Source organism: Rhipicephalus sanguineus, chromosome 1, assembly GCF_013339695.2.
Source record: "Rhipicephalus sanguineus isolate Rsan-2018 chromosome 1, BIME_Rsan_1.4, whole genome shotgun sequence".
Taxonomy (NCBI): domain Eukaryota; kingdom Metazoa; phylum Arthropoda; class Arachnida; order Ixodida; family Ixodidae; genus Rhipicephalus; species Rhipicephalus sanguineus.
The window spans coordinates 111,222,612-111,431,757 of NC_051176.1; the positions used below are offsets into that span (position 1 = coordinate 111,222,612).

General features: G+C 45.4%; 1 protein-coding gene across 2 annotated transcripts; it reads left to right on the forward strand.

Annotated features, from left to right (window-relative positions):
* Positions 1–8,116: 8,116 nt before the first annotated feature.
* LOC119396069 (uncharacterized) lies at positions 8,117–198,022 on the forward strand. 2 transcript variants are annotated; one of them, XM_037663142.2, is made up of 21 exons: positions 8,117–9,226; positions 12,513–13,635; positions 17,213–17,369; positions 21,267–21,323; positions 22,010–22,203; positions 24,836–24,996; positions 49,511–49,995; positions 54,429–54,584; positions 64,527–64,588; positions 68,354–68,423; positions 96,666–96,746; positions 109,387–109,500; positions 118,094–118,956; positions 126,125–126,196; positions 133,885–134,002; positions 154,948–155,030; positions 155,879–155,947; positions 167,217–167,319; positions 170,311–170,378; positions 178,986–179,098; positions 197,464–198,022. In XM_037663142.2, the coding sequence occupies exons 1-21, from the start codon at positions 8,590–8,592 to the stop codon at positions 197,505–197,507; spliced, it is 4,830 nt and encodes a 1,609-aa protein (XP_037519070.1). In that variant the 5' UTR covers positions 8,117–8,589; the 3' UTR covers positions 197,508–198,022. The 2 variants fall into 2 exon arrangements, with proteins under 2 accessions (XP_037519070.1, XP_037519080.1); XM_037663152.2 differs by having other exon boundaries at positions 126,128–126,196; positions 197,464–198,021.
* The last annotated feature ends 11,124 nt before the right edge of the window (positions 198,023–209,146 follow it).

The following is a 209,146-nucleotide window of genomic DNA, read 5'->3' on the forward strand; positions in this document are numbered from 1 at the left end:
AAAACATAAGTAGACGTTATCATGGACAGATTATTTATATATTTCACTGCGCCTAGAGTAACTCCTGTCACATGCACGTGCGAATTATTGTCTAAAGCAGTAGTTATTGTAATACTTTTTACTGTAGTTAAACTTGTTAAGTTGAAGTCATCTAATTCTAACATTGACCACTAGCTTCGTTTTCTTAAGACGTAACACTCGTTCATTTTGTGAGTGAAGTTTTTGTACATTTGAGGTTAATGAAACAGTTTGTTGTTTTCTGTACAATTGCCTTATCCTTTGTTTTTTATCGACACTAAGGTGCCTTTGCTTGGTGAACAACACATTGTACTGCAAGCACCTAAGAGTCAGTATCTGGGCAATTACCCAGAATTCTTTCTCTTGTCAAAGAGCTTCAGATGTGTCACATAATTTCATGTCCTGATTGACAAGTACTGGTCCTTATTATATTGCTCACCAACAAGATATATAGAGGCTCAGAACATTTTCTGGAAATTTCAGTCTAGAATTGGATCAAAATAACACAGAGATTGAAGTTTGTGACAGAAAAAAAAACATATTCTGTTAGGATTCCTGTACATGCCAGCAATCACGCTTGATCGAATACTTGGCAAGGGGATCAGAGTAAGATTAGGGTACATGAGGGTCATTATTATAGATGTACACTCTCCAGCTTGCAAGGCCCACTGGGTAATGTGCAAAGTAGTGTCAGTGCTCAATTCACTCGACCTCTCGCTTATTTTTTATAACGTACCATGGGTGTCGGCAGGATTTTGCCTTGGGGGGTGCAAACCCGTGTTACATTGCGGCTGGGGGAGGGGGGGGGGAGAGAGAGCTGGCATAGCTTGGGTGGGGGGCAAGTGCCGGTGTGGCTTGAGGGGGGCAAGTGCCCCTTTTGCACACCCCTGCCTACGCCCATGACATAAGCTGTTACGAGCTCACAACAGCTGATATTGGTGCTGATGTCCGCTGCCACCGCCGGTGTTGGTCGCAGCTATTGCACATAATGAGAAAAGAAAAAAAAGCCACTTTAAGCCAGAATTGAAACCAGGCATTCTCTGTGGAAGTAAACTACTCTACCAGAGAGCTGCAGTGCCAGTGCTTGAAAATCAAACATGCCAGTGCTTGAAACTGCTTTGGAAAAAGACCCTAGTATTGGCAGGTGCCAGGTGCAGCAGGTGCCTAGAGGTGCCACGTGACGTTGGGCCAGGAGTTGTGTGCAGATATGCAGATGTGTAGAGCAGCATTAGGCGTCACATCATGCGATAATAAAAAAGGAGGTGGTTTAAAGCTGCCTATCCACTACAAAGGGCTCAGCCATAATTCATTATAATCAGCAACAGCATCAACAAAGTGTATAGCTATGTAGGTGGTCACACCATGTGCACTGTGCAGTGGGGGTGAACTTTAAAGCTGCCAAGCCATTTCACAAGCCTTGAAGCTGCCCAACCAAAAAGGGTTGTGCCACAATTCATCGCCATCAGTAGCAGCAGCTGTATCAACAGTGGCCTTCTATCTTGTTAGGAGTAACCTGTGCAGCTACATAGATGCACACATAGCAGTTGCGCAGCTTTGCACCAGGTGTGGCGCCACGTTAAGTGCTTACTATGTGGGTGCACTTGAGCTGGCGACCATTGCAAACAGCGATGCCACAATTCGTTATCATCATCAGCAGTAGCAGCATGATCAGCGGCCTTTATTGCTCAAGGAGTCACATTTGAAGCTTCATAGTTGCAAATGTTGCATGACAGATGCACAGTACGTATTGCATCAGGTGTCATGTCATGTGAATTGCATAATGAGTGGTTGCCTTAAAGTTGTCCACCCATTACAGAAGGCTCGGCCACAGTTCCTCATAATTGTCATCATCAGCAGCATCAACGATGTTGCCTTGTATTTGCATAGTCTAACTCTATGTGTCATGCCATATGAATTGCCCTAAGGATGGGAGCTTTAAAGTTACCCACCCGATACAAAGGGCAACGATTCACCATCACTGGCCCAGCAATAGCTTCGCTATGACCTGTTAATGTGGGCACTCTAAAGCTCCCTGGGTATTCCAGGGTATGCCACAATGTAATGTCATCAGCAGCAGCCTTGCCATTTGCCGGATTCATAAGATCAAAATTTTAGCTCTCAATATTTCTGTCAATGGCTCCAACACTGAGACTATTAAGTTAATCCGCACAGCAGTTCATAATGCAGCTTCCCTAATTAAGTGCAAGCATTTCCAATCATCATCACGGCATGAGGGAAGCAGACACGTGTCGCCTCCTTTAGGCCTTTTGCCTATTCAGTATCACCTATTCCATTCCTTACCTAGCTCACACCCACGGAGACCGAGCAACTCAACTGACTTATCTGCACGGCCTATAAAACTGCTCTTCATCTCCCTGAATCAACAGCCATGGATAAATTACTTCAACTAGGGGTGCACAACACTCTGGGAGAGCTCGTATAATCGCTCATTTCAAGTCAATATCAAAGGCTATCGCTTACAGAAACTATAGTCAAGTACTCCTGCGTCGACTCGGAATCAATGTTCCCGGTCATACCACAGCCATGCACTCACTTCCCATTGCTGTTAGCAGTAACCTCTGCATCCTGCCACTCCCCAAAAACACCCACTCAGAGCATAATCGAGCGAGACTGGAAGCTAGAGCCAAGGCTTTTCACAAGCGCTTCCCTCCAAATACTCCGGCAGTTTACGTAGACATGGCTGAATATGCAGATCGTCCGGCTTTCGCATTAGTTGTTGTATATGAATTGCAAAACCTGATCGTTAGCGTGCCGATTCCAAATTTGACAGAATCCCTGGAAGGAGAGGGGGCAGCAATTGCTTTACGAATTGTTCACTCCTCCGCTGGGTATATTTTCTCTGATTCTAAAACTGCAATTTGTAATTATGCCAATCTCAAAATCTACTCTACAGCCGCTAGAATCCTTGAGTCATCTCCTCTGCCTAATTGCCTCATCAGCCTCCTTTGGGTCCCTGCGCACAGTGGACACCCAGGCAACACGATCGCTCACACTCAAGCCTGAGCACTCGTCAACTGGGCTCAAAGCGACCTGCCTTTGACAGTGCCAGGGATCGCCTCCTCAGATACCACAATGAGATACCACAATTACCAAAATTCCCACCTAACATATCCCCTGCCACATAAATCTCTTTCCAGAAGTGACCAGGTTTTGTGGCGCAGACTTCAAACGGCCACAGTCACGACTCCTTTCCTTCTCTCCCTTATAACATATATGGCGAAACCTCTCCTCACTGCAACTTGTGTCCTAGCACCAGAGCCGACTTCAATCACGTCTTTCTGAATTGCCCGAACAAAACACCCAAGCCCCCGTGGCAAAGTTCAGAACACCAGGAGTGATGAGAGGCTGCTTTGTGCAGCTCGCAAGCGAAGCTACAGTTCCAGACAGTGGGCGGGGCCAGAGGGGTCGCCATAGCACAGAAGTGTCTGGTCATCTAGAGCGGCCTGAAGGCCCATGATCGTCCCGCTTCCACCTCCACCTCAACCCCCTTCCCCCCACATGATTCTTTCATGAATGAATAAAGTTGTTTACCTAACTATCTACCCTTGTCTGCCACAACTTTGCCATGGTCTTGCCATGGTCTTACGTGGACTCTGTGTTTATAAACGTGTGTGTAGTGTAAAGCTGGGTATCCTTTGCATCATATATTTCAGATCACAATGGCACACCTAGCTGGCTATGTTTCGATAAATGCATGCACATTAAAATATTTATTAGGCCTTATTTATTAGGCCACTCCTCTAGCGTGCGTTGCGACGGCACTGACTGTTCCACACAGGCTTAGAGTTTTTTTTTTTTCTTCATTGGAAATCACCATCTTGAGATTCGCTGCTGAATGTCCTCCATATTTTGCAGCCATATACAGGGGAGCAACTGATTCTAAATTTAAATTTTATGTGCCGAAACTGTGATATGATTATGAGGCACACTGCAGTGGATTAATTCTGGAATAATTTTGACCACATTGAGTTCTTTAGTACAGACCTAAATTTAAGTGCACATGGAGAAGAGTAAGGGTGTAAAAGAGAGAGATTGAGAGAAAGAAAGAGAAAATCATCAGTGCACACATTTCACAACACACACAGTGCAGCATGTTACAGGTGGTCGCTCAATTCTGTAGCAAGCTGGACGTAGTCTAGTTGACCTCCCTGCATGCCTTTCTTGTGTTCCTTCTCTCTCTCTCTCTTAAGTTAATGGGTGCTTTTGCATTTTGCCTGCATCAAATTGTGGCCATCATGGCCAGAAATTGACACCACGCCCTCATGTTTAGCAGCGCAACACCACAGCTGCTAAGCCACCACAGCAGCTAGCTGGCTGTTTGTTCACCCTCGTGTACGATGTGTGCAATAAGTAGTTCTGGTCTCGCATATCAAGTAAGTGCACATCACCTGAAAAATTCTTACAAAGGAGTCTAACTTTTTTTGCTGCTGGACAAGTTAGACACTGGAAACACTTAGTTACACAACTGTATAAGTTGCTTAGTTTGCAAGTAGGTAATGGTTCTGTTAGTGCACAGTTAAAATAGTTGGAAGAAACAGCTGCCACAAGAAACATTAAAGTGCTGTGATAAAAGCTGGTGGCAGTGTTCACTGCCTTCAGAGAATATTGCCGAGTGCGACTGAGCGAGACTATTTCTGTAGTCGCGGAGGAAATCGGCTTCTGCGCTTCGGTATTCTGGGCTCGGCCTCTGCGGACTTATTAAATTGTATCCGACTATAGTATAAGCATGAGTTTGAACTATGGTGCAAAGTTCAACCTGTATCAAAGTCTCTTAGTTGCGTCTACTGGGTTGTACCCCCTTTGGGAAACTGTAAACTAAACAGTGCCTTGATCATGGATACTCGAGACCATACAGGCTTTTGAAGGGGTCCTATCCTTGGTTTCATAAAGTCCTTCATGCAAACAGCGTTGTTCCAGCCAACAATGAAAAATGTGGTGATGCCCAAAGCTGCAAGCTTTTATTGCTCCAGAAAAGGCGCTAGTGTATTCTGAAAGAGTGTATTCAACATATGCCATTGCATGACCTGGATACAGTGGGAAAGATGGGGAATTGTTTGAGGGGCTTGTTTCTTTGTTAGAGACAACCAATGAAACCAACAGACAATTAAGCCAAGAAAAGCACAGGAGACAGTTTTTAACTGTAGCGTAATGATTATGACCTAAATTGAAAGGAATTAAAGTGGACAATATATAATAAGCACCCTTTCCGTCGATGGGATCCGAACCCACAACCTTCGAATTACGCGGCCGATGCTCTACCAATTGAGCTGCGACGGGGGCGCTCCCTCATCCACTTTTGGTTTGGTATTTATGTGCGTTAAATTCGTGGGAGTGTTAGCCAGTGCCACTCGTAGCCGTGGCGGCGAGTGTGGAATACTCTTTTTGCCACAGGGCGTCACATGGTACGTGACCTTTGCACAAGATTGCAGCTGACCAATAAACCCTCACATGCTACCTAAAGGCATCAAGTGTGTCAGAATGAAGCTCTCGCTATGAAAGTATGAAAGAAGCTTGGAGTGGAGCTTTTCCTTTTAAGCTGGAGATTCAATATTAATATTGTCATATTGCACTAAACATGGGATAAATAATTTATGCACTGGAGCAGGCCATACACACAGTTGAGCCTTCTACACTAATTCCATTGGAGCTCTTTTGAAACTTTGCTATGCCAGAACTTTTGATATTGCTGGTTACGAAAAACAAATATAAATAAAGCTGCAGAAAAATAACAGCATTATGATTTTACCTGCAAGGAAAATATGCCAGCTCGTAGCTGCCATTGTTTTAAACAGAAGCTCATATCTTAAAGCAAATAGGCGCACTATGGGAACAAGGACAAAAGGGAGGAACCGACGACACAAAGCGCACACTCGCAACTGAAGGTTTATTGAAAGAGTGCGCTTTGTGTCGTCGGTTCCTCCCTTTTGTCCTTGTTCCCATAGTGCGCCTATTTGCTTTAAGATATGAACCGTTACCAACTAGCCCAAATGGCTGTTTTGCTACAATTTAAACAGAAGCATTATGTTTAGAAAATGACTGTTTCTGCAGGATGAGACAATTGCACACTTGAAATAAAGGGGATATTACACAAAAAAATTTTGTTGAAAGTTCGTGGAATCTTAATAAAAAGAAGTTTACGGGTGTCACAAATTGTGCTTTCAATTGCGATTGAATGTGCATCACACCTATATATGCACAGGAGTGAAGTAGCCAATTGTTGAACACTATATGTACATACAGAAAAGCAGGCCATCAGGTTGCTGAAAATTAGCCTCAGTCGTATCAAACAAAAGAAGAAAAGAATATGTCACCCCGGCTTCTAAAAAAATCATTACACATACAAAGTTTACTGCTAATGCAGTACTTATTAGAACAAAAGACCCTCTCCCTGATACCTAGTCAAAGACTTTAAGCTGTCTATTTCGTTTTGTCATAAAGGTAATCAATTGAAGCAACCTCTAAGGGTGCCACATCTGTCAATATGTGTTTTATTTGGAGTTGGCTAATGTACGTACACGTTCTAATAAAAAAAAAGATTCTGAAACTACCCACGAAACACGAAACCTCTATAAAACGTTTTATAGAGGTTTATAGAGATTATTTTATATGTTTTAAAGACGTTTTATAGAGGTTTTGTGTTTCATGGGTAGCTGCTATGTTGTGAGTCCGGTTGGATTCCCTGTTACACATTTTCACCTGGAATTGATGCTATATGCCACTACACTTTGAACATATTTTTTTGTCACATTGAGCACAGGCTAATCAAAATATGATGCAGACAAAAAAGAAAAAAAATCTCAGTTGAGCATTTTTGAAACCTTTATTTCGCAGAGTTGGATGCAAGCTTTTTGAGATATAGTGGCGCTTTCGAAACGGTGAAAGAGAAAAGTGCACCACCGTTATGACCGTAACAGCCATGACTTTCTCTCACATATGGTACATCAGTGTGCAGCGAAGGGGCCCGGGTGGGGGAATAAAAAAATAGAGGTGAAAACAATGATCAATTGAAAGGAAGGATGCAACCTAAGGTGAAGAAAAAACAAAAGGTCAGGAAAGAGAGTTTTTTTTTTCTTCACTTTGGGTTGCGTTCTTACCTTTTGATCAGCATGAGCCAACGAGCCCAACATCTTGTTTTAATGAGCAAGCGCACCCCCCCCCCCCCCCCACTTCTTTTTTTAATGTTACTGATATTGTAATTGCTTTGTCAGCACACTGGGCCGAAATGAGAAGGGACGTCTATCCATGATAGGGCGGACCATGGCCGAAGGCGGTCGGTTTGAAACGCGCGTCTCAATTTGTTTTTAATTGTTTGTTTTCTTTTCCCTTTATTTAGATACGCGCTTCGCACGGAGGACTCGCGCACGCGATCGGCGCCAGTGTCCGCACCAGGACGACACTGCGAGCAAGTTTTTTTTCCCTGTAGTAAGATAGATTTAATCCAAGTAGAGGCATTAGGCCACACGCGCAAAATGTAAGCCTGAATGGAGAAACTTTCTGTACATGTTGAATAAAACTCTCACAAGAATGGCAAGACATTGGCCCTGCAGCTCGCTCTTTATTGTGTAAAATTGAAGATCCACTGAATCCCGGCGTGCTGTCGCATTTGCTGCAATGTGAAGCCTCAAGCAAATTGGCAATGCTTTGCTGTTTGTTTTCTGCAATCAAAACATCGGGGACATTAAGGCATTAAGGTATCTCTGCTTAGAAGCACGTACGCGCAGACCCAGCGCTACTATAGATACAGGACGTACCTCGTATCTGCATGCATAAGTCGCTCGGGCGATTGATTCGCGTTATTTATTTATTAAGCATTACTAATTTCAAATATGTTATGTGAGTATTTAAGAGAGGGAGAGAGAGAGACAGAAAACTTTATTTATTACAAAACTAAGGACTGGGTCGGGCCCTCTAGTCCGGGATAAATGCAGAACCCTACACATTTAAATTTTGCGCTTTAAGCACACTGGTCGTTCGCAGCGCCGCATAGTGGTGTCATCGCTGAAGTGACCACAGTACTCTCAGTTTTGCTGTGCGGACGACTATTCCAGCACACCACACATCTGGCGGCTGTGTTTGTAGCGTTTGAAATCGTGTAGTGCCCCGTAGTTAGTCTACGTTGCTGTCAACCTGTCACGGGCTTCGGAGGTTGCGTTATTCATTGACACCTTATAGCCTTTCAGTTTCCTGATAGGGCTAATTAATTTAGTTTTCTTGTAGGACTGTTTTATTTTCTCTGGCCGTGGAATAGTTCATGCACGGTACATCGCCAAATAGCAGACAACAGAAACGCAGCACGTGTGTCGTAGAGTAATTAGAAAATTGGGATTAATGAGGCGTAATTTTCTAGGATGGCACCGGTGGTGCCACGTGCGGCACGTCCTGTTCGGTGACATGCGGCCGTAGGACTTGCTGGACAAAGAGCGTTCCTTTGGCCGTTCCATCTCTGGACCTCTTTTGCTGGCGAGTACCATGCAAATAGTGTTTTTTATTGTCAGGTGGTACTGATCTGCGAGTTTTGTTTGTCGGCTTAGGGCCTGCAGAGCGTCCAGCATGTCTGGAGAAGATGAACTTAAGACGGTTAAGGCTGTCATCCGTGCACTGCTTATTGCCGATAAGCGACCGATGCCTATGAGAAGTTTCCTGTTCGAATTTAAGGACAGCGAGGGCCACGAGGTGCCATACAGAAAGTTTGGCTTTAGTGACCCTCTAAGTTTTCTTCGTAGCATCTCAGACACCGTACAGTTATCGCAGGTGGGCAGTGAGTTCTATGTAAGAGCCACGGTGACTGAAGAGGTCGCACATGTTCGGAAGCTAGTCAGAGGCCAGAGAGAATCAAATTGCAAGCCCGTGCGCTTACCGCCGGCGTCCGAACGGCCGAGTCTATTTAGACCTGCACATAGTGCGCATTTCTCACCACCAAGGCAGCGTCCCTTGCCGATCCCGAGATACTATGATGCACTGGAACAGGTGAAAACGAACTTGCGTGTACTCTTGGCTGAACATCTGACAAATGGCATCAATGTACGCCAACTCCAAGATAGTTACACCAGAAGGTTTGGCAGCCCCATAAACTATGCATCCTTCGGCTACAGTGCGTTTGAAGACTTCCTCATCGGCATGTCTGACGTCGTGTGTGCTGTACGCAACTCGACCGGAGCCACGAAAGTGTTCCTCAGCAAGAGAAGCGGTAAGGTCTATTGTTTTTCTCGTCCCCATTCTCTTCATTGTGCGTACAAAGAGTGCTGCTAGCGCCCCTCAAAACGTTCTGAAGCTATCGACGCGTGCAAGAACAAATAGCTTCAAGTTCTGGTACCTAGTTCTTAATCCATACTTTTTTTAAGCGTGCATGATACTTTGTGTGATTAAAAACAAAATTGGGAGAACTATGGTCAGTGTATTGATGTATTAACAGGCAATGGTGGGGAGAGCACAAGAATGAGTATGATGGCTAAATGAGAATGATTCAGTTTGTTATGTAGTACGTTTTGCACAAAAGATTCAATCAATGTAATGGATGGTTACGGAGATTCATTAGTCTTCAGACTAGCATTAGTAGCTGCAGACATGCACATGCTCAAGAATTAGGTTGTACAGTGGAACCCCGATAAGCTGAACCCACATATACCGAATTATTGTGTATATTGAACGGTTGTAATATCCTCAAGAATATATTTTCAATATATTAAATATTTTATATATCAAATTACCTATATATAAAACACTTTTGTGATCCCCTTCGGATTTGATATATCCGGGTTCGACTGTACCATTTAGCCCCGGTTTTATAAGTGAAATAGAAAGCCTTATTTAAAGTTAATAACTACCTAAAACAGCGTACAAAGCAATAGATGATGATGGAACTAAGCTGACTATCAGCTGATCATTTGTCGCGGGGAACGAATAAGTAACTTCCGGCAGCGCCTCCTTTATTTATTTAGTGCCAGTCAGATGAGCCGGATCCAACCGTTCACCACCCTCTCCTATTGTCCTTTCCTACTCTCCCCCACTGGCTAGCATTCATGCGTGCTTTGCGTTCATGGGGGAGAGTACCCTTTAGGCGGTGCATGACGATGTAAGATACAGGAGCTCATATTTTGTTCAGTTGTATATTGATTCGTTGGGCGGCATCTTGCATCCCTCATGGTCTTTATGTTGATTGTCACTCTGGCTCTCTAAGAGACATGTGTTTTGAGATGGCATGTCTCCATTCGTGGCACTATGGGCACCATCAAGGGGATGCGTCACTGCGATGCTGTGCGGCGACGGCAGCGATTTTGCTTCAAGCCATGAAGGGTGGAGTACAAAGGGAACAAATCTGAGAGATGGAAAGAAGATGGCTTTTAAGGGCTCATTTTTCTTTGTTAGACACAATATTAATGAGAACTAGCAGACAATAATGCCAAGGAAAGTATAGGAGACGTTATTTGAATAATTGGAATATAAATGTGAAGAAAGTAAAGTGGACGAAAAGATAGCTTGCCGCCGGCAGGGACCAAACCTGCAACCTTCGAACAACGCGTCCGATGCTCTACCACTGAGCTACGACGGTGGTCATCTCCCCGTCCACTTGATAGGGTATATACCCTATAATCGTCAGCTAGCTGTGGTCAATCCTTTGCTCCTGAAGGATTCATCAGCATTACGAATGGCTGGCTGAAGCGCCTCGACAGCGTAAAAATTGCAGCTTGAGGAACACTTACCGTAAAATTCCGAGCAAGCGCCCCCCTCCCTTTTCTGGAGATTTGAAAAGCGCAAATGACAGACCAAGCACCCCCCACTCCCCTCCTGCCATTTTTATTGTATCATGCCCTGTTTTTATTCGCCCAACGAGGGCGAATAATGGCAGTGAATGCATGCGTATTTGATGAAGCAGTTTATTGAAATCACGTGCGGCTCTTCTGCCGTCATCTTGAATTTTGCTCCGTGACCGAGCAAGGGCCCTCCCTCCATGTCTTGTTGGATTATCTTTCACCACAGGAAGGGGCGCGTTTGCTTGGAATTTTACGGTAATATCAAGCAGAGTGCGCTTCGTGTGACACAAAATTAATGGCGGAATGTTCTGAGAAGAATGATACATGCGTAACGTCATGTACAACGTGTCAGCGACGTCCACACATGGACTTCTACGAAGCATCTGCGTTCCATTCATGAACCTTGCATATTGAATTGTGCTCGGCGTGATTTTGACTGGTCTTTGCCTCTGCCCTACAGAATGAGCAAACATGCCATTTGGTACACAGAGCGCAACCGGCATTGTGCCGTGCAGAAAATTTGAGCTTGATGGGTCAAATTTTGCAATTTGTAAGCTTACCGCCCCTGTCGTTGCTGTCTATTAGCTGCTTGTATAAAAGTGATGTAGCTAAAAGAAAAGTTAGAATATCACTGTGCTGTAAATGAAAAGGACGGAGAGTTCATGTTTGTGTGTTTGCATGTACATATATCGATTGACATGGTTGTGTACCATACCATGCCGCGCTTGTCTGCCACCATACACAACCTTGGATTGCAGATTTCATACAGTATGCATTTTAGTATCTTCAGCAACACACAGCATTGGCATCGCACTAATTTACGGATGGCAGTGATGTCCGAAACTCGTTTCATGTGTGCAGCGGCGAGAGTGCTGAACCATGGAGCCGGTGCAGTGCTACTGGCAACTGACGCAGCTGTACGCGTGCGCCTGCTATATCATTTTCGTCCTCAGCCGCTAAGGGCTGCGCATGTACAGCTCGTCACTAAAGGCAAATTTTGCACCAGTTGTGAGGCACAGCTATTAGTGCAACGTGATCGTTTCTTGGCCAGACCTTGCCAGTGCTCTCACTTTGAAGTCTGATCAATCTGGAGCATTCGGGGTCGAAGCCTGGCACTTTGAAGGAGCCATATTGAGCGTTCTTTGAGTTCTCTATTTTGAGCACCCAACCATGCTGCTACTTTTGCGAGCACCCCTGAACACTCTAAAGCAGCCAATGTTTTACACTGTAAAGGAAAAGGCTGTATTGGGTGTACTATCGTTTTTTTTTGTTCATCCATTGAGAAATGCTGCGCAGACTGCAAGCTGAGCCAACTACAGTGACTGGCATGAATTAGCTGCCAAAAATCTTTACATTTGCTGAGGATGTAATGCATAGTTATGGAGAGCATTGTACCAAATGTTCTGTCTTTGTATTGTCAGGAGAGTTGAAGCTCCACTAAGGCTCGCACTGCTTAGACTGTAAAATAGAAGTATGAGCTTGATCTCCTATCAGGGCCTCTTAATGTGGATATACTGGTTCTAAAAGAGTAAATCGTGCATCTTATGAATTTTACCACCATGGTGTGATTTATTTGACAATTGGCTGTGCTTGATTGTTGCTAGCCCTTTCTTTTGTTTTCATGTTATGCTGTGCCCATGTGTGGCCCATTGATTTTCAGTGTCCTAATTGATGTGGATTATTTTGCAAAGAAGCTGTTGTTAATGAATTTTTTTTCTTCAGGTCTACCAGTTCCTGCAGATATGGACCAAAGTAGGTCTACAGGACAGTCATTGCATTCAGACATACAGCCTACAGGCATGGAGCTGCAACAGAAATCTTTCCAAAGCAGTCCTACAGTGCAGTCATTCCATCAACGCATTCAGCATACAGGAGTGGTGCCAAAAATGGGGGAGTCAAGCCAAAGCAGACCTATAAGTCTCTCATTCCAACCATACATTCAGCCTGCAGGCATGGAGCCACCAGTACCAAAATCAAGCCAAAGCAGGCATACGAGTCTTCCCTTCCAACCAAACATTCAGCCTGCAGACAAGAAGCCACCAATACCAGAAGCAAGCCAAAGCAGGCATATGAGTCTCCCCTTCCAACCAAACATGCAGCCTGCAGGCATGAAGCCACCAATACCAGAAGCAAGCCAAAGCAGGCATAGGAGTCTTCCCTTCCAACCAAACATTCAGCCTGCAGACAAGAAGCCACCAATACCAGAAGCAAGCCAAAGCAGGCATATGAGTCTCCCCTTCCAACCAAACATGCAGCCTGCAGGCATGAAGCCACCAATACCAGAAGCAAGCCATAGCAGACATACGAGTCTCCCCTTCCAACCAAACATTCAGCCTGCAGGCACGAGGCCACCAATACCAGAATCAAGTCAAAGCAGGCACATGAATCTCCCCTTCCAACCAAACATTCAGCCTGCAGCCGTGGGTCCACTAATGCCAGAAGCAAGCCAAAGCAAGCATTTGAGTCTCCCCTTCCAGCCAAGCATTCAGCCTGCAGGCATGAAGCCTCCAATACCAGAAGCAAGCCAAAGCAAACATACGAGTCTCCCCTTCCCAGCAAATATTCAGCCTGCAGGCATGAAAGCACCAATACCAGAAGCAAGCCAAATAAGGCCTATCAGTCGCTCGTTCCAACCAAACATTCAGCCAGCAGGTGTGGAGCCACCAATACCAGAATCAAGTCAAAGCAGGCCTATAAGTCGCTCGTTCCATCCAGACATTCAGCCTGCAGGCATGGAGCAGCGATTACCAGAATTGCGCCAGATTGGGCCTACAGGGCCATCTCTTAACCCAGACATTAAGCCAGGAGTTGAAAGGGCAGCAACACAGGAATTGTGCCAAAGCAGGTGAGGAGGCTTCTGCGAATGACCCTTCTTGTTTTTTTATGGTGACACCACAAAATAGTTACAATAGCACCACAAAATGTTAGCAGAAATAATTAAAACTAAAGCCTGGATTCACATTCTAATAGAATTCTTAAGAGATATTGCATCTGCTTGATGAGGGTGGAGTAAGAATATTATCTCAGACATTCTGATATTAATATCATCGTGAGAAAAATTTCTGAACATAAATTTCAAACAGTTCATTGGCTGATCGTGAGAAAAATTGCTGAACATAAATTTCAAACAGTTCATTGGCTGTGCCAGATAGTGTGGCATGGCACTCTTAGGGTCCCTCCCCCAACCCCCTTCCGAAAACATTCAAACAAGCTTTTCTTTCATGGCCTGGGCGTTATCAGGATTGAACCCCATCAGTTTTTTCTGGTGGGCTTGTCAGACCACTCCTGCTTGCTACAGTGGCTGTCTGACAAGTCAAGCATTGAATTAAACACCCAGCCAATATTGAAATTGCTGGTGTCATAAGCTGCTAGCATTGTGAAATGGTATGATAAATCATGCAAATGTAATATTTCCTTGCAAAGCTCAAATTTATAATCTTGGGGATACGAATCTTGCGGTGTCACAAAATATATTTGTATCGGGCAAAATTCATGTTATCACCGAGAAAACTAAAATGCTTAGTACGTGACAAGGAAAATTGGCATTCATTTATTGTTTTGCAGGGCTGCAGCAACGTCATAGACCAATCTGGATGATTGCTAGTTAGGTTCTTAGACATCGTTGATCATACTGGTACTCATAATTATACGGTGCATGCACACGTGACAAAATGGGCTGTGCCCTGTGATCACTAGCAGCCCCTTCCCGATCTTGCTACTCTTTTCTGTGTGTCACCAGTGTACGGTGGAAAAAGTGACAAGCGTTCTGCACGTGAGAGACCAAGGGGAGAAAATATTGAAACTGCTGTCCTTCGTTATTATTCTTTTCTATTCGTGTTGGGGTTGGGGTTGTCTTTCAGGAGATTTATGGCCATGCCCATACAGTCGGAACGATTGCTCCCGGTCAAATTGGGAGAGTTGACAGGTGTGCGTTCCCGAACAATTAATTGTGCATGTTGATGTCGCAAGGACAAGTTCTTTTGCCAAGTCCGTCCACTTCCGCTTTAGGTCTTTGTCCACCTTTTGTAGGATGGCTTGCATCTACATGGCAAGCAGGCATAAACAGAAGTGTAGCAGAGCCTTGCAAGAAAAAAAACTCGAAGCCAATGTCATCTGTAATCTAAAAGCAAAGATACATGGAGGTGCATTGGGGCCTCCAAGATTCACGCGCACCATTTCAGAGGTTACGATGGGCAACTGATTAGTGGTGCTGGCAACCAGCCAAACCGGCAGTGCGACGTACATGCCCGCACTAGAGTTCCTTGTGCTCGTGCTGGACTGCAGTGACTTCCTCCGTGGCTGCATGAGCAGCACCTGTTCATATCTGCGGCGTAGCGTACACTTGTATCAAACGTTGCAGGGTGAAAACCATGCTCTAGCACATTGTAGGCCTTGGCCAGAACCAAAGAAAAATTTGTATCACCCTGAAATTCATAGAAACCCTGACTGTATCACTGAGATTCTTCTGTACATAACTAGCTGTCATACAGCCACTATTATTTCATTTTTATTCATTTGGGCACTTAGTGCGACTTGTGCTAAAAATTGCTTGTTGCATAGTGCTCCATATTTAGTGCAACCATGAGCAAAGCCATAATCACTCTTAGCATTGTTTGAGCTGTATCATTGTTTCATCTAGCTCTGTGGCGCTTCGGTAGAGAAGGCTAATGTGAACATGTGAACGAAATATTGCTCTGCCCGCAGCTGGTAATTCACAATCTGGAAATTAACAAGGCCATGTGAGCCGGGGTGGCTGGTAGCTACATGTGCTGTCTTCCTACGTACCTAGTCTAGGTACTTATGTTATCTCAAGGTTGCAGAAATACATTGATGCAAGAGGCACCATGATGTGATAACCCCCAAAAGGCACTGCAAGTTTCATTTGAAATAACTGAAGGGCGGTTTTTATAGGTCTAATTCACAGGAGTCCTTTTTTTTTTCTCTTGAAATACATACAACTTTTATGGAACAGCGGTGCAATTCAAATTACCTTTCACTTGGAATCAAAAGATTTTAAATCGTCAGACTAGTGAGAATAAAACGCAGGAATGTACACACACAAAAAAAATATCACTACTTGAAGCAGCATTGCACCTTAAATTATGCATGTTTTTACTGTAAATTTGCTTACTATCGGACTTAGTGATGACTGTAGCACCAGTGAAAGTGGCAAAGGCAAGGCATTTGATATTTTAGTTTGCTCCTAAAGTCCATTCCTGTGCCGACTGCAGCGTTGCACATTGTTTTCTGACAGTAGATGTGGCACAAAGGCACATACTTGAAGGCCAACTCCGGCTATTTTTTTTTTTTAACATGTGAAGGTACTGGTGCTCCTATGTTCCTGAGATGCTCCTGTCACATGCCTGATGGTAGAAATGCTCAACGAATTAGAGAATACGCATTTTCTCGCTTATAACCCGCGCAAAAATATTTTTCAAATTTGGACCTGAAATCGAGACAAAAAACGCAAATTCTGGCCTCTAAAGGTGGTTTTGTGGCTGTGCCTCACAGCTATGCAAGGAAGCTAGCTTTGCGGTAATATGTGGGGATCATTTAAAAAAAATTTTCAGCGAATCGCAAAAAGCCGCAAAGCTGAAACCGAAGCCCCACCAAGCAGTACTTTTTTGCGTGATGTATTAAGGTACACAAACTGGAAGGTGCGCAAGGTATGTAGGCCCAGCCAATGCGGAGGATGAAAGCTGAGAAGAGCAGACGCTAAGTGGAAACGTGACCATGCCACACCATTTGTGCCATGTCTCTGGTAGAGGGTTTTTTTTAGCAGTGTTGGCTTACCGTATTGGCTGAGGAGTTCGCATGTGGGAGCTTTACCGTATGGAAACTTTTTGTAACATACACCGGGTCTATCCAAAACATCACAAGCTGCGCACCATGCCAAAGGGGGCTTGTACTTGGCTTGTAAAAAGTCATCGATCCTATGATCCAGAATGTGAAGTTAGCTGCTCCAAGGTGCTCCCAAATGCAGAATTACCTGCTCCGAAGTGCTCCTCAATAAAAATTTTTGCTGCTCCAAAATGTAAATTCTGCTGCTCCAAAAATTGCTCGAAATCAGAAGTCCTCAGTAGCATCACTGTAAAGTTCTTGTTCACAAAAGTGTCCAGGTGCCAAGTATTTAAGATTGCTTTACACTAATTTGGGCAAAGCTAGTTACTTTTCAAATGTAACTTATGATACAGTGCTGCGGTAGTTGTGTAAAGGTCTGCACAGTAGAATGAGTTGCTGTTTACGCGTGTTAACTGCTGACTTCATTAATGTCTAAACCTTTTGAGAGAAGAACAGCAGAAGTTAAGCATTGTTTTTTTCTTTCCGTTTACATGAGCACGTAGGTATCTGCAGTAAACAAATACCTCACACACAGCTGTAGCGAGGTGGTTTCAAATTGGAACTTTGCCTACTGCCTGCAGGTTTGCCCCTCCACCAGGGCCATCTTTGAAAGATGGCAAGAAAGCATTAACTACCATGGGAATGCTGACAAAGCAAGAAATCCTCGCAAGGAGCGATCCTGATCGTTCCGACAGATTGTGCCATATGAATCCTCGTATTGAGAGATATATTAAGAGGGTGAGTAGTACACTATTTTCTGAATGTAAACATTTTGACAAAGATCTGTCTAGCTGGGTTAAAGAATTCTAGTAGCTAAAATGGCTCCAGCCACAGTTTTTGAAATGGACCTGACACTTTGGGACCTATTTGGTCCCTTCCTGAGTGGGTGACGTATTGGCTGCGAAAATGACATAGCTTCGTGTCCTCTCACCTTGGCACCTCCTTTCCATCGCGTCGCGAAGGTCGCGCACATATACAGAGGGCATTGTTCCAAGCAAGTGGTTAATGTTCTCAGGAGTGTTCAGGATGTGCCATGACTCGAGTAAGGGCGTCCCTCCTGTCTTTGTTTCGGTTTTGATCGCAAAAGTGTCATCAAAATTGATTTGATGGTCACGCTTCTCATAATGCTCTGCAAGAGGCCTGCGTTGCGTTTCCATTCCCTTTTTATCATTCTTGTGTTGGCGGATTCTGTCATGAATGTATGTACTGTAATGCTTAATTAAAGGAACTTTGTTACCAGGATGTACTTTCTTACATTTAGTTCTGCTTTGCAAAAAAATTTAAATGATTTTGTTGCGTCTATAACAACCACTTTTGCATCAGCATAATTATGTGCTCATTATGTACCTGCACTTTGCCCCAGCACTTTTGTCACAAAAGAAAGAGAGTGGTCGGGGCAGTAAAGGAGTTGCTGACCTGGCAAAAGCAGTTGTATCACTATATCCCTTCACTGCACAATTTTTTGTTTTGTCGTATTATTATTCATGGAGTTACACAGTAGCATAACAGTAGCTGTACTACCATCGAAAATAACTTTCATGGACTTTTACAGTTTGTATTAGCAGAAAAAAAAAGATGTTGTATATTTGTAACAACAAGAACATGTTAAAGGGGAAAGATTGTCACTGTGATTTGAACTCAAGTATTTAATAAGCACATGACAATGAGTGAATGCACTATTTGTCATGTTGGTGTAATGTGGTACGAAAGAAAGCAATTGCTCTTGCTTGTTGAAAAAAAGCTGGTTTCCACACTTTGAGCAGTATGTCATACTTGCAGGTTCCCGTGCAGCCAGGAAACTTACTGCGCTTTTCCTCATCAGGTTAACCATTTGGAGGAGGAAACAGATCGTAACAAAGCGAATAAAATTTGTGGCAAAACAGCTATGTGCAGGCAGAACCACTTTTATTACACATTTCGGGCTCAGTCAAGGAACGAAGAGGAAGAGTGCGAGGGCACGAAAGGCTAGGACACTCGTAATCGAGGGCAGCGCGGAATGTGTAATAAAACACCACCACCATGCACATTGTTTTAGCGGTATGGCACAAAATTTAGAATGTGGAAGCACAGATGTAAGGGTGTACCTGGGATGAAGTGACACCGGAGTGCGCGAATACATCAAGCTCTTATTAAAAAATCTGGGCATACGACCTGAAAACATGCTGCACAGATGTTGAATCGAGATGGACGTTCACACGGGGTCATTGCCACTACTGGAAAGGTCGCTTTCTTCACTATCAGAAGGAATTACTTGGCCATAGGCACGCTTAAGGCCCAATTCCATTTCTGAGAATAAACCCCACGTACACGTTGCATTTGCGCAACATAGCAACATTCCGTCGCCAGGAAGAAACTATTCTGAGATGACAATGTTTTTTGGAATCTACACAAGCAGGAGGATGGGTAGCAGAGCATAAGAAAATTTTCCGCGCTTTATCGTGTTCAGAAATGCACTTATAATTGGCAGTTACTGGTATCACTGCACGCTGGCGCGCACAATGTTTACCATGGATGTTTTGGGAATAGTTGCGCAAGATGAGCACAGATGCCATCACGAGACAGCGCATTTTTCAAAGCAATGTTGCAGAAATGCAACAACGTGCACAGGCAGCTCCAAATGGACTTTCCTTTGTTTTGATTGCCACTTATTGGAATGTCGCATAAATGCAATGAGGTGCAGTAAAGCGATATGGTGTTTTCTGTAGGATGTGTTTGCTCTTTTATACTGTATAGACAGTAAATTAAACCTTTTGGATTTATCACAACGGTAATTCCATATTAGCTGTCCTAACCTTGGTCCTGAAACATCTCTGGTGTGTTTTAAAATTTATCAAACTACAAATTACTACAGTTACTAATTACTACAAGTAACGTCCCCTATACTTTCCTTGGCTTCATTGTCTGTTGGTTTTCATTAAGGATGTCTCTAACAAAAAAAAATGAGCTTTTCAATTCCCCTTCTTTCGTTCATCCATTGCGAGGGTCTTGTTCTGGCAGACTTGATGCCTTCAGGTAGTATGCGAAGGATTATTGGTCAGCTGCCAGCTCGTAAAAAGGTAACGTACTACCTGACACCATCAGGCAAAAAAAGAGTGTTTCACGCTCATTGTCATGGCTACATGTGGCACTGACTAACACTCCCAGGTTTAGATGTGCAGATATATCCGATAAAGTGGACGGGAGGATGATCGCCGCTGTAGCTCAATTTGTAGAGCATCGGATGCGTTATCCGAAGGTTGCAGGTTCGATCCCTGCCGGGAGAAAGTTGTCTTTTAGTCCATGTTAATTTCTACACATTTATATCATAATTACTACAAGTTACGTCCCCTATACTTTCCTTGGTTTCATTGTCTGTTGGTTTTCATTAAGGTTGTTTCTAACAAAGAAAAACGAGCCCTTAAATACCCCTTATTTCGTACAAAGCTACATACAATATAGTGATTACTTTAAAATGCATGTTATGACAAATAAAAAAAATGCTTTGCTGCAATTAATTGTCATTGCACTATCATCCAAATCAGTTCCAAAGATTCCTGGTCCTGTATATATAGTTTTTTGTAATAAAAATTGGAAGTTTATCTGGAAAACACAACTGCCTTCTATTGAACAAGTGTTTTCTAGATTGAGTGCACAACGCATGCTCAGAAAATTTCTTTTAACTGTAAGGAACGTTGAACCCCCCCTCCAAACAAAAAAAAAAAGGAAAAAGAAAGAAAGAAAAAAAACACATGGTCCACAAAGATGCGAAATTGGTGACATGTAATAGCATAGATGCCATCATAGTTTTTGGATGTAATAGCTGGGAAGGGAAACATTAAAGACTGGAAGGTAATATGCATCACTTTATGGGAATTAAACGGTACTTGTCTTTCAGAGTGTAAGGGCTGGGAAAATGGAACAACCAGGAATGCATGAATGAGGTTTTAATGTAGCACTTTCTAGCCAGAAAATAGCAATGAAACTGCAAAAAAAAAAAAAGGCATGACTTTGAAAGGGCAGTGCTTGATGAGAAAATTTTTTTCAGCAACACTTTTTCAGGAGAAAGACCGCGGTAAAAAGCCGCGGTCTTTCTCCAAAAAATTTGATGTGGTCACCAGAACACATGAGAATGAAGCAATGTACGTGCCTTGCATTCAGCAGTACAGCAGTGATCAAGGTTGTCCGCAGAACTTTTTGCAGGGGGGCACATCTACGGATGGGGAGTGGGTAGGCATCAAACACAGGTAGCCTTTCTGTCACATGGCTGTATAACGTGCAAAGTTGGCTGGCAATCCTGAAGGCCATTTGACATGAACATGCGGGACCTGAGAGTGCTAATCAAGCTCTGTAGCTTATTGCTTGTGCATAGAAAAATATCCGAAATTCCAGGGGAGGGGGGTGCAGCCACCACCCCCATGCCCTTTCCCCTTTCGGATGCCCATGGCAGTGATGAGGTGTTTGATTTCAAAAATGCGATCATACATTTCTACAAATGTTTGAAGATGTGCATCTTTTTTTATTTGAAGCAGGTTGCATGAGGAGTTTTGTTGATCCTATCTAGTAGTAGCCTCTGGTTTTAGTGATATATTTCACACATCACAAACTGCTGTCAAGTGTCAAGCTAACTGCCACCTCTATATGTTGTTTGCTTGGCAGATACTGCGAAAACACCCTGAGGGCATATGGTTAACAAGTTTTGCAAAGGTATACAAGGTGAGAAATTGGTTACTTTATTCATACTGCATGCTGGAACTTGAGCTTTCATTCCATTGTCTCTATTGGTTGTTAATGTGCCTTGAAGTTGCCTGCCCTATGCACTGAACAAAAGAAAGAGAAGGGGCAACAAAAAAATGCTACTCATTTTTACAGCAAAGTAGTATATGCCTACTAAAGTAATTCTCTTTTAAAGGAAGCATCTCCTTGCAAATGATGCAAAGAGCTCTATTGATGGTTTGTCACAGACTTTTGTCTATCTAATGGTGTTCCAGGAAAGTACAGGTACTGAGCAAAGTAGTATATGCCTACTAAAGTAATTCTCATTTAAAGGAAGCATCTCCTTGCAAATGATGCAAAGAGCTCTATTGATGGTTTGTCACAGACTGTTGTCTATCTAATGGTGTTCCAGGAAAGTACAGGTACTGAGCAAAGTAGTATATGCCTACTAAAGTAATTCTCATTTAAAGGAAGCATCTCGTTGCAAATGATGCAAAGAGCTCTATTGATGGTTTGTCATAGACTGTTGTCTATCTAATGGTGTTCCAGGAAAGTACAGGTACTGAGCGAAGTAGTATATGCCTACTAAAGTAATTCTCATTTAAAGGAAGCATCTCCTTGCAAATGATGCAAAGAGCTCCATTGATGGTTTGTCACAGACTGTTGTCTATCTAATGGTGTTCCAGGAAAGTACAGGTACTGAGCTGTGCCCTGCGGACTATGGCTACAACAACATGCTGAGCCTGATATTTGACTTTAGACACGTGGTGTCACTGACACGCCCATTTCCTGATGGAGATTTCATGGTTTGTCTGCTTGAAGAGCTCAGAGCACCCGAGCTGGATCGTCAGACACTGAACACCATGAAGGAATTGTTAAGGTAGTGTGTACTAGATGCTAATTACTGAAAAGATTTTAGGGAGTCCGATGAATGATGGATACTTATAATTCACCTGAAAGCAGCAGGCCGTTTACTCGTTCAATAATTTCTGGGAGGTAAACTTTGTAGCTGAAGACAATTTCTTCAGGTAAGTCTTTAACAGTGAAGCATCTTGCATGCTTATAAAAAACTCCTATTATTAATCTTAATGAGATTAAGTTGAAGGGAAACTAAAGGCAAATATATTTAGCCAGTGTGCATTGTTAGCCCTTTGTGGTTCACTGTCGGGAAGCACCCGCTATCACCGAGCGGCTCATCTGCCCCGCCGTCGGCAAGCGTCTTCCAAGTCATTTTAAGGGGACACTAAAGTGAAACATTTTCAGTTCATACAGATAAATTATTCTTTCAGAACACTATTGTCATTAATTTTCTCATCATAAGACAATTATTAGAAGAGGAAATGAAGGTCAAAGTTCTTTTTAAATTTCGCACCAAAACTAGCATGTGAACATCAGTGTGACGTCACGTATGGCTTACTTTCAGTGTCATTGCGAGCGAGCGTGCGGGCACGTTGTGGCATCTCGCAATGGCCGCGGTAACTGTGCAGTTCACGATGCTCAAATCAGTCTCTGGCTGTGGACTTTGTGTCTATATCACTGTCATTTGGGCTTATGGCATCATTTGTCGAGAGAAGAGGGAGTGATTTCTAGCTGACTTTGAGAATTAATTGCAAGTTCTAGGCTGCATGCTGCGCAATAATGTTTGGCTCACGTGTTCTCAGGAGCCCTGACTACTGGTCGGCAGTGTTTTCTGACTGTGATGAAAGAGTATTGTAGGGCCCTTAAAAAGTCAATCGGTCAGACAACCGGTCAGAACACGAATTGAGATACCCCACTAATGAGAAGATAGTCTATTTTATTGGCTAAAACGAACCTTGTTTTTCTCGTCAAATGTGGATTTATGTTTTTTATTTCTTCACTCAAAATTACTATTGGCGCCTCACGCGGCAAAAAAGTGAAGATGCATATGATGCCGATCACGTGACCTTTTACTGGTGTACGCTGTTAATTGTTTCTATATTATTGTTGAAATGCAGTACACTTTTTTTATTATAATCTTTCCTAACTTAAAACATGCAGATATGCCTTTGTTTGTACTGAGCAGAACAGTGGCGCTGCTTTTGCTTGACCTATGATGCAATGCACATGAGCGGAAGCATGGACATTGTTAGCTGAGGGCCTAGCGGCACCTGCCGACGAGTTGGAGAAGTACTAAGAGCGCCTTGTGGCCTTCGCGATTAGCTCCGGCAACGCGTTGCGGGAGCTAATTGCGGAGGCTGAGCACCTGGCTTGCGAGGCAGTGAAGGGACCTCATGTGACAACGAGCGTTAGAAAAACTTATTGTACCTGCTTTTTATATTCAAAAACGGTTGAAAATGTCGATATGAAGGCGGTTAACCACATTTTCACTCATTGCTATGAAAGCAGAACCTTGAGCGTAATGAACAGTTTGTGAGGAGTGCTATTGGCATCACTATCTCTTCACAGCGTTGCTGGAGGACGCCTTCGTACATTTGTAGAGGCTTTTCAGATAGAAAAATACTGCTTATAAAATAACCACATGCTTTTGGGATGAACCGCTGCAGGTACAAACACTACAAAGGGTGAGCTTTCTTTTGCGCCGTAAAAAACTGGGTCGAGAAAAATATGTTGTCAGTCCCTTTAAAGGGATACTGAACAAAAATTTGAAAAAGCTACGAAAACACTTGCATTCGACTTGGACGACACGACTGTTCCTATAAACAGCGTTTATTTCGCGTAATTTCGAGCAGTTGGCCGTATTTTTAGTGGATTGTGAGAGCATGGCGGCTGCGCGCCAGTGCGCTTGTCGACGGCCGTGACGTCGAATGCTCCAGCAAGAGGGGGGCAACCGGCACGCTCTCTCCTGCCCTGCCACTTCCCTTTCTCCACCTCTCCTCTCAAGAACACCTTCCCGACCATGAGAACACGTTTTGAGAGAGACTCGCGGCAGCGGGTGGCGGCTTGCGATGTCGATTGGTAAGCGATTTTGGAGCGAGCATGGTTGGCAAGTCAGTATCCGCCGAGTTTCGCGTCACTTCCTCTCTAGTTCGCGACGCGGCCGCTAGATGCGCCAATTTGCGAAAAATGCATTAAATTCATTATTTTCTGCTAGTCTGGCTGAAATGAAGGTTGTTTCATCAAATTTCAGCACCGAATCTTTCAATTGGGCCATTTATCTCAGCGGCGAAAATTTTGTTCAGTATCCCTTTAAGCATCAATAATTTTTTAGTGCTTTCACTGCTATGTTTACGAATTGACTTGTAAGTTATGTCTCATGCTTTTGTCTTCATTGGATGTCCTTTTTTTTATTTAGATCTGTCAAACAAAATGAAGTTGCCTTCGATTACGCTTATCCTCATGTTCCTGATGCAAATACAAGCACATCCCTTGAAGACAAAGGCGTGAGACATAACTTTCTGACACCTATAAAACAGTTTCTGTGAACTAAAGATGAATAAATAAGCAAATAAAAAGTGTAGTTTGTTATTACTAGAAATGAATGATCTTAAAGTGTGATATGCATGCTTCAACATTGCAATATTCCTTTACAGGATGAGTGGGCCACAAGGCATGACTGTTGATGAGCTTCTGCAGTCCTTCCAGAGAGTGACAGGGAAGACCATTGACCTCGAAGATTACAGCCTCTCAAATGAGGCATTTGTTCATGTACTTGTAATGGAGATTAATGCGGCGTTCAAGTTCGGGCCTGAAGGTGAGCACCAACTTTTTTTCGTTTGCTAGTTGAGCATGTCATTCTCATTTCAGGTAAAAATGTAATAGTGAACTGTCATTGCATTTTTAGGTGTCATTTCCATTTTTAGAGATCCCCTTCAAAAGTAGGAAATTCAAATTTGATATTGTTGATAGCGGGCTATCAGTGAAAATAGGTGCATACAGGAAAATGTTAAAAAATGCTTGAGGCCCGTGTACTTAGATTTAGGTGCACATTATTGGCCGCGAGATCGAGTGGAGTCGCCGCCTGGCGGCTACTGGCTGAAGCGCGCCTAGTGTGGATTGCTTCCTGCGTCGTCTGCTAGCCACGCCGTGTTTGCACGTGCGTGTACGTCGTGCACGTTCTCAAAGGGCGGTTTGTTCTGTTATGTTAGCACGAGTTTAATTGCTCGTACGTATACCTAACATGGTGTACAGAAGCAAATGGGCTTGCTCGGCTGCATGCGCATTGTAATTGGATCAGTGAGTGCGACTTTCGAGGGGGCTGTGTATTGGTGTCGTACCCTTCGTTCGCCAGAATCATTTCAGTGTTGGTGCCGCTTTCTGGTTCAAGCACATCCTAAAGTGCGCTTGGCATAGTCTCAAACATGAGGAGCATTAAATAGTGTGTGAATGCAGCGTTCTAGCGACTCTGTGGTAAACAAAAACGAGGCTAATGCACTTTCGCGTTGTTAGGTGTATAACTGCGGCACTGTAGTTCATGATGAGCTGTAGTTGTGCTTAAGATGTCCTTTTATTCTACGGTCGTGGTCCTGCTACAGCGAAATATTTCTATCAAGTGAAGTCTGACACTTCGGTACTCAAACTGTCCCCTAAAAAAAAAAGCAGACAGTGGAATGACACGGCAGTGATAAAATGGAGTTGCCGCGCGCAATTTTAACTTGGGGCGAAATTTATGTAGAACCACCCGTGTGCTTAGATTTAGGTACGCTTTGAAGAACCCAGACGTTAAAATTACCGTATTTATTCGAAAATAGGTCGGGCACGAATATAGGTCGACCCCTACTTATAGCGCTCTACGAGAAATAAAAAAAAAAATATTCGAAAATAGGTCGACCCATGTTTTTTTTTTTAGAAACAGGAAAATTGAAACATAGCACACCTTTATTTACAATTAACTTAGCGCCCTAGTCGCTGCCGGGAGTGTCATGTTCGTCAGATGTGCAAGGAAAGTTGTCGGATTCTTCGCAGGCATCCTCGGCATCCGAAATGACGTCGACTTCGCTGCCATCGATTGCGTTGGAAATGCAGCACTTTTTAAAGCCAGTCACGATAATTTCCGCTGGCAAGTCTTTCCGCGCGTCCTTCACCCACGTCGCAACTTCATTGAGGGAAGCCCTTCTCGCGGCGTCCCGTCGGTGTCATTGCAGCATCCTCCTTCAAGCCACTCTTTGTAACTCTTCGCCACCCGGTCCTTAATGTAGCCGGGACGTCATACCTAGCGGTATGACGACCAGGTCTGTTGGCCTTCTGCAGGGCCTCCTTGACGCCCGGAGCCTCAGTTCTTTTTCAAGAGCGTCATGCCTGCCAGTTGCTGGGCCGCGAAAAGCACGACGCTATCCATCGCACGCGAACAGTCGGTCCCGCTGCTTCCGCCAACCCCTAATCAACTTTTACGTCGAACTCACGCTGAGCGGCACAATTGCTGGAATTCTCGGCAAAAAGTATCACTTGACGCTTGAAGTCAGCTGTGTAGCTCTACCGACGTGACACCGTCCAACCGCGCATTTGCAAATGCGAACCGTCACGTCAGATCAAACAACAAACATAGAGTGAGGCCTTAGGCCAGTGCCAGTGCGGCTGCGCGTCGGCAGGCAGCACGGCTAGGGGGCTAGGGACTTCACGGCCTACCTAGGGAAATCACGGGTTCCAGCGCAAACATGGCGGAGCGGCTGCATTTCGCGGGGGCTTTGAAAAGGCGGTGTGCAGCTATTGCACAAATAACTTTTTTTTCTTAGTTACTTAGTCGGAAAAGGCGAACGGGTACGGTTTTTATACCAGATTTTATGGTATATAATGTGCGTATGTAGCAGGAACTGCTTGAAGAACAGCAGGCGCGGCAGTTGAACGCCATAGGTGCGGTGCTTTTGGTCGCTTTGATCGCGAATATAGGTCGAGATTCTTTGGTCACGAATATAGGTCGATAGCTGATTATGGGCAACATTTTTTGGGAAAAAAAGGTCGACCTATATTCGAATAAATACGGTATTCCCGACGGCGTGTCTTACATTTATCTTGTATAATTTCACGCAAAACCTCATCCTTTTTTTTTACATTATCTTGAGCGTTTGGGTGGAGTTGTTATACTAGATTGACGGAAGGCAGTGGACATTATTACTTTGAAAAAAAAAAAAAAAAGACATTCCATAAAATAACCGAATCTTTGTTGCATCACTGTCGTGCACGTAATCAATCGATGAAAGATCTGTGCTAAACTCTTACCTGCGTATGCTTATTCGCGTGAACAGTCCTATTGAACTCATTGCGCAGGAATGTGGGCTGGTATACAAATGAACAAGAAGTAAATACTTTATTTCGGTCGTGCTACAGCAATGCTTAGTAAATAGAACACAAGCTAAACACGTATAGAGAAAACAACAAGCGTCATATAGTGCATGCGTAAGCGCAGACTGTCATCCAGGGCGAGGATCCCTTTCATCGGCAGATTGCGCTTCTCTCACTAGTATAGTAACATTGGATGATCTTCGTGCATTGATTCAATAATGAAGAGCGTATATATTACCAGTCAGCTGCAATCAACGCACTTTATTCGCCGACAATAGGCTCAAACCGCTCGCAACGAAGCGCCGCTGTGTGCATTTTTATACGCGCCGCCGACCGCCTCTCCACACTAACGCGGCGACGGTGCTGCCACCTATAGGTCGATCTCGTGGCCAATAGAACCTCAGGTGGTTGAAATTTCTGGAGCCCTCTACTACGGCGTCTCTCATAATCATATCATGGTTTTGGGACGTTAAACCCCATTATTTATTATTAGGAAAATATTAAGGGCGGATGTCAGACTTGTTTGTGTGCCACATTGAGAGAAATGGATAACTCTAGAGTGTTAGGGAAGCAATGAAGAACTATGTTCAATAATATGAACAGATAAGGAATACGTGCATGTACAGACGTAAATGTGGGATAATGTAGACTGCATCGGACTTGAAGTGTGGCAAACATAAAGCAACTGGCATTAATTCCAATGTTTGTTTGGCTACCATAAATTTCTGCCATACTGATAGGGCTCAGTTCTGAGGTTATTGTACCTGGGGATGGAAACTTAAGATAAGTATGTTACATATTTACACAAATACTGATACAGTAGAACCCCGCTGTTACATTCCTCACTGCTGCGTTTTCCCGGCTGTTACGTCGTTTTCCGCCGGTCCCGGCATAGCTCCCATAGGATACAATGTATTGGGAACCTCGCTGTTACGTCGTAACTGTCGGACCGTTCCCGTATGATACGTCGCGAATTGCGCTCGGAGCCGACCGAGTGACTACCAAAGAGAGCCGCCATGGTGCATTTTCACGCAGCTTGGCCTCGTTTGACCGTAATATTAGCCGCATGAGAGGCGCAAGCAACAGAATCTTTCAATTGATGCAAACAAAAGCATGGCCTTCGAGATTCAAATTGCAAAGATGGCGTCTATGACGTCACTGCTCGCGAAAGCAAGGCCTTCGAGATTGGCATTTACTATTGACAAAAGCATAGCCTTTGAGATTTGTATTGAACAAATATGGCGTGTATGACGTAATTGCATGCGAAAGCAAGGCCTTCGAGATTGGCATTCACTTCTGCCATCGCGTTGGCGTAGACTCATCATCATCGTTATTTGTCGGAGAGCGGGAGGAGTTCGAGCTGGTTGGAGCTCGCACGGTCGTGCGTGCGGTTCGCGGTCGGACTCGCCGCGCCGGTCGTGATTGCGTGTGCTTAGTTCTCTCATGCCTACAGCTGTTGGTGTTAAAAAAAAATCACATACGTTGATTACATTTCTGTGGATGAGGCCGTCCTAAGCTCCGCGTTTCTATCCATCGACTAGATCGCGGCTGAGCGCGCCAATTTTCGTGCTGCTCGTAAGAATTGAAATAAAATTCTGTACCACTAAATGTTTTGCCGTTTTTCCTGTTTTTCGGCTCTTACGTTTATTTCCTACGGTCCCTTCAAAAACGTATCAGCGGGGTTCTACTGTATAGATAAAACACGCTGTCAGTTCTAGCATACACCACAATTGTCATACTTCAAGAAATGATAAATGCAGTGCCCTTGATATTCCATCAGCAGGTTTTCATAGTAAGAACAAGAACAGTGGTGATTTTTTCCGACTCACAGAGAGAAGAATTTATTGCATCAGAACTACAATGGACTGGGTATCACCTTGCCATGTTGGGCACTTTGTTTTTGCTACTAATAGCCCCAGGGAATATAAGCTTTGGCGTCATCTAGGGCATCTAGGGATGTTAAATATCTTGCAGGCTATGACAGTCTATGACAGACTGTGATGGCGTTTGTGGAGTGGATGTATTTCGTGACAAATTTAATTAAACTAATAAAAACAAAAACAAAAAAAAACATGGTACAAGTATTTTTGACATTAGGTTCTATCCTGGCTGCAGTGACTTCATTTTTATTTCGGGGGGGGGTACACAAGAACGATGGTGTGTTTAAATTTTTATGCCATCAGAAATAACCTCAGGTGATCAAAGCTATCCTGGAGCTTCCCAGTACAGCTTCTCTCTTACCCAATTCATGTTTCCGGCAGGTAAAGTGAAAGAAATTGATTCTTAATTTAAAGGGGTACTGACACAAAATTTCGCGGCCGAGATAGCCTGCTGGATCGATCCCCGTGTACGTGCGTGTACCATCTGCAAAATATCGACAGTGAATAAAGCTTGGAAGGTATTTTATATGGATTTTGAAGTTCGCGAGCGCGATCCAGCATTATAGGCCGCACCTAGTGCATTGACACCCTCGGAGGTGACCCGAGGTGACCCCCCTACTTCCCCTACGTAACCGTTGCAGCCGGTACAAGTTATGATGACGTCGTAGCCGCCATTTCTGTTTTGACGCGCTTCCCGAAGAATCGCTCCGACGAAGCGGGTCAAACCTGAAGTGATTCGCCACGTCGAAAATTCCTTCCATCCCCGCCGCAAGAAAATCGTCGCCATCAGACGACGATGAGCCCGACGACGACAGACCGCGCGGAAATGCGTCACTATTCTGCGTGCTCACGTGACCGAGCGTTTCACTCGCTAGGTGGTGATAGTTGCACCCGGCGGCTCGTCGTTTTTGGAGCTCTTTCAAACCGAAACTGAGGCTGTGTCGGTAATGAGGAGCTTGTAATTAATTATCTGTCACGCGCTGCAGCAAACGATGTGCCGTGTTATGGCTAACAAGCCCCCAGCAACACATTGCAGCAAAAAAACGCGGGGCGAAAATTTTTGTGTCAGGACTCCTTTAAGGGGAGATGCGGGTCGAAAAACGAGAGTTTTCTAAAAAATTATCGATTTTTTGTTTTCACCTGTTTTGTTAAGATTAGTACCTCTACTGTTCTGAAAAAAAAAAAATCAATGCCGAGACTCAACTGGAAACGCTTTAAAATTGCGTCTAAAGAGCACAAGGTGGCTGTCAAAAGGCCGAAAGTGTGTCATCTTCGAGCACCTTGCCGCCGATAATGCACCGCCGCTCGCCATTGTCGACCGCATGAGGCGAAGAGCCGAGCCTCACTGTTCAAATAATGACGGTTTCCCGCGCTGCTGCAGCGCAAGAAATAATAAAGAGACGCACGCTTTTGCCGCCTTTTTCGAGCGCCGCGACTGGCTTTAAATCACGTGGTACGGATCGGGAGCCGCCATTGGCCGCTGCGCGCCTGTGTGTGCTGTGAAGCCTACTTGCAGGATCCATGTCTCGTTGAGCAGCGCAGCTGAACAACGCTTTTCTCGAGTGCTTATCCGTTATGGATGAAGAAAGCCATAGGAAGCGCGGTCACCGGCCTGTGAAGTTTCACGCAACGCACAAATTTCGAGGACGCCGGCGCAAATCAAAGCCGAACACTCAGACCACGAAAAGGGCGTCTGCTGCCGCAAGGCGTAGTGGCAGTGACGCCGATGCGTCCGACGAGTTTGCCGCGGCATTCGAATATGTGAGTGCCTCCCAGAAAAAGATCGGACTCTTCGAAGACGAAGAAAAATCACAGGACGACGAGTCTTCATTGATTGCTGATATGACAGTACTGAACATGTTGGTTTAATCGAGGGCACTCCAGTTTTGAACGTGTTCTGGAAGAACTTGGCGTGCTCCCGCCTCATGATCTGGTTGCTCTTGGCAAATCACGGGACAGCACACGCCAGAAAAAAATGTCTCAAAAACTAACAGGAGAAGCAAGGGCTCGTCGGCGTGCGCTGAAGAAAAAATCTCTTGTCGAGGAGTCAGATCGAAAGAGCTGTGAGGGCCGAACCTATGGTGCTGGCGCATTTTAATGGCAGTGGCCACTACAAAGAGGATTGCTCTTTCTTGTGTACAAATTTTGTCGCATTCAATGACATCTTTGATAAATAAACATGCAATTTTGACTTTAAAACTCGTTTTTCTCAAAACGCAAATTTTGCAATTTTTGTCAATGTGCCCCTCCTTTTTCGGGTACTTCTGGTGCTCAGATCTGCATGAAATTTTTCCCAAATTTTTTCCAAAGTACGTTAAATGCAATTATCTTGTTTAAGTTTCAATATTCTTATTATATAATAAAAAAAAGTTATGTAAAATTTTACCATGGTAGGAGAAATATGAACTTCCCACGTTAAAATTTTTCACGTCTAGTACATATTTTGTATGGGCTTCCTAATTAGCTATTTGCATTCCACACTTTATTTGAAACATTATGAACTATCAAATGTAAAAAATGATTGAAGTTTAGGTCTGAAAAGAGGGGGGGGGGCAAAAGGCTTAAGTTTTTCACTTTGTCATGTTGCAGAACTAAAAGTATGCAACTTGCAAGAAAACTAATTATATACTTGAAATCAGCATAAAAAGTTCTATAAGCAGCTGAAGTTTCATTGCTCTAGGGTGAATATTAAAGAAAAAGTGTCTTCGAGTAGCATCTTCCCTTAATGAATGTTTCTAAGTAGCATGCTATGTGGACCAGCTAACGTCGTCTTGAAGTGGCGCTCTTTTTTCAGTGTAGTTCAGAAAAATGATGCTGCTCTGTTAGCTCAGTAAGTAAAACGGTCCACTTAGCATAGCTCATCAGTCTTACGATGCATTTTAGTACTCCATTGCGTCTGCTATTGTAAAATAATATCAGTTACCTTTTATATAATGGCATCGTTAAGTCCAAATGACTAAAATGCACAAAAAATTGTTTGTTGACTGTTAACTCTATAGGTGTCATGGACGCAGGGTGGAAATGTAGTGAACATTTTGTTGTCTTCATAAATGTTGGTGCATGTGATAAGACACTGGCAAACATGCAGTGACCAGGAAAGTAACTTCATATGCCCCACTGGGATAATACTACAGTCCAACCGAAGTGAATGTTGCCATGAGTTTTAAACATAACAGTCAGCATGTTTAAAATTTGTTGAAAATTTTAGTGTATGTTCCATTGGTGTTTGTATTGCTTGAATATTTCATCTATGAAATTTTAGTTGGGTAACATTTATTGATCTAGTTTATATGATGTCAGTCGCTGTAGAAGATGTCAAGAAAGGATTGATAACAGCACTGAAAGTACTCTGTTCTATGCGGGCATTCTTTTAACGAAACACAGTAATTTATGAAACTAAATTAGAGATGGCAGTGTCTGGCACATGATAGTGTTGGTGTCAACCGAAACGTCAGAAAATATGGAGCTTACCACACTAGGGATGAACAGGTGTGATCTTTTCTTGATGTATCTTCCATTATTATACTGAAATTTAATCTTAGTGTTTGGAAAGTCAGAATTGCGCTTTCATCGGTTTGGAACTTAAATGTTTTTTTGTCCTTGTGTGGTTGCTCAGAATCTCAGTTTCTCTGGTGAAAGCACGATTCTGACCAATTACACAAGGGAATTGTGAATGGCTTGCTTTCCAAACTTTTACAAGCCATAATACTGATTTGCAAATGCGTGTGGTACACAGCATACTACATAATGAGGTTTCATATACAGTTAAACCTGGATATAACGAAATTGACAAATTTTCGAAAACCTTCATTACAAAGCGGATTTTGTTATATGGAGGTTCGGCACGAAAATTCGAAAAAAGAAAAGCTTAAGTAAGCAAAAAAGTAACTGATGGCAGAACTCACCCAAAACATTTATTTCGCGGTAAAAAACTGCGTGATTTTGCTCTGTTGTTTGTTCATAATGGACGGCAGCACTGACCGTTCGTACGACATCAATGAACACAATGCTGCTCCGTCATCATCCAGCGAGCCTGCGGCATGGCGCAGAAGGTCGATGGCGTCCAGCACCTCCTTCGGGGAGGGCAAAGCGCGTGCCGAGTCGTCCTCCAAAGGTCCGTTGTTGTAACTGCGGTCTCGGACAGTTTCTGCCAGAGCCTCATCCGTCATCTCCTCAATTGTGACAGCGCAGTTGTCCGCATATGAAAAATCACAAATCTGCACATCGTCTGGGGCTCCTCCATTCGTGTGCAGCAAAATCCAAGCTTCGGCGAGATCGGGCGGTCATGAAGACTCCTCCTCTCCGGCGTCGATTTCCTCAGCCTGAACCTCTTCTGAGATTCGGGCCTTGCGGAAGCAGTTTGCAACAATTTCAGCGCTTGTTTCTCGCCAGGGCGCTTCAAGCATCTCAATTGCTTGCACAATGTTCACCTTCGTATCTCGCTGCAGACGAATGTTCAGGATCAGTTTTTGGATTAGTCGCCGACGGTATGAGCACTTGACACTGTTAATAATACCTTTATCAAGGGGCTGAATGAGCGATGTACACTTCGCGGGTAAAAACTCCAGATCAATGTTGGAGAGCTTGAGCCCTTCTACGTGGTGAGCAGTGCAATTGTCTATGAACAGACAAATCTTGCGTCCTTGCCTCTTGACGTCGTTGTTGAAATCCGTCAGCCACTCACTAAATATATCGCGCGTCATCCAGGCTTTCGTGTTCGCCACATATTTTACAGGCATCCTGTGGGTTCCTTTGAAACACCTAGGTCGGGCGCTTTTGCCAATGACCAGCGGAACTCGCTTGTCGCTTCCGTCTGCATTTGTGCACAGTAGCACAGTCAAACGACGTTTGCTCTGCTTACCGCCGTGGCAGACGTCGCCTTTAAGCGTAAGGGTACGGTTCGGAAGCAACTCGTAGAAAAGCGCCGTTTCGTCAGCGTTGTACACATACGACGCTTCATAGCGCTCCAAAATACCCGGTAGTTTGTGTTGGATCCACGAGTCGGCGCCATCTCTATCCGCAGAGGAGGACTTGCCACTGATCACTTTGCCGACGATCCCGTTCCTGTGTTTAAAACCTTCGAGCCACCCGGTACTGCCTTTTAAATCATCGCAGCCCAGGATGCAAGCATAATCCCTTGCCTTTTGCTGCAAAACAGCGCCGCTGATGGGTACGTTTCGTGCCCGCATGTCCATAAACCATGTGAAAACAGCTTTGTCGACGTCGGTGTATGTTGACGACTTCAACTTCTTCTTTTTGCTGTCCGTGCCACGCTCCACAGCGCTGCGAATCGCATCTTTCGCGTTTAAAATCGTCGACAAAGAACTAGCTGCGATGCCAAATTTGGCAGCTACATCCTTCTTTTTTTGGCCTCCAGAAACGGCGTCCAAGATGGCCATTTTGTCCTCAAGAGTCAGTATCTTGCGTTTCTTCATCGAAGCACTCATCCTTGGATTGTCACAACGGGTACTGGATGCGTGGCCGCGTGTCGGTTCGCACAAGCGCGAGGCGTCGGAAACGAAGAGCGAGCAACACGATGGCGTCGTACCGAAGAAAACAAAGAAAGACACGGAGAATGCAGAAAGCCACAGCGCCAACGGCGCTGCTTGCAGCTCCCCCTTTTTCTTTTTCTTTTTAAGTAGTGTCACCTAGTGTCAGGTTAGCGAAGTGAAGCGCAGAGACTTGCACAGTAACCAAAGAGTGGCGCGGCCAGCGCGCTGAAAAAAAAGAAAAAAACTTTTTTTTTTTCTCTCTTCGGCAAAAAGGAGCGTGCCGGCTTGGCGGGCTAGGCCAGCTGCAGCAAGTGGCGGGCTCACGTTTGAGGGGAGGGGGAAAGGTCACGCCCGCGGGCTGGCGGCGGCAAGTTTGCCGGGTCGAGAGATGCAGGCCCGCCTCGTGCACGCTCGCACGCATGCACACGTGCTCTCGCCTCGCATTTGCCGTGCCTTCGAGCCCGCCAAGCACAATGCTGCCGCTTTGCATTACGTCGCGGCGGAGAAGGTGCTTCGGGTTGCTGCTCGCGCAAAAATGACAAAATTTGGGCCAAAATCTTTAGGTCGTCATCGGGGAAAATTTGTTATTTCGAGAGGGTCTCCCGCTGCCACTTCATTACGTAGAGGTCTCAAATACATGTGCTTCTATGGAGTAACGGTGGGGAATAGAAAAACTTCATTATATCCAGGAATTTGTTATATGGAGGTTCGTTATAAGCAGGTTTAACTGTATATGAGACCACACCAGTGATGCAGTTTGCGTATCATTGGCGTGGGCACGATTATCTTGAATATTTCATGTGCAATTACTTTTTTTTGGTCATGAGTAAAGACAACAGAAGATCAACATTGCTTTAATTACTGTTAGCTTGCTGTCTTCCACAACCTTAGCATTGGTATTGTATTCATTTGCTGTGTTATGAAAAATTTGCCGATTAATTATGAATATTAGTTACTTATGCACTACAACATAGGAAAAAGCCAAGAAACTCGTGAGCCTATCAGTGTGAATGTGGTGCTGTTTCTGTTATGCTTTCAGTCTGCTGTACCTTTTCAAACTTTTTGGGCTATACAGTCAACTGCCGATTTTTTGAACATGCTTGAAAATTCGGACGCTTTCGCGGCACCGTCACAAGCCCCATGGACACCAATGTATAAGAAAGTCCGAAAAATCGGATGCCGAATAGTTTCAACATCCGGTTTTTCAGACTTTCTGCCCGAATTGCAGTTCCAAAATGGCATTAATTGAAGCCCCCACCTCTGCCGCTTCTATCATCTCGTAGGTTCGAACCAGCGTTTTCGTTTGTTGATCTATTGCGGCCATACCAGTGTCCAAAAGTCAGCTTTACCCCAATGCCTAAGTGCTGTGGGGTGAAGCAGACCGAAAATTTGAAGGAGCCATTATCACAGCGCAGTGCGGCGATGTCTTTATGGATAAGCAGCAGAAATGCATGGAGGTATGACGGCGGGAGGCGGCGCATGCACCAGCGTGACTTAATCACTGATAACCCTTTATGATAAGAATCTTCAGCTGACTGCTCCGTTTTGCATGTAGCCTAGCACAGTTGTGAACATACAGCACGCTTTTAATAGGTGACAACCCAATGCACCGTGCCGCTGCTCATGTGGCCTCTTTGTGCGAGACCACTGAGTGTGCTGCACTGACGCGTTGCCCTCGCGAACGAAAGCAGCTCTCCATCGTCGTGCCCGTGTGCTGTCAGGAATGGAATTGGCATAACGAACACTTTCACTGCAAATGCATGCGTACAGTAATGCAAGCGCCTCGACAGTGACGGCGTCAGCTTGGTAGGCGATGTGCTGCGCACAACTACGAATGATTGGTTTCACGCCGTGGCAAACGTTGCATGTCGGTGGACATTTTTTGTACAGTAGCGCTTCATTTACGTGTGCACACGCATCGTTCAAAGCCGGAGGACTCGTCCACTCTTCCGCCACAGCCTTAGTGTTCCATGTCATCATTTCGAAACGCTCTATGTGAGAGCGCTGTAGCTTTTTCCGCGCTTTGCTGGTAGCAGTTGGTGGTTAGCACGTATTCAAACGGGGTTTGTGGCAGGTACTCAATGTGCTCACTAGAGCCTGGGCACGCGCCAAAATGCCTGATATTTGTGTACTGCGAGGCATTGAAGCTATTTCGGACGTGGCTGTGGCAATTTGATCACTTGAGCAGAATATAAAAGCATGAATTCGTTTTTTTGGACTGCCAGATTTTTCAGATGATTTCGCGGTCCTTAGGGAGTCCGAAAACCGTTGGGAGTCCGTTGTACACATACGACGCTTCGTAGCGCTCCAAAATACCCGGTAGTTTGTGTTGGATCCACGAGTCGGCACCATCTCTATCCGCAGAGGAGGACTTGCCACTGATCACTTTGCCAACGATCCCGTTCCTGTGTTTAAAACCTTCGAGCCACCCGGTACTGCCTTTTAAATCATCGCAGCCCAGGATGCAAGCATAATCCCTTGCCTTTTGCTGCAAAACAGCACCGCTGATGGGTACGTTTCGTGCCCGCATGTCCATAAACCATGTGAAAACAGCTTTGTCGACGTCGGCGTATGTTGACGACTTCAACTTCTTCTTTTTGCTGTCCGTGCCACGCTCCACAGCGCTGCGAATCGCATCTTTCGCGTTTGCCAGATCTTTCTGCCAGATTTTTCAGATGATTTCGCGGTCCTTAGGGAGTCCGAAAAATCGGACATGACTGTACAGGGTGTTTTTTTTTTTACACTACAAATTTTTATAAAAACCCTATGACAGTAAAGCTCCTCTTGTTTTTGCACACAAACTCTGCATAAAATCGTAAATGCTTTACCGCAGCTGAAATGCCCTGTTGCGACTAACAAAAACTAGTTAATTAACTTCTTAATTATTGACTTGAGCACTGCACTCAAGTCAATATTTATGTTAGAAAGTTGTAGTGCGTGCCAATTTATGGCATGCCTATTTTTTAGAAACTGCAAAAGTTGCATGTACTTTGAGATTTTCAATCGAATCTTAAAGGGACACTAAAGGCAAATAACAATTTATGTCAGAGTGAGAGCTCAATGTATGACATCTAAAACGGCAATATTATCAACAGCAGTGCCCTACTAACCGAGAAATTAAGCTAAACGTATCGCACGATGTGCGCCACGAGTGGGACATTTTGGAAATGATCCCGATGACATGAGAGCGTCTGACTACAATTATTCACTAGTAATCAAACTAGCTGCAATAAAAAAAGAACCTTTCGGGCATCATGAGACGTAATAAAATGCTGCTTGTTCGTTTTTGTTTGATTCATGGAAAAATGAACCTCTTTGGCGTTGTCATGGAGAACGGCGTGCATGGTTCAAAGGTTCCGTTTTTGCCGAGCTGCGCTTCGCCCAGTGCCCGGCTTCGCTCACACGGTCGCATCTCAGTGGTAGCTTCGGTATCGCGTACTGCCGCGTGTGTTTTGCACGCTCGTGAAAGTCACTCTGACAGAAAGTTCAACAAAATGCTGCATGCATTCAACAAAATGCTGCATGTTGCTGTTTTGTGAGTTTTGATCAGCCAACCACAGCCCACGCCTTTCGTATTTGCTCAGCCAACCACAGCTCGCGCCTTTCGTATATCGCTGCTGCCCTCGCAAGTAGCCCGGGTAGCCATCGCCGCCGTCGCGACTGATTGCGAGCGCTTTGTTGGCGGAGTCCACTTCCGTGAGTTGTCACACACCACCGCATTCCTCTTTTGCATGCGTGCTGTGCAAAGGCACTGCGGACTGCTTGAATTTTCGACTTCTCGTGTAGCAATAGCCAGCGTCAAGAAGTGCAAGAACCTTGACTTTGCGACAAAGTTGAAAGCCATACAGCGTGTCTAGGCGGGCGAAAAAAGTTCGACGGTGGCAGACGATCGGCTTGATTTGCCATTGTTGCGGCGACATGGAGGAAACCGGGCTGTTGCACCTGGACAGCCTCGATAAGATTGAGGCCAGCATCTTCAACTTCATTTCGAGGACGAAGAAGCAGGCCAAGATAAGCGACTTTTTTTCATGCAAATAAAACATTGTTGCATCGTGTGTGCAGAATTAGTTGTCATTCTTGAACGCGCCGACTGTAGGTGATCGTCCGCGACTAGTAAGGTCTCGGGACATGTATTTTTTTATATCGAATTTTTCATATATCGAACTAATTCGCGATCCCCTTCGAGTTTGATACATCTGTGGTCGACTGCAATAATAATAATAATAATAATAATAATAATAATAATAATAATAATAATAATAATAATAATAATAATTGCTTTTGTTTTATGTCCCAAAACCACGATACGATTATGACAGACACCGTTTCAACCACCTGGGGTTCTTTAACGTTGACCTTAATTTAAGTACACGGGTATTCTTTGCATTTCGCCCCCATTGAAATACGGCCGCCGTGGCTGGGAATCAAACCCGCGCCCTCGAGCTTAGCAGCATGACATCCTACGTGCTAAACTACCATGACGGGTGCACACAAAAGCCTTTGGGATTAGTAACCACTACTTGGGCAGAACTTCTGCTTGGGGTGCGAGTTGGGCACCAGATACAGTATAGACGCTTATAACGTAAGTCGCCGGAGTCGCGAATATCCGCACTATAAGCGGTACCGCACTATAACCAAAACAACCTTTTTCAAAGTCTGCACTTGCGCAAAACGTGTTGAGCATGTAGCCTCGCGTGTCCGACATTCGACATATGCGATTTGGGGCGCTTACAACCACTTAAATCTCCGAATGTTCAAAAATTAACCGCCAAAGACCCGCATTGCCAACGAAATGAACACGGGGAAAAAAAGCAAACAAAACAAAGTGCCATCGCGGAAATTCGCCGACTACCTCGACGTATGCGCATTACACCGAAACCATGTCGAATCGCGACCGAAATTTCACGTGCTGAGCGGTACCGATCGTTCGATTTCGCGGGCGCGCACGCGATGTCCAAGACATTGCAATCGAATCCGTAACCACCATTCGAGAGCTGCATGTGCCAACCATGCCCTCGTTTTCATTAACGATATGATTCCCTTCCCTTCAAGTGCAGCCATCGCAAAAAGTTTCGTTGATTCCGCACCAAACCGCAACTTTTATCGCCCGCGACCGCTACCGAAAAGCAACCAACGCTGATTAGGCCTAGCCTGCGGTTCAGCATGTAGTCGCGGGAAGTTTGTCCAAGACAAGAAGATCGGAGGTCGAAAAGATCGCACTCAAGCACTAACCCAAAAACAGCGCGCGTGATACACAGTTTGTGTTCGCGGCCGGGAGATCAACGGCGACAAAAGCCCGCCAAGGTTTAAGTCCGCGCACTGGCAGAAAAGGCGAAAGCCCGCGTCATGAAGCCGCAAAACTTTTCAATTTGCGGACGAGGTAGCAAACGCGATATCTGTAGCAAGTGTGATAACGACGACGCTTTTCCCGACAGGAAACTTGCTTTAAAGCGCGCTTGATGAGGACGCGATCGTACGTTGCACGCGGAACGCACTGCCGGCAAGCGGCCGCGGAGCCTTGCCGCCGCCGGTGCAAAGGCTACTCCGTCGCCTAGGCAACCACCATCCTTCCCCACTCGGCGAGCCCGCACAGCGCTGCCGCGGTCTTTTTTCCTCCCTCCGCCCCTCGTTCGTTCACTGTGCGTGCCCTCGCCCTTTGTAACGACCTCGTCGCTCCCTCCCCAGCGGCGTACCTCCTTTGAGAACCGCACTCGCTACCGCGTTTGTCGGAAATATTTTCCCGCAACCGCATTATAAACGGTATTTCATCTTGGGGGACTGCACAATAAGCGGTATGCGTATACATGCGGTTCTATGGGAGGGTAAACGGGAGTCGAAAAAGACCGCATTATAACCGGTCCTGCACTATATGCGGTTACGTTATAAGTGGTCTGCACTGTATTAAGATAACGGCAATGAATTTAGAAAAAATTTGTTGAGGAATCTTTGGCTTTAAACATATAAAAATAATTTTCATATAGATTTCGTCCGAACTCACCCTGCAGGCAGTTTTCCCCATGTCCCAGTCATAAATCTCAAAGGGGCACTGCCATAAAATTTCAAGCTCGAGATCTGTCCTTCATTCAATTGCTCGGTATACCTTGGCCAAACTTTAATGCCGCGTCACCTGTAAGTTATTTTATTTCGATGGGCAAACATTGTACTGAAGCTCAATGGGGCGTTCAGCACCCTGCGACATCTGCATTACTGTGACGTGTTCGACGTGATACCATCTTGAGTGACGATACGCTAGTAACGATGACGTTGATCCTAGTGTTTGTATTGTGGCGCCGACTGGTGCCGACGCCTGGAAACACTCTTACTCCCAATAGTTCTTCTCACTCCTCATGCCTGATTTTCGTCACGCGGCTTCGAATGATTTATCATGTGCTCGCCAGACACCATGTCTGGGGACCATTGTGCGCTACAGTTGTGTTCTTTAAAGTGCGGAAAAAGTGTGTCATTTCATTACACATATGGTACATGCCAACAGGACTACAAGCTATCAAACGCCAACAAGTAACACACAGATAGTGTTAATGGAGAATTTTAATTCATCCATAGACTTTGCGTTAGCACAATACCAGATTACCATAGCCATAAACGGGAGAGGCTGGATAAGTGGGGTCATCTGGAGGTGCCAAGAAAAACCTGGCAAGCATGGAATCGTTATTGTAGAAACTTAGCGTATGCTACTTCTCTGCTGGTGTACATTCGCAGCAGTGGTATGATTCCGAATGTGTTGCCTTGTTCAACTTTTTTTCGTCCCAGACACACTGCCGAAAGAAAGAAACATACGTATCTATCGTTGTGGTTGTCCAAAGCATCGCAAGATATCGATATCGTCTGGTAGACCGATATTCTGTCAACCCCTTTGCGTATAACGGAATGCCATACAGGCTAAAATTCTCTAATATAGACGATTTTCCGCAGCTGGTTTATTAAATGAAACTAGATGGCGCCACCGCACCGTGGCCGTCCCCCTACCATGGCCGTCTCCATGGCCATCCCCCTGCCGTGGCCTTTGGCAGCGCTGCTCAATATGTCTTCGTCTGCTCGGCGTTCCCATAGCGTCTGCGCGCACACGAGTAAAAGCGAGCAGACGGCGCAGACGGCAGCGCCGGAAAAGTAAACATGGCGGCACCTGTGGATGTAGTTTCCTTCCGCCTCGAATTTATCACGTCGTCGTCCTGCTCTGTGTGGCCCGTACGTTCAAAACCTACGCATTTATTTGGTTTATATTCGCGTCCTGAAGCTTCGAGAGCGATGTACTCGTCGGTATTTTGCAGTATTTCCAAGATTCATTCTCATATTGTCCGAGACAAGGCTTAGCAAGCATGGCTAAATAAACACAGCTGATCGCAATAATAAAGACAAAGCACACCTGAAGTTTCTTCTCCAGCGTGAGCTGACACAAAGCGATGGCCGATTTTGCCATTTATTTATTGCTGTGAGGACAGTGGGCAAGTAGCAAGCGCGAGTTCGAATCGAAGCGGGGTGTCGCGCCTGCATGGGTGCCGCCATGTTGGCTTGTAACCCCAGCTACTGGCGGTTGCTAACACAACAATTAAAGACATACACCATAAATACGATGCAGATTAAACATATCCCTTATCGTTGTGGCGTGGTACGTACCAAACAAACGCAGATGTCTCAACGTTTTCAACTCTGAGGCGATTACATGTAGAACTATGTTTTGCTGCGCAAGCATGTGACTTGCTTACACCCTGCAGGTGTACGGCCACGGCCGCTTCGCTGGCCCAATGTGTTGGCTGGGGCAAATGGCTGGGGGAAGGCCAGTTACGATCACGTGATCAAACATGGCAGCGCCTGTGCGCCGCTGCGGAAAATCGTCTATAGCTAATTGAGACATACTGGCCAGCATCGCCTATGCTTGCATCCCCAGGCACGTCCTTGTCTCTGCTGGGAACAGCATCCCTTTCTGATTCGCTGCTTTGTAAAGGGTCGGAGCAAAAATGATTCGCGACATTGCAAACCGGGTTGATTCCCAGTTCCAGAATGTTGTGTTCATCGCTTGTCGACACTTAGAAGAAGTAGACTGTTGGGCGAGTTGGTAATTCATTATCAGGGAAACTGCACAAAAAAACGTCGACAAAGGGAGAACAGAACAGCACAAGTGCATACTAAGAACTGAAATTTTTATGGAAAACACGAAAAATATATAGGGCAAACCCACGCCTCAACAAGCTCACGTGTCGTGTGTTCTTTGTGCCGCGCAAGAACTTTGGTTCCTCGGAAAGCAGAGATTGGGTACCTTGATACACACATGTAGGTCTCTTTTGTTTAATCACACACACGTAGGTTTGCCCTATATATTTTTCGTATTTTCAATAAAAATTTCAGTTGTTAGTATGCGCTTGTGCTGTTATGTTCTCCCTTTGTCGATGTTTTTTTTTTTTTTTTTGCAGTTTCCCTCATATTGGTCGACACTGTTGACAGTTTCCCTCATATTGGTCGACACTGTTGACGGTGGCAATGGTGATGCTGGTGACGACATGACTGCACATGTGCGCCTAGCAGATGAAATGTCAGCTGAACCTCACATCACTTCTTTCTGTGGCCACATGATCAGCTGGGGCGCAGTCTGAAGATGATCGCAAGGTAGCTCTGCTAGCGCTACAAGTTGGCGCTACAAGTTGGCAGGCTTGCCACCAGTTTTGAATCGTGCTCGCTGCTGATCATATTAACAGTGATTCCACTCCTGCGCCAACTGCGCCAAATTGTATATACTGCGCCATCCTGATAATATCGGCGAAAATTGCGCCAAACTGCACCAGAGTCTCGGGTTTGGGGCCGTCTATCACCGGCAATTGCACCGCCGGCGCGTCAGAACATGTGCAGCTTGACATTGGGGCCGCCAAAGTCGCAACCACGGACCAAGAATTATTCCGCTGAATAAATAGCGCTCGCGCGTGCGTCCCGAGTAAGCCACAATACCATGCATGCACGGTGCCGACGCGGCTTTGGTTCTGCCAGTCGTCTCGACAGCAAAACGCGTTCTCCGCAGAGGCTCGTGACGTCTATCGGTAGCGACAAAGCGTGGCGGCGATTCATCGGCAGACGTCGTCTGTGCCAGAAACGCTGCTGATAGCGTGTTTCAAGAGTCGCACGGCACGTAAGGAAAACAATGTTCAATAACTACACGCGTGCCGCTAAAGTGCCTGTCACTTCTATTTCTGGACATCGCGGAATGAAATCTGGGATTGCTAGCAATAGATATATGGAACAATATCGAATTTTCCGTGCTTTGCGTCTATGGAGGAGGACGTGAACAGTGGGAACGTGTTGACACTTTTCCTAATATATTCTTTATCCATGGATCTTCATCCAGAAGAGCATTTTCCGTAATTCCTTCCACCAGCACATCCGAGTTTGTAATCACTCTTTGGTAAATACCCCTTAAAAGGCCCTGTCCTTTCGAGCTCGTGAGTGCTAGGGTTCCGATTCGAATTTTTTGGTTGCTTATTTAAAAATGTCATCTCATTAATAAAAGCATGCCTCCTGGTCGGAGCAGCCGCAATTGCGTTTTAATATGCGCAGCTGTCACTAACGGGCCCGTCGCTGACGTCCCACAATGAATCGGCTACACCATGTTACACGTCCGCCTCTCGCTTAGCTGACGGTTAAAAACCTCATACAGTGAAACCTCATTAATACGTACCTGCCGGGAACGCGGCATAACAACGCACTAAACGGTAGTACGCATTAAACACCAAGTACAAATTTGCATCTCCTAGCGTACGCCATCGCAGCCAGCAAAGAAATAGAGTGCCACAGCAAATATTGCCTAAAGTACTCACCACAGAGCCTTTTCTTTATGCCAAAGTGGAGAAAAGATCCTGGCACTCTCGCACGACCGCACGATAGCCCACAGTGGCGACTCCGAAGAGCATTTCGAAACTATTGCAGGGTCCGGGATAGGCGGTCATCGCAGTGACCGACATAGCGTCAGAAAGGACAGTGTGTACTTTCCGCGATATATGTGTGTGCGTCTAACCGTGATCTGCCACTAAACGAAAACTGACAGTCCCAGTGAAATGTGGCACGGCCGCGTGGAGCCGATCGTCTCCCGGCTAGTTGCGTGCAGCGCGTCGCCTACTCAGCTCACGCCATCACTACCGGGCCGCTTGCTGTGCCGCACGCGCGCATTTTTCGTGGAAATGTTGTTGGCACCCACTTCACTCCAGATCGTGTACAGATGCGGCGAGTAGCTTGTTCAGTTAACGCAGCGATGATGAGCTTCATGCAAGCGATGCGCACTCCGCGACGCTCTGGCGGTCCTGGCAGCCGACGGAGGCGCGTTGGGTGGTCGCCTAATAAAAGTGTGCACTATGGTCACAACCGCGCTACTCTTGCTGTACCGTACACGTGCGTTTAGTATGATAGCGTCAATGCAGCGAGGTTTCTCGGCGCCCGCGACCCGCAACGCTAACTACGCAACAGCGATCTGCTTTCGTTTCTGCAAAGCGGTGCGCGCCTGATGACGGCTTAGTAGCGTTTGCTGTCGGGCTAGTTGATACATGGCTGAAGTTCTTCGTCCCTGTCCGAACATTTGCGCCATCAATTCAACTTTAGCCTTGAAGACAGCCCCGCACAACGAGGCTGCAGCGATCGGCGGCCCAGCGCATTCAGGTTGTCGCCTAATAAAAGCGTGCAGTAGGCTTAAAAAGCAGCGCTGCGCCTCACGCGTGCCCGAGCAGATAGCTGAAGATAGTTGCGATAAGGTTGTCGGCGATAGATAAGTCATGTCGGCGCGTTCGTCGGTGGCCGCCACCCCGCCTTCGTTTTTTCCCGATGCTTACCCGCAAAGGCGTCGCCGCAATCGCTCGGAAGTCGGTATCGGTAATCGACCGATCTGCGCACTTCTCAAAAAGATGGAAGACCTTTCGCGGCACATTGTAGCGTCGGGAAGTTGAGCGGCGCAGTAAACTTTTATGGCACAAAAAGTTATCGCGGTACGCACGGTACGCACTAACCGGTAGGCATAGGGCGAACCACTACGGCCTAAGCGGTCAACGAATGCATTGGGCTCTACGGGACTCGGTCGGGGATTCGTCGCAACTACGTTTTAACCGTTAGTACGTTTAAAGCGGGTTCGTATTAACGAGGTTTGACTGTAGTTTCGCTTAAAGGTGAAGCAATGAATGCGATACTAACAAATTTTATTGTTGTACGATGTAAGGCTAGCAGCTAACTCTTTTGGATCCGATCTCGCGTAACTCAACAAAACGCTGGTTTAAGGGAATATAGCCGCTCCAGGAACCGAAGCGTTTTCGTGCTCTGAGTTCTCTAAACGCGAAGTAAGCGTTGAGAGCACAGCAGGTATACGAGCCGTCTCCTGCCTCGAGATAGCGCGCGCAAGCGACTGCGCCCTTAGAACGATGCGGTCCCCTCCCCTCTCCCGGCGTCCCTTCATGCTCCTTACGAAAGACGGCCTGGGCGTTTCCTCTCTGTTCGATAAACAATCGACGGCAGGCCCGCACGCGGGAAGATGTTATCGCATGCGCTCTCCATGCGACGGAGACAGACTGCCGGCTCGCTTCTCCGCTTCAGCCGCGTTCGTCGCCAGTGCTCGCGAGCTTTTACCCGCGACTAGGATGCGCGGGGTGATGTTATCAATTTGGACTTTATAAGCAAAATTATGGCAACTGGGACGGCAAAAACCCCTTGAGAGTGTCCATATAATTGTTATCACAAAAAAATTGAGGAGCCATTCCACTCTGTGAAGTCGATGATAAGCGAAGCTGTTTCGCGCACGGCACAGAGGTGACATGGTGGAGGACAGTTTGGTATGTAAGGCCAGGTTGTTAACGGCCATGCTGTTAAAGTTCAATACGCAATATTAATGCGAATGCCTTAGATGCTTCATCAAACACGAAAATTGACCGTCGCCGGCATCAATCGATTGATGCGAAAAGTAATCATGTGATGGCTTCGTCATCGCGTCGTAGATCGTCAAATCTTGTGATGTCATCATGGCGTCATATATCGTGATGTTACGTGATGACGTCATCACATGACATCGTCGCTTTGCACTGCTTCCGTGATCGGTGCGCCGATCATGGAGGTAGTGCAAAACCAGGCGAGGTGCAGAAAGCTTGCATAGAGGAAGGGGGGGATCAACACCTCGATCGATAAGAAAAAGAACCTGGCTTTTGCCTTGGGGTTGTCTTAGGGGAATGCATTAGGGACAGTGTAGTGTGACTCTTTGGCATTGAGGCACTGCTGCACGTCACGGCGTTTGTCTACCACGTCTGCTGATAACCACATAGATGTATTTAGAGTGTTATTTCATAAAATGCCATTTTACTGATCCGGTATTCTGTTTATTTACTAGTGTCGAAAATAATCACCGAAGAGGTCAATCCGGAACACACAACTGCATGAGCCTTTCTTTTTTCATTAGGGAGTGAAGTATGGAGTTCTCCTGAGATTATTCTTTCCATGAGATTTGCAATGAATCAAAATATTTCTAGCTCTTCATAAGAGCCCCATAATAATTATTCAGGTACTTGAATGTTAATGCAATTTGCTTCTCTACTGCAATCCAAGATGTAAAATTAGCTGCTCCAGACTGCTCCCAGATGCAAAATTATCTGCTCCAAAGTGCTCCAAGATGAAAATTTTGTTGCTCCAAAGTGCTCCAAAATGGAAATTTCGCTGCTCCAAAAATTGCTCCAAATCGGAAGTCCTTGGTAGCATCACTGTATTAATCAGTATAAGAGATAGTTATTCACCCCTCCATTGCATTTTGAGTCTCTAGCTGGTGCTAGGGGAGCGACAACTATACTCATGAATGCAAAAATATTGACATGTATAAATTTGATGTCAGTGCTCCTTCAAATGCTAAGCTATTTTGTTGTGTACTGAAAGCACCCCAATTCAGTTTAGAGAGGGAGAAACAGGTTAGAGTTGCCATGTTTTGGACAATTTAGACGTTGGCTGGCTTGCTCAGAAAGCCACGATAAGCTAAGCTCAACACAGTGGTGATTTGTCAATCTTCACTCTTCCGCATATGATCGCATTCTTAAATAGCAGTGTTAACGCTTAGGGTCGGGTGCATTGAGTTTGTGTCTTTTACATACGCAGTACACTAAGATATGGAAGGTTTTGTTTATCTATTGGCACAGTGTATATAGTTGATAGCTGTGGACAAATGATGCATAAAAACTGAATAGCCTTTGCTATATAAAATGCATTCCATTAAAGGACCCCTGACACCAAAATTGAAACCCCGAGATCTTTGTGTTGTTTGACTTTCCTGTATACGGGGGCACATCTGACCGATTATTAGTGACGAACGTTGCCTTTAAGATATCTTAATTTGGTTTTAAAGTAAGCGTGAGTGCTCACTTGAGTTGGCTGCACCTTGCGACATCCTGGTATGACGTAGATAGAGGCCCCGTGTGACGGAACAATAGGCGAGGCCTATTGTTCCTCACCCCTCTGGCTCTGTTGTCGGGCTGCTCTCGAGGTAGTTTTCGTGAGGGGACACGCGCTTAACAGGTTTAACCTAAAGCCCCGTGCGGGGCCCCGATTTGAAAACCGCGCTGTCAACGTCACCACAGCTTGAGTGCACGTGGTCTTTGACGCTCCCCCGCATGGGGCGCCAGTTTCTTGTGGTTTTTAGGCGGGCGTTTTGAAGTGATGCTAAAATGGTCACAATTAACTACGCTAGAATTAGTTGTACGATACGCTAGAGCATTTACGATTTAATTTAGAGATTACCAGACACAAAGCTACAAATTACAGCAAAAAAGTCACCAACAAAAATTTCGCTGTCAGGGGTCCTTTAAAGCAATCAAAATTTATAATCTTAGTAGTTCTGTCACATCGATAGGGACCAAAATTTATTTGCATCTAAACTTCTAAATATATTCGTGAAAACGTTTGTAACGTTTTCAACAATAAAATGTTTATTCAGCATTTCACAATTATACAAAGACCCTTTACCGTAAAATGCCAAGCAAGCGCCCCTACGGTGAAGGATAATCCGACCAGATTTGGAGGGGCGCTTGCTTGGTCCCGGACCGAAATTCGAGATGGCGACGGGAGAGCTGCTAAATATTGAAAAATGCCCATCCATGTTTCCAATGAAATGCTTTACTTATTTACTGTTTTTATTCCCCCTCGTCACTGTCAAACCTTTGAAGCAGCGATCGGTTTGACCAATATACGACCGGCCACATGACAAGAGAATTTCATAAACAACATTAGTACGCATTCAGTGTACTATTCTTGTGGTTCATTTTGCACAAGCGATGCTCGCCTTGAAGAAAAAGTGGCCGCAGGGGAGGAGGGGGAGGGGGGGCGCTTGCTCGGTCACTGGCGCTTATTTCAGATCTCCCGAAAAAGCGAGGGGGGCGCTTGCTGGGAATTTACGTTAGTTGTTTCAAGAAGATCTTGTGTTTCATGGGTTGTTGTACTGTTCCAGTTTATGTCGCGGCTTATTCTTACTAGAATTTATTCTCGTGTTATCTAGTATGATGGCACTCCTTGCATGATAATCACCTTGCTATTACTTTTGTAGGCATGCTGCCAAAGCTATTGCAGAGTAATTTGTTCATAGTGTGATACTTTTACTACTTGCTCACAGGGCGGGTGCTGATAATGTGTCAAGGGTCAGACAGCGCTGATGCAACTGCCTTTGTCAGACCTGGAGCAACCAGAGCACCTGAAGCTACCAAAGCTGCTTCAACAAATGAAGCTGCTCAAGTGACGGAATGTGCCCCACTAACCACTACTCTCAGGCAGATGAGTGGTATTGAAGCATTAAGAAATTCAGATGTAGCAGAATATGTAGAAATAGCTGAAAACACTTCTTCAAACTCTTCTGAAGTTGGTGAACTTGAACAAATAATTATTGCAGCATTGACATCGTCATTGCCTACAGTAGGACACATCAGGAGCCCTCCACTTTTCATACCCAACAACCCATTCAAACGGCCGGACCACCTGGAAGTGGGCAAACATTATGCTGTGTATGTGTCGCAGATATACAGTGTCCACCACTTCTACATCCAAAAGAAAGGACTAGACGCTTCTGTTCGTCTGGAAGCTCTCATGAACCAGCTGGAATCAGTGAGTGATTTTTTTTTTCTAAAAGTGTGCATTCGCAAAGCCCAAGTTCGGGCATTGCAATTAAATGAGCATGTTGTGTATGTCACATGATGGTGATCATGTTTGTGAATTATGAAACAGAGAGGTGGTATGAAAATAGCTGAAATTTCAAACGGAAGACTGTGCATCCTTCCACCTTACAAGCTTCGTTTGGAGTTGCCACGTTCACAACTCGTGTTATGTGGAACATGCACTGTCACCACTAAAAGTGTGCCGTGCTGCAGAAAAAAAAATGGAAGAGGAAAATTAAAGGGAAGCTGCTTGCAGATGCTAGTCGAAGCAAAGGGAGAGAGTCTCTGTTGGTGGTGACGCTCACTTACTGTCACTGCAGCCAACAATTGTGCCTGCAGTTCTTGAACTTGTGCTATAATAATAGCACAAACTTCACATGGCGACCACGATCACCTTCTTGCTCCTGCAATTGCTTCTGCCACTTGGAGTAAATGGGCTTTAAGATTGTCTTTCGTTACTGTGAGGGAGCTTTTGGTAGGGGCGGGCTTTCATATTGTAACTTATTACCGTAAAATTCCGAGCAAGTGCCGGCAAAGTGGGGGGGAAGGGGCTATCTCGGAACAGCACCAAAATTCAAGATGGCGGCAAAATTTTTGCGCCAGAAAAAAAAAAAACTCAGTGCGCATGGATTAAAATTTGATTACAGTGAACTTTATTTAGGCCCAGGATTTGTTGTAGCTTTTAATCGCTTTCAAAACCATCGAAAGACTCCTCCGAGTCGGTTGCAAAAAACAGGTCGCAGCATTCCGCTTGAAGTCCGCCGCGGTCTTCTGGCACCACAGCTCCAACATCGGCCAGTTCGCTGTGCAGGTCGCGGTCCTTCAAGCCATCGAGTGCGTTACTAATGCCGCATCCCTTGAAGGACCGTGCCACTGTCTCCTCAGGTACAGTGGCCCACGCCTCGGCAACAAAATTGAGCACATGTTGCCGCGACGGCTTCTTCAAGTTTCCTTTCGGTGTTCGCGCTTCCTCACGCATATACTGCTCCCACAAACGCCGCAAGGTGGACTTGAACGGCTTACTCCAATACACGTCAACAGGCTGCAGGATGCTCGTGCACCTCGCAGGCATGTAAAGCATGTCGGTGTCGTACTCCTCGAAGGCATTTGTGGCGGCTTGTGTCTTATGGATGGGCACCTGGTCCAACACTAGTAAGCGTCGCACGTAGACGACTGGGCCCCAGACTCTCGACAGCCATTCTTGAATTTTCTCCGATGTCATCCAGCCGTTTTTTGTGGCGGTGAGACGAACATTTGCTACGAATGGGAAAAACAGCGTTGTGATAAAACGAACTAGGCGACAATGTGACCCCTCGCCCCCATCAAAAAAATAAAATTATTCTCACCTGGTATGCGAAGGCTCGCAAAGGCCCTGGCTGGAATTTTTCTGCTTTGATCCTTGAAGATAATGAAGGCCGGTAGCTTGTGGCCGGTGGCGCAAGCAGCTAGGCAAACCGTGAAGCCTCGCCAGGCACATCCTGTGTTCGCAATCCGTATGGTGCTTTCGCCGACCACGTTGTTTGTCTTGTTGGCGGGGTTGTCTGTTTGCACCATCGTCTGATCCATGTTGGCCATGTTATATAAGGTGTAGCCGTTGCGCCGTCGCAGCAAGTTTGCGGAAGACCGAAAGGCACTTGCTGCCTCCGAAAGTTCCTCGGGCGTCTTCTGGCTCTCGTTCGTAGCGCGGCACATTGCAACGCCGAACCGCTCTTTCCAGCGATTTATGTAATGGCTGGAGGCTACGAAGTTTCCCAGCTGCATGCTGTTGGCAATTTTGACGGGCTCTTCGGAAAGAATCCGGTTGCTGATGGCACGTCCTGCACTTCTTTCGCGCAAATTATCGAAATTCTTCTCCCATTCCCGTATCCGCTTCCAGTCGAGCTTGAAATGTCGAGACGTCTGGTGCACATCCTTTCCGTTTTCTCAATGCCATCGAATAACATCGATTTTCTTCGCCACTGTGTAGGACTGCATAGGCGTAGCTGACCTCTTACCACAAACACAAAGCAACAAATGGTGTGGAGCGGAGCAATCTGGCTGCAGTGCAAAGCAGGATTGGATTGGATTGGATTCATGGCAGCCAGCAGGATTACAAAAAAAAAAGCAATATTTGTAGAAAAATCCACGGAGACCTTTTTTTGTCAACTGGATGTGGCAGGCCACTGTTGCCTGGGCGCGTTATCGCAGAGCGGTGGAAGGGGGGAGGGGCTTTCCCAGAACGGCGCGGATATTTGAAATTGCCGGTGAAGTGGAGGGGGGGGGGGGGGCACTTGTACGGGGGGGGGCGCTTGCTCAGAATTTTACAGTAGTCTTACCAGACAGCTGTACAGTTAGTAATGTAAAAATTTTAAATGCAAATCTTACATACTGTACATGCTCGAATCATCTCAGCTTGCTGTAGGACACCTACAATTTCATGTGCAATTGATAATTACAGGGATACTGAACAAAAATATGAAAAAATGACGAAAGCATCTAAATTCCACTCTGAAGACGCGACTGTTCCGATAAACAGTTTATTTCACATATTTCTGAACAGTTGGCTGTATTTTTGGAGGATTGTGAGCGTGTGGAGCCATATGGCAACGGCTGTGACTTCAAGCATGCCAGCAGTGGAAGCAGGTGTGCACTCTCCTGTCCCGCTACTTCGCTTTCTCCATCTCTCCTTTACATCTCACTCTCCCCCTTCCACAAAGGGGCGGAGACATGCCCTACCCGCGAGCATTTTTCACGGCTGGTGCTGTTCGTACTGGTTCTGGGGACCATAGTGGGTGCGGAGTGGCCTGGGAGATGCAGGCAATGGCTGGCATGGTTGGCATGGTTGGCATGCTCGTTTCCAGCATGTTAAACGTCACCTCTTATAGTTCACAGCACAGCCGCTGGACGTGGCAGTTTGTGAAAAATGCAATAAATTCAATTTTTTCTGCTAGTTTCTGCCTGAAAACAAGGTTGTGTCAAACAGTTTCAGCACCAAGGCTCTCAGTTGGGCTTGAAATCTTGGCAGCAAAAGTTTTGTTCAGTATCCCTAATGGTACATTCAGACAACAGACGGAATCTGGATTTGGAGAGGTAGACAGCACATCACGTGACCTCACATCAGTAATTCTCCTCATTCGATTCTCGTCTGCGCGGCTCATGGACGGATGACCCAAACCTGTTTTTCATATCGGGATTCTGACAACGCTGCAGCTTTAGTGGGCAAACCAGCAGTGTCTGGCAACCAGCACACTTTCCGTCTGCTCGAGCTATACGGCTGTCGTTGTTGCCGACAACAGTTCGCTTTCTGGTGCATGGTTCAGTTTATTTCTGGGGCAGCATTCTAAGACGATCACCTTTTACACATCTATCAGTTTCAATGCGCACTGATTGGTGGGTTGGACAACAGCGGGTACGTTGCCACTTTAATCATTGCACGTGCAGGATTCTACGGCAGGGAAAGTGGTGGGGTTGCCGAGAGCAGTTGTCTCAGAATACGGCCCGCATTTCAACGCTGCTGCGAACCAAGAGATGGAAACACGATGTGCAGTAGTGGAATGTGCACGGTCAGTACCTGTTGTCCGCAAAAGGAAAAGACTACTGGTATAGATCGGCGTATCACTGTATCCTCCCTTCGTATGCGGGACCCCACGCGCTATAGCAGTGAGGTCAGTCTTAAGCAGCTCTCTGTACAGCAGGTTTTTCTTCTCGTACAGTCTTTCTGCCAACAATGCCGTTCTCACCGAAACAAATTACAGCCTTGTCAGTACTCAACAAAGCGAGTGTCGTTGCAGTTTACTAGAATGCGGCGTCATTTTTTGTCAGCCTCCATGTTGTCAACTACTCTCGAATTGGTCTGCTGGCAGCCAGCACAGAAGCTGCAGTCTAGAGTAATCTGGCTCTCTGGTGCTGTCGTCTGCTAGCACCCCATCCGTCTTGTGAATGCGCCTGCTGGCGGATTATTCGCGGATTCGCCGTCTGTCTCTACGACAAATCGAGATTTGGTCTGTCGTCTGAATGCACCATAAGAGCATATGGTTTTTTGCTGCCTGCCAGGCTCTGCCGCTCAAGCTACCAATGGCTTTGGCACTCCTAACAACATGTATTGTTTTATTGAAAGAAATAAAAATTATTATTATTCTGATATAAATAATGTAAGCTTGGAAGTTTAGTGTCATGGCTCCTTTTAGCGCTCTGCCAGAGAAATGCATTTCAGTGGCTGTTGTTTAGTAAGTATTGGCTTGTTTTTTTTCTTGCAAGGTAATTGCATGGTATAGGACACTTGCCTTACTAGCATTTGTATTGCACTTTATTGCACCCTAATAAACGTCATGTGTTCTTGCCAGCCTACTTGATGTTGCGACATTCTGTGAATAATACAGATTGCCTCGTTTGTCCCCTGGCCAGGTGTACAATGCTCCTGAATCGAGTGCTTACCTCATTGATGGCAAGCTGGTATATGTGGGCATGCCCTGTGCAGCATCTTATACCTACAGTGAAGGCAACTCCGACTGGCACCGGGGTTTAGTGGTGGGGCTTGATACTGATCCCAGCAACTGCCAGGTATGGACTTTTCATTCAGTAGGCTTGCAGTATTAACCCTTTGTATGTTCGCCTATATTTTTGACACGATGTTATAAAAACCGGCGGTGGTATATGCATTTAAATCACAAAGGAATAGTATAAAACAAATTTCATCAAAATCAAGCCAGTACTTTGCTGGAAAAAAGTGGGACACATATGTCGCATTGACTCATGAAGGTACCATCATGCAATCATATCACCGGGTATTCAGGATGTAGCAGCCGAGACAACTGGCGCAGAAAAGCACTTCTCATGTTGTGCACAGGAACGTTGTGTGCACCTCCTTCCCAGCAGCAGAACAGCACCTGCACATTCGCTTTACAAGCCTCCATAGGGCTGCGGTCTGTTCCTGTAAAGCTTGCTTCACCGCATACCAAACTATGTTTTGTGGATATGTTGTACCTTCCGCTGTTGAAATGGTCGAGTACTGATCTTGTCCTCCCTGAATTTTCGCGAAGGACTCTGTTTTGATGCATTTACCAGTCAAGTTACTGCACAAGTCTACAAAAACACATGATGACTAGCTGAAATTGTCTCTCTAGAAAACCAGGAAAAGAGAAGATTACCTGGAATTTTGAATGACAGTTTTTCTTTATCTGAACGAGAGGAAAATTTAGAAGCTTCCGTAAAAAATGGAACAAGTTTCAACGGCATTGTGGCACTATTGTCACCTTCTGAAGCGGCGGTAAAACAATTTTTAACGAGCTTACATAGACCTAGGTAAGATAGCAGCCAATTAGCATTGTGCTAATTGCAACAGGTGATGTGGGAGAAAACTTTTTCTGCAGAAGGAAAAGTGGGACGTATGTGTCCCGCTGACAAGCAAAGGGTTAATTAAGGCATTGCATCAGATATACACCTTTCATATTGGATGTTTTAATGTCATTAGAATTGAATGACAGCATCAAATGGCATTATTCCACTGTTATGTAGGGTTTAAAGGAGTACTGTCACGATTTTGTGGCATCACAAAAGGGGTATTTTTCATTTGCTTGGTATGCATTGTTGACGCTCTCCACACACCAGAGTAAGACAATATGTATAAATTATTTTACTTAGATTTTAAACTGTTCGTCGCCAAACATCTGCAAGCCAGGCCCACTGCAATGGACATTAACACGACGAGTTAACACAGTTCCACTGAGTTTGTGAACTCTGCCCTCTGCATGCAGCCTAAATTGGAGAAATCGCTGTTGGAATCACTGGACGACAATTCACTCATCGCTGTTTACTTGCACCACGTGTGACTGACAGCAGATGACATAGCTGCTGCTATAGTACATCGCAAGTGCCATATTGCGAGCTGCCATCTCCCTGTGACGTCATACTGTGTTTACATAGGAATTGTGAATTTTAACACTACTTTTAAAAATTTGAACTTAAGCTGTCCCAAGGCAAGGAACACTGATATTTATTGCACTTTACTGGAAGCCGTCGAAAGCCACATCCTCCAGCGCACTGTTAAAAGCTCTGCTGCTTCGTTTGGCAGCATTGTTGGGTTGCTGTGTCCAGTGCTGGGCAGTATCGAAGATACATGTATCTTCGATAATATCTTAGATGCTCTTTGGGTATCTTGTATCTGTATCGCGATACGTCTCGAAAGACGTGTATCAGTATCTGTATTTCCGATACAGTTAACGTATCGTGTATTTTAAGATACAAGATACTGCGATCGCAACACCGCGGTGCAAAACAATAAACGTTGGTTGAACTCTGCTTCTCAAGTTGATACTTCACCTACTAAGCCACCAGATTAAAACTAAAGACAATGACATTATTTTATCTTTCCGCCAGAGTTTTTCAGCGAGGGCAGGTGATCAGCTGTGAGCGTCCTGAGGAAGCAGAATCACGTGGTGGCGCTCGTGTCGTCTCGACAAATGCACGAATGTCTACGCCTAGACGACATTTTGTTTTCACGGTTTCCTTTTTTTCTGTTTAGTTGTGTCATTGCTATGGCACTTGGCTCTTAGCTACTATCTTGTGCCACGTACTTTAATGCGTGCGGTGTCTTTTGCACAAATTCTGATGCCGCTGTAGTGCCATAATCGAAGTTTCTCTTGCGTTGTGCGTCGTTACAAAGTCTGAAGAATGCAAGAAAAGGGGTTGCTTTGCGTCTCGTGGCTTTCACACATCGGCGACTTGAAGGACTTCGTCGATGCAAGTTTGACTTAGATGCAATGAGATTGACTTATATGCAAATAAGATGCTAACAGCCATAGCACCACTGGTACCGATGCTGGATCTGACAGAACAAGCATTCACTTAACAAGCTATCTTGGCGTGCGTCTCTTTTTCTTTTATTAGATGAGTTCTCAAAATCATAATTTGATTGTTAGCCCAAGTTCTTTCTAAACTGTCATTTTCCATCCCATACACAGGGATGCAACAGCTGCGCCAATTGCACCAATTTGATACAATTCCTTATTTTTGCGCCAAGCTGAGCCAAAACAGTGAGATTGGTTAAAATTGTGCCACGCTGCGCCAAAATACCCGACCAGCTTAAAATTTTCTCAGTTGCGCAAATTTGAGCAAGAAATGGAGGCCGCGTTGGTCATCTGCAGTGTGGGCATCGTCATCCAATACAAACGCGCAGACCCTAACCCTAACTCCTCGTGAAAGAAAAAAAATGTCGCCCGCATCTTCCCACGGGGGGAACTCGAGTAAATGTGTCGCAGAGTGGTGGGGGTATCGCGTGAATGTTGCGTAATTGGGTTTCGCAGAAGCGTCGCGCTGCCCGAGTGATGGATCCGCTGCTCGACGTTCACGAACGGTTGCTGCTTCTCGAGCACGATGTTCAGGATCCACAGCCCGACGTTGCCGTTTCGCAGCTGCTTCTCGTTCCCCGAGTGAAGGATCCGCAGCCCGTCGTTGCCGTCTCGCAGCAGCTTCTCGTGCACGCAGTTCCGGGTCCGCAGCTCGCTTCAAACGCTTGCGTTCAGCGTCGTATGCTCGTCTCTTCGCAGCCTTGTCTTCTGCGTTGCTTGCTGTTCTTGACGTTGACGACGATGACGGTGGGGTAACGTTGCCTTCAACGAGTGGTGGGACGCTGATTGAAGGTACTGTTGCTTCCATCGCATCTACTCGAGTCAAGAAAAGCGTCAAGTCAAGCGAAAGCCAAGTAAAGATGCCCTTAACTGAATTCCGAACGCGCGCTCCGTCGCTTATATACACACCACCCGCGTTCAATCGAGAGGAGGGAGGGAGGGAGAGGAGAGGCCTGCTGCCGGCACAAGACAAGCCGAGCATGCGAGGGAGGGTGAGGAGAGGCGTGCTGCCGGCACGAGACGAGCCGAGCATGCGCAGTGGGGGTGTGGACGGTGGCTGATGCTGCAGGTGCGACTAAGAAATGCTCCGCATTTAAAAAAGTCAGTTTCACCGCAGGGACGAAGCAATGAATGCGATAGCAACAAATTGTAATGTTATACGAAGTGAGGCTGGCAGCAAACTCTTTTGTATCCGATCTCGCGTAACTCTACAAAACGTTGGTGTAAGAGAATACGACCGCTCCAGGGAAAGGTGCTGTTTCTGCACCATGTCTTCGCATTGAGAGTGCAGCACGTAGCAGGATATACGAGCCGCCCGCTGATGGCTGCCGAGATAGCGTGCGCGCCAACGATCGCGACCGCGGCCTTAGAATCAAAGTTCAAAGTTGCTACTTGAGCGACAGCCCCCCCGCCCCCCTCTCGCGTCTTTTCATGCTCGTTCAAGACGGGTGGGGCGTTTCCTCTATGCTTTGATGGCAGGCTTCCCGAGTGGAGTGGTGTTATCTTATCGCATGCGCCCTTTGAGCGACGGAGATGGGCTGGCTCGTTTGATATCTGCTTCAGCCGCGTTCGTCGCCCGCATTTGCGCGCTTTTACCCGCGGTAGAGCATACTATGCACAGGGAATATGTTATCAATTTGGACTTTATACGGGAGATGACTGCAAAAACTGGTCGAGAGTGTCCATATAGTTGCTATTGCAATCGAAAAGGACTATAGTTCTCAAATTTCCTTATGCTTGTTTTATTACGTGCAGAACGCTTTTTAAGCCACTTTTGCCGCAGTACACTGGTGTCCTGCGAAAAACCATACTGAGATTTAGAAGGGGCTGTTAGTACTAGCTGTCAAGGACACAGCACATTTTGTTCCTTAATTACTCATTCATGCATGCGCCATGTAATTACGAGTACTAGTATGATTGCTGATGTCTAAAAAATTATTGGCAATCATTTGGAGCTGCTGTGTATGGCGTTTCTGCGGCCTTGAGAAACAATAGACAAAAGTGTATGCCAGTTTTCTTTTTTCGCTACCCCCACTTGCTCCTGCTTTACGAATCTCCCGAATTTCCAGGTTGCCAGGTTCACAGGTCCACATTAGCATTTCCAGTGCCTGTCGATTTATTTGACAGGTCGTGCAAATGCAAATGTGGACTTGGTCATTGTTCGCACTGTCGGGTGGCTCAACACACTGCTTTCATTGAAATAGCAGTGTTCACGTGCACTGTGCACGATTAGCTGATGTTGAATGGTTTTTACGTATTTTTGTTTTCTGTTCTAAAAATAAGCCTTCTTTGTTATACTGCTCCAAATTTGGGATTTCGGGCTAAAAACTTCAGTTTTTTTTTTCGTAACCTGCTCCAAATTAGGATTTTTGTGCTCCAAAAGCAACATTTTGCTGCTCCAAAAATTGCTCCAAATCCTATTTCGGCTGTTGCATCCCTGCATACATTACCTATGTCTCTGTATTGCGTTTTTTTGGGTCTGCTTACGGCAATATTTCTTTAACGTGCTGGCAAGGTAAGCTCTCTGCTTTATTCTTACTTTTAGCCGTCTGCATTATTTCTGCTACTGTTTACAGACTTATATTCTACTCAAGTTTACTGTTATGACAAGGCGACGTTGAGAAGAAATCTATAATTATTTGCGTGTGCTTGGAGTATACAGTAACAAGAGTTCTGCTTTCTGCTTAGTAAAATAGTGAAATTGAGTTTTCATATTAACTTAAATTATTAGGAGCCATCTCAAAGATGCTAGCAAAGGGATTGGAGAAACATTGTTATACAAAACGCTGTGTTTTTCTAATGAGCATCTCAACAAGTCGGTTTACGCTATTTTACATAGGCACTGAATTTTCTGTGGTCTTACCTTGAATGCCTTGTCATGGCTATTAGGGGTTACCCGCCGCGGGGGTCTAGCGGTTAGTGTGCTTGACTGCTAACCCGCAGGTCGCAGCGGCCGCAGTTTGATTCCTGTGTGCTTATATTTAAGTTTTATAACACCACGTTGTCGAAATTTCCGGAGCCCTCCACTATGGTGTCTATCATTATCGTATCATGGTTCTGTAGGATGTTAAACTCAGCAATTATTATTAGCTCTTGGGAGAGCCGCCTGTATCGTGTTCCTTTACTTAGTCGCTGTGTTTGATGCAGAACCGCTTTTCTATTTACTTAGTTATATTTGTTTTTCTTTTTGCTTTTACTTTTGCTGTTACTAATCGCCAGGTAATCGGAGCTTAAAGGACCCCTGACAGCAAAATTTTTGTTGGTGACTTTTTTACTGTAATTTGTAGCTTTGGGTCTGGTAATCCCTAAGTTAAATCGTAAATGCTCTAGCGTATCGTATAACTAATTCTAGCGTAGTTAATTGTGACCATTTTAGCGTCACTTCAAAACGCCCGCCTAAAAACCACAAGAAACTAGCGACCCATGCGGGGAGCGTGCACTCAAGCTGTGGTGACGTAGAAAGCGCGGTTTTCAAATCTCAAATCGGGGCCCCGCGCGCGGTAGCGATTGAAAGTATGTGGGTGCCTCGGTATGGGTTAAACCTGTTAAGCGCGTGACCCCTCACGAAAACTACCTCGACAACAAAGCGAGAGGGGTGCGGAACAATAGGCCTCGCGGTGCCAGTCGTCGTATTGTGCACGTGCGCCCCGCAAACCTTCTGTGACGTCCACAATACTCGCTTTACTCGTGGAACGTCACGCGGGGCCTCTATCTACGTCATACCAGGATGTCGCAAGGTGCAGCCAACTCACGCGAGCACTCATGCTTACTTTAAAACCAAATTAAGATATCTTAAAGGCAACGTTCGTCGCTAATAATCGGTCAGATGTGCCCCCGTATACAGAAAAGTCAAACAACACAAACATCTCGAGGTTTCAATTTTGGTGTCAGGGGTCCTTTAATTGGCAATATAGTGTGAATAGCGGCGGTGTCCTGCGGCACTTCGTGCAACTATAGAACACGTCTGACACGTTTTCTGGGCTGCAGATGTTCTCTCATAAAAGAAAAATTGTTAGAAGATTGCGCATTACTGAGTACGTTGCTGACGAACTCTTTACGGGAGCCAATAAGCAGAATATAAAAGTAATTGCAGTTTTATATGTCCTCTACGTAAATAAGATGCGTCGCAAAGAATGTCACTACCAGCGTTCTCGCTGATGTACACCTGTCCGGTGATTGGGTGTTGCAAAAACCGTGATACGTTTACGGGCAAGGTAGAACTTAGCAACGGTATTTGCACGATAGTGTGGAGGCTTCTTTTTGAAGATGGTAGCCCTGTCATGCCTGGGTATTTGAATCCATCTCACCGCTGCAACCAGTTGTTGCGACCGGTTATTTGGATCCGTCCCTCATCGGCAACCAGGTTGTTGCTATGATAGGGCAGCGTCGTACCCGGACTCCGTTTGGTAGCGTAGTCGAGTCTCCGGGTTGAGGAACTGATGCTAGCAAGATGGGAAAACAATAACAAGTTTACTGGCACTTTTCGTACACTCAATTACATCGTGACAAAGTCAGAGTTCAGCGACAAGCGAATTGGATGAGCCTGTTACCGAGGGCTCAGAGCCCCATTTCTCACTCAGCACCGTCGTTTTAACCCCTCCGGCTGGCTCCTCCTTCTTGATGACCACCAATCACACACACGATCCCACCCACCATGGCACAGTCCATTTCACTGTCGCTGAGGGGTCGTTGCCCTCTTGAAACAGCAAGGGTCAGGTGGTCAACGGCACGCTTGTGGGGGAAGCAAGGCAACAGGTTCCTCGGGCTCGTTCCTCGTACTCTTCTTTTCCACGAAGGGCAGAACGTGCTTGCTCCTCCGATTCTTCCCCGAAGGCAGAACGTGCTTGCTCCTCCGATTCTTCCCCGAAGGCAGAAAAGGGTCTGCGGCGACTCCTGTCCAAATATACAGGTCATGTCGTTTCGGCAGCATACCAAGTCAAGCCCAGGTGGCCCATTGTCTCCGGCTTTTGCCGTCTCGGGAACGCTGTTTCCAGGAAAGATGCAGGTGTTCTAGCAGTGTGAGAACGCCTCGCCCGCCGATTCTGATGGCCAGCGCGTCGGCACCGACTGCCAGTCATAACAGCCCGCTATCTGGTCCGTAAGCAGAGCATCGACTCCACCCAATTACAAAAGCTGCAAGCAAAAACCGTTATCGTTGAAGTGTATAAAAAGCTGTCATGGTAAGCATCTAAAGCAAGAAGTTGTTTCGGAACAAAAGTAATATACCATCAGCAAAAAATACAAAACTTTGGAGATACTAACAGACATTTCATTCAAATGAAACAAAATTGGTCGCAGTTAATAAACTTTCAAGCGAACATTTTCGTGCATCGGTGTTTAGTGCTACATTACCGTATATACAGATATATAATAACAAATTTCCGAATGTATCGTATCGGATACAATCGATGTTGTGGTATCTTGTATCTGTATCTCAAATACTTCTTGCCTGAGTATCTTGTATCGTATCGCGATACAATTTCAAAGTATCTTTGCCCAGCCCTGGCTGTGTCAGCTTCTGAATAACTTGCAACGTAAGCACGTTGAAGCATATCATTGGCGCTGCCTTTACTGGAAATTGTCCGATGGGTTGCCTAGGGCAAGAAGTCTCTTATTGGGTATAGTTTTGGTATTCCACATAAAAGGCTGAGCATGCTTCTCTAAAACACTGCCGAAATGAAGGAGAAGGCAGTGGAGTGCAGTCACTTGGGAGCCTGTCATGTACAGCCTCCGACGTATGTCAAGATAGAAAAAGCCCTGTACAAGTTGTTTATCAATGTACGCGCCAGAAGCATTCCAGTGGATAGCTCGATGCTGACTGGGAAAAGTCAAAAGTGTGTTGCAATTGCTGTAGAAGAGGACAACTTTTGTGATGGAATTGGCTTCAGCATTTCAAAAACTGCTGAAGCATCATTGGAAATCTGGTTTCAGGGGAGAGTGAGGCCGTCAGTGGCCATGACTTAGAAGAATGGCTTTAAAGGAATGGCCAAAAATCCATGTGAAGTTCTCTCCTTTGGACATTTATAATGTTTAAACTGTTCTGGTAGATGCTGCTAAACAAGACCCTCGATCTACGCGGCAGCACACCACAGCAAGAAGATGAGCAAGGTGCTCGTTACCGTTTTGTTAATGGCGAACATGCACGAATCATGCAGACTCAAGCCATTCGTGGTTGACAACTTTTAAGTTTCCATGGTGCAGGAACTGCAGGAGCTTCTCAGTGCACTACGATTTTGACAGAAAATACAACAGCAAAACTTCGGTCTCTTGACCAGTGAATTATTAAGGCATTTATGATTAACTACAGAAGACTTGCTCAGCAGCTCATTAACCTTTGCTTGAGCCTTGAACTCAAGGTTGACCTGTTGGGATCAATCCAGATCATTTTTGGCACCTGGACCAGTGTCAAGCAGGACACAATGGCCAACTGCTTCTATAAAGCGGCCTTGTGATCAGCGCAGAGGAACACATTGCAGAAGTTTCAGACAACGACAGTGGCAAGGCCCTCAACAACGCTTTTCACCAGATGTCGGCGTTCCCAGGTGCAATGCTGGTCGAGGTGACTGCACAAGACTGTGTAAGGATTGACAACTAGGTGCAAGCTGTAGCGTAGCTGATTGAGGCAGACATTGTGACAGCTGGTGCTGAGGATGTTGCCATGTATGCCGAGTGAAGTGGCATTGGAGATGCTAATGAACAGGACGTGGCGGCCTTCACACACACCTGCTGGGCATGCTTTGGCTTTTGCCTTGATTTGTGGCTCAATAGCCTAGCCAGGGGGTTGACTTGGGCTAGGGGTGTACGCCCCCCCCCCCCTCCCGGAGAGAAAGAGCAACTTTATTAAAAAGAAAGTACGGCGAGTTCTTCGGGGATTTCGGTGAATATCCCCGCCTAGGCGTTGGCCACGAGCCCTTGAGCTCTGGTGGCTGCCTCGGCCCGCTGGATGGCCCAGAGTTGGTCCTCGAGGGCGAAGCTATGCTGAGCAGTGCAGCCTCCCAGCGTGTTCGGTTAAAAAAAAATTCAGGCTGTGCTGCTGTCGTGGCTGTTAAGCCGAAATTGAGGGCACTAGTCTTTCACACGTGGACAACCTTGACAAAATAGAGAGGAGCGGAATGAATTTTCTGGCTGGACGCTGAATAAAGTATTGATCACTGTGGTGTGCTTGTTGACTTTGCTGCTTTTGGATATGACGATCGGTAAGCTCCCAGTTGTTGCAGTTTTAGGCGGATGCAAGAGACTTGCACAGGTTTTATTTGGAGCTTACATTGGCACAATTTCGAATATTGAAGTAGTTTATGGTCCTGTCAAAATTCTATATATCCGGGTTTGGCTGTATAATGAGCACGAAGTTTTCTCTCAGTTTTTCAAAGCTTTTGCTGATTCTGTGCAGCATGGTCACCAAGATACCAAGATTTACCTTTCTGTGTTAGATAGCTTCCATTCATTTCGACCACCCATTCCATTCCTCACTCATAGTAAGCTCTCTGGTAGATCGCCTGTAGAAAGGGTTTTTTGCATGTGTTAACATTCACTAAAGCCTTTAATTAAGAGTAATACGATTGAGGATTGATTTGTGTGTTTGTTGCATGCCAACATCATTGTGAGCTTGTACAAAATGCCCTCAGGTTCTCAGGGCAATGATGTGCTCTTCATGCAGGTGCTTTTTATTGACTATGGAACACTTACATTTCTCAAGAAAACAGAACTGCGATTTCTGAGGTAAGTTCTCAAATTACAGAGGCACTTTCAAATCCAGTAAACCTGTATGCCTGCAATTCCGCGAATTTTTTGGGGTGCTCACAAGCCTTGAGATTTTTTGTAACTCTTTCCCTACCCCGAGGAAAATCGGTGTTTTTTGTAGGTTAAGCCAGTTTTTTTTTTTTTTTGGAAGGAACTAGTGCACCTAATATTTTTTGTAACACATAAATGAAACGCACAATGAACACACTTTTCACACAGAAAAGTTTTATTACAAGAAGTATGTTAAAATGAGGACATAAATTGCCATATTCAAGACTGTGGGACAAAACTTAACAGAGCTTGTAAAGACATGCTTCTGTCTACCAAAAAAAATGTAACCAAAATTATGAGATGTACAAAGCACACTGCTGTCTAATAGACACTATTTCCGAAAAATTCAAAATTTTTCATTGAACAGGACTTTCCTAACAAAACCTTACAAGATAACCACAATTTCTTCTTGCAGGCAGTGCAACAAATGAAAGAGTGCTTTGCACGTAGTTATAGTTTAAGAAAGAAGCAGATAAGCACCATACATCACATGTAGAGGATAAGCAGTTTACTTGTATATATTGCACCCCGCATCACAAAAAAAAAATAAGCGGTCTACTTGTGTATTTTAGATGACTTGCAGTATTTCATTACCTGATTCTGCTGTGATGCACATTCATTGAAATTCTGTCACTTCATCACAGGACGAAGAAGTGACAGAATTGGCCACATTGAAAGAGAGTGCACTCGCTTTCAGTGTGGCCTAGATCAAGGCTTCGGAATTCAATCATGAACATCTCAAATTATGCGGGATTTGTTTTTATTTCGAAAAAATGGGTATGCTGTAAATTCTGATGCCCTACAACTTTCCCTTATCAGAATTGCTATCTGTCCCTCGTTCACATCATGTGTTTCACATTTGCAAGGGAGACACCTTTCTTTGGCATATCTGGCACCTACCTTGAGGCTAGAAGTTGAGTGTTTCCCTTTGATGTAGTTGGGAGGCTTATGTTTCGGTAGGCGAGTTGTTGAACGTTGGTGTGGAGCTTTCACGCTGGTTCCATGAACCCTTCCTCTGGCATTTCCAGATGATGTAGCCTATGAATGGCATCAAGAGTCGAGCTGTTGAGCACATTATTTACTTCAGTGTGAACCTTGTGGAGCAGAAACCTGGAGACTTACAAAGAGGGTTCAGCTTAAATTGAGGACGACGCAGCGAGCGATGGAAAGGAAAATGATAGGTGTAACCTTAAGAGACAGGAAGAGAGCAGAGTGGGTCAGGGAACAAACGGGGGTTAAGGACATCATAGTTGAAATCAAGAAGAAGAAATGGATATGGGCCGGGCACGTAGCACGTCGGCAGGATAACCGGTGGTCATTAAGGGTAACTGACTGGATTCCAAGAGATGGCAAACGCGTGAGGGGGAGACAGAAAATTAGGTGGGTAGATGAGATTAAGAAGTTTGCAGGTATTACGTGGCAGCAGAAAGCACAGGACCGGGTTGATTGGCGGAACATGGGAGAGGCCTTTGCCCTGCAGTGGGCGTAGACAGGCTGATGATGATGATGATGATGATGAACCTTGTGGTACTCAACAGCCCAGTCTTTGGGCAGCACACAAAACAGTGCCGCACATATCAATATACCTATCCGGTTGTATACCCAGAATCTTCAGTCCGTAGATATTTTTCTCAGTGTGGTCGTACAAATGACTGAGAGCATTCACATCGTTCTACACCTTCACCTGCTGCAGGGTCAAAAGCTGCATGAGATGTTCTTGCACAAGCACCTGCAGTTGGCTAGTGCTGCTTCACCTTCTTTATGCATACTCGTAGTTCTCTTCAGTTCCGTGGATGCCGCTGATCACTGCTGCCACACTGCCCATTAGTGCCGTACACATATGCGGGAACCCTCGTGTGTTTGAAAAAAGGGCACTATTCTCATGGACAGCCTGCTTTGGGTGAAAAAACAGTGCACGTAGACCGTGGCAAAATGAGCAGCCGTGGCTCTAGGCATCAGCTTTACGTTTTGTCAGCATTCTTGATGGTGGCATACGGCAAGGAAGCACCGTTGTCCCTCATAAGCGATAAATTGACTGTCCGCACGCATGGTTCTTTCGCTTGAAACACAGTTGAGAGCGCTGCAATACTGTAGCGCATAAGTGCAGTCGCATGGTTTTATGTCATATTTCATGGGCTTTCTTCAAACGCCGGAAAAAAATCACCATGCAGCATGTACGTTGCCACAAAAAGTTGGTTCAGTCTTTTTTGGAATGCCTTTTACAACTTAATGAAGTGCACTTGGCCCTAAAGCAGATATGAAAAGCTTTGCATAATTGTTCTCAGTTAATTAACTAATTAAGTGCAATATAAAAAATACCCAAACGAGTGTCACATGATGGCAAACCATATGTTGGTTTCATTCAGTTGTGGTTAACCGTTTCTTTTAAAATTCTTGGTTGAAACACGCAATATACTGCAGGCGAGACTAGCCAGGAAAGAAATTCTTCGCGAGCCTGATGTGTTCCGAGTTGCAGTGTTCTTTTCATTGGTCCCTCTTCACCATGACCTTGTCTAAAAAAGGGAGTCCAAGACTGGATACTTGAAAGGGGGGGGGGGGAATGTCCGCCTAATGGCCTTCACCTACCCAAGACCGGTTGCTTTATCCCCTTCACTTCATGCTTCGCACTGAATGGCGGTCTACTGAGAGTACTAGCAATGGATGAAGCTAACTGGGATTTTGGGAATCTTCAGCACGTGAGTTTATATAATTGTATCTGTAATTACGTCATGCTTCAATTAATCCAACTTGTTTTCTCACTGCCATGGGTGCAAAGAGAAAACGCACATGGCCAGGTAATTTGCTTAGTATGTGTTGACTTTCTGCGAGATGAAATGTCCTCTCATCACGACTCCTATTCAGGCCAGGCCTTCAGTGTAACCTTATTTATTAGTCACGATTTCCTACCGCAAAGTAGCTTCGTGAGCAACAATAGGCTCGAATGCTTTGAGTGTGGTAGTGGACTGGCAATAAAGACGGGCCTTCACTGGTGCTGGCATTGCTGCAGATATTACACAGTCTGCATGAGTTAGAATGTAGTGCATTCTGTTCTATGCCACATCCTGTTGGAACTTAGGAACTAGTTGGGTGCAGGCACGCAAGGTATGGGATCGGTCACTGGATGGTATAGTGTGTCTCTCCAGGCATGAGCAGATGACCAGCCCTACATGGAAATGCTATAATGGAAATGCAGTCTCTCATGTTGCTCTGCACAGATATCCTAATCTATGATCTTGACAATATTTGTAGAGTCGGCAAAACATTGAGAAGTTCTTTAGTGGCCACTTAATGTGTCATATCTGTTAGGATCTTGTATGTTGCTTGAAGTATGATAGCTGTTTGTGCTTGCTTTAATTAAAGACCATAATGAAGGCAACATTTTGCAATTAATCATACATGATTTTGAAATTTGTTGTCAGTGCTGGTTTATGAAAGAAATGCATTTAATTATGGTAATTAGACAAGTCCTGCAACTCATTATTAGAAATAATGTTTAACACACTATCATAATGTGTGATAATTATGGGCTAGTTTTATATCAGTTGGTTGGGGGGTCTAAAGAGTTGCACTGTATGAATATTTACAACCTAAAATCATCTTGCACTTATGCAATGTAAAAATCCATTTGGTTTTGTTGTGTGATTTGAAGTTGGGTTGTTTTTTGCTTACATGAAGTTTGTTTACTGATTTCAGGAATGACTTCTTTGACTTGCCACCCCAGGCTGTACGAGCCACCATGGAATACTTGAGGCCCGTGACTTCTGTAAGCATGCGTATTTTGTATTTACTGCCCTTGAGTTACTGCTGTTTAGTGGTAAGCTTCGCAGTAGGGATCCAGATAAACTCTCCGTGTAATCCATTGGTTGCTGCACATCTAAATATTATTGCAGTCTGTAAGCACTAATGACCTCTATTTGGGGGCTGCAGTAAGTCTCACTGCTGATAAAAATAAGATGTTGATTTACACAGGCATACCTCTAAGTCCACTCTGGTACGCTGGGATGTTTTCTCAATTTCTTATTGGTACCCAATGAGATAGTGGGTACTGTTGTTCATATCTCATTTATTGTTTTGGTATGGTGCCTTCTTAGTATGGAATTTATGCTTATGGGAAAGGAAAACTGGAGTTCAATGCAAAAAATGCCTACTTGCATGACCACGGTCAAATGCACTACAGTATAACCTCATTACAACAGACCTTCATAGTGAAGAGGATTTTGGTCTGTTGTGAAGGGAGTATGTAAAATCCAACTACTGTTACAACAGACATTCATGTAAACACTGAATGGGTCTGTTATAACCGGAGAGAATTACGAGTCACAAACATGGCCTTATTTTTAACGGGGGACCAAAAAAAATGCGATTTTTGGAAAATCGCATTTTCAGTTTCTGTAGCCCATTTCAATCTGATTCCAAAATGTCTTCAATGAAAACTACGTAGAAGTGCTATAAAAAATTTGTTTTGCGCCTGCCGACTTGGCGAAAATTGCGGAAATATAAAAAAAAGCGTTTTTCAAAATTATAGCTCGGCAACGGCGCAACTGGGCGCCACCATTTTGGGCTCGTCGTAAAGAGCATTTCTCCGTGTTCAAGTTCTCCGTTTCAGCTGGCTCCTCCATTCAGTATAACAAGCGTACGAAAAACACGTTTTGGCTGCTTCTGCGATATTACCGCAGAAGCAGCCAAAACGTGTTAATGCTCGCTTCGGGATCGTCGTCTGCTGCTTGTGTGTCGCGAGGTCGTGGCTGTCGAAAATTGCGCTACTTAGTGACGCGTTCGCACTCGTTCTGTGTTTACGGGTCGACGATAATTTGGAATGCTTTAGTTGGGCAGCGAACATTGCAGACGTGCGACTAATAGCGTTGACTCGTTGGACTCGCTGTTCGAGGTTCTTCTTATCAGCACTTCGAAGCTTATGACGAAGACCACCGCGGGACAACTCCTTGTACTCGCAATCGAGCATGACGTACTTTGAAACATCGGGCACCGCGGCCACGCACATCGCAACCGAGCTTTCTTCTAGATGTCGTGGTTAGGCCTAACTCCGTTCACGGTGCCGATGTACGAGCCAAATCCGAACTTTGCGGGCAAGAACATCGCGCTAGCGGACATGCGAAAGCGAAGAAGCCGTAATGTCCTTCGTCTCAAGCAACGAATCGCATTGCCCGCTGGCTCCTCAGAACCGCGGATGGGCATTTTGCGCATCGGCAGCGGACCCCCCGCCCAAGCTCGCCGCGCAGCGACCGCGCGGAGAAGCGGTGGTAGCGACTCGCAATTTCGCGTGTCAGCGTCCCAAACGCAACACCAAGCACGCTGCGCGCCGGTTTCTTTTTTTTTTTTTTTTTTTTTTTTTTTTTTTTTTTTTGTCGCTACAGCTAGGCATAGCTGATCATTGACAGACCGGGGATCGGCGGCCTTCGTTCTTAAATCGGTACGTCGATATCCGCGGTGCGCTGCTCCCGTCCCGAAAGTATGCTAAGCGATGTTTGAAGTCGGAAGTTAATGACCGTGGTAGAAAAGTCCGTTCTAAAGGAGTCCTGACCACCTTGCTGGCGTGAAATTTTAGTCAATTATATCCGAATGTCCGTTGTTCCAGAATCTGTTGTAAACGAAGCTCAATCAATGGAACTAATACGGAGGTCGGCGTAACGCCGCAAATTGGTATGTAATATCCGAATGTCTGTTGTAAAGAGATCTGTTGTAACGAGGTTATACTGTAGTATAACAGCCCAAACAACAGGGTCTGACAACCACCCAGAAAGGGTCATGAGATGGTTGAAATGAAAGCACAATGATTATTGTATGTACTGGAAACCCACTTCAAACCTAAACATTAAAATTTTCTCTGACCACGTGTTAATTTTCATAAAGACCACAACGATGCTGTGACGTGGTGAAGTGGTGTAGCAACTGTACTTCATTGTATATTATTGCATGACTGTACATGGAACACAAACTACCCTTGAGCCAACTCAAACTACCCTTGAACCAACTTTAGTTTGAGCTGGGCTTTTATACTCCATCTCACAAGCGATTTGAAACACTGCCTAAGCTACAAGACATACGTAGATGACGTGCTTGCGTAGAAATTCCAGACACAATTGATTAGTTATGGTTAAGACAAGGGGGTTTTTTAGCATGTCCTATGGCACAGGGATACACTTCCTGCATAGTGCATTTTTGTAATCATTGCACACCTTTTATGTCATTGTCATGATTGTATTATATACACATACCCATTGACATTGATCACACCATTGCTTTCAAATTACACTAGTCTTGGTGTTCTTTTTCACGACTGGCCCTTGCGCCATTAAACACCATATATGTATCATCAACATGGTCGGCAAACTCATAAGTCGACTCACTCGCACTCACTCAGACTCGGATCGGGCCGTGAGTCTGAGTGAGTCCGGGTGAGTAATAGTTTGGTGAATTTGAGTCCGAGTGAGTTCAGTTGCGAAAAATTTTAGTGAGTTTGAGTCCAAGTGAGTGTGGTTGAGGAAAAAATATTGATGAGTCTGAGTCCGAGTGAGCCCCAAGCGCAAAGTATATCCCTTTAATGAGTCTGAGTGAGCACTACTTTTTTTGCCGACCTTTGGTCTTAGCTATTCATCTTCAGCATTATTATCATCCTTATATCAGCTCATGTTTATACTCAAGTCTATGCACACATTTGGCTTAGCAAAACTTGTGTTTGGGCAAGTTGGTTCATACTTGATGCGGAACAAACGAGCGCTATGGAACGGGGACATAGACAAGAGGCACACAAGGACAGGCGCTCAACTTTCAACTAAGGTTTATTGAGCAAACATGAAAAATTTATACCAGCAACCAGCAAGAACGATAACATTTGTCACTCATCCACCCGATAACAAAAGTGCCGAGACCTCTCCAAAAAGCCACTTCATGGCCGCGCACCAACGCTGAATCAGCTTCCTACCGCTCAAATGCGGCAGAAAACGTCCAAGATTAAGGACCATGAAACACTTGAGTTCAAAAAATAAACCTCCAAAGACGCATGCGCACTCACCAGGGCTTAACATCGAAACCCATAAGGAAGCTAGCGCCATCTAGACTAAACAGGCCGTCAACGAACCTTCCTAAAAGGTGGAAACAAACTACTCATTCAGGAAAAACATTTTTTGTTGGCTATAGACACTGCGCATATGGTGAACGGAACTCAAAAAAGTTCTTACCCAAGAGCCGTGTAAGTAAAAGAAACAGTTTTTGACAACAGCATAAAAAATCAAAAACAAAACTTGAACACATAAGAGTCGCGTCAAAAACGATAAGAAAACCGACAATAGGTCCTTAACGATACTTAAACAACAAGGAGCTGCGTCAGAACAACAGTGGAAAACGAAGTAATTAAAAAAATTTAACAATGAAAAATAACCCGCTTAGCTCTAGTAACAAGGGCAACAGCAACAAAACAGGTACGCCAAGGAAAGGAAGCTTACAGATAACCTTCTAGGAAGGTGACTTCCTTGTCACAGAGTGTGATAGAAGGTACACTGATACACTTATCACCGGACTTGTGGATATGGTATGCTTCTACAATTTCCCTTTCTGTTCTGTCATGTGAACGCTTGAGAAAGGCAGTGCGTGCAAACTCCGGAATGCAACCACACCTTTTACAATGCTCCGAAAGGTGGCCACCTGCGTTATTCTTGATTGTCAAACTTATGATTGATTGATTGATTGATGATTGATTGATGAATGATTGATTGACAAACTTATGATTGACAAACTTATTTTTTTAACGCAAGTGTTTCATGGTCCTTAATCTTGGACGTTTTCTGCCGCATTTGAGCGGTAAGAAGCTGATTCAGCGTTGGTGCGTGGCCATGAATTGGCTTTTTGGAGAGCTCTCGGCACTTTTGTTATCGGGTGGATGAGTGACAAATGTTATCGTTCTTGCTGGTTGCTGGTATAAATTTTTCATGTTTGCTCAATAAACTTCAGTGGAAAGTTGAGCGCCTGTCCTGTGTGCCTCTTGTCTATGTCCCCGTTCCATAGCGCTCGTTTGTTCCGCATCAACTATGCACACATATTTCAACGCATTAGCGTTCGTACGCCACCTGAGTATTTATTCATCAGAGGTGTGAGGTAGTGGGGGGGGGGGAGGTGCCTTAAAGGGGCCCCTAAACCACCCAGAGGTTGAAATTTAGTTGGGGTGTGACAGCTGTTCACGAGTCTATAACGAACACGTAGCCGTGAGAATTTTTCGAAACGGTTACGTAATAGTGGAGTTACACATGTTTGATGATCGAAATGCTGACATTGCTCGTTTCACTCTTTCCTTCGCTACCCTCGACTCATCTGCTGGTCTCTTCTCCCAAAGCCGCGTGCCCCTCCCAATCTTACGTGACATACCGTCATCGCTGACGCGCTCTTCAAAACAGCGGGCATTTCCGGTTGCTGCAACTCCGTGGACTTCGTGCTTCTCGGCTAATCGTTGTTGTTGCCGTGCCGGCCCGTGCTCGTATGAATTGTGCCGGTATGGACCCTGTGTTGCGTGCACGTCTTGAAAGGATCGCCAACATGATGGACCCATACGGCAACACGTGTTGTGTCTTTTTGTTTTTCCAGTCGGCGCTTTTGCAGCCAAGCACTGATGTGTGAAAGCCATTGCAAAACACTGTCGGATTCAGTCCGCCCAGCTTATCAGAGAGCGAGGCGTGACTGTACTGGTGCGCTAGCGGTTTGGCAGTTGTGTTACGGGCCGCAGTTGCCGATTCGCAAGCGCGCACATGCGGGCAACACGACGAAGAACAGCAAGGAGCGCGGGCAGCTGCTTGCAGACTAACCGGAAGTCGTAGGTTCTTCTTGTTCCACCAATCGCAGCATTGCCTGGATAACACATCACAGATTCAACACGCTGACGTCACACACTTCACTAGGCAGACCGGAAGGGCCCGGAGAGAAGAAATTGTTTCTTGGAAATTGTGGCGCGCCCCCAGCTTGTAGCGCTGCCACGTGTGGCATCATTGATCGTGACTGCATTCTGCACATGATGCGCGTGTTTACTTCAAATGTTTGAAAAGTATCAGGGGTGGTTTAGGGGCCCTTTAACATACCCCTGCAAGCTCTTTCACTGGAAGTTCTAGATAAAAATATCTCATGCGAGTCCCGTCTTTCATAAAAATGTGCTTACTGAATTTAAACCACTGAAAACTCGTATTTGAAGGTATGAGATCAAAAGGCGCCACGTAGAGCACCATTATGGGAGATATTGGTGTTGAAGAGCATTGACACCATAATCAAAAAAGCTAATTTTACACTACCGTACTCATCAGTCGACTCACTCAGTCTCAGTTCGAGCCGTGAGTATGAGTCTGAGTGAGTCCGGCTGAGTAATATGTTGATGGGTTTGAGTCCGGGTGAACCCTGTTGCGAAAAAGTTTAGTGAGTCTGAGTGAGCCCTAAGAGCAAAATATGTTTCTTGAGTGAGTCTAAGTGAGCTCCGATTTTTTCGCCGACCAATGATCATCGAACACGAAAATATCAGAGAAACTAAACCATTGAATCGTAAGTGCAGTACAAATTAACCATGCAATCATTCATTTAGGGTAAAAGAGTTCAGAGGTGATTTGGTACCTTTGAGAGGTCGACTCTGGGAGCTGGTAAAATTATTACGGGATCAGATAAGACACCTTTACCCTAATGCCCACATGGTGCTTTTGCCTGTTTTCAACGCCATGGGCAACAGAATATATTCCATTGGCATGGAAAGAGGCTACCGTGGCCCCTATTTTGAAATGAGATAAAGAACCATTCTGTGGGGCAAATTACCACTCCTGTAGTTTGTAGGCTATTCGAAGAGGTGATATAATCTTGTCTGTTATCCACAAACAGTTCTTCCGCTGTCAGCTTTGATATGGAAAGAGCATATCATACTGTGTAGTGGTATGGTATGAGAGACCTCTCAGAATTGTATATCTGTGGCAACATGGCTGACACAAATGAGTTACTTGTGAAACCATCAATTATGGCAATGATCATCCGAACCATTTGTCCACGAAACCAGGGGTACCAAAAGGGTGGCATACTCATTTGCACGGTTTTTGTTGTAAATATGAATTCATTACATTCATATACAGTAAAACCTCGATGATACAAATCTCGCGGAGTAACGAAAAATACTTCTGTCATCCGAAATTCGTATCGCCAGAAAACATGGAAACTCAGTATGCGACAAAAGAAAGCTGGCATACGTTTTCATTTATTGTTTCTCGGGGCCACAGCAACATCATGAACAGCTCTGAATGATTGCCAGTAAAGTTTCCAGATGTCAACGATCATACTTTGAGTCCTAAATATATAGCGCGTGCGTAGGGTTGCCACCTGTCCAGTCTTACACCGGCCCGGCCAGTTTTTTAGATAGCGGACCGGTTGCCGGTCCGCACCGGCCTCCATTGGCCGTTTTTTTTTTTGTCATAATATCGCAAATATTTATTTTCTGGGACGTTTTATAAGTGTCAGTTCAACAACTACGACTGTAAATATTTATCGTCAATCACCAAAACTCTTACACTATTAGTCAACCACCTTTTTAAGATCCCTTTTCAAGTGCAGCGATCATTGGAATAAAGCGTATTATTGCGCGTGTATGTCTACATTTTAACATTCGTTTGTGTCTATAATGCCAGTGTCCTGTTGGATTCAGACGCAAAGCAGAGCGTTTTATAGATGAAGTATTGCGGTTCCTTTTCAGTGCAGCACATTCAGAGCAATAAGCGAAGCACCATTCCAATCTAGGCTATTTTTATGCCAGCAATTAGAATAGTTAGTTAACTCAGTGTGCTGTTTTTGTTTGTACATGAAGTTTATTTGGCTCAAGGAAAGCAATGTTACATTAAATGGCACTGCTGGCCAAAGCCATATGGCATAGCGTCTATTGTTCAACATTAATTTAATCTCCTGTTAGCCCCCCCCCCCCCCCCCCGTCGAAGGGCCGGGTTTTTTTTTTTTTTTTTTTCTGGAAAAGGCGGCAACCCTACGCGTGCTCGAAACCAGATGCGTTACAACCCGGGATTGCCTCTCCCTAGCAAAAATTCCCAATAAAAAACCAATAGCCTATTGGGTTATTGACACCTATTGGTCTATTGGTTCTATAGGTCTATTGGAACTGTATTTGGCTATTGGTTCTATATCAGCCTACTGGACCTATATTGGTGTATTGGTTCTCTATTAGCCAATTGGAATTATATTGGCCTATTGGTTCTGTATTTGCCTGCTTCCATTGTATTAGTTTTGTATTTGCCCACTTCTCAGCCCCATTAGAATTAGTCTTGCGCAAGTGTTTTATGGATGTCTTGTCGTCGTGCAGAAGGCCCACACTGTGGCAGCGCCCCTGCAATGATAATCACAGTGGATGAATGAGGCATATGTCCAAATATATTCTCAAAATCAAAACTACAAGTGCTTCTTCTGGCCCTTGATGATGTTGGCGATCTTGCGGGCGACTATTTTGCCAAGGCAACTATGTCTTGTGTCAATTTCTTCTGGACTGCTCATCCGCACTCGAGGAAGTGCCTGAAAGATTCTGTAAATAGAGCCATGAAATCAGAAAACAGTAACACATGTTTAATTAAAGTTTACCTTCGAAGCAACGTATAGAAAGTAGGCGGCACAGTGAGAAATTATCTAGACCTTAATTCACTGCCATGTTCACAATGTTGCAGGAGCTGAACTATAGCAAAAAACTGAGTGAAATATTACATACCCAACTGTGGCTTATTGCGTGGAAGAAAACAGTATATCGGCAAAATTTTGCGCCAAGAAAGAAAGGAAAAGAAAGGGGCAAATTTTTTTTTAAAATTAAGCAGCACCTTATCCCGTTTACACGCTTGCGTCCTGTGTTTTTTGAGCTGTACCCAAGAATGAACTGCAAACTCGTCCTTAAATTACAGCAAACTCAATAATCACTTACTATCTGTGACGTGCTCTTTTTCACGATGGTGCGACTATCATACCTAGAGCATGCCACTAAATCTCAACTTAAAGATGGCATGAAATAATTAAGCTAGGGTAGATTCACGATGAGGCAACGGTAATATGTAAGACAGTAGTAAAGGCAGCCTAGATTCCATATCGTTGCAAGCCCAACACAGCAGTCAGGCTGCAATGAGTTGGATATAACACACGTGCTGCATGTTACGTGCTTTTGCAATTAAGCCAACAACATTAATAACCCACTCCTGCGATAGCCCTAATTGGGCTGCAGTATGTAAAAATAAAAAAAAATATGAAATAAAAAATCGCACCAGTGCAGTACATATGCTATGCACATTTTGTATAATGAATTATCATGTGGCCTTCTGTGGTTCTTGTGACATTATGTCGAACAAGTATGATAAGCCGATTGGCGCGCACTACAACACACAAACCGCATCGACTAGAGCGTTTTACTATGAGGCGATAAACGCATTTTCGGCTTAACACACACGTTGTAAATACTTACAAAGGGCTTGCGAGACTCCAACTACCTCACGAGCAGGGCGCCTGTCCTTTACCTCTAATCTATGCTACGTTTTTTTTGTGCATACTGACAAACACAAAACAACTGCAATATATATGCGCTCAATCATTCAACTTCTGAGAGCGTGTGGACTTGCAATCGGGCGTCGCTGGTCTCGCTGTCATCAAATACCGGAGACAAAGGACGAGGGACTTGTTTTCCCGACCTTTCAGCTTCGTCCCAAGTTTGGATACAAAAAGAAAGGTGATATCAAATAATACTAATAGGAGTAAATGCCATGCCCACTCAACTCACCAAACAATCGGAGCACATGGGCCTTGTTGCTCGTCTTGCCATTATTCTTGGTGCCACTTTGTAGAGTCGGAATCGTCGAAATCGGTCGAAATCCAAGACATTTATGGCTCAGAACGTCTCCATCTGGTGCACGCTGAACACAGTCTTCACGTATCGTCGCGAAGCACACTAAAGCAAACATCGTGTAAGCAGGCTTACGTGAAGCATCGAGATCACACAAAGCGCGCGCTAGGGCCGCGACAGACACAACGTTTTGGCTTAGCTTGGCCGCAGGCTGGGCTGTCTTCGTATCGCCGAGCGCGGATGGCGCGCCAAACGCACGGTCGGTCGCGTTTGCAGATCCACAATTCTTTCTCTTGTATCTTCACAGCACTACTTATATTGCTTAGCATAAATAGTTATAAACTTTACATATTATCCAAAGCTTATCTTAAAGCTTAGCACATGGCTTAGCCTGCAAAAAAAAAATGTTCACACATGCAGCGTCGCTACGCCGCGCACCGTCTCACTTTTTTTTTCTGTTTGTCACCTGGCTGGTTCTATGCCGGTTGTGATCTCACGGCAGTTCTTTATTATTATTCTGTGGTGTCTGTGTTGTCGATTCCTTCGCAAGTTCTTCTTTAGCGTGTTTTACTATAGTGCCGTTTACCGCACGGCATGTACGGAGACACCGTACCGCCGTGGTCGGACACGCAGCCTTTTATATAACTCTTTTAGTCGCGTGAGTTGCTAACTGCACACGGTGTCTCACGGTGTACGATTAAGCTCAATCGGGATCAGACTTATCAAAAGTGAATTGATCCCGTCTGCAGCTTGCGTATAATATAGCCAATCATGATCAAGAAATTTGATCGGGATCGGGTCCGACGCGCTCAATCAGTCATAAGATGTTATAAACAGCTACCATAGGCGGTAGCTGTTTGAACAATAAAACTCCTGTTGGTTTTATACATCTTCTGTTAGTACATTAAGAAACCATAGGAGTACTTATTTGACCAATACAACTCCTATTGGCCCAATAAGTCACCGATAGGCAGCACCGATTTGACCAATACAACTCCTATTGGTCCAATAAGACACCAAAAGGCAGCCCCTATTTGACCAATGCAACCTCTATTGGTCCAATAAGACACCAATAGGTGGTGGCTATTGGTGTCTATTGGTACCCATAGAAGTCTTATACAACCAATACAGCTCCAATAGATGTCCTATAGAACCAATAGCGATTTCCTATTGGACCAATAGGAAATCCTATTGGCATTTTTGCTAGGGCTTCCTAACCTTGGTACGCTTTTCCGCATGACACCAGAGTACTGCAATGAAAGTGACCTAAAGAGCGCTTTGCACACGATAGATGAAGGCCAGAAAATTCTAGAACCACTGTCCTTTGTTGTTACAGTAAAAGCTCGTTAATTCAAACTCGAAGGGGACTATAAAATTGTTCGAATTAAGCGGAGTTCGAATTAGCGGGCGGGCACTAGAATGAACAGACATCGTGCCACACCGTGCGGAGAGAACCCAGAGAAGCCACCTCTGGACTCGTTCCCGCAAATTAGGCGATACTACACATTTGTGGCAGGTAATTTTGTAAATTAAGTTCATGCTCAAACAGCGAACAGAATTTATTGATCAGTCAGTGATACACCATAAACAAGCAGCGACTTGCATTCACGTGAGCAGTGAGCTTAATGCCAAAATATACGAAGATATTTGTGCTCCAAAACACGTTCATTTACATAATACAGTTAACGCAATCAAAATTTTAGGTCTTTCTTTCTTAGTTTATTTGTAGAACAATGTCGAAATTGTCCAAGGGGACACGGCTAAAGGCAAACATTGCCTGACTGGGCCATGCCACCCATACAGCAGTAGCAGCAGAAAGACGACATTTACAACCATAAAATCATACATGGAAATCAATCACTTCACTTGTTTTACACAGAGCCGATTTCTGCGAGGAGGGACGAAAGCCAGAGGGCTCCCAGTTCGAATTAACCATTGTAGATACCGAAGCGTTCGAATTATCAGGAGTTTTCCCCCATAGAAATACATAGGGCTGTGCCGGGACCAGGGCGTCAGTTCGAATTAGCAGTAAGTTCGAATTAACCAAGTTTGAATTTACAAGCTTTTACTGTATTTTCTTATCGCAGTGATGCGGGGGCTGTTTTTCGGGAGGTTTGCTCAAAATTAGAGTCTGCCGTGCAAGTTGGAGAGTTGGCAGGTGTGTGCGTCCCCAACAGTCATGCATGTTGACGGTGAGAGGCCTAGCTCCTTCGCCAAGATTGTCCCCTTCCTCTTTCGGTCCTTGTACACCTTTCATAGGATGTCTGATTGCGAGGACGTGGCTTGCATCGATGTGGCAGGCACGTGTAAAGACAGTACAACATCGCTGCCTCGCATTGCATGCGTTGATGTCGAGGATGAAAAAAAATGGCGGTGCCATCACCATCTATAATCTAAACACGAAGGCACGCGAAGGTGCATTAGGGCCTCCAAGATTCGCGTACACAATCACAGAGGATACCACGCGCCGCTGATGGCCTATCCTGACAAGCTGGCAGTGTGGTGAGAATGCCCGCGCAGCAGCACCTGTTCAAAGCTGTGCGGTAGCATACGTTCGTATCAAACGTTGTGGGGTGAAAAGTGGTTTGCAACGACCGTAGTCCATTACATTGCAGGCTAATGGGCCTTGGCCGGGACTACAGAAAAATTTGTACGAGCCGTGATCATATCACTGAGGTTCTGCTGTATTCTATGCAGTGTTTGATTCAATATTACGTGTAATCTGCACCATCATGTGTGTTGCACACCCCTGCAATATCACTTTGTTAATTGAAGAGGAGGTAAGAGCAAACGTTCATTTTGTGAAACGGTGAGCAAATATTCTTTCTTTACTCTATGTGGGTGGCTTTCTCAGTCCAGGGTGCCATTGGCTTATGCGAATTGCAGTGGCTCGTGCCCGATTTACTATTACTTCGCTCATCTCCAGGGTCAGTGCCATTAGTATCGGCTCTGTGAATTCTTCATTAGCTGGTCAGTATTTTCTTGCTCTTCTCGCACATATTTAGCTTCGTCTTAGCTATTTGCCCCACTCTGTGAACCAAGGTGTCTACCAACCAGGAAAACCCAGAATTCTCAGGGGTTTTTTAATTGTCTGGAAACAGCCAGGGAAAGCTCGAGGAATTTGTGCTCCAATCAGGGAAAATCCTCTGTAATTTTATTGAAAGGGAACGAAAGCCGTAGTAACGCATTTTGCTGGCACGGTTTTTGTCAACACATTTTCCGTATTGTGCGCCACGCAGCGGCTGCAGCTGCGGGGAAAGGGCACACCTGAATGCTCTCCTCACCTGAGTAGTGGAGTGAGAGAGCATCCGGCTGATGTGTGTCATGCGTGAACTATGGCACATTGTATCGCGTAATATGTGGTTCTGCATTCTGCACCGCACGTGCCATGTCTTAGCACCTGATTTTGTGTTTTTGTTATCGCTGCGTGTCCAGTAACAACAGTGATTCCACTCCTGTGCCAACTGCACCAAAGTGTGCCAAATTCAATTTACTGCGTCATCCTGATAAATCAAGTCAATGTAAATTGTGCCAAACTGCGCCAGAGTCTCGGGTTTGGGGGTGTCTATCACCAGCAGTTGCACTGCCGGCTTGTCAAAACGTGCAGCTTTCACGTGCAGCTTGATCTTGGGGCCGCCAAAGTGACAACCACGGACCAAGAATTATTTGTTAAATAAACAGCGCTCGCGCATGCGTCCTGATCCATGATGCCATGATCGGTGCCGAAGCAGCTTCCGTTGTGCAAGTGGGCTCGACGGCAAGATGCATCCTCCACAGAAGCTCATGACGCCTAGGCCATTCGGTAGCGTGAAAGTGAGGCGGCAATTCATCGGCGGACATCGTCTGTTCCAGAAACGCTGCTGATAGCTTGTTTCAGGAGTCGCATGGCACATAATTGAAGCAATGTTCAGTAATAACCACATGCGTGCCGCTAGAATGTCTGTCACTTCTGTTTCTGGACATCGTGGAAAGAAATCAGGGAAAACTAGAGCAATGTCAAATTTTCCACGCTTCACGTCCATGGAAGAGCACGTTGAACAGTGTGAACGCGTTGTCACTTTTCATCAAATGTACTTTATCCATGGATCTTCATCCAGATGAGCTTTTTCGTAAATTTCTTCCACCAGCACATCTGGGTTGGTAATCGCTCTTGCGATACACACCCTGAAAGGCCCCACCCTTTTGAGCTCGTGAGTGTTAGGACCCCAATTCAAATATTTTGTTTGTTCTTTTTTTGAAATGTCATCTCATTAATAAAAAGAATGCCTCCTGGTTGGAGCAGCCGCAAGCTGTTTTAATTTGCGCAGGGCTGTCAGTAGCGGGCCCATCACTGATGGCCCTGGCATCGGAAGGCCCACTGTGAAGCAGCTACGCTATGTTATATGTCTGCCCCTCGCTTTGCAGGGTCAGTAACTGATGGTTAACAAAAATTAGTTTCCTTAAAGACAAAGCAGTGAATGCTATAGCAACAAATTGTATTATTATTAGAGCTGTGCGAATAGCAAAATTTTGGGTGCGAAGCGATTTCGAATAATAAAGATTGAGTGCGAATCGAATCGAATAATTTCGAATAATTTTCGAATATTTCTCAAACATTTTTCGAATAATTTGAAGTGAAATTACAGAAAAAGTTACACAGGATTCCTAAGCATGTTCTTATGAGATAGCAACATGACAGGTGTTTCTTTTTGCTAGGTTGATGAAGCACTGCCGGGGTGGTGTTTCATAGTTGTCTTATCAAGAGTGAGGCAATGTAGAGGCCGAATTGTATTTATGTACATAATTTGGTGCAACCAAAGTGTTGCCTACAACACTGTACACGGGATAGGCAGAGATGCCATTTCCTCAGCCTCTCCTCCTCTTTCAACTTCTGTGGAAGGCCAACTGATGTGGCGGACAAGGGTGTGCTCCCTTCAAGTCCGGAGTTCCAAATCTGCCTCGTAGACGTCGATATATAAGAACATCTGAAATTTTGGATGCTAAAAAGCTTCGGCATCCGATTTTTCATACTTCCTGCCCAAATTTCAGCCCCAAAACAGCATTAATTGAGTCCCCAACTCTGCCACATCTTTCATCTCCATATTGGAACCAGCGTTTTCTTGAGTTAATACTTGCAACCGTAGCGGAGCTTGAAAGGCAGCTTTGCCGCAATACGGGGGTGTGATGAGGTGAAGCATATTGAAAATCTAGGGACCACTTCCAAACGGACGTTCACTGTCTCTTGGCTAAGTTCAACCGTAACGGACATTGAAAGGCAGCTTTGCCGCAATACGGGGGTGTGAGGAGGTGAAGTATATTGAAAATCTAGGGACCACTTCCAATCAGACGTTGACTGTCTCTTGCCTAAGTTTGACCGTAACGGAGCTTGAAAGGCAGCTTTGCCGCAATACGGGGGTGTAATGAGGTGAAGCATATGGAAAATCTAGGGACCATTTCCAACCGGACTTTGTCTCTTGGCTAAGTTCGACCGTAACGGAGATTGAAAGGCAGCTTTGCCGCAATACGTGAGTGCAATGAGGTGAAGCATATTAAAAATCTGAAAGGGGTCACTTTCAACCGGACGTTGACTGCATTTGTCTTTGGGAAGTTCGAATAGTAAAATTTCAGTGCAAATCGAATCGAATAGCAAACACTATTCGAAAAATATTCGAAATTTCGAATATTCGCACACCCCTAATTATTATACATATCGTAAAAACCTGTAATATAGGTTGGACTGGAATATAGGTCGAACCCCCCACTTCTAACTACTCAAAATCGATAAAAAAAAGTACATGGAATAGCCAAAGTATCAGAAGGTGCGCGCCTTTACCGTGTAACAAACGCAATTTCAAATAATGCACAGTGAAAATGCCATTTATTTACACGTGTAAGTTCCACATGGCAGAAAGTCACAACCTTCTTGACAGCATTAATTTGAATGCACTTTGAGGTCACCGGTAGCAATCACGACGCGAACGCGGCTCCCGGTTAAACTGTGCAACCTTCGTTTCCACCTCTAGATACGCTGCGCTCTGGCACCGAAACAGTTTTCTTCTGATCGCTGCGTGTTGTCGTGTGATCCTTCAGCGTCCGCCAGTAGAGAATTCTTCTGTGGTGCACTCGATCTGCCCGTTGATCATAGCCATACGTGCCGCTGTAACCAGAGCTGCCGGCATCGCAGGAAGCAACAAAGAAACACTATCTGGCAAGATTGGAAGAGTGAGAACACTCGTGCAAAGATAAACTTTCAGTTAATGTTTGTGACTCGCGGCTCCCGCTCGCGTTCACGTGCGCTAGCATTTCAACACACCTTTCACACACTTCAGACCACATTTCTTCGTGCCTTCGCGAACTTGATCACTGTTTTCTTGAATGCTACGGTGAACTGTCGTTGGCCACCGGTCGAGAACAAGAAAAAAAGCACCTCGGAGGCCAGATAGATTCACAAGAGAACAACAGCGCAAAATGAGATCGCCCACGGTACCCACGGCAAGGCTGGAGGTAAACAATGCAATGCCGATGATTGCGATGGCGATTTAGGCGGTTGACTTCAGTCAACGACTTCAGTTGCCCATAGTGGCCAGACTTGCAAAGTTTTTCTGCCAATGACCGGTATATAAGACGGGGGTCGACTTTTTAGGTCTGCTTTTTTGAAAAAAATTCCACCTATATTCCGGTTTTTACGGTAATAAGACTAGCAGCTAACTCTTTTGGATCCGATCTCGTGTAACTCAACAGAACGCAGATTTAAGAGAATACGGCCGCTTCAGAGGCCAAAGTGGCTGTCGGGCTTTCAGTTCTCTATGCGTGAAGTAAGCGTTGCGAGCACATCAAGTTTACGACGTCTCCTAATGCCTGTCGAGGTAGCGCGCGCACCAGCGAATGCGCCCTTCGAGCGGCGCAGCAACCCCTCCCCCTTGCACTCCCGTCACTTCATGCTCCTTACGAAAGACGGGCGGGGCGTTTCCTCTGCTTGATGAGCAGTCGACAGGAGGCCTTGCGCGCAGGGGGATGTTATCGCATGCGCCCTCCGTCTGACGGAGACGGCTGGCTCGTTTCGTCTCTGCTTCAGCCGCATTCGTTGCCAGCTTTTACTCGCATGTAGAACATATGATGCGCGGGGAGATGTTATCATGCGCGGGGTGATGTTATCAATTTGGACTTTATACTGAAAAGTACGGCAACAGCGATGCCAAAAACCTGTCGAGAGTGTGCATATAATTGCTGTCGCAATAAAAATAAAAATTAATTATGGCAGCTTCACACTAGTGGTGCCAAGCCTGAAGGAAGAATGGAGCTGGGTGGCCATCCTTGTTTCTCTTCATTTTTTTTCTCTCTTTCTGCTTTTTCTTTCTCTCTTTCTTGTATCTTCTTGTATCGGTTCCTTATATTTCTTTCTCATTCGCGCTTTTTCTGTCTTTCTCTTGCCTTTCCCTCTCTCTCTCTATTGCTTCTTTCTCTCTTTTTCTGCTTCTTTCTCTCTATTTCTGTCTTTCATTCAGTCTTGCTCTCTGTTTTTCTCTCTCTTTTTCATGTCTTGTCATTTTCTTTTCTCTCTTTCTACGTCTTTTTCTGCCTTTCTATATTTCTATGTCTTTATTCTCTTTATTTCTATTTTTCTTTCTCTTTTTTTCTATTGCTATCTTTCTTTCTCTCTTTTTCTCTCTTTCCTTCTCTCTTTCTCTTTCACGTGTTTCACATGCTCCACTTCGCCGAGCTGAGTTTTCGTTTAACGCTCGTACCTGCTGTACTCTGTGTGGGGCTTGCCTCAATTCCTGTCGCGCATACCCACCTGAGGAGTTTTGCACGACGTAGCACAAGTTGCTGATAGCTTAAACAGCTTCACTGTTAAAAAATGAAGAGCCATTCCACTCTGTAAGCTGGACGACCAACGAAGCTCTTTAGCATCCGGCACAGATATGACATGGTGGACGTCAGTGTGGTATGTAAGGCCAGGTTGTTAACGGCCGGGCTGTTAACGCTCAATACGCATTATTTTTTGCACTGCTCTCTAGAGGGCACTAGGGAATGACCTAGCCATATACAGCTTTGCTGTAAAAGGAAAACGAAGTGTGTTAAATCATGTGTAGTCTCCCGTTGAATGCACTTTTGGACACTTTCGCGGGTGCTCGGCTTAAAGCAGTTCTCCATCTTCCAGGCAACCCAGCGCATGCGCAAGCGATAGTCTGGAAGCATTGCGAGAATGCTCTTGCTACAGCACAGACAGGGCCTCAGAAGGAGGGAAGGGTGTGTCGGAGGAAGTTGGCTTTCTGAGCCCAGCTAAGCGATGTCATGTTGTGCCCAGAAATACAGTCAGATCGAGGAGAAAAAGAACCAGGCCTTTGCCTTTGAGTCACTTTAGGGGAATGCGTTGGCGATAGTGTGAATCTTTAGCATTGAGGCACTGTTGTATGTTGTGGCGTTTGTCTACCACTTCTGCTGATAATTACGTAGATGTATTTAGAATGCTATGTCATAAAGTACAGTTTTCAGTATCCGGTATTTTGTTTATTTGCTAGTTTTGAAAAAGAAATCGCTGAATAGGTCATTCGAGAACACGAATGGCACGACGCCATTATTTTTGCATTATCGAGTGAAATACGGAGGGCTCCTGAGATGATTTTCTCCATGAAGTTTGCAATGAATCAAAATATTTCTAGCCCTTCATAAGAGCCCTATAATAATTATTCAGGTGCTTGAATGTAAATGCAACATGCTTCTCCAGTGTACTCCATCCAGGATGTGAAATTAATTGCTCCAGCATGCTCCAAGGTGCAAAATTAGTTGCTCCAAAGTGCTCCATGATGGAACTTTTTGCTGCTCCAAAGTGTTCCAAAATGAAAATTTTGCTGCTGCAAAAATTGCTCCAAATCAGAAGCCCTCGGTAGCATCACTGTAACAAGCATGAGTAGCCATAGGGGTGATTGCGGTAGATGCAGTGTGTTCTCAGTTGTCTTGCAAGCGATCACGATGGTTGAGGAAGCGGATGCTGCCGGCAACGTCTGTAACTTGCAAGCCATCCTGATTGACGAGAAAATAGTAGCTGCCACTTGTTGGCGGATATTGCAGAGCTTTCACTCTGTGATCCTGAACTCCCAAGAGGCTGTTTTGGACACTGTTGAGAATAGATTGAATTTCCAGGCGAGAGCAATCGTAACTAACAGGCACATTTACCGAAAGTGAAAGCTCTTTTTTTTTTTTTTTTCCGGAAAGGGCACTGCTGCAACAAATCTTAAGCAGTCTACCAACGTTTTTGGAATGGCTCGCAGTTACCAGCCGCACCGCTGCCAGCTCGTTATGTGGATGTTTTGCAATAAAGCTGACTTACAGAACTTCTGTTGAACCAGTGCATAGCGGCGACCGAAATTCCAGATGGCATCACAAATCGGGAATTGATTCGATGCACAGTGTCGCAAAATGGAAAACATGGCCACCATAAACGGAGGTGCCGTAACACAGGTTGTCGCCTTGCTTTCACACGATTTCAGACCGCAGCTCTCTTTTCTTCTAGCTTGTAACGGTTTTCGATGTTGCGCTTTCATCGTACTGAGTGGAGAGCAAGTGGTTCGGTTGGGTGAGTGTGAAGCAACACCCGAGGCTTTGATGACAAGCTGCGGCAACAGAATTGGCATGATAGCTGCAGGTGCAATTAGTATAATAGGCGCGATTGCCACAGTGCGTCAGACCTACAATTCTTTGGTCTTTCCGTGCGACCCACCAGCACTGTGAAGACTTCAGCTGCACGGCACCAAATCGGGGTTGCTGGATCTTAGGTTCAACAAAATTAATTTTTTAACATTAAAAGAAACAGTTTTTCAGACTGACATGTTATTCGAGCATTCTTGTGGCACATTCACAGAGTTCAAACAGGTCCCTGGAAACCTTGAAAGCCCTTGAATTTGAAAAGTAGGTTCCTGGAAACCTCGAAAGCGCTTGAATTTGAAAAGTACATTTTCAAGGCTCTTGAAGGTCCTGGAATTGTATTCTGTCCTTGAAAACCCTTGAATTTCGGGACCAGTGCAATCTAAAGTCCGCAGTGCGACTTGCTTGCTGTTGTCGATTAGCGTCGATGCGGCAAACTTGCCATTTCAGAAACAATGCACTGGGGAAGTTTGCATGTATTCTGTTCGTTCGTGCCTTGTCCTATTGTTTATTTCACTCCTCACCCATCAGTTCATCTTGTCTCGCTTTCTCTCTCTCTCTACTTATCTCCTTATGACTTCACTCTTGTATCCTGCATTTATGCTGCTTTTTTCTCTGTCAAGCGAGCGGTGCATGCGGTTAGTACACTGTAACCATGTCAAGCCTTGCTAATACTAGACAAGTATCAGCACCTGTTCCTTAACATTTGTTGTGTGTTAGGCACTACTTTACATGGCATCAAGGCTGGACTTTTCTGCAGTATATTACAGTTGAAACTTGGTCTAGCAAAACCAGATTTTTCGTAGTTCCCAATTTAAGGTAGAAATTTGCATTCTCTGACACGTACTTATAATGTTCAACGTTGTTGTCAACCTGAATTGGAACGTTGTCAACCAACTTGGAACCAAAACCAATTTAACAAAGTTTTTTTCTGAAGTAAACTAGTAAAAACGCGCTAATTTTTTGGTACTTTTTACATAGATAGCTTTTTTTCTTCAAGCGCGGGCTCTGATGCTATGACGTTAAACATCCGTCACCAATATTCACGAGCCTGGTTTTATTTTGACAAGGCTACACACCACCCACATGCACCGAACAGTTCTACGGCTGCTACATAAAAAAGAAGGTGCGGCCTGTTGCGTCGTGTCTTCGTCAATGGGCGAGCGCGGCTCGGCTGAGTTGACAGTTGTGGCCGCTGTTTTGGGTGAGGGCGCCACTACTCCAGTACATAAACCAGACGTCGGTTTGTGTTACATTGTGGTCGCCTCAGGATTTATGCGTGTCCGTGTGCTTTTTCGTGTTATTCTTGTGTGTGATTGCGTGTGTGGGCAGCTTGCCTCATGTTTCCTGTGCTTAAGTACGGTTCTTTGGTGCGCGTGTATGTGGCAGACGGTTTTTTTTTTTCAAGTGATGTGATGCCGTGAAGCTGTTGTGTGCTGCTGTGCAACTCAAACGTGTGAAAAGACTTTACTCTGAAGTACCACGTATTCCCTTGCGATGTACAATGTCGGGAAGCATAATACTCGTAATAGAGCACTTCTTTTTGTCACAAACAAGTGCTAAAACAGGCACGTGCCGCCGCATCCTGACAACAGGATCAAGTCACCACGCTGACATTGTTTCCCCTCAACGGGCGCGCGCAACGAAAAAAAAAAGAAACAACAAGCATCAAAAGGCGCCCAGGGCGTGCCCTTACCCTCTCCACCGAAGACGCCGTCGTGACAGCCTAACACCTGCGCAGATCGGGAGAATTCGAAAAATCAAAGTGGAAGCGACTGCTTCCGCAGATGAACTGGCGAGATGAATCCCTTTCCCCTAGCTGTCGCTGTGCTACGTGCTACGCGCCGAACAATCACTTGGAATGTTCGCGAAACAGGGAAGGATCCAAACGAGAGACGACGGAGGGTAGGACAGTATGGTGAAGTCGGCGAAGTAGTTATGTTGTTCGAGTGAGTCGTGTAGTGCGGTCAGTCGATCTTGAAGAATCGAGTGATGACGCCGTGGGAGCACTGTTTTGAAAAGTGTCGCCGAACGACGGTGATCAGAGCTGGAGTTTGTCTGAGGGTTTCCTGGAAGAGAAATATTCGAAAAACGTTCGAAGAATAGTGGGCTGCACACGTATGGTGAATATTCAAGGCCTTTAAGTGTCCTTGGATAGTTTCGAATGGATGAGATTGCATTTGTAGCGCGGTAAGTTTGTTCCCGTTGTTTTAAACACCATCTAAGTGATGTTGTGAGTTGCAATTGATACCTGTCGAGTGTGCAAGTTTGCGTGATGCTTGTACTGCTTCAACTGCGAATACATTTTGTTTGTGTTGTCAACTCTTGGCTCTAACTCGGTCCTTGGACCACAACCGGCATTCGTTGGCACACTAAAAGGACTTACATTTAAATTGTGTGTGCTTTCGTGGTGCGTTTCGGTGGGCCGATCAGTCAGCCCTTGGAATCTGCCCGGTGACTGCCTCTCGATTAACGGCATCAGTGGTTGAGTGACACTTTTCATTTCAGGTGAGTCAAATGGGCAGCATTCATGGAGAGTATTGAGGCCCACTCTACAAAACATTGGCACTCCTAGGGTAAACTGTTCACATATGTGGGGTAATCAGCACTTCTAACAGCGACTTCACTATTCAACCTGTAATGTGCCACTATGAAACGCGTTATCTACGGCCTGATTGAAGTGTCGCGTGTACAAACTCGACTGTCGAAGCGCTTCTCCGTGAACAGCTGTACCGGAGCGGTGGCGCCAGAGCGGGCGCAAGGAGAACTAGGCCCCAGACGCCGTTTTGGCGCCACGCAACAGGCCGCACCTGTTTTTTATGTAGCGGCCGTGACCGTGCACTCAACAGTTGCGCTGTTACGTACCAGATGGTATTCATTATGGGTAACGGGGGTTTATTGTTCCTGTCAATGCTCCCACAGGAACAATACTGTGTACTTTTGCTACTTCATGATTTATGCGGCAGATGACATTCATCGTCTTGTTGCAAATTTCTTGCTCGCCCTGCTCACATAATCACTGCATTTGTTCTCCCCGCTATTGCATTTCGGTTACATGTCATATTTCACGTGACTGTCTACTTGGCCTGCATAGTGTGGACCACATATGTGAGGCTCAATGGTCGGTACACTTAAACAGACTTTTCACACAAGCACCTGTGGGTTAGCGGCAAAAACAATGTCGTGGTAGATTTTGGATGTGTCTATGTTGCAATTTTAGGTTTCGAAGGACTGAAAAACCTCTTTCTTGATTTTACAAACTTCCCGATTTAACAAAGTAATTTGAGCGTGGTGATGACTTTGTTAAATAGAGTTCCAACTGTATATGTATAAGTGTGATAACATTAGTCAGAATTTGAAACATTGTTATTATAGTAAAAGATATCCTCATTTGGATGCCATTTTTGTAGTCCTTGAAAAGCATGTAACAGACCCTTGTAATTCTTTGAATATCCTTGAATTTTCTCCTTTGAAGCCTGTATGAACCCTGTTTCAGTGTAAAGATGAACCCTTTGGCGATTATCCCTTGCATAAAAGATCGAATTTCAATTTAATGAAGTTTTGGTAAACCGAAGTAAATTGCCAATTTTATAGACTTCGTTATAGCGAAGTTTAGCTGTACTCTGTACTATTCAAATGGGATTAAGTCATTTTTATTTTTTAGCATTCTTACTAGAGAGTGACATCATCGGGCGACACGCTGGCAATCAGCCTTAACATGAAACAAACTTCTGTTTCACTCTGGAAATTTAATAAAACAACAGAAGGGTTGATAGGTGGGCTTGTTTGTGTAGATTCGTAGTGAAGTTTTGTTAGCGTAAACAAACGAGACACAGAAAGAGCGGGACACAGTCTGCATTTGTTTGTGTCCCGCTCTTTCTGTGTCCCATTTGTTTGCGCTGCCAAAATTTCAAAATGAATCAGCAAAAGAACTCGGGGAAAACCTGGAAAACTTGGGGAATTTAGAAATGTCAACTCGATAGACACCCTGATGGAGACACCAGCACCATGCCCTTCTTCCGGCGCTATTATGCAAAATTTTCTGTCTCGTGTAAAAACCAAAGGAAAGTAATTGCGAATTGAGGGATGCCTTCAGAAGAACAAGGGAGGGTGTGTAGGGAAATCACTGGTTTCATTCATCGTGATGTGTCACTCTTTATTTCAGTTCTTGACAAATACTGTACTTTTGCTATTGTTTCCACTGTGTAGATGCTGCTTTCAAATACGTGCTTTGGACTTGTTGCTGGGGTTTTACTTTTGCTGTTTGTGCCAATGTCTTAATATTGCAAAAGAATTTTGACCTGTAGCACCAGTGCTGTGTAGTTTTCTCAACCAACTTAAATATGAATCCATTTGAATGGAACTGTAAGGTAGGAACCATCTTCTCTAAGCACCAGCTGATAGCACTGCACTGTATTTACACGATTGTAGGTCGACCCATTTTATCTTAAATTGCAGTGATTCCACTCCTGCGCCAACTGCGCCAAAGTGCGCCAAATTGTATTTACTGCGCCATCCTGATAATATCGACGAAATTTGCGCCAAACTGCGCCAAAGTCTCGGGTTTGGAGGCGTCTATCACCGGCAATCGCACCGCCGGCGCGTCAGCACATGTGCAGCTCGATCTTGGGGCTGCCAATAAAGTCGCAATCATGGACCAAGAATTATTCCGCTGAATAAATAGCGCTCGCGCGTGCGTTCCGAGCACGGTGGTTCCGAGTAAGCCACGATGCCATGCACGGTGCCGACGCAGCTTCTGTTCTGCAAGTCGGCTCGCTCTCCGCAGGGGCTCGTGACGTCTAGGCCTATCGGTAGCGAGAAAGTGCGACGGCGATTCATCGGCGGACGTCGTCTGTTCCAGAAACGCTGCTGATAGCTCGTTTCAAGCGTCGCACGGCACGTAAGGAAAGCAGTGTTCAGTAATAACTACATGAGTGCCGCTAAAATGTCTGTCACTTGTTTCCGGACATCGCGGAATGAAATCTGGGATCGCTCGCAGTAGATATAAGGGACAATATCGAATTTTCCTTGCTTCGCGTTTATGGAAGAGCACGCGAACGGTGGAAACGCGTTGACACTTTTCCTCAGATATACTTTATCCATGGATCTTCATCCAGAACAGCTTTTTCGTAATTCCTTCCGCCAGCACGTCGGAGTTTGTAATCACTCTGCGGTAAATACCCCCTAAAAGGCCCTGCCGTTTCGAGCTCACGTGCTAGGGTTCCAATTCGAATTTTTTTGCTTGCTTTTTTAAAAATGTCATCTCATTAGTAAAATCATATCTCCTGGTCGGAGCAGCCGCAAATGCGCAGCTGCCAGTAGCGGGCCCGTCGCTGACGGCCCACAGTGAAGCGGCTACGCCATGTTACACGTCCGCCCCTCGCTTTCGGGGGTCAATAGCTAACGGTTAAAAAAACTCAGTTTCGCTTAAGAGTGAAGCAATGAATGCGATACCAAAAAATTGTGTTCTGAAACGAAGTAAGACTAGCAGCTAACTCTTTTGGATCCGATCTCGCGTAACTCAACAAAACGCTGGTTTAAGGGAATATGGCCCCTCCAGGAACCGAAGCGTTTCCTTGCTCTGAGTTCTCTAAACGCGAAGTAAGCGTTGAGAGCACAGCAAGTTTACGAGCCGTCTCCTGATGTCTCGAGATAGCGCGCGCGCAAGCGACCGCGCCCTTCGAATGATGCGGTCCCCCCCCCCCCCCTTCCGCTCCCCTGGTGTCCCTTCATGCTCCTTACGAAAGACGGGCGGGGCGTTTCCTCTCTGTTTGATGAGCAATCGACGGCAGGCCCGCACGCGGGAAGATGTTATCGCATGCGCTGTCCGTGCGGCGGAGACAGACGGCCGGCTAGTTTAATCTCCGCTTCAGCCGCGTTCGTCGCCAGCGCTCGCGAGCTTTTACCCGCGGCTAGAATGCGCGTGGTGATGTTATTAATTTGGATTTTATACGGAAAATTGCGGCAACGGTGACGGCAAAAATCCGCCGAGAGTGTCCATATAATTGCTATCGCAAGGGTCAATGTACGGGGCAGATTTTGCGCCCCCCCCTCTTAGGTGATAAGGGGGGCGGCGCCCCCCCCCCTGCCTTCCCTGTGCGCACGCCTATGCTCCTGGGATGATTTTTTCCATGAGATTTGCAATGAATCGAAATATTTCTAGCCTTCATAAGAGCCCCATAATAATACTGAGGTGCTTGAATGTTAATGCAATATGCTTCTGTATTGCACTCCAGGATGTAAAATTCGCTGCTCCAAAGTGCTCCCAGATGCAAAATTATCTGCTCCAAAGTGCTCCAAGATGAAAATTTTGCTGCTCCAAAGTGCTCCAAAACGAAAATTTTGCTGCTCCAAAAATTGCTCCAAATCAGAAGTCCTCGGTAGCATCACTGAAATTGAAATCCGAAGTGTGGGGGTCGACTTACAATAGAAACCAAAACTAGTTTCAGTTGAAAGGTAGACTTACAACCAAAACAGAAACAAACGAGACATCAGGCACGCCGTGGCATGATTACGACATTGTGTTTGCGTTCCGGCTCTACCTGAAATATATATCGTCTTTTCTTGTGTATAACCTGCACCCTCAGCAAGGTTTCGCGGAAAATTTTCTAAAAAATGATTCCTGGGTATTGCCACGAAGCTGGCTTTCCTGTAGTGCTGTGAAGGACTGCCGCGAAGCCACCTTTGCACACCATAATTCTTTTTTTTTGCTGTGCGATTTTAGGGGGTTCGACCTACATTAGAGTCGACTTACAATCGTGTAAATACGGTAGTTTTTAATAGAGTGATGGGAGACCAGTTTTGAGTGTATGTTCTTAATTGTGCTGTGGGTGATGATGCCATGAAATAACATTCCATGTTCCAGTGATGGCAAGCATCCCGATATCGTGAATGGAGAGAGCAGTTGTCATGCATTTTTGGGGTGACTGACATATTATTAGTCCTGTCAAACCACTTTGCTGATGTGAGGTTATTCATGCAGTCCAGGGTACCCAAATGTGCTTGATGTTAAAACATTTTTTGGTGTGGAGTCAATGAAAATGCTTCTCTGTTTGGAAAGTCTATGCCGAAAGTGCATAAACAAATTATGCATAAATATGTTTCATATAATGTGATCATAGTAAAGCTAGATGGCACCTCAAGGGACGTTTTATGTGCCTTGTTACCACTACACATAAGAGTTATGATGAAGTAGGGGGCTAAGCTGGGCTGGTTGGTACATATTGAACTTGGGTGTACTGTGTGAAGACAGGGTAAGAAGATAAGGTTGCAAAGAAACATGAATGGAGGCTATCAACAAATGATTTATTTTCATATACAGAAAACATACACACTTGCTGCTGCGAATGCACACATGGTTAGTCTAAGAATGAGTGTCTCTCTGTTAGCCAAAGTAGTCAAGCTCCTTATCCTGTCAGATCAACAGATGGGATGCTGACACAACTGCTGTCTCTTCGATGAATTGCGTGGGCTCCAAAGATTTCGCACGTAAGGCGATTCATGTACATCTTGAGTATGGTGCTACGCACGAAGTCTGGTTTGCAATCGTTGCAGGTTGGCATGTGCAATGCGAGATTGCTGCTTTGGCCTGCCAAGCAAGAATGCTCTCTGAGGCGGTCAATGATAAAACATCTCATCTGCCCAATGTACGAGAGACCACATTACAGAGAGACGTCAACACAACATCGCCGCGGCAAATTTCGTGGTGTGCTTCTTCTTGCAGCTTTCGGTCATCGCATTGTCTTGTTTGACCAGCCTGCATAAATGTGCTAGTTTGTTTAAGGCCAGGGAGAAAACAACCTCACTGGCCCTTCCCGCAATCATCTTGATCAGGGATTCTCAAACCAGCTGGCCTTGAGGAACTCCAACGGCTTTTCCAGAGTGTGCAGAACCCCTAACGTTTTTATGTATTTTTAGCATGGGGATAATCGCCTTGAGCGGGAGGGGGGGTGTTCTCGATGCGCGCAACCACAGTACTTACGCTGCCGCATTGGCCTGTTATCTTTAATGTCGAAGGCCATCGCTGTCTATGCAGAACCCGCGATAATACATAGGTAACACTCTACTGGCTGATTACCCTTTGCCTGTGCCTCCTCGCGAGTCGTTTAAAGTGCCCATTGACCATACAGTGCATGCTTCAGGCACCGCGTGCCGTAAACAATTTGTTCATGCAAATGAATCGCCGGATGTACAAAAGCCCATTTTGTCTTTTGCATAACAAAAAAGAAAGCACGCCAGCGAACAATGAAACAGCCTTCGATACAGTGGTGGTAAGGCTAAGCCTAAATGCTCGTGTAACCCACAGCTGGAACAAAGCAATGCCTCTTGCGCATTTTCTTAACAAAACTAACGTTGTGCAGTGGCACATCAGCATGCATGAACTGAGCCATGTGAACGCCAGTGCGCCATTAGCTGCGAAGCACCCCGCGTGCCCGTTAATGTCCTTTGAACAGCCAATCTCTTCTATATTTCAGCTTGCAGAATTACCGAATCGAACTCCGCGCATGTGTTACGAACAGTGCTCACGAGCATGAATTACCAGTGCTCCACGCACTCTGTCACAGCGGGTTCGCAAATCACAAATTTCATGGCGCGCGCTAGATGATAGGTCTTTAGTGCTTCTACCGCGTGTGTCTCGCTACCTGCAGATGCCCGATGGCTTCGCTAAATGCAAAACTTTTTGCAAGTTTTCTTGTTGAAGTCATAAATTAAGTGCTAATGGGGTAAAAATTAGAGGAGGTCACATTCCTTCTGACCGCTCGCGGAACCCTAAAATGCCCTTTACGGAACCCCTGGGTTCCATGGAACCCAGTTTGAGAACCGATGATCTAGATTTAGTAATGTGAAATTTTGTGAATATATGGTATGATGGTGGTCTTCTGGCTGCCATCGGTTCCATGCTCGTATTTGTTTGTCACCTTACTTGTCCCATGTCCCTGCAGTTCACTCAAGTTCAACTACTCAAGTTCAACTATGATGAATTTATGTTTCACATTCGAAAGTATGTCCCACATTTTCTTAACAACATATATTTCTATTTTGGAACTTTTTTTTAACAGCGAAGCTGTGCAAGCTGGCAGTAAGACATTCGTTAACAAAACATCCCCGCTGTGCCGTTGCTAAAAATAGCCAAGCCGCCGTCACCATATCAACTGCCACGTTTTCTTACACCGTGGCTCAGGTACAGCGATTTCAGCACATGCAGACTTTCAGAGTGACAAGCTTTGCACGTATTCCGGATCCGCCCGTCGCCCTCTCTTGGCTGCCGCTTCTTCAGCCAAGCACGCTGGATCCAATCGCCGCAGGTGTTGTGATTCCCGTGCTGCAGCACAACTAGCTGACGATCAACCAGCTTTGCTGTGCCAAGCTTTGCGCAACTTAGTGCAAACTTCCCGCATTTTTTTTTTTGTTTCCTTTTATGCATTCATCACCTTAGCTACCTTGCTTTTATAAATGTTGTGCCATCATTTTTTTGGCAACTGCATTTAAAGAATGCTAAATATGTTTTTCTGTCCCCTCTTTATTTTTTCTCTCCAGGATGGCTGGACACCTGAAACGAAAGCTGCCTTTATCGAGTTAGCAAGTGGTGACCGAACCTTGGTGTGCAAGGTTTTGAAGGTCTGTATATATATATACCGTGAATGTTAGTTATGGTGAATTTTCATGATTGTGTAGGATTATGTGTGAAGGGCAACATACTCCTGACCCCTCTTTTTTTTTTTTTCCCTGAGCCCTCTGTGCAATGAACAATCAGTAGAGGTCTGTAAAAAATTTAAATGGAATTAAAATGCATATGCTAGCCATTTGAGCATTACTTTGTCCCCACAGAGCCATTTTGTTTTTAAATGTTTGAATTCTTCAGAGCGGACTGAAAATTTTGCTTTAAGTACTAATGTAACAAAAATAGTGCCCTATTTTTGTTTCAAATATCTGTGACCACAATGAGGGTTCCTATGTTGCAACATTCCATTTCATTTTTTATTCCAATTTTTTGTCATGCCAAAACACCAACCCTACAAGCGTGGTAGTGAAAACTTGATGTAATTAATTGTTTAATCACTGGAGAAAATTCTATTAGTTCTCACACGTGCTGTGGTAGCTTACTGACTGTGGCATTGTGCTACCGAGCTTGAGGTCATAGGTTCGATCCAGATTGCGGCAGCAGCATTTCAATATGTGTGAAAACAATTTAGAGCACCATTCTACAGTGTCCCTTTTAATCACTAAGGTCGAGCGTTGGGCTTGTTAGTGCAGCATAATTCGATGTTTCTCAGCATGAGAAACGTGTACGAAATAAAAAAGCACTATTTGTTGTGGGGATGCTATCACCCCCTGTAAAGTCATTTTCGCCTCATGGTGCACATGCGTCCAGTGGGTTGGTGTAGTTAGCGTCTTTGCCGCCATGCGAGGGATGGCGCTGCTCTCACAGGGACGCTTGCATCGAGCCACCCTAGGTGGCGCCGCCCTGTCGGCAAGATTAGGCAGGCGCACAGGGAACAGCAGTGAGTCTCTTTTGGGGTTTGGCAGCATTCGTAGATGGACGTCTCTCGCACAGGGTCCGTGGGGGCGATGCCGCAGCTCGGTCTCACGCACTCATGCGGTGAGTCGAATGTCGGCCACATCCCATTTGCGGTACATTGTACGTGTTAACATCACCTTATAATTAGATCATCGTAATATTGAGACTTAAAACCCCAGAATTTTTAATTGGTTGCCGCATCTCTCACAATAAGAGACACACGCATGACAGCATCACCAGTTTGTAAGAGCCTGTCTGTAAACAAAGTTATTTTGTACTTAAAGGAGAGCCGTGCGTGCAAGCTTCTCATGATACAACTTTATATCAGTTGGCTTTTGAATATCAGTTTGTTTTTGTTATGTCAATAACTCAAAACAATGTATGGAAATGGCAAACTTTCAAGTGGGCATGTGCAGCTCTGAACATGACTTGCCACGATGGTCTAGTGGTTATGGTGCTCGACTGCTGACCCGAAGGTCATGTGGCCAAATCTTGGATGCCGCAGCCGCATTTCGATAGAGGCAAAATGCTAGAGGCCCGTGTGCTTAGATTTAGGTTTTTTCTTGAGCTCTCTGTAAAAATACCAGGTAGTCGAAATTTCCGGAGCCCTCCACTATGGTGCCTCTCATAATCATATCGTGGTTTCTGGACGTAAAACTAGGAGTGTGCGAATAGTGAAATTTCATCTCGAATTGAATTCGAATCGAATAATGCCGAATAGTGGCCAAAAATATAGAATATTCAATAGTATACTTACACGAAATGTGTACCGGCCGCCAGTTACGGCAAGTCAAAAGGAAAAAAATCGGGGATGCTACGGTGTGCCGACAGCTTTACTACGTGCTTGTTAGGGAGGGTTTTTTTTTCCAGCTTTTATGGCCGCGTAAGCATGTTGATAGAAGAGCCGCTATTCCACTCAGCAGCAACACTCCTTACCTCCTAACGGTTAACAGAGGGGGTACCTAATTTTTTCCCTCCCAAGGTCGTGCAATACGGCTCATCTGACAACAGTAATGTGCTTCATCGCCATGGCTGCTCCAGACCAAAAATTCGTCGGGCGCCCGTTCAAAACAGCCTTTTAACTGCGCACTGGAACCATGGGAGTTTCTGAATGAGCGGTGCGGCAGTGGTGACAGCCCAGCGTGAACAAATTTTCATATGTGAAGCCACTCACCAAGGGTTTCGCGGGCCAAAGTCGGAACGTTTTACGGTACTTGCGGCATACACTACCGAACTAAGCCTGAAGTCTTTGCCTTCGTTTCGGAAGCGAAAAGTTGTCAAGGGCTTGACAGTTTTCTCGTGTCTATTTACGTGTGGAAATGACATAATCTCCTTTAAAATAAACATGCGCTCGCTTTTGAACCATGATATCGGTGAAAATTTAACGAAAGGCCTACTGTAAGGACCTTAGCGTTAGTTTTAGCCACCCCAGCCTAACAAAGTTGCACAATTGGCCTTTGTCACGTTTTAGATATTCGTCCTGTCGAATTATTCGAAACTTTGAATACTAGCTATTCGAAAGTCTAATCGAATTATTCGATTATGTATTATTCGATTCGAATTCGAAACTCGAATATTCGCACACCCCTACATAAAATCCCAACAGTTAGCTCTGAGCATGCAGCATTAACAGGGGTGGAAGTGCTGCACCATTTGTGCCGCACTGTGCCAATCCGCTTCTGCGGCGCCATCCCGCTCCAAAACGCATTATTGCACTGAAACTGCTCCCAAGCAGTCTTTGGTGCCTTCATGTGCTGCTGTCGTCTGCAATGTGGCGCGCCCAAGCAGACTCCTATCATCAACACCCGGCGTGCTTTCCGTAAATGTTAGAGACTGCGAAAAAATCAGTTTTGCTGCAAGGACGAAGCAGTGAATGTGATAGCAAGAAATTGTGGTGTTATACTGTTACGTTGACAGCATGTTCACCGGTGTCCAATTTGTTCGCTTGGTAAGGCCATTAGTCTGTGGATGGTGTCTGAGTTTCGAGCTACACATACGGAGGAGTTCGACGTCTGCCATAAACTGACGTCCGTGGTCAATATGAAATAAGGCTAGCAGCTAAATCTCTTGAATCTGATCTCGTATAATTCTGCAAAACGCTGATGTTAGGGAATATGGCTGCTCCAGGAGAAATGAAGCAATTTTTATGTTGTCTGTTTTCTCAATGTGAAGTAAGCAGGCCGTTTGCTGATGTCTGCTGAGATAGCGTGCACCAGCGTTAGCGACCGCGCCTGGGTTCGCAGTTGCTACTCGAGCGACGCAACCCCCCTTCCCCCCTTCCGTTACGTCCCTTCATGCTCCTTACGAAAACGGGTGGGGTGTTTCCTCTCTGCTTGAGGGGCAATTGACGGCAGGCCTCGCATACAGGGGGATGTTATATGCACTGTTCTTGCGACAGCGATGGCCGGCTCGTGTCATCTCTGCTTCAGCTGTGTTTATCCCCAGTGCTTGCGTGCGTTTACTGGCGTGCATAACGTTCTATGCGTGTGGCGATGTTACCGATTTAGACTTTATACAGAAAATGACGGTGATGGCAAAAACCCGCCGAGAGTGTCCATATAATTGATGTTGCAATAAAAGGGAACATTTCAGTTCTCTGATTTTCTCATTTTTGCATGTCAGCACTTCTCATTTGTACTTGTTTTGTCAATGTGAACATTTAAAAAAAATTTCCCTGAAGTGTAGTCAGGTTTAGCTACGCAGTGCATTGCTTATTTCTATTTTCATCTCGGTTCTCCTGTCGGCTGCAGCACTTTAATGACGGGAGCATAAGCTTTGTTAATTTGTTATATAGAGTCTCATGAGGTTTATAGTGAAGGTAACTTTTATTAGCAGTTCTCTAGTCTTCAGTTGTTGTTCAGGTCAGCTGCGGTATTTTATTAACATAAACGTTTTTCTTTTGTCTGAGGTCTAGTCCAAGTGTTGCTATCCAAAGCATCTCTTATCTCTTGCTTTCTCGGAGTGATTGCTCTGTCGGCTGTGATATTTTAATGTTAGGAACATATAAATTTGTGGTGAGTCTGGTTGGTTTATCAGTATTGAATATTTGATAAAAACCATTGGAATTTTTTGTGTTTACCAGAAATAAAAAGTTTCAATTAACAATGATGTTTGACCCTAGAAATCTGCTCCACAACTAACTTGCTTTGCTCCAAAACTCCCCTTTTACCGCTGCAAAGCTGCTCCAAAACAGCATTATTCCTGCTCCTTGAGCTGCTCCAAAAGACTGAAGCCCGCTTCCACCCCTTCATTAAATGAAGTGAATTAGGAAGAGACTACTCTAACAAGGACAGGTGCTATGTGCCTGAGCATGATGACCTCTAGTCTTTGTCTAGTTTTGTATTTCAGTAAAGATGTTTGATTCGTAGAGTTGCATTCTATAAAACCTTTAGGGGAATCTGGCGCAAGTGTTGTGTGGGGCTCCTTGAGTGATGTTTCTACCACCATGGAAATGATGTGAAGTCCAGGCTTCGGATTTGCTTTGGATGGATTTCGTTCTTGAGATTTTCGGTGCTTGTTTACCGAGCTTTAAACAAAATGACATGAAGCTATTTTCAATGAAAATTTACTTAATTCTTCTGTATGTAAAACATATTGCAGAAAGTTTGCGTGACCGTGAGATTGGAGTGAAGCCTGTAGAAATTCGACTAACAGGGTATGCATTGCTCTGTAATTGTGTTCCAGATTTGGCATTACCAAATCATGAATTACTTTTTTACAACAGTGAAACCAGACACGGGTATTATTCTCTCGAAAGTATGCATAATATATTTATGGAAATAGAAATACTGTATTGAGTGACAAACACTAAACGTATCATCTGCTGCAACGCCAGCTGTGTCTGCCCATGCGAATAACGATTGTAAGAGCAGTGGTGCATTCCTCGCTTTTCTGTAAAGCCGAGTCAGAGGAGTGCGACTGCATCTACTTCGCTTCACCGTCGTTTTTGCAACCAAGCTGACCGTTCCTTGGCAAGACACGCTTATCAAAAAAACATGCTGCATGCTGTTTCCTGTACTGTCATGGGACACTACATCTGTGCTAAGCAACGCATAAACGACACATTGCTAAAACTGTCAAATACAACCTGTGAAGCCACAACGTCGTCGGAAACCAAGAGACCTAGCGTGCTTCAGCCACTTTCGACAACAAAGGCACCGCTTGAGTGCTTTGCACTGCACCCCGCTACCCTTGCCTGAGAACACCGTATGCATTATTGTGGCAGGATAGAGCTGCTGCGCATGAAGCAATACTGAAACTGTAGAAAAGACATCGCTAACTAAAAAAGCGAAAAAAGTTCACTAATGCAATCCAGTCTGAAAACCTGTTCTTACCATCATCCTCATGGTGGCTGGACAATCACGGCGCCACATTCCCCTCTAGGTTTTCACAATTCCCCTCTAGATTCTCCTCTAGGTTTTCTAGCTATCACAAGTGCTAATCAATACGAACAAGCCGTGAGTCAAGCTAAGGAATTTTCTGACAATGCTTCAGTTCGTCGCATTAAAAAAACGCTAAGCTCTTCTTTGTGTTCAGAACAAACAAATGAATGCACACATTATGATAAGTGCAAAGCCAAAGCATTTGAGTATTCTGTACAAGGCACCAAGAACCTTCATGCTTGCTATCGTTGTGGAGCGACTGATCATATTGCAAAAAAGTCCTGCATGTAAGGCCCGCAAGCACAGATGTTGTCACTGCGAAAAGATTGGGCACTTAGATTTTATGTGTAGGTCGTATGGATATGCAGCGAAAGTTCGACAAGTTGATGATGACGACGACACTAGCTCTCACTGTAGCAGAAAAACAGTTTATGTTGTCAAGGGGGACTAGCATGGCATTTACGCATCCATCGCTGTGGAAAGTCGGACTATCGTATTTCCAGTTGATATTGGATCATCTGTCACTATTTTGGCTGAAGAACTCTATCATCAGTTTTTTGCAAGCACTTGCCCTTTGAAGTCTACCTCAGCGCAGCTTTTCGACTACTCCAAGTCAAAGGGTTCGAGGCTATTTTGTCGCTTCAGCTGCGTTTGAATACAGAACTGCTTGCATTCTTCTGTATGTCGTGTCTGAAGGCACCACTGTACTGGGCTTAGATGTGATTGTGGCATTACAGATGAATACTGAAGGTAAATCTCTTCAGTATCTTGCATTGACCTCCAGCACTCCTATATTGCCAACTGAGCTACGTTCAGAGTATGAACATCTCTTTGACAAACAGCTCGGACTTGCCAAAGGATTGAGACATAAAGTTAAGGTTCACGAGTCCGTTCCACCTGTGCCAGCAAGCTACGACGGCTGCCCTTTATCCTTCGCGAGCAGGTGCTGGCGGAACTGCAGGAACTTGAAGCTCAAGACATACAGTATAACCTCATTACAACGTATCTGTTTACAACAGACATTCGGATACTACATACCAATTTTCAGTGTTATGCCGACCTCCATATTTGTTCCATTGATTGAGCTTCGTTTACAATGTATTCTGGTACAACGGACATTCGGATATAATTGACTAAAATCTCAGGCCAGCAAGGTGGTCAGGACTCCTTTACAGCGGATTTTTCTACCACGGACATCCCAAATTCAGTAACTTCCGACTTCAAACATCGCTTAGCATACTTTCGGGGCGGGAACAGTGCGCTGCGAATATCGATGTAGCGATTTAAGAACGAAGGTCGCTGATCTCCGGTCTGTCAATGATCAGCTATGCCTAGCTGTAGCGACAGAAAATCGACGCGCAGCATGCTTGGTGTTGTGTTTTTGGGACGCTGACGCGCGATATTTCTAGCTGCTGTCACCGCTTCGAGCGGTCGCTGCGCGGCGAACTAGGCTGAGGGGTCCGCTGCCGATGCGCAAAATGCCCATCCGCGGTTCTGAGGAGCCAGCGGGAGATGCGATTCGTTGCTCGCGACAAATGACATTGCGGCTTCTTCGTTTTCGCATGTCCGCTAGCACGATGTTCTTGCCAGCAAAGTTCGAATTCGTCTCGTACAACGGCACCGTGAGTGGAGTTAGGCCTAGCCACGACATCGAGTAGAAAGCTTGGTTGTGATGTGCGTGGCTGCGGTGCCCGATGTTTCAACGTACGTCATGCTCAATCGCGAGTACAAAGAGTTGTCCCGCGGTGATCTTCGTCATAAGCTCCGAAGTGCTGATAAGCAGAACCTCTAACAGCGGGTCTAACGAGTCAACGCTATTACAGTCGTACGTCTGCTATGTTCTGCGCACGTATGCCGTCTTCGCGACAAGTGCAATGCGCTATCGTAATATGATGATTGAGCTTCCGCTTGCAGCTGCCAAACTAAAGCGTAATTATATGTATTTTAAATTATCGTCAACCCGTGAACACAGAACGAATGTGAACGCGTCACTAAATAGCGCAGCAATTTTCGACAAGCCTTGAATTGACCTTTCAAACATGTGCTTTTTGTACATTAGTTACTGAATGGAGGAGCTAGCTGAAACGGAGAACTTGAACACTGAGAAATGCTCTTACGACGAGCCCAAAATGGTGGCGCCCGGTTGCGCCGTTGCCGAGCTATAATTTTGAAAAATGCAGTTTATTTTTTTTTTTGCCATCTCCGCAAGTTTCAGTTGGCAGACACAAAAAATTTTTTGCAGCACTCCTGTGTAGTTTTCAGTGAAGATATTTTGGAATCAGATAGAAAATGGGCTACAGAAACTGAAAATGCTATTTTCCAAAAGGCGAATTTTTTTTTTGGTCCCCCGTTAAGAATAAATGCATTCTTTGACCATGTTTGTGGCTTGTAATTCTCTCCGGTTATAACAGACACATTCAGTGTTTACATAAAAGTCTGTTGTAACAGTACTTCGATTTTACATACTCCCTTTACAACAGACCAAAATCCTCTTCACTATGAAGGTCTGTTGTAATGTGGTTATACTGTAATAAAGCGTGTTGACGCCTCTCAGTGGGTTTCTCCTATAGTGATTGTTTGGAAGAAAGATGGTTCAATATTAATCTGTGTTGATCTGCGAGAGCCCAATAAAGCTATAATCATTGATAGCTGTCCACTACCACAGACAGACGAGCTGCTGCACAGCTTAGCTGGTGCCAAGCGATTCTCAAAGCTGGACTTGGCGTCTGCTTGCCATCAACTAGAACTCAGTCCTGATAATCGTGATATGACTACCTTTATTACGCACGAAAGGCTTTTTTGCTTTAAAAGAGCATGTTTTGGCTTAGCTTCTGCCCCGTCAGCATTTCAGAAGATGATGCATCTCATAATGAAAGGGTGCAAAGGTGTACTTTTCTACATAGATGACATTATGGTCTATGGTCGTTCTTGAGAAGACAATCTTTCAAATCTTCGCACCGTTTTGCAATGACTTTCTTAAGCGGGCCTGAACCAGATGTGCATTTTTGACGTCATGGAACTCGCATTTCTGGGACTTGTTGTAAACGGCAAAGGACTTTTTCAACTAGCATCATCTATTCAAGCAATGAAAGAAGCTCCTGCGCCTTCAAACATAAACGAACTTCGTTTCCTGCTTGGTGTGGCAGGATTTTACTCCAAGTTCGTTCCCCATTTTTCTGATGTTGGGGAGCCTTTACGAGCATTGCTTTGAGGCAACGAACCGTTTGTTTGGGCATCAGCTGCCAAAGAGAGTTTCGTCCGTTTAAAATCACTGCTGACAACTTGCAAGGTTTTACATTGACCCAAACCTTCCCGTCCTTGTTACGACCGATGCCTCCGGGTATGGACTGGGCACCGTGCTGCAACAAGTCAACAAGGGAATTCTACAGGCCTTTGCCTCCCGTGCCATGAGCCCACAACAAAAGGAAATACTCTGCAGGCGAATGTGAAGCCTTAGCATGCGTTCGGGCCTGTGAACATTGGCACATGTACCTTTGTGGTCGCCCCTTTGTTTTGTGAAGTGACCACTGTGCTCTTGTCACGTTGTTGTCAACCTAGGGTATTGGGCATCAGCCATTGTGCATTTCATGTTGGTCAGTGCGACTGCTTTGTTACAATTACACCGTAGAGTAACGCAAGAGAAGCGATAACGTGGTGGCTGATGCGCTCTCTCGACTGCCTTTGCAAGGAGAAACTAATGAGGTTGCTGAAAACGAGTTTGTTTGCCTTCTTTCTCCGATGCTAACCATGGCAGAATTACAAGCAGCGAGTGCATCTGGCAGTACGATCGCAAGTCGTTGACTTTGTTTTGTCATCTTGGCCTGATAAAAAATCCCTGGAAGCGGAGCTAATGCCATATTTTCATGTACGTGCAGAACTATCTATTCTACACAACTTACTTTACCGTGGTGATAGGATAGTAATTCCAAGTATCCTCACTCATCGTTTGATGGAAGTCACACATGTATCACATCCGGGGATCAGTTGTACGAAAAGGCAACTGCAAGAGTTGTACTGGTGGCCTCGAATGGATGACCATGTAGAACAGCTGGTTAAAACTTGTTGTTTTCCAGTCATGTGACCAATCTGCATGGCCAACTGCAGCATCTATGCAGCCAGTAGCTTTCCATGACAAACCTTGGGAGAAGATTGCCATTGATATTATTGGGCCATTTGAGCAAGCTCCCATCAATTTGCGTTATGCAGTGACGCTTATTGGTTATCACAGCAAGTAGCCAGAAGTATTTTTTTCAAGACAAGTTTCTTCGACGGTGGTCAAGAACTTCCCGCTACAAGTGTTTACTCGTGAAAGCTACACTAGTGAAACAGTCTCCGACCACGAACCGTAGTTCATCTTGGCTGAATTCCTTGCGTTTCTTCTGTCTACCATTGCTTTTCTTCTGTCTACTGCCCGTAAGAAAACGGGCTTGTAGAAAGGTTCAATAGAGTCCTCAAATCTGTTGTCCAGATGGCAGTATATGATGGCGATGAGGGTTATGAGGATAGACAGATGTAAAGAAACACAAGACAAGGGGCCCACAGAACTAGAAATGTAACTTAGGAGGGTGGATGACATCACAATGTGCCGCGCCCGTACCTTCGCCTTCGGCAGTATATGAGCAGCGTGATATCTGTGTTGCCATGAGAGACTATTTGGGTGTCTTTTGCTGCACGGCACGGCACAGGCAATGAAACAGCTGCATGAGCATGTGAGACAAAAACAAGCTACTTCAATGCTTTACGCAGACTGCCGTCGCGGAGCCTGGGCAAGACACTTTCTCGTCAGTGACTACGTCCGCGTAAGAAAGTGATCAGTTCACATGAAAATATCTTCGCACTTTTCGGACCCAAAGATGATTATTGAGCAACAAGGGCCAGCCTCGTTTCTTTTGGAAGTCAGTCAAGTGTGGAATGCTTCCAAATTTCAAGCGATAAATCCAGAAGCTGTGGAAAAGTTGACAACAAATTGACCTGGTATTCAGAGTGGGCTCTACCCCTACCTGACAAGTCTCTTCAATGTAGTGCGTTTCCTGTGAGTGAACAGCTTGCTGACTGTCCATTTACCTCACGGCAAGAGATAGCGGCACAAGGCAGCAGTGAATCAACTGCAAAGCAGTCTTCACTGCAGGACAAAATGACCGGCCAGCCACCACGGAAGAGTGGACGAGTTAAAAAAATACTATGTTGAAGCTCAAGAACTATGTGCTACGCAAACGATAGTTTTTTTTTTTTATCAACCGGGGAAATGTATATATGAATAAAGGTGATGATGGTCACATGGGGAAATTAAATAAAGAAGATCATGCATTGGATGCATTGTTCCTCTGTGTTCTAAATACAACAGGTAGGTAGGTAGGTGCTTGGGTGAATGGGTGGGTGGGCGAGTGGGCGTGTGGGCTCATTGGTTGAGGCGGGGCGAGGTAGGGCGGGCAGGCGGGCAATTTTTGTGGATGTCATCACAATAGGTCTCTGCTTTTATGGAATGCTTTCGCAGCACTTCGAAGAAGCATTGCGAAATAGAGCTCTTGACCGTCATAAAACTGGTATGACTGATTGATAATGCAATATACCTTGTAAGCCAAGGTTGTGGGGTCGAAAAAGTGCTGGTCTCGGAACAAATGAACACAGTCATGCCATCGAGCAACAAATCACGTGGACATTTATTAACCGCTTTTACAACGGCGAGCTCACCAGCCAAATCTAATACATAACTAGTAACATACTAAACAACCAAATACAATGGCAATAAAGCACACATACAACAAAACACACACCAAACAACATAACACATACAATGTACCTCGAATGCGGCGGCGGTGCCGACGTTAGACTCGCCCCGGTATCCCGTGAAAACGATCCATGGAATCGTCCCAACGGGCCTCCCGCAGGAGACGACCGTCCATGGCCGGGCCAAACCCAAAAAGAGGGAAAACGCGCTTCCTGAAGCGCTAGTGTAACCTCGCTTCCCACCAAGTGGCGCCACTGCACGACCACAGTGCCATCTCTCACTCGGCGGCGGTGAAACTAACCACGCCAATTACAACTAACCGCCGAAAGCATGTGTGCCATGAGGCGAAAATGACTTTACAGGGGGTGATAGCAGCCCCTGTAAAGTTGGGCTAGTTTGTGTACATTGGAGACTTAAGACTTGTCTAACTAGTGCACAAAAACAAAAAAAAAGACGAGATGAGTCCTGTCTGTTTTGTGGGTTTCCTTTTCTTGTCCAGCATCTTTATTTCACTAATTCGATATTTTTCAAGTCTACAGGGTTAATCAAATTGTCATTTTCTTGGACATTATACGGGAAAAATTGGCCAGTAGCAGTTCGGTCACATTTTATTTGAAAGGAAGCCTTGTGTCAAGTGCTGGTGAAGGCCATCTTGCACACCTTGTTGCACTCTCCACTCTTAAATGAACATGGTAGAGGCTGGATGATCATGTTCTTCTTGTCTATTTGTGCCCACCTTAAGGAGATGCAGTCTTGAAAATGGCTGGCGTATGTATGCTGCGTTACATGCGGATGCTTCCTGGTCCATTTCTATGATTTTGTTGAAGGTTATCACTTCCCTATTTTGCACTTTCTGTTCATAGATTCTTTTGTAAGGTCACATGATGGCAGCCAAAAAAGCATGCCACCTCATCAGATTGGTCAAAAATGACAGCTTCACTGAGAACCACAGTGCATTTTTTGGTGCTCATGACTTGAGGCAGCTGGCCATCACATTGGAGTTAGCCAGTGTGTCAGGACCAGAATGCAGAAGCAATGCGACCTAGCAGCATTGAATTCGAATTGTCTCGCTCTTCATTATAAATCTGCACGTGACTCCACGCTGCCTTCTTCCTCGCTAGAAGAGCTGAGGAATTGAGTGCCAGTGTTGTCATCATTGAAACACTAGTTGTGATCAGACCTGCTTGCTGTGCTATTTCAGCAGCCAGAGAACTGAGACATTCAAATCGGAACATGAGAATGCTATGTGAATGTTTTAACATTGCACATATAATTATTGCTCTTATTTATATTTCTTGCACGGAAGCTTGTGAAGTGCATCCCACATTACACTCATGCTGTTCTCACCATTGTCCAGTTCTGACCTACCACTCAGTGTCCTTGTAAGTGTCCTCCAGAGTAGAGTCAACTTCTTTTCACAAAGTCTTTATGCAAACTGATTGCAACAGTGGAGCTAGGTTGGCATGCAGAGCAGAAAAAAAAAATGCTTGTGCTGTCTAAAAGAGAGTTGTGCAAAAATAGAAAAGGAAATGTAGGCTAGTAAAATAGTGCCAATTTATCTAGTAAGCCATCATAAATCAATTTCTTGCAAATTGTGCCAACACAATTTTTTTTTTCGTTATTATGCAGCGTCGGGGCGGTCTACACTCTGTCAGTTTGTGCATAACAAGTCATCACTCAGAAGCATATGTTTCTGATCTACTGGTGGAACAGCGCCTTGCTCTGCCCACATTGCAGTACAAGGTAAGTATGGCAGATGTGCCGATCTGGTTGGATGCTGCTGTGACCTACTGTAAGAAAGTGTGATGAAAATATTGGAAGACCATGGCTATGCTAACTTTTCATGTATACAGTCAACTGCCGATTTTTCGGACATGCTTGAAATTTTGGACTTTTTCATGGCACCGCCACAAGCCCTATAGAGCCGATGTAAAAAACGTCTGAAGTTTCGAACACAGAACTTCTGCTTCCACTTATTCGGATTTTCTGCTCAAATTGCAGGTCTGAAACGGCATTAATTGAGGCCACCACTACTGCCATGACAATCATCTCGTGGTCTTGAACCAGCGCTTTCGCGAGTCGATTCGTATGTAGCCGTAGCGGATTCTATAGTCAGCTTTGCCGCAACACCAAGGTGTTATGGGGTGAAGCAAACTGAAAATCTGAAGGGGCCACTCTCACGGTGTAGTGCGGCGATGCCTAATGGATCGGCATCGGAAATGCATGGAGGTGTGATGGCAACAGGCAGTAAATGCGCCAGTACAATTTGATTGCTTGCAACCCTATTATGATAAGCATCTCCAGCTAACTGCTCGATCTCTCGTGTGGCCTGGCGCAGTTATAAGCGTACTGCACACTTTAATAGGAGACTACCCAAATGATCGATGCCACTGTTCACTGCTGCCTCTTTGTGGGAGACGGCTAAGTGCACCGCGCAGACGTGTTACTTTCAGGACGAAAGTAGTTCCCCATCTACATGCCCCATCTCCATGCTCCACAACCTAGGCTTGTGCAAATATGCGAGCAGTTTGAATATTCGAACGAGTATGACAGTATTCAAGTTCATTTTGAAATGAATTTAAATTATTCTAAATTTCGAAGTACTTGAAATGAATGAATAAACATATATAAACCGCATCTAAACCCCTGTAAAGCTAGTTTCACTGCAGTGGAAGGGTCTTTTACCGTGAATACACCTCTCCAGGGGAAATCCGCGCTGCTGTGAAGCTTCACTTCAAGGTTAAATGAACAGATTACCCTTGCGTTGATTCATAATTTTTTAAGTTTAAAAGCGTGTTATACCGGCTTGTATGCTCTATGTATAGTAAATTATAGTAAAACCTCTTTGTAACGAAAATTTTCAGGAATTAGTCAATTTTGTTATATCCAGGTTTAACTGCAATTTCAATCGCAATAATAATGTAGAAAAGGAAACAAAGGAGGGTATAAGCAAAGTACCATTCTTTTTTTTTTTTTTTTTTTTCACCTACCATAGCACTTTGTAAAGCGACCCGGCTCACTTTGTTCCTGTGTGTGTGAATATACGTGGCAGCCTCTGAATGTGGTGTTGGCTGCCATATATATTTGTTTAAAGGGGCCTTGACACCCAATTTTCAATCATAATATATGTTATGTGGGTTAATCCTTGTGCATTCACAACTAAGCTGGCGAAATTTTAGTGCATTTGGTTGAGCACCTAATTTATAATTAAATATTTTTATAAACATGCGAGTAGCCTGAGAGTTGGGAAACACTGGCACACTCGCGAGCCGTGACGTAACAAGCATTGCTGTGTGAGCGCTTGCACTCCGGCAAAATTTTTCCGTCATCAGCTGCGTGTTAAATTGAAATATTTTAGCTTTCTTCACCTTGGCACTGAAATTGAATGATTTGTGCTCCATGCAGCACATGACATCACAGACGCCATGGCGAAATGGCGGTCGCCGGCGGTGGACAGTATTTATAGCCAGCGACTTGTAGGGCTTGTTTTGCACTGAAATATTCTTTTACAGTCCATTTTTCATGTATTTAGAGGCATAATAGACCCTTCTAATTTTCGCTGAAAACCACAAATTGTTGGGTGGCCCTGTCATCCCGCATCAACTGCTTTCCTGCCCCTTTTTTTTTGTCTAAGTTTGTTTTGCTGAGATAAGATTGGGTCTGTGTAAAGCTCCGCAAATGACCTCAGACATCCCAACTCTCTCAATGAAAGGGATGCATTTGCTTTCGACGGCAACCAGCAGCAATGCTAGATGGCACCACGGGGCAATGCATGACAATGCAACCAGCCAACGTTAGAAAAACAACAGGAACCAATGACAGAGGTTCCGTGGGGTGAAAGGTGGGAATCAGAAAAATTATAGTACAGTCAAACCTTCTAATACGTAACCACTTTAAACGTACTAATGGTTAAAACGTAGTTGCAACGAATCCCCAAACGAGTCTCATAGAGATTAATGCATTCTCTGGCCGTTAGGCCGTAGTGTTCCTGTGCCTACCGGTTAGTGCGTACCACGATAACTTGTGCCATAAAAGTTTACAGCGCCACTGAACTTGCCAACGTCAAAATGTGCCACAATAGGTCTTCCATCTTGTCTAGAATCGCAGAAATTGGTTGATCAATGCTTCCGACTTCCGCGCGATTGCGACAACGCCTTTGCGGATAAACATTGGGAAAGAACGAAGGCGTGATGGTGGCCGCCGACGAACGCGCCAGTATGACTTTTCGCCGACAACCCTATCACCTTTAGCTATCTGCTCGGGCACGCGTGTGGCGTAGTGGTACTTTAAGGCTTTAAGTCTACATGCACGCTTTTAATAGGCGACAACCTAAACGCGCTGGGCCACCGTTCACTGTTGCCTCATTGTGTGGGACCGCATTCAAGTGCGCGCTGCTAAATTTGTAGAAATGAAAGCAGCTTGCTTGATACGTGCAGGTGTGATCCTCGACTGAAGGAGATTAAGATTATCGATAGAAATGGAAATTTGAATGCGCGGTTGGTCCTTCAAGCGTTTGCTATATTGCAGAAGGCATCCTCATGTGTTAGTGATCCTTCTCTCAGCCTGTATAGTGGAGACGGGGGGGGGGGGGGGGGGGGGGGGGGAATCTGTCTTGGCGTATGCACATGTGTCGGCAAAGTGCGCCAAATCGTATTTACTGCGCCATCCTGATAATATCGATGAAAATTGCGTCAAACTGTGCCAGAGTCTCGAGTTTGGGGCCGTCTATCACTGGCATTCGCATCGCCAGCACGTTAAAATGTGTGCAGCTTGATCTTGGGGCTGTCAAAGTTACAACCACGGACCAAGAATTATTCTGCTGAATAAACAGCGCTCACGCATGCGTCCCGATCCATGACGCCATGATCGGTGCCGACGCTGCTTCTGTTGTGCAAGTCAGCTCGACAGCAAAACGCGCTCTCGGCAGATGCTCGGGATGTAGGCCAATCAGCAGCGTGAAAGTGTGGCGGCGATTAATCAGCGGACGTCGCCTGTTCCAGAAACGCTGGTGATAGCTCATTTTAAGCTTCGCACGGCACTAATGAAAGCAATGTTCAATAATAAATACACGCGTCCCGCTGTAATGCCTGTCACTTCTGTTTCTGGACATACAGAATGAAATCTGGTATCGCTATAGCTATTGATATATGGAACAATATTGAATTTTCTGTGCTTTGCCTCTGTGGAAGAGCACGTGAACAGTGTTTTCTCGGAAGAGCACGTGAACAGTGTGTGAACTAATGTTTCGTGGACAGCGCGATTCTTAAGTGGATGTACGTCGTGGTCGCCATCTTGAGCTGCTGCATTTGTTAATGGCGCCTAGCACCCTAGCTACCCTAGCACTAGCACCCTAGCTACTCTAGCAGCACTGCAACCGCGCCGCAACCTTCGCTTTCTGCAAGCGTTGTGCACTTCTCGATGCGGATGCTCTAGCTGTCCTGGCAGCGGACGGAGGTGCGTTTGTGTTGTCACCTAATAAAAGTGTGCAGTATGGTTACGACAGAGCTACGCTTGCTGTGCCGTACGCGTACGTTTATCGTAATGGCGTGAGTGTAGCGTGGTTTCTGTGTGCACGATCCGCAACAGCGAGCTGCTTTCGTTTCTACAAAGCGGTGCGCGTGTGAACGCGGTCCGGCACAACGAGCAGCAACGATCGGCGGCTAAATGCGTGCAGTAGGCTTCAAGCAGCGCGACGCGACAGGCATGCCCGAGAAGTTAGGTGAATATACTTATTGCGACAGGGTTGTCAGCGATACGTCATACTGGCGCAGTCGTCGGTGGCCGCCACCTCACATTCGTTATTGCCCTATGCTTGCATCGCTGCAATCGCGCGGAAGTAGGAATCATTTATCGACCGATTTCCGCACTTTCGAAAAGAGACACTGTGGCGTCAGCAAGTTCAGCGGCGCAGTAAACTTTTATTGCGTAAAACGTTATCCCGGCACGCAGTGTAACTATATATATATATATATATATATATATATATATATATATATATATATATATATATATATATAATCGTGTGTGTGTGTGTGTGTGTGCGTGTGTGTGTGTTGTGTGTGTACGGGTGTCCCAGCTAACTTGTGCCAAGGGTTAAAAAATGCAATATTAGAGGCAGTTGAGTGAAATAATTTACATATTGATGATAGCCACCTTGCGCGCTACAGATATTTTTTTGTTTTGTAAATAATTTGTTAATTAGGATTATTAACTCAATTGCTAAATATTGACTTTAGGCAAGAAGTGGGATTTGCAAAGTTCGAGAGCGTCTTCACAAACCCCCATTGCATTATTTGCAAGAAAGAAAGTCTCACGTGTACCATTTCTTCCAAGCTGCAAAGAAGCTCAAGAAATACGAAAAAAAAAAGAAACACGTGACTAGCGCTTTCGCGCGCCGCGATTGTGGTGCTCTCAGCCGTGGTTTGAGCGAACGAAATCGGCTGCGGCCGCGACTCGCCGGCTTCGTCACAGCTAGTTGCTGCGGTAGGCCGATAAGTTGGCGGTCGTTTCTTGGCCTGTGTCAGCCAGTTGGCGCGCGTGACGGTCCAAGTTTTAGCAAGCGCGGGCCAAGCAACAACTGCCAACTTATGGGCCTACCGCTGCAACGGAGCCGGCGAGTCGCAGCCGCAGCTGATTTCGTTCAGTCAAACCACGGCATGGTGGCTACCACGGCTGAGAGCAGCACGATCACGGCGTGCGAGTGCGCTAGTCACGTGGATTTTTTTTTTTTATTTCGCGGGCTTTCTTTGCAGCTTGGCTAAATTTCTAGGCTAAATTGGCTAATTCTAGGCAGCTTGGCTAAATTCTAGGCAAAATTTTCTTCCTCTGTGTGTTTCATGAAAAGTCTGTGCCTGCTCCAAACACAGGGGTAGCTGCTCCAAAAGCAGATTTTGCCTGCTCCAATGGCTGCTCCAAAATGCTGGAAGGCATTCCCACCACTGGAAAATTGACTGTCGGCGGCGTCAGTCTATTGGCACAAGAAATAATCATCCCGTGATGGTGTCATCATGATGTCATAGATCATCAAAACTTGTGACGTCATCATGGCGTCATATATCGTGATGTTACGTGATGACGTCATCACATGGCATCGCCGCTCTGCACTGCTTCCGTGATCGGTGCGCCGATCATGGAGGTAGTGCAAAACCAGGTGACGTGCAGAAAGCTTGCTGAGAGGGAGGGGGAGGAGCAACACATCGATCGACAAGAAAAAGAACCTGGCTTTTGCCTTGGAGTTGTCTTAAGGGAATGCATCAGGGACAGTGCGACTTTTTGGCATTGAGGCACTGTTGTATGTCACGGCGTTTGTCTACCACGTCTGCTGATAACCACATAGATGTATTGTGTTGCCCAGAGTGTTATTTCGTAAAGTAAAATTTTATTGATCCGGTATTCTGTTTATTTGCTAGTGTCGAAAATAATTGCCGAAGCGGTTAATCCTGAACACTCGAGTGCATGAGCCCTTATTTTTTCATTATCGAGTGAAATGTGGAGTTCTCCTGAGATCAATTTTTTCCATGAGACATGCAATGAATTGAAATATTTCTAGCTCTTCATAACAGCCCCATAATAATTGTTCAGGTGCTTGAATGTTAATACAATTTGCTTTTGTAGTGCACTCCAGGATGTAAAATTATCTGCTCCAAAGTGCTCCAAGATGGAAATTTTCGCTGCTCCAAAATGCTCCGAAAATTGCTCCAAATCAGAAGTCCTTGGTAGCATCACTGTATTTCCTATTTATTCAGTGGTTCCACCTATGAATAAAGCAGTGTGAGTTTGCGCTTGTCCCTGTGCCCTCGCTTGTGAATGTATCTTATTTTCGTGCCACCTTTTATTTTCAAGAAAGCAGCTTGCTGTTGCTGAGTTGAGCGTCGCTGGCGCTGAGAAACCTCGCTGCATTGACACTGTCATGCCAAGCGCGCGCGTAAGGTACAGTAAGCGTTTTCGCCATACTGTGCGCTCTAATTAGGCAACCGCCCAAACGTGCCTCCGTCCACTGCCATGACCGCTACCACATCGCGTGCTTGTGGAGTGCGCATCGCTTGCAGGAAGCCCGTCGTCGCTGCGATAACCCAACGATAACCCAACGGCAAACATGTGCGTATGGTACAGCAAGCAGCCCCACAGTAATGGCCTGAGCCGAGTAAGCGATGCACTGCACACAACTAGCCAGGGACGATCTGCTCCATACGGCCGTACATTGTTTCACTGAAACAGTCAGTTTTTTGCTTAGTGGCAGATCGCGGTGCAGATGCATACAAATGGAACGCAGAAAGCAAATACTGTCCACTCTGTTGCTATGTCAGTCGCTACGTATCCCTGGACCCTGCAATAGTTTCGAAATGCTCCTTGGCATCGCCACCGTGCGCTATTGGACGGTCGTGTGACAGAGCCAGAATCTTTTGTGCACTTTGGCAAAAAGAGACAAAAGGCGTGTGGTGGGTACTTGAGGCAATATTTACTGTGGCACTGTATTTATTTCTTTGTTGGCGGCGATGGCGCATGTCAAGAGATGCAGATTTGTACTTTCTGGTTAAAGCATGCTACCGTTTAATGCAAGAACACCTCCAAATCCATTTGTCGTGATCCTTTTGGTTACCAGCAAAGTATGCCCACAATTACTTCTTTCATAGAAAGCGATCAGTGCACGAAGTTGCATTTCGGGCAGGGCAAGGCCGAAAATTTTCTAATAGCTGCTGCTTGCTTCAAGGAAGAGTGGTAATTAATATATAGTATGCTATGTGGATTTTAAAAGATTTCACGCATCACAAAAAGACGCACCCGCTCAAGCGCCGTGCATTTCATCTCATGGGCGGTCGCAGTACCTATCCCCCTCTAGTGGCGCCGTGGTGGCGGCCGAGGAAACTAGCCCTCTCATGCCTTTTTCGGAGCACGGGTCATGCTGCACAGTGCGCATTTCCATCTAGCAGCCATTGTACCAATGCTTGCATGCAAACTTATGAGATGGAAAGTATTCAAACCTTGATGAGGTTGTAGAAAACAATTTTGGATAATTTAAGTACCTTTATTGCCTATTTCAAGACATGCTTGAAGGTACATGAAGGGTAGGCTTGGTGGTAATTCAGCAGATACTTAGTTCTGCTGCATTGCAATAAAATAATTTCAAATGTGAAATTTAAAATATTTCTGGCAACCTGTGGCCTCAGGAAAACACTTGAGATTAATTATGAAACACAGGGTGGTGCAGAATTTTCAAGTAGCCTTAAGAGCAACAGCAAAGTCATGGCTGGAACCAGTGCAGTCTGTGGTCTGAGACCACTGAAACCAAAGTGTGATAGTGGTTTTTTGTTAACAATTGGTAATTGCGCAGATGATCACTTCCCGTCACACTACAATATGCTTTCCCCCATTACACTGCTGCATTGCAGTGAATCTTTGTACCCCTGTCACACAGCACGTGTAATGTCATTCGCAGCGAATGTGATTAGGTGCTAATGCCATTTTTGGTGCTGCTACATAGGCATAGCAGATGATATTCTCAGCTAATGCAATTCGCCCATTCAGTGCATTTTCCGAACACATGTGACGTGTAATCTCAGACAGGACTTGGCAGAAAATTACAAAATCGATAACTTAAAGCAAAATGTAATCAATGTTATGATTCTTATTAATGGCTGATGTTAACTTTTTGATATTTTTTTGGCGTTTAGTACGATAGTTGGAGCAATTCGTGCAAATATATTGTTCCCAGACTCCGACTTCACGCCAACAGCTCCTGTCGGCCACATCTACAAACGCTCATCTTTCTTCTTTTTCTTCAATGCCTCCATGTTGTTCTGGTGAAGTGTTGCTGCAGTAGCAAGGTCAGATTTTTGCACATATTTATCCGCCAGCCATGAAAGCAAGTTCTGCAGTGTCGTCAGTGGAGAATATTAAGAAGGAAAAAGCACACTGGACTGATGACAAACATTGTCATCTATTGCGAATGCCATTTTGTATACCTGTGTAGACCGGGAACACAAGGCTAGAATAACATTCAATATGAATGTCATTTACTGCAAATGACATTACGTGTGTTGTGTGACGGGTATTTTATAGCATATGCAGGTGACAGGGGTATTATATAGCATATATAGGTGATCTTGAGGCGTGCGGAGGGTGCTCGGGAGGATACATACACACATACTATTGTTGTGCCTTTCTTGTGCAGTATTCCTGACATAATCTCATAAGTGTCTTATTTGCTGTCTGCTTCACTCAGTGAAAGCACCTTTATTTCAATAATGGTTATGCAGTAGGTTTCATGCACTAATTTGTCATCTAGTTTATATGTAAGCACTTGTCATACATTCCTACCTTTGCTTTCTACCTCCAGGCAGTAATGGCCCAGGTCATGGAAGCTGGACCATTTTCTATATTGCTACAAGATGATGTGCCAAATTCACCTCCATCTGTGAACACTGGCAGGGATACCACCAGTCCACAACCAACAGTTACGGTGCACCCATCCCCCTGCCGACATGTAGTTGATGAGAGCACGCAGACAGCCCTTGGACCTCAACCAGCCCACATCGATCTGAGAGCTCGAGATTCCCACCATACTGGCCAAGCTGAGTCACATGACCGCATCTTTGCATCTGATTCACAAGCGACCAAACCCGTTCAATCATTAGACAAAGAGTTTGCTGATGTACCAATCGACCAAGTGCAGCAAATGCAGGGTGTGCCATTTACACTGCCAGTGCAGCTTACATCATTGCCCCATACCAATGGCATACAAAGGCCTACACCGCAGTACTCTGAACAAGTCCCTCAGGAGTTTGTTATACCTCGCCAACCTAATACAAATTACTATCTTTCGTTGTTTGATGTATGCCAGCGCCGAGGGATTCCACTTCCAAAGGATTGGCAAGAACTTTTTGAACAAGAAGAAAAGCGATTAGCTAGATGCCGTGCATCAACTGTGCAGCCATGTACAGAATCAACTGCACAGACAACCATGCAGTCCACACATTCAAGTGGACAGCCAGCTTCAAAGCCACTTCACTGCCCAGTACCAACTGTTGGTGGATTTGCTGTACAGTCCACTAGTCCAGCTGTGCAGCCTCAGTTCCAAGGATCTCTACAGCTAACATCAAAGCCTCCCACGATCTTTCCAGAGATACCACCTCCTCCGTTTCAGAAGCCTCAAGCGACTGAAAGGACAACTAACCAGCCTGCTTGTGAAGCTGTTGATGAGTAAGTGCATTTTCTCTCCATCTTTCCATATACACTTTAACTTGCGATGCTTCTTCAGGCTGTTTGAAAAATATGCACTCTTTTCCACCTCTGCGTTGTCGTCACTTCAGAATACCAGTGAATGAGCCCTCACAACGTATTGTATGCGTTCAGATCTGACCATAAACTTGACACCAGATTATCGAACCAAAAAAATAAGGGTGTGAGTTTGGGTTCAGTGTGCCCTATTTTGCTCTGCTTCAGTTTTATTAGGATATAAAAAATCTTTCCATGGTTCATGAACCTGTTCGCAGTGCTTGAACAGGTTCACAAACTGGTTCAGCACAGTAAACTTTAGCTTCAACGCGTTACACAGTGGTATTGACTTAAAGGTGCTAAGTTGAAACGCTCCAGGCAGCACTGCACAACTTGCAAGTTCACCGAAACTTCTACCTTGTAATTTTCCATATAATTTCCTTTTCATTTCCAATCATGTGATGCCAGGTGCATGTCATTATCCACAAATTTTGTCATGAGGCAGAACAAATTAGCCCATTGGCAGATTGGAAACAGTGATTGATGCTTTTACATAAATATCAGTGAAGTTTACTTATAATAGCTACAGCAGGCATACTCATAAACACTGCCACCTTATGAGCACTGCATTGCATGACAAGCATGTTGGCCCTTCGATGCATCCATCCCTGAACTTTTCCTTTTCCACATTTTTTTCTGTTGCTTATTATACTGAAAATGAATAAAACATTTGGAGTTTATATGGCAATCCGAAGAGCAAAACTTTCAAGCTGGGTCAAATAGTACTGTTAGAGAAAGACAAACATCCAATATTGGTTGTAATGAAATATAGTGAAGTTTTATTGCCTGGTCAGGAACAAAACTCTTTACATAAATTGATACATTTGCACCACATGTGACACTGCAGAATTAAATATGGTTATTTATCGCAATGAAATTAATCATACAGAAGAAAAGCAGTACATCACAAGATTAATCTAGTCTGGAGTGTAGTGCTTGTTGAATTTAAGACTACAGCATCAGGCGTCATTTTGAAGGATTACAAACGTGTTGAGATTGGTAAAAACTAAGTTGCTTTTTCTAAACTGAGACAGTGAAGTAATTGATAGACTGCATTGAAGTGAGACATGCTTACTCAACTGTGGGTAACTGTACTGCATAAATAACTTCCTTTTTGTGTTTGTTCAGGTGCACCTAACAGCATTACACCAGAATCACTTGGACGAGCCTTTATTTAAATCAGTCTGTAGACTGCAATAGCTTTTGTCGCTTATTCTTTGAGCTGCCTTGTACCCTACTGATAACCAGTGTATATTTTTTTCGGCTCAGGTTTAGTTTGTGTTCAGATGCATTCCAAGGGTGGGCCTCTTGGATTTTCGGAGTTCTGGCATCCCGCTAATCGCCGGACGGCTTCTAGCTTGTTGCAGTCCTGACAAGAAACACCGTCATGGTCACATGTGCTGGGATCTCCGTATAGCCCAAAGCTGCACAAAGGTTGCAATATTGAAGGTCGAGAGGGCCAGCACAAACGTAAACAAATGCTACTGCAAAGGCAGTGGCCAAAACATTGCGCTATACGAGCGCATATAGCTGTCCCTTTCAGCATTGCCCACTTAGAAGTATGTAGCTAGTTTTGCCAAAAGGATGTAGTGATATTTTCAAGTGATCATATTAGGGGATACGATCCCATTCTCAAGTTCTTGCGCTACTTGGTGCAGAACATGCTCTGCAACTAGCTCACTTTTGCACCGTGTAACAATCACTGTTGGGCACATTAGGTGTCATGATCGCAAATCATGCGAAAGTCATCATATCCCTGAAAGCAACATCTCGAGAATATGTGCTTGCAGCGATCGTATCGCCCAATGACATTGATTAGCTTGCATTCTGTCTTCCTTTGACTATCAAGAATAAGGAAGAGTGTACAAAACAAACTTGTGTATCATGTTACTTTGATTCATTTCAGCTGATGGTGCCTCTCTTCTGACCCCTAGCTCTGTTAAATTAAGGGCAGGAGCACCTCCATGTTTGATATAGCAAAGATTTCGTTCGAGCTAGCCGACCTGACATACTCGTATAGTTGCTAAGATCCAAAAACAAAAAAAAAAGGAGATGAAAAAACAAAGATCGATAGGATGTATTTCTCTTCATCTCCATTTTTTTCACACATTAGTATCGATACGAGCATCTTCATATGCTTATGCATAGATGTGTGTTCAGATCAAATTAGCTGACTATATTTAATCAGTGCATTCTATCAACATTGGTGGCAGCGTTAGAACATATATCTGTTTCAATGGCAGTCACACACTCAGTCATCTCACTGAATGAAACAGCTAGCAGTTGCACACGCTATTAACGATGTCTTCGTGAAGTGCATAAAAAGCAGCACGTAAACACGAGATATAATGACTGATACCATTACTGAAAAATGAACTCTGAAAGTCACCACAACATGTGTGTATGAATATCTACAATTTTTGAGACATGATACAGACAGACGGCAGAGGTGCACTGTTGTGTTCATGAGAGGCTCCACAAAATATGATTAAAAGAAGTGAGAAAAAAGCAGCCTCCTATGTTTGCCGCCTCTCATAATTGCACCATTTCGCAATGCACCATTTCGCAAGGCATGGGAACAAGCTTTAGGAGATAGCGTCATGCGTAATGACAGCTGAAGGTGAAGTTCTCAAGTGCCGACACTGCAATCCGTAGAGTCCCCACAAAAATGTGGTGGCGTGCGCTATCCCTCCCCTCCCCTTTTCTTTTCCCTCCTTCTGCTAGCCAGAAAGCTTCCAAAGAGCAGCAGGGTGATTCCACTGAGAGATCGAACATGCATGTCCAGCCGATATTTTTGTTTTGCCTGGGTTTTTGTATATCTTATGCGGGCACATTCAAAGTGCACGGAACCGAAAACTTTATTTCCAAAAATACGCTCCCACCGCACCAGAAAAATATTTGAAGGTGGCGGCGCGTGCGTCCTGTTTTTGCTCCCCACAGTATTTTCGGATTTCACGGCTGAATTTAACGCGAACTATAAAAGTTGGGTCAAAATTTTTTTCAGTTGGGTTTAATATGCATTACTGTGAATTACATCCATGCTTTCTTTATGCTGTTCTCAAAAGGAAAAAAATGTAATAAAAAAGTGGCAAGCACAGCCCATGTTAAAAAGCTTGCTAGGTTTGATGCTAGGTTTGAACGCACCAACTAAACACAAAAGGAATAGATGGCAGAGCTCACCCAAAACATTTATTTAGTGGCAAAAAACTGCGGTATTTTGCTCTATTGCTTGTTTGTGAGGGATGGCAATACTGAATGTGAGGGATGGCAACGCGCCGTCGTGTTGCCGGAGCCAATCTCAGAGGCCACGGTCTTGCGAACCCGCGGTGTGGCGCAAGATGACAAAGTGCAAGTCGACCTCCAAAGATTCGTCGTCGTCACCGTGGTTGCGGACAGTTTCCACCAGCGCCTAATCTGACATCTCAGTAGTGACGACACGTTTGTCGGCATTTTAAAAAATCGCAAAAGCTGCACGTAGTCAGGGGCTGCTGTATGCGCGCGCAGTGAAACCATGCACGCGCTGCACATGGCATCGAAACCAAAGAGCGAACTCCATATGCGGCGTAAACTCGAGGCGTAACGATACGGAGCAAGGATTTTTTGTTTTATTGGAGTCACCTGGCGTCACGTTAACGAAGTGCAGTGCAGAGACTACTGCAACAACCGTAGAGTGTCACTGCCAATGTAAAAGCCGATTTTCTTTCTTTAAGGAAGCCGGCGCAGTGCGTGGTGGCACTCGTGAGTGGCTGGACAATGTTTGAAGGCAGGGGGGGGGGGGGCGGCACGCGGTGGGAAATTCGGCTCGAGGAGCACAGGCCTGCCTGCCCGCCCGCCTCGTGCAGCTTTTTTTTAAAAACTCGCTTCTTTAGCTATTTTTTTCTTTTTTCATGCTGCCTGTAGAAAACGACCTTCCGCAGAAATGTTGCAAAGGCTCTTTTCTATATTTGAAACTGTTTTGAAGTTCCTGTGTGGAATACGAAAGGTGCCAAGGCGCATCAAACTTAGCAAACTTTTTTGATTTGGGCTGTGTTTGCCATTTTTTTTTTTCACATTTTTTCCCTATTGAGGATGGTATAAAGAAAGCATGGATGTAATTCACAGTAATGCGCATTAAAACCAGCAGAAAAAATTTCAACACAACACAACATTCATAGTTCACGTTAAATTAAGCCGTGAAGTCCGAAAATATTGCGTTGAGCAAAAACAGAACGCCTGGCGCGCTGGGAGCGTTTTCTAGAAATTAATTTTTCCATTCCTTGCGCTTTGAAAGTGCCCACATAATGTATAAAAAACCCAGACAAAACAAAAATATCGACCGGGCATGCATGTTCGATCTCTCGTGGAATCACCCTGCAACATCAAAATTGTCCTTGCCAGGTTGTGGTAACCCGTGGGTTGCAAGAACTGTTGAGCCATGCGAGAAATTAATGTGCACTTGAATTGTGCTGCGCACTTGGTGGAATAACCTAACAAAATCAAATGCATTCTGGCTGGCCGTGGCAGGCTTTGGAAGCCAAAACTGGAAAAACAAAGAGGCCCCAATATCTGTTTGTGTCCAGGTTCAGTTCTGGAAAAATTATTGATTTGAATCCACACCTTGTCTGAGGTTTTACTTTTCATAACAACATTGCAATACAGTTGAAACTCGATTTAATGAAGGCTGCTAGAATTATTTCGTTAAATCGGAAATTTCGTGAAATCGAGAAAGGAATTTTTCGGTCCTTCGAAATCCAAAAGTGTAACGGTAGTGGCACCCAAAAGCTTTCACGGCATTGTTTCTGTCGGCAACTCATGTCTGCGTATCTGAAAAGTCCGTGAGGGCTACCGAGGGCGGGCAGATGTAAGGAACGCTTTGTCCAGGCGATGTAGGCCAGGTAGATGGTCACATGGAGTTATGAACGCCTACCGATATGTGATGACATGGAGAACGAATGCAGTGACTGTGTGAGCAGGCCAAGAGAGAAAGATGGGAGGCGATGATCAGTGCTAGCCGTCGCATAAACCATGAAATAACCAAAGCAACCAGTACCGCCTCTAGCACCATCTGGTATGTAAGAACGCCACCGGTTGCTGAGTGAGCCCGTATTCTGTGCATTCTGTGGCGTGCAGCCTTGTCAAAACAAAGCTAGGGCCGCAACTATGGCGCCTAGATGTTTCAGAGCGATAGATTTAGAGTGCATGCTCGAAGAAAAGCCCGTCTCGGTCAAAATTAGAAGGAAATCACCGCTTTTTCACTTAGTTATTTCAGGAAAAACTTCGTTAAATTGGGGTTGGTGGCAACACTGAACCCTATGGGTATTTGCCAGGGAATGGAAATTTCTTCGTTAGATTGGGAACTTCTTAAAATCGATGTTCATTAGATCGAGTTTTAACTGTATAGCGGAAAAGCAGTTTTAACATGCCTGGGCATATGCCAGGTGATCCTTTAGCCGGAAACGCTCTGCACAATTTATAGCACAATTGACCCGAAGTGGAGGGGTGTAGCCCTTTTTTTTTTGGCATGCACACCTGAGAAAATCGCGTGGCTGCATGTTTCTGACATGAGTAGATAAGGAGTAGATGAGGTTGACCACATCAGTTCACAGACCCCAAGTGCGAGCAGCGTCTTCCGAGCAATGCGCATGAGAGGCAGACCCACTAGACAGCGCTAGAGAGGATGCCCCACTATAGCATTCCTATTCGGTACACTATAGTTTAGTCCGATAATCGACATATGCGATTTGGGGCGCTTACAACCACTTAAATTTCCGAATGTTCAAAATTAACCGCCAAAGACCTGCATTGCCAACGAATGAACACGGGGAAAAAAAGCAAACAAAACAAAGTGCCATCGCGGAAAGTCGCCGACTACGTTTCAGGCCACCTCGAGGTATGCGCTTACACAAAACCATGTCGAATCGCGACCGAATTTTCACGTGCTGAGCGGTACCGATCGTTCGATTTCGCGGGCGCGCACGCGATGTCCAAGACATTGCAATCGAATCCGGAACCACAATTCGAGAGTGCATGTGCAACCATGCCCTCGTTTTCATTAACTATATGATTCTCTTCCCTTCAAGTGCAGGCCATCGCAAAAAGTTTCGTTGATTCCGCACCAAACCGCAACTTTTATCGCCCGCGCCGCTACCGAAAAGCAACCAACGCTGATTAGGCCTAGCGTGCCGTTCAGCATGTGTCGTGGAAGTTTGTCCAAGACAACATGAAGATCGGACTCGAAAGATCGCACTCAAGCACTAACTTAAGAACAGCGCGGTTGATACGAAGTTGTGTTCGCGGCAGGAGATCAACGGCGACAAAAGCCCGCAAGGTCGTTTCAGTCCGCGCACTGGCATAAAAGGCGAAAGCTCGCGTCGTGAAGCCGCAAAACTTTTCAATTTGCGACGAGGTCGCAAACGCGATATCTGTAGCAAGTTGTGATAACGACGGACGCTTTTCCGACAGGAAACTTACTTAAAGGCACTTGATGAGACGCGATCGTACGTTCCACGCGTAACGCGCTGCCGGCAAGCGGCGCGGAGCCTGCCGCCTTGCCGCCGCGGTGCAAAGGCAACTCCGTCGCATAGGCAACCACCATCCTTCCCCAATCGGCGAGCCCGCACAGCGCTGCCGCGGTCTTTTTCCTCCTCCGCCCCTCGTTCGTTCACTGTGCGTGCCCATCGCCCTTCGTAACGACCTCGTCGCTCCCTCCCCAGCGGCGATTAAATATAGTTAGTTCTTTAATTGTTGGCAAATTCTGTTGTGAACTTGCATTAATTTCATGGTTCCTTTTATACATCATGCATACTTCTTTTAAAGAATGTAACAGTCTGCATTTAGACCCACCACGGTAGCTTAGTGGATATGACATTGTGCTCCTAAGCATCCAGGTCATGGACCTGAATGGATCTGATCCCAGCAATGGAGGCCGCAATTTAATGTAGGCCAAATGCAGGAACACTCATTTATTTAAATTTAGGGGCACAGTTCCATGTGGTGAAAATTTGTCCCACCCTCCTCTGCGGTGTGCCTCATAATCAGGTTATAGTCTTTGAATGTAAAACCCTAAATTTAACTTTCTTTTTAAAGCTGTGTTTATTTTTTATTTTTTGTAAAGCAGTGAGGAAGATATCTTGGATCTGCTTCAACAAGAGCTAGATGCACCTTGCCCGAGCCGAGCAGTAAAGTCGTAAGTATTCCCTTTACTTTTGTACTGTGTGCATAAGTTCAAGTGCGAAGAAAATGAAAACGACTCAAATGCCTTTGTGCAAATGGCTCAATTCAGACACCATAATATACGTCTGGGGCTACTACGCACTTAGAAACAAGTTGCACTATGATTGCATGTCACATTTACCTGCAAGTATGTGAAAAACTAGGGCTGCTATTTTATGCTGACATTTCAAGTTAAAGGGACACTAAAGAGCAAAACGATTTTTATGATATTAGTAAAGTACTCTTTCATGATACCAAAAACACCACGCTTGCTGCGAGAAGACGCTTAGTTAGTGAGAAAAGGCGAAAAAAAATGTGGGTGGTGACGCCACATTGAAGTTTCCGCACCATTCGCTGTGACGTCACATGTTTTGGTGGTGCCTACTAGGGACCACGTAGTTTGTAATTGGTAAAAACGAAGTACATTGTCCTCTGAGGGGCCCATAGACCTTAACATACCAAGTTTGGGGTAATTTTGTTGAGCCAATGGCACCAATATACAATAAATACACTTTGAAATCCATGATGTCACGTGGGGAGATTTCGGCTGCGAAATTTAAAATGAAACATTGAACTTCATTTTATCCTCTAGTTAATAAACCTATGATGGCGAAATTAACGACACTGGAGTTCTCGGTGCACAATTTATCGATTTAAACCGATTCATTGTTTCTCTTTGGTGTCCCTTTAATATGATGGTGCATAAGCAAACAGACTTGTCAATCACATAGGTATCGGTATGTTGAAAATTCCCGTGCCTCTTGCATAGCATCTAACCTTGTCCACATTCATGCACTAGCAGGCATCATACGGATTATATACAAGGTGTTTTTTTTTTTTGGACAATATAGCTTTTTATAAAAATTCTGACAGTTGTCTCCTGTTGTTTTCGCACATGAACTCTGTCGAGGCGGAAGTACTTTCCCCCAGCTAAAATGATGGTGACGTGACTAATTAACAAAATCTTGTTAATTGATTTTTTAATTGACTTGAGGGTAGGTGTTTATATGACAAAGTTGTAGCGTGTGCCAATTTATGGCATACTATTTTTTAGAAATCACAAAGGTTGCGCGTAGTTTGAGATATTCATCATCAAACTTCAAGGGCGAAATCGAAATTGTATGAAGGCGCGCCAAAGGCAGAATCTGGTCAGAAAAATCTGAAAGCATTCTGAAATACACAAGTAAACAGCTTAATGTTTGCCTGTGATGGGTGGTGTGTGTTTCTTAAACTACGGAGAGGCGCGAAAAACTATTTCGCCTGGCTGCAAGAAGAAGCACCGCAGTGGCCGCCCCTGAGTTTTATGCTTCCCAGACAATGAGAAGGTTGACATTACGGTTTTCTTGTGCAGTTTGAAAGAAACAGATAAGCACCAGATACTATACGCAAAAGTAAGACGACGCGTGGGCACAAGTGAGATGACTTGCATATTTTCTTGAAAACATATGGACGCAGCGTGCCGTCATTCATATTTGGTCACTCCCATGTTACGGGTAGTTCCAGTCTGATGTAGCAGAATGGTCGTGCTTCGTGCGCGTCTTGCGCGATCAGTTTCGATTTCGGACATGAAACTTGATGATGAATATCTCGGTACTTGGAACTTTTGTGATTTCTAAAAAATAGGTATGCCATAAATTGGCACGCACTACAACTTTGTAATATAAACACCTGCCCTCAAGTCAATAATTAAAAAGGTAATTAAAAAGTTATTGTTAATTAGTCACAACAGTGTCATTTTAACTGCGGCAAAGTATTTCCACCTCGACAAGGAGAACGATGGGAGCCTTACAGCCATAGGATTTTTACAAAAATTTGTATTGTCGAAAAAAAAACACCCTGTAGATTCCTACATCTTCCAACACATTTTTCTACACTGTTTCCAGAATGCTAGTGGCTCGTCACGTTTTTTGATGTGCACCACCGAAAAAAACGAAAAATAATAAATGACACACACGCGCGCGCGCACACACACACACACACACACACACACACACACACACACACACACACACACACACACACACACACACACACACACACAGGGTGCCCCAGCTATCACGCAGCAAGATTTATAAAAAGAGGAGCGGTGTTACGCGAAGCAAACCTACTGCATATTGTTCCTAGTACACTGGAGTAGCCATTGCTATTTTTTTGTTAATGAGGTTTAATTAATTAGTCATAACTATATTTGTAACTCGACAAGTACTCACCTAATTGTCAAAATGTCAATGAGGTGTATGTAGGCATGTTCAAAGGACATCTAACTGCGCAATTTTTAACAACGTACTAATTATGGGCTCATTTTTTTCGGCTGATAAAGAAAGCCTGCGAAATATGAAAAATAACACGGTGACTACGCTCCCACCCGCAGAGGAAACCAGCGCCCTCAAATAAGCTTACTACAAACAACCGCTTTGCCTGTTGTCTGTTGCGAGAGACGGCGTTCCGCATTTTGGCAAGGGTACAGGTTGGGCGCCAACGATATGCGTGCAATTTTGCTCGGATTCATTCTTTTTGATAGTACACCGCAATCATCCATATCTCATGGCCGACTGTTCTTACTGATAACGCGGCAGCTGTTCTGATTACGGCCTGACTGTCAAACCAAGCGGTGCGTTTCTTAGGCCGGGGAGTGGCAGATAGGGCGATGCAGTTTTTTTCTTCATTTTTTCCTTGATACTGTCTACCTCATAGGGAGCCTGTTTGAGGGCGCTGGTTCCTGACGCGCGCAACAGTCTAGTTTCGTGTCACTTTTCATATTTTACGGGCTTGTTCAAGCGGAAAAAATGAGCGCACAATTAGCACGTTGTTGAAAGTAGCGCAGTTAGATGCCATTCGAACATGCCTACAGACACCTCATTGACATTTTGACAATTAGGTGAGTACTTGTCGAGTTACAAATATAATTATGACTAATTAATTAAACCTCATTAACAAAAAAAAATAGCAGTGGCTACTCCAGTGTACTAGGAACAATATGCAGTAGGTTTGCTTCACGTAATGCCGTTCCTCTTTTTTTAAATCGTGCTGTGTGATAGCTGGGACACCCTGTATATATACACAGAGTGTTTTTTTAAACAATACAGATTTTTAATAAAAATTTTTTGACAGTCGGGCTCCTATCGTTTTCGCACATGAACTCTATGTCGAGGCGGAAATACTTATTCGCAGCGAAAATGACGTGACACGACTAATTAACAAAAACTCCTTTATATATATTTTCTCACATGGTTATATATTTATTTATTCTCACGTGGTTGTGATGGTGAAGAACCAAGCAGTGAAACTGGTAAAAATTGGAGTTGTTTACGAACTTGTCCCCTGAAAATGGAACAGTCAAAGTACAAGCAAGTAACCTTTACAGCACAATGGTAGCGGTGAGCATGGTCATGTTGATAATCTGATTGTTGGTGAAAAACGTTGGCTTTTTTTTATGCATTATCGAATGTTCCAATGCCATTGCCGGTACCCACTTCCAGAATACGACTTCTGTCTCCACAAACTTGTTTGTTTGTGATGACGACAACACTCATGAAACAGGCGGAACATCACGGAAAGCCCGAGCAGCCACTAAATGCATCATATTTGTGACAATTTTACGAGTCCTGCCAACTCAAATGAACACTCTCGCTTACATTAAAACCATATTAAAATGTGTTCAAGGCCAAAGTCACCGCCGCTAACGTACTTACGTATGCGGGAGAATAAAGCAGTTAGTAGTTTAGATCAGTATCATACTATCTGTAGTATGAATGCAATTTTGCTTATTTGGGGACAAATTTATGGAGACATGGTTTTGCTGCTGCTTGGTTTCGAATACAAAATCAGAGCATGGGTTCTCAGATGAATTATTTAAAAATTTAGTCATCATCAACCTATTTTGTGTCAGCTATGGGATAAAGAACTCTGTTTTAAAGATGCAAGCTATAACGTATAATTTGATATAATGAGAATTGACTGTATTTGCTCTATACTGTTCTTCATATTTTAATTGTGAAGACTTGCCTTCTCATTTGTAATTGTTTAGATGGTATCAGCGCCTCCTCTATCTTTCTGTGCCTGGGCTCAGGAGAGGAGCGCAATGGGAACTGGTCGTCGGCGTTAGTGTGGCTTTTAGCCGCTAGGCACCACCATCGTAGTAGACCCACCGTCACGTCGTCGCTCGCGGAAATGAATGTCCTGGCTGCATTCAAAGCTGTTATATGGTTCAGTTTTTGGCTGCATTCGCGCTGTGTAAAGTATAATGAAAACTTGTAAACGGGAATCATGAAGCGCTTGTCGTTCTAGGCAACCAGCCCATTTCAAAGGCATGGGTCGTTCGCGGCTATTTGATCGAGGCACTCGCGCGTCGTCTGCTAGGCCCATACCAGAGAGTGCATGCCAGTGATGTGCGGAAGATTCTTTTGTCACCGTTATGTTCGCTTGATTGAGAGTCGGTTTTTGACCATCTGAAAGCAAATTTTTGAAAGCAACATTTGCCAGCAGCTAATACTGAAAGCTTGGGCGCTTAAAGTTCTCTGTTGCATGCTATCGTCTGCTGGTGTAGCACACTATACGCAAGCCTGGAGTTCATGCGCTAAATAGCATGAAATATCACTAGACTGCTTCCAGGGATATATGCTGTTCCCTTCGTAAAGCTTTTAAGAATTACATTTTTTTTGCCACCGAGAGAAAGCAACAGCTGGTGCCAGAAAATGAGGAACTATGCCAAGTGATTGCACCATTTCAGAGCTGAAACCAGTTAAATCGTGGTGGTACGAAAAACAAACGAAATTCAGCTGCATATGCCGCGTGCTTCCTGCAATGCTGCCCGATGTGTGTGAACAGACGCTGTTGTTCAAGTAAAGTCGTAGTGCCGACTCTCAACTTGAGCCAATGTGACAGGCGTGAAAAATGCGGCCTGTTATCAGTTGCTTGAGTTTGTCTTTGTATTTGTTGACAGATTTTTGAAGCCTCAGTATCTGGCTCCTCAGCTCTCTTTCTTTTGTCTTCCATTTGGCCTTTTCGGTAGTGAGCAATGTAGAGGCCGAATGGCTGTTGACCTGGACGCTTTTGTCGCGTGGGGCAGCCTGTGCAGCCTTGTGCACGCATTCATTGTGACACTGTATAGATGATTGTCAGTTGTTTCGGTGGTAGCGCATGTGGTGTCCATGGGCTCCGATTCTTCAGCTTCGGGACCTAATGTCAGCGCTGTACATGGCGGCAATCGTGAGGCAGCGTTGCTACTGGTACATGCATTCATTGAGTGTTCGAACGCAGCACGGTCACATTTAGTGATTACTTGCCATGCTTGGTTCGGTTGTTACCTTGGGCTGCAAACGTGAAGGGTAGTCTGCAAAGACTGACGCTACGGCATCCTTCTTAAGCCGCCGCTTCTTATATTGTATGAAATATTCGGGTCGTAAATGATGGCTACATACAGTCAACGTCCGATTTTTCGGACTCCCTATGGACCGCGAAATTGTCCGAAAAATCGGGCAGTCCGAAAAAACGAATTCATGCTTTTTTATTCCGCTAAAGCGGTGAAATCGCCACAGCCACTTACAAAATAGCTTTAATGCCTCCCACTACACTTATCAGGCCTTTTGGTGTGCGCCCAGGCTCTCGCAAGTACATTCGGTACCTGCTGCGAACCCCGCTAAACTACGTACCAACTGCCACTTGTAAATTTGCGTCTCGTAATGAGCGCCACAGATACCAGCAAAGCACGGAATAGATTAGGGCTCTCTCGCATGGAGCGTTCGGAAACGATGACGCAGAACACAAAGACTGTGGTGGAAGAGCGGACGACTCATCCGGCTTTCCCCGATGCGTGTGCGCACGTAAACAATGCGCACACACATAGCCTAATCTCTGCTGATACGCAGCATTTGCTGCCGTGTGAACCCGATCGTTTCTAGTTGTGTGCAGCTCATCGTCAACTAAGCTGATGCCGTCACTGTATTGTTGCTGTACCAAACGCACGCATTTGTCATGGACGGGTTCGTGGTGACGCGTCTGTGCGGCGCACTTAGCGGTTCCGCACAAAGCGGCAGCATGAATGGCGGCGCGGCGCGTTTGGGTCCTCGCCTATTAAATGCGTGCAGTACGCAAGCAACTGCACTAGGCCACATGCACTACCGAGCAGTTGACTGAAGATGCTTATCGTAAGGGTTGTAAAGACATCGCCGCACGACGCCGTGAGAGCGGCCCCTTTGAATTTCTGGTTTGCTTCATCCCATAATACTTCAGCGTTGCGGCAAAGCTGACCCTCGGACTCTGCTACTGTCGCAAACAGATCGACTCGCGAAAGCGCTGGTTCAAACCAACGAGATGATAGACGCGGCAGAGGTGGGGGCTCCACTTAATACCTTTCGGACCTGCAATTTCGGCAGAAAGTTAAGAAAATTGGACGCCGAAGAGTTTGAGTGTCCGAAATTTCGGACGTTCTTATACATTGACGTCTATGGGGCTGGTGACGGTGCCGCGAAAGTGTCCGAATTTCTGAGCATGTCCGGTAAATCGGGCGTCCGAAAAATCGGCAGTTGACTGTATTCTAGTGTAGTTTGAATATGTATTGCGAGACCAATTATCCCGCCTAATTACTGCAAGCTACCTCTCCAGAACACCAGCAACAGCTGGAATTTCATGGAGGGACAGCCGAATGGTGTTTTAAGGCGAAAGCCTTAGGTGCCTCATCAAACGCGAAAATTGACTGTCGGCACCGTCAACACGAGTGATGCAAGAAATCATGTGATGACGTCACAGATATTAAAGCTTTGTGACATCATCGTGACGTCACATCACGTGATGTCGTCATATTACACTTTTGCTTAGTCAAAATGGGCCGATCATGGAGGCAGTGCATAACCACCTGAGGTGCAGAAAGCTTGCGGTGCCTCCGATCCTTGAGGCTGTAATAAAACCACGTCAGGTGCTGAAAAATCTCGGAGGGAGGCACGGGATGTTCAATACATTGACTGGGAAGAAAAAAAAAGCAGATGGGCTTTCGCCTACCGATATGTGAGGACATGGAGAACGAATGCAGTGACTGTGTGAGCAGGCCAAGAGAGAAAGATGGGAGGCGATGATCAGTGCTAGCCGTTGCATAAACACGGCTAGCACTGACTGCCTGCGGAATACATACAGTGGGGATGGAAAGAAACGCAAACATGCAACACCTACATTCCTTGCTGTTTCGCATTTATCTTCTAGTGGTTGTAGCCTGGATGATTGATGAACAGACGGAGTCCTTCATGATACAATCAAAGACAATCTAGCGTCTTTTTATTGCCACCACGGTCAGGGCGTGATGAAAACAGCGCGCAGCTATGTTTGTATTTCTTTCCATCCCCCTATACCTGTGAAAACCTGCGAGAAGCACCAATGCAAATACACTCCGATGGAAACACGAATTTGTGAGCTTCGTAATACGCGCGGCCGCTCAGCACCAGCTTCCCGTAGTCTACTCGCACAGCGCCACCACGCGGCAGTGGCGAGCGGAGGCGGAGCGCGCACTCGATAGCCCGAGGAGAGCGTTCGCCCAGGCACTGAAAAAATAGAGGAGGCACTGGATGGTATTCACTTACCTCATCAGCAAAAGTAACGTAGCCAAACTTTTGCCCATCGGCAAACCATTCTTAACACACTAACGCATAATCAATCACTACATTTTCTTTTCAGGGAGCACCTCAAGTCTGGTTACTGCCTTATGGTAGTGAATTATGAGGACATGCCCTACGTAACCACCGCTAATGTCTCCCAGCTCCTTGGATGGCCCTCGGATGTGATCCTGCAAAGGGTACATGCAGCCTCAGCTTTCTGCTTTTTGCATAAACCGTGCCTGTTAATAACGTTAAGGTTACTAAGCAATTATCTGGGTCCTTTCTCTAGGATATAGATAATCTAAATGGTGTACTTGAGAAGGCTGCTTGTAGGTGTCTGGACGGGAGATATCTCGTGCAAAAACAGTACACATAATATTGACTTCCTCAGCACTGTCCTTTCTGTGCTACCTTCCTTCCAAAGATTTGTGCGACTTTCTCAAATGGGCCATGAAGCACCTTTTAGCGTTGCCGGTCTGCAGATGAGCCTTCCATGAACAAACTATTATTGTGCTGCATGCAGCAGGGAGCTTACAGTCTCATGTCAGAAAGAGTAAGAAATCGCATGCTATCTTCTTTGCAATGGCATCAGCTACATTACAAGCATGGGCAGTTGGGCTGTATTGCCATATTTTGTGACTGCAAGAATGTTCTTAGCTGTCACAAATGTTCTTACTATTATTGCTAGTTCTTACTTAAATAGAAAATGTACGAGTGTTCTATCTCACCTATTCTGGTGTTGATCGACTGTTGTGTGCATGTGAGATGGAGCCTGGCATATTACATGTTTTCTTTTGAAAAGTATTACTTGTCCAAGTCAGTCGCAAGCCTTGTACTGAATGCTGTGATGGCACTTATACTGCATATCGTTGCCTCTCAGACAACATGTAGGCAAGCTAGCTTGCATTCCCCGCAGGGGCGTCTGCGCAAGCAGGCGTCTGGTGTGTAGCGACACCACGGACCCGAGCTAACGGGGGGGAGGGGTTTCGACCCCCTCCCACGCCTAGCCGTGCGTGGCTTTGCCGTGTCCGGGGAAAAGGGGATCCTGGGGGTTGAGCCGACGCCGGGTGATTGGACCTTAAAAGCCCCCCGGCAGAGGCAACACACCTCTTTGGCCCCGGCTTCACATAGACGGCACCCCTGGGCTGACCCACCCAGGGGAAAACGGCAGTCGCCTTTTCCTGTCTCTCTCCCTCCTCACATCTTCGTCTTTCTCTGTCACTTTTGATCTGTCCTGTCTTCTCCTCACTTCTTTTGACTTCCATTTTTCTGGGCAGCAAGGGTTAACCTGGTGTAAATAACCAACCTTGGTTAGATATATTAGGTTATAGCAGCGATGCATGGCTGGCGTCTCCAAGCGTTATCCAACCTTGTAGCGTCCCCTTGTTGGGCTCGTTGGTGGGTGGCCACCATCGCTGCCGAAATTTTCACGTGTTATATGGCACATATTGTCCCTTCACCAACTGATCGCTCCCTCCAACGGTGGCGCACCGATGAAACGCTAAACTTATCTCAGCAACAGAAACAATCATTTCCCAAATACCATGTCATACACAGTCAACATGAAACTAAGTCAGCACGAGGGATGTCGCCATTCCTCGTTGCAAAATGTCTCAGAGAAACAATTGGAACTGGTTATAAAGTCACAAGAATGGCAGCTGGCGATTTACTCCTAGAAGTACGAGATAAGCAGCAGTACGACAATCTGGCACACCTTGTTGCTTTCGGAAATTTCCCGATCTCTGTGAGCGCACACCGGAGCATGAACAGTGTCAAAGGTGTAGTGTCCGATGAGGACCTGATTGGCCTCAGCGAGGAAGAACTACTAGATGGATGGAAAGACTCAAGTGTCACTCATGTCCAACGAATCAAAATAAGGCGCGACAACACCGAAATACTGACCAAGCACTTGATCCTTACTTTTGCCTGCAACACACTACCCGAGAACATTGAAACCGGCTACGTCAAACTCCCTGTAAGGCCTTTCATTCCAAACCCGCGGCGATGCTTTAAATGTCAAAGGTTTGGTCACGCGTCTCGGAGCTGCCGAGGACAGCTTACCTGTGGAAAATGCGGAACGACGGGTCATTCTGTTGATGACTGCGCTGGCGATGAAACTCACTGCGCGAACTGTGAAGGTGATCACCCTGCGTACTCCAGGGCCTGCCCGGCCTGGAAGAAAGAGAAAGAAGTACTCACCGTCATAGGTCGGCAAACTCACTCATGAGTCGACTCACTCAGACTCACTCAGACTCATATCGAGACGTGAGTCTGAGTCTGAGTGAGTCCGGGTGAGTAAAGTTTTTGTGAGTCTGAGTCCGAGTGAGTTCGGTTGGGAAAAATTTTGGTGAGTCCGAGTCCGAGTGAGCCTTAAAGGGCCCCTCACCAGGTTTGACAATTTTGAGCTGACGAGCGCAATGCATACACTGGGCGTTCACGATCACGTCTGCCAAAATTTGCAACGCTACGTGCCGCGGAAATGGGTCAAATTTCGAGGTGAACGCTGCTTGCCCTTCCTCTCGCGGGCACGCGCTTTAGAGAATGAGGGGATGACGTACATGAGAAAATGGCCCTACGTCGATGGTAGTGCTGTGACGCCGCTGCTCTACGTAGACGACTGTGCTCTGACGTCGCCAACAGAGCACGTGACACTGCGACAATTATTTGACACGACATGCGTAGTTTGTGTACTTTGTTGGTTGAATAGATTAATAAAACTTGAGAGAAATAGTGAGACACACAAAGGGTATGTGTGCGTCTTTTTCATTTTTTTTTTCGTGAATTGCAGCGAGATGCGGGGCTAATGTGCCTCCCTTTCCCATGCGTTCGTGTCCCCGCGGTTAGCGCATCGAGCAGACGCCAGCCCTGGAAACGAAAGTAATGTTCTTACGCGTTGAGCACTCGTTATGCTCATTTATTCTACCGCGTCCAAGTAAACGTTAGTGCGGCACTCGCTCATGATACGGCCACTCTCGTGCCCGTACAAATGTCTCAACTTTCATGCCCCGTCTCGCAGAAACAGGCAGTACACCACAGAGAACGCCGACAAAACGCCCACGGCCGCTACATAAAAAAAAAGGTAGCGGCTGTGCAACGCCGCTCGCGTGCTCGGGCTGGCTCGGGCACGTCATGCGCACGTGACCATGCATGCGCATGACGTGTTCATGCGTATGTGTCAAGTGAAGAGGGTAAGGAAGGGATTTGGCTTGCTAAGGCTACACGGGGCGAGTGGCAAGGGTTTGAAACTCGCCTCCTCGCATCATGGTTTCGCGCCACTACAAATTATTCTTTTTCTCAGCTCGTAATGAACTGATTTCAAAAATTCTTGCGGCATACTGCTCTTCATTCGGCACACAACAACTTCCAGAGTCTAACTAAAATTTGCTATGTGCCCTGGTGAGGGGCCCTTTAAGGGCAAAATATATTGCATGAGTGAGCCTGAGTGAGCTCCACATTTTTTGCCGACCTATGGTCCTGTCTACTCAACTTCAGCATTACTATCAGCCTTATGTCGGCTCACATTTATACTCACGTGTAGTCCCGCATACGTCAACGCGCTACCGTTCATACGTCAGCTCAATATTTATTGATCAGAGGCGTGAGATGAGGAGAGAGGGGGGGAGGAGGTGCGTTGACCTCCCCCCGCAAACTTCTTCATGGGAAGTTACTGATAAAAATATCTTGATTGAGTCTTCTCTTTCAATAAAACGGTCCTTATTGAACTACAAAGTCAGATAACTCGTATTTGAAGGTACGAGATCAAAAGGTGCTAAGTAGCGCACCGCTTATGCGAGATATTGGCGTTAAAGAGCATTGACATTATGGTAGAAAAAGGCTAATTATAGACTAGCGGACTCATGAGTCGACTCACTCAGACTCACTCAGACTCAGATCGAGCCGTGAGTCTGAGTCTGAGTGAGTTCGAGTGAATTATATTTTGGTGAGTCTGAGTCCGAGTGAGTCCGGTTGAGAAAAATTATAGTGAGTCTGAGTCCGAGTGAGTCCGGATGAGGAAATGTTTGGTGAGTCTGAGTCCGAGTGAGCTCTAAGGGTAAGATATGTTTCGTGAGTGAGTCTGAGTGAGCTCCACATTTTTTGCCGACCTATGCTCACCGTAAAAGTAAAAGAAAACATAACGTTCCGCGAAGCACGACAGCGAGTTTCATCGTCATTTCCAGCCAGAACATCTTTTGCCGAAGTGGTGCGACGGGGGGCAGCACCACAGCGGCCTATCGCGGTTGCCCGGACCACGCGCAGCGTGCCGAGGCAAACGCCACCCGCCCCTATGGTAGGAGCAGCGACGGCTGCCCCGCTTACTTTGAATCTGACCACACCGGTGGCCACTACAAGCTCCGGTACCATTGAGACCAAGGAGAGCACATCGCTCTCCGGCGCGGTGGCGCCCTAGACTTCGTCACACCAGACGAAGTATCCACCTGCCAAGCCAGAGATCCCGGCGACTCCAGAGTCGTCTGGTCTCACGACCACGCCTCGCCAGGCGAGGTCAGAAAAACAAGCCAGCAGCTCGCGTACGCGGGCGTCCAGTGCCTCACACGAGGCAGTGGACACAACTCCGGTTCCCTTGGCACCGAAAGAGCAGTGTAGCTCCCTGGAGCGCACCAAGAAAACCAAAAAGCCGATAATGGGGCCCGACGACGGCCCTGCTACTTGAGCTTTAACTTTCGACCTGAACAACACTCACTTCCTTTTTGTACACACAGCACTACCTAACTTCCAATATGGAAGCACAAATTATACAATGGGACGTCCGAGGACTCCTTAGAAATCTCGACGATGTCCAAGAACTTTTACACAAACATACACCAAAGGTGCTGTGTGTACAAGAAACACACTTAAAATCCAAACACACCAACTTTCTACGGAGTTACATTATTTTCCGGAAGGACCGAGATGACGCTGTGGCGTCATCCGGTGGTGTAGCTGTTGTAGTTAATCAAGGAGTAGCTTGCACACACCTACCACTTCGAACGTCCCTTGAGGCAGTGGCTGTTCGAGCAGTTCTTTCGAACAAACTCGTCACCATTTGCTCTCTCTACATACCTCCACACTACCACCTCCAAAAACATGAATTCCAGTCTTTAATAGATGAGCTCCCTGAACCTTACCTTGTACTTGGGGACTTTAATGCGCATAGCTGTCTATGGGGTGACTCCCGCTGCGATGCGCGAGGACGTTTCATTGAACAGTTCCTTTTCTCTTCCGGCGCATGCCTCTTGAACAAAAAAGAGCCAACATACTATAGCCTCGCGAACAATACCTACTCATCCATAGACCTCAGCATCACATCTCCATCACTTCTGCCCCTACTAACATGGAAAGTCATTAATAATCCCTATGGAAGTGACCACTTTCCTATAGTTCTGAGCACCCCAATAGCTAATGAATGTCCTCCACAGGTTCCCAAATGGCAAATTGACAATGCCGATTGGGAACAGTTTCGTAAAATGGCTCTCTTAAGTTGGACCAACATGCGTGTTTTAAGCATAGATGAAGCTGTAGACTACTTTACAGCTTTTTTGATTGATGCTGCAATGAAGTGTATCCCACAAACAGCTGGACTACCCGGCAAACGACGAGTGCCATGGTGGAACAGTGAGTGTCGAAACGCGCGCAAAAAACAAAAAGCATGGAGGCTGCTTCGGGACTCACCGACAGCCGAGAATCTGGACAGTTTTAAAAACATAAAGTCACAAGGCAGGAGAACTCGCCAACAGGCAAGAAGACAAAGTTGGCAGAAATTTTTATCGGGAATTAACTCATATACACAGGAGGCTAAAGTCTGGAACATGGTTTGTAGGGTAGCAGGCCGACAAGCACACTCACTTCCTCTAGTAAACACACAAGGCGACTGCTTGGAAGACCAGGCAAACTTCCTAGGTGCACACTTCGAACAGGTGTCGAGCTCGTCACACTACACGGAAGCTTTCCAGTGATACAAAACAAGAATCGAAAAAGAGAAACTAGAGCATAAATCCGCAAAACACGAAGCATACAATGAACCTTTCTGCATAGCTGAGCTACAAGCATCGCTTAATTGCTGCAATAATTCCGCCCCAGGCTCCGACCGTATTGTATATGAAATGTTGAAACACCTGCCATCTGAAACACAAAAAACCCTCCTTTCCCTATATAATGCTGTTTGGTTTTCAGGCGAGATCCCCTCGGCCTGGAAAAAAGCCATTATTATTCCTATTCTAAAACAGGGCAAGGACCCATCCTCTGTTGCGAGCTACAGGCCCATTGCACTAGCAAGCTGCCTGTGTAAACTTTTTGAAAAGATGATAAACTGCCGACTTATACATTTCCTCGAAGCAAACAAATCACTTGACCCATACCAGTGCGGTTTTCGAGAGGGTAGATCTACCTCTGACCACCTTATCTGTATCGAGGCACAAATTCGCAACGCTTTTGTCCACAAGCAATTCTTCCTTTCGGTGTTCCTCGATATGGAAAAGGCCTACGACACCACATGGCGCTTTGGAATATTAAGAGACCTGTCCCACTTCGGTGTACGCGGGAGAATGCTAAATATAATAGAGAGTTACTTGTCCAATCGAACATTCCGTGTTCGAGTGGGCAATGCCTTGTCCCGAATATTTGTCCAGGAAACTGGAGTGCCGCAAGGTGGTGTCCTGAGTTGCACACATTTTATTATTAAAATGAATTCCCTACGTCTGTGTATTCCACGGAATATGTTTTATTGCACATATGTCGACGACGTGCAGATCGGTTTTAAATCTTTCAACCTTTCAATGTGCGAGCGGCAGGTGCAACTTGGTTTGAACAAGGTAACCAAATGGGCAGACGAGAACGGGTTCAGTATTAACCCGCAAAAAAGTACTTGCGTATTATTCTCAAGAAAGAGAGGCCTCCATCCCGATCCGGACATTGATCTGCATGGTCAGCGGCTACCTGTGAAAACGGAGCATAAATTCCTCGGCGTAATTCTAGACATGAAACTAAGCTTCATATCACAAATAAAGTATATAAAGAACAAGTGCTTAAAAACCATGAATATTTTAAAGATATTGTCACGCACTACGTGGGGTAGTGACAAGAAGTGTCTGATGAATCTTTATAAAAGCCTCATACGCACGCACCTAGATTATGGGGCGATAATATATCAGTCTGCGACACCAAGCGCGTTGAAGATGCTTGACCCTGTCCACCACTCGGGCATTCGTCTTTCTACGGGTGCTTTTCGCACCAGCCCAGTGGAAAGCCTCTACGTCGAATCGAACGAGTGGTCGCTCCACCTGCAGCGATCCTACATATCGTTTCTATACTATCTCAAAGTGAACGCAGACAAGGAACACCCCTCACTCCCCACAATAAATGATTTATCTAGTTCTGCCCTTTTCGACCACCGTCCCTCGGTTCGACAGCCCTACTCCTTCGTGTGAGGGGCTTAGCTGAGGAAACGGGTGTGCCACTTTTCGAACACTGTCTATTGGCTCCCGTTGCACAGCTACCGCCGTGGCGGTGGCAGCTTATAGACTGCGATTTTTCTTTCATGGAAGTAACGAAACACGTGCCTATTGCACATACAGTTAAACCTCGTTATAACGAGACGGGCTATAACGAAATAATGGATATAACGAGCAAATCGTAATTCCCCTTGAAAGTCCCCATAGAAACCAATGTATTAAAAACCTCGTTTTAGCGAGGTAAAATTTGCCTGTTATGGGATATAACGAACAAATTTTGCTAGGAAATAAAATTTTGAGCCGATGTCACGACAGTGCACAACGCGAATTTGAGATGGTGCTCAACGCGACAACTATTTAGCAGTTCAAAACTCCCGCCGCGCATCCTCCAGCAAGGCGCGCAAAGCTGACTGCGCGCCAGGGCGCGCCATGCGCACGCCGTTTCTGGAGGAGAGGGCGTTGCACGTGCGCCGCTTGGTATCCGCTTTGCTACCGCCGACAGCCGAGGACTCGGCAACTCCGCGAACATCTCGCCCCCTTTTCTTCTCTGTCTTCTTTATATTCCCCCTCTCTCCTTCCTCATGGTGCTGAGTCGCGCTCCCTAAAGGGCTGCAGAAAAGAGCGCCCCTTCCTCTTCACAATCTCTCTCTCTCTGCGCCCGCGAGCCCGTTCCCACTTTCCCCTCGGTTGCCTCGGCGCCTCGGTGCGCAAGGCCGCGACGCGCCTGCAACCGCTGCAACCACTGCAAGTGTTGTCACTCGCCGACGTGAGCCGCGTTGTTTTTGCGTGCGTGTTTTTCTTTAGTGCTTCCGCAGTGCCTTTGTCGTGCTTTTAACGTGCTGCGCTCGTGATTCCAGCAACATGAATGCGCCAGGCGGGAAGCGAAAGCGTATAACGCTAGATCAGAAGGCGGCTATGATAAAAGCCGTCGAATCGGGGACCAAGAAAAGCAAAGTGGCGAGAGACTTTGACGTATCGACGAGTACACTGTCCACCATCTTAAGCAAGCAGCAGTCCATCATCGACGCTGTTGCACGTGGCGTGAAAGGAAGCGCTAAAAGGATGAGGGCTCCTGCCTTTGAAGCGGTCGAAAGGGCCGTTTTTAAATGGTTTTTGGACACGCGGGCCGTGAATCTGCCTGTGAGCGGCGCCTTGCTACAAACAAAAGCAAGAGACTTCGCCTGCATCATGGGCTATGACAACTTCGTAGCAAGTTCGGGTTGGCTACAACGCTTCAAGGAGCGCCATGACATTGTCGGGAGAGTGGTCTGCGGCGAATCGCAATCTGTCGACGAAGCAGAGGCTACAAAGTGGGCGAAAGAAAACATTGTGCGGCTGCTAGAAAGATACAGCGCGGAGGACATTTTTAACGCGGACGAAACCGCTCTCTTTTTCAAGATGTTGCCGCACAAGACTTTAGCCCTCAAAGGTGAGCCGTGTCATGGCGGCAAACAAAGTAAGCTGCGGATCACTGCGCTACTTTGTGCAAACATGACTGGTTCTGAGAAGCTGCCAATTTTCGTAATTGGCAAAAGCACATCCCCCCGCTGCTTTAAGGGGAAGAGGCAGCTCCCAGTCAAGTATACGGCCAATCGCAAAGCCTGGATGACCAGGGAGATTTTTGCAAAATGGCTTTGCGAATGGGACGAGAAGCTGGCAAAGGCGAACCGCAAAGTGTGCCTTGTTCTAGATAACTGCACCGCCCACCACACCGCTGCCGCGCTCAAAAACATCGAGCTGCTGTTCCTACCTGCCAACTGCACAGCAAAAATACAGCCGCTTGACCAAGGCGTGATTATGTCGCTGAAGGCAGGTTACCGCAAGCGCCTGATCGACAGGCTCCTGCTCAACATGAGGATGAAGCGGGACACCGATGTTGACTTGTACGCTGCACTCGAAATGCTTCAAGCGGCGTGGATGAATGTGACGGCGACCACGATCGCAAATTGCTTTCGACATGCCTCATTTGCCGCCGCACCAGACGCCAGCGATGAGCCATTATTAGACGAGCCCGCTACGCCAGACGGTTTCGCCACATCAGACGAAGTCGCAGCATCATGGACGGCACTTCGTGATGCCGGTGTCGTGCCTGACAGCGAGTCGTTTTGCGACTATGTGAGTGCGGACTCGGAAGTGGTGGCAACGGAACAGCTCCTGGATGACGATATTGTGCGCGCTGTCAACGATCCGGATGAGACCAGCGACGATGATTCTGCCGACGAACGTGCCGACAGCGTGCCAAAAGCGTCCAACGTGCCGACAGCGTCGGAGGCATTAGACGCGGTGAACGTACTGCGCCGCTACTACGGCGCTCACGAGGGCGGCGAAGATGGCATGAACATTGCAGCCGCAGCTGAGCGAGCCATCGTTCGCATCAGGAAGATGCAGCAACGTCCAATTACGGACTTCTTTGCAGCTACGGCTGTTTGAAATGCGAGCTGTGTATTTTGTTGAAGTGCAATAAAATAGGTGTGTGACTTTTCCTTTTTATTTGCGGAATGCAGTTATTTTGTTGCGTACCAGCGTGCGGCGAGATGCTATTTCGCCCGCTATTTGTTTTCGGTAAGTACAGCGCATAATATTTGCAGTAAATGCCCGCTGCGGCTATAACGAAATATTGGTTATAACGAGCAAATCGCGGCGGCCCTTCAATTTCGTTATAACGAGGTTTAACTGTATCCGTACATACTCCCTTGAACTACAACACAAATACACTTGTGCAGAATTCTTTACAGACGCCTCAAAGTCCAATACTTCTGTGTCTTACGCAGCCGTTGGGCCATCCTTTACGGATTCCGGTATTTTACACCCTGAATCAAGTATCTTCACGGCAGAAGCTTACGCGATACTTGCGGCCGTTAAACACATTCAGGAATTAAAACTACAAAAGGCAGTTATTTACCTACACATATTCTCTAAGCGTGGTAAAAGCTTTAAAAACTCTGAAAAGTACACAAAAACCCCGTCTTTGTCTCGCTGTATTCTCTTTTAAGCACGATCTACGCACTCTAACAACATGTCGTAGTGTGCTGGGTGCCAGGGCACCGCGAGATTTAAGGCAACGTGTTGGCGGACCAGCTAGCAGCATCCGCCCACGAAAACAGTCACAATACATCCTTAGCTATTCCCCCATTAGACCTAAAACACTTCCTGAAAAGAAAGCTCAGAGCCTTTTGGCAGACCACATGGGATATGCATACACGAAATAAGCTACACGTTGTCAAACCGCATCTGGGTAATTGGCCACCAGTATCGAAATTACGCCACACAGAAGTTACACTCTGCAGACTTAGGATTGGTCACACATACAGTACACACACACACACACAACCTCTGTCCGGTGGCGAGCCACCTTTGTGTGATAGATGTGGCCAGCCACTCACTGTCCTTCACGTCCTTATCCAGTGCAAGGAACTCGATGCTATCAGAAAAAAGCACTTTTCGTTACCCTACTGACAGCAATATCCACTTCATCCTTCAATGTTCATCGGTAGGGACCCGCTTTTTACATATCAGTCACTGTCTGCTTTTTTAAACGATGTACAGAGTTTTCATGTCATATATCAAGGTGATCCATAGCACGGCCTCTAAACAGAGGTCGCTGCTGCGATGAATACGTTAAAGATAGCACTTGCCTCGTGGCCCTTGGACTCAAGGGAATTGACGAGGCAATGGTGCTGATGTCATAGTATCTCCATAGTTTTATTCTTGTGACCACTTGTCATTCATTCCACTACACATATTTCACGCCACTCTCATGATTTTAATATATATATATATATATATATATATATATATATATATATATATATATATAATCTTCATATTTATATTCTAAATACTACAGATAACACCTCCTGTACTTTCCTTGCCGTTATTGTCTGTTAGTTCTCATTAATATTGTGTCTAACAAAGATAAACGAGCCCTTGAAAAATCATCTGCTTTCCTTCATTCATAGCGAGGGTCTCGTCCTGGCAGACTTAATGCCTTCAGGTAGTATGCAAGGGATTATTGGTCAGCTGCCAACTTGTAAAAAGATCACGTGCTACGTGACGCCAACAGGCAAAAAAAAGAGTGTTCCACACTTGCCGCCATGGCTGCGATTGGCGCTGACTAACACTCCTAGGTTTAAATCAACATATATACCCCAGAAAGTGGACGGGAGGATGACCGCCGCCGTAGCTCAGTGGTAGAGCATCGGACGCGTTATTCGAAGAGGTCGCAGGTTCGTCCCCTGCCGGCGGCAAGTCATCTTTTCGTCCACTTTACTTTCTTCACATTTATATTCTAAATACTACAGATAACACCCCCTGTACTTTCCTTGGCGTTATTGTTAGTTCTCATTAATATTGTGTCTAACAAAGATAAACGAGCCCTTGAGAAATCATCTGCTTTCCTTTATATATATATATATATATATATATATATATATATATATATATATATATATATATATATATATATATATGTTTTACCCGCCTTTAGCGCGAGGACTTTTAAGGCCCCTATACAGCTACTTACCGCAACCATTGTTCACATCCTTTGTCTCATGAACTGGCGCTCTTTGGCCATCAATTGGCCCTTGCGCCATTAAACATCACATATCATCATCATCAAGCTAGCTTGCATTAGATCTCCTGTGCGTTGAGCCTGGCATACCTCACAAGTGCAGTGGTGGTCCACATGTGATTGCACCATTTTTCCACAATTCTGTGTGTCTGCACCTGGCTGTAGCATGCACCAGCTGCACCAAAGTTCACTGTTCCGCCTGCCTAAGGGTCAGTTTAGCCTTTTTGGCCTAAAATATTCTTAGTCTGGCATCAGACACACCAACAGCTTTTCCATGATTGCTTCGGAAGCCATCCCTCTCCCCGTTTCCACCGATGGACTTTTCTCATAATTTGTATAATCAAAGTGGTTACAGTAACTCCATACAAACAAAAGTGACACAGCTACCTCCTCTCCCCTTGACGATGGTTGCATCCAGCACTGACTCTTGCCTTTAAGGGGCCCTGCAATGGTTCTTGAACATAGTCAGAAATTGCTACCGATTGGCTGTCGAGACTCCTCCGAACATGTGAGCCAGACATTATGGCGCAGCACACGGCATGGAATTAACTATTAGGCTTCAAAGTCCGCTGGAAGTCAATCGCCCTTCTGTCGACAAATGATGCCATAAGCTTTATTTGGCTCATGGCCATTGGCTGATTTGAGCATAATGAGCTGCATAGTTACTGCAGCTGCCGCGCCGTGCTCGTGCCAAGCTCTATAGGGCTAGAATGGCACACAATATAGAATTACACCAGTGCGCTCATGATCACACTAAAAGGGAGCCACACGTCCCATTTATTCTAAATAAAGATAAACACTTACACAAACTTACAGAATGTACTTTACTGTTCGCGTCGTGCACGTAATCTGGGTAGAACAATATAAAACATTTTGGTACACTCCAATTAGAGCACTGCACGGGCTCGGGCCTACCCGAAAACCCGGGCCTAGCCGGGTAAAGCAGTTTCACAGTGGGCCCGGGCCGGGCTCAGGTCTGGAGCTCCGGGTTTGAGGTGGCGGGTTCGGATCGGTCCGGGCTTGGACTTTTCTCAGTTCTTAAAGGGGCCATGTCATGGTCACCCAACAATTTGCTGTTTTCAGCGAAAAATAGAATTGGAGGGTCTATTGCGCCTATACTCATACGAAAAATGGAGTGTAAAAGACTATTTCAGTGCCAAATAAGCCCTAGAAGTCATCAGCTATAAACCCTGCCCACTGCAGACGACCACTATTTTGCCATGGCATGTGTGAAGTCATGTGCTCCTTAGAGGAAAACAGTAGTCTTCTCCCAAAGTATCAGCCGCTGTATATCATTCAATTTCAATGTCAAACTTAACAAAGCTGAAATAGCTCGATTGCACATGCAGTTGACCATGGAATAAAATCGAATACCAGAATGCAGGCGCTCGCCCAATTCGACAGTGGACACTTGACGTACCCAGCAAGAAGCTTGTTATGTCATGACTAGAGGGCGGATTTTAGGCGAATGCGTATTTTGTTCCTTGCGCTGCTATCCCCAAATTTTGATATATGAGCAAGAATTAGAGGTTAAGAAGGGCTTTCATAGGGTTTTTGTAGTGCCTAAATGAATTTAAGTGCCTAGAAATGCCTACTTTCAAAATCTGCAGCTATATAAACACTATTTAACTTAAATTTTGCTTTCGACTGCAGTTTTAGACTGTATTCATGTTACTGGGCAATATTTACTGTTTGGAACTCTATGGGGTTCAACCTAGTCCTCTAGTTCAACCACCTTCCGGAAAACAACTGCTAGCAGCAGTGAAATGGGACGTGCCGGCCACCATAAGTTGCCGCGCGGACATGGCGCGAGTGGTTGGCGAATGCGAAACCGTGGAGAGCTGTCTGGGGAAAGGAGAGTGAAGAGCAAGAGAGAAGAATGTGATGTGCATGTGGCTTTTGTTTTCTTGTAATTTACTTCCTAAGGTGTTCACCGACAGGGGAGAAATTTACTACGCGATTAGACCCAGTCAATACAAGGCATCTTTCTCTTCTGGTCTTTTAGTGGTCTGGCTATCTGCTCCTGTGCTGCCCTTCTCAGCCATGCCGAAAAGAAAAAGAGCCAGGAGTGTTAATTCGATAGTGGACACTTGACGCACTTAGCTACAGAAAAACATGGAGGACGCTTGATCTTCGCCTTCAAGAGTAGAACGCGATAGAGTAATCGGGCCCCATGCGCATCGCCTTCAACCGTGCCGCAAGGAAAGGAACCTTTGTGCGCGTAACGTTGGTCGTTTCAAACTATCCTGGAATGCCTACTGGATGTACAGCTGCTAAGTGCCCACCTCACCATAATTCTCCCTTTTGCAAATTGGCGAAGTATGCACTCTGCGTCCGTAAAGTGCCACATGCACCTGCGCAGCTGCACACTTTGTGGGCAGCTTCAGACCACCCACTTGTTGCGCAATTAACTTGTTTTGACGCCTGGAGCGATTTTGCCATGCAATATTATACATGCGTTAATGAGACTCCACCCACTAATCACATTCTTATAGCGTTTTTTTTACTAAGCAGTTTCAAGCACTGGCGTGGCTCCGTGGCAGAACACCTACTTGCCCCGCAGAAAGCCTTGGTTCGATTCTCACTGCCACCAAACCAGGGGCGTAGCCAGAAATTTTTTTTTGGTGGGGGGGGGGGGGGGTTCAACCATACTTTATGTATGTTTGTGAGTGCATTTGTATGTGTACGTTGTGGGAATCGAGCGCGCCCTCCCCTTTGGCGCCTCGTTCCCCAGCTAGCGCGCGTGTTGGCCCCGCGCGGCTCGAGCGCCGGGAACCCCCGTTAATCGGCAGACCACGGCGGCAGCGCCAGGCCTCTTTGTCTGGTGCGAGCCATGAGTCAGCTTCCCGGCGCGAGGGCACGCGTCCGGGCATGCCTCGACATGCTCACATGCTCACGCCACCAAGCTAGCTTACGTCACTGCGCAACGCCTGTCTTCATTGGCCGCTAGTGACAACCCCCTTCCCCCTTGAGCTCGCTTCTTTCTCGTGCGGGCTTGCCCGCGATAGAGATGCTCCCAGGCTAGCACGAGAGGTTGACGCGCTGCTCTAGCAGGCGGCTTCTCGTTCGTGTGCTCGACTGCTGCCCTTTGTGTGATAGTCGTAGCACCGCTGGCAAGCGTACTCAATCGGTCTTGCGGAGTTCCCTTTACGGCCTGCAAGCCCGTGACTGTCGTACTGTGCTGCATCTTGGTTTAATAAACCCGTGTGTTGTTGACCTCCTGCCTTCGAGTGCCTTTTCTGCGCCGTGCCGGAGAATCGACGAACCCGGCCGTAGCGTCTTTGTTCGCTGTGGCAGTGGAGAACGTCGCGTCCCTTGCCGGTCGCCTCGTAGGGTAAGCGTCTCGCAAACCTATCTCCACAATGTGTGTGTGTGTGTGTATATATACATATATATATATATACAAGCAAAATCGAAAATTTTCGAGGGGGGGGGGTTGAACCTCCGAACTCGGGGGGTTCAAGCCCTTGGGGGTGGGGGGTTCAAACTGGGGGGTTCAAACCCTTGGCTACGCCCCTGCACCAAACATTTGTATTATTTAATTATTTGCATCTATCTTGAATTTTCGCTCACGTCTAACGCCGATTTTTCGCTCATGACTGTCAATGCCGACACAGACACCGGGATTTCTGTGAAACGAGCTCTTTAATGCTATCGCGTTAATTAACCCTTTGAGGGTTGAAGTTTTTCGCGAAATCCAGTCCAAAAATATGTAATTTTTTGTTGCTGAAATAAATTCTTCAGACGATTCTATTTAAGAAAAAAATTGTCTAAAGTTTTTTTTCGTGACCGTAAAGTGACAAAAAAAATCATTTGTTGTTACATATGCATGGTTTGTTCATGAATAACATCATGCGAAATCCTAAAAAAACATGATTTTTTATAAATAAAGATTATGCGTTGCATTTTACATAGCTCACAGCCATGCAAAATTACACTTCGGGAATAATCCGTGTCGGAAGAATCGCCGCTCGGCTCACTAGCAGCAGAGCAACCGGCGCGCACTTCCATAGTGTAAGCGAACTGCGTCAGTGAGCGCGCGCAAGAAAACTGTATGGTTGTGCGCCCATCCGGAAAGCAAAAGGAGTGAAAAAGCTACAGTAATCCTTCGTCTTATCGCCAACAAGACGTAATTAGTTTTTCCGAGACCCCAAAACAGGAAATGCAATCACGGCGGAGTCGTTTGTGTAATTTAGCGCCGCACGGAAACAGATGTAATCGCGCCCCGGGGAGCAATAAACGAGAGAGTAACAAGTGTTCACCCTTTGAGAGATTAGAAACCAAAAAGCCATCAGCTTTGCGGGCGCAAGAAGTGAAAACCACCCGAAGGACGAAACCGAAACCTGCTGGACTGCACGCGCGCGTTCTGATGCGCAATTGAAAGCCGCCGCGCCACTTTAAAAAGCAAAAAAAAAAAAGACTGAGAGACATCAGCGCACGGAGGTTTATTGGCGCATTAAAAAAATTCTACGTATTCCCGAAGCATGGCAGCACATTCCAAGCAAGAGAAATGATCGAAGAAGGCGCACGTTTGAAACCAACCACTCCGTGGACGCGCTCGGTTGCGCAAGCGCTAGCCGCCGCGCCGTTTTGTGAAGCATAAAAAAAGCAACAACGGAGAGACATCGGCGCATGACAAAAATTCCACGTCTTCCTGAAGCGTGGCAGCACATACAAAGCAAAAGAAATGACCGAAAAAGGCGCGCACTTTAAACCAGCTGCACCGTGAACGCGCTCGGATGGGCAAGCGAGTCGGCGCGCCGTTTTGGGAAGCAAAAAAAAAAATACGACGGAGAGACATCGGCGTATGAAAAAAATTGCACGTATTCCAGTAGTGTGGCAGCACAGGCCAAGCAAGAGAAATGATCGAAAAAGGTGCGCGTTTTAGAAATAAACGCTATGCTGTACATGTACGACGAAAACCTTTTGGTACCAGGAAGCTTCTGCTGTACATGTACGGCGAAAACCCTCAAGGGGTTAAAGGAGATACCGTATTCTGCAAACCATGCGGGAAAGGACAGTTGCACGGCTATGTTCAACTGCTGGCACTTTTGTGCCATCATAAACAATAACATTTTTTGCTGTCCTGTCATAGATACAGGTCGCGCACATCTTTGTTTTGAAATTATTTGCACTTATGTAAAAATTAATGTGCAGACATTTACAATGTTGGAGGCCTAAAACATGTTTTGCCTGCCTATTTTTGGCGCCTAAAACATGCTTCTTTAGCGTCTAAAAATCCGACTTCTAGACATGTCTTGTGAGTGCATCAGTGTTGCCCGACTCTCAGGCCGCTCGCATGTTTCTAAAAATATCCTATTACAGATTAAGTGCTCGACCAAATGCGCTAAAATTTCACCAGCTTGTTTGTGCACACAAGGATTAACCTGCATAACACATATTATGGTAAAAAATTGGGTGTCATGGCCCCTTTAAGATTGTTCCACATATGTTCTGCATACAGATATGTTACTCACATTTTATCTCGGGAAAAAAAAAAGATTTTTTTTTTATGTGGGGGCAAGCTATTTTAAAAAGTTTTGAGGGACAAGTACTGAACTTCTTTTGCTTCTTGCATATGGGGCTACTTGATTTATCTGAAATGGGCAAGCTAAAAGTAAATGGATCGCGCGCTTATATAGTTACCATCTTGTTATGCTGTGCTTTATTTGCATTAGTTGCAGTGATTCCACTCCTGCGCCAACTGTGCCAAAGTGCGCCAAATTGTATTTACTGCGCCATCCTGATAATATCGACGAAATTAGCGCCAAACTGCACCAAAGTCTCGGGTTTGGGGGCGTCTATCACCGGCAATCGCACCGCCGGCGCGTCAGAACATGTGCAGCTCGATCTTGGGGCTGCCAATAAAGTCGCAATCATTGACCAAGAATTATTCAGCTGAATAAATAGCGCTCGCGCGTGCGTTCCGTGTAAGCCACGATTCCATGCACGGTGCCGACGTAGCTTCTGTTCTGCAAGTCGGCTCGACAGCAAAACGCGCTCTCCGCAGAGGCTCGTGATGTCTAGGCCTATCGGTAGCGAGAAAGTGCGACGGCGATTCATCGGCGACGTCGTCTGTTCCAGAAAACGCTGCTGATAGCTCGTTCAAGCGTCGCACGGCACGTAAGGAAAGCAATGTTCAGTAATAACTACATGAAGTGCCGGCTAAAATGTCTGTCACTTCTGTTTCCGGACATCGCGGAATGAAATCTGGGATCGCTCGCAGTGGATATATAGGACAATATCGAATTTTCCTTTGCTTCGCGTTTATGGGAGCACCGCGAACGGTGGAAACGCGTTGACACTTTTCCTCAGATATACTTTATCCATGGATCTTCATCTAGAACGCTTTTCGTAATTCCTTCCGCCAGCATGTCCGAGTTTGTAATCACTCTGCGGTAAATACCCCCTAAAAGGCCCTGCCGTTTCGAGCTCACGTGCTAGGGTTCCAATTCGAATGTTTTGCTTGCTTTTTTTAAAAATGTCATCTCATTAGTAAAATCATATCTCCTGTTCGGAGCAGCGGCAAATGCGCAGCTGTCAGTAGCGGGCCCGTCGCTGACGGCCCACAGTGAAGCGGCTACGCCATGTTACACGTCCGCCCCTCGCTTTCGGGGGTCAATAGCTAACGGTTAAAAAAACTCAGTTTCGCTTAAGAGCGAAGCAATGAATGCGTTACCAAAAAATTGTATTGTGAAACGAAGTAAGACTAGCAGCTAACTCTTTTGGATCCGATCTCGCGTAACTCAACAAAACGCTGGTTTAAGGGAATATGGTCCCTCCAGGAACCGAAGCGTTTTCTTGCTCTGAGTTCTCTACACGCGAAGTAAGCGTTGAGAGCACAGCAAGTTTACGAGCCGTCTCCTGATGCCTCGAGATAGCGCGCGCGCAAGCGACTGCGCCCTTCGAACGATGCCCCCCCCCCCCCCTCTGCTCCCCTGGCGTCCCTTCATGCTCCTTACGAAAGACTGGCGGGGCGTTTCCTCTCTGTTTGATGAGCAATCGACGGCAGGCCCGCACGCGGGAAGATGTTATCTCATGCGCTGTCCGTGCGGCGGAGACAGACGGCCGGCTAGTTTAATCTCCGCTTCAGTTGCGTTCGTCGCCAGCACTCACGAGCTTTTACCCGCGGCTAGAATGCACGTGGTGATGTTATTAATTTGGACTTTATACGGAAAATTACGGCGACGGCAAAAATCCGCCGAGAGTGTCCATATAATTGCTATCGCAAGGGTCAATGTACGGGGCAGATTTTGCCCCCCCCGCCCCCCCTGTGCGCATGCCTATGCTCCTGGGATGATTTTTTCCATGAGATTTGCAATGAATCGAAATATTTCTAGCCTTCATAAGAGCCCCATAATAATACTCAGGTGCTTGAATGTTAATGCAATATGCTTCTGTATTGCACTCCAGGATCTAAAATTCACTGCTCCAGTGCTCCCAGATGCAAAATTAGCTGCTCCAAAGTGCTCCAAGATGAAAATTTTGCTGCTCCAAAGTGCTCCAAAAAGAAATTTTGCTGCTCCAAAAATTGCTCCAAATCAGAAGTCCTCGGTAGCATCACTGTAGTTGTTATTTTATATCCCAATTGTTTTTTTGTAATCACAGTAATAAATGTAATATTACAAATTTATACTTATACCTTATCACAAGAGCGATCACAGAGCTTCAAAGCGGGGAAACATTCTTGAAAGTTCCAGCCGTGCACTAAAAACGAAAGGTCTGCACGGAGATCCATTACATTGCATCCCTATAAAGGCATTCTTTTTCCGTGGCTCCATCACGGCTCCCAGTGGTCGTGTGACGCGAAATGGACATGCACAGCCTGATTATAAAGCCTGAGCTTTCATCTGTTCCGGTATATAGGGCAAGAGCTACATGACACTTCCACAACAGCATTGGAATGTGCAGGAATGGCATAGGTCCATTAATTAAACAAGGCGTGGGGCTAAGTACATTCGCTTGATGAAATATCTGGCTTGAAAAAAAGACAATTACGAATTCCGTGCTGGGTGATGTCCCCTTACTCGAACCATATGTATCCAATTAGTAAGCATCGAGAACCTTATTTTCGCGTCTTTATCACCAAACTGGAACGAACCCCGAAAATAGATCGAAATCGCTTCGTCCACCTACTGCCAGTTGTATCTGCATAGTCCAATGGCCACTGGTACAACATCGTTAGGAGGGCATACACCATTACAATATGGAAAAAAAAAGAGACCGGTACAAACCGTATGTAATATACACTGCTGAAACCTGGAAGGAGAAGCCTGCAAAGAGGAGATTTAAAGATGATATTGTAGAAAGGCACGATGTTAGGAAACGAGAGAAATGAAGGGATGAGCTGGAAAGCTATGTTCATTCTGCAGAGGTCCACAAAGACATCGAAATTTGCTGCAGTGGGGGAAGTCTCCAGTAGGTGGGTGGGTGGGTGGGTGGGTGGATGGGCAGGTAGGTAGGTAGGTAGAAACGCCCAAAGTTCCAAGAGTTCGCTAAGAAATGCTTTGCATTCCAGTATGTCCGCTCAACAGTTTCCACAGTGAGGTCCTCTTCTACAAGGAATTAGCATAGGTTAAAGTATTATTGTTTGCGAAAAATGTGCCAACAGAGCGTAGATATTAGCTACTTAAAACGTCTTGCTGTCGATTCCATGTTCGGGCAACACCGCCTAGACTATTGACTCGGGCTCCTGTCGAGCCTGATCGGTCGGGCCAGGCCGGGCCGGGCCAGACCGGGTAGGTGAAATTTTTTCTCTGGTTCGGGCCGGGCCCGGGTCACGCTTTTGGGTCACCGGGCCAGGTTCAGACAGGTAAACTGGACCAGCGCTGGGCACGGGCCAAGAATCGCGGCTCGTGCAGTGCTCTAGCTCCAATACATCCAGGCGCAGCTGGCACTGCATGATAACGCACATAAAAGTTTTAGTTGCTGAAACACGATTTCGTTAAAAAATGAAAAGTACATGTGCCAATTTTTTAAATATCTGCAAGTAGGGACAACAAGTGGGAATATGTCGTGGTTCTTAATGCTGATAGAAGGATGACAATTGCTGATTATCTGTTCTGCTTTATGCCAGATGAAATAAGACAGTTCCTTATGATTTTCTTTTGTTGTCATATCCTAGCTGGAGGCCAAGCACATCCAGTTTCCAACGCTGGTTTTGGAAAGGGACAGTGACAATTATTGGATTTTCAATCAAATGGCCAGGTAAGACTAATGCAGAAAATTTATACCTAGTTTTTCAATAACCAATCTCTTGCTCTTTGTGTTCCTAATTTGCAGTAACTACATCTTCGGAAACAGCGCGAGCACACGGGACAAGAAAGACAGACAGGACTTTGCGCTGGCTAACAACATGAGCGTTTATTTCGCGCGAACACATATATACGCTTCCTTGGGAATAGGTAAACGAGAGGATGAGGGAAAGGGAAAGGGGAAGCCCTACGCCTGCGCCGTGACTAATGCATGAAAAAGCAAAGATCAATCACGGAGGTAAATAATCTCCTTGTTGGTTAGTGCGATGGACGGTGCGCTTACACATGATGGCCCGATGGAATGAATCGTGAACGCTTCATATATTTCCCGGGCGTGGCAGTCACGATATCTGCGTAAGGTACGCGTCTGATCGAAACTCGGAGTGCAACCGCACTCGGCACAGTGGATTGCCAGATTGCTTCCAGTCTTGTCCTTGAGATTGTTCTTGTGCTCTCGCAGCCGATCATTAATGCAACGCCCTGTTTGCCCAACGTAGCGGCCACCGCAGGACGTTGGTATCTCATAGACGACCTCAGTCCTGCAGGGCACAAACCGCAGGCGTAGGGCTTCCCCTTTCCCTTTCCCTCATCCTCTCTTGTTTATCTATTTCCAAGGAAGCGTATATATGTGTTCGCACGAAATAAACGCTCATGTTGTTAGCCAGCGCAAAGTCCTGTCTGTCTTTCTTGTCCCGTGTGCTCGCGCTGTTTCCGAAGATGAAGCCATGCCAACAAGCTCAAGTTGACACCCTCCTTGCAGTAACTAATCTCTTGCTTTTTGTTTGTGTTCCTAATTTGCAGTAATAATGTTCCTGGTGTGAAGATGGGCCAACATGTGGCACAGCAGGTGACACTCTTTCCTTTGAAAAAGTAAGAGATTGCTCTCAGCTGCCTTTCTTTAATATGGATTGTGTTTGGCCTTTCAATGACACGTTTTGAATTTTGTTTTCAAGTTCTCTTTAATCAAGCAAGCTCACAATTTGTGAACACAATGAACTACTACAAGAATGTACAGACAGGACAGCATAGGTGGAACTTCAGGTTGCAGTTACGGTACTGCATCTGTTGTCACTTTTGTTCGCTCCAGCCTCTGCGCTGGGGCTCGTCCGCCTTGTCCTGCAGCAGCTGATGTATTCAGCTGTTGCACTAGGACTTTTCCTGGGTGTTCCAATGGCTGCCAGCAAGCCTTTGATGTCATAAAGTAGCAAAAATAATTGCCATCTGTAAGATACGAACAACACAAACTTAATAACTGAGAGATTCATTTACTTATCAGCCACTGCATAAAGCTGCGCTCTGCAGTTTGCAACTATGATGCTGCTCTCATCCACCACTTCAAATAAGTGGTGTTGGATGTCATCCACATCCACAAGCAATGCCATGTTCAATGCATCATCTGCGTTCAAGCTGTACAAGGACAATGCCATCTAGCAAGGAGGTGCAAAAGTTTGCTGCACCATAGCAGCACCACCCCAGCACTGCTTGTCAATCAAGGACAGCGGTGCAGTGCACTGGAGAATCAAGGACTGTGGTGCCATGCACTGTAAACTGGTGCAGGTGAACTGAATAGACCTGGTATCTATTGGCTACCAAGTAGTGCAGCTCTGAAGGTTTTTAACATGGTCCTCTTTTTTACCTCATCCAGCCAGCTTAGTGTACCGCACTAAGTTCACAGTTTGATTTGAAAACGAGTCGGAGCTCCGTGCTTTCATTTCTTACGTCTTGTTTTTACACCTAAACTTTATATGACATGATGGCATTTCAGAACTGTTACATTGTTGACATGAATACTGTATTTACTAGCACAAGGGTTGCACTCACATAATGATTGTACCCTGAACTTGCCCTCATGGCAATGGCAGTGACAGCACAGCATGTTTATCGGTCTGTGAGGCGGCCACAGTGCCCCGTGCTTTGACCTTATTTTGTGTCATTTTGACACAACTGCAGGTTTCACATCTACCGTTAAGGGTTAGCGAGCATGCGCTAGAGCATGGAGGTAGTGCAGTTGTTGGGCATTGTACTGCATATTTTCCCTATTGGTTACATTCATTGCACTGTATCTCAAAACTGGGCATAGCCGGCAAGAACCTGCAGCTGTGTGGAGAGCTGGAGGAGAGCTGCTGGCACATCCTCTGTGCTCTCCTTGCTCAACGTTTGCATCGCCACATGTGGTGTATGACTCGACGACACAGGGCTTTGCTTTGCTGTCGCTAAAATGTGTAAGTGATATGAGATTGCACGACATCTTCAACAGTTTCAGTCCAGCGCGATCATCATCACTGGGCCTTGTGATGAGTGCCTGCCCACTGTCACCGTAGGATCAGGTACGGTGATCTGATCAAATGTTGCGCTTGGCTCTTCCTACGCAATTAATTTTTTGAACTTCATAAAACTAGCGTCAATTCGCCGCTGTTTATGTTTATGGTCAAGAAGTGAGCCAATAAAGAAATGGTGGATTGACGAAGTTTTCAAAGCAGGCCTACTGACAAGCACTCTGTTGCTAGTGTCGGTGCATGAATTGCCATGGCAACAGCCAATCTAAGGTGTGCATACATTGTGAATTTCATTGTACCAGGCTTTAATATTATATTTTTATATTCCCCATTTTCCTAGGCAGTCAGAACAGAAAGGCGAAAGTGAGCTTTCGAACCATGCCAAGATGGCTGGGCTCGGCAGTGTGAAAGACTAGAGACACCTCTGTGAACTTTTCTGCCTTTTGCACAGTTTTGATCTTCTTTCTCGTCATCCTTGCTGGCTATCTTTGCTGGCTAACTTATTTTTTCAGTTAAATTATGCTATGGGGGACGTAGCCTAGTCAGGCACCTTTCGGACCTTTTGCTGCGTCTCCTAAGACAATTGTAAGTTTTCTTGAATAAAGTCGGAATGAAGTCTGAATGAATATGTCTCAACAGTAGAAAGAAACGCAAGTTTCTTGAATAGTCCTGCATCTCATTAGTAAGCATGTCAAAGCATGGCAGTCGAAGAAGAGAGCGGAGTAGCGTGACTGCTTGCCACGAGAACCAAGGCAAGGCTGGTGAGTGGAGAAAATTCCAGCTCCCTCGCAAGGCTATATGATGGTGTACTGTGTTGCTACCAAGAAGTATTTTAAAACAAAGACCAGGAACACTGCAGCAGTGCAGATTACTCATCCAACTTTCCCTGATGCATCTGTGCACGTTTGCAGAGCAATCTTCCACTTAGTGAAAGCAAGCGCAGCTTCATTGAAATCCAGTACCTGCTGCGATGTGGCACCACTCCTCACAAGCAATTTGTGTGCACTGTGCAGAGTGCGTGCAGGTCCTTGAAACCCTTGAAAACCCTTGAAATTGAAAAGTACATTTTCAGGGCTCTTGAAAGTCCTGGAATATTTGTTCCTTCCTTGAAAACCCTTAAATTTCTTGAGAAATGGAGTCTGATTTTGAATATGTGACCTGCTTTCTGTGGTAGATAAGCATTCATCTGGCAATCTCCCCGTTTTAGAAGCAATATGCTGGCATGCGTGCTCTACAACTTGTGCGGCACTCTAAACCACACCATGAACAGAGCCAGATGCATGTATTGTTGCTCAGTGAGGGCTCCCTTCTCGTGTTTGTACTGCCTTTTCACGCCTTGTCCGATCATCTGATTCATTTTCCCACCTGTCCGTCTGCCTTCTGCTTTCTCTCCACTTGGCTCTTGCACAACTGAACCCCACCTTCAGCACTTGTTATATCTTTTTCTTCTATCTTTCTCAGTTGTGCAAGCAGTGCAGGAAGAGAGCCTGCTGATACTCAGTTGATATTTGCCAGTATAATCGGCAACTCAACAAATATAAACTGCCCTCATGCAGCCAGAGTTGGAAAAAAGATGCTTTGTGCGAGCCAGATACTAAAAGTAAGAAGTTGTAATTAAATCTGCTGCCATTGCTTCTCACACATAGTGATTGGCTCCCATACAATGTTCTTATTGCTCTTTTAAGCGAAGCTTCTATGAGTTAGATATCAGTGGCAGCTGCAGTGGTGGCGGCGCCAGCGGCAGTGGCAGCAGTGACATAATTCGCGAAAAACCTGGCGCCGGCGAGTGTACAGAAATGCGGGTGTGCACATACAGGCTCTTGAAGGTGCACCAATCACATTCGTATGTGACCCGTGCCATTTTACAATAACTGATGCTCTCCCGATCTTGAGCTTGTCGGTGGTCAGCCAATTGTTATGTAGAAATCTGGTTTTTATCGAGGTCACTTGCTATTTCACGTTGCCACATTTCATTGTGTCCTTCCACTGTTGCATTTCATTGTTTCAGGCGTGACCATTGTTGTTGCCTGTAGTGACAAAAGTGTTGTGCTGCAAAGAATGTGGGTGAAGGTCCAATTCCCGGAATGGAGGAAGGAAAAAGTTAGGAGGGAGCAATGCATAATGTGATAGATAGATAGAAAGAAAGAAAGAAAGAAAGAGAAAGAAAAATAGTAGGTCAGGCATGCACACACCAAGCTTCGCTCGCCCCCATTTTCCTGATAGGGAAAGGGCTCTCTTTAATACAAAGATGTTGACTTGGATAAACAGTGGATATTCACTAAGCAGCCAACTGTACTGGCACGAGTCCAATTCATATCCAATTCAATGTATATCAAAGCTCAAAAATGGAGGAGGCTTGGTGGCTCTAGAAAGTGAAAAAAAAAATTATTCAACGGTCAAACGTCAACATGGCGAAGGAAAAAAAGAAGGAACTTGACGTATTCAGTTCTGTTTTTTCTACTTTTAGCAGATCACTGCTAGGAAAAAGTGATAGCATCATACAACGTCACCTTCTCAGCAGAGCCAAACAGTTTGCCAAAGACTGAAAAAAAGTAAAATGGGAGAACTGAGAATGTTACCCAATACAATAGATGTCCCAGCAGCTGCATTAATGTTGTGAAGTTTTGCACATGTTAGGAGCTTAATGTGACCAAAACTTGAAGCTGCACATTTATTTTCTTTCATTTCTGATGCAAGAAAGCTCTCCATAGCGTTTTGGAACATTGTTATGGCAAAAAATTCCTACTTAGGATGCTGCTCGAGGTCCTTGAAAAACCATTGATGGGTACCTGAATACCCTTGAATTTTGGCGTTCGAAACCTGTACAAACCCAGCAACACTTGAGACCTTACACCAGCTTGCTTCCTGAATCGTTATAAGAATGTTTTCTTTGCCTGTCGTGCCTGAATGACGGAAGAGTTTGAAAAATAGTTGGAAAGGTGTCTCGCAACTAAACAACACCTCAAGTGATTGTTGGATTCCATGTTTATATCTTCCTTCTTTTCCCACTTCAGCTGTCGAGAAATCTAGTCAAGCAATTTTGACATTCACTTCAACGTTCTCTGTTCTTTCCTATGCTACTACTCGTGAGTGCTGGTGTACAGCAGAGTTGCACGTAATATGTTACAAGTAATCGATGACTTGTAATCAATTACATTTTCTCTTAATTTTGTAATATAATCGATTACTTTTTTCAAACTGTAACGTCCTGGGTTAATCAGTTACATTTCCTTGTAATTGATTACCGGTAATCAATGAATTTTTTTTGCTAAAATCAAGTTGTAACCGATCTTCTATGGCAGTTCTTGTTCCGAAACATATGCGACCGCCCTGTAGGGACCCTGTGTCCCATCAGACCCTACAGAGCCTGTTTTTTCACCTTTTCCGTGGCCTTACCTGGAACGCCTTACCCAAGCGCCAGCAACGGTGAAGCGTGACGCTTCATGCACGACGTGGACGCTAGCATCGAAGCACTGCGCAACTACGAGCTGGCGCGCAAATTGTTCCAATTTTATAGTACCGCCCTTCCCTCCAGCGCATGAATTGAGAGAGTGTTCAGTGTAGCAGCCGACCTCTTAACGAGGAAACGGGGAAGAATCAGCGACGAAAACTTAAAAAACAACTCCTGTTGAACGTTAACAACATGCGACACTATATCACAGAAGCCACAGTAAGACTCCCAGCTTTCACGCAAGCCTCCAGCCTTCTCTCTACCATGTAAGCTGCTGTATAGTTTTTTGTAGTTTGAGTCAACTTGTGTTATTGTGTTACGGCAACAAAATTTTGAAGGAAAGTAACACAAAAGTAATCGATTACATTTCTGTAATTGCTCAGTTACTTTTCTTGGGCTGTAATTCACCACTGTAATCAATTACAATTTAAAGGAAGTAATTGTAATCGGTTACTTATTTTCTGGAACGTGTACAAGTCTGGTGTACAATATGACGGAAAACCAAGTGAGCCATTGTCTGTCTTGCAAAAGAAAGCTTGTGCCACGTTGCTTGTACTCTGTATGATAGTCATGCATGTGCAATATTTCCAGAATGTTCTTTAACATAAGGACCGAGCAATTTATGCTGTATCTGAAAAAAATCTGGCAGATCCAACACATTTTAAGAATCGATTTCGTATGAAGCAGTCGGGGCAGTAGCAGCCTATGCCAGATTTTCCGCTTTCAGCCAAGCATTACGAGGTGGTTCGACGTCTTCATGTAAATTGAGTAGTTGTGTGTATACCGTGTGCTTGACAGGTATGCCGGGTACACTGGTGTGTAAACGGTAGCTCAAAGTCAAATGTAAACATCGGCATTCATGTAAGAGAAAAAGCGTCAGTTTCATCGCCACAATGCAAATGGTGCCAGGCAGTGGCAAGTTATGACCATATACTGTGGGAATGTAGCATGGTGCCGCCACCGGCGGATATTATGCGTGATCCCTCTCTCGAGCAGTGGGAGGCCGCGTTGACCAGCTCAGACCCAGTCGTCCAGACAAGGGTCGTGGAATGGGCCACACAGGTCGCCGTCAACCTTGGGTTGATGGCCATCTAACACGGAATCGTCTGCAACTGCTTTCTGACGAAATAAAGTTTTTCCATCCACCCATCCATCGCCACTAAGTGCATGCTACGAGGCAATGACGTGCATATCACACGTAACGGTCACAGGCGTATTTGCGATACGCTTGACTGTAGCTTGAGGAGTCGTAGATACGTAAGGTTTGCTATATATTGATATAAAAGTGGATGGCCAACACTGTCTCCCATGTTGGCGTTGTCCTGACATGACGCTTGTATAGGGTCTTTTTCCGAAACAATTTGAAGCACTAGTGTGGCTATGTGTAGAATACTTGACTGCCATGCAGATTGCCTTTGTTTGATTCTGGCTCGAGCCGTTATTTTTATTCTGTGCTTCTATTGGGATATTTAACCCTTCGGCAACACCACTGACCCCGGCACCGCATTTTCTGTGACACGGGCCCCTTCACACTGTCGGATTAAGATTTCCAATGAATGAATGAATGCACAACTTTATTTGTCCCTGGTTAACGGGAAGGGGGCAATGGGACAGAGGGTGGGGGGGAGGAACTACTTGAAGTAGGCCTCCTCTACCCTCTCAGCCCACTCCAGGATGGCCTCAGTCTGGGTTGATATAGACGGAGGATCACCTGTGGTGCATACCCGCACACCATGGTCCTCGGTATGCGGGTATGTGCCACATGTGACTGAGGGAAAGGATTTCATTGCATATGCAACAGGGAAGTCACGTTACTCATGTCATTACCCGTGAATCATGTTTTCATACATTCACGTCCTCCTATGCCAGTTTTGGTATGTACCAAGGTAAGGAGAAGACTACGAGTGCAGACAGACCGACGGGCAGGGCAGGGCAGGGAGGGAGGGTCAATAAGAAATGCTTCGCATTTAACCCCTTGAGAATTTTCGCCGTACATGTACGGCAGAAGCTTCCTGGTACCAAAGGGTTTTCGTCGTACATGTATGGCATAGCGTTTATTTTTTAAACACGCGCCTTTTTCGGTCATTTCTCTTGCTTGGCCTGTGCTACCACACTTCGGGAATACGTGGAATTTTTTTCATGCGCCAATGTCTCTCCGTTGTATTTTATTTTTGCTTCCCAAAACGGCACATCGGCTATCGCTTGCCCATCCGAGCGCGTTCGCAGTGCAGCCGGTTTAATGTGCGCGCCTTTTTCGATCGTTTCTCTTGCTTTGCATGTGCTGCCACGCTTCGGGAATACGTGGAATATTTTTCATGCGCCGATGCCTCTCCGTTGCTTTCTTTATGCTTCGCAAAACGGCGCCGGCTAACGCTTGCGCAACCGAGCGCGCCCGCGGAGTGGTTGGTTTCAAACGCACGCCTTCTTCAATCATTTCTCTTGCTTGGAATCTGCTGCCACACTTCGGGGATACGTGGAATTTTTTTTAATGCGCCGATGTCTCTCGGTTTTTCTTCTTTTCTTTTTCTTTCTTTTTTTTTTCCTTCCAAAGCGGCGCCACAGCTTTCAGCTGCGCATCAGAACATGCACACGCGGTCCGGCTGGTTTCGGTTTCGTCCTTCGGTTGGTTTTCGCTTTTTGCGCCCGCAAAGCTGATGGCTGTTTGGTTTCTAATCTCTCAAAGGGTGACCGCTTGTTACTCTTGTTTATTGCTCCCCGGGGCATGATTGCATTTGTTTCAGCGCGCCGCTAAATTACACAAACGCCGCCGCCGTGATTGCGTTTCCTGTTTTGGGATCTCGGAAAAGCTAACTACGTCTTGTTGGCGATAAGACGAAGGATTACTGTAGCTTTTTCACTCGTTTTGCTTTCCGGACGGGCGCACAACCATAGAGTTTTCTTGCGCGCGCTCACTGACGCAGTTCGCTTACGCTATGGAAGCGTGCGCCGGTTGCTCTGCTGCCGGTGAGTCGAGCAGCGATTCTTCCGATGCGGACTATTCCCCAAGTGCCGAATCAGAATCTGATTCATTGGATTTCAGTTTGTCAGACGAGGATTTGCTGATGAGTTCAGACTCTGATGACGACCAAGGAGTGACATCTGAAAAGAGTGCGCGGCGAGCCATGTTTCAAAGACTATCACACACTTAAAAGTTTTTAGTGTTATAGCACGAACATTTTTAACCGGAAAAGTACTTTCGTGCGCTTATTTTTGTATGTCTGTGAGCTATGTTTAATACATTGCATAATTTTTATTTATTAAAACTGTTAGTTACTATGAATAAACCATGTGTATGTAACAACAAAAATGTTTTTTTTTTGTCACTTTATGGTCACGAAAAAAAAATTCAGACAATTTTTTTCTTAAAAAGAATCGTCTGAAGAATTTATTTCAGCAATAAAAAAATTACACATTTTTGGACTTGATTTCGTGAAAAAATTCGACCCTCAAAGGGTTAATATGAAGATAGTATGAAACACTACTGCTCACAATTTCTTGATCTGTAGTATCAGCGAGCCTCTTTGCCTGAATAGACCTTTTTCAAGCAATGGCACAACACCCCGCGGGTGCGCGGGAGCACTATGGAAAAAGTGCCTACGTCGAGCGAGCCGGCTGTTCTGTCGCCTGCTGCTCGTTGGCGCCGTGGGAGCACGAAACAAAAAAAACACGTTGTCACTTGTTGACTTTTCTTGAATCGTAAATACTACACATATCCGAATGCACCTGCATGTATCTCTACACATGAAATGTTAAAGGAGTAGTGCAGTCAATGTAGGTATTACCGAGCGGATGTATATTGGATGCGGTAGTTAAGCGGGATGCGCGTTATCGCGTGCCGATACCGTCAACACGTACTATCATAAGCAGTATGAGCTGGAACACTGAATTTGTGTTTATTCAACTATTACTTGTAACGTACTGGTATGAATGTGATGTATGGAATTGCTAGAAATATCTTTCTGCTCGAGCATTTAGTGTCATGAACACTCTTGCGCTTGCCAGCTACATTTAAAAGGCAATTTCAGTGTTCCATCTCATATTGCTCACTATACATATCTACAGCATATATGGTCACCTCTGAGCCAACACTCGAAAACACAACTGGAATTTGTAAAATCGAACACTTGCAGTAAATGTCAATGAAGGATTTGTCACCTGTGGTGCGAGTGACACGCACGCTGTCTAGTTAAACTATCTTATTTTACTAAATGCCGACTATACTCTCTCGTGTACTCATTAACCCTTTGAGGGTCGAATTTTTTTGCGAAATGCACTCCCAAAATGTGTAATTTCTTTATTGCCGAATTAAATTCTTTAGACGATTCCATTTCAGAAAAACATTCTCTAATATTTTTTTTCGTGACTGTAAAGTGACAAAAAAAATCATTTTTGTTGTTACATACGTATGGTTTGTTCATGAGTAACATCATGCAAAATTCTAAAAACCATGTGATTTTTTATAATTAAAAATTATGCGTTGTATTATACATAGCTCACAGCCATGCAAAATTACGCTTGGGGAATAATCCACATTGGAAGAATATCCGCTCGACTCACTAGCAGCAGAGCAACCGGCGTGCACTTCCATAGTGTAAGCTAACTGCATGAGTGAGCACACAGAAGAAAACTGCATGCCTGTGCGGCCGTCCGGAAAGCAAAACGAGTGAAAAAGCTATAATAATCCTTCGTCTTATTGCTAATGAGACGGGGTTGGTTTTTCCGAGTCCCCAAAACGGGAAACACAACCACGGCGGCATCGTTTGTGTAATTTAGCGCCGCACGGAAACAGATGTAATCGCGCCCCGGGGAGCAATAAATGAGAGAGTAACATGTGGTTACCCTTTGAGAGATTAGAAACCAGACGTCCATCAGCTTTGCGGGCGCGAGAAGCGATAACCGCCCGAAGGACGAAACCAAAACCAGCTGCACCGAGTGCGCGCGCTTGGATGCGTAAGGGAAAGCCGGTGCGCCGATTTGGAAAGAAAACAAAAACAACGGAGAGACATCGGCACATAAAAAAAATTCCATGTATTCCCAAAGTGTGGCTGCACTTGCCAAACAAGAGAAATGATCGAAAAAAAGTGCGCGAAACCAGCCGAACCATGCGCGCACGCTCAGATGAGCAAGCGAATGCCGGCGTGCCACTTTGGAAGAGAGAGAGAATAAACGTTTATTCTGAGGAAGCGCACTGTGTGCCCAAGGTGGGCGGCCTCCTTACACCATGTAGCCGCGGGCCTTCGCCATCTCTCGTGCCCGTTTGGAAAGGAAAGAAAACAACAACACAGGGGCGTCTGCGCATTAAAAAAATTCCATGTATTTCCGAAGTGTGGCAGCATATCCCAAGCAAGAGAAATGATTGAAAAAGGTGTGCGTTTTAAACATACAGGCGTGTCATACATGTATGGCGAAAACCCTTTGGTGCCTGTTAGGTGATGCCGTACATGTACGGTGAAAACCCTCAAAGGGTTAAATATTAGAACCTCACCTTGTGGTCGTCGACAGTGCGAGTGAACATTGATTCCAAATGCATCCGTGAATTTCATAGACCGCTCCTGGACTTCATCTAGTAAACAAAGTTGTATTTTTTAAATTTAACTTATGCCATAAGGCATAAGTTAGAAACCAGTTAGTGCAGGAAAAAACCATGACACTTTGGAGCCACCCAGCTGGTCCAGCAGTATCACGCTGAAACACTAGAGAGATGGAAATCATAGAGGCCATCCGAGCTATACACAGAAGTTCATGATTGAAAAATTATGCAGTAATATGTTGTACTTTGCCAAATTTGCCTGAGCTGAGAAGTGCTGGCACGGTGCAGGCGGAAATCTGCTGTGGTGTGCACACTTTTCCTATGAGCGCTTGCGTGCCTGTTGGTGGCACTCGTATGCTTGAAAAAGCTTTGTTACGGCATTTGGGAGACATAAACTTGGGTGATGCCTTTTCTGCAAACCAATCACTGAACGTGTAGGCTGAAGTGCTGGCTGTCAGTCCTTCTCGACAATCATAAATAACATAGATAGGTACATATGCTGAAATTCTAGTGCGTTTTTTTTTTTTCTTTTATTCATGCAGTCTATAAATGCATCAAAATAACGTTAGTTTTCATTATTAATTTTTAAGTGTGGAAGAGATGGAGTTTCTGTTTTTGTGTGCAAAATAGGTTTTATGTTTCCTTTTTTGTCTGGAAATAGTAGTAATAACATGCTATCACATGTGATGCACCTAAAAATTAACTTTGTACAGCGGCTTTTCACTCTTGTCCTGTGATTTACAAACTTTTTTTGTATAAAATGAATGCTGAAATCAAATCAAGGAATGCGTATATTGTGTTGTTTATTGTATACACTGTGATGCTCACATGTTTAGTGAGAAAGGAGTTCTTCACATGACCACTTCGGCTTTTCCACAACAGTGTCATCGACCTGCTGAACATTTTTGGGTGTACTGTGCTGGAATTGAAGGAAGACATTGCAACTGTCCTGTACTCATTCGACCCAAGAAGCCCATACTGGCGTGTGAGTTCTTCTGTTTACTTGTTATGCATGTAGTTGTGTGAGCGGCAGTAGTATGTTGAGCATCTGTGACAATATCTGTTATTGTAAATTGGCACTGTTTACTACTTATGCATGTAGGTGTGTGAGCTGCAGCAGTATGTTGAGCATCTGTGAGAATATCTGTTAGTGTAAATTGGCAAACTGTACTTTTATATGCATTTCGATACATTGTTGTGCAGGCAGGGTTTAGGCTGCACAGTTGCTAAGAATGCTAGATCATCGCGTGACACATGCTAAAGTGGCTACTGTTGCTATTCCCAACAACTACGGAGTCACTTCGTATCAAAAAAAAAAAAAAAAAAAAAAAACAAGCGAGGAGTGGACCATTTGGAGGGCTATGAGGGTCCTTGAAAACCCGCTAATTTGAAAAGTACATTTTCAAGGCCTTTGAAGGTCCTAGAATTGCATTCTGTCCTTGAAAGCCCTTGAATTTTAGGACCACTCCAGTCTAAAGCCCACAGCGCGACCTGCTTTCTGTTGTAGATTAGTGTCGATGTAGCGAACTTTTGATTTCAGAAACAATACACGGTGCGAGTTTGCATGTATTCTGTTTGTTCATGCCTTGTCCTATCGTTCATTTCACTCCTCCCCCTGTCAGTTCATCTTGTCTCACTTTCTCTCTCTCTACTTATATCCTTACGACTTCACTCTTGTCTCCTGCATTTATATGCTGCTTTCTTTCCCTGTCAAGCGAGTGGTGCATTTGATTAGTACACTGTAACGATGTCCAGCCTTGCTAATACTATAGTCGGACACAAGAAGTCCGGAGAAGCCCCGCCCTGACGGCTGAAGCGGGGCCACCGACAGTCCGGCTCATTGCGTCAGTCCGGAGCGTGCGCCCATTGGTGCTTTGGTGCTAGCTTGTGTGTCTCCGCCTTTGAGGAGGAAATGCCGAGGACTTCTCAAGTTGTATCCGACTATAGAGAAGTCTCAGCACCTGTCCTGAACATTTGTTGTGTGTTGGAAACTACTTTCGATGCCATGAAGGCTAGGCTTTTCTACAGTATAATAATACAGTTAGAACTCGATCTAAAAAAACCAAATTTTGCATAGTAGTTCCCAATCTAAGGAAGAAATTTGCATTCCTCGGCAGGTACTCATAAGGTTCAACATTGTTGTCAACCCGAACTAGCAAAACTAAGTTTCATTTCATTTATTGATACTGTCAGCCCTTTTTGGCGGGCTATTACAGGAGTGGAATGGAATCATATTAAATAGAAATGTGCATAAAAGAAACATAAGAAAAGGAACCTTCACTACTGGAACACATATCATTTCACAGTACATATCAAGATACATATAACAAATCTATCATAATTGCTAGGCATGTAGTTTAAGCAGAGTTGGAACGAATACCGAAGTTTAAGTTGAAACGAATACCGATTTAACGAAGATTTTTCTGAAATAAGTTAGTGGACTCAACAGTCACGCTGTTATGTACCAGATGTACTACGGGCAGCAGTGGTTTATTGTTCCTGTCAGTGCTCCCACAGGAACACTGCTGTGTGCTTTCGTTATTTCATGATTTATGCGACAAATGACACTGATCGTCTCCTCACAACTTTCTTGCTCGCCCTGCTCGCATAATCATTACATTCCTTCTCCCCGTCTGCATTTCGACTGCATGTCATATTTCACGTGACTGTGTACCTGGCCTGCATCGCCTGGACCACATGTTTGGTACAACTGAACAGACTTTTCACACGAGCACGCGTGGGTTAATGGCAAAAATAATGCCGTGGTTAGATTTTGGGTGTGTCTGTTACAATTTTAGGTTTTGAAGAACTGAAAAACCACTTTCTCGATTTTACAAACTTCGCAATTTAACAAATTTGAGTGTGGTGATGGAAGTTAAATTGAGTGTCATCTGTATATGTATAAGTGCGATAAATTTAGTAAGAATTTGAAACATTGTTATAGTAAACACTATACTGGCGCCGGTTACAAACTAACACATACCCCAATCTGTTAATGCTCAACAAAATCCACCCAACGCAGTACCCGGACACATGTCCTTGGTGCTGGGAGCGGCCATCTCTCACCCGCATAACGTGGACTTGTAGACTCGGGCCACCCGAAATCAACTCGCCCTTATTAGGGAGAAACCCATTCGAGAGGCAGTGGGAGATATGGCTTGCGAGCAATGATCGGGAGAGCCAAGTAGCTCTGCGTGATCAGGCTTAGTGAGCCGCACAGGCCAGTGGAGCCCTGGACTAGGGCACCCACACACCTTCGCCCTAATTCCCTTCAGTTCAATAAAGTTTGTACTACTACTACTACTCGACAACAGCAACGTGCTTGTCTTCATCGCACCGTCTTGCCTTGTCTCACTCTTCACATTTTCGAAGCTCAGCAACTTAAAAACTAAATATGTATTCATAACTACGAATAAACAATTCATTGAAATGTTTAAACAAAAACAACAGACATATTTGCGCTTTTAACCCATATATGCCCAGTGTCCTACATATAGGACGCTTCTTTGATGCACTCTAGCATCGCTATTTCTTTAGCTGATGACTAGCGCCACCTACAGCACATCAAGCAGGCCTCATTGAGGCCTGCTTGATGTGCTGTAGGTGGCGCTAGTCTGTGCTGTAGGTGGCGCTAGTCATCAGCTAAAAAAATAGCGATGTTAGAGTCCATCACGTGAAGTGCACCTATGGGTAAGACTCTGGGCATATATGGGTTAAGTGGATTTATCTTATGTCATTTGTGTGCATGTAATATGAAATGCCATTTTGCAAACATTGGAGTGAATGAATAGAGGACCTCTAAACTGAAACATCATGCATGTGTTAATTGGCAAAAACTGTTCTTGCTTAAGAATCCTGATAATTTGAAACAGGCACTTTCAGTGTATGCTTGAAGGTGTAAGTCTAGCTTGAGTTACTAGCTTCATTATTATAGTATGTAGCATTTTAGTGACAGTTATGTTTTGTTTTTTTTCAGTGTGTGTCAGAAGATGGTGACTTAGCTGGAAGTCTGGAGCAAGTGCTCATAGGGCTGTGTGATGAGAGGTAAGGTTTTGCTGCCTGTATCTTGTAATAGATGAAGACAGGCAAAGGCCTCCCCTGTAGTTCTATTGTCTCTTCACTTCGCTTCTACTACCAGTCCTTCCAAACTTTCTCTTCCTTTTCTTCTTTGAGGCATGCGACATCCTTCGTGGCTTTCATTTGCAGCCCTTCTAGGGTGTTATGGAGTAACATTTGCTGATGGCACTCATTTAAACCTTATTGGATGAACCTTTATAGTATATAGTCTTCCATATTCCTTGCTTGCTGGTGCTTTTCATGACCAAGTAGGACTACACAATAGGGCATTTCAAGACTGCCTAGTCGTTTTCTGACCTCAGAAGTAGAGGTGAAAAGCAAGGTTGCGCACAAAGAAGGGGAAGAAAAGAAAGGCAAAAGGGGGCTGTGATGCTGTAAGTGCCTTGAAGCATGTCGCAGGCAATGCCTCTGAAGCAGTGTATGCTCAGGATGAACACATGAATAATGATGCATCACACCTGAGCACACGCATAAAAAAGAAAGATGGTGACTGAAGCTGGAAGCACCGTGACCACTATTGGAGGAAAAAAAAGAAGCAAGAGTGCTCAATGTCATGATGTGCACTGACGAGTGGATGTAGCTTCTTGCCCCCTTGTCATCCCCCCTCCCCTCCCCTTGGGTAGCTTTCAGTGTGGCAGCATTCCACAGTGGCCGCGATAACTATGCAACTCACAATGCTCAAATCAGCCAATGGCTGTGAACTTTGAGTTTATGGTGCGGTCATTTGGGTTTATGGCCTCATTTGTCAAGAGAAGAGCAGCTGACTAAGAATTAATTGTACTTTACAGGCTGCGTGCTGCACTATAATGTTTGGCTCACGCGTTGTCAGGAGCCTCTACTACCGACTGATTGGCAGCGCTTTCTGACCATGCTGAAAAAGTGTTCCAGGGCCCCTTTAAGAAAAAAAAAAAATGTCGTCCTTCTACATTTCTTGTTGTAGCTCTAAATCCTGCACTTAATGCGGCTCCACTACCGTGAAACCTGAGGAAGTGCATCAGGCCCGTAGCTAGGAATTTTTTTCGGAGGGTGGGGGCACTTGCTGAAAACCTTAACTATTTGAGAAAAACACCTGTATTTATTTTTTTTTTTTTGTAAAAACACGTACTTCACCAAAATTTCAAGGGAGGGAGGGGGGCTAGCCCCCCCCCAGCTACGGGCCTGAAGTGCATAAGCGATTCCCTTGGCAATTGCATGCTTGCCACCGCCTCAGCAATCGTGCGCTTTCCGAGGCGGTGGTGCCCTCTCTTGCACGGCACGGGTCTCAAGCAGGATGTTTCAGAAGCGTTTTTCGCATTTTTATGTAAATTATTGCAATTAATTCTTGGTGATTTCTGTAGTTTGCCGTAAAATCCTGAGCAAGCACCCTCTTCCCTTTTTTGGAGGATTTGAAATATGCGCCAATGGCTGAGCAAGTGCCCCCTCCTTTCCTCCCACCATTTTCACTGTTTCATTCACTGTTTTTATTCGCCCGACGAGAGCGAATAACGACAGTGAATGAATGCGTATTCAGTAAAGCATCTTACTGAATGCGCTTGTGGCTCTTCCGCCACCATCTTGAATTTTGATCCGTAACGGAGCAAGGTCTCCCCCCCCCCCCCCCCTCCGAATCTTGTCAGATTATCTTTCACCGCAGGGGGGACGCTTGCTTGGGATTTTACGGTATACTGTTTTAGATCTTTTTAGTTTATTGTGCACTGGTTTTCAGCATTGTTAGCCTTGTTTTAGGCATGTATTGACCACTGCGTCACCATGCGACATGAGACGGTGGATGGGCGACAAGCCACGGCCCTAGAGTGCTATGCACTTAAAAATAACTGTAAGAGCAAAATTGTACATGCGACTGACACTGTCTTTATTTCTGACACTGCACTGCTTTGCTTGCCTACATCACAAGAAGCTGCGATCTATCGCCACAGTAGCTTCACGTTAAAACATTACTTAATTTCTTTCATATTGATGGCACTAGTGCACTTGATTTTTTTCATACACGAGGTTCATCTTATGCTCCGGACGACATGGTAAACGGATTTTGTTGGGCTCTGCTCAGTGAAATCCACAGTAGTCGACTGTGCCCATTCCACTATACATTCCAGAGCAGAGTTGAGATTGAGCATAAACGCCTGCAGCTTATTTGGACATGCTTTTCTCACTTTTAAATTGTCAACAATGTTTGGCATCTTGTGCAGCAGTGATAATTTGATAAATGCAGTGATACCATTTTTGCGCCAACTGCGCCAAAGTGCGCCAAATTGTATTTACTGCGCCATCCTGATAATATCGACGAAAATTGTGCCAAACTGCACCAGAGTCTCGGGTTTGGGGGCGTCTATCACCGGCAGTCGCACCGCCGGCGCATCAATTAAACATGTGCAGCTTGATCTTGGGGCCATCAAAGTTACAACTATGAACCAAGAATTATTCCACTGAATAAACAGTGCTCGCGCATGCGTGACGAGTAAGCCATGATGCCATGCACGGTGCCGACGCAGCGGCTTGACAGCAAAACGCGCTCTCCGTTGAGGCTTGTGACGTCTAGGCCAATCAGCAGCGTGAAAGTATGGCGGCGCGGCGGACGTCATCTGTTTCAGAAACGCTGCTGGTAGCTCGTTTCAAGCGTCGCACGGCATGTAATGAAAGCAATGTTCAGTAATAACTACACGCGCGCTGCTAAAATATCTGTCACTTCTGTTTCTGGACGTCGTGGAATGAAACCTGCGATCACTAGCAATAGATATATGGAACAATATTGAAGAGCACGTACATGAACGGTGGGAACGCATTGACACTTTTCCTCTGATATACTTTATCCATGGATCTTCATCCAGAAGAACTTTTTCGTAATTCCTTCCACCAGCACATCCGGGTTTGTAATCACTCTGCGGTAAATACGCCTTAAAAGGCTCTTCCTTTTCGAGCTCGTGAGTGCTAGGGTTCAGATTCGAATTTTTCGCTTGCTTTTTTTTAAAGAAAGTCACAGTTTCACTGCAAGGGTCAAGCAATGAATGCGACAGCAAGTATCCGATCTCGCGTAACTCTCCAAAACGCTGGTGTAAGAGAATACGGCCGCTCTAGGGAGAGATGCTCTTTCGGCACCAGCGATTGCGACCGCACTCTTAGAATCAAAGTACAAAGTTGCTGCTCTAGTGACCCCCCCCCCCTTCCACCTCGCGTCTTTTCATGCACATTCAAGACTGGCGGGGAGTTTCCTCTCTGCCTCGGCGGCAGGCCTCAAGCACGGGGTGATGTTATCGCATGCGCCCTCCAAGCAACGAAGATGGGCCGGCTGGTTTGACCTCTGCTTCAGCCACGTTCGTCGGCCCTGCTTGCGCACTTTTACTCGCGGTAGAACATACCATGCGCGGGGGGATGCTATCAATTTGGACTTTATACGGGACATGACGGCAAAAACCCGTCGAGAGTGTCTATATAATTGCTATCACAATAAAATGTCATCTCATTAATAAAAACATGCCTGCTGGTCGGAGCAGCTGCAATTGCATTTTAATATGCGCAGCTGTCAGTAGCGGGCCCGTCGCTGATGGCCCACTGTGAAGCGGCTACGCCATGTTACACGTCCGCCCCTCGCTTTCCTAGGGTCAATAGCTGACGGTTGAAAACACTTAGCTTCGCTTAAGGGGGGACATGGCTTGTGGAGACCAAAAAATCATCAAAGAAAAAAGTGTTTTTTAAATTATATTATTGACATCTACAGCTATTATTTCGCATGTAAAGCCTAAGAGAAGTCTTATAAGATCACTATTTCATCTGCAGTTTAGATCTGTGCAACGAGTACGAGCTGAAAGTTAAATGTTTTTGGGTCATTTATTTAGCTTGTCGGAGTGATATCTCATGATCTAGAAGAGCTAGAGCTGTAATTACTTTTTTAACATAAAGCCCAAGCTGTGTATCACAAAGTGCTGAGAGCAGAATTCTAATTTTCTGTTCATAGATTTTTTTAAATTGATTTTGTTTTTTCTTTACGGTAGTCATAGTACAAGCATTGAATTTCGATCATCTGCAGAATGACTAGTTATGATCCGATCTGAAAACTGTTTGCAGCGTTGCACTTATTGCATATAGTAGTATCTAGCTATCTGATAATATTCACTTTCTGCTGAACGGCTTTTTTCCTATTGTCTCCGGAAACAATAGAGAGGCAGCTTTGTGTATCTCGTAAACCAGTTTGCTTACAAGAAAAATTATTGTATATTTGAAATCAGCATGAAAAACCAAACAAGTCTATTTAACCCCTTCAGGGTTTTCGCCGTACATGTACGGCAGAAGCTTCCTGGTACCAAAAGGTTTTCGTCGTACATGTATGGCATAGCGTTTATTTTTAAAACGCGCGCCTTTTTCGATAATTTCTCTTGTTCGGCCTGTGCTTCCGCACTTCGAGAATACGTGGAATTTTCTTCATGCGCCGATGTCTCAACGTTGTTTTTTTTTTCGCTTCCCAAAACGGCGCGCCGCCTATCGCTTGCCCATCCGAGCGCGTTCGCGGTGCAGCTGGTTTATAGTGCGCGCCTTTTTCGATGATTTCTCTTGCTTGGCATGTGCTGCCACGCTTCGGGAATACGTGGAATTTTTTTCATGCGCCGATGTCTCTCCTTTGTTGCTTTTTTTATGCTTCGCAAAATGGCGCGCCGCGCGCCGGCTATCGCTTGCGCAACCGAGAGCGCCCGCGGCGCGGTTTGGTTTCAAACGCGCGCCTTCTCCCATTTCTCTTGCTTGGAATGTGCTACCACGCTTCGGGAATGCGTGTAATTTTTTTAATGCGCCAATGTCTCTTCGTCTTTTTTTTTTTCTTTCCAAAGAGGCGCGGCGGCTTGTAGTCTCGCATCAGAACGCGCGCACGCGGTCCGGCTCGTTTCGGTTTCGTCCTTCGGGTGGTTTTCGCTTCTTGCGCCTGCAAAGCTGATGGCTGTTTGGTTTCTAATCTCTCAACGGGTGACCGCTTGTTACTCTCTCATTTATTGCACCCCGGCGCGCGATTACATCTGTTTCCATGCGGAGCTAAATTACACAAACGACGCCGCCGTGATTGCGTTTCCTGTTTCGGGGTCTCGGAAAAACTAACTACGTCTGGATGGCGATAAGACGAAGTATTACTGTAGCTTCTTCACTCGTTTTGCTTTCCGGACTGGCGCAGAACCATAGTTTTCTTCCGTGCGCTCACTGACGCAGTTCGCTTACGCTATCGAAGCGTGCACCGGTTGCGCTGCTGCCGGTGAGTCGAGCAGCGATTCTTCCGATGCGGACTATTCCCCAATTGCCGAAATCTGATTTATTGGATTTCAGTTCGTCAGACGAGGATTTTTTGACGAGTTCAGACTCCGATGACGATCAAGGAGCGACATCTGAAATGCGTGCGCGGGGAGCCATGCTTCAAAGACTATCATACGCTGAAAAGTTTTTAGTGTTAGAGCACGAGCGTTTTTAATCGGAAACGTACTCTGGTGCGCTTATTTTTGTATGTTTGTGAGCTATGTTTAAGACAATGCATAATTTTTATTCATAAAAAACTGTAACGGTTTTTTTTTTAGGATTCTGCTTGATTTTACTACGAATAAACCATATGTATGTAATAACAAAACTGATTTTTTTGTCACTTTACGGTCACGAAAAAAAATTTTAGACAATTTTTTTCTTAAATAGAATCGTCTGAAGAATTTATTTCAGCAATAAAAAAATTACACATTTTTGGACTGGATTTCACGAAAAAATTCGACCCTCAAAGCTTTAATTTCATCAGGTTTGGACTTAAGATACAGAAAATATCTCCACACACCATGTCCCCCCTTAAGGGCGAAGCAGTGAATGCGATACCAACAAATTGTACTTTTATACAAAGTAAGTCTATACAGTGAAACCTCAGTGATACGAATCTCATGGGACCACCAGAAATATTCGTAGCATCCGAAATTCGTATGACCAGAAAGCACGGAAAATTAGCATGCGACAAAAGAAGGCTGGCGTACATTTTCATTTATTGTTTTTCAGGGTCCCAGCAATGTCAGGAAGAACCCTGAATGATTGTCAGTTAAGTTTTTAGATGTTGGCACTTATACCAGCACTTGTAAATATACTGGCCGTAGGTGCGTATTTATTAATGAACCAGGTGCGTTGTGACCCGTGATAGCAGTAGCCCCTTCCAAATTTTAGTATGCTTTTTTTTTATGACACCGGAGTACTGCAGCGAAAGTAACAAAAGAAGCGCTTTGACACGATGGATCAAGGCTGCAAAATTACAGAACCGTGGTCCTGTGTTATGATTTTACTATCGCGGAGTTGTTGGGGATGTTTTTTGGGAGATTTACGGCTGTGCCCGCACAAGTGCGACCTCAACGGTCGCGCATGTTGACGTTGTGAGGCCCGACTTCTTCGTCAAGACCGTCCTCGCCTTCTTTCGGTCCTCGTCCACCTTTCATAGGATGTCTGATGCACGAGGCAGGCACGTGTAAACACAGTACAATGACAGCAGCCCGCGTCGACGCGTTAGAAAAAAAAAAAAGCATGCCGCTAATATCCTCTGTAATCTAAACGCGAAGGCACACCGAGGCCCATAAGAGCCTCAAAGATTCACGCACACAATGCATTGCGCACACAAGCATCGCTTGCCATGACGCATCTCTGAAGGTTTATTCTGACGGTAAGAAAAGTGTTTTTCTTTCACCGTGATTCTGATGATTTGGTGGTGCGGCACGCATGCCCACGCTTGCATTCCCGCGCTCGCACATGCTTGGCACGTCTTGCGCGACAACGCGGACAACACCTCTTCGTACCTGGGCTGTAGCGTACGTTCGTATCAAACGTCGCTGGGCGAAAATCGGGTCGCAACAACCGTACTCCATTACATTAGGCCAATGGGTCTTGGCCGGGACTAACGAAAAATTCGTATCACCCCAAAATTCGTACGAGCTGTGATTGTATCACCCAGGTTTCACTGTATGCAGCTCACGATGCTCAAATCAGCCAGTGGCCATGTACTTTGGGTTTATGGCCTCATTTATCGAGAGAAGACTGAGCAATTTCTAGTCGACTTCAAGAATTAAATGTCAATTCCAGGCCCCATGATACGCTGTAATGTTTGGCTCACGTGTTCTCATGCGTGTCGACTGCCGATCGGCAGCGTTTTCTGACCAAGCTGAAAGAGTGTTGCAGGGCCCCCTTAAAGTGTAACATTTTATTAACACGAAGACTATAGATCTGTGGCATGAGCTTTACACTTTGATAACCATATACAGTAAACGCTTGTTAATTCGAACTCAAAGGGTACTACAAAATTGTTTGAATTAAGCGGAGTTGAATTAGAGGTTGGGCGCTAGAATGAACGGACGGACATCGCGCCACACTGCGTGAGCAGAACCCAAAGAAACTACCTCTGGACTCATTATCACGAATTAGGTGATACTACACGTTTGTGGCAGGATTTCGTCAATTAGGTTCATCGTGCTCTAACAGCAAACAGAATTAATCGATCAGACAGTGATACACCGGAAACAAGCACAGACATGCATTCATGTGAGAAGTTAGCCTTAATGTGAAATATATGATGCTATTTATGCTCCAAAGCACATCTGTTTATATGGCAGAGTTAACGCAATCAAAATGAAAAGTAATCAGTAATTTGCATCTGCTTGCGTTTGTTCTGTCACGACTCCATGAGCATCGCTTGCAGCTTGCTCGAGAGCTCCAGCTCATCGTCCGAATTCTCATCTACTGAGAAATGCTGCTGTTTCGTTGCTTTTGCATCTCTGCTAAATTTAGTTTGGTTTGATTTTGCAACACATTGTGATCACTCTGGGCTGACTTCTGCGAGGAGCGATGAAAGCCAGGGGGCTCCCAGTTCTAATTAACCGTTGTGAATACTGACGCGCTTGAATTATCGGGAGTTTTCCTCCATAGAAATGCACAGGCCTGTGCCGGGACCAGGGCGTCAGTTCGAATTAACTGTAAGTTCGAATTAACGAGCATTTACTGTAATTGTATTTAGAGTGTTATTTCATAACGTACAATTTTATTGGTCCAGTATTCTGTTTATTCACTTGTGTCAAAAAAGAAAAGAAAAGCTGAAGAGGTTATGCCTCAACCTGCAGCTGCATGATACCCTTATTTTTGCATAATCAAGTGAAATAATGAGTGCTATGGAGAGCATTTTCTCCATAATATTTGCAACAAATTGAGATATTTATGTAGCTCTTCATAAGAGTACATAATAATTATTCAGCTGCCTGAATGTAAATGCAATGTGTTTCTCCAGTGTACTCCAGTATGTGAAATTAGCTGCTCCAGGGTGCTCCCATATGCAAAACTCCTGCTCCAATGTGCTCCAGAATGAAAATTTTTCTGATCCAGGGATTGCGCCAAATCAGAAATCCTTGGTAGCATCACTGAATGTGTCATCATTACCCTTGCAGCCTGAATTCTTTTGTGCAATTTTATGCAATCCTTTAACGTTTAGAATCTAGTTTACTATGCCGGTAAATAAGCTACACTTATACAAAAAGCATTGCATTTAAAAGTGTTCACAGCAACAGTGTGACTGTTTTGCCTTCTATTGTTACTTTCTTGTAGGGTGAAGTTGCGCTTGGAGATCCTGAACAGCCAAATCACCAGTGAGAAGGTTGATCGCTTGGCCAGTATTGAAGATACCATTGAAAGGCTGAAGAAGCTTATCTTGGCTGAAGGTGAGAGCCAAATCTATTCTCATCAATGGCTGCCAGGTGTGATGGCTTTGTCAGCTCCCCACAAGAAGTGTAGCTTGGCAGGTGTTGCAGCATTGTAAAGGATAAGATTCCAAGCATGTGAAAATGAAGATTCTTGTTTATCGCATCTGTGCTTGTGCTTGTGCTTACTCTTTATGACTTGGTCACGACCTGGAGGAATTTTAATGTTTAGGAACCTGGCCGTTGTAAAGCTATTTCCTTACATTAATGAGTGTTTTTAGGGGTGGTTTTGTGATATATGCTGTTAAATAGCTGTTGTAGTTTCATTGCACATATGTGTTCATGGTGTCAGAAGTTCAGTTAATTAAACTAAGCTCAGACCACTTATAACGTAACCGCTTACAGTGCAGTACCGGCTATAATGCGGTTTTTTCTGACTCCCGTTTACCCTCCCATAGAACTCCATGTATACGCAGACCGCTTATTGTGCAGTCCCCCGAGACGAAAGACCGGTTATAATGCGGCTGCCGGAACGTTCTCAGAGATGCGAGGGAGCGAGCGTGCTTCTCAGCGGAGATGCGCCGGCGGGGGAGAGAGCGGCGACGGCGTTACGAAGGAGGAGGGGACGCGGAACGAACGAACAAGGAGCGGGGGGGAGAAAAAAAAAAGGGATGGCAGTGGGAGGTAGCAGCCCAACGCGCGTGCGTGGTGTGAGGAGGGGGAGCGGTTGCGTGGCCGACGGAGAAGAAGCCTTTGCCCCCTTCGGCCGCTTGACATGCGCGCTCCGCTACGTACGGGCACCCGCGTCCGCATCAAGAGCGCGTTACCGCTGTTTGTCTCCGTCGGGAAAATAGTTGCTTCGTCGTAGAGCGCAGATATCGCGCGTGCAACCTCGATTCCCCCGCAAGTAACAATGCTTTGAGACGCGATTGAGCTTTCGCCTTTGCCACCAACAGGCGGACTTACAATGTTTGAAAGACTTTTTTCAGGATAGTTGCCGCGGCTGTTCTCCCTACCGCGAACCGAACTTCGTTTCACGCGTGATGCCCTCGGCTCGCGAGTGCGATCTCTTCTACGCCCGATCTCCATGTTGTCTAGGGCAAGCTTCTCGCGACGGCATGCCAAGTCGCAACGCGCACGCTAGGCCTAACAAGCGCTAGCTGCCATGTTGGCGGCCGCGGACTACAGAAGTTGCGGTTTGGTGCCGAGTCAATGAAACATTTTGCAGTTGTTGCATTTAGAAGGGGTGACTTACATCCTTAACGAAAACGCGGGCGTGCGTGTGAAACGCTCGAGCGGTGGTTTGCGGTGTCGCCACCGTTTTCGTCATCGCGCACGCGCAGTATGTTACCGCGGCGACTTCCCGGGACGGCGCATTTTTTCCGCGTTCGTTATGTCGGCACCGCAGGTCCGCGGATGCTAACCGTTCAACATTTTCAAATGTATGCAGATGCAACCTTACGTCCCAGTCGCATGCCTCGATAGTCGGAATCGCGCGCCTGCCTGTTGGTCATGATTTGCACACGTGCAACCTTTCAAAAATGTTGATTTGGTTATAGTGCGGTACCGCTTATAGTGCGGACATTCGCGACTCCGGCGACTTACGTTATAAGCGGTCTATGCTGTACTGATAAGAACTGCACTATCTGTAGAAGAGACGCTTTATTACCCAAAATGATGTGCATAGCTCTTCAAAAATCAATTAACTAAAATTAGCTTCAACTAACTACAGCTCAGACCACTTATAATGCAAGACTGACTATAGCATGGTCTTCTCCGAGTCTCTATGGACTGCGAACTCGTCCGGAAAAACGAGTTCATCTTTTTTTTACTTCACGCATGTGGTCAAATCACCACAGCCACGTCTGAAACAGCTCTGAGGGCCTGCCAGTGCACTTATCAGGCATTTCCAAAAGCATAATTAATGTGTGGTAGATTGAAGTCTCCACTCAGTATAAACCTGGTGTTCCCATTTACGTGGCTGCTAACTAAACTTTAAATACCGTACTAGTGAAGCCACAATAGAATTTTTTACTATAATGGCAAGCCCCACCCCTTATGAGTCCCTGTCCCATCTAAATACTTTGTAGCCTTCAGGCACCGTGTAGTTACTGGTGACACCATTGTATAGCCATGTTTTAGTTTTTAGTTATGGCCACCACATGTGGACTTCACAAAAGCAAAACATATTCAAGGTTGCTTGCCTTATTCGCAATGCTTTTGGCATCAAATAGGAGAAGGCAGAGCTATTCCTTTGATGACAGAAATGGTGTTTGTGGCATGTTAGTAGTTGACGTCCCTTTTATTCCTGCACACTTAGCATGAGTGCCTCAGCAGCCCTAGAAGCGTCCCTCTGTTGCCTGTTATCACTGCAGTTTTCATACAAGTATTGTTCATCACTATTGACGTCACACACAAATAATTTTAATCTTATTATGTACCAACTTGACATGAGCACTATTAACCTTATCTGAAGTGGCACTTTTCCATAGTTTGTGTCTTATTTCAGGTATTTCTCAGGTGTAGTCATGACTAATGGTTATATAGATGTTTGGAATTCCACACCAAGGATTTCTTTAAAGAGGTTATCTATTACAGTTTTCTTCAACTCAAGAGCTAAAGCCCCTTCGCTTTCAGGAATACCAAGAGCCAAAAGATTACTGTGTCAGCTCCAGCTTTCGTACTCTGCAAACTTTTTAGCTTGCTCTTGTAAAATATGTTTTATAGGTGGATACACGTGGAGCCGATCATCTCTGGCTAGTTGCGTGCAGCGCGTTGCCTACTCGGCTCATGCCGTCACTGCTTGCTGTATACCATGTGGGCGTGTTTGTCTGCTTGATGGCACAGACTGATTGGGTGGTGTCGGAGCCATTGAGATAAAAAAAAAAGTGCTTGGAACAGGGGGTGTCGCTGGTGCCAACGTTTCAACAAGTGGGCTTGTCTTCTTCAAGGCAGCTCCTTGAAGGAAAAACTAAACGTTTGCTCCACCGACACCTCCTATTCAAGGATTTTTCATCTCTTCAAGCCTCCATCTTCTCGTGAACTTCTGCCTTGGTCGGAGCCATTTTGTATTACATGATGAACGAATGAGATAGTGTAGCAGCATATCGGGCCTAACACACCAAGCAACATACACTAGAAGAGCGGGACTCGGGAGTAGCGGTTGGTCAGGCCTATCTCACGAAACAACTGACAATGCAAATGTCCATCAGTGGCCTGGCTTGTCCTGCAGTTCGGCCGTAATGGAGAGTCCGTGAACACTGGACTGAACTGGACACTGAAACACTGGACTAAATCCAGAATACAGCAGCCATTTCTTGCAGCTAGCGAAAGCATAGCCTTCGAGATTGGCAATTGTAACTTGGGTTTGAAACCAGCTATCCAGCCCCAGCCGCCGCACCTTTTTGGTGCTGGCAACTCCATAAATGCTCCGCATAAATGGTCCGCGACTGCATATGAATACATGTGATTGTTTCCGTTAGCCTAAAAGAAAATGGCTCAGCGCATTTTATGCACCAAAACAACCACATGCAGTGTTGTGCATTATATTTGACGAAGATATAGTGTGTACGTTAAGTTTTCTACACTTGCAGTTTGCCTGGGATGGGTAATTTTGCAATTAATAACTTCCTTTATTTGGAAAGCATGTAAAAAGATTTCTCAGGCGGGTGCCCGCTAGGCACTTTATTAAGCGCCATCCACGAAACCTATGAACAGTGCTCCCGGTATCCAGGCGCATAGCCAGAAATTTTTTCAGGGGGGGGGGGGTTCAACCATACTTTATGTATGTTCGTGCATGCATTTGTATGTGTGTATGTATACGTGCGCAAGCGAAATTGAAAATTTTCTAGGAGGGGGGGGTTATCTCATATTTTTAATCAGCTTGTTATATGTGATGCTGTAAAGAACAGTGGTGGTCTGCTCAATGTCAAAATAATGAAGGTGGCGGTCCCACTCCAGTGTAGTTCCGTTCTGAGCCACCAGAAGACGCCACCAAGTCATGTCCAGAGTGGGCTCATGACGAGAATCTCAGAGCTGGAGAATGCATTGGCGACAGAGCGACAGAAGAAGAAGGCCATGGGAGAAAGGCTCAGGTCAGCCGAGGAGGGCCTGTCGAAGGTCATCAAAGGGAACAAAGAAGACGCAGGTGACGGTGGAAGCATTAGGGTGACGACCCCCCGTGGGGGAGAGGCGAAGAGGACATCAGGCATGACAAAGGCAGGTACAGTGGTCACAGGGCCCAGCTTCCGAGAAGTAGTTTTGAGGGAGGGAAGGGACAAAGTGGCAGCCGTGACTCACGCTAGTCACCAAACCAGCAGCCAGGTACAGTTTACAGAAGGAATGTCTCAGCAGGTCATTATTGCCGCTGACTCAAATTTAGTCCGATGCGCAGAGGCAATCAAAGGGTGAAAAGCGATAAGAGAGTTTCGATAGGGACGTTCCCAGGACATACGCTGGGGACAGTCAGGAGGCAAGCGAGGGAAAGCAGCTAAAGCTCACAGATGTAACCTCATGGTAATTGCGGGAGGGCTAAATGACGTGTTGAATAAAGAATCGTCAGGACTACCGACGACCATGGTGAAAGGGGTCGATGACATGCGCGCCATGTTCCCCCCAGGTGCAAATTGTAGTATGCACAGTACCGGAAGTACCAGTGCACAACCGCAACTTGCAAAGAGCGGTTGTCGACGCAAAAAAAGAGATATGGCGAGTTAGTTGAGAGAAAAGTTTCGAGGTAGTGGATATAAACAAGGAGGTGCACAGGTGGGGCGGTTTCCAAAGAGGCAGAATTCACTTCGATAAGAGGCTTGGTCATGAGGTGGGCTGGCGACTGGCAGGACACGCAGTAGCTTTTTTTGGGGGTGCACGCGGGCCCTTCGGAGTCCGGGGTAGCTAGTATAACAGTGAAAACAACCAGGACTCTTTGACAGGTAGTAATGCGAAAAACCAGAAAAAAGGTAAAAGAAAAAGGGAGAAGGCGCGTGTTGCAATTAGTTACATAAACATGTAGGGTGGCAGAAAAAAGGCAAAATGGTTAGAGATTGAGGAGCAGTTAAACAAAGAAAAGATCGGCATTTATGCAGTTACAGAAACACACCTTAGAGACTTGGAAGAGCCACCACATATTGAAAATTATGTTTGGGAAGGGTGCAACAGGATCGTATCAGAAAGGAAAGGTGGGGGGTGTGGGAATGCTAATTCACCATGGTGCCAAATGGGTTAGAGTGAAACAGACGTGTTCAGAGCACCTCTGGGTTTTGGGCACAGTAGGTGGAAAGAAAACGTGGCTAGGGGTTGCCTACTAGTGGATGGGAAATAACTGTAGAGAAAAGGATCAGGAGTTAGTGGATTGCATGAGTGCGGATATTAAGGAATTTGGTAATGGGGCCGAAATCATCCTTCTAGGAGACATGAATGCCCACGTACATAACCTTGACGGATATGCAGACACCAGTGGGAAGTTATTACTAGATCTCTGCGAGCAATATAGTCTGGAGATAGTTAACACGGGGCCTTAATGTGATGGCCAGATCACGTGGGAAGTCCAAAACAAACAATCAAGTATTGATTATTGTCTCATGTCTGAAGTAATTTATCTCAAATTGAGAGAAATGAGAATAGACGAGGAAGGGATTAAAAGCTTGGGTAGTGATCATAAACGAATAACATTACAAATGGGATATAAAACTGGAAATAAAAGCATGGAATCAAAGTCTGGCACATTGTATTTAAATGACAAACAAATAATAAATATAGCCACAAGAGTCGAGGAAGAAGTAGGCGAAATACCGGGCAAGGACTGGGAGTATAGTGAGCTGTTACACCTAATGACGAAAGAGATAGGGAGAGAGAAGAAAACTATTTGCTGGAAAGGAAAGAGGAAGCCAAAAAATTGGTGGAACAAGGAAATCCGGGAGGCGATCGAGAAGCGGCGTGAAGCATCACGGGAGCATAGAATGTCAAAAAAAGGAGAAGCGACTGCAGGACGAAGTCAACGAAATATGCGAAATATATTTAGAGAAAAAATCCATTGTACAGAAATTGGTCGAGGCAAAAATTAAAGGTGAAAGTGAACGCTGGGTGACAGAAATTCACGAAAAAAAGGAGGCCGCACCTAGGATATTTTGGAGCCACATAAAGGCGCTAGGTAGGAAGTCTGTCACAATGCAGCAACATATTGTAGATGAAGGAGGAAATCAATTGGAAGGGTACGAAGCGCTAGGTTACATCAGAAAGGTAACAGCCGATTCGTTTAAAAAGAGCGTCCAGGGGATTTCCCCGGTGAGTAAAAGTGTGGCGGAGAGAGCAACCGAAGAAGAGCTAGTACTGGAGAATTTCAACTGGAAAAAGGCCGAAGGAAAAATTCCAAAGCGCACTGCCGCTGGTTTAGATGGGATTCGCATTAGCCTCATTAAAGAACTAGGACATAACACTAAAGAAGCACTGCTGAAAGCCGTAGAAAAATGCTTAAAGGACAGGCAAATACCGGACAGTTGGCGAAAAAGTACCGTATTTACTCGAATCTAGGCCGGCCCCGATTCTAAGCCGACCCCTGAAATTTGCAAGGCCAGAAAAGAAAAAAAACCTATTCATTGTACACGAATCTAAGCCGACCCCCCCACTTTCGCACATCGCTTTTTCGAAAAAAACATCGGCTTAGATTCGAGTAAATACGGTAGAATGAACTTAATCTATAAAGGCAAGGGAGAAAAGGACAAGATTCGCTCGTATGGACCACTAACCATTATATCAGTACTATACAGGTTGGCGATGCAAGCAGTAAAAATGAAAATAGAAACGTGGGCAGAACATAACGATATTTTGGGAGAACTCCAGAATGGATTTCGAGTCGACAGGCGATTAGACGATAACCTGTTTGTTCTCACTCAGTGTATAGAAATATCTAAAATAGAAAATAGGCACTTGTATGTGGCTTTTCTAGACATCACTGGAGCGTACGACAACGTTAATCAAGAAATTTTGTGGGATATATTGAAAGAAATGGGCACAGGCGACGACTGTATACAGCTTTTGAGGGAGATATACCGAGAAAATAGTTTGCATAGAATGGGAAGGAGTTTGTAGCAAAGAGAACATTGATATTAGCAGGGGGCTGAGACAGGGATGTCCTTTGTCCCCGCTGTTATTCATGCTGTACATGGTGAATATGGAAAAAGCGCTAGAAGGTAGCAACATTGGTTTTAATCTGTCACACAAACAGGGCGACATGATGATTGAGCAGAAGCTTCCAAGATTATTTTATGCTGATGATATTGTCTTATTTGCAGACAGTCGAGATGATGTACAGCAGCTGGCGGATATATGCGGAAGGGAAGGTAAAGCTCTAGGACTAGGATTTAGTGTAACAAAATGTGGATTGATGGTATTCAATGATCCTTGTGATCAGGCGGTGTCAATACAGGGCCAAGAAATACCGAGGGTGAGCGAATACAAGTACCTCGGGAGTATGTATAAATGAGGGTGACAGGTACATGGAGGTACAGGAAAAAGCCTCGGCAGCAAAAAGAAAGAGGAATGCTACAATAATGAAGCACAGAGCCTCGTGGGGATACAATAGGTACGAGGTGCTTCGAGGTCTGTGGAAAGGTGTAATGGTTCCAGGGCTTCCTTTTCGGAACTCAGTGGTGTGCATTTAGGGCATAAGTGCAATCGGATGGATATAAATCAAAGGACTGTGGGACGCCTCGCGTTGGATGCTCACGGGAAGACAATAAATGAGGCTGTAAAGGGCGATATGGGATGGGCAGGTTTTGAGGCGAGGGAAGCTCAGAGTAAAATAAGGTTCGAAGAAAGGCTAAGGAATATGAAGGAGAGTGGGTGGGCAGAGAACGTGTTCCGTTATTTGTATAGGAAGAGCGTGGACACACAGTGGAGAAAAAGAACTAGAAGGCTCACTAGTAAATATATGGCTGGTAGTGTAAGCAATGTGTCAACAAAGAGCTTTAACCCATATATGCGGAAACTCAGAAAAAATGACAAAACAAATATTTTTTTTTTCACAAAAAATGTTCTTCTACCCTCAAAAGAAAGCACAAGTTCTTTATTTACTGCCAGGTAAACGCAACACTGTTTTTCAAGCCGTCCTGTGAATATAGGACATTGGGCATTGGGGTGCTATGTGCGGGTGTGGTAAGCCTTGAAACATTTCACGTGCACACCGACATTGCACTTCCTCTCCATGACGTATTTCATACAAAGCATGTGTTTGCCCGGAGAAAGCGGTCGGCATTTCAAGTGCACTTCTTCCTCCCCATGGCGTCGTTCTCACAAAGCACGCGTTTGCCTGGAGAAAGCGGTCGGCACATGGCAGCATGAAAAGCAAGCAATGCCTAGGCGTGCACACGTTGAGAATGAGGCCTGCTTGATGTGCTGTAGGTGGCGCTAGTCATCAGCTTAAGAAATAGCTATGTTGGAATGCATCAAAAAAAAGCGTCCTCTATGTAGGACACTGGGCATATATAAGTTAAGCGAAAGTCAGAGGCGGAGAGGATTTGCTGCACGGCAGCTATGGAGAAAAAAATGCCAGGCTTGCGCGGAAAGCGCAGCACAGTCATAGCGAAAGCTGGAAGAGCGGCATTTCTAGAGCCCGTTGTAAACTCATTTGGGGCTACTAATACCTAGTACAATAGCAAGATACCCACTACTCCATGATTCATAATTTTTGTGAAGTTGGGAAGCACTGACTACGCCACTATACGTCACTTTGGGAAGAAGCAAGGTACCTGCTTCACATCTGTAGGGCATTCTTATGTGCACTTTATTGATGCGACGACTGATGGATGGATGGATGAATAACTTTATTGAGGTCCTTCGTTGTGCACGATTAGCGCGCACCGGAAGACAACTGATGACGGTGAAGAATTACGGCTCAGTCCAGTGTAATGGGTTGGAAGCTTTAAACGACCAACTAGTTGCGCAATTCGCATTGTGTGACGCCCGGTTGCTAGTATTTCTCTCCCACCACGCTCTATAGCATACGTTAACGTGAGAAAGAGAGAGGGGGGGGGGAGAGAACTTGAGACCCGGAGGAAATGGATCATGGGGGCCTTATGGGCATCCTTGGCAACCAACACAAGTGCACTTGGGAGGAACCCACTACGCTATAAATCATCATAATTTTTTTTGAAGAAGTGAAGCAGCAACTATGATGTTATTCGTCATCCTGCGGAGAACCGTGGTACCCGCCAAACACCTGTAAGGCCTTATGTGCAGTTTGTGGATGCTGTGCCAGATGACGATGAAGAATTATAGCAAAGTGCTTTGTAATGGGTTGGAAGCATTCAACAACCCACTCGTTACGCAATTCGTATTGTGTGAAACCTGGTTACAGGATTCGCGTTGTGTGACGCCTGGTAGTTATTTTACACTTCTACCATGCTATATTGCATATGTTAATGCAGTTCCTTCCCGACATGAAGCCTCTATGGGGTCCTTTTCCGAAGCAGTTTCAAGTACCGGCATGGCTCTGGGGTAGAACACTGGGCTCCCACGCAGAGGGCCCAGGTTCGAATCCTGTTCCATCCTGGACATTTTTTCTTATTTATTTTTTTCTTATTTCGTGCCATAGCGGTTACGGACACCGGCGCCGGCGGACAACTACGGCGCCAAGAACGGCCGGTGAAAAGATCTCATAACAGCTTTCGCTGTAAAAACCGGCTTTGAGTAACTACCGAAAGGGTAAAAATGAAATAAGGAGGGAGGCATTTTACGATAATTCAATGGGAAGCGCATTACTGTTTGAAGCGAGATCGGGTTGCCTTAGAACGGGTAGTTATAAAGCGAGATTCAGTAAAGAAGAAGAACAATGCACGTGCTGCGGGGAAGATCAGGAAACGGCGGAGCATGTTCTGATTGAATGTGGAGACATCCACCCAGGTGTACGTTTGGGCACGAGCCTACATGACGCCTTGGGTTTTAGAGACAATGAAAAGCTGAACACACCCGCGATTGAAATAAGTAAGAGACGGTTAGAGTATTGGTGGCAGAAAATTAGAAAGGACAAAAATAAAAATAGGAAAAAAAATGAGGAGTCTGCCGTCAAGGGCAGAGAACTGGGCTGAGAATTTACGTTTTTTCCCCCCTGTAGTAAGATATGTTTTATCGAAGTAGAGGCATTGGGCCATTTAAAAGAAAAAGGAAAAAGATTTTTTTGTTGAGCTTGGTGGCACACTTGTCACCGCCTCGTTATAAAGGGGATGCTCATAGCATCCATCCATGGAAAAAAGGGAGGAAAATGCGCTCTCCGCTTGTCGCAGCATGCGATGGCGAAGAGCCTGTCCCTGCTGCAACTAATCCATCCTTTTCAGTTGCGCCGTTGCTTCCACAATCTGCTCTGAGGCGTTTCAAATGTGCGACGCCCCCCCCCCCCCTCCCCCCGCTCCCAACAAACAAACAAAAAAAGCGCGGCCCAGAGAGCCTTTGTACTCCCGTGCAACTGTCCACAGGGGTGGAAGCGCTGCGCCATTTGCGCCACGCTGCGCCAATCCGCTTCTGCTGCGCCATCCTGCTCCAAAACGCATTATTGCGCCGAAACTGCTCCCAAGCGGTCTTTGGTGCACGGCCTCCGAGATAGGCTCCAGTGCGCTTCCGGAACCGATCACCGAGGCTACGTTTGGTGCCTTTATGTGCCGCTGTCATCCGTGTCATGGCACGCCTATGCGAGCTTATATCATCATCACATCACTTGGCGCGCTCTCGTGACGTTGTCGAAGGCACAAAAGAGCTAGCGAGCCTGTACAGGAGCTAGCTACAAGAAAGTGAGTTGTGCGGCCATATTTCGATTGACGCCGGCGGCAATGGAGTTTTCTGGTGCGCTGCGTGCACGAGGCGGTTGCGGTTATCGTGGCCTGGGATTGCAAACATGAACAAAAGTAACTGCGTTGACGCTTCATAATTGTCGAAAAGGATCTATTTACTGCGAATACTTAATGTGATGTAAAGCCATGAGGATAGTGCGAGCAGCCGCCGCGGACGTAAACGCGCGACCATTATTTAGAAACTTTGCATTACGGAAACTGCTGTATAGCTGAGTGTGTAATGTGGATTTTGTGTCATAAGTCTTCATGAGAAAGAAACAAATGTTTTATCTGTTCACGGTCAGTGAAGCCACTACAAACCACGAAACCACTCACAGGGCCTTGGTCCGTGCAAGTCAGTTGGACCATTTCCGAAACTCATTTTTTTAGTGAAAGCGTGCCTCTCCATGTGCAGAATTTGTTGCATTGCACACAAGCCCTTAGACGTTATAAATGCAGCATGTAAACGCGCTCGTGCAGGGACGAGCTTAGTATCGTTAGTGCGATCGGTCGCGTTGTTCGATTTTGGCTCGTCAGAACCTGCGCTCGGCTCGTGGTCGAGTACGCTGTAGCTCGTACCATCCGCAGCACTACATGACATGCCGCTCGCCGCCGTTGCTGCGTGTGGTTTGGCTCATGAGGTGGCGAGTGAAGAAATATGCAAAAAAAGAACAAGATAGACACTTGGAACGTTTATTACTGAAAAGACAAATGTCAGGTAGTACGAAAATAGAACCACGGGATACAAATTGTGCGATTGCGACATTTTGTATCATCGCATCTCAAGTACCGTATTTGCGTGCATATAAGCGACACCAATAATTGACAAATCTTGGAAGGGAACTTGAAGGGAGAAGGTCGAACCGCATGGCGCAATTTTTGACGCGATTTAGGCGCGTTTGGAGGGACGCGCATGTTTTTTGACGAACGCCTTCGCGAAATCGCGCTGTTGCGTCCTGAATGGCTTGATTTCATGCGCGACTGACGCGTGGTCGGAGGGTCGCGTGCGTCCTTTTGACGAACGCCATCTCAAAATCGCGCCGCCGCGTCTTCCTCCTCGAAGTAGAAAAGAAAACGCCTCGCGCGGCACATCGCCCGCTCGTCCGACAAACGGAGTTTAGGGTGCAGACACGTGCTTCTTTGGTTTCTCCCAATGCCTCCAGACGGCGCTGACCTCCGCACATTTCGAAGGAACTTTTTGAAGCCGGCGTAGGCTTTTGACGAAAATGTAGCAACCTGGCAAACGCGGTGCGAAAACACCGCTGATGAAAAACGTTCATTATCTTTAATGTTTTTCATTTGTCAGTCTAGTCAAGTGTAGCTATTCAGAACATCGCTTATCTCATTTTCCTGAGTCATTGCTCTATCACAGCTGTGATGTTTTGATAACATGTACGCGCGTGTGTGTGCGCGCATGTATATATATATATATATATATATATAATTTGTGTTACGTGTAGTTGGTTCATCAGTATTAAATGTTTTCTAAAATCTTTGGAAATTCTTGTGTTTACCAGAAATAAAAAAGAACAATGATATTTGATCATAGAATTCTGCTCCAAAACTAACTTGCATTGCTCCAAAACACACATTTTGGTGCTCCAAAGCTGCTCCAAAACAGCATTATTCCTGCTCCCTGAGCTGCTCCAAAACACTCAAGCCCGCTTCCACCCCTGTGTCCAGAAAAGAGGTGCCTCGCCCTCTGCTGGAAGCGTATGACCAGAGTCCTTCGTATAACTATTTAGAAGAGAGCGGTTAGGCGATGGACCACGCTGCCGCAAGTGTTGCTGGAAATAATGGTTCGGTTTCTGAACAGACTCTTTCTCTCCCTCTCTCAAAAAAAGACTAGAAGACCGTTTTTTTGTGCAGTAACTTCTCGAGAAAGTTCGTCAGTGGCCCTGAACACCGGCAGTGTTGGGTCGCGTGGAACAGCCCTGACCTTGTGCACGTGCATAGTAATGAGAGATTTCTCCACTGTCACCAGCTTTGGTTCGACTGTATATGTAGTGCGGGTGTCACACATGGTCCGCTTGATACTTATGTCGCTACATTCAGAAGCTACCCAGAAAGCTCCTTTCCACTACTTCCTGTCTATCGTTGCACAAAGCCCCTTTTCAGTGCCTTGCAGTGAGCCAAAAATGGTGATTTTATACACATGAACAACTGAAGGGCTTCGCCTTTTTGTCAGCTAAAACACTATGAGCCTTATGCATCCCTAAACAGATGTATGGGGTGTCGCTTTCTTTTTATTTGTTACATAGCTATTTTAAATCTTCAAGAATATGAATGGTGATTAGAATGACATCGGCCATGTCGTGGTGCAAGCGTGGCGAGCAGGCAGAGAGCGGAAGATGAGGTCAACAAACGTGACATACATACTTGGAGGGCATGCACTGCTCAGCTTTAGCGAAGCATATATGAGGCAATTTTTTCAACTATAAAACATGTCCTCCTAGCACCACAGCGAAGAGCACAAGTCGTAACACAGATGCGAATTGCGTCCTTTTGGGAGAATTGAAAAATAAAATGTGTAAGGGCTCTTTCTCGGCGAAACCCAACCTATAGTCACATACAACTTTAGAAGGCAGGAGAGGCCCCGCCTAGACGACCGAAGCGCGGCAGCCGATCGCCTCCGCTACTAAAGAAATAGTCCCGCTCATGCACATGCCGATGTTCTCCGAAGGCGGAGCCACCGGCCGTCCGCTCATCACGTCAGTCCCGAGTGTGCGCCTATTGGTGCAGGCTTGTGTTCATCCGCCTTTGAGGAGGAAATGTCGCTGCCTTCTAAAGTTGTATCCGACTATAGTCGACACCCGAAAGCTAGCTCAGCTTTTCGAAGAGGTGTCTATGGCGGCCGATCCCGGCAATACTGAGACTGTAAATGAGCTACGTCGCGCACTCTGGTCAGTGAAGGGGGCCTAGAAAATAAGACATCACATGATCTACTTGAGCAAAAGGATTATTCGCTAAATTTAATTTTGCTAGAGGTTGTTAGTTCATATAGCGCAAATTGTGCACGTGTTGTCTAACTATTTCGCGCAGTCCAAGCTTTATTCGTTCTGCCTCTGCTAGATCAGTCGCCGTGCACTGCAATAAGCGAATGGCAGTCACATCAGTGATTTTCGAGGATACAATGATCATTCGCAAAGCAAATGTAATTATTACGCTCGCTAATACATCTTCCATCGAGAAGACGACGTACTGAAAATCATTTTGTTTCCAAACTTCAGTAGGCGTCGGGACGCGTGACGTTTGTTTTGCTGCACGCGGCTGGGAACGCTACAGCTCACGTAGCCATCCGCACTTTTCGCTGCAGTCGGGGAAATATGGCTCGCTAACTGACGGCTTCCAAAATAGTTACTGCGCATATGCAAACAAGTTTGTTCTCCATACGAAAGCCTCAACCACAGACTAGCGGACGAATAATTTTTTTCCCATTCGCCACTCATTCCTGCCTTTCCTTTCTTTCATTTTCCCCTTTCTCTCGGTGGAAGAGAAAACTTACAATGAGGCGTGACATTCCTGAAGAATGTTTTGAGAAGCCTTGGCGCTGATCCTGCACCTTCACTGGAATGTGGATGGGTGAACATGCTTAGAATGAGAAAAGCAGTCAGGGAAGGAGAAGTTTTACAGGTGTTTGCAAAGTGGGCGCCAGGGGCAACATCCTCTACGACGAAGTTGCTTTGTCACCCCACTACGACGGAGTTGCTTTGTCGGTGCTTTCGGGAAACGCTGCCGTGGAAATGTGCCTGTCATAGGTGGAAATCGAACCCACTTCCACGAGCTAAACAGTGCGACCCCTAACCCGCTAAGGTGTACCATACACGGCGGGTCGGAGTGAGCGTATCCTGCAAAATTTCCGCTTGTAGCCTAATCTAGCAATTTGATAGTAGAACAAGCGCAATTGAACGTGATGGGTTACTTTCACGACACACACACTTGCCGTGCCATTGTTTTTCCTGGTCTGAATGCTGACGACACATAAACGAAGGGAAGCCCGCAGAGAAGACATTCGAGCAATCTACATCTGATTGACATGGAGGTCTACTGCTTAATTGTGTTTAATTAAATAAATATGCAGCAAGTACAAAACAGTGTTCTTGTCATTCCTTTAGGTGTGCTTCGTCTCGTATTTGTGCTGTTTTTGCGGTGGATTCATACCAACTAGCCCACCTAACCACACTTCTGGAAAACTGTTTGACTGCAAAAAAGAAAAAAAAAAAGAGGTGATATTCACAACATACTTCGCCCGTGCACGTATCGCCTATGCACTGTCGCCGCACACCCCTCGCTTTTTTGTGGTTGCCCCAGAGGGGCCTCAGACGCAGCAGCCACCACAAACACATGCACACACACAAAAGGGACGTCCCGAGAATTCGGCCTTTCTTTTCGCCTGAAGACATTCACCCCATCGTAGAGGGTATTTTCAACGGAGTGAAGGGTCACCTTCTTATTCTTGGCTATCCATCCCCAAACACTAATGGTTGGCTTGTTTTTTATATAAATATATTTGAAATGTACAAAGACCAAGCTTTTCAATGATATATAAATAAGTCAACTATATAAAACACGGAGAACAGCCGCCGCGTCAGCTGGAAAAGTGACAAAAATGATGTGTTTGTGCCGCCGGAGTGAGACCGCCACCTTAAGGAGCTGAAGCTGTGAGTGTGGCAGGCAAGGCACCAGCATAGCGAGTATTTGGAGAAACACAAGGAGGAAGAAAATGCTGCAAAAAAAATAAGAGAGAGAAGAGGAGGGCACTTGTCTTAGACCTTTAAATGCTAGAAGATAGAAACATTCAATTATCTGAAAGAATCTGCTTACAGATTTTGTGAAGATGCTAAGGCGAAAAATGACATAACTCTGTTAGCCAAGGCAAACAGCGTCCTAAAAACAGCCAAAGGAAAGCAGACTGAAGTAGTGGCTGTCAAGAGAGAACTTGCAACTAAGAGCAAGGAAATTTGAGGATTCAATAAGATATTTATAATATGTATGAATAAAGTTTGTTTTACCCCTCCTTGAATATTGGCTTTCAGAATTCTTGAACTGTCCTTGTATTTTTTTTTAACTCTGTCCAGATTTCTCGGAAATTTAAACATACGATGTGTGAACCTTGGCCAGTTTCTCTTTTACTTTTTGTCCAACGTTGGATTATGGTTTGATGTTTGCCATTTATTTTGTTGCTTTGGTGACACTTCGCATGTATATCGCATACTGATACACCTTACTGCCACGCAGGGTTATGTGGTGTACTGTTTTTTCAGCATTAGTTTTGGATGTCACTTCACATTACATCAATAGCTCCAGCAAGCATGTATTCTTCATTTCTATCTGTCATATTAGTCGCATGCACGGTGTATGTGTGTGAGCAATGGTTCCATGCCATGCTTGTTCCTAACCGACTTTTCCTTTCCCAAAAGCTGCTACAAAACACCAAAAGCCACTTACGTCACTGCAAACAGCAATTCATTAACTTGCTGTACAGTAATGCGATTGCTGCGCCAATTGCGCCAAACTGCGTCAAGAGGTGGAAACTGCTACATCCTGCTACATTTCGGCAGAAATTGCATAAATTGCACCAAATTTGCAGTCTTTTAGGAGGGGGAGAAGGCGAGCGATAGAAATACACACTTGCGTTACCGTTGTCATTTTTAGTGGTCATTGGAGCAGACAGGCGAGAGCTCTAGTTAAAAAACCCTCAAGGCCCTACCGAACAGCACCGACTACCCCTGTGAAATTACATCGTCAAGTCGGTACAAATAGTGACTAAATGTGGAATCGCAAAGAATCTGAAATTAGAAGTTTTAGGGGCGTAGCTCCTCTTAGTCTAACCTTGTCACGTCTCCGTTGTCCGGCGTATCTCCCGGCAGCCTGCAGTAAACGGCAGTATCTGTCCGGTGGTGGTGGTGGTGGTGTGCGGCGTGACCACCCTTACTGCGCATGCGCATACCCTCTCCACACACCTCTCCACTCCCCCTCACCATTCCCCATGTCCTCTACCCCTCTCCCATCCCCCTCTCCACTTCCCCTCTCCCATAACCAGTCTTAAAAACGGAGGGGGCGTGCACACATGAAGGCTCCCTAAAGACAATGCGCTGCGACAGTACGTGATCTGTATCGCCCTCTCCTACGCTTCCTCCTCTTTCTCCTCTCCTACGGTCACCCCCCCTATCTTGCCTCGCGGCGCCGACGCAGGCAGCGTCGCGGCAGCGTCTTGATTAAAAAAACCGACCGCTCGCGCTGCACAACCGTTCACTGACCACCCCATATATATAGGCACTGGATTTTGACCTCCAAGGTAGTGCGTGTGTGCGATTTCTCCTGTGCGTGATTAAACAATGAAAATTCACAGCGTACATGTAAAATTAAAGTGAGCTGCAAGTCGTCATAACTCTCATCGAACCTTTAGTATAAACGCGCCCGATCTCACGTCGGTGATGATGTACTGGGCAGAATTCACGGAAGATTCACGGTTTACCGATGAACCTCCGCAGCTTCGCCCACTCATCCATCATTCACTCCGTGGATATGCTGTGAATTTTTTTTGTGAGACGCCACCCCTCTAGATTGATTGCATTAACTACAGTAAGCAGTACGTTTATGCACTTAGAACTTGTTTTGGTTAGCTTAGTTCACAGAAAATTGTAGTGCTGTTTTTCTGACTTCCAAAATATTTCAAGCAGGGCACTTAAGTTTTAATGCCATATAGCAGTTCGGATTTATCAACAGTTCCAGCTGCTGCAGTGGCCTGTAGGATTTCATAGGGAAAGCAGGGTGACACACTATCCCGCAGTATATTGGTGCTGCTTCTTGACTTCGGCAAAAGTCCAAGTTAAATAACCTGTCTTATGTCATCTTTGACAAATCGCACCGGTGGGCACTGGGGCATCCAGGTGCTACGATGATTGGACGAAACGGTGCCCTGGCGCGCACCAGTGTGTTTTGATGAAGATGGCATAAATAAAATGCGAAGTGTTTCATTCTTGTCGGCTTTTTTATTGCGTGCCATTGGAATTCGGACACAATATAACAATTATTTATTAAATCCTCTATTTTACTAATCGCCAACCAACAAAGAGCCTAACAAGTCTGTCCATAAAGTGCAAGAGCATGTACTTCACCATGCAACTCAAAGACCTAGGTTGCATTAAAAGCACGGATGTCATTCCACTGCTAGTTCTTTTTGATAGCAAAAAGAATATGAGCAAAATATTTATGCAGCTTCAAGCATCGGAGAAAGCTGCACTGAATAGCAATTATGAGAAGTGTATCGCGATATCACGGATATATTAGGGCTGTTCGCTGGAAAGTGGGGAGCAGTGAGCTAATTTCACCTTTTGGGACATTATATGTAACTATACATCTGTGCATATATTATTTATGTTAAAAATGGCAAAACTGCTCCCGCATAGACACATAAAAAGTTGTGTTCAAAAATGTGGGACAGGCAACTGCTCCAAAAGGCTGTTACTCCAAAGTGAGGTTTTAGCTACTCCAGAAGCTGTGCCAAAGTAGTTTTGGTTGATCATTGTAGTGATTTTGATCCTTCCTTGTATTGTTTTTTTACAGGTGGGCAACTACCACCCTGTGACGAGCTCAGCAAGATGGTTTAGTACCAGCACAACTATATATTTGTGTCTGTGTCGTGCAGAGACAGAGAGTGAAATTTATGAAGTGCTCAAGTTTTATTTGAGCTTCGCTTTGTTTTTGTTATGTGATATGGTGCAATCTACTGTAAGTCAACATTATTTCTTGTCTGTGTTTCGGAAATTGCATTTTGCATTAATGCAGCTCTGCATGAATAATTTCATACTTGCTTCATTGTACGTTCAATACACATCACACAAAGCATGTGAGAACCGATGTGGGAATTGGGTACATGGCATTGTCATTTTTACAGATGTGCATAGATCATTTCATTATCAAGTCCTTGTATTTTCTGCAGCTTGGGCAAACATTAAAACTTACATTAGTGCATGTTGTATGTTAATGTCTTAATTTATTATTATTTGTTTTTGTCGTACAAAGCAATATTGCCTTTTTTTAGTCTTTAATGTGTATGTATTATTGGAAGAGTACAAATAAAGAACTTGTTGAGATTTTGACCATTGTTTTAGGCTGTGTTATCTTGTTGCTCCAATGACCTATTACTGGCAAATACTACAAGAGGTTGTATTCTGTACTGCAATTGCAGAATGAAATGGCAGCACTAGGGGGAGAGGTGAACAGTTATTCACCATGTTTTGTAACTTAATATACCTTGCATGAATACTTTGTTTTCCAAAACTGTAAACCTTGATCATTTAGATCAGCTTTTCTTTTAAGTGCACTGTGTGTAGCCTGTAACTTCAAGCTTGAGCTGGTAGTGTTGGTTTTATAATTTCTTTAGGTGCAAAAATCGCAAAATTAACCAAAAGTGCAGCAAATTCCTTCTGAGGGGAAATGTATATGCAAAGCATTAGCTGCTCATGCCACGCACTGACAACGCAAGCCACCAGTAGGCAACAGTTCACCAACATTACCCTGTGCTGGAATTGTGCGTCCAGGGGCCCTTCAGTCCTCAATTAAAGTCAGTAATGGCTTCCGAATGAAGTTTTCTTCCAAATTTGATCAACCTTTTAGTTTATATTTGATCATGATTATACTTCACTGGTGCTTTTTTAATTTTAGTCCTGGAAATAGTGTGTGTTTGTGTGTGTGTCTCTCTCTCTCATTTTTTTTTAATAGGCACACCCAGAAACTGCTACTGAAGCCCTAGTTTACTGCTCATAGAATGCTTTGCATGAAATGTGGGGATGCTGTTGCATAGAACATTTATTATGCTCATATAAGGTGTAGGCTGGGATAAATGTTTGCTGGAACCTTATCTGTGTAATAAATAGGTGATTCATAGATGTATTGCATCAGCTCAGGCACTGTTGTGAGCACTGTTGCCAACTATGTGAATTATTCCATTTCCCCATAACACTATTTTATTGCACATTCCTTGAAGTATCCACCAATTCAAATTTGTTCTGAATGGTAGGATTCCTTTGAAGTACTGAACAAGAAATAATTGGAGGAAACCTTGTTAGGACAGGGGGGACGGGAGATATGGTCTAGCTGCTGGAATTTACATTCTCGGACCCCTGCAATTTACTGAGTGTGTTGGCATAACTTGCTCCAGTTATGGAAATTCTGTGTGGGGTTAACTCCACACAGTTTATTGTATTAAATGATTTTGACAACTTGTACTCCCACTCAATTCGTACCATTTTGGGCTCAGGATCGTTGTGGCTATTGCCCGTACCCAGATAAAGAAAGACACCTCCGTAGTGGTGTAAATCCAGAAGAATCGCAAGGGGGGACACGCATCTTGCCATGGCAGGCATTTTGTTTTTCGTAAATACAGGTTTTATTTTCAATTATATAAAAACTAAAGTCATCCTTTGGAATAAAATAAAAAGAAAACGAGCATGTGCCACGGCGCCGGGCCAGGGAGCTTAGCCTAACAGCACTGAGCAGCCAATTTCTAGCATATTTCTAGCTAATACGCCATTCGGGGTAAATTATCAAATGAATATACTAGGACTTTTTGTTATAACCCGTAGACATAGGCGTGCACACGAGGGGGGGTGCAGGCCCCCCCCCGTTAACCTAAGAGGTCGCAGAGTCTGCCGCATACCATTATTCAGTCGTACCTGTCCCGTGATTGTTTAAAGAGCAGGGTTCCGACCACACAGATTGTTCATGATAATGGCGCCGAAGGCCCCTTATGTTGCATTCCTAAAACTGTTTACTTCCCATCTTTACTTCCGGTAAGCCAGGGACCAAAGGCAGGCCATTGTGAGAGGCATGTCATCGCCACATTTTCATTTTTTCATCCATTGTGAAGCATGTTGTCTCCTGGACTCGAATACCGGGGGGGAGAGCAGGGTTATGGCCGCTCAGATTGTTCACGATAATGGCGGCCGAATGGGGGCTGCAATAGAACTGTGCCCCCCCTCCCCCTATCTTAATGGGGAATCTTGCGCACACCTGTGCACGTAAAGGTACAACTTTTCTTTAACTTGATCTTAATTCCCCATCCTGCAACCCGTAAAAAGAAGCCTCCCACGATCAAAACCTGTAATCTTTTTTATAAAGCATGTTTATGCTCGCCGGTGACTTTTTTTTTTTTAATAACACAATCATGGTGGAGCAATCGGATTCCTTCTTCATTATCAATGGACTCCAACAAATCGTCGCCACAAATAAATAATGACAAATGATCGGGAATTCTTTTTTTATTTTGCATTTTGATGTGCAGCGTAATGAACGTTTGTGGCCCGTCAGAAGTAATCCGTACCATTTCGGGAAGCTTTGAGTACCTATTGAAACGATCAAGCAGATCTCACTTTCATACTTCGTTTTGGCTATTTGGAAGATCTTCAGATTGCTTCACAAGGACTTCACATATAATAGCCTGTAGCTGCCTTGATACAAGGAGCGTCACCTAATTTATGGTGCGAATGATCTAATGATGCTGAAGCCTGAATTCTGATAAAATTAAAAAAAAAAACAATGCTTTAGAGTCCCTTTAACTGTCAAGTAATTCAAATATAATGTTTGGAAAACAAATCTCGGGGACGGACACTTGCAAGGGGTGCCCCACCACGGTGGTCTAGTGGTTATGGCGCTCGACTGCTGACCCGAAGGTCGCGGGATCAAATCCCGGCTGCGGCGGCTGCATTTTCGATGGAGGCGAAAATGTTTGAGGCCCGTGTACTTAGATTTAGGTGCACGTTAAGAACCCCAGGTGGTCGAAATTTCCGGAGCCCTCCACTACGGCGTCTCTCATAATCATATCGTGGTTTTGGGACGTTAAACCCTAGATATTATTATTATTACTTGCAAGGGGTGTCCCCCCTAGCCTGAACACAAGGGTGGTCAGGACCCCCCTGACCCCCCCCCCCCCCCCCCCCATGATTTACGCCACTGCACCGCCAGATCCCTTTGGCTTTTCAAATGGTACCATTTGGCTCCAAAAGGATTTCAAATGGTATACGTACGTGAAAATCATTTGGATTGTCCAGTTGAGTTTATGGAAACCAGTTGATTAGTCGAACTGGTTCCTTATGTTTCTAATTGAGTAACACCTCCCACCACCCCCACTTGTGTTGGCCTCATTTTCACTCAGTTCATGTGCACTGACTTCTAGAAACTTGGGAAGCATGATCGATATTTTCGACGGCACGGCACACTGCGAATGAGCAGGACACAATTTCACTTTTACCTCAAAGATAACAAACTTTGCAATGCATGCATAACTGATAAAGCCTAGAACGGGCAATGAACTGAAGTCCTGCACACGTTTGCAGTAGCCAATTCCGAGAATACGACTTTGTATGCGAACTGGGAACACAATTGAATGTTTGGCGAGTTGCATATGACATGGCATAAGCGCCAACTATTGGTGGCCGTGGCGCTCATGCTCCCTCGGCCTGTGAATTTTTTTTTAAAGCTTGACTTCGGTCTGCGGCCATCGGCACTTTACTGTTGATCATCCTGTCTGGCAGCCACATCACAAGGGCCCGTTTATTCCTGCTTCTTTTTCCTTTCAGTCTTTCAAAATTTGGATCTTGAGCCAGTGACAGGTCAAGCATTCAGTGGAAAATCCCCCTCAAACGGAATGTGCAGAGGGATCGGAATGCTCCTACAATTGCTCCAATGTGCATGTTTCATTAAAGCTGCTACGTGCATGCTACAAATGAAACTGCTGCAGTGCTGCTCCGAAATGTAACCTTCAAGAGTCCATGGAAGAGTAAAAACAGCCTTGTGCAACCTCGGAGGCAACAACCAAGAAAAATTGTGGACCATGCCAGAAAGTGGTCGTTGCCACCCCATGTGAAGAGTGCCATCAGTTCTGCCTTTCTCAAAGCTGTCCGAGATAATCGGATCCAGTGTGCACTCGTGCATAATTTAGTATGGAGATCTGTCAGTGCTGTGGTGCGCAGTTGTGTGCACTTGGACAATTTCACATTTTCACTGGGCTCAGCATTCGTAGTTGTACATATGGCTCCCAAAGGCTTCCAAAGTACCATAACTCTATGCACTTTTACGGCTGGCGTAGCCTTTGTGGAAGTGAAGCAGTCACCAGTATTGTAGCAGCTTTCTTCATGGCCAGCACATTTCCTGTTTTGCAACGCCTTACATGCGTTACGTCCGAAGGATCTGGCAACACGCTGTGTGGCAGTTGCCACTATGCATGTTAGAATTTCTGTGAGTTTTTTTATCAGAGAGCACCCACAGGACTCTATGGAGTTGGTAGTGGTGCCACAGGTAAGTGTGAAGAGCCCCAAAAAATCTGTCAGTTATTTAAATCTGGAAATTGTTCGAGGAGCAAGCAGAGCACTCACTAGAAACTTTGTTTTGTGGTAAAAATGTCATATTAGTCCTATTTTTCAGCATGTAGAGGATACCTTCTTTCTATTTTATGGTATCCCACAACAAGCTGCAACATCCCATTTCTCACTTGTGGTGATTGCTTGCAACATAACCCGAGAAGGCCACATGTGCACTAGTTCAACCATTTGACCACAGGTGCCTGCAATAGTTTTAATTTATTTAATTAGGCAACAAATTGAAATACCTGATTTATCGAAACTGCACATATTTCAACATACACATGCGTGATTTACTGAAGTCGCGGATACATCATCATATAAAGTTAAGTACTTCAATCATATTGAGGTGGAACTTTTTTTTTCTGACAGCAAAGTACTTTGTGCTGTGGAGGCATACAACTCGCTATATATGTGTGTGTGTGTGTGTGTGTGTGTGTGTGTGTGTGCGCGCTAGCAGTATTTTGCAGATAAAAAAGCTCGTTCACTACTTGTGCAACAAATGTAGTCTACAAGATCCCTCTGTCATGTGGCAATAGTTATATCGGACTATCTGGTAGGTGCGCCAATGTTAGGTTATGAGAGCACCAGAGAAAATACGAAAATAATGACCTATTATCAAACCTGGCAGCACTTTGCACGAAGCATCAATGCAAGCCCCTATTTAATGATACGGCGATATTCGATGGATAGACACGGGGACATGAACAAAACTCTTATCCGGAAGACCTACCTCGTTAACGAAAACAGTACAAATTGCATCAGTCAGCCGTCTGTCTCCTTAAGCAATAAGGAGATCAAATTCCTCAGAGTCGCGCACAAGTGGTAAACAGATTGAAGTACCTTTTGTGTTTTCTCTTTTTGCTTGTTAATCAATTTCCCTTGTGCATGTGTGTACACATTCATGTTTACTTTGTATGCAATAAACGCCCAGTTGAGAGTCGGCACTGTCGTGTGTGCTTCTTTGTCGTCCCATGTTGTGTTTCACACTATACAAGTCAAGTCAAGATATTGCGGTATTTTGCTCTGACATAAGTAATTTCTCTGCTGCTTGCCGAAAGGTAGATTTCTATGAGCACAGCAGTTTTTTAAATCGGTATGTTTCATGTCTTTTTTTGTGGTATTGATTTGGTGTCTTGCTGTTTGCCACTTTTCAAGAAGCATACTGATGCTCTCATTGTCATTTTAACGTGCCTAGTCATTACTTAAATTACTATATCTGTAACAAAAGCAATAAGCAGTTCTTTTTTCTTGCCTTTGCAACGTGCTATGAAACTGGAGGCAGCTACAAATCACCATTTCTTATGCTACAAAATGTGCTTCAAAATGCTTTTGGCCATTCCCATCACTGCGTGTGGAATATGTTGTCTGGATGAATAACTGGAGTGCCTGCTTCAACTATGACAGGCTAAAGAAAAAAATCTTGAATCGTGTAATGACATCCCTTGAATGAAAAGGTATCATAGTGCTAGCAGACACAAACGACAGACACACACTGTCATGCTTTGTTTACTTTGTTGAATCAGGCACCAGCCAGGCAGGGGCATAGCCAGAAAGTTTTTTCTGCGGGGTAGGTCGGTCAACCACCCTGTATGTTCGTGTGTTTGTGTGTGTGTGTGTGTGTGTGTGTGTATGCACACATGCAAATTTTTAAAATTTTGTCCCCCCTCCCCCCGCCCCTGGCTACACCAATGCAGCCATGGGAGAGAGGGGTAATTCTGGCACAGGAAGCTTTAATTTACACGAGTGAGTTCAATTTAAGATGGTATGGTATGGAAAAACTTTATTTAGGTCCGTCGGGGCGTGAACTAGCACGTAGCGGGCCGCTCCCACGTCGGGACAGATAGGCCTAACCTGTCCGCCACGTCGTGGGCCCGTTGGACTGCCCATAGCTGCGTCCTGAAATCCGTACTGCGTAGCGCAGCATCCCACTTTGACGATGTAACGTTTTGAACCCGTAACGCAGGGCACCGCCAGAGCATATGATCTAAGCTGGCAAAGTCTGAGCAAAGCGCGCACGTGTTTGACGTCTGAATTTCTGGGTAAATTTTGTGCAAGAGTGCGGGACTGGGATATGCCCCGACCTGCAGGAGTCTGAGCGTCAATGCCTGAGGCCTGTTCAGTTTACTGTGCGGTGGCGGATACTTTCGCCTCCTCAGATAAAAGTTCTTGCAAAGTTCATTGTACGTCGTTGGGGGATCTTTGTTGTCAACAACCTCATCGTCATGCCGTTCAGTAGCTACGCGGTCGACGACTCCTCGCGCAGCTCTATGGGCCTTCTCGTTGAGGTTGGACGGAGCGCCCTTGATCTGTCCCATGTGAGCTGGGAACCAGACGATTGTGTGTTGTTGTACACTGTCGTCCTTTATGAAAGGGAACACGCGAGCGCGCGGCCTGAGCTCTGCTACGGCTGCCTACAGTGCCATCAACCGACAGCGAAAGAAAGCGCACCCGCTTCTGACGTCATCTATTGGCAAACAAAATAACGAGTCATGGCCGGTGGACAAGCGCTGCTAGATTACGCTCCCGCTTCGGTCGCGCAGCGGGCGATGCCTGTTGCCAGACTCGGGGATCAATGTTGCCAGACTGCCGCCAGATTTGGCGGATAAATTTGTCCCTGCGGTTTCAGCTTTCCCGTAAGGCTTCTGTGTCATCCGCGTGGCATTTCGAAAGTGCCTGTGCGACATCGGCACGCGTTTTTTCGCTGCGTGCGCCGTACAATTAAGATATCTGACTTGAAGTAGGGAATCCACGCGCAACGACTCGTTTGAGTCCACGTACGCGTAAGGGAAACTGAATTAATCGCAGAAGCCCGGACACGCGTGTGCGCCGTGTTGCGATACATCGGACTCGTGTCCTCGAAGTACAGATTATCTCCGTAGCTGTGCGTGCCGTGTCGACCATGCCCAACGACGGTCACATTTCCGATCGCATCGCTCGACGAGTATGAAACATACATACCACGGCTGGAGAATTGATGCACGTCGCATATATCAGCTGCTAGCTACGCCCGTAGGCTGCTTTATCGCCGCTGCTGGACGACACTGCTAGGTCTGAGCTGGTGGTGGGAGGCGCACGACTCGTGGAACTGTAAATGGGGGGCCCTACATGGAAGAGGGGCTCCACCCACAATAACCACAAACAACCAAAATTCCAATTAATGCATGTTTATTTTTTCCGGGCTTGAGCACTATCAAAAATTAACAAAAACGAATGAAAACAAAACAAAAAATAAACGCACACAGCAGGTTTGATCAATCTGCATTTGTCGCACTATCGTCTTCAAAGGGGATACCGGCGTGCGATGGCCTCGATGAGCCGAAGGAACTTGTCCTTCACGTTGGGACGTGCGTTCACGGACTTCCATCACAGCCAGGCGAGGTGAGAACGCATCAGAGTGGGAGTCGTTTTGTTGCAGTTGCGAACGAGTCGTCTTTTTGCTTTCTGCCACTCGCTTTCGATGCGTTGCGTGTTGGCGCCTGTTGCAGGGTCGATGAAGTTGACGCTGTGGTTCACGGTGTGCCAGTCGAGGTTTAGCGGCGTCCCATTGGCATTCACGAGGCCGGGTATGCTCCGGTATGCGGCCCACTCCTCACTGAACACCGTCGTGCCGGGAAGAACGTTCTTTGCGATCAGAGGACCAAGGGTGGCCGCGTCTCTTTTGTCGACCTCGAACAGCCTTAGCTCCTTCGTGGACACGCACAGCATGCCGAAAATCCACGGGCCCTTGTCTGACACACCACCGTAGTTGTTGCGGCGCCTGGGGGGAACATTGTCGCCAGTCAGAAGGCGGCCTCGGTTCGCCTTGGTCGACACGGCACGCACAGCTACGGAGATAATCTGTACTTTGGGGACACGAGTCCGATGTATTGCAACACGGCGCACATGCGTGTCCGGGCTTCTGCGATTAATTCAGTTTCCCTTACGCGTACGTGGACTCAACGAGTAGTTGCGCTTGGATTCCCTACTTCGAGTCAGATATCTTAATTGTACGGCGCACGCAGCGAAAAAACGCGTCCCGACTTCTGCAACACGCGGGGTCCGTTCGTTCCGCTCATTAAAACGGCCGATGTCGCACAGGCACTTTCGAAATGCACCGCGGATGACACAGAAGCCTTACGGGAAAGCTGGAACCGCAGGGGCAAATTTATCCGCCAAATCTGGCGGCAGTCTGGCAACATTGATCCCCGAGTCTGGCAACAGACTTCTGCGACACCAAATAGAACCCTGCCCTTTCTTCAGCTCTCGGTTGAGGCTGCTGTACGCAGCTGCCGCAGCGCACAGGCCGCGCGCTCGCGTGTTCCCTTTCATAAAGGACGACAGTGTACCTCCTTATTTCGCAGGATCCGCAAGGCTGATTCTGAGATGGTGCCCCTACCGAATGCTCGAACTGCTGATCTCGAGTCACTGTATATTGTTGTTCTCCCGTCGTCTAGCAGGGCCAAGGCTATTGCGACCTGTTCGGCAACCTCAGCCGTTGTGGTCCGGACCGACGAGGAGTTTGTAATAATGCCATCTTGATCAACAGTGACTGCAACGAATGCTTTTCCGTTTGGGTACCGTGCAGCGTCAACGAAACAGCAACTCCGGGCATGTGCATGGGCACTCTCCAGGAGGGCTTTAGCCCTAGCCCGTCGTCTGCCTACATTGTATTCAGGGTGAACATTCCGAGGTATGGGTGCCACGGTAATACGCTCTCTTTGTTCTCGAGGAACGCTGCAGTAGCGGGTATCGATTTCTGTCGGGTGAACTCCAAGCTCTTTCAGGATGTTTCTCCCGGCACTGGTGGTAGAAAGTCTCGTGAACTGCGCCCTCTCTTGTGACTCAGCTATCTCTTCCAGCGTGTTGTGCACGCCGAGGTGAAGCAGCCTCTCCGAGCACGTATACATGGGAAGCCCGAGGGCTCTCTTCACCGCTTTTCTTATCAACGTGTTCAATTTGTCCCGCTCCGACCTCTGCCAATTGTGCATTGCCGCTACGTAGGTGACGTGACACATCACGAAAGCATGCACCAACCTGATGAGGTTGTCCTCGCATAGTCCTTGCTGCCGGTTAGCAACCCTTCTTATCAACCTCAGGGCGTTGTCTGTTTTCCTTGTACGCTTCAGTACAGTCTGGTTATTTGAACCGTTTGACTCAATCATCATACCCAGAACGCGGAGGGTGTCCACCCTGGGAATGATACCACCCTCACTTGTCCTTAGAGTGATGTCGATGTCCTCTACAGGCCTCCAACCTTTCGGTTTGGGGCCCCTGCGCTTGGGGCTGTAAAGTAGCAGCTCTGATTTCCGCGGTGAGCATCGGAGTCCAGTAGGTCTGAGGTAGCTTTCTGTGACCTCGATGGCATCTTGAAGCGCAGTTTCCAAATGGCCATCGCTGCCCCCGGTGCACCATATGGTGACGTCGTCTGCATATATAGTATGATTAATGCCGTCGACCTCCGAGAGTTTTTTGGACAGACCAATCATGGCGAGGTTAAAGAGGGTCGGGGATATGACCGACCCCTGTGGCGTACCTTTAGAACCAAGTTTAACGGAGTCTGAAACGATGAAATTTAAGATGGCTAAAAATAATTGAGAATGGTAGCAAATACCATTTGGTACCACTACACCTAGTGCAAAACGGGCTACGAATTTTTTCCATTTTTTCTGGACTAATTCGAGTCTCTAAGCTTCAGTGACAGAACTGATAGTAAAACTGGTAAAACCCTCTACTGACCAATTGAAAATGTGCACCATATCTTTTTTTATCAGCACTTCTATAGGCAGATTTCCATGGCAAGCAAGTCTGCAAAAGCATTCACCGAGTCACTATGTCAGGGATGAAGCATTTTTGTTGTCTAAAAACCAAGATATGTCTGACAAAGTGGCTTTTTGGTCTAGTTGGTTAAATGCATCAAAAGGTATCCCAGTGCTACCAGGCACGGATAATAAACACCCAAGAAGCCAAACAGCAGCATCGCAAAACACAACAAAAACAAACGGACACTGCTTTGAAACAGCCTCTGAAGAAGGGAGCTGTTGGGTCTCTGGACACGCTACTCTTGTGTGCTATGCTTCATACATTTCCAGTGAAATGTAGAAGGGTCAATTATACCATGGTAAGCTGCATCTCACAGCATTATAGCGCTTTCAAATGTGCAAGGTTAGTGTAGCAACAAGAAGTGCGTGGCACAAATAAACGCGTGCTCAAATAAACCACCGGACCCCATTTTACAACACTCGTCATGTTCACACGTGGTTTCTTCCGCACACGCATACTAAATATGGCAAAGAAATGCTGCGCTTTCTCTTGCCATTCTACCTGAATCAACTAGCAATATGAAAATACTGCTAAAGATACTTTTTTGGCTTACATGTTTATTATTTTTGTGTTTTGTTTTTATGGTTTCATTGAATTTTATGTGATTATCAAATTAAAGTTGACACATTTCTTGCCGATTTATTTCTTTCGGTTTCACTTGCATTGCTTTTGGTATATATATATATGTATGTATATATATGTGTATATATATTTATGTATACATATACAGTCTGGTTAGTTATAATTTGGCGTCATTGTGTTGTCTAATTTATGTTATATGATTACTAAAGATGTCACTCAGGTTTTGGCAAATTCTAAATGCAGTGGCGGCTTGCGTATTTTCTCTTTGAAAAAAAAATTCATTGAGCTATTTCTCTGTTTATGTTTGATGAAATTTGAACTAGATATCTCGTTTTGTATACACCTATCTCAAAGGGACCCCTTCCACAACTCATGTCGAGTTCTGGGGTCCCAACTGTATAAATATTAAGCACTGTACTCAATTTTGTTATGAATAAAACCTGATTGATTGATTGTTTTTCACTCTGTACGTTGTTTTATTGTTTTATTGCCCTGTACGTGTGCCT

Excerpts from the sequence above, each read along its gene's own strand:
- LOC119396069 (XM_037663142.2), top strand. The coding sequence starts at position 8,590 with ATGTCTGGAGAAGATGAACTTAAGACGGTTAAGGCTGTCATCCGTGCA. Across the intron at positions 167,320-170,310 it reads CAAGAAGCCCATACTGGCGT|TGTGTGTCAGAAGATGGTGA; the intron begins GTGAGTTCTTCT and ends GTTTTTTTTCAG. Across the intron at positions 170,379-178,985 it reads ATAGGGCTGTGTGATGAGAG|GGTGAAGTTGCGCTTGGAGA; the intron begins GTAAGGTTTTGC and ends ACTTTCTTGTAG.